Raw genomic sequence first — 260,741 nt, 5'->3', positions numbered from 1 at the left:
GCAATAGCACAGCAGGTAGGGCGTTTGCCCTTCACGCAGCGACCTGAGTTCCATTCCTCCGTCCCTCTCAGAGAGCCCAGCAAGCTACTGAGAATATCCCACTGGCACAGCAGAGCCTGGCAAGCTACCGGTGCTGTATTCGATATGCCAAAAACAATAACAAGTCTCACAATGGAGACTTTACTGGTGCCCACTCGAGCAAATTGATGAACAACGGGAGGACAGTGCTACAGTTCAGTGCTACATATACTTATTTATTTATTCTATATTTTGGTAAGATGATCATTTTGACGATATTGATTCATCCATGAATGAGCATGAAATGTTCTTCCATTTCCTAAGATCTTTCTTCTCTTTTTTTGTTTTTGGAGTTTTGTAGTATAGGTCTTTCACCTCATTATTTAAGTTGATTTCTAGGTAGTTGGTCTTTTCAGACACTATTTTAAATGGGATAGACTCTTGATCTCTTTCTCCTCTTATTTACGTATAGGAATGCAACCAATTTTTATGTATTGGCTTTGTAGCCAGTCACTTTGCTATATTTGTTTAGTTTTTAATTTTTAAAAATGTTTGAAATTTTATTTATTTATTTTTTATTTTGGGGTCACACCGGGTGATGCACAGGGGTTACTCCTGACTCTGTACTCAGGAATTACCCCTGGCAGTGCTCAGGGGACTATATGAGGTGCTGGGAATTGATCCTGGATTGGCCGCATGCAAGGTAAACTCCGTACCCGCTGTGCTATTGCTCCAGCCCCTATTTATTGTTTTTAGAACAATAAATTTTGTGTGAACTCTTTTAGGTCTTTAATATATATCATTATGTATCACAAATATAGGTAATTTGACTTCCTCTTTTCCAATTTTGTCCTTTTGATTTCCTTATACTGCCTGATTGCTGTTGCTAATACTTCTAATACAATGTTGAATAAGAGTGGGGACAGTGAACATCCTTTTCTTGTGCCTGGTCTCAGAAGAAATGCTTTCAGTTACTAACTTGAAGAAGGTTCCTTCACCCCTATTTATTGAGGGTTTTCATCATGAGTGGGTGTGGGATCTTGTCAAAAGCTATCTGTGTCAGTTGGTACGATCATATGATTTTTATCTTTCCTTTTACTGATGTGGTATATTATGTTAATAGATTTGCGTATATTGAACCATCCTTGCATCTCTGTGATGAATCTCACCTACTCGTGGTGTATGATTTTTTTGATGTGCTATTGGATTCAATTTTGATTTCAATTCAATTTGCGAAGATTTTGTTGAGGATTTTTGCATTGATATTCATCAAGGAGATTGGTCTGATATTTTCTCTTTTTGTAATATTTCTGTCGGCTTTGGGTAGCTTCCTAGTAGGTGTTAGGAAGGAAGGATTCCTGTTTCTTAAATATTTTGGAAAACTGAAGGATCAATGGCTGTAAATCTTCTCTACTCACCCTTAAATCCTTCTGGGCCAGGACTTTTAATCTTGGGGAGATTCTTAATTACTGTTTCAATTTCCTTGATTGTTATTGACCTATTCAGGTTTTCTACTTCTTCCTCATTCCGTTTTGGGAGATTACATGTTTCTAGGAATCTGACCATTCTTCCACTTAACAGAATACCGTTGTTCGTAGTAACTCATGATGTCTTGGATTTCTGGGGGTTCTTTTGTAACTTCTCCCCTTTCATCTCTGATCCAATTTATTTAAGCACTTTCCATTGCTTTCCTTATTATTTGTCTATCTTGCCTATTCTTTAAAAAAACAGCTCCTGGTTTCATTGATTCTTTTATCGCTTTCTTAGTTTCTATATTGTTGACTTCTGCTCTGGTTTTTATCATTCCTTTTCTTCTATTAGTCTGTGGGTTCACTTGTTGTTGGTTTTCCAGACATTTATATTGTGCTTTTAGGTTGTTGATTTTATCTTTTTCTTCTCTCCTTTTGTTGCTATATGCTGCTTTTGCTGTGCCCCATAGACTTTGGTAACTTGTTTCTTCATAATCATTAGTCTCAAAGAATCTTATTTCTTCCTTGACTTCCTCTTTGTTCCAGCTGTTATGTAGCAGTATATTGTTCAGTCTCCTGGTGTTACAGTTACTCCCCATCTTTTTATGGTCAATTTCTAAATCTGTGGCATTGTGGTCTGATAGGATGCTTGGTATGAATCTTATGTTTGTGAATTTATGTAAGCTATATTTATGTCCTAAAAGGTGATGTATACTAGAGAATATTTTGTGTGTGCTAGAGAAGAATGTGTATCTGGCTTTTTGGGCATGGAAAACACTGTATAAATCCAGTAGTCCTAACTATTCTAGTTCTGGAGGTGTCTTTTGAACTTGAACTCCTAAAAATGGTACTTGGATCAAAATGTATACATGAAGACCTGGAAATGCCCAAAAGATGGCAGGGCAGCAGGCAGAGCATCTTAGGTTCCGGGAGGTCCCCTAATGGCCAGCACAGCAGACCTGAGCTGGTCTCTGGCAGGCATACACACACATACACACACACACACATACACACACACATACACACACACATACACACACACACATACACACACACACATACACACACAGAGTGAACCTCTCCCTAAACTGCCACTGAGATCTCAATAGTGTCCCACTAGCTGGGAGATGGTGGGATGGGGACACAATGAAGGAAGAGGAAAAGGAAATCTTCAGCAGGAAAAGCTTTCATTTTCCACATTGAGGAGGAAGGGGAGAAAGCAGTGAAGATAAACCCAAAGTCTGTCAGGGGAGGATTACATGGTATTTGCAAAAAGCAAAGTATTCCCTCCCTCAGTTTACTTAATCATTCTGTATTTGCTATGTTCTTGCCCAGAAAACCCAAGGTATTGTCGTGTATCTTTATAAATGAAGTCGTTTTTCATGTACTTTTGTATATTCTCCTATGTTATCTTGTATAAAATTTTAGGGTTCTTTTTATTTTAGGACCACACCTGATAGTGCTCAAGAGCTACTCCCAGTTCAGGGCTTTGGGGTGGGGGGTCCCTCTTGACCGGTCAGGGGACCATGTGGTACTGGGGGTGAAAGCCTGAGCTCCAGCATGTAAAGCATGTGCTTTAGTGCATTGAACTATTTCTCTGGTCTGCTTTTACATTCTTATTCACATTGAAATTTTAAATTCAACTGAAATCAGGTTTCATGTATAGTATGAGTTGAGCAGAGGTTTTGATTGTTATCAAAGGCATAAAAGGGAAATATCTACTGATCTGTCAAGTTCACCCCTAGATACATACCTGACAGCACTCTACTTTATGTGCAGAACAGTGCATATTCCAAAGTGCTTATAGGAGCACTATTTAAAGTAGCCTGAGTATGAAAGTATCCCAAAAGTCTACCAGCAAAACAGGTAAAGAGATCTTGGTATATTCACTCTAAAAAACTGTAGTAGTTCTATGAAGACAAATGAGTTAAACTACACATACTGTTCTGATAAATCTCACAGCCATGTTATTGCGTGAAGGCAACCAAATGTAAAACCAATATAAAGAGTTTTACATTTAGGTTTTACAGGTTTTTTTAGTTTTATGTTTAGGTTTGACATATGATGAATGATACATGAATGATATGTCATTGATATATCAATGAATGATATATCATTCTCTTTAGAAATGGGAAACCTAAGGGCCAGAGAGATAGTAAAAGGTTACACCACTTGCCTTGCACTTGGCCCACTTGGGTTTGATACCCAGAACTACCTATGATTGAACCAGGACTGATCTCCGAACACTTCTGGGTGTGGGCCCCCCATGGGAAAACCAGGCCTCAAGGGTGTGACTCAGTAGTTGAGTGCTGTGCTCACAGCTGCAGGAGTGACCCCCAGTACTGCCCCACATCCCTGAGGCTCTGTTCATGGGAACCCTATCCCACGAGCAACCCCTGCAGTGCACCATAACCAGGTGCGTGTGGCCAGCAGATACGATAACAAGTGCATCTCTTGACCCTGCCAAGATGGCAGCGATGGGAAGGGAAAGAGACAAATCGTCAAAACTAACTTAGGCTGTCAGAGGATTCTCTCTGGGGAGAAGGGCTGAATTATCAGGTGGACATACGTGGAGATTTCCGAGGTATTATTGCTGTTCTGTTTCCTTTTTGGATGGGAGGTGCCTCTGGTGCTCAGGAGACCAACGGGCCCCACTGTCAAGTCTCTGCCTACCAGCCTTGGTGAGTCAGTGCAAGGGCCTGAGGATGGCGCACAGCTGGGTCCTTCGAGGGAGGGGTTACCCAGGCCTCCCAGCAGTTCTTGGGGTCTCCAAGGGTGCACTCGGTGATTCTTGGGAGGCCATGTGGTACTGGGTCTCAAACTTGGCTTGCATGCATGCTAGGCATGTGCCCTGACAACTATATTACCTCCCGGACCCTGCCTCTCCTCAGTCTAAGTGGTGTTCACGTTTTGATCATTAATCTGACTATGCATCTGTACTGTCTGCACTTTGGTTGGCATGCATTGTATGTATCCGACTAAAAGCTAACTTTCTTTTGCTTTGTTTGGGGGTCATACCTGGTGATTTATTCCTGGCTCTGAGTTCAAGGATTCCTCTTGTCAGGGCTTGGTGGACCATATGTGGTCATGTCCCTGCGCTGTTTGCGTGCCTCTCTGTGACCACAATAACCTTTTGTTTCATGAGCAATCTTTCAAGAGACACTTGGAACATCAATTCAACTCATCTGCATTGATACCAGAAGAGGCTCTGGCCAAACTCACACATGTGATGGCAGTGACACAGCTGCTGCCAGGCCAGCAGTGTCTGCACGAGGCTTCTTGATTCAGAGATGCTGAAATGCAAAAAACAGAGCGCATTTCAGAATTGATGAATCAGTGTGCTGAAGGGAAAGGCGAAGTCAGAAAATTACTATTTACAGAGTTAGAGGAAGTCTTACATACTTGCATAATTTGGGCTGAAAATAAGCAGTGATGTATTTCAAGGACCCAGAAGGAAATCAGGGAAGAGGTCAAATTAAAATAACATCATTTGCTTAAAATAAAGATACTACACTTGATCGAGAGGGTATTCATTAACTTGAGGTGCAGAAGCATGGCTGGTCTCCACCCCTTGATTAGACAGAGATGGAATATCTCTAGCATATTCCTATTCTCCAGGAAAAAAAGTGTATTATTTTATATACATCTGTTTAATTTTATAAATTTTGCTGATATAAAGGATGTGGATCACACAGTCTGCAAATAATATTGAACATAAATACTCTATTGCAAATCACTATGTAGACAATTAGTCAAAAATGCATTTGGTTCCCATAGAAACTCATGGTGAGTTTTTTCCTCACTCGATATCCATAGCCAACCTCTGGTTGCATTTGGCAAACGAATACATTTCCGGTGTGAATGCCAGTTGATATTTTTGTTAACCTTAATGAATAAGATCAAAGTGAACCTGCAAGGACATATGTTGGAATGTCACTCATTTGGCAATGGCATGAGTGTGTTCTGTGCTGAATTGGCTAACAGTCTTCTAATACCAACAGAATCTTTCCTCAATGTTTCTATGTAATGAAAATTGTAACAGCTCTAGACATCACACACTTTTAAGTTTAGTCTACATTATCAACATTTTCCCACCACCTTCTCAAGTCAGGATGGCCAACAAAATGATAAATCCAGTCCTGATTTGTCATCTATGCCAATTGCTGCATTGTATATTCTCTGTACACAGCCAATTTCATGCTATCAGTGTGAGCTTATTCAATGTGGGAATCTGAAGAGATGCCAGTAACACATGACATGGTACTTCTGCCCTACACACTCAGGAAATGTGAATAACCTCAAGAACAGACCCTCACAAAAAAGTAGTTAAAATAGGAAATGATGAGTTTCAGTATTATTGCCTCATTTCCAATAATATTTTAATTGGAAGTTTGCATCATTTAATTTTTTTTAATAATGGTTGTGTTTAACCAATAATGCTCACAGAATTCCTGATATTTAAACTATCAGCTCTTACAAAAGCCCCTATGAGTCAGCGCTGCCAGCCCTCTGCTTTGGAGTCAGACAACTTCAGGTTTATATATAACTTTACCAATTCCTTGTTCTCCAGTCACTGACAATATGCTTAGCCTCTTCCAGCCCGGTTGTCTCTACAACAAGGCTAAGAATACCTCCCATGGGAGGGGGAAACAAGATAAAGTGTGTGAAGGGCCAAAATCAACACAAAGTGGGAGCACAGTATGAATTCTTTTCTTTCCCTGATCTTTCTCTTGCTTGGTCCATTCTGAATAAAGTTATTTTCCTGAGGCAGAGAAATATGGCTCTGTCATCCCTCTGACTTCTGCTGTAATGAAGCGTGTATTTGAAAGTGCTCTTGAGGTCCACATCTCACCACTCTGGGTGTTGGCTGGTCTTTGGGAAGTTGTCTGAACCCAGATACAGATCTGCTAACACCCCTCACATAGTCCTTGAATAGCCTCTGTTTCCACCTAGCTCACAGCCTTCCCCCTCGTGGGGTCTCTCTACCATCCATGTCACTTTCTCCTTTCCTGTAGGAGGTTTCCTTTTTTCGCTCCATCTCAAACCATTACCTAACCTCCACTGGGAGATATGCCAGGGGTTGTGCAGAATGTTTTTCTATACATGAGCCCATTTAGTTATTTTAATTTAAGACGAAGAATGTAACGTGGGCCAGAGAAATAGTAAAAAAGTTGTAAAGAATAGTCGACCTCAGTTCCAATTCCCGGCACCCTCGAATATAACCAGGGTCATTCCTGGACATAACCAGAGCCAGAAACATCCCCTGAGCACTCCTGGGTGTGGCCCCAAAACTAAGTATTTTCACTAGAATGTGGTCTCTGACATACCACGTTCCACTTAACTCCCTAAACAGTTATCTTAAAATTGCTTTTGTTTAATGTTGCCACATCATACATAATGTTCTTGGCCCTTTTATTTTTGGCCACACCCAGCTATGCTCAGAGTTTACTCCTGGCTTTGTGCTCAGGCAGTACTCCTCTTGAGACTTGGGGCACCATACAAGATACCAGGAATCGAACCTGGATTGGCTGCATGCAAGGCCCTACCCACTGTACTATCTCCACAGCCACTGTTCTTGGCCTTGTAAGTGTCTAGATTTATATATGCTTGTGAGGACAATGATATTGAGGGCATCACCTAAAGATATTCAAGATATAAACATTTATAAGGTGCCTTTCTATGTATCAGGTGCTAACAAGATATTGGGGAGGTGGGCCATTCAGTTAAAGAAATGATGAACATCCTTGCATAGTATGCAGTTTGTTGTTTTATTGCTTTAATTATTTTGGGGTGCACACCCAGCCGTATTCAGTGCTTACTCCTCTCTGTGTTCAGGGATCACTTCCAGAGGAGGTTGGGTGATCATAAGTGGTGCCTGAAATAGAAGTAAATCCAGTTTCCTGCAAGGAAAGTGCCTTACTTATTGTACCTCTCCAACTCTAAGAGGTGATTATTCACATAGAACACTGGAATATTTCCAAGCTATATTTTTAATATATTGAATAAACACTATATTGAATATATATATATTCAAGATGCAGAGCCCTTTGTATATAACCTATCTTTCGGTATAAAATATGAAGAGGCATTAAGAGTTATTTTGTTTTTATCTTAAAAACAGACTCACGACTCAGTAACATTTCACATAAGAGACAGTAGACTTTCAAATTCTTCCAAGTCTATTTTTTTTTTTTGCTTTTGGTGTCACACCCGGCTATGCACAGGGGCCACTCCTGGCTCATGCACTCAGGAATTACTCCAGGCGGTGCTCGGGGGACCATACAGGATGCTGGGAATCGAACTCGGGTCAGCCACATGCAAAGGAAACGCCCTACCGACTGTGCTATCACTCCAGCCCCCTCAAATTCTCCCAAGTCTTAAACTTGCTTTTCTGTCTTTCTACTTGGAACCTTCATTTAAAAAGCTTTATTTAAAAATCTTTATTATGAAGCTCATAATATTGACAAGAACACATCCCCTGCTTCTCTTTCCTTTTGTGGCTGTGACCTGTGTTCTCATGCTGTGGCCATGGTGCTCGCACACACTTGATCATGGTGCACCAAAGCAGTGTCATCAAGATAGTCCTGCTGGGCTCATATATACACATATATATATATATATACAGTGATACAGTGATATATATATATATATATATATATATAGGTAGGCAATATCTTATAGCCTACTTCTCCCTCTGGGACAACCTGGCAAACTACCGAGAGTTTCCTGCCCACATGGGAGAGCCTGGCAAGGTCCCCATGGTGTATTAATATGCCAAAACCAGTAACAAGCTGGGTCTCACTCCCCTGACCTTCAAAGAGCCTCCAATGCGGCATCGTTAGGAAGGATGAGTAAAGAGAGGATTCTAAAATCTCAGGGCTAGGATGAATGGTTATTGAGACCGCTCGAGAAATTCGACCATCAATGGGATGATGATGATGATGATGATATATATGTATATAAACATATATATACATATATATAAAACTCCGCGCCAGGCTGTCTTTCACTTGGGGTGCCCCAGAGAGGGATGGGTGAGAACTCTTCTCGCCCCAAGGGACACAGCCCCGGCAGCCAACCTCCACTAAATTATAAGACACTTCCTACCCATTTTCCATAATTACCACACCATATTTGATGGAGTTCAGAAGTAGGCAACAAATCATAGAGAGTAATATATACACACATACCTCTCGGAGAGCCTAGCAAGCTACCTAGAGTATCCTGCCCGCACAGGCAGAGCCTGGCAAGATAGCCGTGGTGTATTTGATATGCCAAAAACAGTAATGATAGGTCTCATTCTTCTGACCCTGAAAGAGCCTCCAGTTGTTGGGAAAGACCAGTAAGGAGAGGCTGCTAAAATCTCAGGGCTGGGAGGAATACAGACGTTACTGGTGCCCACTCGAGTAAATCAAAGAACAATGGGATGGCAGTGATACAGTGATATATGTATATATATATACACACACACACACACACACACACACACACACACACACACACATACCTCTAAGTATTGCTAGGTATGGCCCCTAAACCAAAAATAAATAAATAAATAAATAAATAAATAAATAAAGTACATCATCCAGGGGCCTCACAATAACTAATGGTAAGAGAACCTGCCTTGCATTGCTCCAGCTCCTAGATGATGTACTTTAATAATGCTATCACTAATATGTAATGCAACCATGACCTTCAAATATATAGTTTATATATATATGCATACATATATACTGAAAGCTTCAAAAATTCCTGAAAGAATGACTGCCAGTGGGCTGTGACTGCCAGCTGTTCAACGAAGTCTCCCACTTCTCTTCCAGAATGTTCAGTTATCACTGAGGATGGCCTCTAACAAAGGGTTGTTTTCCCCAGCATCCCATGCATGGTGGTCCCTTCTGAGCCTAACGTCGAGAGCCACTTCCAGTGGGATCTGCAGGCTGGCTGTGAACATCCAGGAAGCTCTGCAGAGATGGTGCTGGAGAAATGCACCGCTCTTGTGTTTGGCCGCTGATACAGAGGAGATCTGTACCCGTGGGTTGTGTGCCACACCAGTACAGGATTTTTCTCTCCAAGAATAGCTGAACATTTTAAAGGACTCCTTCTGACTCTTACTAATGGATCTCACCTGATTAGCATATTTTGGGTTTGCTGATTGGGACACGTGTTGAAACCATCTGATTTGTCTTATTTTAACCTGATACCTATGGAAGGATCAGCCACATCACAAAGCTATGCACAGGCGTATGTGACATTTCACTCTTCAAGGAGCCAATGTTTCCATTTTCTTGCCAGAACTATATTTTCTCAGACCGCGAAACTTCTGTCGCTAGCGTGAACAGCTGCCAGTTTTCCTCTTATTTTTCTCCTTTTAAATTTTTCTTTCATTACGGAGTGTATCATACATACCGCAGAGAGCATAAAACAGAGAACACAGTTTGCAAGAACTTGCAGACTTGTGCACCAGCTTCCACATGAAGAAGGAGAACGGGCCAGTCGCTGGGGGGAAAGCCCTCGAGACCACCCAAGGTCAGTCTCTTGACCCTGTGATAACCATGTCCTTGTCTGTCTGCACTGTCTCCCACCCCTGCTGGACCCTGAATTATATCCTTTCCTGGTTTTGAACTTTTTATAAAGGGAGTAATCTCTATGAGCCGCTTCTGAGCCTAACATGCTTGTGAATCAGACTGTCTATTCATTTTCAGTGCTCTAGACTTGTTCTTGGCGCTAGAGATGCAGTACAGCAGGTAAGGCATCTGCCTTGCATGTGGCCAACCCTATTTCCATCTCTGGCATCCCATATGGTCCCCTGAGCACTGCCAGGAATAAGTCTTGAGTGCAGAGCAGGAGAAACCCCTGAACAAGCCAGGTGTGACCCCAAACCCACCCCTCCAAAGGAAAAAGCATAACAAGTTGTCCTTTCACTTATTCTAGGGTGGGAGGATATTTGATTACACTAACGTGCTTGGGGGGTTTGTGTGTTTGCTTGTTTGGCGGGGGCGGGGGTTGGGGGGCGGCGAGCATCTCCCAAGTGGTGCTCAGGAGGCCTGGGGTCCCCTCCTGGCATTTCCCAGGTGGGCCTGAGAACCTGATGCTGCTTTGGCCCTGTGATGTTAGGGATTACCCAGAGCACTCAGGTAGCCTCGGGAGCCTCCAGGACCACCCCCAGTGACATTCTGGAGAGCCATACAGTTCATGTGAACATTCTTCGCCATGTGTCCTGGTGCACATGAGCGGCATCCCGTAAGGCACACGCCTAGCAGTGAGCTGGCAGGAATGTGGAATGCACAGTTGTCCACTTGGCGGGACAGGACTGGATGGAACTCAGGGCCGAGAACAGTCCTCCTGGGTGAGACCCTGGATTTGGTCTCTGTCATGAACCCAAACATCAACCAAAACAAACAGAAACAAAATGCCTTCTCCTTCTGGTTATGATTCTAAGAAGGAATAAACGTAATAATCTGACATTTTATGAAGTAATTGTAGGACTTTGTGTGCCTACTAGTTGGGTATGTGGGAGAAGCTGGCAAGCTCCCCGTGGCATATTTATATGCCAGAGCCAGTAACAATGCTGGGTCTCATTCCCCTGACCTTGAAAGAGCCTCCAATGTAGCACCGTTGGGAAGGACGAGTAGAGAGAGGCTTCTAAAATCTCAGGGCTAGGATGAATGGAGACGTTACTAAGACCACTCAAGAAAATCAACTATCAACAGTTGATGACTAGTTGGGCATAAAGGTTATATTCCTCATCTGTGTCAGCTTTTGGGGTTCCAGCACTTTATGTGGGGAAGGAAGAGGACTGGGCCATGGCAGCAGTGCTCAAGGACTACTCATGGGGTGTCCAGGGATTGAACCAAGGTTCACACTTGCAAGGAAAGTGCCTGAACCCCTATACTATCTCTCTGGCTTTTGTTGTCATACTTTAATTTTCTGTGTCAATCTGGTAGTCAATTAACCGTGCTTTTAATTTGATTTCTTTTTTTTTTTCTTTTTGGGTCACACCTGGCGATGCTCAGGGCTTGCTCCTGGTTCTGCACTCAGGAATCACTCCTAGCAGTGCTCAGGGGACCATATGGGATACTGGGAATCGAACCCGGGTTGGCCGCCTGCAAGGCAAACTCCCTACCCTCTGTGCCATCGCTCCAGCCCCCTGATTTTTATTTTTTTAGGTAAACAGTTTATTTGAAGAACTATGTAGAGAGAGCTAAGTATTTAAGAGATAACATGGGCTTCTGTAGAAGGGAGAATGCCAACAGTACACACCTCAGGTTGATATTAAGATGAATCTCAAAGATAATTTGATTATTAATTTTGATAAAGTTAAATCATTCTTTTTTTTTTTCTTTTTGGGTCACACCCAGCATTGCACAGGGATTACTCCTGGCTCATGCACTCAGGAATTACTCCTGGCAGTGCTTGGGGGACTGTATGGGATGCTGGGAATCGAACCCGGGTCGGCCACGTGCAAGGCAAAGGCCCTACCTGCTGCACTATCGCTCCAGCCCCCCCAAAGTTAAATCATTCTTAATGTGTTTATTGACAAATTAGTTTTTTTCTTTCATTGAAGTACCTAGTTGAAGGCATTCACTCACTTTCTTATTTTTGAGGGGGGTTTCCCAGTGTTCAGAGGCCCCTAAGGTCCCGCTGGGCAATTCTCAGCCAGCCTGTCTGAGAATTTATTACACAGACCCAGGTTGCGATGCTTCTTGGGCCCTACAGTGTCAGGAGCACCTGGATCATCTCAGTAGTGCTGGGGGCCTCCAGAGTTGATGATTACAGGGGACCATATAGTTCCAGGGATTGAACATGGATTGGATGAGCTAAGCATGTGTCCTAACTGCTGTACTGGCTACTACCCTCTTTCCAATGGTAGTTTTATTCTTGATTATGGAGTTCTTGATCCAAGACCCAGGTCAGTTGGAAATAGTTTTTCTACCTGTACCTTGACCTTATGGTTTTGGGGTTTTTGTTTGTTTGTTTGCTTTTGGGGTCACACCCGGCGATGCACAGGGGTTACTCCTGGCTTTGCACTCAGGAATTACTCCTGGCGGTGCTCAGGGGACCATATGGGATGCTGGGATTCGAACCCGGGTTGGCCGTGTGCAAGGCAAACACCCTACCCGCTATGCTATCGCTCCAGCCCCCGACCTTATGGTTTTATATCTTTTTTAAAATGGACAATTTTATCTGGTATGCATTTCTTGTTTTCTTTATGCTTCTAGGCAGTACCTTTAGTGTCCTGTTTAAGAAATCTTTCTTGGGCCAGAGTGATAGTACAGCAGGTAGGGCACTTGCTTTGCACACTAGCTTCTTTCCCCAGCACCACATATGGCACCACGAGCACTGCCAGGAGTGATCCCTGAGCACAGAGCCTGAAATAAATCCTGAGCACCGCTGGGTGTGACCCTAAAACAAAATAACAAAACATCAAATAAATATTTCTATTCCCTGAGATCTTTAAGTTATTTTCCAGGATTATATTCAGAGTTTTCTAGTTCTGGTTTTTACATGTAGATCTTTATTTCACTTGTATGTGGAGATCTAAACAGTGTTTCCCATGTGGCTACCCAGTTAGTCTGGCACCATTGACTGAAAAGTCTATCATTTTCTTTATCAATCTTTAATGCCACCTGTATTCATATACCCATAGTACTAAAGAGCTGGAATGAGGCTCAAGTGGCAGCACACATACTGTGTATGTCTGAGACCCCGAGTTTGAGTCCTTGCATGTCATGACTCCCATCCTCCACCCAGGACCACTAGATGTGGGTCCCTCCATTAAAAATTTATGTACATGGGGATCTATTCTGGGAGATCTGTCCTATTGATCTGTTTGCCTAGTCCTGCATCAACATTACATATTTTCATAAGTACAGACTTCTTTTTGTCATTCACTCAAAACATTGCTTTTGAGTTTATAATAAGACCCTATTTCAGGTAGACAAGGCTGTGAATAAAGCAGACACAATCGCTTGCCTCTCTAGAGTTTATGTTCTAGTGGGAGAATCGAACAGTAAAAAGACACATTTATAAAATGCCCACTACGTTAGATACTGAAACATGCTCTGGAGAAAAATGAAGACTGGAAGCGTAAGTGTTGGGGTTGGGAATGAAAATTTGGGTAGGCCAGCCTTGGACAGGGTCATCATGAACATATTGGAGTTTATATCTAAAGAGAATGAGGGAGGACCATGTGGCTACTGGGACAGAGGTCTCAGGGCAGGACAAGCATTTAAGAAACCCTGTTGGCGTACTTCGGGCATGAGTGGGGTTCGTGAGTCTGCGTGAGGAGAAGGGATGCTGATAGACATGAAGTCAGAGAGTTAGCTGGAGTCCATCACGGGGAATCATACACTTCCTAATGTGAATTGGGCTTGTATGGCTCTTCGATGGGTTTGAGTAGAGTCACTTGATCTAACTTCTACTTAAAAGGAACCTTCTGGACGTTGAGGTGAGAGCAGGCAGGAGAGGGCCCAGGATGGAACTAAAGAGCTTGTGTCAGCTAAGGGGCTGCTGACAAGTCAGGTGAAGGAAATGGTGGGCGGGACCAGCGGTGCCTCTGTGTTGGGAGAGGTTAGGCTCTGGACCTGTAGGTCAGCGGGGAAGAGAAGCCGTCAAGCGTGACTCCAGGGGCATGGGGGGCGTTGGGGTACACTTTCCACAATAAGTGGAAAGTTTGAGATTTTTTCTGGGAATCGCTCTACATAGAAAGACGATAAATGTCTCTGGTGTGGCTGCTGCTCCCGCTGCCATCCTATCTAGACACAAAAGCCACCGCACACTCTGTGGTGGAGGTTCTGATTGCAATTTGTTTTGTTTCATCTCCACTTCCCTTCCCCACTGTTGTGCTGGTGCCCAGGGTTCCCATACATGCTGGGTTGTGCTACTCGTGTGTTTCAGTTGTGGCGTTAGCCAGTTTCCGTGCTCACCAGCAAGTGTAGCCCTTTCGTTGTGATGTTTGTGGACTTGCTCACTGGGGGTCACAGTCTTGAGTTGTGACACTCTACCACTTGCAACATAGACAGAACAGCTTTTTAATGGTGTAGGATAATATTGGTTTGTCTTTTCTCCCCTGATACAAGGAGCTTAGGTTTATCGGGTTACACCTATCACAGTGCTCCCAAGTCATTCCCATTACTTTGCTTATATCTAACCTCTTTGTGCTCTGCTTCCCCAACTGGTCTATCACCTTTCCCCCTAATCAGATTCTGTTAAATTGTAAGGTCAGATCCTTCTAAGGACACTGAACTTGTATTGTAAGTTAAATATTGCCTTTCTCCTCTCCTCATGTCTTTTGCATAGTTTAATGTCCTTTTTGTATAGACACAGGAAGACAGTTAATACTATGCTTTTGTAGCTTGGGAGTTAATTGACTCTGAATAATATTCACTCTGAAGCATCTGTTTCCTCAACTTAAGCCTCAGCTGCCCTTACTTCCTAGCATCCCAAAAGCAGGGTCCTCAGGTTCGATTTCCTACATCCCATATGGTCCCCTGAGCAATATCAGTAGTAAGGAGTAATCCTTGTGCATCGACATGTGTGACCAAACTCCCCCCATAAAAAAAAGAGTGTAGGCAAATTAAAGGTTTATTGTGGGGTGTATGGAACGTTTCAGGATTGCTTTAGTTGGCTAAAAGAAGGGACAGAAAGGAGAACACAAAGTCCTAGATGTTCAGGTGTAGAGCTCTTTATGAATAGATTTTAGAAACATTTTGCACACATCTTTTCAAAAATGCAAAAACACAGACATACAGGAAAAAAATCAAAGAAAGTTTGTGAGGTTATTTAATTATGGAAAAAAAAACAGTGGTATAAAAAAAAAAAGCAGGGTCCTGATGAGGGACTGGATGGACCCAGGGCAAGCTGTGAGCTACCCTGGCTTCAAAATGGGCCACGCCAAAGAGCCACAATACTTAAGTATAAGTTAAGAGCATGGTCATGGACAAATTCTGTCATGATCCAAAAAGTGAATTAGACCCCTGCTAGGGTTAGAAAAGACTAATCTGGCCTGAGCACTGTAGTCATATCTGGACCCAGGAGAGCAATCCTATAAGCTTAATGTATCTCTTACTGTGTCCATACAAAATGACATATTATGAATGGTTATATATTTGTTGGACTAAGGAAAGGAGAAATACACCCATAGATGGAATTTCGTTCTTGGGTGTGTCATCCTGCTGAATCAGAGTTTGTCCTAGAAGAAGCTCCCCCTGAGGGAAGGACTTTACCTCTGTTGATTGTCTGACCACACCTATGTGTAACTATTACCCCAATCCCTCATGATTTGGGATTTAACTAAGACTGTAAGAGGGGCAGGGGGGAAGATCCGAGGAGATCCGGGGAGGAGAATCAGAGGAGAATGGAGATGAGATTGGAATTAACTGCAATTGAGACCAACCTTCCTTTGTCTGCCCATCACCATCGGCCACCCCCGGATGGGGAAAGCGGCGCGAGACCACCAAATGCAGGCGGGGAGAGAGAGAGAGAGAGAGAGTTTTTTTTTTAATTTATTTATTTTTAATTAGAGAATCACCGTGAGGGTACAGTTACAGATTTATACACTTTTGTGCTTATACTTCCCTCATACAAAGTTTGGGAACCCATCCCTTCACCAGTGCCCATTCTCCACCACCCGTAAACCCAGTGTCCCTCCCACCCTCCCCAATCCCATCTCCCCCCCACCCCACCCTGCCACTGTGGCAAGGCATTCCCTTCTGTTTTCTCTCTCTAATTAGCTGTTGTGGTTTGCAATAAAGGTGTTGAGTGGCCGCTGTGCTCAGTCTCTAGCCCTCATTCAGCCCGCAACTCCCTTCCCCCACATGGCCTTCGACTACAATGTAGTTGGTGATCGCTTCTCTGAGTTGACCTTTCCCCGGAACGTGAGGCCAGCCTCGAAGCCATGGAGTCAACCTCCTGGTACTTATTTCTACAGTTCTTGGGTGTTAGTCTCCCACTCTGTTATTCTATATACCATAGATGAGTGCAATCTTTCTATGTCTGTCTCTCTCTTTCTGACTCATTTCACTCAGCATGAAACTTTTCATGCCCATCCACTTAACTGCAAAATTCTTGACCTCCTTTTTTCTAACAGCTGCATAGTATTCCATTGTATAGATGTACCAAAGTTTCCTCAACCAGTCATCCGTTCTGGGGCATTCGGGTTTTTTCCAGATTCTGGCTATTGTAAACAGTGCTGCGATGAACATACATGTGCAGATGTTGTTTCGATTGAACTTTTTTGATTCTCTGGGATATATTCCCAGCAGTGGTATTGCTGGGTCAAATGGGAATTCAATATCTAATTTTTTGAGAGTCGTCCAAATTGTTTTCCAGAAGGGCTGAACCAGTCGGCATTCCCACCAGCAGTGAAGAAGGGTCCCTTTCTCCCCACATCCTCTCCAACAGCGGTTGCTTTTGTTCTTTTGGATGTGTGCTAGTCGAGAGAGAGAGTTTTGAATACACAGGAGTGTGCTCAGTGTAGACAGGGGACCTGAGGCAAGTGCTTAAAACCACCGATCTCTCACCAGGGCAGGGGGTGGAGAGCAAGCTGGGTTTTTTTCTTTGTGTTTGTTTGTTTGTTTGTTTGTTTGGGGGTCACATCCAGTGTTGCTCAGGATTTATTCCTGACTCTTCGCTCAGGGATCACTCCTAGTAGGTCTTGGAGGACCATATGCGATGCTGGGGATCAAACTAGGTCAGCGGCATGCAAGGCAAGTGCCAGTGATGTACACTAGTGCTCCAGTCTCAGTTGTTTATTACTTTTTAATAATGAAACCTTCAAGTCGGGCATTTCAAGCATGGATAAGCGGCTGGAAGGTAAATCAGCATGGGACAGACTTTCTCAGTTTATCATGTCCTTAATGTCGTTGTGTGTTTTTCCCGATGTCTGTAGGCCAAAAACAAATTACTAATCATTCTGAAATTTCTCAGATCTTGGAGTCAGACTGGAAAACACCACTGTGTTTCCCATTTCACATTGATTTTCACATGAAATTTGCTTTTTATTACAACAAAATTCATCTTTGCAGGGAGCTTGCATGAGCTTCTCAAGGAGATAATGAAATGGAAATTGTGCTGTAAGCTATGTCAAGTGAGTGGTTTCTGTGGTATCTGACATATATTGATTGCCACACAGTGAAGATCTCTCCCCAAGCCCCCAAGAGTTTGAGTGCCCTATAGTAACCTATAGTTTGGGAGCTAAAGCATTGGACCTTTGGGCAATTTAAAACCACGTAGGAACTAATAGGAAATACAGTGTTTATGTCGGGGAGAGTGAGAGGAAATGAAGCTATTAGATGGCAAAAAATTAAATGAGGTTTTGTCAGTCTGGCAAGTTTTATGCAGGACAAATTATTCACCAGAAATGCATAATCTTAATCTTTGTGATACTCATAGTACAACTGAAAAAAATAGACTATATCTTTGTCTAATTTGTAATCTATAGTATGTTGTGATTATTACTTTAACACAATTTATATTAAATAATGATGTATTTACTGTGGAAGAGATTAAAAAAATCATACAGGAAAAGACACGTATCCCTAAAGAATAAAGAATAATTTAGTAGGAGAATAAATTTGAGCAATTGCACAAGCAGACAGTAGTACATAGCATATGTATGAACTGCAGAAGACTCTTATGGCTGGGTACCATGGATTAATGTCTAAAAATCAACTATGAATAACTTTGTGAATCACTGTACTTTAATACAATTTTAAAATATTCACACAAACGTGCATACACACATACTCACAGACACACACACACACACACACACCCCACCCCATACACAAAAATAGCAGGAAGATGGAAAGGTTGGTCTGGGGCCAACTGAAGTTTTGAATGCAGGACTGTGGACTTTAGACTTCATCTTACACTATCAAGATTTCATCAAGGACCTTAAGGAAGTGAATGATTGCTTTTATGCTTTGGAAAGACAAATCTGGCAGCACGAAGGTACATTAGAATTGGGAGCAATAGGGGCAGAGAGATGAGCTAGAAAGATGGTATCACTAGTCAGCTAGTGCTGCATTAGTGCTGCAGAGTAAACCACTATGAAAATAAGTGTTCTCACCCATGAACCTGTCAGCTGATGGCCACAGGTTTTATTCCAGGCTCCAGGCTGCAGGGTGGGTCCATTATCCCTGAAGAATAATTGGAAGCATGCCCTTATGGTAAATCTCAATGCAAGAGACAAACCAATTGGTGTACAGACATATTAAGCCTCTGCTAAGATCATGTCTGCTACTGTTCTGTTGAACAAAGCCAATCACAAAATTCCAAAGTCAGAGAAATATGCTCTGACTACTCTAGGGGTTTCAATGTTTCATGTTATGGGAGGGAGGGGAAAAGTAGCTTTTTTATTACTATCACACAAATAGTATTCTTGTCATGATAAGAAACAATTAGGGCAGTGACAGTGGAAAGATGGGAGTAAAGGCGTTAGGGAGCAGGCAGTACCAAGACCCAAGTTCTGCTAGAAGTGGGGTGAGTTTCAGAGAAGTAGGGTGAGTTTCAGAGAAGGTTTCTACTTTGAGCATCTGGGCAACAAATGAATGCTTACAGAGTAAGTATGAGTCGTAATAGTAAGTATACATTCTAAGTAGCTTTATACACTGACTCATGTAAACCTGTCATATCAACTATAGGATAGGAGCTATCATGATCTCCTTCTTTACAAATAAGGAAGCCAAGGCACAGCAGTTACATAATTTGCCCAAGCACGTAAAGTATGGTGATGCTGAGCAATTGGCTCCATGGTTCATATGGCTGACCATTATGAACACTGACTACCAACTATGTCTATCAAATAGTGGATTTATTATATAAGATATACTGCTGGCCATAGATATTGACCCGGAGGCGAGAAATATACTTTTTCACTCCTGGCTGTCCACTCAGGGATTACTCCTGGTGGTGCTCAGGGGAACATGTGGGTTGCCGGAGATCAAACCTGGGTCGGCTGTGTGCAAGGCAAATGTCCTACCCACCGTACTATCACTCCAGTCTTGAGATATTCTCTTATAAAGACAGTTTAACCAAATTCGTCGGTGAATTATTTGCAAAGCTACAATAGTTCAAAAGTAAGATGAGCCAAAGTAAGAAGATCATTCAAAAGTCCTCAGATGAATATATAAGGCATATTGGTGTCAGGAATTTCATAGAGCTGCTGTGAAAAGGAATGAGAGAGAGAGTGAGAGAGTGAGGGAGAGTCTTCTACATCACTGGCATTTCTGCAGAGTCTGCCAATGTGGGAGATTAGAAGGACTCTCAGAGATAAAAATCTTCAGACTGGAAACTACTGGTGTCACCGAAAGGGATTAAACTCTGTACCCACTGATGGGAACAATAAATTTAGAAGCAGCAATAATATCTGGAGTGTGGGATAGAGCTTATATGACTGTGAGGGGTGGGGAAGGTAGAGAGCGACATGAGTGAGAACATTCAAAGTGCTTCTGCTGGCTTTCCATCAGGAAATCCTAGGTGACCTCTAACAGTGGTGGTGGGGATGGAGTAAGAAGCCAGGGGGAGGGGCAGAATCCCACCGTGCACAGATGTTTATCTGTGTGTCCTGGGAATTCTTAATGTGGGGTTTAAGGATGCTTCATAACTGAATGCAGACTGAGGGGGTGGGGGTGAGGTATGTATCTGAAAAATTGGGTAAAGAAAAGATCTAAAGATTCGATTAAATAGCAAGAGGTCCTCACCCCGAAAACTGAACAGCCTATCTTACAGTTTCTCCTGAAATAAAAGCACATTGATCTCGTTTCTCAAGGCGGATCATTTCTGTTGCTCCTCTGAGACATTAGCACATCCTTCCTCTTATAGAGCAGGCGACCAGTTCGGAGTTACTCCCATCCCTGATCTCACTGTGCTCTGGGACAATGTGGGTACATCTAACCCCTCTTTCAGCTTCCTAAATGGAAACTAATTTCTCAGTAAACTTTTTTCCTAAAATAAGTGTAGCTGATGGGGCTGGAGCCATAGTACAGTGGGTAAGGCACTAGTGTTGCAAACAGCAGACCCAGGTTTGCAAACCATGTTTCCCGGAGCCTGCTCGGAGTGATCCCTGAGCGCAGAACCAAGAGTAAGCCCTGAGTATTTCTGGGTGTGGCTCCAAAAAACAAACAAACAAACAAACAAACAAACAAACAAACAAACAAAAAAGAATTTAGCTGCTAAAGGAAATGTTCAGCATTTCTGAGGCCTTCATAGATTCTATGGAGTCAGTAAATATTCTCAGATTTTGGAAGTTTAAGTTTAGTAACCTAAAGCTTAGAGGTCACTGTCACTGTCATTACCATTGTCATCCCCATTGCTCATCGATTTGCTCGAGCGGGCACCAGTAACGTCTCCATTGTGAGACTTGTTTGTTGCTGTTTTTGGCATGTTGAACACGCCACAGGTAGCTTGCCAGGCTCTGCCGTGCGAATGGGATACTCTCGGTAGCTTGCCGGGCTCTCCGAAAGGGGTGGAGGAATCGAACCTGGGTCGGCCATGCAAGGTGAACACCCTACCGCTGTGCTATCAATCCAGCCCTACTATCTGAATCCCTTATGATTCCATGGGCTGAATTTTATGTTCATTAAAATACTCTGTCTGGGGGGTCGGATTGATAGTACAGCAGGGAGGGCATTTGCCTTGCATGTGGCCGACCCAGGTTCGATCCCCAACACCTTGCATGGTCCCCTGAGCAGTGCCAGGAGTAATTCCTGATTGCAGAGCTGGGAATAATCACTATTGCCCAGTGTGACCCAAAAAGCCAAATAAAATAAAATAGAGTAAAAAATGGGTCTGATTTTCAGGAAAATCAATATATATTTTTTCATGCACTCATTTACTTACTTACACATTCCTCCCAAGCAGTGCTCAGGGGATCCTGGGTCATGTCCAGTGATACTGCCTGACTGTGATGGATGCATTGACTCTTCAACACTTGAGCCAGGTAAGGCAGTGTTGCTCAGGCCCTGCAGTGCTAGGGACCACCCAAGTTATATCCAGCAGTGCTGGTAAGGCAAGCGGTACCTGTGATGGAATCTGGGGCCTAGAAGGTGCCTATGTTCCAGCTTTCTGAGCTCTTGTCCTGGTCCCTCTAATAAGGAGTATATGCATCACGATTGCAACAACGACAGCAATTCAGAGAAAAAAAGAGGATAAATAAAAAGAGAAGGAGCAAATGGGGAAAACCTCAGCATGGGTTAGATTTAACCTCCAAAAATCACGGGAGTTGTAAATGGCCTGACAACTTCAAGAGAAAAACAATAGTCAGATTGGGGGAGGGATAAAACAAGAACCAACAATCAACAATACACTGCTTGAAAGAAACCCATTTCCTTCCTTCCTTCCTTCCTTCCTTCCTTCCTTCCTTCCTTCCTTCCTTCCTTCCTTCCTTCCTTCCTTCCTTCCTTCCTTTCTTCTTTTTCCTTCCTTTTCCTTCCTTCCTTCCTTCCTTCCTTCCTTTTCCTTCCTTCCTTCCTTTTCCTTCCTTCCTTCCTTCCTTCCTTCCTTTTCCTTCCTTCCTTCTCCTTCCTTCCTTCCTTCCTTCCTCTTCCTTCCTTCCTTCCTTCCTTCCTTCCTTCCTTCCTTCCTTCCTTCCTTCCTTCCTTCCTTCCTTCCTTCCTTCCTTCCCCTTCCTTCCTTCCTTCCTTCCTTCCTTCCTTCCTTCCTTCCTTCCTTCCTTCCTTCCTTCCTTCCTTCCTTCCTTCTTTCCTTCCTCTCTCTCTCACTCTCTCTCTCCCCCCCTTCCTTTGTTTTTTTTTTTGCTTTTTGGGTCACACCCTGCGATACACAGGGGTTACCCCTGGCTCTGCACTCAGGAATTACCCCCTGGCAGTGCTCAGGGGACGATATGGGATGCTGGGAATTGAACCTGGGTCGGCCACGTGCAAGGCAAACGCCCTACCCGCTGTGCTATTGCTCCAGCCCCTCTCTAGCCTTTCCTCTCTATGGAAGTAAATTGACATATATCATTATCACAGGAACCCACTTTAAATATAAAAACACAAACAAGTTCAAACTTGAAGACTGTAAAAATAAAAATAAATATCATGCTATTACTCTAGTGAACAAAGTAATTTTATTCATTTATTTTGTTTTAGGGCCAGACCACGAATTGCGTCTGGGTGTGCAATTCATGCTGCACATCTGGGTGTGCAATATGGCTAGAAGTGCTCAGGAGTGACCCCTGGTGGTGCTTAGGGGACCATATGTTGTGCCAGGGACTCCAAGAGGGGTGCAGGTGCAAGACAAGCACCCTGTACTACCTCTCCAGCTCCACAAACACAGTACATTTGAGAGGGAAGTATATTAGCAGGAGTAAAGTAGGTCATTTCATAATGATAAAGACATCAATTCATCAAGAGGACTTAATACCCAGAACACTGCCTGGTGGCCCCAGTGCCTTCTTGACCTAACCATTGAATCATCCTGCCGGATTGGCAGAGCACCGCCAACAGACACCCTGGACCTCCTGAGTACAGCTTGGGAGTCCAATTCCCCCCAAAATAAGTAGGACATAAAACCCCCAAATATTAATGTACTTATAAAAGGAAGTTTCACAATATATGAAGCAGGGGCTGGGGGCAGTGCAGGGCAGGAGCACTTTCCCGCAAGTGAGAGGCAATGAGTTTAACCACCAGCTCTATCCCACAAAGCCCAGGGTGACTCCAAACACACTTCTGGTTGATGCCTAGTGCCACAACAACGTGTGTGACCTTCTGTGCACAGAACAAGTGTATGTGTGGAGAACCACCAAGTCACACTTGATCTCCAGAATCTGGCAAGCACCCAACTGTGTCATCAAAAAAAAAAAAAACAATCACTAACAGAAGGGGGGAAATATATGAAGTGAGCACTAATAGAATTACAAGAAGAGATAGAAGACTACTATACCTTTGCAGTCAGAGATTTCAACTTCTCTCTTTCAATGAATACCAGACTATAAGGAAATCAGTAAAAATATTAGACACATGAACATTCTCATCAATTAATTTGATTCATCGACACTTACAGACCATGCCATTCAATAGCAATAGCAAACATGCCTCTCTCAGGTGCTTATTGGGTTTTTTTCCTAGATAGATCACATTTGTAGTTCTAAAACACAAGTCTCAAAATGTTTAGAAGACTCAAGTCATGCAAATCATGTTCTCTGACCACAATGAAATAAAATTAAAAATTGATAACAGAAGGATAACTGGAAAATCTCCAGATATTTGAAAATGAGATAAAATACTTCTAAATAATCTATGAGGCAAAGAAGAAATAGAAAGGAAGATTAGAAAGTTTCTTCAGCTAAATTAAAATAAAAATTTAACATATCAAATTTGGGGAATGCAGGTAAAGCTTTTTAGCAACAAATGCTTGTTTTAGAAAAGAAGTTCTCAAATCAACGACCTAACTTCTGTCTTAAGAAACTGGGGCAGGGGGAGGGGGCCGAGCAATAGTACAGCCAGTAGGGCCTTTGCCTTGCACACAGCGGACCCGGGTTCCATCACAAGCTGATCATCACTGGGTGTGACCCAAAGGTCTGAAAGTACCTGTCCTGCCCCTCCACCCCACCAAAAAAAAAGGAGAAGGAGGAGGAGAAAGAGGAGGAGGAGGAGGAGGAGGAGGAGGAGGAGGAGGAAAGGAAGAAGAAGGAAGAGGAGGAGGAGCAGGAGGAGGAAGAGAATAAGGAGGAAAAGAAGAAGAAGAAGGAGGAGGAAGAGGGGGAAGAAGAGGAGGAGGAAGAAGGAGGAGGAAGAAGAGAAGGAGGAGGAGGAGGAGGAAGAAACAACTGGGGGGGGAATGAGGATTGGAGAGAGAGTACAGGGGTCCAGGGGTTAGGGTGCTTACCTTGCAAGTGGTTGATGTCAGTTCCATCCTGAGCAATGCTAGGAGTAATTTCCGAGCACAGAACCCAGAATAATACCTGAGCACTGATGGTGTGGCTCCAAAACACCTTCTAAATTAAAATAAAAGCGAGAGAGAAAGAAGGAAAGAAAGAAGGAAAGAAAGAAAGAAGGAAAGAAAGAAAGAAAGAAAGAAAGAAAGAAAGAAAGAAAGAAAGAAAGAAAGAAAGAAAGAAAGGAAGGAAGGAAGGAAGGAAGGAAGGAAGGAAGGGATAAACTAGGGGGAAAAAAGCAAATAAAACTCTCAAAGTAAGCAGAATAAAGGAAATAATAAGAACCATGGTAAAAATCAGTGAAATAGAACACAGAAAATCTTTAAAGAAAATTAAATCAAAATGCAATTCTTTGAGAAGACGAAAAAATTTCAGACTAATCAGGAGGACAATAGAGAGAAGTTACAAACGACTCATCACAGGAACGAGAGGGTCAGTGTTATTAAAGCTTGAAGTTAGCAAAATTAAAATGTGGGAATATTGTAACTAATCATATACCCATAAATAACAACTTCGATGATATAAAAATTCCTTCAAAAGTACAACTACCAACTTTACTCAGGAACTTATAGATTTGGATATCCTATATCTACCAAATAAAATAAATTTTGTACTTAAAAGATTTCCCTTAGTAAAAATTCCAGATGACATTGCTGGGAAAATCTACCAAATGTTTAAGAGGGGAAAAACTACAGATATTCTACACAAACTCTTCTGAAAAAAATTAAAAGTTACTTCCTAACTTATTCTATGAGTCCAGCATTAATTTGATATCAGAATTAGACAAGTTGAAAGGTATAGATTAATACCAACAGAAAAATAGATGAAACAATTCTCTTTGTTTGTTTTTGGGCAACGCCCAGCAGTACTCAGGGCTTGTTCCTGACTCAGTTCTCAGCGACCATCCTGGTGAACCATATGGGATGCCAGGGATCGAACCCAGGTTGACTGTGTGAAAGGCAAGCTTGCACCTGCTGTATTATCACTCCAGCCCCAAGATGGAAAAATTCTTTTTCTAAAAAAAATTACTTATTTTTTAATTGAATCACCATGAGGTACAGACACAAAGTTGTTCATGATTGGGTTTCAGTCATACAATGTTCCAACACATGTGCCTTTCACCATTGTACATTTCCCACTACCAATGTTCCCAGTTACCCTTCTGCACCTCCCCCACCCCTGATGAAATAATTATTTTTCTGCTTTTTGGATCACATCCGGCGATGTTCAGGGGTTACTCCTGGCTCTGCACTCAGGAATTACTCCTGGCAATGTTTGGAGGATCATATGGGGTGCTGGTGGTCGAACCTGGGTCGGCCACTTGCAAGACAAAAACACCCTACCCGTTGTACTATCATTCTGGCCCCTGGAATAATTCTTAATGACATGTTTAGTTACTCAAATTCAACAGTTTAAACCATGAATTATACTAATTGATTTTTCAAATATTAAATTCACCTAGGAAAATATATTGATCATGATGTGTTATCCTAAAGAATTAAACAATGTAATGGAAAAGTATGAACAAAATTTAATATTGATTTCTGATAAAACATCTTGGGAATACAGGAATAGAAGAAATATTCCTCAGCATATGAAAAGTATCTAGAAAAAACATACAAATAATACTATATTTGATGGGAAAGACCGACTTCCTTCAAAGATAGGGAACAAAAACAACTGTCTTCTCTTAACTCTTCTGGAGTTCCCAGACAGTGCAGTGAGTCGAGGAAAAGGAATAAAAGGCATCCAGATCAGAAAGGAAGAAATAAACTGTGTTTATTTACAGATGATGTGATTATTTCTGTAGAAAATATTATGGGATCTACAGAACTAGCAGAGCTAATAAAAGAAGTTAGCAAAGATGCTATACATCAGATCAACAAAATTATAAAAATACCATTCAAAAACTAAAAATACCATTCAATAGTAATATGAAGATAAAACACTTGCTAATAAATTCTAAATAATAAGCAAGATCTGTATCCCAAAACTACAAAACGTTGTTGACAGAAAGTAAAGAGAATTGATATACTCAGAGATAAATTGTGGGCAGTTGTTATAATTCCGTTTTTCCCAAAGTTGATTTATAGGTTCAGTGCAATAGTGATAAAAATCCCAGGAAGAAGTTTTATTTTTTACTTTCTGGAGAATTTTACAAACCGGTTCTAAAATTCATGTGCAAATGCAATGGTTCTAGAATAGAAAATTTACTATTTAGGGCAAGAGAGATAGTACAGCAGGTAAGACATTTACCTTGCATGTAGCCACCAACGTTAGATCCCTGGTGCTGCATATGGTCTCCCAAGCATCACCAGAAGTGACCCCTGAGCACAGAGGCAGAGGTACACACTGAGTATAACTGGGTGCGACCCCAAAACAAAATAAAAAACAAGCAACAAAATTCAGGTATTTTTTGTTTATTTGTTTTGGGGATCACACCAGATGAGATGATGCTCAGGGTTTACTCCTGTCTCTGCACTCAGAAATTACTCCTGACAGTGCTTGGGGGATCATATGGGATGCTGGGGATCAATCCCAGGTTAGCCACGTGCAAGGCAAATGTGTCTCCTATTCCAGCTGTGCTGAATCCTTTTCGGAACCTGGCTTGCTCGCATGGTTGTCCTTCGTCTAGTGTTCTGCCTATTCTATTCAGGATGACTCAAGTTAACAAGTCTTTTTTTTTGGGGGGGGTCACAGCTGGCGATGCACAGGGGTTACTCCTGGCTCTGCATTCAGGAATTACTCCTGGCGGTGCTCAGGGGACCATATGGGATGCTGGGGATCGAACCTGGGTCAGCCGCGTGCAAGGCAAATGCCCTACCCACTGTGCTATCGCTCTAGCCCTCAAGTGAACAACTTGTAGACGACGGACAACAGGCAGATTGGGCGATAGTTGCCGATGTCATGGGTGTCTCCCTTCTTGTACAACAGAATGGTCCTGCTGGATTTCCATTGGGACAGGACCTTGCATTCAGACAGGTAGCGCGTGAAGAGCCAAGCCAGTGAATCACCAGCCGAGTACTGGTGGCAGATTCTTCAGGTGTTCAGGTCTGACCTTGTCTGGCCTGGGTGCTGTACGTGTCTTTACCGACGAAATGGCGTGTTGGATTTTGGAAGGGAGGATGTTGGGAACGACATAGCCATCCTTCGGAATTTGGTATGTGGGTAGGTGGACATGGCTGTCGAAGAGATCCGAGCAGAAACTGTGATTAATCCTTTCCATTGTCCTTCTGGAAGATGTGATAGATCCATCAGGACGTCGAAGGGCAATCATCCTGGTCTTGTAGTTGGCAAAGACAGGTGAGCGTTGCAAATACTTTCCTGACTTCTGCTGCATAGGCCAACACTGCTGTTCTTCTCTCTTTGGTCTTCCTTTATCACTTTTCTGCACAGCTTTGCAAGCTCGGACGTTAGCTTGTGATTGCCTGAGGCTCGTGCCAAACCACGATGGCGAATGAGCTCAAGAGTTTCCAAAGACAGGCGTCTGTTTGTGGCTTTCCCACTCTCGGCATTCCTTGCACAGTCATGGAGGTGCTGAACCAGTCGATCGTATTCCTCGTCGATGTTGTCAACGATGGCATCTTCCCATGTTGCCCCAATAGTGCCAAAGGGCCCCCAGTTGGTGGTCATTCTGGGAGTTCTCTTCTTAAACTTCAACTCTGCAGTCCTTTCTTCCCTCTCTGTGAATTAGAATTTTGCATGAAGGAAACGGTGGTCCGATCCCGTTTGGAATTTTGGGACAACAGCAACATCAGTCAGGCAAAACCTTTGATTGAATATGATGCGGTCAATTTCGTTGTGGAACTGTCCACTGGGAGACTCCCATGTCCAACGTTTAGATTCGGCCTTCTGGAACTGTGAGTTACCATGGATGGTCTTGGTCGACATGATGAACTCAGACAGTCCCTCACCCTGTTCATTCCATTCTAGGCCATGGGTCCCGATGTGGAGTTCTTCGGGCGACCTTCTCGGTCCTATCTTGGCATTGACATCACCGACAATGATCTTGTAGAAGGTGTGGTCTTCTTTATAGAATTTCTCTAGCTCCATGTAGAACTTCTCGATTTCTTCTTCATCGTAGTTGGATGTTGGTGTGTAGATGCCGGCAGTGAGAATGCGCATGAAGTGGCACAACCACTGCTGCAGGGCAGTTTGGTCAGTCTTTTTGTTTTGTCTTATTTTTTTGCAGGGTAGGGGGCATAGCTTGAGGCGACCCCGATCAGTGGCTGTTCCTTTCTCTGTTGTCAGGAGTCACAGATGGCTGTACCAAGGTTCAAACCAAGGTCTTCTTCATGCAGGGGAAGTGCCTCAAAACATGGACTGACTCTCTGACCCCAGGTTGGTCCTTTCTTAACATTAAATATACAAATACACAAAACTCTGTCCTTTCGTTCCTGGATACTCTTATCCAAGGTAAATGAAAGTCAACGTTAATAAAAAGATTTGCACAAAAATACAATAACCCTATTTGCAATTAGGAAATAGGTAAAATAGGAAATAACAGGAAATGAACTAAACATAAATAATGGGCGATTGGAGAAATAAAGTGGGGTATATTCCCATAACAAATACTATACAGCAATAAAAAGGAATGAACTATTGATCAATAGTGGAATAATGAGCAACTGAATAATTTCAAAGTAAATATGCTAAGTGGAAGGAACTGTTCCAGAAAAGTACGGGCTGTATGATTTCATTTTTTTTTAATTCTGGAAAATGCAAACTAATGTACATTAATAGAAAGAAGATTAGTAGTTGCCTGGAGAAGGAGTGAATGTGGGAGAGTGATGCATGGATTACAAAAAGACATGAGGACTTTTGGAGGTGATGGGTAGGTACATTTATTTGATATTTTTGTGTATGTATGCAGCTGCTAAAATTACTTCATCTAAATATGTGCAGCTTGTTATATGTCAAATCTCAACAACCTGAACTTTGGGGTCGTGGGGGGCTTTCACGAAGCTCAGGCCTGACTGTTCAGGGTTCGGGTCCAGGAATGCCGGGAGGCGCGCAATGCCAAGATCTGGAGCGCCTGCATACGTGCGCTCCAGCCCTCTGAGCTGTTTCACGGGCCTCCTGGAATAATTAAAGAAAAAAAAAAACTTAGGGGCCACACCCAGCGGTGCTTGCCGACCACACTCTGTGCAGCCTAGACAGTCCAGGGATGGGACCCAGGGGGTGCCAGAGATCAAGTGCTTTGTTGTAACGCGGCAAAGGGTCCCACGCAAGCAGGGCCATCGAACCAGTCCTGGCGTCGCGTAGCAAGACAGGCACTTTGTCACGGAGCCATCCACCTCTGGGCCCCGGGAGAGCAATTAGAAAATGTATGTAGAGCATACTCCACAGTGCGTGAAACGCGCCCTCCTCTTTGATCCTCACAATAAGTCTATCAGGTTGGCACCATGTGGGTTCTCTTCAAGAGTCAAGAACACGGGGGTTCCGAGAGGTTGTGCACCCCCGCCCCCCCGCTGACAGTACTCTGAACTGTAATTCGTGCTGGAAATAATCTGTGGACGGGAGGCACAAGGGGGTACTGAGCCTTGGGTCCTAGGTTCCTGCCGGAGGGCGGGGTGTAAGCGGTCCGAACGCTCGCGCCTACAGTGCAGACGGACAGACCGAGGCTCACAGGTCAGGTGAGTGCTACGTGGCTCTAGTTCTAGGCGCTGCCCGCAAAGCGGGGTCGCCCCTAAAGTCGGTCCCCGGGAAGTCACCACGGGGTGCCACCGCCGCGGTCACCGGCCGTTTCCCACTCCCGGCCGCGCGGTGGGCGAGGAGCACAGCAAGTTCCGGGGTTCCCGGGGTGCCGGACGCTGCAGCCGAGCCCTGCGCGCCCGCGGGGGCGGCGAGTGTCCGGGGCCCCCGAGCGGCGCCCGAGTCCCGGCGCCGGGTCCGCGCGGGTGCGGGAGCGCGACCGGGCCCCTCCCGCGCGGCTCGGCGGGGGCGTCGGGGAGGCGGGCCCGGGGACGCGGGCGCGGCGCGGCGAGCAGCGGCGCCCCCTGCCGGCGCCTGCTGGGCGGCCCGGATCCGTCGGGCGCGGGGACGCGGGCCGGAGAGGCGGCGAGCGGCGGGCGAGCGGCGGGCGGGCCGGCGGCGCGGCGCGCTGGGGCGAGCGGGCGCGCCCTGCAGGGGTAGGTGGGCCGCGGGGCGCGGGCGGGCGGGCGGACGGGCGGCGGCGGCGGCGGCGGCGGCGGGGGGCGCGCGCCGGGGGTCGGCGCGGGGCGGGGGGCCCGCGGCGGGGGCGCGCGCGGCGGCGGCGCGCGGCGGGCGCGAGCCCTCAATTATGCAAGGGCCCGGGCGGCGCGGGGCGCGGGCGCGGGGAGCGCTGCAAGATGGCGCCCACCGCAGTCCCGCCCGCCGCAGCCCCGGCGCCTCTGCAGTCCGGCCGCGCCTCCCGGGCCCCGCGCTAGCGCCGCCGCCGCCGCCCGAGCCGCCGCACCGTAAGTCGCCCCGGGGCCCCCCGCCGCGCCGCGCGGGCCGGCCGGCGCCCCCTGCTCGCCCCGGGACCCCGCGCGGGCTCGCCCCGCTCCGGCCGGGCGCTTTGCCGCAGAGTGCGCGGCGGGGCTCGCGCGACACCGAGCGGGGCTGGCCGGCGCGGCTGTCGCCCGGCGGTGCGAGTCCCGCTTCTTCCCCCCGCGCCGGGGGTCCCCGGGGTCCCCGGAGGAGAACGTGGACCCCGGCCCGCCGCCCCCACGCCGCGTCTCCGGGCTGCACCGGGGAGCACGGGCTTGCCCTCGGCACTTCTCCCCTGGCGCAGTGTCCCCGGCTCCCTCCGGGCAGCGGAGGGGCCTCGTCGGGGGCCCCCCGTCCCGGGTGCGCTCGGAAGGTCAGCGTCGGGGGGATCTGCCCCGGCGTTGCCCCCTCCCCCAGGCCTGCCTGCATCCTCCCCCCTCCGCCTCCGGGTTGTTGCCCACCGCAGAAGCCGGGGAGTCCCCTGCCCTTCACTCGGCTGCGTGCGTCCCCCGCCCGCCCGTGTGCCCCGGGACGGAGTTGGGGGCCCCCGGGACCTTCCCCGGCAGCCAGAATCCTGCATTGGGAGGTCCATCACTTTCCCAGGCTCCCCTCCCCCCGCCCCAGCCCTACGCCACCCGATGCGGAGCCGGCTCCTCGCCCGCCGGCTCCCTGCCCTCCCCCACCCCTTGCCGCCGGCGGCCGCGGCGCCCTTCGCGCGTGGCCTCCGGGACGCCCAGCCCCGCGGCCCGGGCCCCCGCCTCGCCGCCTGGGCGCGCGGCTCTCGGGGCGCCGCAGGAGCCCCTGCCTTCCCCCCAGCGAGCTCCGGCGCCTGCAACCACCGGTGGAGACTTGGCAGTTAACTTTCCCGGGGTTATGCAGGACTTTCCTTCGCTCGCAGGGGCCCGAGCTGCGAGGCGGGGTGCGGTGGGAATCCGTTTTTTTTCAGCCGGGTAAACAGGGTTCTCCGAGCCCTGCCTGCCTTCCAGCCACCCCACCCTGTGCCCTCGTCCTCCTTACACTGCAGTTTTTGAAGCATTGGGGGTGGGGGTGGAGGCACAGCTTTGCACCCGGAGATGCCAGCCTTCGGCGTCCATGTATGTTCATCCCGAAACGGTGGCGTTCCTCGGAAACTTTGCGTTGCATTCGGCTCCATGCGGGGGGGAGGGCGGAATAATGAGCACGGAGCGTCGGCCCCACCAGGAAAGCCGCTTTCCAGGCACGGTGGGCTGCAGAGAGGGGGAGATGGAAGCCGGCAGCGTAGGCGAGGGCTCGGGGGAAGGGAGAAGGTGCTTTCAGTTAACTGTTTCTCAAGTTTGAACTTGGAGAGCCTTTCCGAGGTGGCATGTGTTGGGGCTGGGGGATGCCTAGCTTTCCAGGGGAGAGTCTGGGTGTGGTAGGGTTCAGGGTTTCACATCTCCGTACTTCTATTTTCTCCACGTGCAATAGAAGGTATGGGGAGGGGGGCTGGGTGCAAGGATTCTTTTTTTTTTCTTTCCTTGTGAATTAAAAAAAATTTTTTTTGATGTGTAATGCAAATAAATGGCCAGCTACCACCCGGTACCATCCTGGAAGGCTTCTTCTGGGAGTTAGAATGTCGGAAGCTTTGTAGCACATTGCCTTTAACCTGGTTCTTGAACACTGCAGCATTTTTTTTCCCTCCCCCTTTGGAGCTCATGACCCGTAAGGCCTTAAGTTCTCCCTGAAAGAGAATTTTTGGTTGCTTGGGAGGGGGAGGGGGCGGTGGTGATGGCATTCTCTGTCCTAGAAATTGAGGCTCTCCCTGGCGAGGGCTGCAGGCATGTTCCATGTTCTGCGAACATCTGATTCCGGCTATGTTTAAATGTGCTCCTTAATAGAGCTGGCGGTGGGCATTGCACAGCGATTCTTCAGAGTGCACCAGTTTCTGGTTTCTTAGCTTCAGTTTTATTTCCATCTTTTTTTTTTCGGAATAAACGTTAACCGAAATTGATAATTCCATCAAAGGAAGCATTTTATCAAGGGAGCTTTATAAAGGTTTCTCCGGGTCTGGCGCACGCGCCTGGATTCCGGTTTGTGCTGGCAGCTCTCGTCCTGGTGCTGAAAGGACAGTTCCCCGGCGGCCCCGCAGTGAAGGAAGTGCAGGGACAGAGTGACGGACAGAGTGCCGCTCTCCGCTTTTATTATCATCAGGCGTTCCTCTAGAGAGGGGTTTGTGTGTGTGTGTGTGCGTGTGTGCGCACGCTTAGTTACCATATTTTGCTCAGTTATTCTCACCTTAACCATGAATTAATTCTGCATTTTGGCTGCCCCTTGGCGAGTGTTTTACAGGCTGCAACAGATCTCTGTATGTTAGTTGTACAGTGACATTTTGCTGACTGCATTATTTCCAGCCCATTTCAATAATTTCAGACAGCAAGAAGCTATTAATATTATGGACATTTTGTCTCCATGAGAAGTCAGTGGATGCTAAATTGGGTTGGTTCAGAAGAAGGGCATCTTCTCGGGGTTAATTGGAACAGTGCGTTGGGGAAAGGACCCCGCATGTCAGGCTAGTAAGCGAGCATTGTATTACTGAAGCAGGCCTGTCAAAGGATTGTTTCAAAATCCTGGAATGGGAAATGGGCCAGAACACTCAGCTTGTAGAACCTCCCACCCGGCCCAGGAATCCCCCTGTGGGAGCTCTGTGCTCTCAGGCTTCCATCACTAGGGAACTTCCTGCCACCCAAGTAGCTCTCTGCATTTATGTTTTACCATGACGGAATTGTTTTAATGTCTCTGAAAAGGTCATATGCTTGAGGTTGAGACATATGAATTAGGGCATTATCCGGGGCAGCTGACATTTTTGTGCTTGTCATTAGGCTTGATCGTCAGTTTCTGTCACGATCAGGTAAGAAACCTGGCACCTGCTTGAAAAGAATACAAGGATAGAGAATATCCACATCACAAAAAAATATTTTACAAATGAAAAATAATTATCTTTAGTGTACTGATATTATGTAACAAGTTATTCTGGAATATGTAAGGAATATTTAGTTCCTATAGACTATATGAGAAAGTAAATGAGATCACACTCTAAAAGTCTGTATTTTGTTCTCTACTGTATATTTTCTCTTTTTTTGTCTGTTGTAGAGAGGGCAAGAAGCACATCAAAAGTTATTTAGAATAATTGTATTTCTAAACCAAGAGCTCGTTAAGCTCTTACTATCACAGTTCACTGGTAGACATTTAACAACTTAAACACTAAATTTTTGCATTTCAGTTTGCCTTTCTTTTTCCTAAATCTCTAAGTTTTTTCTTTTTTTAAATTTTCTTTTTTAATTTTTTATTGAATCACTGAGATAGTTGCAAGCTTTCATGTTTGAGTTACAATCACACAATGATCAAATAGCCATCCCTCCACCAGTGCACATTCCCCACCACCAATATCTAAGCTTTTTCTAAAAGATTATCTTTAAAGAATCTATTCGTAGAATTGGACTCCTGTATAATCTCTTCATTTAAATTTGGCAAGTTACCTAGAGGAATATAGAAACCTCAATCATGATTTAATCAGTGAATCAATAAATACTCTGCACCTACTGGATACAAAGTATGTATAGATACTAAAGCACTTTAGTGACAACTGGCTTAGACAGTGATGCTGTGCTCAACAACTATAACTATGAAAGTGTTAAAGAGGAAATTCAGCTCTCACTTTTTTTCCTTTTGCGGCGGGGGGTGGTGAGGGGTTGGCACACCTGGCATTGCTCAGAGGTTATTCCTGGCTCTGTCCTCAGAAATCACTCCTGGTGAGTTCAGGGAACCAAATGAATGCCAGGGATTGAACCTAGGTCAGCCACATACAAGGTGAGTACCTTACTCACCATACTATCTCTCTGCACCCCCCCATCTTTCACCCTTGAGAAATATTTAAATTGCCAAAATATTGCGTGGTGTATAATAATATATATACCAGTCTAGTCCAGTGATTCATCCTAAAAATAATAGTGGAAGAACAGGAAATCAATGTCGGATGTAAATGCTGGAATTTTTTCTTTGTACCTTTGTAAAATTATAGAGTCCAAGTCAGGACCTGCAGTTAAGTTCTGTGTCAGGAATTCAGGTGACACGAAGACCCCATTGGGTTGCCAAAGTTGTATCACCGAGAAGGAAAAAAAACAGAAACAGTATGGGCACCAGCGCCAAGCAGAATCAAGTTAAAACCTTAGTTCTGCCACGGAACAGGCTTGTGACCTTGAGCAGTTTGTTCAGCCTCTTTGAGCTCCAGTGTTCTAAAAAGAAAAATAATATCTTCATTACAGGATGTGCGCGGGGATTAGTGAAAGCTGTTTCCTTAGGATTTCTGATACCTAGAGCTCAGTAATATTAGCCTCTTCCCCTGTAGGCATTTCACAGCCTAGTATTTATCTGTGTGCAGTATAGTATATGTAAGTTAAGTTCCAGAAGTCTGAAAGGCGGCGGTGGCTTGCTTTTCAGTCTGGCAGAGAGGAGAAACTGCAGGTCACTTGGGTGGCCGTTGCTTGTCTACAAGGAGGAAGGTGCTGCCGTATACAGTTGCAGTGCTGATCTCTGCTAGCACAGTGCAAGTATGGTGGCCGAAGTCATTCCTCCTTCACCTTCAGGCTGTTCGAGAATAGGACTGTACTGACAAGAAGCTGGCACACACCAGCGGAGCCATTTTGGGCTCCAGCCTAGAACCTGAAGCTAGAGTGAACCCCAAAGCTGAGGCTCCCCTTTATTCTCCTTGAGCTCAGTGTTTTGATTTCAACAAGCTTGGAGTTGCTTTTTCTCCAAGTATCGTTCTAAGTTCTCCCCTTATTGCGGTCTATGAAGTGCTTTACTTGACACGGTATCAGACAAGGTCATACAACTGCCTGTTAACCTTTGGTGACTATTACTCTGTATTGTCTGGTTACGAAAAAAAAAAAAAAGATTAGGTCCCCCTAGCGAGTTACTGTTCTGCGTTTTAGAATTTTGGAGTTGAGGACACTGAGTCCTGAGTGAGCCACAAAGTAAGCTGTCCAGGGTTCTGGGAGCATTTAGTGGTAGATAGGGATATGAGGTTGGTTGACTCATCTTGAAGGATTTTTCTTTTTCCCATTAAAAAAAAAAAGTGGTTTTATATTCGGGTGTTCATATAACCAAGTAAAGCGAACAATTTTGGCTTTATTTTAAGAGATTATCATCCCAGATAGCTAAACATATCCTAGTGAGTGGGCATAATGAATGATTCTGGGTTAGGCAGAGGGAGGGCAAAGGTACCTTTGAAGGAGGGCATTTTGGAAGCAGGAAGGATGAGGGAAAATGAACAGAAGATTTGTCAATAAATAGAGTTTGGGTGAAAATAGGAAGCATTGAACTGACTTGCTGATTCCCGTAGCTATCCTGCAGCTTTCGAAAAGGTCACTATGTCCTGATTTCTTGTGCATACACCTGGCGACTTATAAATACTCTCGCATCGCCTGTGTAAGTGCCAACCAGAGTCACAGGGAATCATCGCCATTACTTTCTGGACTTGGCTTCTGCAAGGTGGAAACGGGTGTGAGACTCAGAAGAACAGAGGATACTGGGGATTTGTGCAGGGAGTGAGTGGCATGCGAGTTAGAGCCCAAGCCTTTCTGGGAGCTGATGGACTAGAAAGGTAAAGGTGAAAGGGAACATCAGTTCAGGAGTCCTGTAGGTTTATACAGGTGAGGGGTGCAAAACGGAGTCAAGGCTGGAGGCCTCAGAGACTCCTGCAAGGCTGAGAGGGCCTCTTAGTTTGTGACTCGAAACTCTTCATTCTAGAAGGAATTGATTGGGTTAGGGTGGCAGAAAAAGTCAGCAGGAGAGACTTAGATGCACGACCGGTGGTGGGAAGAGGCAGCCTGTGTTCACAGGCCTGCCCCGGGATCTGAAGAGGGCAGCACTCGAACCCCCTCAAGGGACTATTAGCAGGCACCTTTCGCGGTCTGTTGATTGGTGTGGCTTTTACACGGTAGAGTCATTGGAGTTCCTGGGGAGGAAGAATATCAGAGAGATACAGGGAGTGCTTATTTACCCAGGGATGGAGTTTTTGATGCTGGAAATTATACATGTCATTTGTTTTTCTTTTTCACGTCTTGGATTTTTAACTGATTGTTTGCATCCCTACCACCATGGAACTTCGGGAGGAAGAAAAGCCAAAATTAAAATATTACTTCAGAATTTAAGATAATGATCCACAAGGGAAGCAATCAAATTTTATTGAATAATTAATTCATTTTTATCTTATTATCTCCTTATTTTTAATGACATAGACATATGAAGGCTGGGACGGGAAATGCTTAAGTGTTTCCTGGAAATAGCATTTTCCCTTTATTTTTACCAAGCAATAGCTGTGTAAATGAACGGGGCTTGATTTATTACGTGGTAAGTTTCTTATTTCTGGAGGAATTCTCCTTCAATTAAGGGTAATACAACAGGCTTTCGCTTCACATTCACTAGTGTCATTTTATTTTAGTAAGAAGCCACATAAAATGCTTTTAAATGAAAGCAGATTGCTGTCTTATTATTAAATTGCAGAGAAAAAATTGAGCAGGTTGCAAATGAAACTCACGGCGCTTTCTCAGAGGTCAGAATACCTAGAAATCTCATTTTGCTGCAGAATTCTCAATTAGATTTTCTAAGATTTTGGTCAAGATAAAGAGGCGAAATGTTTGATTTCTAGGGGAAAAAAAATGCCTTGAAGAAAATAAGGCATTTTAAAAGGTTGGTTTGTGATGGGGAAGGGAGTGTTGGGGATGAGGGGCGGTATCAGAGCGGGGAGACAGTGAAGAAATGAGGGAACCCAGTGAAGATGGACAAGGAAGTTTGAATGTGAACTTGGGGACTGCTCGTTTTTTAAGGGACAGGATTTCTCTTTCCTTGTCCTCTTCTTTGGATCCATAGTTTGAGCCTGAGAAACCTGGAATATTGGAATAGAACATTTGAGTTGTGGGAAGAATATTGTTTTTTTTGTTTTGTTTTGTTTTTCATTGTTTGACTTCCCCAGCAGTGCTCAGGAGACCCAGGGCCCCTCTAAGCAGGTGGGTCAGTGCAGGGGCTCTCCAGTGCTGGAGGCTATCGGGGCCCCCTTGGCTTTTAGGGTTGTGCCTCCCAAATGCTTAGGATATTTTGTGCTGGGCATTGAACCAGGATCCTTTGCGTCTCTGGTCCCAGGCTTTTAAATTTTTTATTTTATCTCCCGCTCTGCTTGAATTCTGCTACAAATGGCTTTCTTTGTCTAATCTCTGAATTGGAAAAACTGGGGAATAAATTCAATAACATTCTTAAATATTTTAAGACTGCTCTGTTAAAAATCATTGTGAGCCACCCTTTTGTTTTGTTGTCTTTGTTGTTTCGGGGACACACTCAGCAGTGCTTAGAGGTTACTTCTGGCTGTGTCTAGCGGTGTTTAGGGGACCATATGGGATTCTGGAGATTGAACCCCAGTCAGGTGCGTGCAAGGCCAAGTGCCTTGCCAGCTGCACTGTCTCTCCAACCCCAGTCTGAGCCTCTTTTGAGGCACAGGGGACCATGGGGTCGAGGACCTTAAAGACGTTAGGTGTGTGCTGTACTACTGGAATCACAACCTGACCTGTAAATGTTTCTTTTACATAGTCTTTCTTTTAAAAAAGGACTCCTAGTGGCTGGAACAAGTCCAGTGGGTATAGTGCTCACCTTGCATGTGGCCGACCTCGGTTTGATTTCCAGCATCTCACGAGGTCCCGCAAACTCAGCAGTAGTGATCTCTGGTGGGGCTTGGGAGACCTGGCTCACAAAGGAGAGAGCCAGGAATAAGTCCTAAGCACTGCTAGTTGCAAACTAAATGGTATTAAAACCCCAAAAATAAATAAAAAGACTTAGTCATTTCATATGAAAATGTATTCTCGTGAGACTGTTGGGGCTGGAGCAATAGTACAGCCAGTGGGGCACTTGCCTTGCCCAAGGCCCGCTCAGGTTGGATCCCAGCTTCCCCTATGCTCCCCTGAGCACTGCCAGGAGTGATCTCTGAGCACCGCCAGGTGGCCCCAAAACAAACAAGCAAAAAGACTCTGTTGTAGCTATCTTTCATTTCACATCTTGAAATATGGCTTTTACATTATTTGAATTGTTAACAGAGGCACACTGCTAAAAAATATAAGGGTTCAGAATTTATCCTTTTGCTATCTTCCATAGCATCCACTTTATCAGATTATACTTTATAAAAGCAACTAGTATAACTAATTTTTTTTTGTCACTTTACACTTTGACGGGCTGGAGTGATAACACACTTTGACACTTCCCCCTCCTCATCTCTCAATTATTTCCATTGCCTTTTGGGGGGGTGTGTATGTGGGGTGGGGGATCCATGCCAGTTTTGCTCTTGGCTTACTCTGTGCTCAGGGGCCCATATGTTGTGTCAGAGATTGAACTGGGGTCAGCCATATGCAAGGTATATTGTCAGCCACATGCAATGTAACCCTTGTACCGTTTCTCCAGCACCTTTATTATCTTTTGAAGACAATTGTTAAAATAGTTTGGAGATTTGAACTCTCACTAAATCAATCAGTTCCTCCTTTTCCTTTTGATATACATAGCCCCTCCATATTTTATTTTTCTTGGTGACATTTATTCCAGCTTTTTGGTTCATCTGAAGTAAATGATTTGGTGCCAGGGAGCTAGCTCAGCGGGCTCAGTGCCTGGTGCCTGAGCGAGACCCAGGGCAGACCCTGAGCACAGAGCCAGGAGTAGCAGCTCCTGAGCCATACTGGGTATGACTAAGAACAAACACAAAACAGTAAATGTTAGGGGAGGGAGTGATATTACAGTAGGGTGGGCGCTTGCCTGACATCCAGCTGACCTGGGTTCAACCCCCAGCACCCCACGTGGTCCCCTCCAGGGGTGATTTCTGAGTGCAGAGTCAGGAAACCCCCCTGAACTTCATTGGGTATGCCCTAACAACCTAAATAAATAAATAAATATTCGTTTGGGTCAGAGTTGTCCCCTCCCCATCTTTTAAATTTTTTTTTGACTATACCCTACTAGTCCACAAATCTTTAGAATTATTATTGAAGGATGAGCATAATGAAGGTATTGGAATGTAGCATAAAGAAATACTACATCCTTCCTATGTTTTAGGAACTTAATTTATTTGGTTGAAAGTCTTAAATGCAGGATTTTAAATAAAATAAAAAAGGTTTTCAGGAGCCGGAGAAGTGCTGAATGGGCTGGCGTGTGTGCTCTGCATGCAGGGGGCCTGAGCGTGATGCTCCGCACGGCACAGTTCCCCCGGTACCACCGGGAGTGACCCCAAAACAGAAAAAATAAGAAAAGTGGTTTTTTCCCCCCTCTTTTAATGATAATTTATGATGTCCCCTAAAATGGGTCTAATTGCAAACTAAATGGTATAAAAAAATAAATTTTAGGTAAGGGAGTGCTTGGGGCTGCTGTGCTAAAAGACATGTGGGTGCAAGATTAGACTGGGCTTTGCAGAGAGCACGGACGTTTTGGGGGAGCAGTGATCCTGTCAGTCGGGCCGGGGTAGAACCCACCAGTGACAGATAGTCCTGCAGACTTGGAATAATTAGCCAAACATCAAGGAGTTGTTGAAATTGCTTTTATCCTTTGCATAAACTGACGTTGCAGAGGATTTTTGAGGGCCTGCAGCCTGACGGTCAGGAGAGCTCTGGTAGGGAAGATGGTGCCGTAGGGCCCAGCAGGACGGGGTGGACCAAGGAGGCGGCAGGCTGGCTGCTTGGCTTGTCCTGCCTGTCTGTGATGATGAAAGCTCAGGCAAAAGATAGGGAGAAAGGAAAAGTGCGTGTAATTTTGTCTGTATGTGCCACTTGACTGGGTGCGATTAAGTAATACTTCTCTAAGGTAAGAAATAGTTTTCTCGGAAGACTCAATAGGACTTCCTGAACCATTTCACTGAGGGAAAATGGGGGAAATAAAGATGATTTTGCTGTTTGGAGACAGAGAATCTTTTATTTAAAAATCTGTACACGTTTTGTAATACATGTTGGTATTCTGGCCCAAGGTGTCTGGGCGAGCAAGCTCTCTTTATTTTGTATTTTTAATATGTTCCCTGCAGAATGTTAATATTTCCTCAAGGAAAGGCGGTTTTCCGACTTTTTTTATTCTCTGTGTTCTCACTAATAAAGTGGATCTTCAGAACCAGTTCATACAAACAGCAATTTACCTAGAGAAAGACAATTTGACTTAATGTAATAAAAATGTTCATTTAATTTGTTAATATTTTCCTTCTCACCGCTAAAACTCTTGATTTCTGCAAATTCTATTAACATTTGCCCACAGTTTGCACTCAGACAGTTGGCAGAAGTCTCCCTGGTTTGTGTGGAACCAGTAGAGCAGACAGAGTTCATGTACAAGATGCTAGTAAATTTAGCCCTCCCTCTATTTAGGGATGCTAGGGTGCTTACAGTAATCCCACTAGGAGGCTCTCTGTGCACTCACATTGGAAGTTTATATCTGCTTCCTATATAGAATGCTCAAAGTAACAGTGTTTAAGAACAATTAAACACACCCTCTTGGTAAGGCATTCTTAAGGGTGCCTGGATGAGGAAGTACATTAAGATCACTTCTGTCATTTCTACCACTGTCACTGTCATCCCATTGCTCATCAGTTTGCTCAAGCAAGCACCGATAACGTCTCCATTGTGAGACTTGTTGTTACTGTTTTTTGGCATATCAGATATGCCACGGGTAGCTTTCCAGGCTCTGCTGTGCACGCGAGATACTCTTGGTAGCTTGCTGGACTCTTCGAGAGGGATGGAGAAATCGAACCCAGGTCGGCCACATGCTAGGCAAATGCTCTACCTGCTGTGCTATGGCTCCAGCCCTAAGAACACTTAACTAAAAGATACTAATTGGTGTAATAATCCAGATTTTTTTAGAAGCACAAGTAATATTTTAGTGGAATCTTTTATTTCATTTTTTTTTACTTCTATTCCTTCTTGTCCCTAGAAGCAGGGAGATAGGTTGGTGTAAGACCCAGGGCACACATTGAGTGGTAAAGTGTAGTGAGGGAACAATAGAATGATCTTTCCACTTGCCTCACAAGACATTTTTCTGACTCACTTAGGGAACTTCAACCATCAGTGTCAAGGGGTAAGGCTTCTTTTACTTTGACATCTTTAGTGTAGATCCTTGGCATTAGAAATTGTTCAGAAGGTCAATTAGAAATTGTTCAGAAGGTCTGTAGGTCAAAGGAAATAAAACAGTTGGGGGCTAGGGGGTGGTAAGTGGATAGTAAAGACTTTATAATTCCATTCCAGGGTATTCTAATTGTAATTTTAGATTGTGTCCAGTCTCCCCTTTGAGGACCTGTGTGCTTTGTGCTAAGCCCTGTGCTCCCTCCTGGCCGCTGGTTCTTCGTCTTTATCTGAAAGCCGGCCCCTGGTCTTTATCACCCTTCGTAGGTTATAGGAATTGCCTCGGCTGTTACCTTGTGTTCCTCAGCAGGGCGCCTCACCGGTTCTGGTGCTGAGGCTTTCAGCCACCAGGAAGACGCTTCGTGTCGTGCTGGGCTCTGCCTGGAGCCCCCTGCATTTGACCAGGAACATGCTCAGGGAATGGTGTGTGGAAGAGCAGTGCACTTATCCATGCAGTCTGTTGAAAAATCTCAAGAAAGTCATCCCCAGAAAGCACGGTCACATGTCTAGTCCTCATTCCAGAGTCCTAAAGGCACGGCCTTTGCTGATAGATGTCGAATTGTCAAGACCTTTCCAGTTGTGGGGTGATAGCACAGTGGATAGGGCATTTGCCTTGCATCCAGCCAACCTGGGTTCGATCCCCAGCATCCCATATGGTCACTTGAGCACCGCTAGGAGTAATTCCTGAGTGCAGAGCCTGGAGAAGCCCCTGAGCATCGCCGGGTGTGACCCAAAAAGCCAAAAAAAAAAAAAAAAGACTTTTACAGTTGTTTTACTTTCATATGGTTTGCTTACTCTTTTTAAAAAATATTTTGTTTATTTTTATAAAGTTGTTCACAATAGTTCATTGCATTTAATATTCAAACACCAATCCCAGCACTGTGTACCTTCCCAGCACCATAAGAGGAAGTGTGTGATTGTTGTACTTCATCCTGGAGCCTTTGAAGCCTTTGTATAAGATTTCAGGCCTGTTTGTTAAACCCAAGCAAATGTGAGAATGCACTTACTCCTGTGGGAATTCAGTGCTGACCTTTGGGGGTACTACCAAAAGACCCATCATGTAGTATGGATTCGTAGAGTTTAGACCATTGGGTTTTTCTTTTAGTTTAGATAACAAGGTTATAATAATGTTAAAGTTTGTGGTATTGATGTGCAAAGTCACTGCACCCCTATACCACCAAAGTACCTAATACACTCAGCACATTTGATATTTTTATGACAAATATTTAGAGATCAGAAGCCCTACAGTTTAGTTATGGCTTTGAACAAACAATGCTCCTGTGACAGAGATTCTCTTTCCTTTACTCCTATTAGGATACAATAACCAGTTAGGATGATATGATTTAAAAAAAAAATTTTTTTTGTTTGGATTTTGGACCTTATCCCACAGTGCTTAGAGGCTACTCCTAACTCTGCACTCAGGAATCAGTCCTGGCAGGGCTTGGGGGACCATATGGGATGCTGGGGATTGAACCTGGATTGGCCTCGTACAAGGTAAGCACCCCACCAGCAGTACGACCTCTCCAGCTCCAGGATGTTATTCCCTTTAACAAAGTATGTAGCACTCATGTTTGAAAAGCTTCAGAGTTGTAGCACAGGTATGGCAAATACATTTTTTCCTTTTAGATTTTTAACAGCTGCTGGTTATTTTTTAAACTTGTTTAAAAAGATTTATACATAATTCTTGGTATACAGTTTTGTGAATTTTTAAAAAGTAAAATATTTTGCTTTTAAAGTTTTTCGTTTTTATTTTTTTTTCTCAACCATACCAGGTTGTGCTGTGGGTTTACATTCAGGAATGTAAACCCGGCTCAACATTCAGGAATCACTGTGAGGGGGTTGGGGAACCGTGTAGGGTGCCTGGGATTGAATCTAGGTTGGCTGCATGCAAGGCAAGTGTCCTATTCACTATATTAGTTCTCCTCCCATTTTTTTGAACTTTTGTTGTAAGGTTGGGGAGAGGGTTGTTTCATACTAGTTGGGGTGCTTGCCAGGGTACACACACTTTAGTGGTGGTGCTCAAACATACCTGGTTGTGAGTCCACTGAGGATTTCACAGCCGTGCCAGGGAACACATAACAGCTGTGCTTCAGGGATTCGAGGTGGTGCTGGGATTAGAACCCACAGCATTATCCTTGCTAGGTAGGGCCAATGCCACTAAACTACAACCCCAGTTTTGTGAGATCTAAGGCGTGTGGATTCATGCCGCACTCACAGTGAGAGCAGAACAGTTCCGTCACCCAAAAGCCTCCCTTTCTGCTGCCCGCCCCCCACCGGGTTAGAGGCGTCAGGCTCTTTAAATCCGGTCATTTCTCCATTTCTGTTGGTTTGCCTTCCCCAGAATGTCATCGAACTAAATCCTACTGGTTATTGATGATTAGCAACCTTCTGAGACCGCCTTTCACTCACTAGACCTTGCAGATGTTTCCATGTTGTACTTCAGATAATAATTCTTTCTTTAACTAGCTGAGTAACATTCCATTTTAGGTTTATATAATAGTTTGTTTATCCATCTATTCATTGAAAGATATGTCCAGATTTAGGTAACTGAGTGTAAACATTCCATGTAACTTTTTATGTGAGCCTTATTTTCCTTTGTTAAAGACATCTCAAATAATGAGGTAATGTAGTAGTAAATATATGGCTTTTTGTTTGTTTGGGGGCCACACCGGGCAGTGCTCAGGGCTGACTCCTGACTAGATGTAGTATACGTATATATTTACCTTTATAAGAAACCGTCAAACTATTTTTCAGAGGGGTTAAACCATTTTGCATTCTTACTGGTAATGTTTGAGTTCATTTGCTTCATATATATGCTCATTTACTCTTGGTTTTGCCCATTAATTTTTTTTAGTTTGTTGTAAAAATGCTTAACATGAGAGCTACTCTTTTTGCAGAATTTTAAATATACAGTCTTATTGTTGTACAGGTGCACCTTTTTTTTTGGCTTTGGGTCACACCCAGCAATGCTCAGGGGTTACTCCTGGCTCTATACTCAGGAATTACTCCTGGCAGTGCTTGGGGGACCATATGGGATGCTGGGGACTGAACCTGGGTCTCAAATACCCTACCCTCTGTACTATAGCCCTGGCCCTCAGGTGCAGTTATTGACAACAGATGTCTGGAACTTTTTTTATCTTGTTTAGCTGGAATTTTATGCCCGTTATTAGTACTCTCCCATTTCCCCCTCCTGCAGGCCCTGCCAGCTACCATTCCACTAGAGTCTGTGTGTTTGTCTACTTCAGATACTTCACATAGGTGGAATCATCTCGTGTTTCTTTTTCTGTGACGGGCTTAGCACTCTGAGCAGAAGGTCCTCGTGGTTCCTCTCTGCTTTAGTACATACGAGAGTGCCCAGGAAGCCCAAATTTTGGTCTTGAAAACATCAGTTACCCTTTTGCTCTCAATGTATACTAACACTTTTATTTCAACTCTGTCAATACACAGTGTTTTTATAACCCCCAAAGTCAGCATTTATTTCCCATAAATAACTTATTTATCTTACAAGGTTCTGAAATGAAACCATGGAAGGGACAAACAGCTGGAAAAATCTCCATGACTCAGCTTGACATATGAGCACATATGTTGGTATTCCCTTTAAAGGCCAATAGTATTCGTTGGTATATTTATATTATAGTTTTTTTTTTCTTTTTGGCCACACCTAGCAATGTTCAGGTCTTACTCCTGGTTCTGCACTCAGGGATCTTTCCTGGTGGTGCTCAGAGAACCATATGGGAGGTCAGAAATGGAATTTGATTTTTTTTTTATTTTATTTTTGTTCTTTTTGGTGTGGGGAGCACACCCATTGGTGCTCAGGGATTACTCCTAGCTCTGCACCCAGGAATCACTCCTGGTGGGTCTCAGGGAACTGTATGGGATGCTGGAGATTGAACCCAGGTAGGCTGCATGCAAGGCAAATGTCTTGCTAACTTTGCTGTCTCTCCGGCCCAGGGAGGGGGCCGTGGAACTTGAATCAGCTGCATGCAAGGCAAACACCCTGCTTGCTGTACTGCTCTCCAGCCCCAACTGTGGTTTATTCATGTGTCAGTAAACAGTTTGGTTGTTTACACACTGTAGTTACCATGAGTTATCCTGCAGTGAGCAGAGGATGACTATCTCTCTCTTTTTTAAAATTGAATCACCATGTGAAAAGTTACAAAGTTTTCAGGCTTAAGTCTCAGTCATACAATGATCAAACACCCATCCCTTCACCAGTGCAACATGTTCCACCACCAAGAACCCCCGTATACCTCCCAACCCACCCCCTGCACCCACCCCCACCTGTGTGGCTTATGATTTTCACTTTACTTTCTCTTTACTTTGATTACATTTACTATTTCAACAGAAAACTCAACTATTATTATTTGAAATATTCCCCCCAACAATCAGACCTGTCGAAAAGGCATCATTTGATAATTTGTTTTCCATTGCAAGAGCATATGAGGCTGTGCGGCCGCTATTGCGATTTTGGATTTCTGGTATTTTAGTAATTAAGTCCAGAGAAATTTCTGCCAGAAGTCACATCACTGCAAACTCGTACCTCTGTTTAGTGGGCCTTATAAGATGGCGGTTGCCACGCTGCTGGAGAAAGGAAAGGCCGAGAGAGAAAACCCTTAGCGATAACCCTTTCCCCTTCCAGGGTGGCATGGGGCCGTAGCTTAGTTCACAGTCTAGAGGCATTTCTGCAAGAAGCCTCTGGGTGCTGAAAGTAGTGGGCCTCCGGGATCATGGGCGTTTAGGAATGGAGGGGCTGTTCATGCGTGGCCGCCCAGAGTCACCACTGTATCTCTTATATCCTGCTTTCAGTTCCTTTGGATAGATATACCTAGATGTGGGATTGCTGAATCATGTGATGGTTATATTTTAAATATTTACTTTTTGCCTCCTAAGCAGTCCTTAGGCGGCCAGCCGCTACTCCTGGCAGTGCTCGGCCAACCTGGCAGCCGAGTGCCACGCCTGAGGATGTGGTGCTGCTGAGGCCTGCAGTACCACCCAGGGCCCTCCCTGTAGTGTTCAGGGGCCTCCAGGGCCTTGCCCAGCGTGCTTGGGGAGGTCGTGTCGTGGCAGGGTCTAACCGAGTCTGGCACTTGCCTGTCTCCCTGTCAGTTCTGTATTGAAGTCTTCGAGCATCCTCTCTCCGCTTTTCCACGACGGCGTCACCATTCTGTGTTCCCGTCAGCAGCGTTCAAGGGCGCCTGGTCTTCATGTCTGTGGTAGTCTTGGCTGTATTTTAGACAGTAGCCATCTGACAAATGTGAGGTCGCATCTCACTCGAGTTTGACTTTGCATTTCCTTGATGATGAGACATTGAACATAGTTTCTTAAAAAGCTATTTTAATAGTTATATTGTGGTTTTTTTTTATTGTGGTTTTAATTTACATTTCCCCTGTGACTAATGATATTGAGTATCATTCACATGCTTGTTGCCATCCATTTATCTGAGTGTAGCTGTTAAAAATTCATTGACTTGGTTTGGATTTTGGGCCACACCCTGTGGTGCTCGGGGTAATTCCTAGCTCTTTGCCCAGGGGACATTCCTGGATCTGCCCAGGAGACATGCAAGGCAACCTTTAAATCATGTACTGTTTTTCCGGCCTGTCAAATGGATTGGTCTTTTAAAAAATAATATATTTTTCTGTGATATTTGAAAGTGCTTACACACACACATGTGTATAGGGGCTGGAGAAATAGCTTGTAGCCAGCTTGGGTTTGGGTTTCATCTCCAGCCCCCTCTGTGGTCCCCCAAGCCCCAGGAATGACCTGGAGTACAGAGCCAGGACTAATCTCCTAGCACTGCCAGGTGTAGTACTGCCAAATATGTGTGTGATATATCATCCGTTGATCGTTGGATTTCTCGAGCGGTCTCAGTAACGTCTCCATTCGTCCTAGCCCTGAGATTTTAGAAGCCTCTCCTTACTCGTCCTTCCCAGCGGTACCGCATTGGAGGCTCTTTCAGGGTCAGGGGAATGAGACCCAGCATTGTTACTGGTTTTGGCATATGAATACACCATGGGGAGTTTGCCAGGCTCTCCCAAGTGGGCAGGAAACTGTCGGCAGCTTGCCAGGTCCTCTCAGAGGGAGGAGTGGGCTATAAGATGCTTCTGGGAGCTTGGTTTTTAAGTCTCTGGATGTTGGCCGTTGGTGGGATTACACAGCGCTGCCGGGGGCAGTCCCTGGGTGTGACCATCTAGCTACTGGAAAATGGGAAATCTGGGCAGAAGAGGCCCAGTTCGAGCTGGCTTGGAGGTCTCAGCCCCGGGTCCCACACACCTGGGTTCCTCTGCCGGTACCTTCATGCCTGAGGCTCGTCCGAACGTGTGGAGAGGGGCCTTGAGCATGGCTGTGGCTAGGTTCCGGAGGTCTTTGGCCACCGGGAACTTTGCTCGGGGCAGGGAGGGAAGCTGGAGCCCACTTCCTCCAAGGGACCTTGGGAAGACAGCCAGGCGCATGGGCCAAAGACTCTCAGATATATTTTATATATATATATACATATATATATAATATATATATAATATATATATGATATATTTTCTCTTGGTGTGTAGCTAAGGTTTTAAATTTTCATTAAGTCTAATCTGCCAATTTATATCTTTTATGGATCATATCTTGATATTATGTAGAATTCTTTGTCTTACCTAAGACCAGAAAGATGTCCTTTCTCGGGGCCAGAGAGTTAGTACAGCAGGTAGGGCACTTACCTCGCATGCAACCAACTTAGGTTCAATCCCTGACACCCCAGATGGTCTCTCCCAGCACCACCAGGAGTGATCCCTGAATGCAGAGCCTTGAGCGTTGCCAGGTGTGGCCCCAAAAGTTTTTTCCTTCTAAAAGTTGTAGATATTTGCATTTTAGATTAGATCTGTGATCAATTTGACTTATTTTTTATAAGGTATGAAACTTAGATCGATTCCTTCCTTCCTTTTTGCAATTATTCCCAGAACCATTGTTATTGAAAGGACTGTCCTTTCTCCATTGAATTGATTTTTGCCTCTTTCTGATACTGCATTAGCAGTAGTTTTTTTTTTTCTAGACTGTTCTCTTTCGTTGATTTGTACTTATATGCCTTTAAAAATACCACACTGTTTTGATTACTTTAACTTTATAGCAGGAACTAACATTACATAGTGTGAAGCTTTTCTTTCTTATTTCTATTGTGTTTGTTTTATTTGTGGACAGTTATTCCTGGCTCTGCATTCAGGAATTACCCCAGGGAGGGTCAGTCGCCCATGTAGGGTGCCAGGGATTGAACCCAGGTTGATTGCGTGCAAGGCAAATGCCCTGTCTGCTGTACTATCTCTCTGGCCCATGAGTGAAGTTTTTCTTCAATTTTTTTTTCTGTTTAGTTTTTCTGTCTTTTCATACACATTTCAGAATTACTCATCTGTAAAATTTTCATAAACTGCTTGTATTCAAATGGTATGTTTTTGGTGGTTGTTTTTTGTATGAGAAATTTTTTTTTGCTGCAAATTATATAATTTTTTTGCTGAAACTTTTATATACTATATAATTTCTTAATTATATAGTATAACTCAGGTTGTTCTTTTACTTTTTGCCTTTTTGTTTTCTTTCTTCTTTTGGGGGTCATATCCTCTGATGACTCTGTGCTCTGGACTCTCTTCATTTGTTTAGGGTGCCAGGGTTAGAACCCAGGCTGTGTGCAAGGCAAACACCCTACCAGCTGTACTATCGCTCCGGCTCTTTTTTCTGTTTTTGCTCTATGACAGTGATCAAATCCGGGTTCTCAAACATACAAGGCAGACACACTTCCATCGAGCTCCATCCCTGGCCCAGAATATTTTTTATGATGTAAAATTGGTCCTCTTCATCCAAGATGTTCAATTTATGTAGATCTATTTGTTTGTACCTTATTATCATTTTATTTTTTTATTTTTTACTTTTTAAAATTTATTTTTCTTTTATTAGTGAATCACCGTGAGACAAAGTTACAGACTTGCAGGTTTTCATGCTTACGTTTCAGTCATACAATGATCGAGTGCCCTTCCCACCACCTGTGCCCATTTTCTACCACCAATGGTCCCAGCATCCCTCCCACCCACCCCCCTGTCCCCTTTGCCCCACCCCGCCTCTGTGGCAGGGCATTCCCATTTGCTCGCCCTCTCTTTTTGGGTGTTGTGGTTTGCTACAGAGGTATTAAGTAGGCATCTTGTTCGGTCTATAGTCTATTTTTAGCCTGTATCTCCCATCCCTAGTGGGCCCGCCTAGCACCCTTTGCTTGATCCCTTCTCTATCAGAGCTGCTTCTTTACCTAGCATGTGAGGTCAGCTTCCAAGCCTTGGAGTATTCTTCTTGATACTTGTCTCTACTATTCTTGGGTGTTAGTCTCCCATTCTGTTACTTTATATTCCACAAATGACTGCAATCTTTCTATGTCCCTCTCTTTCTGACTCATTTCACTTAACATGATACTTTCCATGTTGATCCACCTAAATGCAAATTTCATGACTTCATCTTTTCTAACAGCTGCATAGTATTCCATGTGTAGATATACCAAAGCTTCTTTCACCCGTCATCTGTTCTTGGGCACTCGGGTTTTTTCTGGATTCTGGCTATTGTGAACTGTGCTGCAATGAACATATAGGTGCAGAATTTATTATCATTTTAAAAATCTCTGGGAGCTGAAAGAACGGCAGGGATGGAGGCACATGCTTTTCATAAGCTGACTCCGGTGTAACCCCTGGATCTTTGCCCCAGGTGTCACGAGTTGCACCCTCAAGGCCCCTGAGACCACTGACCATGGTGGAGCCCCCAGCACTGTGGGGCAGTCTGGTGTGGGGCACTGCTGACGGCTCTTTGACGGAACCACCCGCCAGATAGATGGATGAGAAGGGCTGGGCAGGGCCCTCGGCTCCCGAGCACTGCTTGGTAGGCCCCTCCCCAGAGCAAGTGAAATAAGGCCTGCGGGTCTGTAGTGCTAACCCTCCTTCTGGCATTGATATTTTGTATATTTGTGCCTTTTCCCTTTGTTTGGCTAACTTACCGATTTTTTTTTCCTCCTTCTCCAAAGAACCCAGCTTTTGATTTTATTGATTTTCTAATTTTTCGTTTAATTGGCTTTATCATCTTTGTTTTCTTCTGTTTGAGTTAATTCTTTTCGTTTCTTTTTTTTAAAGATGAAAAGATAAAGCTATTGATTTTCTCATCTAAACCTTTAATATGATGTGTGACGCCTGGCACTGCCCCTCCCACCCCCCATGTCACCCCCCCAAAGAAAAGCCTTTCCGTGCCACCATTCCCTTCGAAACACTGGCATAGTTGCAGCTCACACATTTTGACATGTTGAAACAGTACTTTTGAGGTTGCATTGGTTTATGGGTAGAATGGTTGATATTAATTTTTAGGGGGACGCTGCCAAGCGGTTCTGGGTGTGGGACCCAGGGGCACGTTCTGCCTGACAGTGCCTGGTCTCTGGGGTGCCCAGGGTGCGCTGCTCGTATGCAGTGGTGCTGGCAGGTTGCCGGGCGGCCCTGGGAGAGCATCATCCACATGGGCCTGGGTCCGGGGTCATGTGCGTGCACAGCAGGCACTCTGACCCTTGAGCTATCTCCCGGGCCCTTAGTGCTTTTTCACTTCAGGAGGAGCACTGACCACCCAGCACCCACCACCGTGCCCATAGCCTCCACGCTGCCTGGAGGATCCTTCCACCCGTTTCTCCCGCCCATCCCCCCGCCCTCTCCCGCCATGTCCGTTCTTCCCTGGTCTGAGCACACAGGATTTGCTCTCCTTGGGCATTGTCTATCCCCTGCTTTGTTTCCTTTGGGGGGTGACTCCCACAGAGTGCTCAGGGTTTCTGGAAGCCACTCTTGGCTCCCAGCTTTGTGGGCCCTGATGATTCAGTGCCTGGTCCTGGTGATCCTGGAGTCGGACGGGCATAACGCTGGGGGTCAAACCTCGGGGCTCACACGCTGCACCTTTGGCCCAAGCCCTGACTCCCATGGTGCCCTCTGGATCTCTCCATGTTGTCACAAAATGCCGCATTTCTTCATTTCTTATAACTGAATAGGATTCTACCATTGTTTGAAAAAAGTTTTGAGTGTTGCTGGGCTATCCCAAGAGCTGCTCTGTCCACTCACCTGCTGCTGGTGCTCGGGTTGTTTCAGCTCTTGGCCGTTGTGAGCAGTGCTGAGTGAACACACATGGCTGCACTAGTGTGTTTTTGTTTTTTTTTTTTATATTAAGTCTTTTTGTGTTCTTGGGATAGATACCTCAGACTGGAACTGCTGGATCATATGGAAGTCCCGTTTGTAATGGTTTGGGGTCTTTGTACTGTTTCCCACAGAGGCTGAGCTACTTTGCGTTCCGACCAGCAGCGACGGGCCTCCCCTCCCACACCACCGGCCACAGTTACCCGCCTCATTGAACTAGGCTGTTGTTGCGGGTGTGAGGTGACCTCTCTTAACTGTCCTTTTGGTTTGCGTCTTCCTGAGTCTCAGAGACAAGGATCATTTTTGCAGGTGCCTCTTGGCCTAGCCTATAGTGTTCTTTAGAGAAGAATCCGCTCAGCTCTTTTTTCTTTCTTTTGTGGATAAGGTAGTTTGCTGGCAAGTTTCTGTGAGTGCTTTTTTATTTCCTGGATATTAGCTTTTTGTCAGGTGTGTGTGTGTGTGTGTGTGTGTGTGTGATGCGTGTGTGTTTTTATATATAGATGTATTCATCCTACTCAATAGGATGTGTGCTTCAGTGATAGCGTCTTTCCCATTGAGAAGCTTTTTGGTTTGATGTAGTCTCCTTTGTTGTCTTGGCTTTTGTTTTATTTGCCACTAGAGTTTCAGAGGCATCATTGAAGACGCCTCTGAAGCCAGGATCATGGATTGTTTTGCCTGTGAAAAAATGTTTCTTTCTCCATTTTATGTTCTCAGCTCTTTTGTCTTTAAATTAACTCATAAATAAAACTGACAAATTTTTATATAATATAAATTTATATTTACAAATATACATTTCAGGAGGGACACTGATCACCCAACACCCTCCACTAAAGTGCCCGTAGCCTTCACCACTGCCTTTATATTATATATAAATATATTTATAAATATTTATATCTAAATAAAGCTCTTTATTTCCAAGACTTTCCTCCAGTACATTATTTAGAACAATACTACTTCAAATGTTCGCAGTGGTTGGGAAAAAAAAAATCAGCCTTTATTTGATTTATATCTTACTTAATTTTCATATGTCAGAGGACATTCTTTGCTTTAACTTTTGTACTTTTATTTATTTATTTATTTATTTTTAAAATTTTTATTAAATCACCATGTGGAAAGTTACAAAGTTCTCAGGTTTATATGTCAGTTATACAATATTCAAACACCCATCCCTTCACCAGTGCCCATATTCCATCACCAGAAACCCTAGTATACCCCCCGCCCCCACCCCCTACCCCCTACTGTATAACTAATGAATTTCACTTCATTTTTTCTTTACCTTGATTACATTCCATAGTTCAACACAAAACTCACTATAGTTGACATAACTCTCTCTCTCTCTCTTTTTTTTTCCTTTTTCCTTTTCCCCCTTTTTTTTTTTCTTTTTCCCCCTCATCCCCCTTCCTGCGCCTCATAGTATGGTGTACGCCACGCCGCGTCGGCCAGCGTGGGACTTTTGCTTAGTTCACAGTCCAGAGGTGGTTGCTACATTAAAAACCTTCAATATTTCAACAAAAACTTACTATTATTATTTGGAGTTTCCCCCCAAGTCAGACCTGTTCAAATGGAACCGTTTCACATTGCTGACAGTTATAAATGTTAAGTCGCGCGGACACAGCAGCGTCCGAGCAGTTTTGGATTTCTGTATAAAGTCCAGGGAAAATTCTGCCAGAAATTACATAGCCCAGCTCACAGTCCCAGTACATTGCTGTAAGAAGTCTCTGAATTCAAAGTCTTTAGGCACAGAGGGTCCGATTCGCGCTCAGCGGCTCCGGATTTATCTGGGCCGAGGGCGTGCCGGTTACGCCCCCTTCCCATGAGTTCCTGGGAGCCCCAAAAGTAAAATCCGAATACCTGTGGGTTTGGAGTCACAGAAGATGGCGCCTGCCACATGGGTGCCGCCAGCCCGCCGCTTTCCGTGCAGGAAGACAGGGTGGGGAGGAAAAAAAATCCACCCCCGGCAGCACAGAGTTGTAGCCCAGTTCGATGTCCCAGTGCATTGCTATTGGACGCTGCGCTGGATGCCCGAATGTGTTACATCTTTGGAATCAAAGTCTTTAGGCGCAGAGGGTCCTAACTTTTGTACTTTTAAATGTGTGAAGTTCTTTTTTTCTTGCCAGGGTGGGCCTGGATCTCCTTGGTGTATGTGATGGCTTGTGTGCGTTTGACCAAGTGTGCGTTTAGCCACAGAGCTTTGCTCCAGGACCTTCTCCCTCGCCCGCCTTCCTCTGCTCTCCCTCAACTACCTTCTTCCTTCCTCCTCTTCCTTCCTCCTCCTCCCCGTTCTCTGTCCTCCTTTATCTCCCCCTCTTCTTCCTCCTCCTTATTCCTTTTCCTCCTTACGCCTTCTCCTCCCTCTGCTCTTCCTTCTCCTCCTCCCCTTCTCTTCCTTCTTTCTCCTCCTTTCTCTTCAATGACCTGGTACGTAGTCTATCTTGACAGGTGTCCTTGTGCACTTGAAGAGGATGTGTGATCTCAATGGACTAGTATTCAGCTATTAAAAAAGACAGTCAGGGCTTTGACAACCTGGGGGAAATTTGAGGTGATTAAGCTTTGCAGAGTAAGTCAGGAAATGAATGACAACCAGCGGATCATTTCACTCGTATGTGGAATATCAATAACGAAAGTGAAGGAACTTTCCAAAATAACAACAGAACCCCAAAGACAAGGGTCTCTTTCTGCAAAACACGGTGGTAGTCAGAGGGAAAGGGGGAGGCCGTGGAGGCGTGGGTAGACGGGGCATTTTAGGAGCGTGATGGCACTAGAACTTGTGTGATGCAGTGAGTCTTCCACACATATTGAGGTGCAAAGCTGTATTCCAGAAATTCAGTAGCATTGTGAATCACGGTCCAATCAATAAAATTTGACTCAAAAGAAAAGAGTAAAGCATGTGTTTTCTACAGCTGTTAGGTGGAATATTTTTTAAGTGAGTTACATCAGTTGTTGAGAGTATTGCTGAGTTCCTCTAGATCTTTTGCTTTTTCCCTCCTTTTGAGGGGGACAGGCTGCTGAACAATGCCCAGGGGGCCAGGGAACCACCTCTGAGATGCTCAGCCAATAGTGTGGCCCCATGGCTCACGCTTGGGCCTCGGCTGTGCAGTGCTTCCCAGACCTCGGAGTGCTGGCAGTGCCGCGCTCGGGTTTGAGGCCTTGTGCGTACCCTGCCTTTGCTTCACTTCCCACTCTTTTAGGTATCTCCTTTATTTACTTCTGAAAAAAAATAATTAGTGTATAATTTAGTTGCAACTTTTTAATTTTCAATTTTTTTCCTTAGTTCTATTAATTTTTGCTTTATGTGTTCTGAAAGTCTTTTGTTAAGCACATACATTTAGGGTGATTGTGTGTGTGTGTGTGCGTGCTTGCATACACACGCGTGTACGTGTGAATTGACATTGTTTTCATTATTATTGAATATTTCTTTTTATTCCTGTTAATTTCTTATTTTTATGTCTACTCTGATATTAATATAGCCACTGTAGTTTTCTTTTGATTCTTATTTTCATGCTAGTATATATTTTTCTTTCCTTATGTTTTTTTGTTTTGAAATTGAGTCTCATTCATAAGAGTTGCAAAATAATGCAGTGTTCATATATGCCCTTCACCTTGCTTCCTTTAATGTCACCATCTTATATAACCATAGTACATTGATTAAAACCAAGCAGTTAACATTTGTCCAGTGAACTCAAATAAGCTACAGAATTTTCTTTGGATTTCACCACATTTTCTGCTAATATTCTTTTCTATTCACGATTCAGTCTAAGGTGCCTTATTCCATTTAGCATTCATTATTTTTAACCTATATCTGCTGTTGTTTTCAGTGCGTTCATGGTGTTAAAAGTTTGCCTGCCATTTTATTGTTTTCTTTCATTCCTTCTGTTTTATGTTTCTTTGTTTCCCTTTATTTTCTATGACTATTTGAATTTTTGAAAAAGAAAAATATTTTTTAGGTTTTTTTTTTTTTAAGTTTTACTGTTTGTTTTTGCAGTGTCATGGATTGAACCCAGGGCCTCACACATGCAGGGCAAGTAATTGCTCTACTGCTGAGCGCATCCCAGCCTGTCTGCTGGTTTTCATACATACCCCTAATTTAGTGGAGATTACAATATACATAAGGACTATCTCGCACCGTTATCACTGTCATCCCGTTGCTCATTGATTTGCTAGAGCGGGCACCAGTAACATCTCCATTGTGAGACTTGTTGTTACTATTTTTGGCATATCGAATACACCACAGGTAGCTTGCCAGGGCTCTGCCGTGGGGGCGGGATACTCTCGGTAGCTTGCTGGGCTCTCTGAGAGGGGCGGAGGAAAGGACTATAGCATACATAATTAAATAGTTAGAATTAATATTTATCACTGCCAAGTGGAATGTGAAATTTTGAGTAATAAAAGGTTACTTCCTTTTATGTTTTTTATTATTGTATGGTTAGCATCTAAATATATGAAAAAGCTCATCAGATAATGTTAATAAATTTTGCTTTTAGTCACCATTCATATTTTAAAGAACTCAAGAGGAGCAAAGTAGGGTCTGGAGCGATGTAGAGTGGGTAATGCGCATGCCCAACCCAGGTTCGCTCTCTGGCACGCCGGGTGGTCCCCTGAACCCACCGGGAGTTATTCCTGAGCACAAAGTCGGGTGTCAGTTCTGAGCACCACGAGATGTGTCCCCACCTCCACATGAGGAGCAGAATAGTCTCTGCATTTGCTCAGATACTTATCGTTTCTATTTTTCATTCTGCAATTCTAAGCTTCCCTGAAATGTATTCTTTAGCATTTCTTTTCCCATTCCTGCTAAGATAAGTTATTTTGGCTTTCTTCCTCTGGAAGTTTAGTTCATTGTTATTTTTGAGGATTTTTCACTGGATATAGATTACTGGGTGGGTGTGTTTCCCAGCACTTAAAAATTCTGTTCCGCTGCCCCTTCTCTGGTGGTTTCTGGTGAGGCAGCCATTGGTACTGGATTATTGTTTCTCTATAATTTTTTTCTGACTGCTTTTTTTTTTTTGTCTTCACTGAAAAAGGAGTTAGTTTCCTATTTACTGAATTTCTTGAATCTGTAGTTTGTGTCCTTTACATAATGTGAATACTTTATAGCTATTCAGAATTTTTTCTGTTCCATATTTGTTTTTTCTTTTTGGGTCACACCCGGCGCTGCTCAGGGGTTACTCCTGGCTCTGCACTCAGGAATTACTCCGGGCGGTGCTCAGGGGACCATATGGGATGCTGGGAATCGAACCCGGGTTGGCTGCATGCAAGGCAAACACCCTACCCGCTGTGCTATCGCTCCAGCTCCCAGCCATATTTTTTTCTTAATAGGCCTTGGATGATATAGATATTTGTATATTTTTGATATTGCTCAGTAGGTGCTTCAGCCTTTTTTTTTTTTTTTTTTTTTTTTTTTTGCTTTTTGGGTCACACCCAGCGATACTCAGGGGTTTCTCCTGGCTCTACACTCAGGAATTACTTCTGGCGGTGCTCGGTGGACCATATGGGATGCTGGGAATCAAACCCGGTCGGCCGCATGCAAGGCAAACACCCTACCCACTGTGCTATCGCTCCAGCCCCAGACTTCTTTTTATGTGTAGCCGTTTTCACTTATTTAGCTTGGGTATTTTTTGTGGATAGTTCTTCAGCTTCACTGACTCCATTGACTCTTGCTGTTTTTCAAGCTCTTTTGCTGGTTTTGTTTGTTTTTGTTGGGGGTTTCCCACATGTGGTTCAATGAGGCCTGTTCTTGATCATATTCTTACTCATACAAGCGTGTACAATAAAGCATGCAGGTCTTACTGTCTGCTGTCTTCACAGTGGAACAAAACCCTACAACTTCAGTGATCCTTTCTTTTTTTTTTTTTTTTGCTTTTTGAGTCACACCCAGCAATGCACAGGGGTCACTCCTGGCTCATGCACTCAGGAATCACCCCTGGCGGTGCTCAGGGGACCATATGGGATGCTGGGATTCGAACCTGGGTCGGCCGCGTGCAAGGCAAACGCCCTACCCGCTGTGCTATCACTCCAGCCCCCAGTGATCCTTTCTTATCTTTTTACCGTTCCTAGATCAGCACCCAGGATGTGAACAAGTTGCATGTAAGAAATGTTGTTAGTGATGTCGTCAAAGCTATGGAACTGTCATTTGTGGTTTTTGTGTGTGACTTGAAGCATTTGAAATAAGGCTTTCTTAGAAAATCTGAGATGGATTATCCTAATAATAGTTCTTGACACCTGAAACCAGAATCAGATCTGTGAAACAGCTAAAAAAAATTTTCATATTTTCTTGAATTCGGTTGTACTATTGTTCATTTTTACTAATTACAAATAAAGTTAGCTTTAAAACTATTTTTTTTAAAAAAAGACTTTTAAAGGGAATAATTTGTTTTTTCCAAGCAGGGACTTTACAGTGGTAAGTTTAATAATGTAATAAAGTTAATTACTGATAATAAAACCAATTTGGGTGATCTCAGATAGTCATCCTGTTCATTTTCTTGTGATTTAACCTTTTATTATTTGAAAAATTAGGATGCAGATATATTAGTTTTCAAGAGAAACCCAGTGTTGTAGAAAACACAAAACAAAGAACATTTGTCTTTGAAGGGTCACACCTGGAAGGAGAGAATGACTTAGCCTGGCGTGAGTGACGCAGACTTACGAGGAAACCCAAGAATGCCCTCACGGGGCACCCTGGGTCTCTCTTCCCCTGGGAGAGGAATGCAATAAAAGAAAGATCGTTAGGACACCCTTAATGCTTAAATACTGCATCCTTTTTCTCACCACAGATTTTTGTGATTTCTGTTTAGCACATAAAGCAAGGTAAGCTAAGTGTGACCCTTGCCAGTCACAAACTTAACTTTTTTTGGTGAGTCTAGAAATTCCCTTTTGAGAATATCATTAGCTACTTAGGTGGGGGGTGGGGTGGGAGGGAGGTGTATTGGGGTTCTTGGTGGTGGAACATGTGCACTGGTGAAGGGATGGGGGTTTAATCAGTATATGACTGTGACTTAAACCTGAAAGCTTTGTTATTTTTTTTTCACGGTGATTCAATAAAATATTTTTTATAAAAAAAAAGAAAGAAATTCCCTTTTGAATGCCATTTCCTGAATTTAAAATTAGAGATCCAAGTTTATGTCATCAGTTACATACAGCTAATGCATTTTTAGAATTTTAAATCATTACCATAAAAAAGTGCTGTTTCTAAAATTTAGGCGTACAAAGGGCACTTTATTGGGCCCCTGTTAGATAGTGAACTCTCAAAAAACACATGATCGTCTGGGTAGGTGCCCAGCACGGCTCATGCATTCTCCTGTCCTGTCACACAGAGCAGGTCAGCATTGCTATTCTGCTGTCAGTTCATGTGCACTGAATCTTCCGGAATAATTCAGCCTAGACATAAAAATAGTGGGGGTAATTCAGACTTCTTGAGTCTGATGTCAATGACGATAATAAATAAGAAGGAAGGAGCAGGATCTCAGCCACAGCTCCAAGTCTTTCAGAAGCAAGCCAGAACTCAGAGCAGACACAGGAAGAATCCCAAGAGGCCAGAGCTGTACCCAGCAGGCGTGGGGCCAGGGCAGCCCAGCTCTCTCAGCTGGACACACAGAACAGTCTTCATCAAGAATCAGACGTGCAGGGCCGGAGAGACAGTACAGCAGCTAGGACATTTGCCTTGCATGCAGCGGACCTGGGTTTGGGCTCCACCACCCGCCCTTCATCCACCAAGCACCGCCAGGAGTGATCCCTGAATTCAGGGCCAGGAGTAACTTACCTCTGTCCGCCACTAGGTATGGGCAAAAAGAAAAAGAAAAGGAAACATAAGATTGCTTCTACTGTGTTTTTATTTATTGTGATGAATTTATATCAGTGTGGACTAATGCATATATTTTATATTTCAATTTAAAATGCCAAACCATGCTCTTTATTTTGTTGCTTAAATTGTTCCAGTTCTGGCGACTTTTCCACATTGACTTCTGTGTCCCTTTGAAGTTCTTTCATCCTTTTGCTACTTGAGCACTTCTTACTTTCTAGAACTCGATGATGTGCCGGCTCATCTTGTACTGTCCCTGCCCTAGTTCTAGAATTAGCCGTTTTCCTGAGGAGCCCCGGTTCTTTTCACTGAGGAAACCAAGATGTAGGCATTTGACCCAGCAGGTTAAGAAACCTGTGACTTTAATCCAGTATCAGAACCTGTTCTGGTCTCTCTCCCTGTACAAGTACTTACTTATCTACAATTTCCTTTCTGATAATGAGAAATTACCCTCTCCATCACACTAGGTGGTGGCTTTACCTATTTTTTCAATCCTGTATATGTAGAGCAGGCCCAGGGGGCAGGGATGTACTCAACAGTAGAGCACACATCTTGCATGTATGAGACCCTGTGTTTAGACACACACACACACACACACACACACACACACAAACACATTCATGTGCATGTGTGCACACACACACAGTATCAGAGGTAGAAATATCAAGCTATACTTTTGAGAGCAACACATTCACCAACTCAAGTGTTAATAGATAATGTTTATGTATAATTCCTTGTCATTTAGCTTTCTAGTTTTCAATTGAAGCATTTTCTAAGATTATGTAGGCCCCCTACCCTTTCAGTGAGCTTATGTCACATTCCTAATGATCCTTTTGCCATAATTTGAATTTTATCTTGAGATCCCCTGACATCCTGTTAAAAACTTAAAAAAATTTTTTTTCATACACTGGGCAGGGAGATAGCTCAAAGGGCTGGAGCTCACGCTTGCATGTGCAAAGTCCCTGATCCCCAGCCCACATGCCACAGCTCTCCTGTTCCCCCACCCATCACCACTGGCTCCAGCAGTACCACTTTACAGGACCCTGGCACCAAGCTGCCAGTCCACATAGCCAGCCACAGGTATCTTTGTATCGCTGGGACGGGCCTGCTCCCCATTTTATACATTAAAGTTCACTCTAGCAAGTCTTGGCTTTGAAAAACATGCAGTCACATTTCTACCACCTAGTAATACGTAGGGCAGATCTCTGACCCCCAAATCCCCCTCTGCATCCCCCTGTAAGTCAGCCGCCTTCTACTGCACTGTCTGTTCAGTTTTCTGTACCAGTCGTTTTGTCTTTTCCAGAGCGCTGTGTGAGTGGAATCAAAAGTAGCCTTGCGATTTAAAAAGTGCGTTTAAAATTCAGCTAGATTGGATCCAGAAAGATAGTATAGCCCATGAGGCACTTGCCTTGCTTGGAACCACTGAGCTTGGTCCCCAGCACCTCATATGGTTCCTCGAAACATTGCAAGAGTGATCTTGGGCACCAAACTAGGAGTGAGCCCTGAACACAGTCCAGGGTGATTCCAAATAAAACAAACAAACAAAAAATTCAGTGATGTTACTGTGTATGGATCGGTAGCATGTTCATTCTGTGTATGTGGCACATTTTATCCATTCACTAGTAGAAAGACATGTTATGTGCTTCCAGTTTTGAACCTTCAAAAGTAAAGCTGCTGTAAATACTTGTTTACAAATTTTTTGTGAACTTGGTTTTCGGATCACTTGGGAATGAGCTGAAAAAGCTAGGAATAAATACCTTGGTAATGCCTAGGAGTATGCGTGCTGGGTTTTTATAGTGTCATTTGTATTAACTTTATAGGAAATTGCTGATCTGTGGCGTTGGGTATCATCACCTGATTCTAGATTTTATTTGCATTTTGGGGGGTTGTTTGTTTGTTTGTTTGTTTGGCCCACTCCCAGCGATGCTCAGGTGTTATTCCTGGCTCTGCACTCAGGAATTCTGGCGGTGCTCAAGGGACCATACGGGATGCCGGGGATCAAGCCCAGGTTGACGGCATGCAAGGCAAATGCCCTACCCAGTGTACGATCACTCTGACCCTGTTTTGTTTTGCTTTTTAAGGGCCAGAGGGGGATAATTAACAATTGTATAGATTCCATCAAAATATAAGTCAATAATTATTTTATTGTTGTTGTTTTTGCTCGGGGGTCACTCATAGTGAAGGTTGGGGAATCGCTTGTAGTGTTGGCGGTTGAACCCAGCTCGACTGCCTGCAAGGTAGGTTGCCTTGTCTCCAGTATACTATCTCCAACCCCCACAGTCAACAAGTTATTACTTAACTATGTAAAGTTCAGCTCACCTTTCACAGCTGTGTTTATAGCATTTTTTAAAATTGAATCTCCATGAGATAGAGCATTACAAAATTGCTCATGATTGTGTTTCAGTCATACAATGCTCCAACAACCATCCCTCCACTAATGTGATTTTCCAGCACCAGTGTCCCCAGTTTCCTTCCCACCCCTTCAGACCAGTATGAAAATAATATCCAGGGCCAGGGGAAATGGGCCAGGAGGACTGGTCAGTGGGTGGTCAGTGGTATAGGGAGGGAGGGAACAGAATAGAGGAGGATCCTTTGTGACAATATTAGTTGGGAATGATCTGGACAAGAACTGATTCTAGCGTGAAATTTGACAAGCGGGTAATACAAGAGAAGTGCTCATTTCAGCGTTGGAAGGAGTTCGCCATCAAACGGGCAGGTAAGGCTTTGTAAGCAGTGGGGTAGGCCAGTATTTACGGTTAGACTGGATTTGGTTCCTGGTAAAATGGTAATGGCACTTTGCAACTGGTTAGTGCCAAGCGCCTTGATTTTTAAAAGTGACTCAGTGACAGCATAGGGAATTAGAAAGAAGAATTTTTGTCATTCAAAGAACAATTTTTAATTTCTGTTCCCCAAGAGAAGGGATCATTTCACGCCCCACGGGGCCACAAGGGCGTTAAAAAGAGGAAACCGGGGGAAACCGAGGTTCGGAGTTTCCATTGGGTTTTGTTTAGGAAAGTAAAGGAGAATAAGGGAAATCTGATTTAAGGTTGACTGGTCTGACCAGATCCTGTGGGCTCTCGGCAGAGACAGTTCTTTATTGTCTAGCACTTGACCTTGTATTAATTTCGATCAGGGGAAATACTGGCTTCTTGTGTGATGAGATGAAGGAGACGGTTCTGAGTGTGGGCTCTAGAAGGTTTTGCATGTGGGCTCTAGTAGGTTCTGAGTGTGGGCTCTAGAAGGTTCTGTGTGTTGGCTCTAGAAGGTTCTGCGTGTTGGCTCTAGAAGGTTCTATGTGTTGGCTCTAGAAGGTTCTGCGTGTTGGCTCTAGTAGGTTCTGAGTGTGGGCTCTAGAAGGTTGTGTGTGTTGGCTCTAGAAGGTTCTGCGTGTTGGCTCTAGAAGGTTCTATGTGTTGGCTCTAGAAGGTTCTGCGTGTTGGCTCTAGAAGGTTTTGTGTGTGGGCTCTAGAAGGTTCTGCGTGTGGGCTCTAGAAGGCGGGAGTGGTTCGTCTGGCCTTGTGATTAAAGGCTGTCCAACAGACAAGTGCTGAACCTGAGAAAACACAGAATGCCAACCCTGCCGTCTTCCAGTCGAGCGGTAGCCTTTGCTCGGGATGCATCAGGGTGAGCCTTTCCTCCTCCTGGAGCCTGAAGGTTTCCTCACTTCGAGGGGCCTCTGGAAGGGTGGGTGGCAGTGTGTGACACTCCACACCGTGGGAGGAGTCGGGTATTAGGGCCAGTCGGCCTGTGCTTGTGAGGAAGAGAGGTTGATTCTACCTTAAAGCTAGAGTACCCTGGTCCAGAGAGATAGTACAGCAGGATGGGGGGGGGGGGCACTTGCCTTCGATCCCTGGACCCCATACGGCCCCCTGTGCCCTCGAGGACTGTTCCTTGAGCACAGAGCCAGGGACAGTAAGCCCTGAGTACTACTCTGTGTGGCCCAAATAAATAAATATATAAGGATACCTTTGCTAGTCAGGAGAGAGAGCAAGTTGACAGTCCTTCATCCGCCCAGCAATATATATTTAAGTACTGTTTGAGTATTAAGTACTAATCCGGATGATACTGTTACTGGTGAGGTGGGCAACACAATGTTAGGCTCTCAAGTGCTCTTGAGAATTTCAGTGCAGGATCTGTACATTCGGGCACACATCAAAGCACGTGACTACTTCTGAGTTAAAATCCTGCCGTGCAGAACAGGGAGTTAGATGCTGTTTGCCCTCGAGAAGTGGCAGAAAGGACCACTGGGTGAAAGCGCACAGAGGCCGTTTCTGACTGGACTTGGGGAGATCCTCGCCAGCGCCCGCCTCAGTGCGGTTCTCCATTTACCACAGACGCTGCGTCAAGGTCATTGCCTCTGGGAATGTGGAAAGGAAGTGCAGATGGTAGAAGTGTGGCTGGGCCGAAGGGCCCCACTGCCTGAAAGCGCTCGTTCTTGTGGAAATAAGCCATTTTGTAAGAAGAATTTTGTTGTGTGTGGGGGGAATGTTTTTAGCAGCATCCAAGGCCGCAGCTAGATGCCAGTAGTACATCTCCCCTCCCCCCCCCCCCCGTGGTGACCCTGAAAAATGGCTCCAGGCATTGCCAGATGTTCCCTAGGGCCAAAATTGCCCCAGTATAAAAACTCTAGGCTGTGGGAATTAATAGAACTCTGGGCTTTGAAACTTTTAACATTTCATTTTGCAGGATTGTCCTTCTCCTTCTCCTGCTCCTCCTCCTCTTCCTCCTCCCTCCTCGTCCTCCTCCCTGCTCCTCCCTCCACCTGCCTCCTCTCTCCTCCTGACTCCTGACTCTTCTTTCCTCTCCTCCAGCTTCCTTTTTCCTCCTTCCTTCTTCCTTCTTCTTCCTTCTTCTGTGGTAGTGTTCTGTCACCTTCCAATTCAGGGAGACCTTCGGGATTGGATGGTTTTCAGAATCTCTTGACGATGTTGATGTGCCGAGCACGTATCGGACGTTCCCAGAAGAGGGCACCCGCTTGGCAGAGGGCTAAGAGATGAAGATGAGAAGGTCGCCCAGGGCCGGGGGAGATGCCTGGAGGGAGGAGGAGAGAGGAGTGATGTGCTTCCTGACTTGCAGCTGACCCTGAGGCCAACCCCTTGCACCCCAAAGGGCTCCTCAAGCGCAGGGCCAGGGGTAGCCCCCGAGCATCGCCAGGTGACGGTCCTCACCCATCTCCAAATAAAATTGTGGTGAAATAGACAAAATAAAATTCACTCTTTTTCTATCCTACATTTTGCAGACATCTGTGGCCTTCGGTTCATTCACTGCACTGTTGCGTGATGTAGCCACCATCCGTCTCCACAAACTTTGTCAAACTGAAACCCTGTGGCCTCTCCGCTGTGCTGTGCCCCTCCCCCGGGTTCTTTGTGTGCCTCCCACGGGGGAGGGGTGCTCTTTGCCTCCACGTGAGCTACTCTCCCGGCCCTCTGCACACTCGAAACGGCCACAGACTTCCCATCCTCCGTACTCAGCTGCTGGTACCCACTCTCCTGTGCTCAGCCTGGCTTTACAAGTCTAGGAATCCGTTTTCTAGCTTAGTAAGTGTTGTAGTTTGCTTAATTTCCTTGTTAAGGCTAAAAACCATTCCACCGTCTGTAGATACCACATTTTGCTTTTACGTTTGTTTTGAGGAGGGGGCCTCCCAAGAGTTCAGGGGGCCCTGGGGACTCCTTCTGTGGTGCTCAGCTAACCTGGACAGCAGTTCAGTGCGAGGGCCCTGAGGTGCCAGAAAGCGTGGGCTACCCCAGTGGTGCTGGGGCCACCCCAGCTGCACCCACCGATGCCAGGGGATCTTTTGGTGCCGGGGATGAAATCTGCCTTGGTGGCATGCAAAGCATTTGTCTTAACCCCTCAACTAACTCCCAGCCCCTTGCTTTTCCTGTCCACAAACACTCGGGTTGCTCCTACCATCTGGATAGTGTAAATAATTGTACCACTCCCCCCCCTTTTAAATCTGGCAGAATAGACATGCTCAAGTTCCCGGCTCACACGCACAGCTTGCTCGGGTCCTGTGAAAGGTCCTGGTTTCACACAGATGGGGCGGTCGCAGATTCTGCTTAACTCCAGCTTAACCGTTCTGAGAACTAAAATGAACATGGTGCCAACTCCCCATTCAGTGATCCGCCCGTGGCAAACCCTGGGCACATCAGACTCCACACACTAGCTTCCCGTTTAGACACCATCACTGGCGAGGTCTCGGCAGGGCACTCCAAACTCATGACGTTCCTAAGATGAAACTTCCTCAAGGGATGTAAGAAAAAGAACCCAAACCTGTAGCAGGCAGCTGTTCCGCCATGGAATCCGCCACTCTTCTCTGTCTGACTAGTGTAGTTAATAAACTTTCCTTGTTAACTTTTTTTCACGTGTGTCCCGCTAAAAGGGAAACAGCCCTGACCCACTCGAGCCCTCAGGGTGTGGGCGTGAGGGATCTCCACGCCCCTTCCTATGTAGGTCTCTAAAACAGCTCTGTCTCTCTCTCTCTCTCTCTCTCTCTCTCTCTCTCTGTATCTCGGTCTCTATCTCTGTCTCCCTCTCTTTGTTCTGTCTCTGTTTCTATCACTGTCATATTCATCTATCTCTAAGTATATATCTCTGTTTCTGTCTTTTCACTATCTCTGTTTCTATCCTTATCTCTGTGTCTCTGCCTTAATCTTTGTCTCCAATGCCGTATTTCTGAGAGGCTTTGATAGGGGCATGTGACATATGATAAGGGGTGGTTTATTTCCTCACCCACTTTTTTTTTATTATTATTATTTGTAGTTTAGGTAACAGGGTTCCAGTGGTGTTACTATTTATGGTTTTACGTGAAGTTACTGCTTTTCTCTGCCACAGTGCCCCGAACCCTCCACCACTGCCCACCGCTGGCCTTGTGACACTTAGTCCTCCTTTTCTGCCTTAAAAAAAAAAAAATCCCATTTCTCCACTTTTGCTTCTTTGCCGTCTCTCTTCTGGTACTGGTTGTCAAACCAAAGCCAGGGCTAATAGGTTTGTCCCCTGCCAGTTAAAGTCCTTTCTAGGACTGAAAGTTTGTAGTCAATGTTCTCTAAACTATTTTTTTGTTATTTCAAAACTAGTAACGCTTTGGAAATTGGGTTTGATTCTAAGATTGCCTGAAGATTTTAGGTTCCTTCTAAGGGCTCTCAAGAGCCCTTCACTCCATCTCTTTCGCTCAGTTCCTAAGATAATTTGTTCCCAAACCTTGCTGTTGGCAACTTGTGCCTAGGGTGTCCTGCAGCCCCTTCTTCAAGGGTTTGGATCCATTCGTCATTCCAAAAGACTATTGCTATCCTGAGGGCAACTTTTAGATACACTTGGTGAATTTTATTGCTTTGTTCCTTTGACTCCTGCTTCTAAACGCCCGGGCTCCCTCTCTCTGTGGGAAGGAGTATTTTTGGCTGGCCCTTTTCTGTCTGTGTGCTGCCATCTGTCACAGGGGTCATTGCTCAGAGGCTAGCTTCATCCCTGCTGGGAGCAGGTGGTCAAACCAATGACTATTGGCGGGGTCAGGTTGGGGCAGCCTTCCAATATGCCCCCAAAGCTGTGTGCACCATTGTTACCCGTTAGCGGAATAAGTGACGATGTGACTTTCCTGCACTAAGAGATGTAGGTGCAGAATTATAATGTGAAATTCCTAGTTCCTGTACCCCTGCCATGTATTTTCTCTGCCATATATACTCTCCCCTCTCTCTGCCTCAGCTGGCTCTGGACTACCTGAGTATTGGCTGAAGCAACCCGCAGAGTACAAAGAAAGCAGCATCCATGGACATTATGAGCAGTCTCCATCACACAAGGTGTTCCATGTTGAAACTACTAGTGGCAGGGCCAGAGCGACAACACAGTGGGTAGGGCGTTTGCCTTGAATGCAGCCAACTCGAGTTCAGTCCCCAGCATCCCGTAGGATCCCCCAGGCCCTGCCAGGAGTAATTCCTGAGTACAGAGCTGGACTAACCCCTGAGCGTGCCACGTGTTGTTTAAAAGCAAGGGGGAAAAAAAACCACCCCAAAACCAAGGATACTAGTGGTGACTTCCAGAATCTGTAGGAACAAAACAAACACCCGCTTTCGTGATCTCGGGCAGTGAAGACCGTGGTGTTCATCTGTTTAAAGAGATGGTGCTCCCAGCCACGCCGGAGCGCGGGCCTGACTCACTGAGCGCCGGCCCAGTGCTGAGTCACCGAGCCGCTTCATTCATCGATCATGTGTTTATGCACAGCTCGGCTGCAAGGTGGGAGCGAATTACTATTTTCAAATGTTCCTTCCTGAGGTAGCATGGTCCAGAAGTGAGCCGAGAGACAGGATGCTGGAGTTCTATTCTTGGCCCAGCTATGCACCTTCAGCAAGATCTGTCCCTCCCCTCGTGCCCCGCCGCGCCCTGTCAGTGTGGAAGGCTCGGGGGAATGAGCGGAAGCAACCGTACTGATCAGAACGGAAGAGCTTTTCAAAATAGTCCCCCCCCCACGAGAGATTTTGAGGCAATAGGGCCCCAAACCCTAATCATCAGGTTTGCCATGTTTTTGTTGTGACTGATTGAGGCTCCGCTAGTAAGACCAAGAGGAGTTTCTCCTCCAGAGACAAACTAGGTATTTCTAGTCTTTGTTCTTTCCTTCTTCTGCTTCTTTTTTGTTTGTTTGTTTGTTTGTTTGTTTGTTGACTTCTTTTCCTTGGGTGGGGGGCACGCCCAGCTCTGCTCAGGGCTTCCTCCTGGCTCCGAAGTCACCAGCATCAATCCTGGTGGGCTCAAGGGATCATATGGGGGTTCTAAGGGTTGAATCTGAGTTAGCCACATGCAAGGCAAGAGCCCTCCCCGTGGTACTTCCTCTCTGGACTCCAGGGTCTTTGTTCTTGTTCAGACCTGTGTTGCCTCTTTCCCGTGTACTCATTGCACGGTGCTTAGATCTATTCCGTTATCTCAGAGCAGTTAACTGTGTGTCTTAGTTCTGCGCGTTTGCTCTTAGGAGGCTGGCGTCAGGGGGACCCAGTGATTTCTTTTGGAACCTCCATAATTCCTCTCTAGATGTGAGGTTTGCTTAATTCTCCTTGTCTTCCTGCTTAACCCTGAATCTAGACATTATCATACCTTTCACCTCTAATCTCTGAAGAATTAAATTCTCGCTTAAAACCTAGGTCTCAGGTACCACCCAGACCTTGGCATCCTAAAAAATAATGCCTTTTAACTTTACCCACAGAGTTATTTTATATTTAATAGAAAATAGTTCAAGAATACAGAAAACCATAGAGAATATTTGAACATTCACTTAAAATCTTTTTTTTTTTTAATGTAAGAAATCATTACGGGCTCATTTGAGTCCCAAGGCACCGTGTTGATGCCCGGCCCCGCCCCCAACTCTTTTGAACAAACCCTTTTTGTCCCAGGCACAGTGCAGAGTACTTAGCTTCCCTGTAGGAGGTCTGCCTTCCCTGACCTATATTCATTACACTCTGTTTCCTCAAGTGCTTTCACAATTCTCTCCTGCCCCTCACTGTGACCTTGGGCAAATTGCTTTACCTCTCTGAGTGGTATATTTCTCATCTGTAAAATTAGAATAATAGCGGCACCTGCCTTCTCCAGGTTATTTCAAGATTCAAGTGCGGTTATGTATGTGGAAGTAGTTTGTCAAGTTCCTGTTCTGTGTGGCATCCATTATCTGTGCAGAGAACCCACAGCAGCGCCTGTGAGAGGGTGCATGGGACTTCCCAGGGAAGGGTGGGTCACAGTCCCCGGAGCTTCTTCAGAGGAACTACGTATCTGCCCTACACTTACACGTGTACATATATAGTGTACACACACACACACACACACACACACACACACCAATTAGAAATTGGTTTTAAAGGAAGAAACTGCTAGGATTCTGATCTCTTTGGAGGGCAGTGTGGGCACATCCAGTGGTGCCCAGTAGCTGCTCTCCGTGCCTTGCTGGGGGTTGGCTCGGGGCAGTCTGCACTGTCAGGTTTAGACCAGAAACTCTCACATGCTAAGCATGTCCTCCGGCCCCTTATCCTTTTTTTGTTGCTGTTTCGTTTGGTTTGGGGGCCACACCTGGCAGTGCTTAGGGCTTATTCTTGGTGCCCAGGGATCACTCCAGGCAGGGCTTGGAGACTGTATGTGGTGCCAGAGACTGAACCTGGGCCAGCCATTGGCAAGACTCTTACTGTCTCTCCAAACCCTTGTGTTTCTGTTTTGTCTTGGTTTTGGTTTTTAACGCCCCCCCCCCAAATAGCTTCTCTTTCCCCTTCTCTTCCGTCTGTAATTGTTGTGGACTGGGGGCTGCACACACATTGGCTCTGGGGTCCACATGTCCGGGTGTTCCTGTGCCCTGCCACGCTGCTCACCGGGGGCTGCACACTTTTCCCGTGGCACTCACGTGTGTTCTGGTGGTTGTGATCCCAGGCTGCACTCCTGACTGCGGGATGCACACATTTTAGTTTTGGTGCACACTCCAGCCACAGTGCTCGCCTATTCCTGCCTGGAGGCTGGAGGCTGATGGGGATCCACTCTGTGCTCTGCCACGGTCTTGGCACATATGGGGCAGGGCCAGGGATTGGACTTGCCGCCTAAGCCCTCAGTATGGCACTGCTTTGCCTCTGAGTCATCGCCAGGCTCCTGACTCTGCTACTGTGTATTGTTGTTTGTTTGGGTTTTATTTGGGGGGGGGGCAGGCCTGGTGGTGCACAGGGCTTACTCCTGCCTTTGTGCTCAGGGACCATACAGGGTGCTGGGTCAGCCTCATGCAAGACAAGCACCTTGCCCGCTCTGCTATCGCCCCAGCCCCAGACTGCTAGTGTTTCTGACACCAAAAGATGCTGTTAACACATGCACCCATGTTAAGGCGGAGAATCAGCCACGATTGGCGGCATGGGCAACTGGTTTACTGCTTATTTAGAAAGAGATCCTCCTGAGGCTGGAGACAGGCTGGATCATATCGAGAAGAAATAAACTTAATTTAAAATTTTATTTTTCTTTCCTGTTTGTCTTGTTCCTAGGATTTTACATCTTTCACACGCCCATAAACCATACTTTCGTTCCTCCTCAGCTAAGAAATCCCTTCTGCGGGAACCCCCCTCCTCCTGACCATAATTCCTGGCCGTGAGGAGTCCCAGGACCTCCTACTGCAGATTGCCATGCCCCGCTTGTCACTGGTGATAATCTAGCTCCACAGGGTGGGATAACGGACGTTTTCTCACTCCTGAATCATTTACCCGAATCAAAGGCCCTCAGACCTTCTTTCTGGTTTGGGTCACCTGAGAGCTTGTACAGTCCCCTTGTCTTCCTAATACTTTGGGTCACACGGTTGAGTGTCAGACCCCAGCCAGGACGGTTACATCAGCGCATCTGAGGGCGGGACCCGGGCTCAGGTGGCTTTAAAGTCTTTTCCCTGATTCCAGTGTGCTTACACTTTTGAGAAGCCCTAGACTAGGGTGATGTTTCCCAAAGTGGGCAGTTCCACTTGGGGGACTGTTGGGGGGGGGGCCAGTAATAGTCCTCCCCCACGGCCCTTTCTGTTTGTTCACTTAAAGAAGGTAGATTGGGGTTTGGGGGGAGAGTTGAGTGATTTTCTTTTCTTTTCCTGAAATAAATATGCTAAGTCTGGGAATCCCTGACTTAGATTAATGTCTAATACATAATTCTTCCTTCTCCAACTTCCTCCTTATTCCTTTTAAACTTCTTCCTTATTCCTTTTAAAAAGGTAATTCTTGAATAGGGCTAGAGAGATAGGACAGTAGATAAGGCACTTGCCTTGCACGTGGCCAAACCAGATTAGATCTCCAGCACCCCATATGTCCCCCAACCCCCTCCACCCAGGAGTGATCCTTGAGCTCGGTGCCAGGGCTAAGCCCTGAGCACCACTGGTTGTGACCCCAAAACAAAAAAAATGGAAAATAATAATAACCCTTGGATGAAGAGTGGCTGCAGAGGTCACGACTGAAGGGTATGTTCCGGAGACTGAGCCACTCATGGGAAACTTAAGGTTTTCTTCTCAGAAACCCAAGAGGGACAGTTAGGGGCAGGACAGCGTCTGTGGCTGCCTAGAGGTTCTGCATTGCACACAGCGGCCCAGATTCAGTTTCCACTGCGTGGGCTCTGAGCAACATCAGGAATGACCCATGAACACTGCGATGGGACAGCCCCTGGCATTGCCAAGTGTGAGGCCAGAATCCCTGTGTCTGCCCGCGCCCCCCCCCCCCCACGCCAAAGAGAGGCAATTCTACTGAGTAATAGGAAACCCAAAATTCCCCTTGGAACTTTAAAAGGGAGAGATGAAAAATTGGAGTTTTGTTTCTGTATTTTGGGGCTTAGGCCACGCCAGGGTGTGCTCAGGGCTTACTGCCAGCTTTTGGCGAAAGATTGGCCCCTCATGGTGCTCAGGCGACCATATACGATGCCTCAAATTTGGACCAGGGTTGGTCTGATACAAAGTAAGTGCTTAACCCCTGTACTATCTCACAGGCCCACTGTTGGTAGCACTGTGGCACTGTCGTCCCATTGTTCATGGATTTGCTCGAGCGGGCACCAGTAACGTCTCCATTGTGAGACGCGTTGTTACTGTTTTTGACGTATCAAATATGCCACAGGTAGCTTGCCAGACTCTGCCATGTGGGCTGGATACTCTCGGTAGCTTGCTGGGCTCGGAGAGGGGCGGAGGAATCCAACCCGGTGGGCCACGTGAAAGGCAGATGCCCTACCCGCTGTGCTATCGCTCCAGTCCCACTGTTGGTATTGTTATTAATACAGCTTTCATAGGCTGAGTTACAACCGATCCTACTTATGAGGAAAAGTCAGACTATCTGCCCAAACTGTTGGTATTGTTATCTTCCCACCTAGATGTGGCTGGAGCCCAGGGTCGGAGTTCTTACATCTTCCCTCCTGAGGGCGAGGGTCAGGGTGTGGCAATGTCAGCGCAAGGAGCACACTCCATTCCCTTGACAGTAAACGTCAGTGACCCCGTTACCACTTCATATTTATCACTGAGACCCAAGGGAGGATGGAGAAGTAACGGAAGTTTACTTAAAAAGCCGAATCAAGCCCTGATTCTGTGCATTTGGAAACCTGAAAACTGCAGGTGCATCACTTACGAGGCATCGAAGTCAGCTCCCCGTGTGGCCCCTTTTCTTTCTTACAGTAACAAATGAATGTCATTCACTTGTGCCGCAGCTATCCCATTGCTCAGCGTTCCTCTCTGGGCAAAGCACACGTTAGGAAGGCATCTGGAGGCTGCAATGGTTAATAGGCCAGATATTTCCCTTAAGGTTCTCATAATCAGAAAGGGAAAAGGAGACAGAGAAACCTAACATTATAACTTAAGGTGATATTTTAGCAGTGATATAAAATACTAAGGGAGGGCAGAAATTGCTTTTTTGTTTGTGTAAGTACGATCATTAAGTACATTTGGGAAATAGGGCGAGTTGAGATGCGGGCGACCCCCAGCGTGGGGAACAGCAGGGCGAGAGATGGGCAGGAGTGGGGGGCTGTGGACAGTCACCCCGAGGAAGAGTGGGCCCGGCAGCGGGGGGATGCAGTGGAATGCCCCACCCATGTGGATTCTTCCCAGGCTGGCTGAGCAGTCGGCAGAATGGGAGAAGCTGTAGGAAAGATGCCCTGTGACGCGTGTGCAGGGGGCCATGATGTAGGTGGCAGTTTAGGCCGGCAGAGCGCGGGCAAACCTGCACCTCAGGGTGAGGTGAGGGGAACCAGCTCGTGGAGGGGGGGACCCTTCACGTGAACTGGCGGGGGTGACGTCATCGTGGCTGCTTTGAAAGGGGAAGTCTGCGGAGAGGCGGTGCTTGGGGGATACCCTCGGCCGCGTTCCTTGTGGTGCCCAGAGCGGGGCCGGGCTGAAGCTCACGGCCTCGCCGGCCTCCCGTGTGCTCAGTTCACAGGGATCTGCAGGCCATGCTTGTGGCCTGGAGGGGACGAGTTCTGAGGGCTGTAGCGACCTGCTTGGAGCGCCTCCTGGAGCACTCGCGGCGCCGGCAGCGTGGAGGAATGGAAAAGTACCGTCGGAGCGAGGAAGGGCTTGTGAAGCACCGAGTCAAGCAGAGTCTATTAATAGGCCGGAAGGGGCCCTGCGAGCGCTTTAAGGATGTGAAATTTTAATCCAAGGCACCGGAGAGGGCCAGAGCGAGGACTCAAGTGGTCGGCTGCAGGCTGTAACCTGTGCCGGGTCCCGGGCTAAGGCCTTGGCACTGCATGGCCTCCGGAGCACCGCCGGGTGCAGCCTGGCCTCATCCAGCGCCGCTGCTATACTTGCCCTGTGTCCTCCGATGTGGCACTGGTGTCTCCTGAGCACCTGCAGCCCCGTGTCCCCAGCACACTGGTTGTAGCCCTGGCAGTACCTGCCCTGGATTGCTGAGTCCGCACCATGAGAGCATTTCCAGGAGGGGCTCTGTCGCTCTCCATACACAACACTTTTGGGGTGCCCCCGTAAAGAGCAGTGAAGAGTCTTCAGTTTGGTGTTTTGTTGTTGTTGTTGTTGTTGTTGTTTCAAAATAAGGGCCACTTGTGGTGGTACTTGGGGTCACTAGAGCCATAGCCAGCAATGTTGGAGGGCAGTATATAGTGCCTGGGGTTGAACCCAGACCTCACCTATGCCAGGTGTGTGCCTGCCACTCAAGCCATCTTCCTGGTATGCTTTATTTTTTTTTTAACTTTTGTATTGAATCCCTGTGAGATAGGCCCATACAAAGCTGTCCATGATTGGATTTCAGTTATACAGTGTTCCAACACCCATCCCTCCACCAGTGAACATTTCCCAGCATCCCTGTACAGTTTAGATGGTTTTTGAACAGAGGGAACCCGAGCCCTGGGACCTACATTTTTATACCAGTCACCCCCCCCATCCAGTTCAGAATTACTTCACTGCCCCGAGATTGCGTGGGTTGTGTGCTTTGAGGTTGTATCCAATTCATTTGTCATCAGTGAAGTAGTTGAGAGTATTTAAGGCACTGTAAAACTGTTGAACAGTTTTCTGCTCTGACTTTCCTACAGGGTCTCTTGCTAGTGTAAGATCGAGTAAAACTGTTTCTTCGATATGTTACAACTAAGGTGGGAAATGTCTTCCTCATCCTATTTCCCATTATAACATTGTTTCCCTGAATGAGAAATCACTGTATGGTACAAAAAGCATGCTGGCGTAGAGCACTGAGCTAGTGCTTGCATCCTTGGTGACCCCAGCAAGCCCCCAAGCCTCTGAGCGTGTCAGAGGGTGTTTGCTATCCAGCTGGCAAGGAGTTAGGAACACACCGCGAGCATGTGCAGATGCGTGTTGCTTCTCTCCCCATGGAGGTGTGGCATACAATGCAGGCTTTGCTGGCGGTGTTTAGGCCCTTTCTGAAGGGCCTGTTCTCAGCACGCCTGCAGTGTCTAGAGGCAGCGTGTCACCATAGATGCTGGGGTGAAAGCACAGACCCAGTCCCAGCTTATACCTGCCGCTTGCAGAGATTGATAGATTGGTTTTCAGCTTCCCTGCTTTTGCCTCGTGGTACTATAAAAAGAAAACAGAACAGCCAAAGGAAAATTAAAATTCAATTTGGAAAGACTTAATGAGTGCTATAGGTTTTTATACTGGAGGATTCTTAAAGACATTCAGAAATGTTGTATATTACAGTGCTTGCTTGCTTTCTTCCTTTCTCTCTTTCTTTCTCCCTCCCTCCCTCCCTCCCTCCCTCCCTCCCTTTTTTCCTTCCTTCCTTCCTTTTTTCCTTCTTTCCTTTTTTCCTTCCTTCCTTTTTTCCTTCCTTCCTTCCTTCCTTCCTTCCTTCCTTCCTTCCTTCCTTTTTTCCTTCCTTCCTTCCTTCCTTCCTTCCTTCCTTCCTTCCTTCCTTCCTTCCTTCCTTTTTTCCTTCCTTCCTTCCTTCCTTCCTTCCTTCCTTCCTTCCTTCCTTCCTTCCTTCCTTCCTTCCTTCCTTCCTTTCCTCCCTCCCTCCCTCCTTCCTTCCTTCCTTCCTTCCTTCCTTCCTTCCTTCCTTCCTTCCTTCCTTCCTTCTTTCCTTCCTTCCTTCCTTCTTTCTTCCTGTAGGGAGGTGTTGGGGCCACATCCAGCAGTGTGCAGGGGTCACGCCTGCTGGTGCTCGGGGATCATGCGGTGTGAGGATGAAACAGTTCCGCTGCTGTGAAGCAAGCCCCGTACTCCCTGTCCTGTCTCACTGACTCAGCGCTGGGTTTCTCTAAAAGTAGACTGCAGCCACTCCATTTCTCCGTTTATAGCTGCCCTGTGCCCGCTTCCACCTTCTCCCTTCTTCCTGTCTGAGCACCCAGCCTCATGACAGCTGTCCCATGTACCACACTCTCCAGTTGCACTCGCTTCCTCAGAGTTTTCTTTACTGGCAGTGTATTTTTTTTGTGAACTCATTAATTTTTTATAGTTAAATACACATGGTCATGCACACATGTGTACACATGTATGTATATTGCAGTTTAGGTGACAGTAGTGTTGAGTTTCTGGTATTAATGCACAAGATGCTGCCCACTCCCAACTAAAGTGCTCTTCCCGAGTCCCTCTGTCCAGTCCGGCCCACCGTCCTGCCCTCTCACTCTTCTCTCGTCATTTGTTAATTAACCACCTTTGGCCCCACCATGTGTTCGAACCTTCCACTTCTTTTCCCAGGTTAGTTCCTGGCAGTCTGTTTGTTCCCTGCCCACTCACACGCGAAACCTAGCACAGTCAGAACACAGGTGTGCATTTATATCTCAGATTAATGTTTTTGTGTTTGGGGGTAGGTGTCTGGAGAAGGACAGCAGGGCCAAATGGGAGCTCCATTTCTACCTCAGAAATCTCCATAGTATCCATACTGGCATCTTTATGGTTATATAAAGATTTTTTTATATCATGGTTGCCATTAAGATTTATTATTATCATTGTTTAGTTTGGGGCCATACCCGGCGATGCTCAGGAGTAACTCTTGGTTCCTCAGGAATCACTCCTGGCAATGCTCAGGGGACCATAAGGGATGCCGGGATCAAACTGAGGTTGGCTGCATGTAAGGCAAATGCCTTACCCACTGTACTGTCACTCCAGCCCCCAAATCTTTTATTATTATCATCATTATATAAAGAGTTTCCTCCTTTCTCTTCTTATCCATTATCCAACTGTCCCTAGGATGACAGCTAGTCCTAATAGGAGTTAACTGTTCTCTGATTAGAGAATGGATGGAGGACCATTTAATATTTTGTCCCTGTGTCACTGGCTGTTCGATACAAACAAGTCAGTTAGCTTCTAACTCCACATTCCTTTTTTGTGAAGTTGGATCTAGCAGTATTTGCTCCTCTAACCCCATGAGTGAGGATGAGATGAGGTAAAGGATGAGAAAATGTTCTGTAAATGTTAAAGTACTTGACAAATGTGAGGTAGCATTAATGTGTAGCCTCTGCAACCATTTACAGTTTGTCACTTTGCTAGCTCAATTTCTGAAGATTCCTAACAAGTCTAAAATCTTGTTCAGAAAAGTCCTATCCGTGTTTTTAATTGTGGATCTCCGTGCTAGAGTGTTGGCTCTTATGATTTCCCACCAGTTCAGAGCTAGGCTACTGTTTTACTTTATTTATATTTGCATAACATATATTTGCATAACATATATTTGCATAACACACCTGACAGTGCTTAAGGATCTCTCCTGCTGGGGCTCATGGGACCATATGGGGTACTGGGAATAGAACCCAGGTCAGCTTGTGCCAGGCAAGCGCCTTACCCACTGTATTTTTCCCTTCCCTTCCCATTCTCTTCCCCCTCTGTGCTCAGGGACCATACTGGATGCCAGGGATCAAACCCACGTCAGCCGCATCGCAAGGCAAGTTGCCCTGAGCTGCCGTACCATCTCTGCCCATCCTTGCCCCATACTATTTCTCCAGCCCCAGAATTTTTGAGCACTCTTGACAGATGTTCTCTCATCTGTTCGTGATTTCTCTGAGCAAGATGATGTTACCCCCGCGGTAGGAGCTCCCCCTGAGCCTAGCTGTCATTCTAGCTCCCCTGCTTGTGGTCATTTTGAGTGGCTCAGAAAGTCCCACTGCTTTTCTTGCTTGTAAAATGGAGCTTGCTTATAAAATGCCTCACTCCATGGATTAAAGGTACTGTTTATAACACGTCTGACAGTACTTCATCATCATCATCATAGATACCACAGTATTGCAGACAGGCTCATAACCACTTTCATCTATTTCTGCTTGTCCATCTCACATGAATATTTGGGGTGGGGAGAGCGGGGCTACGGTTTGGGTCACACCCTTCAGTGCTCAGGGCTCACTCCTGGCTCTGCGCTCAGGGCTCAGGGCTTACTTGTGGAAGGCTCAGGGGTCCATATGGGGGCTGGGGACCCAACCCAGACTGGCCACATGCAAGGCCAGCAAGCGCCGTACCTGCCCCGCTATTGCTCCAGCCCTCACATGAGCTTTTTAAGTAAACAGTCCCAGCCTCTTAGTTGTAAATACTGTTCACTGAATTCTGAAGTTGGAAGAGTGTCTTTTGTCACTTTGTATGACAGTTTCAGAGCCATCCTGACACTGCATAGAAATGTCTTCCAGAAAGTGACATGAGAGAATAATAGAATTAGACTAACTAGGGCAGTGAAATGCTTGTATTACATATTGACATTTCACATTTCATTGGGAATGACTTCCACTGATTGAAAATTAAATGCTTAGAAATTGTAATCCAACTTCTAGCATTTGGTACAAGAGTTTTTAACGTAACTGATAGATAAAGATGTAGAAGGATGTATTCTCATATCTGTTTTCTAAATTCTGTACTTTGCAATGCCTGGTATGTAGTATATATTCAATATGCCTTTGTTGAATGAATGTTTACCTTGTCTGGTCTTGACAAAGAGCAACTGAATAGCGCTGGAGGTTTTTTTCAGCCTTTGTGTGTTCATTCTTTTATTTATTATATAACTGACGATAGGTATTAAGTCACACATAATTCTTATTTAAGCATTCTTATGACTTGAATCTTTGGTAATTCTTTCAGAGATGCTAACTTTACTTAGCCTGTCAGAGTCCAGGGCATGTAATAAACATATTTTTTGTGGAATCATAAAGCTGGGAATATCTCAGTAGAAGTACAGAGAAGGGGGAAATGTGCTGATGAGAAATAGAGAAATGGTTAAGAGCGAACTGGAACCAAACAGCTTGGATTTGAAGCCCACTTGTGTGATTTTGGGCAAGTTGTTTAACCTTTTTGTACTTCAGTTTTCTCATCACAGAGTCGTTGGGAGGAACGCATAATTATGTATCAAAGCTCTTTCACCTGTGCTGTACACATTGTAAAAGATTCTGTATGTTAACCATCATTATTGATAATATTTTGATCTTCATTTATTGATACCTACTTCACATTGCCTCACGTTATTTAACTTGCAAATGAGAAAATGGAGGGTCCATGATCATTATGCAGTTTGCTGGTTCTAATTAACTATCTAGTAATTGTAGAGCCAGCTCTATAAATTATTTTACTTAGTCCTCTCCTTTCATAAATAAAACGAAAGGTTGGGTCAGTGAATTGATTTATTAAGCACCACACAATTGGTCAGTGACAATATCTAAACTATAATAATATCAGTTTCTCAATCTTGAGAAGGATTGTTTGGAACTTGGGATGGCAGTGTGCAAGGCAAGTGCCCACTGTACGATTGATCTGTAAATAGTTTTATTGGACTTAAAAAAAAAGGATTCTTTGGGGCTGGAGCGATAGCACAGTGGGTAGGGCATTTGCCTTGCATGCAGCTGACCCGGATTCGATTCCCAGCATCCCATATGGTCCCCTGAGCACCACCAGGAGTAATTCTTGAGTGAAAAGCGCAGAGCAACTCCAGTGCATCGCCAGATATGACCCAAAAAGCAAAAGAAAAAAAGGAAAGAAAGAAAGAAAGAAAGAAAGAAAGAAAGAAAGAAAGAAAGAAAGAAAGAAAGAAAGAAAGAAAGAAAGAAAGAAAGAAAGAAAAGGATTGTTTTTCACTGGGGGTTGTACTGGAGATCTTGATCTGAATTTCAACTTAAAAATTCTATAGCACAGGTAATGTTAACTGTTCAGAATTAATATTTTGATTGGAAATTTGGAACTTCCAGAAGCATACAGCAAGGAGTTTACCTATCTTAGACAACCTCACAAGCCTCATTATAGTCAAGTGCCACGTTTTATGAAGATGGGCAAAGGTGGGAACAGCTGTAAAATTTTCTGTCTTCTAAATTCTCTATGCTATGAAAAATATATAGCTATGTGCAGACCAAAGCAGTATTCTGTCATTCATCAGTGTTATCATAATCATACTTTCCTCAGTTGTGAAAGATGTTATGAATCCAACAACTCTTTTCACTAACTTTCTCCGGTAAGATTGAATTAATATCCAATCGTCAACTGAATTTGGCCAGCATGCCTCTGGCTGGATATATATGTATATATATATATATATATATATTTTTTTGCTTTTTGAGTCACACCCGGTGATGTACAGGGGCTACTCCTGGCTCTGCACTCAGGAATTACCCCTGGCAGTGCTCAGGGGACCCTATGGGATGCTGGGAATCGAACCCGGGTTGGCCACGTGCAAGGCTAACGCCCTACCCCCTGTGCTATTGCTCCAGCCCCTGGATGTATTTTTTAATATAATAGAGAGTACATCTTGTTCACATTTGTCTTTTCTATTCTTGATATATTGGTTTATCTTCGCTATATTCTATATAACATTTGGGTTTGTTTGGTATCAACTGAAGAATGAATTTTTTACAGATATTCTTTAGTATCACTACTGAGTATGTCCAGGCACTATTAAAGTATTTCTAAGCATTTTAAAAGCTACTAAGTATTTTTATAGTTTTTGTTCAACAGGACAAGAAATGATTTTCAGGAATTGTTTTCAGTTTTCATTTGCTTTGTGACCATTGAATGTAATAGAAAAAAATCAAACTGATGATACACTTATCATTAAGAGCTTGTATTCACTGTATACTCCCTGTTAAATGCCACATTACCTTCTGGTGGATAACAAATTCTGTGTTCATTGTCATTTAGGTGAGCCTCATCTCTAATACCATAGAGCTACAGCTTAAAGCCTTTGGGGTTTTGGCCAGTAGCAAAACACAGAATCATGTACTCATTCAGTGGACTTAAGCTGATTAACTAAATCCAGTTGCAAAGGAAACATGAAATATGAGATGTGTGGCTTTTTTCCTCAGTTATACTTAGGATTTTTATAATTTTTAGTGTGAACAATTAACTCCAGCTCTAATTCCTATTTCTTCAAATGTGGGGATTTCCCCCATCCTTGCCCTGCCCTACACATGCTTAAGGACAAACATGGATGGACGTTTCTCGTCCACGCTCTAGGGTGGGGGAGTCCTGTCTTGTGTACTGCTGGTAAAATAGAATCTTAAAAGCTTCATAAACATTGTGGTCCTCCCAGGAGTATGAAATGTATTATTGACATTTCTTCTTTTTTTTTTTCTTTTTGGGTCACACCTGGCGATGCGCAGGGGTTACTCCTGGCTCTGCACTCAGGAATTACTCCTGGCGGTGCTCAGGGGACCCTATGGGATGCTGGGAATCGAACCCGGAGGGCCGCGTGCAAAGCAAACGCCCTACTCACTGTGCTATCGCTCCAGCCCCGACATTTCTTCTTTACACGTTAAGCATATGCCAATAGTTTATTTCTCTGGGAAAGATGGAAACAATTTTATGGAAAATAAGACTGTGTGCGCTCCCCAGCCCAACTTCAGCTTTTTCCACTTGTGATCCCTTTTCATCCAGATATATATCAATAGGTATACAATAGGTATACTTTTAATAAACTTTTCAAAATACATTTTCATAAATTTATTTTAAAGCAAACTTTTTGTGACTCTCACATTCCATTATGCAACCCCATGTGGGGTTGTGACCCACGCACAGTTTGAGAAGCTAAGTTCTAGGGTCTGGAGAGAGAGAGGACAGCAGGTGCTTGCACGTAGCTAGCTCAAGTTCGATCTTCAGCACCATATATGGTCCCTGGAGCCCCCTCAGAAGTGATCTTGAATACATCAAAGTATGTCTCAACCCTCTCCCCCCCAAAAAAAATGATTAAATGAAGTAGATAAAAGACCATTGCATTGAGGTTGGAGGAAGAGACCAAGTGAGTGGAGAGGATAGTCTTGATATTCATTCCTTGATAGGAAATTAAGGGTAGGATTTAATGTGCAAGTTAGGATTGAGGCAAAGAGTAAAGAACCATACCACAAAATAAAACCCTTTAAATTTCAAAGCAGTGGCAAGAAGAACAATTTGGATTGTAACTTGTCAGAAGACAGGTGAAGATAATGATAATAGAGGTAGTTAATAACCAGAGACTACACAGGGTTAATGAGTAGGTAGATTCCACTTTTGGGTCGGTGGGGGGGGGGGAATGTGTGCCATATGTGGTGGTACTCAAGGATTATTCCTGGCTTTGATGCTCGGGGATTGTTTCTGTTGATGCTGAGGGGACGCTCTGCATTGCCCGGGATCCAACTGAGTTCAGCCTCGTTCGAGGCAAATATCTTAACTCCTGTTATCTCTGTAGCCTCTGATGTGTAGTTAGAAAGAGAAGACTCTTCACCTTGTGGAAGAAATGAAAGAAACGTGGAAAACCAGTGAGACTTAAGAACATTGGTGATGGAGAAAGGTGATAAAATAGAGGAAGAATTTGGACCCAATACATAGAAGGTCAGGGCGGTGGAAGTCTAAGAATATCTTGATTGGGCTTCTTGATTGAAAGCAGAGAAGGGAAGCTTGCTAGTTGGGTAGATATATGGACAGGCATTTAAAAGCGTCTTTCCAGGGGTGAGGGATGTGGCTCACTGGTAGGGTGCATGCTTCATATGCACGAGTCTCTGGGTTCCATACCCAGCTCCAGCAAAAAAGGGAAAAAGCATATCCAAACATTCAACTTTGGAAAATAGATATAGTTCACGAGAATCTCCTGATACTTATTACTGTTTACCAGGGGGTTATTTATCATAGTTAATCTTACCTTGCTGCTTAGATTAGGTCTCTTTGCTGTCCAAGGGTTTCTGCAGAAAAACAGGTATAAATCAACCCAGAACGACTCTCTCAAAAGGATCAGGGTGGGGGCTGAGTGATAGCACAGCAGGTAGGGTGTTTGCCTTGCATGCAGCCAAGCCGGGTTCGATTCCCAACATCCCATATGGTCCCCTGAGCACCGCCAGGAGTAATTCCTGAGTGCAGAACCAGGAGTAACCCCTGAGCATCACTGGGTGTGACCCAAAAACCAAAAAAAAAAAAAAAAGATCAGGGAGACATGTTTTATTAAAAGTCAGGCAAATAGCTCTGCTGTGGGAAGTGTTGAAGGGGTCCGAGGCTTAGGAAGAACAGAGCGCAGGAGTGACCTCCCAAGATGGAAACCCAATGGCACCAACCCGGCTCACCTCCATGGAGACCAGGAGGCCTTAAGGTCTTGGGGGTGGGAGAGCCAGAATTTGATGTCATCAAAGAGGCTTCACATTGCATTTCTTTTTGTTTCAAATTAGTAAAATTAAATTTGACCAAATTGTTTTCATTTCAACTTCTGGAACTGTTATTTGATTTTCCAAAATGAAATCTGTAAGTGACAAAGAGGAAAATGGGCAGCCTAGCATCTAGTTGTCACTGGAGGAAGGAGGGGCACAGGGGGTGGGGACAGTGTCAGCTCTATCCATCTGGCCGCTCGTCTCCCTTCTCCTGGGATGAGCTGCTCCTCTGGCGAGTTCCAAATGTGCTGCATACCAGCATGCAAAGAGCGGAGTGACAGCCTTTCCGAATCTGCCGAGTTCTCTCGCTGTCCCTGTTCTTAAGTCTTTCCCTTGAACCTCAGAACCACACATCATGTGTCTAGTATCTCCATTCGGTTGCACCAAAGCGAATCAGACCCAACATCATCTTAACCTCAGAGTTGTTCCTGACCTTACTTCCTGTGCAGTGGATTTTACTGCCTTGCAGCCATTCGCCCGGAAAAGAGGATCTTCTCTGAGCTGGGCTTCCTGGATTTTCCCTCTACAGTGCTCCCCTCTTTCGGTTGGTCAGTCAGACTGCTACACCCTCCCTACTGCTTTGGCCTGGCCATTGTTACCCATCCTTGTCTTGGTATTCCTCATTCTTCCAGATCTTCTTTCTACCCGACCTCATTGCCCCCACTACACAAACACACATTCAATGGAATAATCTTTCTCAAAAGTAACACTGAGAAAGTCACTTCCCATTTTTTCCCCTCAAACTTTACTTAATTAAAGCACCATGAGTTGCAGTTACTCACAGTTGGGTTTTTGACATACAATGTTCCATCACCTATCCTACCACCACTTCCCTCCACCAGTGTTCCCAGGTCCCCTCTCCTACCACCAACGCCCCCTCCCATGCCGCCCACCCCAGCCCTCAGCCCATCTTGCCATCTTGATGGGCATTCTTGTAAGTTTGGCTATTAAAGTTTGAGTCTCGTGATTTCCGTGTTGTTGATTCTTGTTTGGATATCTAGCTCTGTTATTCCTTAATGCCACCCATGAAATCACTTCTCATTTAAAAGTCTTCAGTATCTCCTTGTTTTCAGGATGAAATAAAAATCCCTTACCATGATTACTGGCCTCCGCCTCCCTGCCTGGCCTCTGCCTACCCGCTAATTTGATGACGTCTGCTTACACTGAACTGTTGGGTCCCTGAGTGATTTGGTCTTTTTCCTGGGGTCTCCTGTAGATACAAGCTACTCTTCCTTCAAAGCTCTGCCCTTTTTTTCTGCCGTCTTCCACTCTACCAGCTGTCCTGTTGGCTTCAGCTGTCTGTGTCTCCCAGAACCTTCCGTGATCTCTCCAAACTGGATTAGGTTCCTTATATGTGTAACTGTGAAAGTGTTATACTTTATTAGATTTTTCTTGCTGTAATTCACTTGTTTACTTGTCTACCATCCCCAGAAGACTATAAAGGCCCCTAAAGGGAAGATCTTGATCTGTCTTAGTTAACATTTTTGTTTCAGTAAATGTTTGGGGTTTTTTTTGTTGTTGTTCTTTTTTATGTGTGTGTGGTAGTGGGGGGAGGGCATGCACAGCCAATGATGCCCAGGGGTTACTCTGGCTCTGTGCTCAGGAATTACTCCTGGCAGTGCCCAGAAGGCTATATGGGATGCTAAGGATGGGACCTGGGTCGGCCAAGTGCAAGGCTAATGCACTTTTCCCTCTGTACTATGACTCTGGCCCCAGTTTCAGTAAATGTTTTGTTTACTTTTCTTCCTTTTTAAAAACTGTTCGGTAAAATATGCAAAACATAAAATTTGCTTTTTGGATTTTTTTTAACATACAATTTAGTATTAAGTGCATTCACATTTTCACGCAACCATTACCACGGTTCCTCTCCAGAACCTTTTCAGTGTCCAAACTGAAGATCTGTATGTGTTATACATGCTCCCCTCGCCCTTTGCACCCTTCACCTCTAGTGACCATTTCGCTCCACCCCCACCCCGTTTCTACATTCAGTTCTTTGGATGTATCTATAAAAGTGGAATTGCTGAATTATATGGCAATTTTGTGTTTAATTTTGCAGGGAATCTCCATACATAGCGGCACAAGGGCTCCTACTTCTCATTTTTGCCAACACTCATTTTCTGGTTTTGTTTTATGAAAACTATCCTAATGAGTATAAAGTGTGATAGCATTTAATTTTGATTTATATATCTATAGTGATTAGTGATACCAAGCATCTCTTATGTGATTTTTGGTTATTTGTGTACTTGGAAGAAATGGTTATGCAGATTCTTTCCACAGTTATAAAATCCTTGTTTCTGAGGGACTGGAGTTGATAGCACAGAGGGTAGGGCATTTGTCTTGCACACGGCGGACCCGGGTTCAATTCCTCCATCCCTCTTGGAGAGCCCGGCAAGCTACTGAGAGTATATCCCACCCACACGGCAGAGCCTGGCAAGCTCCCAGTGGCGTACTGGATATGCCAGAAACAGTAACAAGTCTCACAATGGACACGCTACTGGTGCCCACTCGAGCAAATCGATGAACAACTGGACGACAGTGCTACAGTGCTTGTTTTTGAGTTGTAGAAGTATTTTATATATTGAATATATGAGATAAATGATTTAAATATTTTCTTATATTCTGTGAGCTGACTTTTTCTCCTGTTGATACTGCTCTTTGATGCATAGATGTCCCAATTTTGATGAAATTGTATATAACTGTATTTTGTTGCTGTTTTGGTGTCATATGCAGAAAATAGTTGCCAAATTCAATGCCATTAATTTCCTCCTATTTTCTCAAAAGACTTGGTGATTTTAGCTTTTATATTTAGATATTTGATTCATTTTTAATTTATTTTATACCTGCTAAAAAGGAACATTGTCATTTAATAATTTTTGTTTTTTGCATATAGATCCACTTTTCCCAGCTCCAAAGGGTTAACTGCCTTTTTCCCCATTGAATGATACTGCTACTCTTTTTTTTTTTATTGAATCACCGTGAGATGCAGTTACAGACATAAACTTTCGTGACTACGTTTCAGTCCTACAGTGATCGAGCACCCATCTCTCCACCAGTGCCCATTCTCTACCACCAATGTTCCCAGTATCCCTCCTGCCACCCCCTGCCTCTCTGGCAGGCACACTCCCTCTTACTCTCTCTCTCTCCTGTTGGGTTTATGGTTTGCAGTACTAGAGGCCATCATGTTTGGTCCATAGTCTACTTTCAGCACATATCTCATCCCGAGCAATCTCTCCAAGCATCATTTACTTATTTGACCCTTCTCTATCCCAGCTGCCTTTTCTCCCAGCATGTAAGAACAGCTTCCAGATCATTCTATGTCTGTCTCTCTCTTTCTGACTAATTTCACTTAGCATGATACTCTTTATGTCCATCCACTTATATGCAAATTTCATGAATTCATTTTTTTCTAACAGCTACATAGTATTCCATTTTGTAGATCTACCAAAGTTTCTTTTATCAGTCATCTGTTCTTGGGCACTTGGGTTTTTTCCAGATTCTGGCTGTTGCAAACAGTGCTGCAATAAACATACAAGTGCAGATATCATTTCTACTGTATATTTTTTTACATCTCTGGGATGTATTCCCTTAAGTGGTGTTGCTGGGTCATATGAAAGCTCAGTTTATAGTTTTTGGAGGAATGTTCATATTGTTCTCCAAAAAGGCTGGGCCAATCGGCATTACCACCAATGAATGAGAGTCCCTTTATCCCTGCATCCACGCCAGCAGTGGTTGTTCTTGTTCTTTTTGATGTGTGATACTGCTACTTTTAAGGAATCACTGTATCACTGTATCACTGTCATCCCGTTGCTCATCGATTTTGCTCGAGCAGGTACCAGTAACGTGTCCATTGTGAGACTTCTTGTTACTGTTTTTGACATATCGAATACTCCACGGGTAGCTTGCGAGGCTCTTCTGTGCGGGCGAGATGCACTCAGTAGCTTGCCGGGCTCTCCAAGAGGGGTGCAGGAACTGAACCTGGGTCGGCTGCGTGCAAGGCAAACGCCCTACCCGCTGTGCTGTCGGTTCAATGATTCAATGAATCATGTAACCATAATTGTAAGGACTGTTTCTGAATTATCTAATCTATTCATCAGTCTAAATGTCTGTCTTCTACAGTTTCCACACTAGTTTAGTTATTGTATCACAAGAGTTATTGTATCATAAGAGGAGCTCTATATCCCCAGTTTTGTGACTTTTCAGTGGTGGCGTGGTGTCACACCTGATGGTGCTCAGGGCTCTGGCCTTCTCCTGCTTCCGTGCTGTGTTGTCACTGCAGGAGGCGCCTCAGGGGACCATCTGTGTTCCTGGCAATTAAGCTGGAGGCGGCTGCTCTCAAGGCAAGCACCTTACCTTCTATGTTATGTCTCCACCTTAATTTGTTCTTTTTCCTTTTTTCAAAGTCTGAGACAGGTTTCTGCTATTATTTGCTATTTGACCCTCCTCCTAACACCTCGTCTAGGTGTCCTCATCTGTGTGCTTCTGTTAACCTTTCCTCCTAGATGACTTTTCTTCCTTTCATCTCTGTTGAAACCTGAGGCTAATATCAGTTTTTCTTTCCTTCTCCCAACCCCATGTCCCTCAATTTAGAGGCATCTTTCGTTGTTTGTGTCTGGGCCACAGCTAGCGTTTCAAATCAGAGGCCTCCTGTGTGACCAGGAGAAGCAACCCCGATCACCGATTGCCCTTAGTCATCGAGTCCAGTTCAGTCTGTCGGAACTCCCAGGTCCGAAAGTTGCTTTCATCCTCATTTATTTTCAGGGCTTGCTCCCCATTAGAGGGCTGCAGGAAGAGTGGTGGAGGGTTTGTGGTACTGGATGTGAGTAAAGGTGCAGTTTTATGAACATAATAATATATATATCATACATACCTCTTGGAGAGTCCAGCAAGCTACCGAGAGTATCCCGCCCACACGGGCAGAGCCTGGCAAGCTCCCTGTGGTGGATTCGATATGCCCAAAACACTAACAATAGGTCTCATTCCCCTGACCCTGAAAGAGCCTCCACTCGTTGGGAAAGACGAGTAAAGAGAGGCTGCTAAAATCTCAGGGCTGGGAGGAATAGAGACATTACTGGTGCCTGCTTGAGTAAATTGACGAACAATGGGATGATAGTGATATAGTGATATGAACATATGAGCACTATTGTAACCTAAAGTACACAAAATTATTTTTTGTTACCCAAAGTACACAAAATTATTTTTCTAGAACTCTTGGAAGAAAACTTAGAGGTAGTAGTGATATGCTAAGCCAAGTATCTTTCCTAAGACTGTGACGGAGGAAAAAGCATCACATGTTGCAGTGGCAACTTAGGAATGTGGGTCTCTCCTGCCGTCGTGGACAACACCCTCTCTCTTGCCTCACTGACATGTCAGGGGAATGTACAGACTGTGCTGGCTCCATACATGGAATATGGCACAGCAGTAAAAAGAGAATGAACTGCCACACACACGTAAAAGAGATGGATAACCCTGCGATGACGTTGAGTGAAACAGGTTGGACTCTTGTATTCGCATGTAGAAGTTGAAGAACATGGAGAACTAATCTGTGATGAGAGACATCAGAGCCGCCCTCGGTGGAGGTCGGGTGCTCAGGAGAGCCCTCTGGGGTGCTGCAGTTCATCTGTTTTTTGATCTCTGTGGTTGCTACACTGATGTGCACGTATGCATAATAGGAGCATTTCATATGCATAAGATTTTTGCTGTACTGTATTCTGTCTTTGGGCTGGAGCAATAACACAACCAGTAGGGTGTTTGCCTTGCAAGCAGCCAACCTGGGTTGGATTCCTCCACCCCTCTCAGAGAGCCTGGCAAGCTACCGAGAGTATCCCACCCGCACAGCAGAGCCTGGCAAGCTACCTGTGGAGTATTCAATATGCCAAAAACAGCAACAAGTCTCACAATGGAGACATTACTGGTGCCCACTCAAGCAAATCGATGAGCAACGGGATGACAGTGATACAGTGATATTCTGCCTTAAAAAGAAAAAAAAGAAGAAAAAAAAACCTTGGGCTAGACAGTACAGTGGTTAAGGTGCTGATCTCCCCTGAGACGTGCCTAGGTTTACTCCCCAGCAGTGCACAATGTCTCCCAAACACCACCAGGAGTCACCCCTGAGCACAGAGTCAGCCAGGAGTAAGCCCTGAGCACTGCTGGGTCTGGCCCAACCCTGAGCCTTTGGGAGGAAAAAGCCAAACAAAACTAGAATCCCCCAGGCTCGCCCACTCAGGGCCTTGAATCTGTTCCTGAGTACCACATCCAGATGTGTGTGCGTCATCCCTGGTCACTGCAGCAGCGGCAGCAGCGACAACACGACAACCAAAGGAAGAGAAGGGGGGAAACCTAGAAAATCAAAATGAAAAAGTTCAAGTATATGGTTTCACCGGGAAGCGGTAGGAAGGAATGAGAAATGCAGCAGTGCATAGAGGCGCTGGATGTCCATTTCACTAATGCAGAAGTTTGGACTCTGCCCTCTAGCTCTGATAGGTCTGAGGGAGGAAAATGACTTAATCAAAGGAGATTTCTAGGGAAACGCTTTGAGATGTGCCTCATGGACTGAGAATTGGTCCGTGAGTGGGAGGTTGTTGCAGCAGGACTTGAGTTGCATGATGCGGGTTTTCACTCTGAAGGCAGAAGACTCCATAAGGCTAGTGACTGGTTGAACAGGGACAACAAAAGATGATGAGGGGACGATGCCTGAGCTGCCACAGCGGTGGCTGGAAACAAATCGAAACATGGTCCCGACAACAGCTATAAGAAAGTCAGGAAGAGGAATCAATTTTGAAAGGAAAATGATGGATGTTCTTAATGCTTTCACTTTAAAGTGCTGACAGGCACTGGTGGGGCTCCGAAGAGCAGTCGGGGCTGGTGAAATCTGAAAATCACCCACGTACAAATTATTTTGAGTACATGAGATCCTCAAAAAAAATAAATAATAAAGTATGGCAGAGATTGCAGGCCAGTTCTTAGAGAAGGAAAAAGGGGTGGAGGAAGAGGTTACAGATGCGGATGGAACCTTGGACCATTTCACCTGATTCTTGAAGGAGGGCTGAACGTGTGAAGGGGAAGGTACAGAAAGAGGGAAGGAGTGGGGCTGGAGGGATACAGCGGGGAGGGCACTTGCGTTGCACACCACCAAGCCAGGTTTAGTCCTGCACCACAGACGGTTCCCCGATCCCAACCAGGAGTGATGCCTGAGCACAGAGCCAAGAGTAAACCCTGAGCACCACTGGATATGGCCTCCCAAAAGAGCAAACAAAAGAAATAGGGAGGACATGTGTGGACTAAGCAGAAGCAGGGGTAATTGAGGGACATTGTCTTTGAATCATAGTTACAGAGTTCGTGATTGGGTTTCACTCATACAGTATTCCAATACCCAGCCCTTCACCAGCGCACAGTTCCTGCACGATTGTCCCATTTTCCTCTCGAACCCCCTCTCCAAGCCTGCTTCTGTGGCAAACATTTTTTCTCTCTCTCTGTCTCTGTGTCTCTGTCTCTGTCTCCATCTCTGTCTCTGTCTGTTTGTGTCGCTCTCTCTGTCTCTGTCTCTCTCTTTGTCTCTGTCTCTCGCTCTCTCTCATTATCCTTTTAGGCACTGTAGTTTGCAATACTGTTTCTTAAAGGGCATGATGCATATCACTTTACCTCCTTTCAGCACTCAGTTTGTGTCCAGAGTGATCATTTCCAACTATCATTGTCACAGAGGCCCCTTCTCTGTCCTAACTGTACGTCACCTCCCCCTGCGTGGCAAGCTTCCTACCATGGACCAGTCCTTCTGGCCCTTATTACTACTGTCTTTGGGTATTATTCACATGCCATTTTAAAATATGTATCCTGCAAATGAGTGCAACCATTCATTCTGTCTGCCCCCTCCCTCTGACTGCTCTCCATGTTCATCCATGCATAAGCAAAGTTCCTGGCTTCATTTTGCCTAACGGCTGCATAGTGTTCCATTGTGTAGATGTACCATAGTTTCTTTATCCACTCATCTGTTCTTAGGCACTTGTTGTTTCCAGATTCTGACTATTGTGAATAGCCAGTGAACATAGGAGTGCAAATGGCTTTTCTGCATTGTGTGTTTGGGCCACTAGTGTATATTGCCAGGAGTGATATTGCTGGGTTCCATGGAAGTTCAGTTTCTAGTTTTTTTGAGAAAGAACGACATCATTTTGCAGAAGACAAGAGAAGCGGGGGCTGGACTCGGACGGAGTGTCACATATTTAGCCGTGGGTGGCTTTCTCTGCCCAGAGCCACCAGCTCACAAGGACTTGTCAGCATCTTCACTGAACTCCTCTTGTGCGGATCTTTGTCCCCGAGCAGGTATTAAAGGTGACCTGGGGTCGAGAATGAATGTGGCTGTGAGAACCAAGGAGTCCCAGATACTCAAGACTCTCAGTGGCTTCAGTAGTGCTGTACTCAGTGAAAATGATACGAAGCTGAGCACTGGTCAGGCCCTCCCGCACGGCTCAGCTCGGCACTGAGTCCCTTTCCAGACAAGTGGAGCTTGAATGCTTTGATTTATTTTTTAATTTTTAAACTGTTTTATTTTAGGCACCATGATTTCTTTCAGAAATCATTCCAACACCAGAGTATCTGCTTCTCTCCACATTGTCCCACTGTCCCGCCCCCACTAGAGCCCCTACTGAAGACCAGTTCTCCGTTTCTGATGCCTTTGCGCATTTGTTACCACCCGACTATGTTTCTTTACATGAGCATACGAGAGCTCGCCTTTCTGGCCAACTTCACTCGGCATGATTCTCTCCAGGCCCATCCACTTAGCAGAAGAATAGAATGATTTCATCTTTCCATATAGCTAAGTAGTATTCCGGTAGTTTTGGGTTTTTTTTTTCTTTTTGGTCACACCCGGCGATGCACAGGGGTTACTCCTGGCTCATGCACTTAGGGGACCATATGGGATGCTGGGAATTGAACCCGTGTCAGCCGCGTGCAAGGCAAATGCCCTACCTGCCGTACTATCGCTCTAGCCCCAGTATTCTGTTCAATGAATATATTTTTTAAATATTTGAATATAAATATCACTGTATCACTGTCATCCCGTTGTTCCTCGATTTACTCGAATGGGCACCAGTAACATCTCCGTTCATCCCAGCCATGAGATTTTAGCAGCCTCTTCTTACTCGTTTTTCCCAACAATTGGAGGCTCTTTTCAGGGTCAGGGAAATGAGGCCTGTTATTGTTACTGTATTTGGCATATCGAATACACCACAGGGAGCATGCCAGGCTCTTCCGTGCGAATATGAATATATAAAATGAATATATATATGTATGTATAGCTATAGTTTCTCTTTATTCAGAAGTGTAAAAAAGTGTTTTGAATACTGACCATATTATTTTCTAGGTCTGTAACTAGCCACGTCAGTTCTCTGTACCTGTTTTCTCATCTGTTAAATGAAGAAACGAGTTTTCCCACAATGCCCCAGATGTTGCTCTGGGAGTAACTTGAGTTCTGAAATGCAGGAAGTGTGTAAGGCGTTCCCTGAGACCGTGGTAAAGCAGTGATGTTCACAAGGAGGGAAAGGGCAAAGGCCAGGCTTGCTGGACAGGCTCACAGAAGAGCGCAGATTTGCTGGAGACAGTTAGGAGGCAAACGGGAAGGACGACGTGAAGGGAGAGGGTTTCCGGGCGGGGGAAGCCCTGTGAGTGGCCCTCCATCAGAACAGCCATTGACATTTGCCTCTGATTTTCTTCATGAACCAGATCTTCTTTGGGGCTGGAGTGCGAGTTAGGGGCGGATAAAACAATGAGGCCGTTGATAACTCGTTAGGTATGAGCTGGGGAGTCCAGGCTCTTTGCTTGTGATTTTTATTCTGATACCGTGATTTTTGGCAAGTTGCTCAGGCCCCCTATGTGAGACGAAGTAGACTGGATGTATAAATTCCCTCGCAGCTCTGAAGCTTTAGATTTCGTGTATGAAAAGGCTTTGCCCCATTCTTTGTGGAACAGCATCTCTGGCACAGCGTGGAGCCCGAGGCTCAGGGCGGGCACACGGGTGCAGGCCTCTCTGGTCCCCCCACGTAAGAATCAGAGCATCACAAGCCACATACAGACCGTGCAGCTGCAGCCCCTCGCCCTCCCTGGGGAAGCAGGGTCTGGGGGTCTCCGCCGCATGTTTGTGACAGGAGCCCCAGGGATTTCTCTCCCAAATTAGTGTTAACTTTACCGCCGTTCTCTAGAGGAGCTCAGGTTTATGGATACTTGCCTTGAAGTGGACCCTGAGGACTGGCTAAGGAGGGAAGCTCATCTTCAGTCTTACACTCTCAGATTACCTGGGCGGAGCTGGAAACAGGAAGTAGAGCAATGCAGCACAGTGTGGCCAGCTGGCGGCAAAGCCCTGTCATGTCAAGGCACCTGCTGGGGTCCTGACGTGGCAGTGCCCGGACCTGCTGTTTTCTGGGGACGGGGGAGGAAGTGGTTTGGGCCACACCAAGTGATGCTCAGGGCTTACTCCTGGCTCTCCACTCAGGTATCACTCCTGACAGGCTCAGGAGACCTTTGGGGTCCCGGGGATCGGACCCAGGTTGGTGGCGTGCAAGGCACACACCCTACCCGCTTGTACTGACACTCGGGGTGGTGGGGTGCAAGGCACACGCCCTACCCGCTTGTGCTGACACTCGGGGTGGTGGGGTGCAAGGCACACACCCTACCCGCTTGTACTGACACTCGGCCCCGACCGGCTTACCCTTCACGGTAGAGATCCCGCCTTTCCCAGGGGTGTCTGTAAACAACCCAGGGCTGTTGGGGGGGAGGGGGCTTCCCCTGCTTCTGAACACCGGCTCCACTGCGGCATGGCTTTGGTTTTTCCTCTGAGGAGGGACTCTGGCTCGGCAATCTGTGTCCACTGCTTTGTCGGTTCCTGGGCTGAGCCCCTCTCCGGGCAGCCCTCGGGCCTCCCTGCTGCCTCAGAGCAGGCGCCCTCGGACCCCCTTCTGTGTTGCTCTGCCGCTGAGGGGGAGGTGTGTTTGCACAGTCTGCCCTCTGTAGAGAGGAGAGCACTTTGCTGTGACCTGGAAGGAGTTTGGCCGTCAGAGATAACACTTCGGGTCTTTTCTGTCGGAGGGGTTCTTGCAACACGGTGTGACTGGAAATGGGTTTGAAGTGGAAAGCACAGCAGATGGAAGTTGTTTTATGTATGTTTTGTGCCTCCAGAGTTTGGAAGAGTTTTGTCTCTCTAAAATTTAAAGAGTGGCAATTTTCCCTTGTGTTGTCCTTGAAGGAAGACTATTTCTTTGGGGAGGAAGTTTCCAGAAAAGGCAGCTCACTTGAGTTTACTGATTCCAAAGTTAACATAGGGTCCTGGGCAATGTTACATACTTCTCCGCGTAGAGTGAGGTTCTCTGAGGCCATGAGATGTGTGTGTGTGTGTGTGTGTGTGTGTGTGTGTGTGTGTGTGTTCACCAGCAGTGAGCCCAGCCAGGTAAGTAAGTGACAAAGGAGACTGCCACCTCGTGCTCTCCCCGAGGGTCCTTTGGTCAGGAGCATCAGTCACTGAGCCCGTTCTCCTCACAGATCCTCTGACAGGAAAAGGAACCGCACTGTGGGGGAAACTGTGTCATAAAGGATGCGACTGGGTGGAGAGGGAGATGGTCTGGCCCGGCCTCTTTCCGGGCAGTGATTGATTAACACCGTGTTCCTCTTTCCTCCAAAGCTGACCTGTCCTGGCCGCAGCATAACTAACGCAGCTGCTGCAGGATGAGAAGATGGCAGCGCGGCTGCTCGCACCGCCAGGCCCTGACAGTTTCAAGCCCTTCACCCCCGAGTCACTGGCAAACATCGAGAGGCGCATTGCTGAGAGCAAGATCAAGAAGCCCCCGAAGGCCGATGGCAGCCATCGGGAAGACGATGAGGACAGCAAGCCGAAGCCGAACAGTGACTTGGAGGCGGGGAAGAGCTTGCCTTTCATCTACGGGGACATCCCACAAGGCCTGGTCGCGGTGCCCTTGGAGGACTTTGACCCGTACTATTTGACGCAGAAAGTGAGTTGGAGGCGGACGAGGCGGCGTCAGACAGCCCCATTCCCCAGAGCCGTAGAGGAGATGGGGCGAAAGAGCTGTTGTCTCTTTGCCAGAGTTTGGATAAGTAGTTAAAGCTGTTTCGGTTCTGGTTTTTGGGGGATTCCTTTTCTCTTGAATTGCCGTGAAGGGGCCTCGTGGGTCTTGACAGCTTCCCAACTCCATTCATAGGACTTCCGATTTGGCTCTCAGCCCGATCAGAGAGGGACCCTATGGGTGAGATGAAACGGTTAGACGCCAGGAAAGATGGCATTGCAGAAGAGGGTACAGTCCCGTAGACTCTTGCTCTTACAGACACATTCCCTCTCTCACATGCCCTGTCTTTAAAAATAAAAATATGAGGCCAGGGATGTGACTCCAGTGGTAGATCACATATAAATTCAGGCTTCCGTACTGCCAGGAAATCTCCCAAATCCTGCCAAGAGTGCCCCAGCTACCCCACATACCACTGGTGTGACTCCTGTAAAAAAAAAAAAAAAATGAAGGTGACATTATATTAGAAATTCAAGCGAGCCTACTATTAACGTAATTGAGATAACCAATTAATCCTCTGCTCCTGTTCCCCTATAGGGACACAGCTTTTGGGATCAAGGATCTCACAGGGGTTGGAGTAATAGTAAAGAGGGCAGGGCATTTGCCTTGTATGTGACCAGCCCGGATTCAATCTCCAGCACCCCATATATCCCCTGAGCACAGAAGTGATTCCTGAGAGCAGAGCCAGGAGTAAACCTTGAGCACCACCCAGAGTGGCCCAAAAAGGCCAAAAAGGGAAAAAGAAAAGAAAACTTTGGGGCCTGAGTGATAGTACAGCAGGTAGGGCCTTGCACATGGCAGACCCCGGCGCCCTCTGTCCCCCCCACCCCCCACTCCCACCAGGAATGGTTCCTGCTTGGTGTGACCCAGAATCCAAAAAGAATTAGGAAAGACGGGGATTGAAACACTATCAATTCAGCAGTACTAGCTCTTTTGCAGAATGGCTTACCTGTGGGCCAGTGGCCAAAAATTACTCATAAATAACAATATACTGGGAATAAGAAATGTTCACTACCATTTTTTACCACACTTTATCATTTATATTTTTATTGTATAGTCATCTCCCGTAAGCAAGTCATTTTGCCTTTCTGGGTCTATATTTTCTCATCTAAAAATAGAAATCAGGGGACTGGAGCGATAGCACAGCAGGTAGGACGTTTGCCTTGCACACAGACGGCCCAGGTTCGATTCCTCCGCCCCTCTCAGAGAGCCCGGCAAGCTACCGAGAGTATCTCACCCACATGGCAGAGCCTGGCAAGCTACCCATGGCGTATTCGATACACCAAAAACAGTAACAACAAGTCTCACGATGGAGACATTACTGGTGCCTGCTCGAGCAAATCGATGAACAGCGGGACAACAGTGCTATATATACGTATACATGTGTATGTATGTGTATATATATTTTGTTCGAACAGGCATCAGTAACGTCTCTCATTGAGAGACTTATTGTTACTGTTTTTGGCATATCGAATATGCCACGGGTAGCTTGCCAGGGTCTGCCATGCGGGCTCCATACTCTCAGTAGCTTGCCGGGCTCTCCGAGAGGGGCAGAGGAATCGAACACGGGTCGGCCGTGTGAAAGGTGAAAGCCCAACCGCTGTGCTTGCATATATCTATATATATATATATATATATATATATATATATATATATATATATATATATACGCAAACAAACCTGAGAAATTGGGCAGAATTTCTAAGTTTAAATATCAAGTTCTGGGATCAAGTATTTCTCAACAGATTGTTACGGATTTGCCCATTTTCTCTTCCGTCTTCTGAAATCCAGGTTTTTAACCTGAACTTGGCTGGGTGAGGAGGGGTGCGGGTTAGAGAGTGTTTCCTCCCATTATAACCAGGTTCATAGTGGAGGTAAAAAGAAACACAAGTCATGAATTTTAACTTGTGCATATTTAAATAAGGTAGGCTAGTTGATAGAGCTTAACAGAAAATACTTTCTGGTAAGTACATAGTGCATAGGTAAGTAAAGCCCTTTGAAGTGTATTTTAAGTGACTTAGCTGCTTCCTTTCTATTCTTTTTATATTTGTGTGTGTGATCAAAGTATTATATCTATTAGTAAGACTTAGGTTGTTGGTGTTATTGTTTAAAGTATTGGTGCAAAAAATTTCCGCACCCCACCCATTACCAATGTGTCTATGACCGTTCACTAGTGTCCCTATGCCTGTAAACTAATGCCCTCCCACCCCAAATTTAGACTTCGGATCCTCACCCGTGGACCAGCTGTACTCCTACCTTAGTCCTTAGGGTTGCTCCTGGCAGTGGTCAAGGACCATCTGGGGCCAGGAAACAACCAGGTTCTCCTGCATTCTCCTGCATTGGCCTATTGAGCTATCTTGCCTGCCCTAAATTTCCTTTTCTTAGCCCTGACTTAATATGAAAAATAAGTAGATCAATAAAAATGTAAAGCTATTTATTGTCCAAGCCCAATTTTCCTCGCATGCTTTTTCCTTGTTCCATGGTCTTTAGCCACTGGGCCACAGACTAATGCCAGCCCACAGATATGAGGAGGTTGGAAACTTCTGTTTTTCTTTTCTTTCTTATTTCCCTTTTATATGTATATATATATATGTATGTACATGCACATATGTATATGTACGTATATATATTTATATATATATATATATATATGCAAGCAAAGAAACCTGAGAAGTTGGGCAGAATTTCTAAGTTTAAATATCAAATTCTGGGATCAAGTATTTCTCAACAGATTGTTACAGATTTGCCCGTTTTCTCTTCCGTCTTCTGAAATCCAAGTTTTTAACCTGACCTTGGCTGGGTGAGGAGGGGTCTGTGTTGGGTGTGTAACTGCCGGCCTACATGCCCAGCCTGGGGTCAGTTTTCAGGACAGGTGCTCATCGACAGGTAGAAAAGGCTGAGGTAGCCCCATCAGTGTCCTGGCTCGGGAGGGGCCCAAAGGAGTTGTATTTCTGACCCTGATCTTTATTGCTAACGTGAGTGGACTAAATTTTCATGCTCAGGTGATTTTTTTATGATAGAAAGGCTTTTGACCTCACCACAAGGGCAATGGTTTGTGGAAAGACAACTTAAAAGTATGAGCTACAAATGTAGAAAAGCTTGTGAAGGCATAGCTTAGTCATTGAACAAACTTAACATCCACAACATAGATGCATTGCAAAAGTGTTCATTGTAGTTTTAAGTGATTTTCACTTGATTAAAAATAATATGCTTAGAGTTTTCTCTCTCAGACTGGAGTGATGGCACTGCAGGTAGGGCATTTGCCTTGCACGTGGCTGACCCGGGTTCGATTCCTCCGCCCCTCTCAGAGAGCCTGGCAAGCTACCGAGTGTATCCCACCCACATGGCAGAGCCTGGCAAGCTACCTGTGGCGATTCGATATGCCAAAACCAGTAACAAGTCTCACAATGGAGACGTTACTGGTGCCCGCTTGAGCAAATTGATGAACAGCGGGACGACAGTGCTACAGTGCAGTGCTACAGAGTTTTCTTGCAGATTTTCATTGGCATTATTAATAGTTTTAAGTAGGCCTTTCTCGAGACCAAATTAGCAAGGTCTCCCCTACAAGGAAGCACACTGGGATTTAACCTACAAATGAAAAAATCCTGAGAGGAGAAATGACTTGAAGAGGACATTCCCTACTATTTGTTTCTCAAAGACTGCCTTAATGATTTTTCTAAAATAGAACTGGTTCTCTTTGAGAACTGGAGGTTGTTCACTTGGGCTCTTCATATGCTTTTTAGAGGAAGATGATCTCCTGCCCCCCAGCCCACCCCCGTTGTTCTAGCCTACCAGCAGGGTGGGATCATGAAAAATACTCCGGAGAGTTACAAAACCTTCATTTAAATTTTACCTTTGCCCAAATCACTTAACTGTTCTGGAGTTAAATTTCTTTTCTGACAGTTATGTGCAAAATAGTTTTTATGTTTTCATAAGTACATTCATGCTTATGCCTGTCACCTGTTCTAGCTGTGGGAACTGTGTCTATTCCCTGGTACTCGCCTTCTAATCTCGGGCCCCTCCACAGACGGTGTCCTCTGACCTTTAGCCTCGCCCCTGAAGCCGTATCTGCTCCTCAAGTCCGACCCTGAGGCCTGTACTTAAGAGTCTCAACTTGTTTCTCCTACACGGAACTGATTCCTACAGTAGGCCTGAAGCTTAACATAGATTAAGTTATCGACAGGGCAACCTGTGCCCTTTTAATTTTTTTTCCCATTTTGGTGCCACACCTGGAGATGCTCAGGGTTTGCTCCTGGCTCTGCACTCAGGAATCACTCCTGGCGGTGCTCGGGGACTATACGGGGTCTGGGGATGAGTCTGGGCCGGCCCCGTGCCAGGCAAGCACTGTGCTCTCTCTAGCCCTACTCAATTTTTTTACAATTTTCTCCATACCTCACTTAAAATGCTTGCTCAAATGAAGAACTCTAAGAACACACACACACACAAAACTCTCTCTCTCTCTCTCTCTCTCTCTCTCTCTCTCTCTCTCTCTCTCCTCTCTCTCTCTCTCTCTCTCTCTTCTCTCACTGTCAGAAAACTGTTGCTGAATCTGTTTTCACACACTTTCAACAAGTGTGCAGAGTTGAGACAGGCTGTTAAAGGGAAGTTTAGGCTTATTGGGCGTGATTTGAAGTATTGCTAATGAGGTACTGCGTTGCCTGCCTATTACACGTAAGTTCAAGTGCTGTTTTCTGTTCTAAATAAAAGCTACATGTTTGAAAACTTTGTTTTGTTGTTAAAAAAAAAAACACCCCTTCTCAACAACATAAGAAAATAAAGCGATATTTTCATTATTTTATTTTATTTTAAAGTATTTGTTTTTGCTTTGGGGGAGCCACACCTGGAGATGCCTGGGGGTTACTTCTGGCTCTGCACTCCTGGTGGTGCTCAGGGACCACATCAATGCTGGGGTGAGGATCAAACCGGGTTGGCACATGCAAGGCAAGATAGTACCTGCTATGCTATCTTTCTGGCCTCTGTTTCCATTATTTTATTTGCCAAAGCAAATGAAGCATATCCTTGTGAGCCAGTAGGAAGTAGATCATTGTCATGGTGCAGTATTAGTGGTGTTTGGGAGTCCTTTCCACCCTCCACATAGAACCATCTAGAGGGAAGGAGTTTTTTTTTAATTAAATGTTCCCAAGTCATGGTTCCCAATAGACTCTGAGTTGAGAAGTCTTTTTTTTTCCGCTTTTTGGGTCACACCCAGCGATGCTCAGGGGTTACTCCTGGCTCTGCACTCAGGAATTACTCCTGGCAGTGCTCGGGGGACCATATGGGATGCTGGGAATCGAACTTGAGTCGGCTGTGTGCAAGGCAAACGCCCTACCCGCTGTGCTATCGCTCCAGCCTCGAGTTGGGAAGTCTTATCTCTGTTTCTAACCACATTTATTTCTAGCTAATTTGGAGTATGCCATTTAACTATTCAGGTCTCAGTTTCCACATTGTAGAAAATGAAAATCATGCCAATAGTTAGTTTCAACTATTTTACAGGGTTGTTGTCAAGATCCCTTTGACTACCCCAAATAAAACAAAGCAGCCTCTAGCTCCAACCCTGAACATTTTCCGCTATAGAATGTAGTAAAACCTGGAATATAGTACATTTGTTATTTTTTTCTCATATTTCCTGGAAACTGCCTGCCCCATATGTAGGAAGTGCTCAATTAATATTTGTTGGATTATCTGATGATAAAAGGTTTTTTAAAAAAACAAAAACCTTTTGGTTTGAATAGGAAAGATGACATTATAGGTTTTCCCCCAATGAAAAAAAATCATCCAGAATGAATTGAACTCTATAGAGGGAAAGAGACTGTTTATTAATATGTGGCTTTTGTTTTCCCAAGAATTAGTTTACTTTAGAGACTAAGGAAATGAATCAAGAAATAAGCTTACTGATATTTTACATACATATTTTTGCAGCATATAGGATAACTGTTATTGTCACCGGTGGGCTTTTTTTTTTTTTTTGCTTTTTGGGTCACACCTGGCGATGCACAGGGGTTCCTCCTGGCTCTGAACTCAGGAATCACTTCTGGTGGTGCTCAGGGGACCATATGGGATGCTGGGAATCGAACCTGGGCCAGCTGCGTGCAAGGCAAACGCCCTACCCGCTGTGCTATCACTCCAGCCGTATCACCAGTGTTTTTTCTTTTTCTTTTTTTTTTAGTTTATTTTATTGAATCACCATGTGGAAAGTTACAAAGTTCTCAGGCTTATGTCTCAGTTATACAATGCTCAAACACCCGTCCTTTCACCAGTGCCCATATTCCACCACCAAGAAAAAAATCCCCAGTATACCTCCAACCCCCCTACCCCCACCTGCATAACTGATCAATTTAACTTCTTCTTCTCTTTACCTTGATTACATTCCATATTTCAACACAGAACTCACTATTCTTATTGGAGTTTATCCCCCCAAAATACGGCCCTATTGACAAGGAAACATTTGATAATTAGTTTTCCACTGATGAGAATGAAGAGATATAAAGTTTAGGATTTCTATATTTTAGTAATTTAACATCCAGGGAGATTTAAGTTGGAAATTGCATCATTTCCCTTCCTGGGGCAGCATGGAGCAAAAGCTTAGTTCACAGTCTGGAGACATGGCTGCAAGCACTCGCTGGGACCAGAAGTAATGTAGCTGGCTCTGGATCTTGGTCGTTCAGCAGCAAAGAGGCCGTGCAAAAGCATGGCCACCCGGGTCGAATCTCGGCGGAGCGCGAGCTGGTATTGGCCCCGGCCCCTCACCAGTTTTTTGAGGGAATTGGTCAACTTGGGGCCACACCTGGCATGCTCACGGGCTACTCCTGGCTCTGTGCTCAGGAGTCACTCCTGGCAGTGCTCAGACCATAAGTGGTGCCAGGCTCAAACCTGTATCAGCTGCATCAAGGCAAGCACTTTAACCCCTGTTTTATCTCTCCAGCCCCTGTTGTCACCAATCTTATAACTCCTTGTATAAACTTAGCTTAGTAAGGGATTTTAGAAAAACATGCAACCTCTGCCTCATGGTAGAATCTCTTTTTATTTACTGGGATAGTGTCTAGAGGGTGTTTAAGCATCTTGTTGCTCTCTTGACTGTGAGCTGTGTTATGCTCTTTGTATTAACCAGCTGCAAAGCAAATGGGAAGCAGGCATAGAATGTGTGCCAGTTTGGGTAGCTTCATATAAAATTTGACCCATTTATTCAAAAAATGCTCTTATTGTTTAATTTGTGTGGTACTGGGATTAAGTCCTGGACCTCACACATGCAAGGCAAGTGCTCTACCACTGAGCTTCACAGTTGCCCCTTCCCTCTTTTCGCCAGTTTTGGGGAGGGTGAGGTCAGCTCTACCTAGTATCCAGTGATTACTCCTAGCTCCGTGCTCAGGAGTGACCCCTGACACCTGGGACTCTTGAGGGGGACTAGATATGACACCAAGGATCAGACTGTGCAAGGCGGAACACCTGACTCCCTGTACCACCTCTCCAATCTTTTTTTTTTTTTTTTTGCTTTTTGGGTCACACCTGGCTCTGCACAGGGGTTACTTCTGGCTCTGCACTCAGGAATTACTCCTGACGGTGCTCAGGGGACCATATGGGATGCTGGGGATCGAACCTGGGTCGGCCGCGTGCAAGGCAAACGCCCTACTCGCTGTGCTATCGCTCCAGCCCCTCCAATCTATCTTTTTAAGGAATTCTTTTTAAAGAAAGAACATTGCATACAAGATTCTATGTTTCAGGAGTACAGTTTTTCACTTCTCTAAAATGTTTCTGCCCCCACTGTCAGAATACCAGTATCCCTCCACCCTCTTACATTGGCCCTCCTCCTTTTTTTAATCCCCCTGCCCTCTCTCTGGTAACCTCAGTTCTGCAGAATTGCAGGGTTTGTTTTTATTTATTTATGTACTGTAAGTGTATGCGGTCACCCTGTGTTTGTCTGTCTCCACTGACTTACTTCACTTAGCCTGACCCCCTCTCTGGTTCCATCCTTGTTACAAAGGGCAAGTTTCAGCTTTTCTTAACAGCTCACTGGTGTTCTGCTATGTCTATAAACCACGTCTTCACTTATTTGCCTTTGCACCCGTGGGCGTTTTTATATCTTGCCTATTGTGACTAGTGCTGGGATGAGCACTGGGAGCTGTGCATGTATCTTTCTGAGTTCATGTTTCTGTGTTCTTTGGAGAGATGCCTAGGAGTACAATTACTGGATTATACGGTAGATTTGTTTTTGTTGTTTGCTGGGGGTGGGGACACAGTGAGCTCTGCCAGGTAGGGAGACAGACCCTTACTCAGTAACACTGGGGATCTCGAAGTACCAGGAGTTGAACGCAGGACTTCACAGTTGCTCTACCATTGAGCCACATCCCTGACATCTTTCTGTTGCAGGCCGTTCCCACTGAGGGGGATTTGCATCTCATTTTGACTTGCATTTCCTTATCATAAATAATACTGAGTTGTTTTTGTTGGTTTTTTTCCCCATAAACTTGGTGGCTATCTTTGTGTCTTCTTTGATGATGTGTCTGTTCAGCTCTCCTTTGTGTGTTTTGATGTGTTGTTGTTGTTGTTGTTGTTGAGTTCTATAAGTTCCTTATATGTCCTGGATATTAGATACCCAGGATATTAGATACACACACTTAGCAAATGATGTACATGAATATTTTCTCAGCTCTGTAAGATGTCTTTTCACTGTTATCCTCATATGTTTCACTGTGTAGAAGCTGTTAAATTTGGTACTTTCATTTGTTTATGTTTGCGTTTGTTGCACTTACTGTCATCAGGTCAAATCCCCGAAGATATCTCTAAAACTAGGGTTGTGATGTTGTACCTGTGTTTCTTCAACGTATTTTTTTTGTTTCGAATCTAACATTCAAGTCTTTAATTCATTTTCATTTAACTTTTGTATGTGGTAGGACATAGTGATCCAGTTTCATTCTCTTGTACATGCTATCTAGTTTGCTCAGCACCATTTAACCAATCACTGTCACTGTCATCCCGTTGCTCATCGATTTGTTCGAGCAGGCACCAGTAACATCTTTCATTGAGAGACTTATTGTTACTGTTTTTGGCATATCCAATACACATGGGTAGCTTGCCAGGCTCTGCCATGCGGGCAAGATACTCTGGGTAGCTTGCCGGGCTCTCCGAGAGGGGCAGAGGAATCGAACTCGGTTCGGCCGCGTGAAAGGCGAACGCCCAACCGCTGTACTATCTATCACTCCAGCCCATTTAACCAATACTTTTAAAAAATTTATTTATTTTTAAGGGTTTATTTATTTATTTTTGCTTTTTGCTTTTTGGGTCACATCCGGCGATGCACAGGGGTTACTCCTGGCTCTGTGCTCAGGAATTACTCCTGGTGATGCTCAGGGGACCACACGGGATGCTGGGAATCGAACCCTGGTTGGCCGCGTGCAAGACAAACACTCTACCCGCTGTGCTATTGCTGCAGCCCCAAGGGTTGTTTTTTTTTTAATACTTCCTATTTGTGAATCACTATTCTCTTAGGGGAAACAAAGATCGAAAAGTTTATTCTCTACCCTTAAGTAGCTTTAATTTGGGAATTTGCTGTGGTGGTATTATTTTTTATGGGGACAGGGCCAAGGGAGAAAGGATTTTTACTTCATAGGAAGAATAATCTTTGGATTATGCCTTGGGAATTCTTTTTGAGGGAAGTTGGATTTGGGGGCCATATCTGGTGATGCTCAGCGCTTCTCCTGACACTGTGCTCAGGGAATCACTCCCAGCAGTGCTCGGGGGACCATGTGTGGTGTCAAGGATCCAGACAGTCCACTATGTGCTCTGTCTTTTTGAGCTAAATCCTCAGCCCATCTTAAGGGTCTAGATTTCTCTTAGTTTGTTCTTTCCCTCTGCTATTGTGGCCTTTACTAGAGGTTCCACACACTTGGTTGTGCAGGGTCAGACACGGGGTTGAGATGCTCTCACAGTTTGTCGTGGCACAGAGACTCCGCAGAGCAGAGGGCCCTTGACTAGCTCTGGGGCTTGAGCTCAGGGATCCACTTTGTGCCGAGGAGCCCGTCTTGGCTCCAGGCCTTGGGTGTTAGGAAAGAGGGATGGGTGGAAACACTCTAGAACGAACAGTGTGTACGAAGCCCCAGAGACAAGGGCATAGGGCAGTGTAAGAAAGAAAAAGCTGAGGATCAAGTGACGGAAATGTGAGGAAATGACGGTGGAGCACTGTAGGCTGAGCCCAGGACATGAGAATTGGAGCCAAATCATGGAGGACTTACAGTGTTAGTCTCAGAGACGGGGTGTTACTTGGTAAATGGTAGAGAACTGCTGGGGATTCGGGGGTGGTGGCACGGTAGGCAGTCACAGCTAAGCTTCAGAAAGGCGACGTTTTCTGTGGATGGGTGTCAGGAAAAGGACTAGGACTAGAATTCACTTGCAACTATAAACTGCTCAGCCGTCCGTGCACACTTTACATGATGAGGCTGTGAGTCTGTGGCATGAAAAGATTGTGTATTGAATTCTCTGTGTCAAGCTAAAAGAAGCCTTTTCGACTGGACAGAAGGCACTGCATTTGTGCATGAGTATCGCCAGGAGTGATCCCTATAGACAGAGCCAGGAGTTAAGCACTGGACACTGCTGGGTATGGCCCCTCCCCACCTCCAAAAGATAACTTTCTGTGAAGGCCTTCTATTAGTTATTCAGGTCTTAACTCTTTACTTGCATCTTAAAGATGGTACTTTCCAGAAGTTGAAGTTACTTGAAAAAAAATAGTAATTTGAAAAAATACAATGATAATGATGAATTTTTAATGATGAAATCATACATGCTTCAGCATCGTAGAAATTGTTATGCTTGCATTTGGAGAATCTAGATCCAAAGACTATTTACTCAAATATTTGTATCTTAAAAACACTTTTAGCAAGTATTCATTTGTTATCTCTAAAAAGACCAATAATATAGATACACTGTGTTGTTTAAAAATAATTTTGTTCGGGCTGGAGAGATAGTACAGTGGGTAGGGTGTTTGCCTTGCATGCGGCTGACCCGGGTTCAATTCCCAGCATCCCATATGGTCCCATGAGCACCGCTAGGAGTAGTTCCTGAGTGCAGAGCCAGGAGGAACCCCTGTGCAACGCCAGGTGTGACCCAAAAAGCAAAAAAAAACAAACAAAAATAATAATAATCATAATTTTGTCATTCTGTTGAGAAAGTTGCTAATTTTGGTTTTATTGTTTGTTTTTGCTTTTGGATCACACTGGGTGCCCAAGGTTTACTTCTGGCACTGTGTTTAGGGGATCACTCCTGATAGGGCTCAGGAGACCATATGTGGTGCTGAGGATTTGAACCTGGACTGGCCATGTGCAGTGCAAGTACCTTGACCCCTGTACTATCTTTCTGGCCTCCCAGTTTTGGGTTTTTGTACAGGCAAGAGTTGGATATATTTAGCATCAGTATGAGCTGCAGTGGCACCTATGGATAAACCCAGGATTTTGTCTAGAAAAGAGCCTTAGGGCTTCTTAAAAACAAATTTGGGATTCCAAAGTTCAGAGTCATACAAATGATAAATTTTTACCTGAAATTTAGAATATATGTTATTCACTAATTGTCTGAGCCATAAAAGCATGCTTGTTGGTAATTCTAGGAAATCGAATGGTTTCACCAGGGTGTGGTTTATGAAATTTTATTCTAATGAAAGTTGATGTATGGAATGGATTTAATAATGGCCCTTTAAATGTTGAAGGATGTCTCAGGATTGCAATGTACATAGGTTGTCTCTTGGTAATAATGAACTATTTTTAGTTCTTTCTTAGTTGAGGAGAGAAAGACATCATTATGCAGAGGTTCCCAAAACTTCATCTACTGCCCCCTTTGCAGAAAAAAAACCCTCAATGTCTCCTTGGAAATAGATATCTTTTTTTAGCAAGCAAACTGGAAACACCCCCCAGTTGCACCTGAAGCTACTGCCACATACACCCACCCGCAATTTTCCCAATGCACACACACACACATACACAGACACACAGACATACACACCATGGAGATGGTATTGCCCACTCTCGAGAAACACTCATGTAAATGAATACTTTTCTTATTAATTGTTCCCAAACTCATGTTATAAATTCATCACCCATTGTTCTTTATAGATAACCCTGTTTGACACGGTTCAAGATTGGGATTTGCTGCCATTATGTGATAGATTTTACCAACTGAGTGTAGCAGTAGCATTTTTGCTGCAGGCCCTGAAAAGGTGCTCCTGTTTCAGAGTTGAGGCAACATAGTTCGTACTGATCAAGTCTGAATGAGAGATCCCTCCAATTCCCGGGGATGAAGTCTCCCTCCCCGCAACTGTAACTAGGTCTTGTTGCTGTCTCTGGAACTTCACTTGGTCATTTCCCTTTCTGGGCATTTACTCTTTCCCTCTCGTGTTGGCTCCTTCCCCTCTGCCTACAGATTTACTCAGAGCCTCTCCCATCCTAATGAAATCACCTCATCACCCCAACTAGTGTCCTCTTTCTTCACATGCCATTTTAACTTTTTTTTTCCTCCCTTAACCGTATCCATGGGCTAGAGCAATAGCAGAGCAGGTAGGGCATTTGCCTTGCACGCGGCTGACCCAGGTTCGATTTCTTCGTCCCTCTCGGAGAGCCTGGCAAGCTACAGAGAGTATCCCGCCCGCACAGCAGAGCCTGGCAAGCTCCCCGTGGCGTACGTATTCGATATGCCAAAAACAGTAACAAGTCTCACAATGGAGACGTTACTGGTGCCCGCTCGAGCAAATTGATGAGCCACAGGACAACAGTGACAGTGAACTGTATCCGTTGAGGTATCATAATTTATACTACTCTTAATGATTCTTTCATGCATGCATTGGCCCAGTACCACATCCACTACCACATTGTCTGGATTTTAACTTTTAAGAATAGTCTTTACTCACCATTCCCTCCTCCCCACATCTTACCTGCTTTGCCAGCCTTGCATCCTGCCTCTGCATCCTCAGCTCTCTCCGAGCTTCTCAGGACAGGATCCCCCAGGGGCTCATTTCACCAAATTGAATGGACGTGGTTTTCTGTGCTATTTATCCTCATGACTTCCTGTTCTATATTTTGATGATTCCTTTTTCTTTTCCTTCCTCTTTCCCTTACGTGGTGAGACTCCCTGGGTTCATGGTAATTCTCCGTGTTTCTCTCACTTGGCCTCCTCTCCCTGAGTGATCTCACGCACTCTCATGGTATTCTAGAATCTCTTTTTCCAGCCTAGAACCTTCCTTAAATAGTCAACACCTTAACAAGCATCTCTGTCTGGATTTCCTACAGGTGACTCTGTTCCAAATTAAATACATTTTTTTCTTTCAAACCTACCTCTTTCATCTGCTATTCTAGTTGATGACACCACCCACATTCTAGGTACCATTATTTTTTCCCCAATTTTCTGCAGTTCTTGAGATTTAGCAGTATTAGGGAGCTCTGAATATGATGTCATACATGTTTACAAGTAATAAAAATATGTGGCTCAGGACTGTTCATGTACTTACTCAGACTCCCTCCGTGTATAGCACACTAAGCTGGATGAATGCTAAATTGAACATTTGGATTTTGCATTCCTGGTCTTTCTACCCGCACGGAGAGCCTCGAAAACTCCCCATGGTGTATTCATATGCCAGAACCAGTAACAATGCTGGGTCTCATTCCCCTGGCCCCGAAAGAGCCTCCCGTGCAGCATCATTGGGAAGGACGAGTAGAGAGAGGCCTCTAAAATCTCAGGGCTTGGACGAATGGAGATGTTACTGAGACGGCTCAAGAAATTCGACAATCAACGGGATGATGATGATGATGATGATGATGATGATGATGATGATGATGATGATGATGATGATGATGATGATGATGATGATGATGATGGTCTTTCTACCATACCATGCTATTTCCTTGGAGAATGTTTTTTTGTTCTTATTTTCTACTACAGTATGGAGCGATAGCAAAGCAGGTAGGGCGTTTGCCTTGCACACGGCCGACCTGGGTTTGATTCCTCTGCCCCTCTCAGAGAGCCCGGCAAGTTACCGAGAGTATCTCACCTGCACAGCAGAGCCTGGAATGCTACCCATAGTGTATTCAACATGCCAAAGACAGTAACAAACACGTCTCACAATGGAGGCGTTACTGGTGCCCCCTCGAGCAAATCTATGAGCAATGGGATGACAGTGACAGTGATTTTCTGCTATCATTCTGATAATATTCTGTTATTTTCACCACCTTGATATGAGTTTGCTACTTTTTTTTAGTCGTAAGCTATAGTATGGAGCATAAGGAACAAGAAAGATGAAGACATTTTATTTAATTTTTTTTTTTTTTTGGTTTTTGGGTCACACCCGGCGATGCACAAGGGTTACTCCTGGCTCATGCACTCAGGAATTACCCCTGGCGGTGCTCAGGGGACCATATGGGATGCTGGGATTTGAACCCAGGTCAGCCACATGCAAGGCAAACACCCTACCCGCTGTGCTATTGCTCCAGCCCAAATTTAATGAATTTTTATGTGTGGGAAAGAGTAGAAAATATAGTAATGTATTTTAGTTAGGCGCCTAGCACAAAGTGAGATTCAGGCTTTCCGTATGAATTGTCAGGTGAGCTTCTATTTTGGTTTTGAGGCCACACCCAGTGGTGCTCAGGCTTACTGCTGGCTCTGTGCTCAGGACTCACTCCTGGAGGGGCCGGGGGGGCCATATGGGAGACCAGGAATCTAACTAGAGTTGGCTACGTGTACGGCAAGTGCTTTAACTTTGTCTCCAGTTCCAGTTGGGTGTTGTGTTTTGCAATAAGCCTGTTAAACTGAGGAAGTTGTAGTGCTTGAAAACATACGCTCCTACATTTAAGGGCCTCAAGGTCCAGGGGAAAAGACTGATATTAAAAAAAAAGGACAAGGGCTATATTCCCTGCTCGGTGAAGTAAGTACAAAGGGATGTTATGACCCTGCGTAGTCCCACAGTGGGTCCTTGGATTTTGTCTGTGTAATGAGCGTGCCAGACTCGGGTGTTTATGGAGTTACAGTTATTTGCCACATTTGGATCCCCTGGCGTCTTGTGTGCAGGTCTCATGCTGGTTCCTCGCTGGTTTCTGTGTATGTTGCCCTTGATCCCTGCAGTTACCTCGCTGGTTCTGTCCCTTGATGTCCGCCACTGTCCTCCTGGGTGTCTCTGATGCTTTGGTGCCTCTCCTTGCCGGTACTTGTTTACTGTCCCTTTAGCTTTCTGTGATCCTCCAGCCAGTGCTGCTTCTCCTGCCATCTGTTCAGGTATGAGTGAAGGGTCGAAGAGATGCTGCTGCTTGGGTTGAAGAGGAATCTCTCCCCCCTTTTCAGTATCGGTGTTCCCACCCCTTGCCCACTTCCATTTCTGACTGGCTCTCCCTCATGTTGGAAAGTTTCAAAATGACCCATTAAATTGACTAGATGACCTGGTACCCCCCACTCTCCCCACACACACACTGTTTCAATGTAAGGACAACATTAAAGGAAGGATGATTGTGTTCGAGAGTTAAAACACAGAAAAACTGATACTTGAGCTACTTAATGTTTCCCATGGAGAACATCAGAAGCCTGTCCTGGAGAGTCGAGCGGCGGGAAAGAGCCTGAGCTGTTGACAGTGGTGTGGTTAGATGTGACTGGAGCAGGGGCTCGGGTTTGGTAAGACAAGAACGAAAGCTGCAGAGGCAGGTGGGATCCCGGTTCTTTGCACCCAGAGCAGTTTTATTGTTCTCCTGCTTCTGGATTTCTCAGGCCTGAAGTAGCTTCCTTGGCCTGTTGCGAGCCCCAGCAATCGTATAGGTGACTTGTAGGGATGCTGGACTCTTAGTTAGGCTTCTGCACAAGTGTGCTACTGGTTCCGTCAAGTGTTTGACTATTAACTAAGATGACTGTTAGCCCTTCGAGTCTCCGAGACCCCCTTATGTTTGAACCCCTAGAGCAGGAGGAATGGCAGCTGTCCGTCTGTGTGACATTTACTGAGTGCATGTCCTGTGCCAGGCACTGTATCAGGAGTTTTCATTTAGTCCTCATAAACGCCTGATAAAGCAGGCACAACGCGTCATTATTTCTGTTTCGTCAATAAGAACATTGAGCAGTAGCCACCGGAGTGAGTTGCCAAAGATGATGATCCAATAAGGAAGGGAACTTGATCTCGAATCCAGGCCTTTGCGGTCTTGGAGCATTTAGCCCCTGCTTTTCTGCTTCTTTCCAAGAGAGAGGAAAGTGAAACTAGAGTTTGGGATACGAATACAGTGACGACAGGAGCTGGAATGCTTGATAGGGTAAATCTGCGTGTTGCTGCAGCAGCTGCAGTCTGTGGTCTGCAAGAGTAAGGGCAGGAGACCAGAGATAAATGCGTGGTGAAGGACAGAGGGCAGGAGCGGGCACGTGGGTCAGAGCTGCCCTGCCTTCAGAGCGGCGCCCTGCTGGCACACAGCCGAAGCCGGTGGGCATGAGGAGTGTCGGGTCCTCCCAGGGTGGGTTGGAGGCCGTGGGACTGCAGGGTCAAGCCAAATGGGAACACTGTGCAGATGCACATGAAGCCACGGCCAGAGGTTGGTGCCAGCGTGTCTTCATCACGCCGAACTTGGGGGAACAGCCACTCTTGGTTGCTCTGGTGACTGAGATGCGTGCAGGGTCTTTACTCTTTGCCAGAGATAAAGAACATTCAGTCCAGAACCCCCCGCCCTGATATAAGGTTTGGCCCAGGTGAGAGGCGTGGGGGAGAGCTCCATGCCACATCCTGCCAGCATACACTCGCCCCCTGGCCTTTGCTTGGCAAGGAAGCTCCTATTTGCTTTCTTGTCTTTAAAATGAGAATTTAGAATTAATAAATGGTTTTGGTGCTTGTTTTTTTGAATTGTGTCAGAGTATGCAAGAATAGCTGGAGCGATAGCACAGCGGGTAGGGCGTTTGCCTTGCATGCAGCTGACCCAGGTTCGATTCTTCGTCCCACTCGGAGAGCCCGGCAAGCTACCGAGAGTATCTCGCCCGCACAGCAGAGCCTGACAGGCTACCCGTGGTGTATTCAATATGCCAAAAACAGTAACAACAAGTTTCACAATGGAGATGTTACTGGTGCCCGCTCAAGCAAATCGATGAGCAACAGGATGACAGTGACAATGACAGTCAATTTTTACTCATTTTTTTTCCCCTCTCAAGCAGTACTCAAGGGCCTCCCAGTGATTCTCAACCTATTGGGCAGCAGTTCAGTGCTTATGGGTCTGAGGAGGTGGTGCCACGAGGGCCTTCGGTGCCAGGAATCAGCCCCACCATACCCTGTGTTGGGGTTGCCGGAGAGGATGGGGCCTTGTGGTTCTGGGGTTGAATCTGGGTCCACTGCCGTCTAAGGTTAAGACCTTAACCCCTCTACTCAATCCTTGGCCCCTAATTTTCACCTCTTAAAAAAGCTTTGTGGTCTTGGGCAAATTTTTTCACCTTTGCCTTCATTCCATCACCTGTGAAATAATATAGCCTCGTGGGATTGGTTAGTGAGAATCACTGTACAAAATACCTCGGGGCACCTCTCTGCTGAGTCCGTGCTTAGTACTCGCTGCATGTTATTTTGTCTTCAAATACACTATGGTTCTCACTGACTAAAAAGAAACTTAAAAATAAACATAGGATTTATTTATTTATTTATTTATTTATAATTATTCTATTTTATTTATTTATTTTTAAATTTATTATTTTTTTGTATTAGTGAATCACCGTGAGGGTACAGTTACAGATTTACATATTTCCGTGCTTGTGTTTCAGTCACACAATGCTCGAGTGCCCATCCCTCCACCAGTGCGCATTCTCCTCCACTGATGATCCCAGTATCCCAGCACCCCCCACCCCATCACCCCCGCCCCACCCTGCCTCTGTGGCAGGGCATTCCCTTTTGTTCTCTCTCTCTCTCTCTCTCTCTCTCTCTCTCTCTCTCTCTCTCTCTCCTTTTGGGTGTTGTGAATAAACACAGGATTTAGAGGTCTCCTTTGCTCAGTCTTCAGTATAGTGGAATTGAGGTGAGGAAGATAAAGCTGATTAGTCTCTGGTTCAAATAAAAGGCCAAACCCAAATGAAAAAATTTCACTGCTTGTGTCCTTGGGTTCCACTCCTGTTCGGTTTTTCTAAAGGCAGCTGGACACGGTGCTCTGAAATCCAGGCGGGCTGCGCCATTGCTGGAGCCCTTCCAGGGGTGTCCTGGGATCCAAGTCTGTGGTTTTACTGGAGGAGCCACTGAGCAGACCCTCCCAAGGAGGGCTTCAGGACTGGTTAGCACAGTGAAATTGTTCTGACAGGGCATCATTTAATCCCGAACAACGTCCATGTCTGGAGTAGAACATGTGTAGGTTAAGTATCACATTTTCCTTTATTAGGGGCCGGAGTCATTTTATAGTGGGTCGGGCACTCGCCTTGAGCATGGCCAACCCAGGCTCAACCCCCAGCTTCCTTATATGGTCCCCCAAGCCCGCCAGGAGTAATTGCTGAGTGCAGAGCCAGGAGGAACCCCTGAATACCACTGGGTATGGTCCAGCAACAACAAAAACAAAACGAAACATTTTCCTTTATTAAAGCAGAAAAAATTGGAAAGGACATTACTTCTGTGTTACTAGCTATTTAGCTACTTCCAAACAAATGCTAAATTGTTGATCAAAGGACAACGGCCTACTGCTGTCTTTATTGCTGTAACTGTTCCTTGGATCAGGTACATGTAGATATCATAAATATGTAGACATCTAGAGTTATGTAATTATGTTATTAGACTATATTTCCTTTTTTGGCTGCAGTACTGGGGATCAAACCCAGAGACTCACATATCATACATTTTTTTTTAATCTAAAAGATTGCTTCTCTGTGTATGCCTACTCTGAAACCATGAGGATTTTCCCTTATAGAAGGTACCAGAATTTAAAAAATTATAGTTAAATTGGGAAAGTGCTACCAACTAATACAAATCTAACTGGCAGATTGCCTGAAGTAGAAACAGTACATATTTCTGGGTAAATAAGGTGTGTCTGTGTATATATCATATAGGTTTAGTTTTTTTGGCAGATTGAATTTAAGGTAAGGTTTCTGTCTGTCTGTCATCCCGTTGCTCATCAATTCGAGCAGGCACCATAGCACAGCGGTAGGGCGTTCGCCTTTCACACGGCCAACCCGTGTTCTATTCCTCCACCCCTCTTGGAGAGCCCGGCAAGCTACTGAGAGTATTGCGCCCACACGGCAGAGCCTGGCAAGCTACCTGTGGCGTATTCAATATGCCAAAAAACAGTAACAATAAGTCTCACAATGGAGACGTTACTGGTGCCCACTCAAATCAATGAGTGACAGTGACGGTGACAGTGAATTTAAGGCCAAAGATGTCAGCTGAAACAAGGGGACCAGGCAGTTCTGTGAGTCAAGCAGTAAACATCTAAAGTCCAAATTCCAGGAGACTATTATGAATCAGTATTACAGTTAAAACCAGAAAGATTCAAAGGCTTAGTTCCCAGCTACCATCTTACAGATTCGCTCAGTCTTTGAACCCCGAGGTGTCCATTGTAGCCGGACGGTCGTCAGATGGCAGGGGGTGCCATTGCACTAATTGAGGTGCTGACCTCTCGTGAGAGAGAACTCAGCTGCCTCGAGACCTCTCTTGTTGCCCATGGGGTCCACAGCAGATCAGGGGCTGGTCTAAATCCTTCTCTAAGTCGCCTTCTGTTCTGTCGTATCATTCACCCTGCATCAGGGACTCTTTTGCAACACCCTTCCATTTTTATATACCTTTCATTGTTACATGCTACTTATTTGGTTAAAAGGGTAATCTAATCTGAGGGCTGAGAACATGCCTTGCTTGCAGAAACCCAGGGTTCCATCCCTGGCACTGCAGTGATCCCCCCAAGCATGGCCAGCCGGAGCCCCCGAGCTCCGGGGGTCTGGTCTGACCCAAAAACAAAAGAAAATTAACGCAGTCTCAATTTGAAGTGAGAACGGGAAAATGCGAGTAAATGGACTGCGCGGAAGTACTGCTCTTGCTGTGGGTCATTGTGTGCATTTGCGGTACACTGCAAGGTGTGTGGTGTGTATGTGCTCACACCTGGCCTTGATCAGTGCTCTTCTTTTCGCTGCATATCACCCCTCGCCCCAAGAAATTCTCCTTCCCCAGAGCCAGCAGAGTCTATGATTCTCCACCGTGTGCCCCAGGCTCCACATTGCTAATGAGAAATGAAAAGGTGGTGCTTTTCAGAAGAGTCGCTTTATGCCGGTGTGACACAGGCATCAGGACTCCGCGGCATAATTCACCGAGAGCCGTTCCACGGCGCTTAATGTGCACTGTGCTGCCGCACGGCCCGTGGCTGTTGTTACACGCTGATGTTTCCCCTGAGCCGCAAACCACAATCCCGTTTCAATTTCCCTTTTAATTCATTTGCTTCACGAACTTCTAATTTAAGGCAGATTAGGAAAAACATTATTGGACCACACGGGTGCCTCGTGAGCGTTGTTTAAGGAGCATTCCTGAGAATCCAGAGTGTCTCGCTAGCCCTGGCCTTTGAGTGATCCGGTGTCGGAACGTAGTGTAGAACACGGAGTAAACCTCCGTTTCTGGATTTTTCTCCAACAGCTGGCGAACATGACTAAGACTTCTTAAGCCATGTGTATGTCTTTTAAATGCTTATACATGTGTATATATAGGTTTGAAAGTCAGCCCATCACCATTCATCCCTGTTTATTCTTTCTCTCATATTCACTTTTTTTTGAGGGAGTGGGGGGTTAGTTGTTTTGGGGGCCACACCTGACAATGCTCAGGGCCAACTCCTGGCTCTGTGCTCAGAGATCACTCCTGGTAGTGCTCGGGGGACCATGTGGGGTACCGGGGATTGAACTCAGGTCGGCTGTGTGTAAGGCAAACGTCCTACCCGCTGTACTCTCGCGCCAGCCCCTCATGCTCACTCTTAAAAGCAGCATGAAAGAGCACAAACACCAGAAGCCCAAGCAGGGCAAAACAGCCGGGGTTGCGGTTATGCCTCGGGACGCACTGTGCCGCCACCTAGGACTGTCTCACCAGGACACAGTCACTCCCCGAGACTTCTACAAGCTATAATACGAGAGGATACATAATCATAGGCTTTCTCTGCGAAAGTATGGCTTGTTGCTTTGCAGCGCTTAATCTTGGGTGCCGCTGTATCTTTTCTAAATTGTGAAATCGTAGATGTCAGAGCAGGGAAGGCCCGGACACACCCAGTGGGCAGCCTTCTCTTTCTCACAGATGAGGACAGTGAGATCCAGAGCCATGCAGTGGCTCGCCCGGCTGTACACCCAGTTAGAGGCTGGGGAGGGAAAATTCAAGTGTTTTCGGTTTTTATGGGGGGGCCACACCCAGCAGGGCTAGGGGGCCACTCCCAGCGAGGTGCTAGGGGCACCAAGAGTTCCAGGAGTTTGGTGCACTGGAATGTGAACATTTGAGTGAAAAAAAAATAATCATTTCTGCTTGATAAAACATGCGATTGATTATTTTATAAAGAAGTCATATGAAATGTTTTTAATTTTTGTGCAGTGTCCAGTACCCAAATTAGTTATGAAAATTCCACATCACCCATAAAAGGTTCATTCTTGGTGGGGACTTGGAAACAGTGCTCAGGGAATCTTGGTGCCATTCCCTACAATATGCGGCCAGCTGGGTCGGAGGGTTCAGTTCTGGGGCCCAGCGATGCAGTTTCTTCAGGCTCAGTGGCTGGCCCCGGTGCTGTTCAGGAGATCATGTGACACTGGAAATCTAACTCAGGGCCCAGCCCTTTGAGCTGTAACCCTGCCATCAAAGTGTTCTTAATAAAAGCTTTTATACTAAGGACATCAGGACGGGTTGGGTTGGGTTGAGGCCACGCCCTACAGTGCTGAGGGCTTACCCCAGTGATCACTGGAGATCGTATGCAGGAGATCATGTGCAGTGCTGAGGCTCTAAGCTGGCTCTGCCACATGTGGGACAAGCACCTTGCCATTATCTCTCCAGCCTAAATCCACAGGTTTCAGTTCCGTAAAGATGCCTCGTTTTCCTCAGTCTCATCCTGTCCTAGTTCCAGAATCCTTGCTACCTTGTCATTTTGCTCCAGTGAAGGCCTGAGAGTTTTGATTTCTTAATTTCTTCCTCTTCACTTTCCATATCTTTTCCCCAGCTCAGACATGCAAGGATTAGTGTTTGTTCACCAATCCGCAGCCATTGATGGGACGCCTACAGTGTTCCAACACTGTGTGGACATGACCATCTGGGAAACACCCTCTGTGGCAGTTCCCAAAGCGGGCCACACGGCTCAGGTGCAGTCGGAGGACACTTTCTGTTTGGTCATTAGAGAAGCTCCGTTTCTCAGGGGAGCGCCGGTGGGCTTTGTTCTGGAAAGGGAGTGATAGGCTCAGCGAGTTAGGGCATCTTTGCTCTAGGCCCGTCTTTCCACCGTGGCTCAATTAAAAGGCAAGAAAAATAGCGCAGAGTTTGTTACTTTGAGAAATCCTCTCTCTGCCTGTCATCTCCTAAAGTAGGTAGGTGATTTTTTGACTCAGAAGATTTTAGATTCTAGGACAGGGGCCAGTGCTTCTCTTGCTGTTGCTTGGACTCTTTTTGTTGCTACCCGAGGGGCTCAAATTTCTCATTCACCAGAAGACCCTTCCCCATACCAGTTTTATTCTCTGCCATGCTGCCTCTGACTTACTTCTGTCATGCCTAGTGGAAGCTCTAAAGAGGGGCTGTGCTTGGAGTGACACTCTGCTTTGGGCTGCAGGACCTTCGATCCGTGATGTCCCTCCCACCCCAGAGCTTTTGTAAGTGTGTAAAGGATAATAACCCCTCTTTACCATATTTAACGGGAATAACCATTCTTTACCTTACTTCACGAAGCTGAGTGAGGTCATTTAAAAGGTTTAAATGACGCTATTAAGAAGGCGCTTTAAGAGAAGGATTTGCTGTTCAGGCTTCAAGTCCTTGGGAGTGGGGCTGTCAGGGAGGCCCGGACTGTTGTTTGGGAAGCCAAAATATGGAAAAGCAGAGAAACGTGGAAGGTCATGACTCAGGCCTTGACCTGAACTGCCTCCTCTTGAGTGCAGGATTAGCCTTTCCCTACCAGAACAACATGCACCATACTTAGCGCAGTATCATGAATTTTGGGGACATTTCCGATGTATGTGGCTTAATCCCCACATAGCTTTTTGTTGGCTGGTTTTCTTTGGGGGTCACGCCCAGCTTTGCTCAGGCCTTACTCCTGGCCCTGTGCTCAGGGATCATTCCTGAGGGGCTCAGGGACCACCTGGGGTGCTGGTGCTCAGACCCGGACTGGCTGTGTGCAAGGCAAGCACCCCACCAGCTATACTCTCTTTCTTTGGGGAGACTGTGGCACATTATGAAATGAGAGGAGAGTGTGAGAAGGAAGAAATTTAAAAAAAAAAATTTTTTTTTAAATTCTCATCCCATGTGGTCCCCCGAGCACCACCAGGAGTGATTCCTGAGTGCAGAGCCAGGAGGAGCCCCTGAGCATCGGCCAGTGTGACCCAAAAAAGAAAAATAAATTTTTTTAAATTATTTTTTATTAGTGAATCACTGTGAGGTACAGTTATAGACTTACAAACTTTTATGTTTGCAAATTCATGTTTGTAAATTCATGAAATTCATGTTTGCATTTCAGTTATACAGTGGTCAAGTGCCCATCCCTCCACCAGTGCCCATTTTCCACCACAGCGTGGAGGCCGGCCTTGCATTTTGGGGGAAAAGGCCGCTCAGATAGATAAGGGACCACCAAGTAAAGGGCGCTAGGAGGACCCGTTCCGAATGGGAGTTGCGGGCTGAAAGTAGACTATAGACCGAACATGAGGGCCACTTAATACCTCTACTGCAAACCACAACACCCAAAAGGAGAGAGAGAGAGAAAAAAAATTTTTTTTAACCAGTATAAAGACTACCACTGTTGGGGCTGGAGTGATAGTACAGCAGGCAGGGCATTTGCTTTGCACACGGCCGACCTAGGTTTGAGCCCAGCATCCCATATATCCCCCTCCCCGAGTACCGCCAGGAGTAATTCCTGAGTGCAGAGCCAGGAAGAACCCCAGAGCATCATCGAGTGTGACCCAAAAACCAAAAAAATAATAAAATTGGTTTTTATTTAAAAAAATAAAATAAGACTACCACTATCAGCCGAGGCTGTGCTGGCACCTGAGCTCTGCTAGCCGTTGCCCTCACAGTAGAGAGCAGCGAAAACACGAGCTTCAGGCAGGCACAACAAGGAGTTCAGAGATACACCATGATGCAAAAGGAAACCAGGGCCAGAAAGACAGCACGGGGTATAGGCACTTGCCTTGCATGCAGCAGCTCTGGTTTGATCCTTAGCACACGCGAGGTCTCTTGAGCACTGCAGGAGTGATCCGTAAGTACGGGCCCAGGATTAAGTCCTGAGCACCGCTGGGTGTGGCCCAGCTCACCTCTACCACCCCAGCACCCCCGGGTACCCAAATAGGAGGTAAACCTGCTGAGATTGTGACTCAGTGGTAAAATACCTGCCTCGCCTTACATGTGCAATACCTGGATTTGATCTCAGCACCTCCAAAACTAAATGCACAGAAAGTATGACAGTACAGCCTTGCATGTGGCTGAGCCAAGTTCAAACCCCAGCACCCTGTACGCTCCTCCAGCACCACTGGGAGTGTTTACTGAGCACACTGCCAGGAGTAACCCACCAGAGCACTGTCAAAGTTTGTAAGTCTGTAACTGTATCCCACGGTGATTCATTTTTAAAAAAAGCAAAAAAAGAGCCCAAAAATGGAAGGAAGGAAGGGAGGGAGGAGGGAGGGAGGGAGGGAGGGAGGGAAGGACTGGATTATAAAATTCAAAATAAAACTCCCCTCTCTGGAAAGGAAGAAATGTGTTTGGAGAAGGGTACGGAGCAGGTGTTGGCAAGGTGTCCGTGACTGCTTTGGCTGGGTAGACACATAGATGTTTGTGAGATCAGTTCTCCCTCTTTGTAAGTCAGATTCTTCCACGATGAGATGAAATTAGGAATGTTCAGAGTGATATGATCATAGTCACAGTTCTTTTTCTTTTAGTTTTTGTTACATTGAGATACATTTTATTTACTAGAAACTCACCGTTTAGACTTGCACTGTTCATATAAATGGGAACTCATTTGATTCCAGTATGTGGAATTTCTGTTAAGGGTGATATGAGCAGTGGATTTTCACATAACACTTTTTTTAGGTTAAGAAAGTTTCCTTCTGGGGGCTGGAGCAATAGCACAGCAGGTAGGGCATTTGCCTTGCACGCGGCCGACCCAGGTTCGATTCCCAGCATCCCATATGGTCTCCCGAGCACCGCCAGGGGTAATTCCTGAGTGCAGAGCCAGGAGTGATCCCTGTGCATTGCCAGGTATGACCCAAAAAGAAAAAAAAAAGTTTCCTTCTTCAGAGAGCTCGTGCAGGAGTTGATGCTTTCCATGCACGCAGCAGATACAAGTTTCATCTCTGGGACCATAGATGGTCCCCCAAGCAACCCCAGGAGTGGTCCCTGGGCACAGAACCAGGAATAAGCCCTGAGCACCACTGGGTATGGGGAATAAAAAGATTTCCTGTTTCCTATTTATTAGATATTTTTATTGTGAAAGAATGTTGAGTTTTTTCCAAATGCTTTTTCTGCATCTATTGAGATTATTGGGTTTTGTCCTTTATTTTAATTTTACTGTTGTTACATTGATTAATTTTTATATTAAACCACCTTTGGATTTCTGGGGTAATTCTGACTTGGTGATGATATATAATCTTTAGTAAAAGCACCAGATATTCTGTTGAGGCTTTTCATATCTATGTTCTTAAGGAATACCAATCTAAAATTTTCTGGTTTTGTGACAAAGTAAACTGACCTTACAGAAAGAATTGGAAGGTTTGCTCTTAGGCTTTGTTTTGGGGAAGAGTTTGTGAAGAACTGATGTTAATTTTTCTTTAAATACTTGGTAAGATTCATCAGTAAAACCATCAGGTCCTGGACTTTTCTTTATGGAGATTCATATTTTTCTTTTTTTTTCTTTTTTTTTTTTTTTGCTTTTTGGCTCACACCCAGTGATGCACAGGGGTGTTATTCCTGGCTCTGCACTCATGAATTACTCCTGCTGGTGCTCGGGGACCATATGGGATGCTGGGAATCAAACCCGGGTCAGCCACATGCAAGGCAAATGCCCTACCCGCTGTGCTATCACTCCAGCCCCCATATTTTTCTTTTTCAATTTACATTACAGAAGTATTTATAATACAACCCCATTTGATAGCTTTTAAAAAACTCTATGTGCTTATATTTTCACAGAAAAGCTCTAAAATATCTAAGTAACAAAGAATGTCTTTGGATAATGAGATGGAACTTCTAGGTTATTTGGGTTTTGGGGTTTTTTTTTTGGTTTTTTGGTTTTTTGCAATATTATGGTTGGGGTCAGGAAGGTGATTCAGGGAGGTGGTGCCAGCCTCACTTTCCTGAGTTCCTGGGTTCAGTCCCAAACATGAGGAACAAAATTATGAGCATGTGTCACTTAATTTATGAAACGAACACGCACCTACCCCTAAAATGGCCACCATTTGACCCTTTGACTTCTTGGGAACTCTTTAGCCCCTACATCTCTCTCGGATCAAGGTATGCAGCTTCTTATCAGGTATAAAATTCTCATCAACACTGAGTTGCTTACCAGTTTTCTGAAACTGTTCCAGTTACCTGTTACTGTGAGTTGTACAGAGAATTTCTTTATCTGCCTAGTAAATGTCTCCTAACTTAACTTACCCCTGTCACTGTCATTATGACTGTCATCCCGGCACCAGTAACGTCTCCATTGTGAGACTTGTTATTACTGTTTTTGGCATATCAAATACACCACAGGTAGCTTGCCAGGCTCTGCCATGCGGGCAAGATACTCTTGGTAGCTTGTGGGGCTCTCCAAGAGGGGCGGAAGAATCAAGCCCGGGTTGGCCGCATGCAAGGCAAACGCCCTACCCACTGCGCTATCGCTCCAGCCCTAACTTATCCCATTAACTATTAATTACTTTCCTTTGTGACCACCCCATGCTCACTTGTCTCTTTTTTACTCCCCACTGGAAGGCAAAATTACCTCTCCCTCCTGCTGCCTTTACTATATCACACTTGTTTTTTGTTATGGGATTCATTATTTCTCTGCATCTTCAATTGCTAGCTTGTGGGTAAAGTGCTCGTGTTGGTGGCTGAGAACCACCTCCCAGGCCTCCCCAGTAGAGGAACAAGGAGACCGGGGACTCACAGATTCATGGTCAGCGTGGCCCGCTTATTTCAGAGTTGTTAACATACGTATAGAACATCTGAGGTGGGTCTAGGTATGGAACTGCACTTAGGTGGGTCTAGGTATGGAACTGCACTTAGGTGTGATTGATCGTTTCCAGAAGGAAAGCATTTCAACAGAGGCAGTTCTTTTGGGGGATTGACTGGCGGAAAGTTCTGTCTGAGACTATTCTGAGAAATTTGGTCAGGGGTGACAGGGATCCATATTGCTTTTCTCTTTCTCTTGCTGCTAGTACATAGTAAACAATTAAGTTTACTTCTTAATTACTTTTGCAGTTATTTGGGTAAACACGAAAAGAGGTATAGATTCCAAAACTTACCTCTCTGAGCTCCAAGTGCAAGCATGTTTTAAAAACCAGCTAGGCTTTTACCGTAAACCCCAGACTAGGACCTTAGAACGGTTCAGCTTCTCCTACCCCATAGGGTCCTGTCTCCCAGCTCATTGTGGCTCGTATCAGGACCATGCTTTATGCTCTCCAGACTGTCCCATCAGTGTCAGAGTAGCTGTGCTGCTTGCCCCGGGTCCATCCAGAGTTCCTTCATCTGCTCAGGGCATAGGACTGACTGTGCTCAAGTGTCATTTCAAGTGTCATGGTACACAGAGGACCGTTTTCGGTACCGTGAGTCAAACTGGGGTTGGCCACATGCAGGGCAAGAGGCTTCACCTCTATTCTATCTTGTATTCAGCTCTACATTCCGGGAGGTTGGCACAATGCTCACACAAAGTGAATGCTCAAAAGTACTCTAACTGAATTCAGCTCATGAGATGAGAAAAAGTACTCTTGGTAGGAGTTAGATGAGTGGAAGCAGAGGCCGAGGCTATGAATTATTATAATAATAAGAAGCTATTTTGCCAAAACAGGAAGATTCGTGCTGGGAAGAATGGCTGCATGATTTGGGCAAGACTGATAATAGAGACCCGTAAGACCCTTCCTTCGACTTGGTTGGTAAACAGGGAAGAAATGGAGAACTTCTCACTCCTTCACTAAATTCTCAGTCGACCGCCCTGATCAGCTACTCTCCCCGCCCCTCCGACTGCGGTACTTCCTCATCTCCCTTTCCCTGACCTTCCTCTTTTTTTCACAGAATTGAATACATTCTATGTAATTTACTAATTCGCTCTTTCTTACGTATTGCCTGTCTTCCCCTTCAAATATAGACTTCCCAGACCAGGGTAGCATTGTGCACTGATTTTTTTCTAAGTACTTAGAATACTACCTACCCCATGGTAGGCACTCAGCAAACATTTACTGACTAAGTGAATCCTAAATGACACCCCAGGCACCTCAGGGTACAACCCCAGAGGCCCCCTGAACATGACTCAGTTTGACCCTGGAGGCCCCCAAACGCTACTTAGATGACCCCTGGGGCCCATGGAGCACCGCATCTTCAGGCTCTTGCATTGAACCGCAGGTCTGGTTAGCTGGGAATTGCTTCAAGGTGCCCCTGGGCCTTCTGAACATCACTTGGAAGAAAAGAACCCTAAATTAGTAACTTCACTGTTTGGTTCGGATCTTGGCATAGATAATGTAGGCAAAGTTCTGATGGCTTGTTTTTAAAAGAAATATTTGTTCTTTAACACTGGTGAGTATTGCCAGCTATTTGTAATGCTATCCAGGGCAGGGTAAGGAAAAGTAAGAGAGAAGAGAGATTGGGAGGAGGGAAGGAGGGAGGGAGGGAGGGGGAGAGAGAGAGAGAGAGAGAGGGAGGGAGGGAGGGAGGGAGGGAGGGAGGGGAGAGGAGAGGAGAGGGAGGGAGGGAGAAGGACGACAGAGAAAGAGAGCTATTGCTGTAAGGTTCCTTACATTGAAACCTAATTAGGAAATACAAATTATAAGTACATTTGGGTTTGTTTATTCCCTAGAAAAATGTTGCTTCATGTGATGTTAATTATCAAGCTTTGATAATTTCTCTTTTTTTTTTCCACAGACCTTTGTAGTATTAAACAGAGGGAAAACACTCTTCAGATTTAGTGCCACGCCTGCCTTGTACATTTTAAGTCCTTTTAACCTGATAAGAAGAATAGCTATTAAAATTTTGATACATTCATATCCTTTCCTGCCAGTGTGGAATGCCTTGCCATTGAATGGCCACTGGAATGTGAGTCTGACTTTTGACAACTGATTTTTCTTTGCACTTAGGACAATTGAATTTTTATTAAGGGTTTTACCAGCTATGTTGTTGACTGTCCTACCAGTAAGAAGTTCGAGTGAACTTTTGCCAAATTCTGAGTAAACTCCAGCAAATACTTTTTAACATGAGGCCATCAGAGTGGGGAATTATGCCGGTGATGTTGAGAGGGACAAATTAAGGTGGTAACTGTTAACTGAAATTTTATTTTTTAAAGCGCTCAGACCTTAGTAATTTTATCCTGAGAAAGATTATTAAGTCTAATACTCGAGTATTTTGAAAGCTACTTTCTTTAGTTTAAATTGTAGAGTGAATGAGTTAACAGTTAGTTTGAGATCTTAGTCCTCTACTAAGTTCCGCACACGGGGCATTCCTTTTCCTTTCTCTTTAGCTTTTCAATTAACTTTTCTATTTTCTTGAAAAAAATGCCTTCAATATTTTTTTCCTTCAACTTAGAAAGTATCTGAGATTGTTTTTCAAATTTCATGGCCTCCTTGTGTGTTGACCTGAATCTTTTGGTACTTGGACTCCCCCTAGTCAAAATGAACTTATTCATAGACCTGGATTTTTGCAGTTTATTCATATAGGATATAATATGACAGATTATAAAAACCTATGTGATGGATTTAATAACTTCTCATTATGACTGAACTTTCTTATTTTAATATTTAGTATTTAATAATTTGGTTTGACAGTATTTAGTCTGTGGTATTGTATTCTGTAAGTTGGGTGGGGAAACTGGACATTGTTAACTTAGTAAATAAGTTTGCTAAGTTGTGCTAAGATTCTGAAATCAGTCATTCACAGGAAACTTAGTTCTGAAATATGTGAGGGTTTATAAGGAAGTAGTCAGGAGATGAAGTGTTTTTTTCTCTTCTGACCAGGCATGTTATTATTCCTTAAGGAAAAACTTAGTTACCATGAAGGAAAATTAAACTATAAGTTTCTTTTTTTCTACTTAAAACTCCCCATGGTTAGAAGCTGGTGATGAATGCCACTAGCACGGACGATTGAGTTAGCAGTAAAATGATATATGGCCTCCACACTTGCTAAAACGAGAGCCTGAAATTGAATAAACCACCTTGACCTAAAGCAGTTTAATTTTTCTCAGTAGCAAAAAGATAAAGGACTAAGAAGGGCCCAGAATGGAACTGAAATGGCAACATGAAGGTGTGTTACCCATGAACTTTCAGGGGCAACAAGGGAAAACGACTGTTTCCGACTTCTTACAGGAGTAGCTGGTTCAGAGGTCCTTGAAATCCTCTACCAGCGTGCAGACAAATGCACCACACACTCGCCACTGTTTTTGCCCCTGCCAAGGGCAGTTCAGCCCTCTGGAGAACTAACAGGGAAAGTGCACCACTAATTATCTGTAGATTTTAAGTAACCTACTATGCAGTGTAATTAAGCATGATGAGTCCTGGAGTCGCAAGCAGTAGTGCAGTGGGTGAGCCTGGCACAAAGCCAACTCAGGTTCGGTCCCTGTCACCGCAGACGAATCCCCTGAACCTGCCAGGAGTGATCCCAGAGCACCACAGCTGCGTGGGGCCCAGAAACAAAAGTTAAAATTTGAAAGAATAGATAAGATTTCTTTTCTCACGTTATGGCGTCAGAAAATGTGTTTAGGGGACTGTTCCATAATGAGAGTGGTGCCAGTGGTAAGAGGGTCAGTGTTCTGTCCAGAGAAATGGAGCCATAATGGCCCTCTGGACACAGACTAACTGCCCTGCTCTGCGCATGCCTAGTGTCCCTCCCACGGGGGATGGGGGGGGGCTACCCACGGGGGCCTGTGTGGGTGGCCGTGGACAGCCTTCTTGGTCTACTCACCTTTCCTTCCCCGCTTGGGCTCCCTTTAGTTCAGGCTTAGATCCCAGGGTGCCCCATGTGAAATGTGAAATGGGGTGGGGGGCGGGGGGGCAGGAGGGACACTGGCCAGATTTTGTCTATTTTTCCCTTGACTCTTCTCCACAGTATTTAGCATGATCATTATGTGCACTATTTTGACCAACTGTGTATTCATGACTTTTAGTAACCCTCCCGAATGGTCGAAGAATGTGGAGTAAGTAGCTTGTTTATTTCTTCCTTTCTTGTCCCCTTTTGTTTGAAAGCTTCCCCGTTGCTGAATTTTGCTTTGCCACAGTTTTTAAGTGTTATTGCCCGTTCTTTATTTCACAGAGAAGGCCAGGGGCTGTGTGGAATTTAGAAGTCCACTCTAGATTCTCTGAAAATCACTGCCCTCTCCTTTCCTGTTCGGGCTATAACCTTTGACCTCTGACCCCAGTTGTACATCTGTGCCCTGAGGATGCTGCCTTCTCCAGCTCCCCACCCCGCCCCAACCTGCACTTTCCCTTTTTGTGTGTGATAGAAGTTAAAAATAGCCCTGCGCCCTCCTCCTGTGGCCCAGAATGTCTAGCAGATACTGGTTGTGGCCTGCAAGACCCAATCCATATTCCAGAGTTCTTGGTTTGCTCATTTCAGTGAGTTTCGTATAAAGCGCCCCGTTGTCCCTGTCACATCCTTTCTGCCGTGCTGCCGCCCTCTCTGTTTTGTCTGTTCCTTGAAGCCAGACTTCAGGCCAGTGCTAGCTCAAAAGATTTGTTTCAATTTCCTCTGTTCAAAACTCGCTCCAAGTTTTCCCTCTCGTTGCCAGGTACACATTCACAGGGATTTATACATTTGAATCACTAGTGAAAATCATTGCAAGAGGCTTCTGCATAGATGGCTTCACCTTCTTACGGGATCCATGGAACTGGCTAGATTTCAGTGTCATCATGATGGCGTAAGTTCTCTGGTTTATTTGATTGGTGTTGTGTGTGTGGTTGTGTGTGTGTGTGTGTGTGCTTAGATTCCTGGGTGGGTTTTTACAACAGCATTTAGTAAGAGTTTGGGGTACAATGGTAGGAGGAATTAGTGGGTAACAGTGTGAGGCCAGATGGACTTATGTCCTTGAGGATCCCGTGAGGGCCTCTCTGGCTCGGACAGTGATGGCATATGAAGAGAAGGGTGGAAGCTTACAGCTGGGAGAGCAAACTACTAGGAAGTAGTTTCCCATCAACATCTCATCATTTGCCCTGCTTGTCGCACCGACAGAGGTTTGCACACTTAGCATTACGGGGCATCGCTGAAGACAAACCTTTACAGGTGTAAATCTTTGATGAGTCTTTCCAAGTATCACAGACTTTAGAACACATTTTAGAACAAAGATATCCAAACTATACTCTGAGAAATTATGGATCTGTTTTCAGAGACCAGTGAAACTCCACATATGTTAGCTACTGTTGGTTTCAATGGTGTATCTCTCTGGGAAACTTAACTGATAGTATAAAAATCAGAACTTTGTTATTTCTATTTCTGATTGTATGAGACCAGTCTGGGTTTGGTGGGACTAGGGTGTTGCAGGTTTGTATGTGTGTGTATGCTCATATTGTGATGCATAAAAGATGTCATGCATACTTAAAAGTTCAGGTCTAAATATCAGAAAGATATGTTTCAGCTGTAAAATGTAAATGAATAGTACGCATTGAACATGAAACTGAAACTTTGGTGCTTATTATGTTAAGACAGTTTTTAAAATTTCCAGCCTCTTGAGTGCACATTGGTGTTCATTTAAAAGTTAAGTTCCTACACTAGGCACAGTACTAATGATGAAATGGGCACATAGCACAGTATTTTTTAATCCTATAATCTGGATTTTCCTCAGCCCTTCTTTTGTATGGCACTAGCTAAAACGTCATCTCGAGGCATGACTGCAGAGATATACATACAACTCCTGGATGAGCAATATGTACAGACATTAAATAATTTTTTTTCCATTGTAAGTGAGGAAGTAACTTTATTGAAGATTTGCTCTTATGGAATTCCTGCTTCAGAAATTTGTCTCCTTTCCTAATAAATTATTTGCAGGCAAGGAATTGTCAGTCTTTGATACTTCATGACTTTCCTTCTCATTTTACAAAGTAAATGAACAGAGTTTTCCTTTGGGTTAGGGATCAGCAGCATATGACCAGCGGAATAAGAGTTATTTCCAGGACCACCTGGGTCTTTCAAATATTTCTTTAATTCTCCTTGAGCAGTTGGGGGGAAAATGTGTTTCTTAAAGATTATTAATTTTAAACCTTTTTCCAAGGATGACAGTAAATCGTAGTTTGTATATAAGACCCTTTCTTTCCCCCCGTTCTCAACCCCTCACCCGGTGGTACCATTACAAGTTAACTTTGGTTTGATTCTGCAGGTATATAACAGAGTTTGTAAACCTAGGCAATGTTTCAGCTCTACGCACTTTCAGGGTACTGAGGGCTTTGAAAACTATTTCGGTAATCCCAGGTAAGATGGCCCGGGGTTGGTGTCAGGTGTTGGGTCAGGGCCCTGAGGTGACGTATTGTACTTTTTATTTTGTTGTGGGTTTTTTGTGTGTGGTTTTGTTTTTTGTTCTTTTTTTTTTTTTTGGTTCTTTTTATTTTTATTTTTTTGGTGTTCGTGTTTGTGTTTGTGTTTGTCATTTGTGTCTGTGTGTGACCTCCCTTACTACAGATATGTGACAGAGTTTGTGGACCTGGGGAATGTCTCAGCGCTGAGAACATTCAGGGTTCTCCGAGCTTTGAAAACTATCTCTGTAATTCCAGGTGAGAAAATTTAAGCATAAGACCGACTTTTTCATCTCCATAACATTCCGCCCCCCACATTCTAACCCCCAGTCAGCACAGCTGATACCGCCTTGCAGTTGCATGTGCTCTCCCGCGAGATGTTCTCTGGCCTGGTTCCTTCATGCTTGGGCACTTTGTCTGACAGTGTGTGCCAGGCATGCAGCTCCATTCCACCCATGCTTTTGAAAAGGCACGTGCTTAAGAGTCACTTGGATCTAATAATATCTGGAAAAAATTGTCACCGAGTTCTCTCCTTTTGTCTAAATCATTCGCTTCCTGCCTCATGGAATTACAGTAACTGTTAACATTCACTATCATCCCATGGTTTGTGATTTCCAGGTTTTCTATTGCATGATCTGCTGATGGGATAATATTCTATTGTACTTTTACTCTTGCTGTGTTCATGAAATTATTTAATCACAGAACAGACCCGTCCACTTAACTAGTTGAGCATTATAGATGATTTAAGCATTGGAGTTAGACACCTGAATTTTAATAATCACAGTCTGTCGCATTCTTTTGCTGTCTCTCTCACTGGAGTAAAAGCCAGTAGACATCTTCTGTAGATATGTTCAGAAACCATTCTCAAACATAAAGCAATGAAAGTGTTTCAGGTGCTGTTAAGAAAGAAAAATCAAAGGTAAGATAAGATAAAATACATCTAAAAGTGTGGGTAAAACCAGGCTAGAGTACAGCAGGTAGGGCATTTGTGTTGCACGCAGCTTAACCCAGTTTGATGCCTGACGCCCCATAGGGTCCCCCAGCCCTCTGGGAGTGATTCCTGAGCACTGGGCCCAGACTAAGTCCGGAGCACCACCAAGTGTGGGTCCAAAACAAAAACAAACCTATATATACATATATATATACATATATACATATATATATACATATATATATATATATGAGCAAAAAAAAGGACAGGAACTTGAGAAGGAAAAATATGGCAGGGTGAGTGGATGGTTTGAGAAGTAGTTGGTTGACAGTCTCTATAAATTTTTGCCCTTTTCTTTTTATTCTGGGTTGAGCTAGCATAGTGGTCCTTAATCTCCTGAAGATAGTATATCCTTGTGAAAATCAAATGAAAGTTTATATATCCCCCTAACATCTTAATCCTAAATTAAGGTTCCTTGATTTATTTAAAATGTTTGCAACTAGGTGATAATCTTTCTAAAGCCTAGTCTTGAAACCTTAGTCTTGTGGCAGATAGGATTTACTAACTATGGTGTGGGAGAAGTCAGCTCTCCATTGTTGATGAACTTGGTTTTCAGGGGTTTTCAGGGAAGACTCCCACAAAGACCAGACTTTGCAGAAGACACTGAGGTGTAAAGAACAGAGGACCCTGTACCTGGCAACACCTGGATGATTCAGAAATAGTCCTTCCCCCCTTTCAGCATTATCTAAATATCAGATTTAGAGAGAAAGAATCACAAAGGTAGAATCCTGGAGAGGGCCGACCGAGAACATGGCTTACTTGTGGCCCAAAGAGCATACACCCCAGTTTTATGCTATGAGGTGGCCTATAAATTAGGTCCCCAGTCAAAATAAATGTTTGTATTTTTAGCAATGATAGCCTATTCCTAATTAAACAGTAACTGGGTGCCAATTGGAGTTTATTCTTCTTGACAAAAAATACAACCCTTTGTTGGAGAGTTTTATAGGGTTAAAAGGTCTTACATTCTGCCAACCCTGGTTCAAATCTCCAGCACTACGTATTATCATGATAGCAAGCACTGCCAGGGATCATTCCTGAACACAGAACCAGGAATAGCCCTTGAGAACCACTAGGTGTGGTCCAGAGTTTTTTTTCTATCCCTTATGGTCCCTCCCCGGCCAAATAACATGGCCCTGACTTCTCAAGGTGCAGTTGCCAGCCGTTGAACAGAAAGCCCGTCTCACCCCCCCCCCACCCTTCCAGCTCCTTAGAGGTGTCCTGATCGTTCGGCAGACTTTGTCTTACTTCTTACCATTTCTGAAGCATCAGATTTTTCCTTTCATTTTTTTCCTTTGGTCTCTTTTCTCCTCTGGCCTCTTTTAAATCTGATCCCATGTTTTCTGTTCACTTCCCGCAGTGTATTCCGCAAGGCATCTGCCTCTTTATGTTCTTGTGATCTCCAAACTTCTCTTCCAGAATAAAATTGCAAAGCTGCATTCTGTTCACTAACTAGGGCAGCAGATGCTCTCCCTGGTCGAGCTCTCGGAGTCTGTCTGTGCTCTGTGGGTAACTTCTGACCGCAGTGGTCCTGCAAGATCATCCTTGATTCTGACACCACGTTATTTCTCCTTAGGACTTCAGCACTCTATATTATTTTTATGTACAAACGCGCACACACACACACACAGAGTACCTTTCACATAGTAGTGCTTCATAAATGGTTGTATTTGGAACATTTATTTAAAAGAAGAAAACTAAATCCCCCACCCCACCCCTCCAGAAAAGGATTTTTTTAAATGTTAATGTAGGAGTACTGCTATTTAGTCAGCCATTGATTAAGCTGGTTGAATTGGACATAAACTCCACTAAACACGGATTTTGTACCAATAATTAGACATCAAGCCTCGCTTATTTTTAAGGCACTGATTTACAAGCTTTTAGTAACAGTTTTGGGGATTCAGTATTCCCACTCCAAACCCCCCAGTCTGGTTGCTCCACCAGTGACCCAAGGTTTTTTCCTTCTCCCCTCTGCCTCTTTGGAAAACTTTTGTTGTTGTTGTTTTTGGGGTTTTTTTTTTTTTTTTTTTTTTACTTATTTAAGTCCGGGTCACATATCAAGCTTCATATTTTGAAGTAGACGTCTGAATTTCTATTTCCAGTGCATCCCCAGTGGACCTGGCTTTGGGAGGTTAACTGGGGACAATAGAACCAAAAATACGTGAGTGGTATAAATTGATACTTGTATTAATTCAAGTGTGGCTTTTAATCCCAAATCCTTTTTTTCGTTCCCTATTCTGCTAACAGAGAGCTCTAGCCCGGCCCCTGCCTCCCCGATAACCAGGTCTCCATCCGGGGCCAGAGCGTCAGGGTGAGGGTTCCTGGGCCTGAGAGCGTCTCTTGCTTAGAAATCTTTGTCATTTGGACCCCAACACTGTGGGGCTGGTCCACCGTCCTCTCTCAGCAAAAAATGTTTTCATAGATCATTTGAAATTGTGGAATTGCTCTCTTGGCCATCTCGAATTCCATTTGATTATAGCTTTGTTTGCTGAAGCTGCCCGGAAGAGTACTGAGCCCAGCACGGAGCTGACACAGAACCAGCGAGATGGTCTGTGGTCTGCTTCAGCCCCTGTCCTCTCCTCTTCCTGGCGTCTTCGAGGAAGAGATTCTGAATATGTCCTGGCTGCCAGGAATTTCAAGAAGATGTGGCTTAGGGGGAAACAGAATCCACATTCTGACCCTTTTTTTTTTTGGCTAACTCAATACTGAATATGTATTATTCATTGTTTTCCTTTTGCTTCAGAGGTGTCAACCTGAAGAACAATACACGCAGACTTGCTGGAAAGGCCAGCTGTAGAAGACTACATTTTCTTTAGAATTCTCAGTTTTTCATATAGAAATTCGTACGTCTTATGACTTTGCTTTCACTTTTATGTTACATGTCCAGTACAAAAATGAACGTTTTAGTAACTTTTTCCGAAGTTTCCTCTCTCGCTTGGACCATGTGTTCAAAGATAGAACAGAAATCTCAAAGCAGGTGTCTCGGGTTTTTCTTAGAGTAGCATCTACTGGTATAAAAAGTGATGCCAGGGGCTGGAGCAATAGCACAGCGGGTAGGGCGTTTGCCTTGCACGCGGCCGACCCGGGTTCAATTCCCAGCATCCCATATGGTCCCCTGAGCGCCGACAGGGGTTAATTCCTGAGTGCAGAGCCAGGAGTAACCCCTGTCCATCACCGGGTGTGACCCAAAAAGAAAAAAAAAAAAAGTGAAGCCAGTCAGGAGGGCCTGGTTTACCAGTTTTTTATCATGTAAATGACTCTTCCCCGGAGCACTCCTCATCAGCATTTATTTAATTATTTAATTGCTCTCTTGATATCAGTGGCAATCTCTGGTATTAAGGGAAAAAGGAAGTTTTCCCCTTCCTTTTGTATTTCTCCTCTCCCCACCCCCCAACTTGGTTTTTGGGCCACACCCAGCTGTTCCCAAGACTTTCTCCTGAATTACTCAGGAATTACTCCAAGTAGGCTCAGGGGTGCCAGGGATCAAACCCTGGTTGGCTCCATGCAAGGCAAGCAGCCTACCTACTGTGCGATCCTCTCCTGCCTTGTTCGTTGTACTTAGCAGCCACCACAGTCGCACACACCGGGTTGTGGTGCTTTTATGTATATTTAAGTCCATCTTGCTCACAGGGGAATCCCACACTTGGTTGAAATCTTGAGTTCTTTCATTTCTCTGGATTTGTTCCTGTTGCTTTTTCTCTTCACCTACAAGTTAGAGAAGAAGCATCACCAGGGCATAGATTTTGATCCCATTGTGCATGGCTGATTTCTCTAGCCTCCTCCTTCCTGCCCCAGTATTCACAGTATTTTCTTTAAATATATTTTCTTTAAATATATATGATATGAATATGGCCGTTTCTGCTGTGTAGTGAGAGAAGACAAGTGTCTAAAACTCCTTTTCAGAGAATGTTTCTTTTTTGACGTGCTAATTCCTAATCCAGTGGTTTTTATATTTCTTCTCCTTTCCATCTTAGATAAGACTAGTTAACGTGGTGTCCCGAACTTGGGAAGCCCTGGAGGGAGACTCAGGATTCCACTGGCCCTGTGGAAACAGAGCCACTCTGATTCTGTTTAGACCTTGAGACATAAATCTGGTTTTGAGCATCTAAATCTGAGGCTCAGAGCCTTCCTGAAATTGCTCTGGGCCTGAAGGTCTGTCAGAGCCGCTGTTGTGAGGAGTGAATCTGCCGCAGGAAGCTTGACCTGATCTGACTTTCCCCCCAGGGACGGGTCTGGGCGCACGCCAGACTTCGGGAATCGGGGGACTGTTCTTTCCCGCGGGTGAGAACTGCCTGTTACAGCTCCGGAGGCCTAGTCCAGTGTTAATTCTGGAGGAGAATTAGCTGACATTTCGAACCAGAGAGAGTTTTCAACCTGAGTGAGTCACAGACTTGGAAATACAAATTTACTCTATAAACTGACCGTCACCAGGGCAGAGATTTTGATCCCAGTGTGCATGGCTGATTTCTCTAGCCTTAACACATTAAAAGGCTTTGTTCGTTTGTGCAAGGGATTGCTGGCTGGCATGAAAGGTGTTAGGAGGCTCAGAGGTGCCTTTGGACAGTGAGGAGTAGAATTCTGGGGCAACAGCGTCATGTGCTGCAGACAGGAGCTAGACAATCAAATTCCTTAATTGTCTGGCTCCCGTCTGGTAACTGACCTTTCTGTACGTTGGGTCCAGTTGTCTTTTCTAGCTTTGTGGTGAGTGTATTAGCGGCTTCTACTCAGATACATCCCAAAGCTTGCTCATGTTAGCCTTTTCCAAGAGTTCTTGCTGCCTGATTTGCCCCCACGTGGCTTCTGTTGCACACTCTGTTGTGTAGGAGTCGTTGAAGGAGCATTCTGCTCTGTTTGGGATAACGGGTTTTCAGTCAGTGTCTTCCTTGTTCTGGTGGTGTTGAGTCAATAGGAGAAACAGGACTGTGTTTCTTCACTACCTTCGTATTCATTCTTGCACGCATCAGGCCAGGAATTCCGCCAGCACCTTCCCTCTGTTTCTTTCTTTATATTATTTATTTCGTTGTGCAGGAATTTAGTCACTGGGGATTGAACCCAGGGCCTCTTATGAACAGGCAGACACTTTACCTCTGAGCTATATCCCCGGCCTTCTTGCCTTCATGGATCCATGTCTCTGGTAACAAGGAACACTTTTGCTTGGTTACATGTGACAGTCACTGTTGGCAAGACCAAGACTTCAGAGTTTGAGCTTACACAGTACGCTGGTGGTTGGCAGAGGCAAGGCATGTGTCTTGTGAGAACCTGGATTTGGTCCCCACACCACAATTCCCCTTTGCACTGCTGGGTCTTACCCCTGTCTCTGCCACTGCAGATAGGGCCCCATAAACACCAGCCATGGTAACAGCAGCAAAAAAGAAAGAAATACATTGATGGTGGATGTCATCGCCATAAACTGGCATTGATGTCTAAAAATATGATTATTCACAGAGAAGAAAGAAATCTTGGTTATGGCCAGTGTATAATACAACTTAGATTTAACATTGCTGTGTGGTTTTGTTCCTGTCTTTACCTACATATATTAGCCATCTCCCCATTCTCCTAATGTTCTGCGTAGCAACCAGATGAAAATCTCACAGAGTACACTTTTTTAGAGGGCCGTAGTTGGTTATTTAATGACTGTTCTTGCTTAATTATGATTTGGTTTTCTGAGTTTCTTGAAGTACGAGCAAATAAATACAATTTCTAACTTTGAATTTCTCAAAAGCTAGAACTCTTTCCAAGAATTTTATTGAAGTATCAAACTTCCAATCAAAATAATTGAAGAAAAACATTTTAGGTTTCTGGATTCATATTTGCCAGAATTATTTAGCCAGAAATCCCTACTTACCAAGAAGTACTTTGTCTTCATCTCTCTTCTTTAATATGTTTATTTTTCTTCTTTTATCCCTAGCATGCTACCTTTATTCTTTGATGTCTTCTAATATAAAGACAAAATATAGCTATCACTTAGCTTCCAACTTTCCCATTCATGTGAAAACATAACCTTTAAAAGGTTAATTTGCTGAAGTACTGTGAATTACAAGGTTATGCATGATTGAATTTCAGGGTCCAGTGTTTCAGCACTAATCCCTCCGCGGGTGTCCACCTCCCTCCACCATTGTCCCATCTGCCAGCCTACTTCTCGGGCAGGCACTTTTTTCTTTTTCTTTTTTCCTTTCAGACACTGTAGTTTGCAGTACTGTTGTTGAAAGGGTAGCATGCCTATCACTTTCACTCCTTTCAGCACCCAGTCCTCTCCAGAGTGACCACTGCCCTCTCTCAGTGTCATAGCTGTCCCTTCACTGTCCTAACCCCGACCCCCTCCTACTCCTGTTGTGGCAAGCTTCCTACTAAGAACTTATTCTCCTACCCTGCTTCTGTTATCTTTGGCCATTAGTTATTTACCTACTGTGTTTCTTTATATCCCACAAATGAGTGGTTTCATTCTGTATCTGACCCTCTCACTCTGATTCATTTCACTCAGCATGATACTCTCCAGATCCATCCATCTATCAGCAGATTGCATTATTGCATCTTTTCCTATGACTGAATAGTATTCCATTGTGTATATGCACAGTTGCTTTTTTATCCAGTCATCTGTTCTTGGGCACTTGGTTGTTTCCATATTTTGACTATTGTGGATAGTGCTGCGATGAACCTAGGAGTGCAGATGCCTTTTCTGGATTGTGTTTTGGGGCCCTTATTCCCAGGAATGGGATAGCTGAGTTGTAAGGAAGCTCAACTCACAGAGTTTTTTTTTTTTTAAGGAATTTCCATATTGTCTTCCAGGAAGGCTGGACCAGTTGACATTCCCACTAGCGGTGAATGAGGGTCTCTTTATCCCCCAGTTCCTGCATCCATGCCAACACTGGTTGTTATTTTGTCTGATAAGTGCTATTTTCTTTGGTGTGAGGTGATTTCTTATTATTGTTTTAATTTGCATTTCCCTGATAATTAGTGTTAGAGTTATTTCACGTGGCCTGGTCATTTAATTTGTATTTGTTCTTTGAGGAAGTTTCTGTTCTCCTCTCCCCACTTGTAAAGTTCTACCAGTGCTTTATATATCTTGCATATTAACTCTTTATCAAATGAGTTGTGGGTGCACAATTTCTCCCAGTCTGTGGGCTGTCTTTGTATTCTTTCTGGTCTTCACTTCCTTTGAGGTGAAAAAACTACTTAACTTAATGTAGTCCCATTTGTTTATCTTTGCCTACTCTTGCTTGGTTAATAGTATTTCATCCATAAAGATGCCTCCAGATTCAATGCCATGGATATTCTACACACATTTTCCTCTGTGTACATTATAGATACAGGTTTGATATTGAGATTTTTAATCCATTTTTATTTAACTGTTATGCATGGCATTAGAAAAGGTCTGAGTTCTTTTTTTTTTTTCATGAAGCTGACTGGTTTTCCCAAAACCACTTGTAGAAGAGACTTTACTTGCTCCACTTCTTATTTTTTGCTCCTTTGTTGAGGATTAATTGACCATATACCTGATAATCTGTCTCTGTATTTTCAATTTTATTCTATTGATCTGAAGGTCTGTTTTTATTCTAGTACTATGCTGTGTAATAAAAAATAAATACGAAGTGCGCGGTGGCTCTCTTACTGCCTGCATTCGGTGGTCTCGAACAGCTTCCCTGACCCTGGGGTGGCCGATGTCAGTGGCCGGTGGCAGACAAAGGAGGAAACGAGGGCCAGGCTGGTGGGTCTCAGTTGCAGCTTATTCCAGTCTCATCTCCATTCTCCTCTGATTCTCCTCCAGATCTTTCCCTTCCCCGACCCCCTCATCCTCCTCTCGGATCCTACTCCTTCATACTTCTCCTTTTGCTTCTGCCTGCCCCAGCCCCCTCTTTCAGCCTTAGTTAAATCCCAAAGCATGAGGTTTGGAGTAACAATTGCACATAGTAGGTGTCGTCATACAATCAACGGATGTAAGGTCCTTCCCTCAGGAGAAGCGTCTTCTAGGACAGATTCTCATCCAGCAAGACGACTAGCCTAAGGGCAAAATATGGGTGTGTTTCTCCTCTCCTTAGTCCAACAAACATATGAACTTTCATAATATTAGTCATTTTGTATGGACACAGTAAGAGATACATTAAGCTTATGGGATTGTTTTCCTTGGACCATCTCACTATAGATCTCAGACTACAGTGCTCAGGCCACATTAGTCTTTCCTAACCTTAGCAGGGTCCTAATTCAGTTGTTACTCTTTGGAAATCATGACAGAATTTGTCCATGACTATGCTCTTAACTTATAGTTAAGTATTATGGTGCTTTGACCTGGCCCATTTTGATGCCAGGGTAGCTCATAGCTTGCCCTGGGTCCATCCAGTTTCTTGTCGGGACCCTGCTTTTGGGGTGCTAGGAACTAAGGGCAACTGAGGTTTAAGTCAACAAATCAGGTGTCCAGAGTGAGGAGTATTCGGAGTCAATTAACTCCCAAGTTATAAAAGCATAATATTAACTGTCTTCCTGTGTCTATACAAAAAAGACATTGCTTCAAAGTAAACTATGCAAAAGGACATAAGAGAAGGGCAAAAGCAACATTTCATTCACAAATATAAAAATCACAGATTTCTGAGGATTCTGACCTTACAAGTTAACCATCTGATTAGGGGGCAAAGGTGATAGATTAGGGAAAAAAGGTTGGGGAAGAGAGCACAGAGAAGCGTTTACAGATAAACACAGAGGAATGGAAGTGCCTCAGGAGCACTGTGATGAACCTAAGCTCCCTGTGGCACGGGAAACAGGACATGCCAGTGTTATCCTAAAATGCTTAGAGCTGCATTCCAGTAAACTCAGAGGAGTGGAGGTGCTTCAGGAGCACTGTGATGGGTATTACTCAGTTTCCCTGAACTCCCCGTGGCAGAGCAGAAAGCACAAACCAGTGTTATCCTACACTATGCTGTTTTATTTACTACCATTTTGTAGTGCAGTTTGAAGTTGGTGAAAGTGATGCCTCCTATCTTCTTTTTCCCTAGAATTTCTTTGGGTGTTTGGGGAAGTTTATTGTTCCATATGAATTTCATAAGTGTCTGATCTCTTTCTTTGAAAAATGTTATGATTATCCTTGTAGAGACTGCATTGAATCTGTATAATACTTTGGGGAGTATTGACATTTTGATTCTGTTAATCCTTCTTGTTCATGAGCAGGGGATATATTTCCATTTCCTCCTGTCCTCTTTTATTTCTTTAATATTTCTTTAATATTTCAAAGTTTTCTTTGTTTAGGTCTTTCACCTCTTTAGTTAAGCTGATTTCTAGATACTTGATGTTCTGAGGCACAATTGTGAATGGAATTGCATTTTTAATATAGCTCTCTTTAATTATTTGCATATAGGAAAGTCATGGACTTTCATGTGTTAATTTTGTAGCCTGCTACTCGACTATACAAATCTATTGTTTCTAGGAGCTTTATTGTTGTGTCTTTAGTGTTTTCTAAATATAGTGTCAAGTCATCCACAAATAGATCTTAACTTCTTCTTTTCCTATCTCGATGCCCTTAATATCTTTTTCTTGCTTAATTACTATGGCAAGTACTTCCATACTCTATTGCAACCTTGTCTTAGTCCTGAATTTAGAGGGGAGACTTTTAGTGTTTCCCCATTGAATATAAGGTTTGCTGTTGGCTTTTAGTAAATGGCTTTGACTATGTTGAGGAAAGTTCCTTGAGTTCTCATTTTGTTGAGAGAATTTATCATGAATGGGTGCTGGTCACTTGTAGACCTGTTCTTTTTCTTATTCACTCTTACTTAGAAAACAAGAGAATTGTGTATGTTCAGAAGCTTAGAATTACATTATTGACCCAATAAAGACCTGCCCTAAGCCAGCCAAATGTAGTGAAGGACCCTGTTCCTCAGCAATTTACAAAAATAAATTCCATAACACTGAAACAATACATTGCATAATACTAATACAGTGAGTTGTGTAACACTGAAACATAATGCTGAAACTTCTTTATGGCCACTTCTCTTTTTCATTACCAGTACCTTCCCACCTAACTGTGTGATTATGATATGATTTCCCAGAGCCTTAAGAATAGAAGATTGATTGGTCTGAACCTGAGCAGGGTTAGGTGGTGCCTTGTGTAAGGCCAACCGGATTCCATTCGCAGCACTCTATATGTCCCTCATGCCTCTCCTGGAGTGATCCCTAAGCACAGATAAGCCCTGAGCACTGCCAGGTGGGGCCCAAAAGCTAAATTAAAATAAAAGATTGAGATGTCAGTCACTTAATCTCAAATATCTCTACCCTAGTTTTGAAAGATTTCTAGATGAACTTTCTGCCTTTCCACCACTGCCCTGTATACTCCTGTGTTTATTCATATTCTGTAGATGAGAAAATGAAACCGAGAGCTGCCCTTAAATTCACCCCAAAACCCAGTAGTTCATTTGTCATGGCAAAGCCAAGACCAGAATTTCTGCTTTCTGATTTTCTGGTGTTATTTTCTCTGCAGACTAGTGAGGAGAAAAGGAATCAGGTTAGAAATGGTTAGATTTCTTTCCGGTCCCTTTCAAGATATATAGATGGGGGGGAGGGGAAGATTTCATTAATTTACTATTTTATTAAAAACATAGGAAGCACCTCTTTTCTGCCAGGTCCTGTGCTAGGCACATCATCCATTTCTGCTAGAAAATTCTATTGAGCTCACCTTTGAATATCCAAGATAAAAGAAGATTCTTGTTTGTAGCACCATCCTTGAGTTGAATCGTGCAGTGTCATTATCCTCATCATCTCTCTTTGAGGAGGGCCACCTGTGTCTAACAGGAATAGCAACAAGTGTTTAGTGACAGCCACTGTACTCAGTATTCAGCATTCATTATCAGTGAGATTGCTCTTATGGATACTGAACCCTTGCACCAGGCTGACCCCGTGCCCCAGGTGGTCTCAGACCTCCTCAAGGAGTGAGTCCTGAGCCCAGAGCCAGGAGTAAGCTTTGAGCACTGCTCGGTACCATCTCTTTTTAATATCTCTTTTTATATCTTTTTATAGATGAATCAAAGTGGAAAACAAAAACAAAACATTTCAATGCAGAACCTGATACCCAAATAGTTGAACATTTAAGTAACTTATTACAGACCGGAGGAGCTGTGATGAGTACTTTATGTAAACTTTGCTTTAAAACCAACCAGCCAACCCTGAGATTCCAAGAGGTTAGATGTATAGTTTAGTCACACAAATAAATGAGTGGCCTGCGGGGGTTAAAATGAGATTATCTACCCAGTCCCATGCTCCAGGGTTGGGACCGCCTTTGAGTTCCAGCTTGGAGTTTGTGTTTGCAAAGTGGACCAGAGATGAGGCCTCCCGGGCCTGCTCTTCCTGGTGCACTGGCACCCCACTGTGCTTGAGCTTTGGGGGGCAGAGGGACATGCCCTACGGAAGCGTGCCAGGACATGTTATATGTTAAATAAGCTATGAAACAATATCGTGAACCCATAATCATGTTTTTCTGTCATTTATCAGCCACTATAATCACCCCATGCAATTAAAAAATCTACCTGCAGGTTTAAATTTGAACCCTTGACTTGCATTGCACTTAATGGGTCAGACTTTTTTTTTTTTAAGCTAGGACTAGGGAGAAAGATCACTTATAGAGAGCAAGACAGTATATATATGTATATGTGTATGTGTATATACATATGTGCATATGTATGTATATACATATATATACACATATATATGCTTTTAATTTTGACTTTTAAACTTCTCAGTTATCTTTCCAACTGGATAAGCTCCTAAATCCCGGATTTTATTGTTTCCTTATTCAAGTATTTACTGCCTGTGGCAAGCTAGGCAGTGTAGATACAGTTGTGAACAACAGATTTTATACATAATTCATTGTAACTATGATAAATCCTAAAAAACAGGGCTTCTCAAACTTATTCCACTCACAATTCCTTTTCACCCAAGAAATTTGTGTACATTATCTGCTATGTGAATAAAACATGATAATAAATCATAAGAAATATTTTAAGCGATCTGATATGGGGGTCATGATCTCAGACTAGAGAGGCAAGCATATGATACTATTGAAATATTAACAATAAAAGGGGGAGAAGAGTGTGATGTCAGGTCAGGCTTTCTGGAGGGACTGATATTTGAGCCTGGAAGGATGAATAAGAGTTAAGCAGGTAGAACCAAGAACTAGACCGTTCCAGGCAGAGGAGCCAGCCTGTCTGAAGGCCTTGAGGCTAGCTAGAGTGGGTCTCACCTGGGGAACAGAGAAGGGGAAGCATCTCCAGGAAGAAAGGGGTCGAGAAAAGGAAACTTGCTAGCAGTGGGTTAGTCCTGGGGAAAACTGGTCCTCCGAATGCCTTGTTAACCTAGAAGTGCAACTCCTCAAGGGCCGTTTTCGAGGGTGGTACCTGTGGGGAGCAGCGTAGAGTCCAGTTGCTGAGAGGGAGGCTGGGGGCGGTGGGGGGAGGGCTGTAGAGTGACTCTGATTCCGGGGGTTTTATCTCCTCAGGCCTGAAGACCATTGTGGGCGCCCTGATCCAGTCCGTGAAGAAGCTGTCGGACGTGATGATCCTGACCGTGTTCTGCCTGAGTGTCTTCGCCCTGATCGGGCTGCAGCTCTTCATGGGCAACCTGCGGAACAAGTGCGTGGTGTGGCCCATAAACTTCAACGAGAGCTATCTGGAGAACGGCACCAGAGGCTTTGACTGGGACGAGTATATCAACAATAAAAGTAGGTGGCCCCTTTTCTGCAAGAGGGAAGTCAAGTCTGTCTGTAGTGTGCAGTCAGAAGTCACCTCTGGGCTATAAAAAGTAGTTAAAGGGGCCAGAGAGATCGTCCGGCAGGTAAGGCTTTTGCCTTGCACTCGGCCAATCGACCCAGGTTTGATCCCTGGTATCCCATAAAAAATAGTTTGGGCCAGAAAGGAAAGAAAGTGATCCTGCAAGTAAGCTTGTGAGGTTGGTCCCTCCCTTCCAGGTAGAATGGTGTACACGAGCTCTCAAACCCCGGCAGTCTCTCCCATCTCTAATTTCTCTCCCTTTGTATTTTAAAATGTTATTTATTTTGGATTTGGGGACCACACCTGGCTCTAGTTAGGACTGACTCCAGGCTCTGTGCTCAGGGATCACTCCTGCCAGTGATCAGGGGACCACATGGGGTGCCAGAGACCAAACCAGGCCCATTGCATGCAGAGCAGCCCCCAAACCATCGTGTACTATCGTTCTGGCCTCTTCTCTTTCTTTAAACCCCAAACTTTATGGTTTTCTTATATCTACCCCTAAACTTTTTTTGGAAAATCAGGCTCAGAAACTTGATGAAAATCCTTTGTCCAGAATACACTTGTTCAGTTCTCGTAATGCTGCAAAGACTTTAGTATCAGGTATAGAGAGGCAGACCATCTCTAAGGCATCATTTAATCCGTATGTGTTCTTAATAGCTTCACATTTTCAATTGAGTCTTGATTAAGCAATGTTTAGTATCATAGAACTTGTATAAAATAATTGGAGTAAGTTAGCAATATTACCAAGAGTCACTCTTAAGGAAAATAAGGCAGTTAAACCAAATAATAAAACATTGCGAAGATAATTTCAAGGACACACATAGGAAGTATGCCTCCTAAGTTAAAGTAGGACATGGTTAAGTAGCTATCAGTGAGGGTTTCTCATTTATTTTCAGAGAAATTATGTGGGTACAAGAATGGAGTTTAAAGGGGTAAAGAAATTAGAAAACTCATTTGAACATCTTTGATGCAATCATCAGAACTTGGCATATAGAGTTGAAGTATAAGCAAAATCGGGTACCCACAAAAAAGGTTGCATTAAAGGGCTTTATCAGAGTATTTTTAATTTTTAAATACATATGTATCAAAATAATTGAAAAGAACTCCTATCAGATGTCACTGCCTCAGAAAAGACACAAGCTGAAATCAGTAACTTGCTGCTGGGAATACAACCTTATTCTCATTCATTTAAATCTGCCCTTCTTTACTTCTGCTTCTTCTAACTTCTAGCAAATTTTTACACGGTTCCTGGCATGCTGGAACCTTTGCTTTGTGGGAACAGCTCTGATGCTGGGTAAGTAGTTTACCTAATTTTATTTCCTTCGGTGATACTTTATTTCATTCTCATGTTACAGATACTAATTGAGTCTGACTTGCTGGTGAACTTAGATTTTTTTTTTCTGTTTAATATTTGATGAGTCAAAGTTGAAATTGCCCTAGTCGGTGAGTGGTCTAGAGTCCCCAGCCAAAACCCTTGATAGAAAAGGCAAGGAATAGAACCCGTACCATAAGGTATCTTTCTTGTCTCTTTTGTAGACGTCTCTGGTTCTACTTTAATAAACACATGGACACTAGCATGTATCACAGTGGCTCACTCTTAAATGTGGTTTAATTAACATGGATTGTAGCATAATTCATAAAATACAGAGAGTAAGACACTCACTGTTTCGGGAAAGGTCAGCAGCCGAGGATGACCCAAATACCCCATGCCTGACAGCACTGGGGGCCAACATATTTTTCCCATTTTGTTTTTTATTGGGGTAAAAATATATATATGTAACAGAAAATTTGCTCTATTTAAGAACCCAGTTCAGTAGTATTAAACACACTCACCTTATGGTACAACATTCACTATTTTCTGTCTCCAGAATTCATCTTCCCAATATTCCCCACCCTGCCCAATACCGCCATCAATCCCCATTCTACTTCCTGCCTTACAATTTTAACTGCTCAGGGTGCTTATTCAAGGAGACTCATTTGGTAGTTGTCTTTATGTAACTGGCTTATTTCATTTGAGTTAATGTCCTCAAGGTTTTGCTGATTTTACCATATGTCATAACTTTGTTGACTTTTCAGGTCAGGATAATATTCCATTGTATGTACATACCACGTATTATGTATACATTGTCTTCCAAGGACATATAACTATTTGGGGGCATTATTAGCTGTTGTGAAAATGTCACTTTGAGTAAAGGGATAAGAAGAGAGAGAGAAAGAGAGAAGAGAGGGCGAGAGAGTATATAAGACTGGAAGTCATTGTGGTGGGAAATGTATATTGGTGAAGGGATGGGTGACAGAACATTGTATGACTAAAACCCAGTCATGAGAAACTTTGTAACTATATTATCTCATGGTGATTTAAGAAAAGAAAGGGGTACTTTACGCTTCATTTGAGCCTTTATTTTGCAATTCTAAGACTTTGGGCAACTCATTCAATATATCTAAGGTATAATCTAGAAAATGAATTTAATAAGTTGTGTTCTGTCTCAAAGAATTCATGTATAGATATAATTAGGTAGCATACATGAAAGTACTTTGCAATAGAAAGCTATAAAAACATAGAGTTTACTATATTCTCAAAATTAGTATTTTAAAATGACCAATATAAGTAGAAGTCAGTTTAACTTTTTTATTGAAGTCAATATCACAATCACCTTGATATAATTATCAGGTGAATCACTTAAAAGTAGAACTGTTTTAATCATGGTTACTGAAATGCACAGTTGTTTATTTTATTGTTAGAGAGTTAAGAGAACAGAAATGAATAAGAGGAACTTCTAGCCTGTTCTCACCAGGAATAATTGTTTATATTGCACATTATTATGAATCTAGGACAGTGATTCTCAAATTCGTCTTTCTTAAAAGTCACTTGGCAAACTTACTCAAAATGTGGGTTCAAGGATCCCATTTATAAAACTTTCATCCATAGATCATAGGTAGGGCCTAGGAATCATCATTTTCATAAGAGCAACACCCAGCAGTGCTCAGAGTGCTTGGGGCCACCAGAGTTACATCTGACAGTACTGGGGTGGGGACATACCCTGGAGGGCACACATGGCCTTGTCCATGCTTGGCCCTGAGTTCTCTCCCTGACCCAGGAAGTAGCACTTTAAGAAGTATGCCTGTTATTCCGAGCCTGGACCACCCCAACAGAGCGGGTTTCTTTTAAACATTGGTCTTGTGATTTGTATGTATTTCTTTTTTTCCTTCATTTTTTTAAACATTTCATTTTGTTAGACTGACTCTGGATAGTTGTTTGTTTTTTTTTTTTTAATTTCCAAGATCAAGGAGGTGACTCACCACTGATGATTGGGTGGAATTCATTAAAAATTCCTTTTTTCTTTTCAGGCAATGCCCAGAGGGGTACCAGTGTATGAAAGCGGGGAGGAACCCCAACTACGGGTACACGAGCTTCGACACTTTCAGCTGGGCTTTCCTGGCATTGTTCCGCCTTATGACCCAGGATTATTGGGAGAACTTGTATCAGTTGGTAAGTAATAACTTCAGTTTGGCTGCTTCCTCCTCTTTGGTGAAAGAATTTACAAGGGATTATCTAAGATCAGGGAGATTGTGTGAAAGTCCTCTTGTCCTTTAGTGAAGACATTTTGCAGGATCTGAGATGGCCGCTCTAAGAGTGAGCTAGTTTGCACGTTTATGTGAATTCGTTCAAGTTTTGTCTCTGGCACAATTTGGGGGGCGGGGAGGGGCAAGTACCCAGGGGTTCACTCATGTGAAGCGTATGCTCTGTGCACCGTTTGTTGAAGAGGCTTTCCTTGCTCCACTTCGTGCGCCTAACTACTTTGTCATAAACTAATTGGACATATATTTGAATCTCTGGGCTCTCGGTCTGAAAGTCTGTCTGCCTTTATTCCAGTACCATACATTTTATTATATATGGTTTTATATGATTTTTTTATAAAACATTTTAAAAGCATATAGTTTTTTATATAAAAAACTATGATTATTAAAGTTTTATAGGAAAATTTGAAGACAGGAAAAATAATACCTCTGAGCTTTTTTCTCATGATTTCTTTGGCTATTAGTGGAGTTTTAGTACTCCACTATAAATTTTAACAGTGTTTTGGTATTCTTCCTATCTATGAACATAGACTGTGTTTCCACTTCCTTGTATCTTATTTCTTTTAATGATGATGTATTTATATTTTTCAGTAAATAGGTCAGCTCTTCTTTGTGATTCCTACATGCTTAATTTTGGGACACAATTTTTTTGTGTGTGTAAATTTTTTTTTAGTTCTTTTTTTAAAAACAGCATGTAAAAATGCAACCAACTTTTATAAATTGATTCTTTTAGCCTGCCACATTTTAGTATAATTTATCTGTAGAAGTTTTTTTTTTTTGCAGTGTCTAGGGTTTTCTACACACACTATGTCAAATGCAGACAGAGATAGTTTGACTTCTTTTCAAAATACAATCCCCTTAATTTCTTTTTCTTGCCTAATTGCTGTGGTTAGAACTTATAAGCTATGTTAAATAATCATCATCATCATCATCATCATCCCGTTGATCGTCAGTTTCCTGGAGCGGTCACAGTAACGTCTCCTTTTGTCCTAACCCTGAGATTTTAGAAAACTCTCTTTACTCATCCTTCCCAACGGTGCCGCATTGGAGACTCTTGTTCAGTTTCAGGGAAATGAGACCCATCGTTGTTACTGGATTTGGCATATGAATATGCCACGGGGAGTTTTCCAGGCTCTTCCATATAGGCAGGAAACTCTCGGCAGCTTGCCGGGTTCTCAGAGGGAGAACTAGGCTATAAGATGTTGCACATCCACTTCCGGGACCTTGGTTTTATAATCTCTGGATGTTGGCCGTTGATGGGATTACACGGCACTGGGGGCAGTTTCTGGGTGTGACCGCCTAGCTTCTGGAAAATGGGGGATCTGGGCAGAAGAGGCCCAGTCCTGATCTGAGCAGGCTTGGAGATCTCAGCCCTGGGTCCCACACACCTGGGTTCCTCTGCCGGTTTTTTCATGTGTGAGACTTGTCCAAAAGTGTGGAGAGGGGCCTTGAGCATGGCTGTGGCTGGGTTAAATAATAATACAGTGAACATTTCTTGTCATGTGCTTAATTTAGAAAGCTTTCAGATTTTTCTTATTGTGGGTTTGTTATATATGGCCTTTGTTATATTGAGATAAATTATATCCCCACTTAGAATTTTTATTGAGACATAATATTGAATCTTGCCAGGCTTTCTCTGTATCTGTCGGTATGATTTTTGTTCTGTTTGGGGTTACACCCAGCTGTCCTCAGGATTTACTCCTTACTTTGTACTCAGGGATCACTCCTGGTGGGCTCTGGGACCCATATGGGGTGCTGGGGGTTGAACTCAGTCAGCCATGTACAGGGCAAACTGTTCTATCACTCTGGCCCCTGTGGATATAGCTTTTATTTTCCTTTTATTGATGTAGTATATCTCTTTAATTGATTTGTGTCTGTTGAACCATCCATGCATCCCTAAAATAATTCCCACTTGATTATGCTGTATGGCCTTTTTAATTTATTATTTAGTATTCTTTAGTACAGTTCTTTAATTTTTTGTTGAGTATCTTTGAATCTGGGCTGGAGCGATAGCACAGTGGATAGGGCGTTTGCCTTGCATGCAGCCGACCTGGGTTGGTTTCCTCCACCCCTCTTAGAGAGCGCAGCAAGCTATCGAGAGTATCCCACCCGTATGACAGAGCCTGGCAAGCTACCCGTGGTGTATTCTATATGCCAAAAACAGTTACAGCCAGTCTCACAATGGAAACGTTACTGGTGTCCGCTCGAGCAAATCGATGAGCAGCGGGATGACAGTGACAGTGATCTTTGAATCTATGTTCATCAGGGATATTGGTCATTGGTAATTTTCCTATTTAGTAATGTCTCTGCCTGCCTTTGTACTAGATAATGGTACAAAATGGCCTTACAGAAACTAGAAGAATTCCTGCTGCTTTGACTTTCTGGAAGAGCTGCAGAAAGATAGGGAGTAGGTTCTCGTGGAAGGTTTGAACTCTCTGAAGTTGCCTGGGCCTGTTCGCTTGATTGCTGTTGAGACCCAGCTGTCTTAGTAGTAGTCTGTTCAAGTTTTCTACTTCCCCCTGGTTCTTTAGTATTGTAAGGTTGTAAAATTTCTGTTGCTGTTGAGCACAGCACTGCCAGCAGTACTGAGTTTGCTCCTGGCTCTGCACTTGAGCATCACTCCTGATGCTCCTCAGGGTTGAGCGGCCATACTGGGTGCTGGGGGTGAACCCAGGCCGGCTGCATGCAAGGCAAACACCTTGTTCTCCTCCTAGCGCCCCTTTGGCGTGATGTTACTCCATTTGATGCTGGCCCATAGATCTCTTATTTCCTTTGTCTTAATGCTTTTCCTTTCTTTTTTAATGATTTCATTTCTTTGTTTTTAAGCACACTGAATCTGTTCTTCAGCTTTTGTTACTCTATTGCTGAATTCTGTTGTTTTTGCCCCATTAGCTTGTTGTCTTTTGCATTTGGCCACACCAAGTGGTGCTTGAGGTCTACTCCAGGGGTGCTTGGGCATCCAGAAGGTGCCAGAAATCAAACCAGTGTCTCCCACATGCAAAGCCTGCACACCTGCCCTCTGAGTTCCCTCTCCAAACCCCTTATTTCTGTTGCATTTCTTGGATCATCTACTTTATCCTTCATTTCAGTGACTTCTGGTTGAAGTTTCTCGATTCTGTATTTTGCCTTGTTAAAGCTGTTCTCTATTGATTTCCTCAACTCAGTGACCATCCTTATCACTGTCACTTTGAAGACTGCAGCAGGGAGTTCAGCGAACTCTTGTGTAAATCTCATGTGTATGTGGGGTCCTTTTGTTCTCTTTCTCTTTCTCTCTCTCTCTTTCCCTCTCATTGAATCACTGTTACAAACTTCTCATGGTTGTCTCAGTCATACAGTGCTCCAGCACCCATCCCTTCATCAGTGCGCATTTCCTACTACTAGTGTCCCCAGTTTCCCTCCCACCTCACCCCTGCGACTTGCTTCTGTCTTTGTCCTCTGCTTCTTCACTGTTTCTTGTGCAGGGTGAAGCCTTTGGGTGAGGGCCTGGTTTTGTGCTTGCCTGGGTGCGTGTCTCAGGTTCCCAGTCACTAATGCCAGCTGGAGACCGTGGGTCTATTTGTGTAGCTCTGGACCATTGGTAGATTTTTGTGGGTAAAAAGGAAGGAGGGGGAAAGAGGGAGATATAGAGAGGGAGAAAGGGGGAGAGAGAGAGAGAGGGAGAGAGAGAGAGAGAGAGAGAGAGAGAGAGAGAGAGAGAGAGAGAGAGAGAGAAAGCGCCTGCCATGGAGGCAGGTGGGGAATTGGGGATGATGGGAGGGAAGCTGGGGACACGGGTGCTGGGAAATGTACACTGTGAAGGGGTGGGTGTTGGAACACTGTATCATTAAAATCAAATCATGCACAGCTTTGTAAGGGTCTATTTCACATGATTAATTTTTTTTTAATTTTTAAAAGAATTTTGCGGTTATAAAGTTCCTGCCTCAGCTGTATCCTTGAGGGCAAGCTGACCAATACTCGATCTCAGAGTGTCTAGTTGCTAGTGCCTGCTAGTGGTGTGGTGTTGGTCCCACAAGGGTGAGCTGCAAATGGCATCTTGTCATGAACACCCGGGAGTAGCACCTGTAAGTCCCAGTGATCTACTAGGATATTTGCGTTTGCCAGCACCTGACCAGGCTCAAATAGACATGAAAGTACCAATGGCTCCAACCCTGAGGTTGGCCAGGCCTGGGCTCCAACTGGTTATTCCATGAAGGGCTGAGATGGGCAGGGCAGGCGGCGGGGCTGTTGGCTTTAGACGCTGGAAGCCCTTTCTGACTCTCTGCATCCGTGCCTTCATTCCTGGGCCTCGACCAGCTGTGGAGTGAGCGGAAGCTGGTTTTGTTTCTTCTGAAACAAGCCGGTGTCACTGCTCCTTCCTCAGCCTGGAGTGGCCGGAATTTGCTCTTGGGCTACCTTCCTTTCAAAACGGATTCAGAACGCTGTGTCCTGACTGATGTTTAGGACCTGCGCCTGCCGTCGGGCGAGCCCCGAATCATGCCATGCCGGCCCTGAGTACGTTGCCTGCTTCTGTCCTTGCCTCCAGGTCAGGTTTTGTAAGAGAGGTTTTAGGGTCAAGGGTTTGGTTCATCCCTCCTTAATGCAGGGCAAAGTTCTGAGTCTTAGCAGTTTCTACTCTGCCACATCCCCGTGTGTGTGTGTGTGTGTGTGTGTGTGTGTGTGTGTGTGTGTGTTGGGTGGGGAGCAGGGAGGAGACTCCTTAGTTTTCAAGTGAACCTCTGCTCCTCTCCTTCTTGTTCCACGATGGATAATCTCTCAGGTGTGTGGCTGGGTTCTCAGCCAGGCCTCCATACGGGATTCTGTGTTTAATTCTTTTTTTTTTCTTTTTGGCTCACACCCATCAATGCACAGGGATTACTCCTGGCTCATGTACTCAGAAATGGCACCTGGTGGTGCTGGGGGAACCATATGGGGTGCTGGGAATTGAACCCTGGTCGGCCGCGTGCAAGGCAAACGCCCTACCCGCTGTGCTTTCACTCCAGCCCCTCTGTGTTTAATTCTAGCCTGTACTCACACCAGGCTCCCTCTTCCTCCAAATTGCTCCGTCTCCCCGCTCCGTTACTTTAGCACTCATTCATATATAACTGCAGAGACTCACAGCCTTGACGGTGTGCCTGGACTGAGAATCTGCTCCCTGTGTCTGCTACCTATTATTTCATTTCCTAGTGTTGCTGAGCTGAGGACTTTTTTTTTTTTTTTTTTTTTTTTTTTTTTTTTTTTTAAGAAAGAGGGCTGGAGCAATAGTACAGCAGGTAGGGCGTTTGCCTTGCATGTGGCCGACCCAGGTTCGATTCCCAGCGTCCCATATGGTCCCCTGAGCACCACCAGGAGTGATTCCTGAGTGCAGAGCCAGGAGTGACCCCTGAACATCGATGGGTGTGACCCAAAAAAGCAAAAAAAAGAAAAGAAAAAAAGATATAAGAAAGAGGATAAACACACTGTTTATATGTTTATACTATACATTTTAAAGACTTTTTTTGGTTTTTGGTTTTTGGGCCACACCCAACTGTGCTCTGAACCTTCCTGGCTCTGTGCTCAGGGATCCATCCTGGAGGGGACCTTATGGGATGCCAGTGATCAAACCCGGGTCAGCCTTGTGCAAGGCAAGCACCCTACCCACTCAACTATCTCTCTGGCCCCATAAAGATAAAGATATCTGTCCCGGGTGAGCTTGGACTCTAAATTACCAGCATTTTTCAGATTTGAAACTCATGTGGACTTCTAACAGGTTGTGGCTGATAGAATAACAAGGTTAGTACCATTCCCTTGGGCCATGTCGGTGACCCTGAGCAAGTCATTTAGCTTTGCTGGTGGTGATGGAGAAGTTCGGGTTGGTGGTTTTCAACCATTGGCTGGCCCACCAGACACTGCTCCTAGCTATAAAAAGGCTGAAAAAACTGGTTTAAGTGATAAGCCTTCCCACTTATAAATTCTATGATAATATTTTGTTTTCTCTTAGCCTCGGCATTTGATGATGTCCTTTTGTTTAGGAAGGAAAAACATGTCCCACTCAAGTCTGAAAAATCCTCTTTAAGGCAAACATCTAACTCAAATCCCCAACATTTCTCTTGGGCCCTAGAGTTGCCAGTTTGAATATTTCTCATGAAATATTTCTCACTAAGTAGTGTTATAAAATGTAGTTGTCACTGTCATCCCGTTGCTCATCGATTTGTTCGAGCAGGCACCAGTAACGTTTCTCATTGTGAGACTTATTGTTACTGTTTTTGGCATATCCAATACACTTGCCAGGCTCTGCCATGCGGGCACAATACTCTTGGTAACTTGCTGGGCTCTCCGAGAGGGGCGGAGAAATCGAACACGGGTCAGCCTCATGAAAGGCAAACACCCTACTGCTGTGCTATCGCTCCAGCCCCAAAATGTGGTTGAAAAGAATAAAAATGAAAATTAAGTAATAGTAGGTCACATATATATGGCCTAAACCCAGACACCCAATGATATTTGTCTGCACATTGTTAATAAGTAACCTTAGGATCTTTCTTATGCTTTTCTCCCCAATATCCTCTTTTATCCCTCTTGTCAAACATCCTATCGCAGAAGGATGAGGAAAGGAGTTATCACTCAGGATGGCAACTTCCTGTGCCTTGGACCTGATCCAAAGGTCGAATTTTTCTGTTTATGCTCTTTGAGAACCAAAATGAACATAAGCTGAAGGCTTTTATTCTTGTTTTTGAATGAACTGACATCCCAGTACTACCAGGTGTGATCCACCTCCAAAAAATAGAATGAAGAAAGTCAAGTAGAATTCTTAGCCCCAACATTTCTTCTTCTTTTTTTTTTTAAGAAAGGCATTTTGCTATGCAAAGAATATCTGGAAATATGTGTACCTGGAAGGGGACATTTTTGTTCAAATGAATAGGCAGTACAACTGCCATTTTCTCTTGAGTTGAGGTTGGAAAGGCCTTTCAGCCATGGGGAAATGGCTCTGAGGTGGGGGGCAGCACATCAGATGGCCTGTCGTGGCCCAAGGACAGCCAGGCCTCCTAGAGGAAAATTGGCCACCACTTGGTTTCATTTGATGCTGATGACTCCGATTTTTTTTTTGTCTTTACAGACTTTGCGGGCAGCTGGGAAAACATACATGATCTTCTTTGTCTTGGTCATCTTCGTGGGCTCTTTCTATCTGGTGAACTTGATCTTGGCTGTGGTGGCCATGGCCTACGAAGAGCAGAATCAGGCAACCCTGGAGGAGGCGGAGCAAAAGGAAGCTGAGTTCAAAGCCATGTTGGAGCAACTGAAGAAGCAGCAAGAAGAGGCACAGGTTGGTGATGAGTTCTTTGCAGCGAGCCTTCCTGCCAGACTGCCGTGACTCAGACCCCATCTGACTACCATTCCATTTGATCTTTTCTGGACACACTGTGAAATCGGAGCCATTAGTCTGATTAAAATAATCCAAATAACAACTGCAGATGGTCCAATTATTGCATTCGTCTTACTGGCTGAAATTTTTGTCTATATAATGTTTGGTGGAATTTCTCACCTGTTAAGTGTGCAATTGCTGTGATGTAAAACAAAAGTGGCCAAAGCAATTTATATAGCCTAGCTTTTTGGTTTGAGAAGAAAGCCTTGGATATTCTTTGTAATCACACAAAGCAATGATAGTAATTGGAAAAAAGAAAAACATAAATTACTAAAGTAAAATTTGAAGACCAAAACTTGTGATTGCACCATACTTTTTACTTACCCAAAACTTGATTTCCCTATGAAACATACATGTAGTTTTTGTGGTTGAGACCATAGTGGTTGAGACCATATTATATTGTTTCCTAGCATTCACTTTCAGTTTCCCTCAGCAAAATTCTTGTCTGAGATGCTCAAGAGAATAAATCCCAAAGTCCTCACCACTGGGTTCTGTGCCGCTGTCTTAGGGCTGAGCCTGTCCAGGCCATGGACATCATCTCTCTTGGCAATTCAGTTTTTCTTCCTTCTCTTCTCCCTGCTTTTCTGATCTAAAAGAAAGAAAAGAATCTGCACTCGCTGCTTGGCTTTGGGTGGCTCCAGCTAATTGCTTCTGCTCTGTGACCTTCCCTAGGCGGCCGCAATGGCCACCTCTGCGGGAACCGTCTCCGAAGATGCCATCGAGGAAGAAGGTGAAGATGGGGTCGGCTCTCCTCGGAGCTCATCTGAACTTTCAAAACTCAGCTCCAAGAGTGCCAAGGAAAGACGAAACAGGAGGAAAAAGAAGAAGCAAAAGGAACTCTCTGAAGGAGAGGAGAAGGGAGACCCCGAGAAGGTGTTTAAGTCCGAGTCGGAGGACGGCATGAGGAGGAAAGGCTTTCGCCTCCCGGACAACAGAATAGGAAGGAAATTTTCCATCATGAACCAGGTAAACTTCTTTGCACTGCATCAAATAAGCCTAAGCCGAATAGTTTCCTGATCTCTCCAGTGCTCACGTTCCCCCTTGGCGTTATACTCTCTTCCGTGCTGTGCCCCATTCAGAGAAAGCTTCATCAGACTCCTAGGAGCGTCCTCTGCTCTCAGGCCACCCTGGCTTCTGCGTCCTGCAGCCGTGCGGGGGCTGTGATACTGCCCTTGCATGCTGGCTTCAGCAGTAAAGTCTGTGAAACAGCTGAGGGAAGTTTTCTCCTCTTAGTCTCTGGACACCAGAATTTAGATACAGCACCTCTGTTTGAGAATTGTGTTTAATTACAGATTTTTTTTAATTTCTGGAGTTCCTTAGGACTCCTTTTTTGAGTATAGCAAGTCTTGGCTACTGACTACTTTAAATATAAGACATTATGCTGATATCTAGCCTATGGCAGATTAATTTTACCCAACTTTGCTTCGAATTTTACCCAGTTTTGGGGGGTGGGGGTGTGTTCTGTTTTTTGTTTGTTTGTTTGTTTGGGGGCCACATCCAGCAGTACTCAGGGTTGACTCATGGGTCTGTGCTCAGGGATCACTCCTGGCAGGGTTCCAGGGACCATACGAGGTGCCAGGATCAAACCTATATAGGCCGTGTGCAAAGCAAGTGACCTTAATGCTGTACTATTGCTCTGGCCCCTAATTTTACCCAACTTTGATAAAGAGGGAAATTAAGAAAGCAGGGACAATGACTTATGAATAACTACAGAGCATTCTGTTACTCAAAATATCACATAATTGATTTTTTGGATTTAAAAGAAAATACCACCAAATTCCAATTCTTATGCCATTTAATTTCCTCTTTTTGAAAAATACCAGAAGGTTTTCAGAGTTAGAACAGATTCATTACTGGCTATTGTAGTCCATCTAGTATCTTCTCTTACCCTTCAGAGATGATTCATTGTCCTCTTCCATGCATCACTCACCTCCCAATTTGTTCTTCTGCCAGTCCTTCACATTTTATCACAGCAAAATCACTCATTTTTGGAACTGGAATGATAACACAGCAGTAGGGCGTTTGCCTTGCATGTGGCCGACCCGGGTTCAATTCCTGGCATTTCATATGGTCCCCTGAGCACCACCAGGAGTAATTCCTGAGTGTAGAGCCAGGAGTATCCCCTGTGCATCACCGGGTGTGACCCATAAAAAGCAATAATAATAATAAATAATCACTATTTTCATCTCCATTTTTCTATTTTTGTTAATCCTTAGATCTGACTTATCTGTTATTTTGTTTTAAGAATGATCTCTAAATCACTACAGTCTCATTTCCTCTGGTTTTTTGCCAGATCTCTGATTTTCTGTGATCTGGCAACAGATTACTGTGGAATATACTTCCAGTAGTTGTAGGGTTGTAGGGTGCCACTCTGCCTCAGGGTGCATGATGCTCAGTCCTGAAAGATAACCAAGAATCCAGGGTGCTTACAATATTGTGGAGCAGGCAGATACATTTTTAAATTATTTGTATTTATATAATAACATCGATCACATTGTTTCACAAATTGAGATATTCTGGAGCTTAGGAGAATAAGATCTTTCCCAGCCTGGAGTCACTGAACAGAGATTTTTCTGGATAAAATTAATTTATGAGCTGAGGCAATTAGCAGGAAGTAGGGAATGGCTCCTAACATAGGGTACATAAGAAAAGTTGCAGTGAGTCAGAAGAAAGGGTATTCCAGGTTTGGAAGAAAAATATATTCCAATTCGAATGATTCGGTGACTAACCAGTCTTTTAGTCTTTTGATTGGACAGGGAAGAGATCATGAGTGGGGAGGGTGGCTGAACCCATGAGTCCTGAGATGTCAGGCGAAAGAACAGTGGGTGAAAGATATGGCCATTGGGATGCGTGGACATCAATAGAAGGAAGGGAAAAGAATGGCCATGGGGGGTGGTTGGAGAACGGAGAGTTTAATATGCCAGAGGAGCAAGAAGGTTAGAAAGGTCAGGGCAGTAATCAGTGATTACTTAAATTTAACAGAATGCTTCGGAATTTTAACAGAAATGCTTCAGAATTTAAGTGCTCATTATAGTTGGCACTATTAAGTCACTGAGAACTTTAAAGACCCCTTTCAGTACAGAGTATATTGAGTGGGGGGAAAGAAAGAGAAAGAGGTGAGTGTGGACTTCTTGTTCAAGTGCATATAGACTGTGGGTAAGAATCAGCACTGTTGTGACTGGAGAAGACAGTACAAAAGTCAAGGGCTTTGCTTTGCATGCGGCTGTCCCCAGTTTGATTCCCTGGCACTGCCAGGAGTGACCTCTGAGCACAGAGCCAGGAGTCCGCCCTGAGCACACCCAAGTGTGGACCAAAACCCTGCTCCCTCCGAAATCAGCACTGTTACAATACAGGGTAGAGTGGAAGTGGGAAGGGGAAAAAGGAGTAAAACAGAATGTAATCTTGTAGACTTGGAAGTTGTGAAATTAGAGATGGTCTCTACCAGAGATGTGACACCGTGTCCCTTGTCCTATGCCAAGAAATGCCAGGAAAGTTGGGGGACAGGGGAATGTTGGATGTTTATAGATCTAAGGGTAGGAAGTTGAAGAAGTGACATCGCACAGTCACCAGTTTTCAGTAATGTCGGAAATAAATATTACTGAAGGGGAATAGCGAGTTCAAGAAAATGGTTAAGCAGACTGGGACAGAGAATTCTCCTCTGCAAGAGTGGGTCACCACGCCCCTACCCCCTTTCTGTCCCTGGTCACTGTGCCCCATCAAAGTACCCTGTGCTTTACCGATGGTGAACTATTGGATATTTCTCTCTCTTTGTTGTTTTTATTGATATTATTGCTTGTAGCCACACCTGGCAGTGCTCAGGGTTTGCTCCTGGCTCTGTGTCCAGGAATCACTCCTGGCAGTGCTCGGGGACCATATGTAGTGCTGGTGAATCAAGCCTGGGTTGGCCACAGGCAAAGCAAGTACCTTAACCCATGTACTATCTCTCTGGCCCCAGATGCTTCTCATACGTGGTGTTTTCTCCTTTCTGGTTTGCTCTGAAAGTCCCTCTCCAAGGTGACCTATTTTCCCAGCTCTGAATATATATATATATCATATTTATTCTTCACATCCTTCTCTCAAAAGATCTTCCTGGGCCCACGCATTCCATACCCAATTAGAAATTATCTCCTCTTTCCAGTATGTTTTTATGTACCTCTTGGTATGATGTAAATTACTTATGTTCTTATCTTGTCCTCTCACAGATAAAAATCCAAGAATCAGGGCCTCCTTTGCACAGGGTTAAATATTCAGATGTTTATTGGACAAATAAATAGATTTCTCTAACTCTGATTTAACCCTTTCTGGAACTTCTTTATAGCCTGAACCATCTCTCACCTTCCCTTCACCTTTCTCCTACTCAGTCTCTCGTGTGGAAAAAATGTGATGGTAGCCTTATTATAAGCTGGCCTGTGTCTTGAGCTGTAACTGATCTCTTTAATGAATACCTCGGCACTGTTGTCACTGTTCTCCTGAATGGCCTCTGATTAATCTGTAGGCTTTAGTACTGAGGTTCACTGATTGCTCCCCAGCTCAGAAAATAAAACTAGGCTTATGAAATGCCCCGATTTACATGAAAATGTTCCCTTTCTCTAATTTCCCCATTTGAAAAAGAAGTGTGGATTCCTAGAGGTCGTGACATGTTCGGAAGCCCCACACGGTAGTCATACGCTTTGTCCCAAGGCTTTACTGCACTTTTCTCTGATTTGACTAAGGAAACTGAAGTCCAGAGCAGTTAACTCACTAATCAAGGTGACATAACTAGTAGATATTACAGTCAAAATTTGAACCTTGTAACTGAAGAGCTTGTGTTCCCAAACACTGTAGTGTATATCTTCTTTCCCCACGCCACCTGCACACCACGGTAATCCCTGCCATGAGCTTTCAGATGAATGATCTTTAGTTTTCTCACAGCGGAGTCAGGTATAATCAGTTGCTGCCTGCCAGCCTTCTGGGATCATCATCAGATACCTCCTGCTCAATCCTTTCTACGCATGATTCTCAAATTACTGCTGTGTTTTTAGGGATTTGGGTATTTTAAATATTGGATAAAGTTTGTTTTATAAAGTATTTCATTCTTTTTTACATTTTTTTCTTCAATTCCACCACCATTGTACCATCCCAACCCTTAGGCATACACTAGTTTATTGAGCTTGTATAGCTGAGCCGGAGGTGGTTTGTGGGTGTGACTCCCACATGCCTAACTTTTTGCCATTTAATTTCTCGGGAAACTAGGTCCCAAGTTGTTGGGGTCTGGCCACAGGCACAGCGGCAGTTTTGGGGTATAGGAAGCCTGAAGGCACCTTCGGGCTGCTGATGCACTCGCCCCGCAGGTGCAGGTTGACCTGCTGGGAGCACTGTACCCCTGTTTTTAAAAATTGGGGGGTTTGGGGCCACACCCGATAGTGCTCAGGGCTTACTCTGTCTCTGTGCTCAGGGATCAAACCTGGGTAGACCAGGGGCTGGAGTGACAGTATAGTGGGTGGGATACTTGCCTTGCAGAGGCCCAATCCAGGTTCAGTGCCTGGCATCCCGTAGGGTCCCCTGATTCCCACCAGTGATCTTTGAGCACAGCCACGTATGGCCCCAAAATTAATTATTATTTTTTTAATAACACCTGGGTAGGCCACATGAGGCAGTGGCCTACCAGTGGGACTATCTCTCCAGTGTATCTAATTTTTCTGTGATAGTAATTCTCAAAGTTTTGGGTCATAGGATGCCTTCATATCCTTAAAAGTTATTAAGGACATTTTAAAATGCTTATAATAGGACTGTAGCACTGTCTTCCCGTTTATTAATTTGCTCGAGCAGGCACTGGTAATGTCTCCATTGTGAGACTTGCTGTTACTGTTTTTGGCATATTGAATACACCACAGGTAGCTTGCCTGGCTCTGCCGTGCGGGCGGGGTACTCGGTAGCTTGCTGAGCTCTCCGAGAGGGACAGAGGTATTGAACCCGGGTCGGCCGCATGCGAAGCCCTACCTGCTGTGCTGTCGCTCCAGTCAGAAATTATAATTAAAATATTTAAAATGTATTTACTTATTTATCTTTAAGTAATAGTGATACAGATGTTTAAGCTTCTGCATAAACGAAATAGTAAAGTGGTGCCAAAAAATTATGTAAATAATAGTGATAAACCCCTTATATGATTAACAGATTAGATAGATAGATACATAGCTACATAGATAGATAGATAGATAGATAGATAGATAGATAGATAGATAGATAGATAAAGTATTTTCCAAACCAAAAAGTGCACATATAAGTAGGGAAAGTGGCATTCTTCACATTTCTCAAATCTCTTTAATTTGATTAGCATACTTGCTCTTGCATTCCATTTGTTGCAGTTTGTTTTTTGGTTGAAATATTTGAAGAAAATCTAGTTTAATATAGGAGTTGGAAAACGTATTTCATATTATTGTGAATATTCTTTGATGCTACCCTAAAACTCAACAGTAATAGTTTTTTAATGATTACGTGCAATAAATCTGAAACTAAAAAAACATTCAGAAATGAGACTGAGGCCAGCAAGAGAGTACAGTAGGTAAAGCCCTTGCTTTGCGTGCGGCCAGCCTGGACTCAGCCCCCTGCACACTGGGTGGTGCCCTGAGCTCCCCAGGCCTGATCCCTGAGCACAGGCCCGAGAGTGAGCTCCGAGCACTGGAGAATGTAGCACACCTCCCCACGCCCTACAAAAAAGACCCCTACTTGACTGAAAACAGACACAGAGGCGAAAGCGGGATCACTCAAGACTTAGAAAACTTTGTAGTAAGAACCCTGAAACTACAGCAGTGTTCATAAAATCACTGACCTTCAGTCCCTACCAGCGGTTGAACCACACACCTTCGTCAGCACTGTGCTGTGTGCGGGCAACCAACTTCCTTTTAGACATCTCTTGGGTGGCCTTCCTTTCCAGGTGGAGACCCTCCTCGTCGAAAATAAACTCACACCAAGCTAATGATTTCCCTGCCGTAAGTCACTCTAGGTCTAGGTACTAAATAACTAGGGATCACCCCTTTATCCAAGAAGCTGCCCTACATTATCCAAATTGTCTGATTCTAGACTTGTCCAGATGTGTCTTCTTACACTAATACACTTTCTTGCAAAAATATCAAAATAATGGCCTCAGACCATATTTTTTCACCTCTGCCACTTCACCAATTCCTTTCTATGAGGCCCACCTAGAGGATGTGCTCTTTGCCCCCCCCACCACACCCCCACTTCATCGGGGTAACAGTAAAAAACTTCTTTCCAAGATAGTCATTTCTGCGTGCCACCTGATCCTACCTGACCGAAGCAAATCCATCGGTTCACTTCAAAACTCTGAACTGCCTTTGCCAGCTGCATTAGTTCGAGTACTTCTCAAATATCTGTAGCAAAAGTAGAGACCAGAGTTAGTACAGCCAGTAACTGCAGCCAGCCTGGGTTCGATCCCCACCCGGAGTGACCCTGGAGTGCAGAGCCAGGGGCATCACTGAGGCAGAAACAAAACAAAAACATCTGTGGCAAAAGGATAGTTTATGTTTTTCCCAACTGATCATTACCTGGTGATGATGATAATAATATAAAGTAGCACTGTCATCCTGTTGTTCATCGATTTGCTCGAGCGGGCACCAGTAATGTCTCTATTGTGAGGCTTGCTGTTACTGTTTTTTGCATATCAGATACGCCACGGGGAGCTTGCCAGTCTCTGCTGCGAGGATGGGATACTGTCAGTACTGCTGGGCTCTCCAACAGGGACAGAGGAATTGAACCCGGGTCGGCCGCGTGCAAGGCAAATGCCCTACCACTGTGCTATCCCTCCAGTCCAGCTGGATCACCCCATTAACAAATTCTGGGTTTCCTGGAGCACATAGCCACATTCACAACATCTCAAAGTCTACAACACTAGTAAACCAGTAGTAGCACACCAAATTAGTTGAGATATAACATAGAAGACAACCAGTCTTGATTAACCAAATCAAATATAGAAGGCTTAACCTAGCACAACATCTTAGTAATCTCATACAAGTACTTAATGACTGGGAATTGAACCCGGGTCAGCCGCGTGTAAGGCAAACGCCGTACCCACTGTACTACCACTCCAGCCTGTTTTCTCCTTTTTCATCCTGACTGACTTCACTCAGCATCTTTCCCTCTGACTCCCTCTATGTTGAGACATGATTTGGTCTTTCTTTTTTTTAATTAATTTGATTTTTAATTTCCCCCTTACACTTTATAGAAACATTGTGGTTTGCAAAGTTGTTTAGGATGATTTGTTACAGGCATTCCACATTCCAACATCAGACCCACCATGATTATACCTTGCCTCCACCATTATCTTCAATTTTGCCAACCACCCTCAATATAATATAATATAATATAATGGATCATCATAAATTTCTATAAAAACCATTGCATTCTTAGGTGCTATAGTAAGGTATAATTGCATGAACATGTCAGCACCCCACTTGGGGGTGCCCCGAGATCCCCACACTAGATGTGCAGCTCTTCCCTTACCTTATGAGACACTGCGTTCCAGTGTTATCTGCACACCCCAGCTCTGGACACATCATTCCTTTACTTTATGGGGTTCACATCTCACTCATATTTCCTAAATAAAACTCTTGACCTCCATTAGAAAAATTGGAGGGCTCAGTGTCCAGGGCAAACGTTGGACAGTCAACTCAACGCCTGGTACCACCACCTACTAACCCAAATATTGGGACTTTGCATATTATAGGAGGAAACCAGAACTAGAAGTATTGTGGGTCTAGAACAGAACTGGAGTTCCGGGCAAGAAAAATACATAAATCAATAAGAAGGGCCAGAGAAGTAGCACGTGGGTCCCTGGCATCCCATATGGTCCCAGCACTGCCACGAGGGATCCCTGAGTGCAGACTCAGGAGTAAGCCCTAAGCACTGCCAGATGTGACCCCCAAAACTTTTTTTTAAGAAAAAAGGCCCTGCTCTTACTAATTTATTTGATCAAACATACTATTTTTAAAATTTTATTTATCAACTATCCAAAGGCAAAAAAGAGGAGAGAATGAACAGCTATGGATGAGTGATCTGTGGGTGGCTCTCTGGGTTTTTTTCTTTCTTTTACTTTTTTTTCTGTCTTTTTTAGGCCACTCCTGGCTTTGCTCAAGGCTTACTCCTGACTCTGTTCTCAGGGATCACTCCTGGTGGGGTGCTGGGGACTCTATGGGGTGCTAGACTAGCGCCCTACCTGCTGTATGATCTGTCAGCCCCCATGGCTCTCTCTTAAGTCACCTAAGTGAGCATCTAGATCTTTTACGTTCACTCTCTTAATGCTCACGAACAACTTCCCTGCCCAACGACAAAATTTTCTCCCTTTTCTGTGATCGTGTATGGGAACAACATCCGTATCAGTGTTTGATTTTTCTACATTGCCTGGGATTTCTCTTTGGGAGAAATAGGACTACAGTTCTCTTTTCAGTGCAAGGAATCAAACTCAGGGCCTTCCACAGAATCATTCCTAGCCTCTCCCTTATTTTTAGTTATTTATTTCGGGGCTACACTGCCTGTGCTTAGGGTTTATACCTGGCCATGTATATGGGTGCCATGTGTGGTGCCAGGGATCAAACTAGGGTCAGCTACATATAAGACAAGTTCTGCAGTCCATGTATTATGTCTCTGGCCCGCCCTCATTTATTCTTTCTTTGTTTTGTTTTGGGGTCATACCCAGCAGTGCTCAGGGGTTACTCCAGGCTCTGCACTCAGGAGTCACTCCTGGCAGTGCTTGGGGGACCCTTAGGAGTGCCAGGGATCAAACCTCATTGGGTGTGTGCAAGGCAAGTGCCTTAGTTGCTGTATGATCTCTCCAGCCCAGTCCTCAATTATTTTTTATACTTATTGTATACCAAGCAAGTATGTTAAAACCAAACACATGTGTGCTGCTTTAGGCACATCAGTGGGCTAGACTATAACATACTTGCTTGTGTTCTCTGATATACATTCTTCATCCCTCTCGGAGAGCCCAGCAAGCTACCGAGAGTATCCCACCCGCATGGAAGAACCTGGCAAGCTCCCTGTGGCATATTCGATATGCCAAATACAGTAACAATAACAGGTCTCATTCCCCTGACCCTGAAAGAGCCTCCAGTCATTGGGAAAGACGAGTAAGAAGAGGCTGCTAAAATCTCAGGGCTGGGATAAATGGAGACCTTACTGGTGCCCGCTCAAGCAAATTGATGAACAGTGATACAGTGATACAGTGATATTTAGCATTTATAATATGTGTGCTGTATTGGCCAAGTTCAAGCCCACAAATGTCTTTCACAGTGAAATCATTTTACAAGTAGTTTAAAGCTTAAATTTTAAGGCAAAAAAATAAAAATCATTTGAACTTAAAATAATTTTGAATTATTAGAATAATTATTAAATTATTGTTAATTAAAATCATTTTTAGGGGCCAGAGAGATAATACAAGGGGCTACAGTTCTATATGGCTGACCTAGATTTGGTGTCCAGTGGTCCATATAGTTCCTTGAGTACCACCAAGAGAGGTTTCAAAACCCAAAAAAAAACTTTCTGTGAATGTTTTGTTTTGTTGCTGTACCAAGGATCGAACCCAGACCTGGTATTACAAGACATACTCTTTACAACTAATTCACATCCCTGAAATTTTGTATAAGGTTGCAAAATAAATATTGGACAAAATAAATATTTCAGGGTAGCAGGGGGGATTGACTGAGGTCACAGTTTTACCTCAAAGAGCAGTTACCCTTAAACCAGGGCACTCAGAGATGTTTATGGCCAAACTCCCAGTTTACAGAAGGAATTTTTGGGGTGCCAAAGGACAGAACAAATGAAAATATTAGTATATTCAAGGTTTTTTAATGAGACTTAGATGCAGCATAAAACTTTTTGATTTAATGAACTAACTTTGTGGTTTTAAGGTTTTTACAAAGATATATTTAAGGCATGTGATAAATTTAAATCATTTTAGTTAAATTAATGTTGGCAGTGATGTTTAGAAATTAATGGTATTTTTATTATTTCAACCATTTCTACTGGGTTAAATAATATTGCTTTAAATAATCTAGTGGAGGGGGGCTGAAGTACAGCGGGGAGGGCGTTTGCCTTGCACTCGGTCGACCCCAGGTTCAATTCCCAGCTTCCCATATGGTCCCCTGAGCACCACCAGGGGTAATTCCTGAGTGCAGAGCCAAGAGAAACCCCTGAGCATCGCCGGACATGACCCAAAAAGCAAAAAATAAATGAATGAATAAATAAATAAATAAAATAGTGGGTCGGGCTTGCTTTGCATGTGATGGATCCTGGTTCTATACCCAGCATCCTATGTGGTCCCTCAAGCCCTAGGAGTGAGCCCTGAGCACAAAACCAGGGGTAATCCCTGAGTACTGCCAGGTATGGCCCCAAAACAAAAATAAATAAATAAGTAAATCATAAGTAAAAGTAATTTCTGGGACTGGAGAGAGAGTTCAGTAGGTCTGTGCTTGCCTTGCACATTGCCAACCGGAGTTCAATCCTGGGCACTCCTTATGGTCCCTTATGACCGAAATGAGTGATCCCTGAGCTCAGAGCCAGGAGTAAGCCCTGAACACAGCTCAGTGTGGCCTCAAATTCCCCCTAAAATTCATTCTTATTAGAAAAACCCACATAATTATTAGTAAATTATGTGGAAATTTTTAAAAGTGGAATGCTTAGAACAGCTATAACAAATACGTTGACAAGTTTCATGACTTAAGTTCCAAACTTTCAACATATGTAAAAGAGGAGCTAATTTGTCAGCTGATAGATCATCAAAATAAATTTTGCTGATAGCTTACTATATGATTTTGGCATATAATTTGTAAGGAATTCAAAGATTTCAGTGACTTTGTTAAATAATTCTCCAATCCAAGATGCTATATTTGTAAGATTCTCAGCACTTAAGATCTAATCTTAGAAAAGCGGAGATGGATAGTTGATGTTGAACCATGTCTTATTCTAATAATAATAAATACTGCCCATAAATACCCATTTATGGGGGAGGGGTGGAGAAATGGTACAGAGATACATGCTTACTTTACATGCAGCTGACCCCAGTTGATCCCCAGCACCACATTTGGTGAAAATTGCCAGGAGTGATCCCCAAGCACAGAGCCAAGAGAAAAATCCATAGGTGTGGCCTAAAAATCGAAAAATTTAAAATATATTTAAAGGGGCTGGAGCGATAGCATAGCGGGTAGGGCGTTTGCCTTGCACTCGGCCAACCCGGATTCGATTCTCACCATCCCATATGGTCCCCTGAGCACCGCCAGGAGTAATTCCTGAGTGCAAAGCCAGGAGTAACCCCTGTGCATCGCCGGGTGTGACCCAAAAAGAAAAAAAAATTAAAATGTATTTAAAATATTTATCTTTTTAGGTTTTGTAATTACTCACAAAAATATACATTTGTAATACAACAATCAGTGCTTAAAAAGAATTATAGTAAAAATTCAGTAGAATTTTTTAATTTTCTTAGCAATCTTGGGGCTAAAGATAGTATCAAAGGTAGGGTGCTGGCCTTGCATGCAGCTAACCCCAGTTTTATCCCTGGCATCCCATATTTTGTTCCCTGAGCCCTGCCAAGAGTGATCCCTGAGCACAGCCAGGTGCAGCCCCAAATCAAAAATAAATAAAATTTAAAATAAATTTTTCAGTGCTCTGTAGTCACAAAAAAATAAGATTTTTTTTTTTTTTTTTTTTTTTTTTTTTTTTTTGCTTTTTGGGTCACACCTGGCGATGCACAGGGGTTACTCCTGGATTTGCACTCAGGAATTACCCCTGGCCGTGCTCAGGGGACCATATGGGATGCTGGGATTTGAACCCGGGTCGGCCGCGTGCAAGGCAAATGCCCTACCCACTGTGCTATCTCTCCAGCCCCAAAAAAATAAGATTTTTAAGTATAGCTTATTTATGATTTGTTGTACAAAAGTATTCCAAGTATTTAAGGTATACATTAAAATATACGTGTCATATACATATCATATGTATGTGCATCATACATATATCATACATATATCATTGTGAGTCTGTCATCTCATTGCTCATCAATTTGTTCGAGCGAGCACAATAACATCTCTCATTGTGAGACTTACTTGGTTTTTGGTTTGTTTGCTTGGCTGGGTTTTTTTGTTTTTTGGGTCACACCCGGCAACTCACAGGGGTTACTCCTGGCTCTGCACTCAGGAATTACCCCTGGCAGTGCCCAGGGGACCATATGGGATGCTGAGAATCGAACCCAGGTCAGCCGAGTGCAAGGCAAATGCCCTACCCGCTGTACTATTGCTCCAGCCCCAGTGAGACTTATTTGTTACTGTTTTTGGCATATCCAGTACGCCACGGGTAGCTTGCCAGGCTCTGCCATGCGGGCGCAATATTCTCGGTAGCTTGCCAGGCTCTCCGAGAGGAGAAGAGGAATCGAAAACGGGTCAGCCACGTGAAAGGTGAATGCCCTACCTCTGTGCTATTGCTCCAGCCCAGACATATATCACATCATACATATATCATACGTATATCATATGTATATCATACATATGAATACATAAGATATACATATTAATATACATTATCAATGAAATATACATTAGCATAAAATATCCAGTATTAAAAAGTGAAAAAAGTTCATTTTAAACTTTTAATGTCAATTTGAGAATGACATAATTTACAAATACTTAAATCTTCATTAAAAAATACATTGGCCTTTTAGATTGAGTAGGTAGGAAGGGCAATGTATAACTTTCAAAACACTTTCGAAGACTCCTGTTGGCATGCTTCACCTGTAGGGCCACTGGGAGGTGGCAAATGATGCTGCACTTTTGTATTCTCTCCTTCATGCCTTGTGGGTTAACTGGGGGAAATTCAGGACACGCCCCACGGGAGCCCATGCTAATGTACTTCAGGGGACTCAAAACAGCGATTGTGACATGAAAGCATGTTTCAGTACCAGGGCAATGCTACAGCTAGTAGGGCAGTTGCCTAGCACACAGCCAACCCTAGTTTATCCCCAGCCTCCCATATGGCCCCCAGAGCACAGAATCAGGAGCCAGCCCTGAGCTCTTCCAGGGGTGATCCCCCAAAATCCCAAGTAAGGGATAGAGGGAGGGAGGGAGGGAGGCGGGGAGGAGAAAGGAAAGAAGAAAGGAAGGGAGGAGGGGGGAAAGGGAGGGAGGGTCGTTTCAGAGACCCTAACTTGAGTAACCGAACTTAGAAGGTGCCTGCCTAGGTGGCGGGCTGGGGCAGGGCTGGATGGAGGCGGGTGGCTAGGGCAGGGAACCTGGGAACGCTGGTGCGCGATGCGCGATGGAACAGGGCGTGCCAGACGCCCCACTATGCGTTGGCTTGTGGCCCTGGTTGGAGGAGCAGGTCGTCGCGGGTATTGGCCGGTCGGGTGTGCAGTGCCTCCTGGGAGCACTGAGTCCGGCCCCAGGGACGGGCGGTGGGCCGGGCTGGGGAGGCCACAGGGGTGGACGGTGGGGCCGCGCTGGGCGCCTGTCTCACGCCCTCCTCTCTCTCTCTCTCTCCCCTCCAGTCTCTGCTCAGCATCCCGGGCTCCCCGTTCCTCTCCCGCCACAACAGCAAGAGCAGCATCTTCAGCTTCCGCGGGCCGGGCCGGTTCCGGGACCCGGGCTCGGAGAACGAGTTCGCGGACGACGAGCACAGCACGGTGGAGGAGAGCGAGGGCCGCCGCGACTCCCTCTTCATCCCCATCCGCGCGCGCGAGCGCCGCAGCAGCTACAGCGGCTACAGCGGCTACAGCCAGGGCAGCCGCTCCTCGCGCATCTTCCCCAGCCTGCGGCGCAGCATCAAGCGCAACAGCACGGTGGACTGCAACGGCGTGGTGTCGCTCATCGGAGGCCCCGGCTCGCACATCGGCGGGCGGCTCCTGCCAGAGGTGAAAATAGATAAGGCAGCTGAGCACAGTGTAAGGAAGAAAACCAATAGACCTAGGCTAGGCATGGCAGTCTCGCCCGCCCCCTCCCGCCGCCTGCGCAGCCCCGGCTCTTTTTCGGACCCTTCTCTCTCCACCCGCACTCATTTCTGCTTTCTTCCTGCCTTGTTTCTCTCTCAGTCCTCTTTTACTTCCTCTGTCCCTCCCCCTTTGTTTTTTTTACTTCTTCCTTCATTTCTCCCATCTTCTTTAGTTCTCATAATTCCCCTTTTCTCATCAGTTTTTTCCTTTTTAAAAAAATATATTTCTCTTTCCTTCTGTCTCTGCAACTCTCTGCCTGTCTCTTTCCCTGTCTCCCCACCCGCTTGGACCGAATGCCTCTGGCCAGCGGATCCTGCCCGAATAGAATGAGAATGGAACCGTGCCACCAGCAGCGAGAGCCTGAGCGGGTTTGAAACGACCATTGCTTCTCCTTCCCTCCCCCGGGTCTCTCTCCTACTCGCAAAACAGCTTGGAATTTAAACACTTTTCTATTAACTAAAAGGAATCTGCTTTGGGATAATTTTTGTAAGTCTCCTCTTCAGAGAATGAGATGGGAGTTTTCCAAAGAGGCCGGCCGGTGCATTCATGATGTTGAGGGAGAGACACTCCGAGGAGAGCCGGGCTAAAGGAACCAGTACAAAACGGGAACTAGACTCCAGCCAGGCTGGGAATGGAAAGAAGGGAAAGGAGGGGAAAGTAGGAGGTTGGGGCAAGAACACATGGTATCTGGGGGAGGCAGGAGAGGGGATGCAAAAGATGAATTTTAAATGTAATCAAATGTCAGGTTCTGGAGGAGTTGCATATAATAGCTTCAGAAAATCACTTGAGTAGGGGTTTGGATAATGGTTCCCCTCTTTGTGAAAAAAACCATCTCTGAACATTTCTTTAAATTCTAAGCTGTTTATGCCCTTTTTCCTTAGTCTCAAGTTCTAAAGCCTCCGTGATCCTTACTGTCTTACAGTAAGTAAAGCCTTACTGTCTCCGATTCCTTCACTTTCCCCAGTCCCTTCTTAGCTGATACAAGCTCCGTGAGATAGCATGTCTGTCCGTTTCACTCTAACACTTCGGTTCCTTCTAACACAGCACAAAGAAAGCCAACCCTTTAATTAGCATGATGCATGTGTGGAGAAAAACTGGAAAACCAAGGATAAATTATTCAGAATGATCTGTTTCTGACGTTGCAGGATAGATGTGAACTATGTGGGTAAATTTTCAGAAGGCAGTTAGGGTGTGTTTGAGATCATTTGTTTTCCCCTGCCATCTTATTTAAAAGAGTACTTTCCACCAATATGTTCGTATAACTCTTTGCAAGTTCCAAATTACTTTTACATGCATTGTTTATATTCTGAATAAAAATTCCCTAGAGTAGACAAAATAGAGATTATTACTTCTGTTTTTGAGATGGGGGCGTGGTCTCAGTTGGAGCTGCTTGAGGTCCCAGCTTATCAGTGATAGATACAAAGTTCTAGATTTTCCAGAAATGTCAATCTTCTGGGGTTTTTTCTTTTTTTTTTTCTTTTTGGGTCACACCCACCAATGCTCAGGGGTTACTCCTGGCTCTGCACTCAGAAACTACTCCTGGCGGTGCTCAGGGGACCATATGGGATGCTGGGAATCGAACCCAGGTCGGCCGCGTGCAAGGCAAACGCCCTACCCGCTGTGCTATCGCTCCAGCTCCCAATCTTCTGGTTTTTGGCCAATTTTAATATCTTCTCTACATAGTCACCTGTTAATTGCTCTTCTAGAGAACCTTTTACTAATTTTTTGTTGTTGTTATCTGGTGCCAGGGATCAAAACCAGGGCTTCATGCATCTGAAGCATATATTCTACCACTCAGCTATATCCTGAGTTCAGTGAATTGTTTAAGATCAACAACAATAGGAACCACAGTAATAATAAGCTGTTTCTCTAGTTACCTAAAAACATGATAGTTGGTCAGAATAAGTGTTACACTCTTTCATATTTTCATTTAATTTTTATTTGATTTTCTTAAATCAATTCTGTGTCTAGAGATAAATTTCAGGCTCTACAATAATTATTTGATATAAAAAATGTTGAAAACCTAATTAAATTTTGGTATCTTAACAGTTTAAAAAAAACTTAAGCCAAAAAAATACTTTGTTCTTTTTTTTTTCTTCCTTTTTTATTTTTTTTGAAGAGAGGATATTAGAAAAGATGCCCAGGAAGAAGCAGCTTGAACTTCAGCATAAGGGCGATGAGCAGGTTCAAGATTTTGTTTTTGTTTTTAAGCAGCTTCAGTTGTACTGAGTGGGAGAGAGATTTGTGAGGCAGTTGAGCAGATGGCAATGGAATGGGAGGCCTGGCACCCCCCTCTCCTGGCCTGTAGAGTACTGGGTGTGTGTGCACCCACTAGCCTGTGGGCACTTTGAAGTGCTTCTCAGTGATCCCAGTCTGATGTCTATGACTGATGAGGAGTCCCCAGAGCAGGTAACCAGATTCCAAAGTGACAAGTCATCTGAAGTCGGCAGAAATCTGTCATGCCCAGGGGCTCCATAACTGGCAAAAACTATTTTGTTTGAAATTATGAAGAGTGCTTTCTTATTCATCACTGCGTGAAACATCTGGGTTACGTGAATAGGCCAAAAGACACAACAAAACCAAACTGAATGTCCACGGTCTGTGTGGTGTAATATCATATCTATATACAGTCTACATATGGAGGGGGGAAGAAAGATCTGGCTAAAAGACAGATAACTCTAGGAAAGGAAATTGTTGGTGACATTCTTTTCATCCTATTCTTATCAGATTAGACTCAGGGAGAAGTTCCGGAACTTGTGAGATGGAACTTGCACCCAGGTCTCCCCGATGTCAAGGAGATGTCTTAATATTGGCTACTTAAGTGGGAACAAGTTATTTATCTTCACAGGATACACACATTCATAATGATATGTGCAGCTCAGGCCAGATGAGTGATTCCTCCAGGGGATAGTTGTTGTTGTTAGAACACTTTGGACATGTCTGCAGCAATTTTTCTTCCCCTGAACGAGTACTTCCAACTATCTCTGTGTGGGAACTCCTGCTGATCCACACGCTGATGGTACATAATATTAATGCTTAGACTATACCACAACTGTTTTTCCTTTAGGCTTGAATATAAAATCATAATATGCCCTAAGATAGAAAACATTTGGACATTCCTTCATTAGAATATTTTTAATTTGGGCGGGGCACACATCCAGTGATGCTCAGGAATTACTCCTGATGGTATTTGGGGGACCATGTGGGATGCCTAAGATCAAACCTAGGTCGGCCGCGTCCAAGGCAAACGCTTCACTTGCTGCACCATCTCTCCAACCCCCCTCATTGTAATCTTATCAAAAGATATTTCACTTCTCTATGAATTACTCAGTTCTGACTTGAGTGGTGATTACTTGGATAGTTTGGAAATTTTCATCTTTACTTTTTTTTTAAGCAGAGATTAAAGGGACTTTTTCATCTTTGAACCAGAAAAGTGAGAAACATTGTCTTCACACATAAAGAAAGCAGGTGCTACTGACAACACAAAATTCACAGATAATTTAGAAATTGTGTTCACAAATGTAGAAGTATTATCTCATTTTGGTTTTTCTTTTTAAGCATGATGTCATTTAATGCTCATAAGCCCCTATTGGACTGGTTCCACTGAGGGAAAAAGCTAGTGTTAGAGAAATAAAGCAACTTCTCTAAAACAATACAGTGCGTATGAGAATCATGGTTTGAATTCAGGCTCTCTGACTCCAAGAGCATTAGCCAGATGCTGTTTTAACTAACGCCCAGATCATTATTCACACGTGTGATCCTGGGAGATTGATTCAATTCCTTTCACCCTGTTTCCTTATATAAAGTTTGTTTTTTGAAGTCCTTTGCAATCAGGATGTTGTGAACTTTAATATAATAACATATAAAATGTGAAGCATATTACTTCACTCTTTCCTGCCACTAGAAAGCCAGTTTGAGGGCCAGTGATAGTACAACAGGTAGGGCATCTGCCTTGCACGCAACCAACCCAGGTTTGGTTCCCAGCATCCCATATGGTCCTCTGAGTATCACCGGGTGTGGCCAACCCTCTTCCCCCCAAAAAAAGAAAATTTCAGTGTCTATTTCTTACCCTATACATGTCCTTTTTGCTTGTTTGAAGGGCACACCTCACAGTGCTCAAAGCTATTCCTGGTTCTGCACTCAGAGATCACTCCTGGCAGTGCTCAAGTTCATATAGGTGTGGAAGGGTGCGGGGGATGGGAGGGTGGGCGTGCATAGCACCCACTTAACAGCATGCAGGATAAGCACTTACCCATTGTACTGTGTTCATGCCCTGCTCCCTTTACACTTTTGAACCCTAAGAAAAGACCATGGGATTGCTATTGAGTTGCTTTGCTTACAAAATTTTAAAAATCCTTTGAGGAGAAATTATTGTATAGTTATTGGAGCACTACAAAAATTTTCAAAGGCTTGACCAGGACATAAACAGGGAGGTTCTAGATCATTTCTAAATTGCTCTAAATCTTAGAAAGCAGATAAATTCCCACTTATGCATCTCCATGTGAAAGCAATTTAGAATCAATCACACAAGTTCAGCTTCTTTTAGAGATTTATAGAAATATGGATAGAATATGCCATTTGCAAGTGTTGTAGGATATTGCTTTAAACACAGCTACAATTTAGGAAATTGAAAATGCTCTAATAAATTGTACATTTGAGTTATGAAAACTGTAAAAATTTTATTGGGTTTAAATTTTTTTGGTCACTTTTGTTTGTTTTGTTTTTAAATCCGCACGTAGTGATACCAAGGGCTACTCCTAGTTCAGTGCTCAGGGGACATTCCTCATGGTGCTAGGATGAAAGCTAGGCCTCCTGCATGCAAAACATGTGCTCCAATCCACTGAGCCATGTCTCACCATGGTTTAACTTCTGGTTTGGTTTGGTTTGCTTTTGGGGGCCAAACCTGGCAGTGTTCAGAAGTTCTTCCTGGCTCTGCATTCAGGAAGCAGGGTCGAGAGCTCTAAAATGAAATAACCATTTGTGGTGCCAGGGATCAAACCCAGGTCGACCTGATGCAAGGCAAGTGCCCCTACCTGCTGTACTGTAGTGTGAGTTTCAAAGAAGTACGTGGGCACGTGGGACTTGAGTGTTTGGTGGCAGAGAACCGTTCCCCTGGCCAGCCCACAGTGACGGATGGACGAAGGACCAGGGGAACAGAGAAATAGGGCCGTAGGCTGGTTGGCAGTCAGTTCATTTCTCTCTCTTCCCCGGCGTAGTCCGATCTCTCCCCTTACAGCACAATCGTAGTCGTAGTTTCGGTCGTAGTCCCAGTCATCACAGTTCCATCATCCTAGTCTCCATCGTCCTCTTTCTCTTACCCCTTACAGCATAGTCATATAGAAACCATGAAGGGTGGGGATACACATAGTGGGGTTGAAGACTGTCAAAACAACAAACAGGTAAAACCCCTCCTTCAGGGGAAGTTCTAGGAGATTAGCTCTAGGACAAAAATCTCATCTGAGGGTTCAGCACTTCAGATTACTAGGAGATTTGCTCAAAGGTCGGATTCCATCCAGGGTGTATTGCTTTCTCCTTTCCTCGGCTAGTAATCCATTTAAACAATCATAGTAAATTTACTTCTTATCATATTTCTACTCATTTTGTATGAACACAGTAAGATATATTAAGTTTAAAGATTGGCTCTTCCTGGGGACATCTCGCTATATATCCCAGACTAAAGTGCTCATGCCAGGTTAGTCTCTCCTAACCCCATCAGGGTCCTTATTTAGTTACTTCTTTTTGGGTGATAACAGAGTTTGTTCCATGACCATGGTCTTATTATACTTAGCTTGTCCCCTTTAGATACCAGGGTCACTTACAGCTTGCCCTGGGTCCATCTGGTCCCTTCATCGGGACCCTCCTTTTGAGGATGTTTAGGAAGTAAAGACAACTGAGGCTTAAGTCAAGTAAATGTGATGGATGCCCAGGAGTAAATATTATTTGGAGTCAATTAACTCCCATGTTACAAAAGCATAGCATCAACTGTCTTCCTGTGTCCATACCAAAAGGGCATTGCTAAACCATGCAAATGACATAAAGGAAAAAGAAGATTAATATAGGATTATTAGTGCTTGGTGGAATTGGGTGTGTCTCGGGAGCACTGTTGTGGGAGTAACTCAGTAAACCTAAGCTCCCTGTGGGAGGAGCAAGGACAGCCCAATGCTATTCAACACTAGCTCTGGCCCCTAAATCTCTTCTTGAACAAACAGAAAGCACCCTTCAGTTGCACCTAGTGTGCCCAGGTGACCGTATGCGATGCTGGGGATCAAACCCAGGTGGGCCATGTGCAAAGCAAGCAAGCATCCTGCCCACTGTACTGTTGTTCCAGCACGTTTTAATTTTTAAATAAAGAATATAGTTAAGAAAACTAGTGCCCACTACCAGAAGTTCCCAAGCTTATTTGGCCTGCCGCCCACTTTGGCGGGGGGCCATCGGGGGGAGGATCACTCATTACCTTGGAAGTCCACCCTCTTTGATGTTTGATTTTTGTGCCACACCCAGCGATGCCTTACCCCTGGCTTTGCACTCAGGGATCATTCCTGGCAGGGCTCAGGACTATTTGTGGTGCCAGGGATCAAACCCAGGTCGACCCGGATATAAAGCAAGTGCCCCTACCCGCTGTCTTGTCGCTCTGGTCCTTATATTTCTTCTTGAACAAAGTCACCTTCAGTTGCACCTGAGACGACTGCTGTCCCTGCGGGTTACTCCAGCACCCCTTAGGAAGCAGTTCACCCATTTCAGGTAACAGTGGGCTAAGGAAAATTTGGTACATCACCACAGTGGGGTAATTATTTGACCATAAATAGAAATTGACATATGTTACAACATGAATGAAACTTAAAGACATACCGAGTAAAAGAAACCAGGCATTAAATATTATACGATTCCATTTATACAGATTGTTGATGAAACAAATCCACAAAGATAAAGCAGATTATTGATTGCAAGGAGCCAGGTAGAGATCATAAATAGTCATGGCATATAATAGATGCTATGTTTTTTTTTCTTAGGTTTGGTGAAAACATTCTGGAATTGGATGGTAGTGATGGTGCAGCATTGTGAATATATTGAAGCCACTTTATCTTACATTTATAAGTGGCTTAAGGGGTGAATTTTGTGTTACATTCATTTTAACCTCAAAAAATTTCAGTGGAAAATTAAAAAATGATATCCAAGAATCTACTTTCAGTCCCAGCTTTCAAAACCTCATTTAGAGAGGGGCTCACCTCTCTCAACATTCTGTTTACCCCAGGTTTAGCAGATTAGATTTTCTTCCCAGCACAGATTTATTTTTCTCTAGATACTGTCATAGCTCCCAGGTAATTTTAGCACTTTTAAATAATACTCTTAACATATGCAATTTTAGTTTGTCGTTGTAGACACTTAACAGTAATCAATATATATATTTAGTCTTTCTCCCTTAACCCGTGTGATCTAATGAGTACCGAGAGATAGCCTTTGACTACAGCAACCAGACCACATATGAAAACAGAAATTCACTCACAATTTTCCCAGGAAACTAACCCTGTTATCAATAGTAAATAACAGGGAAATACACTGTCACTGTCATCCCGTTGCTCATCGATTTGTTCGAGCAGGCACCAGTAACGTCTCTCATTGAGAGACTTATTGTTACTGTTTTTGGCATATCCAGTACGCATGGATAGCTTGCCAAGCTCTGCAGCACGGGCACGATAATCTCGGTAGCTTGCCGGGCTCTCCAAGAGGAGCGGAGGAATCAAACTCGGGTCGGCCTCGTGAAAGGTGAACGCCCAACGGCTGTGCTGTCGCTCCAGCCCAAGGGAAATACAATGTGCTGTAAATCAAACTTGCAAGAAGCCAAATAGCTTTCTCTAGGAACAATCTAGGAAACTAACAGTAACTTCTGTAACAGGGGCCGGAGCAGTTGGTACAGTGGGTAGGGTGTTTGCCTCATACACGGCCGACACCAGTTCAATACCCAGCATCCCATAGGGCCCCCCGAGCTCATCAGAAGTGATTCCTGAGGGCAGAGCCAGGAGTAACCCCTGAGCACCGCTGGGTGTAGACCGCCCACCCAATAAAAAAAAACCTTAAAACTTCTGTAACAATTGCTGTTGCCTCCAACTGGCCAAAACTTGATGGAAACAGTTCCCCAATTGTTCTTTGCTCCCACCCTAGCACCAAGCAGGTACAGACAAATATATAACAGCAGGTATTAATTATCCCCGAGGTTTGACTGTTTAATGCCAGTGTCTGGCTCCCCCACTGCCTTTGCTTTTCTCATTTTGTTGATCTTTATGTCCCCAATACAGATAACATTTTTACATATTTACACATTCGGCATTGCGTATTTAGCATTGCATATTCGGCTGGAGCGTAGCACAGCAGGCAGGGCATTTGCCTTTCACGTGGCCGACCTGGGTTCGATTCCTCCATCCCTCTCGGAGAACCCAGCGAGCTACTGAGTATCCCGCCCTCACGGTAGAGCCTGGCAAGCTACCGGTGGCGTATTCAATATGCCAAAAACAGAAACAGTAACAAGTCTCACAATGGAGACGTTACTGGTGCCCGCTCGAGCAAATCGATGAACAGAACTACAGTGCTGCAGTGCTACACATTCGGCATTACATAATTATCATAGGAAACCCATGGCAGAATCAGTCTTGCAGTAGCTTTATTCCTAGTAGTTTAAAAGGGGTGAATTTTGGGTTCCATAATTCACGTACCCCTCATCTAAGAGTTACCAAATTGGAGCTGGAGCAATAGCATAGCGGGTAGGGCGTTTGCCCTGCACGCGGCCGACCCGGGTTCGATTCCCAGCATCCCATACGGTCCCCTGAGCACCGCCAGGAGTAATTCCTGAGTGCAGAGCCAGGAGTAACCCCTGTGCATCGCCAGGTGTGACCCAAAACGCAAAAAAAAAAGTTCCAAATTGTCCACGCAAAGGAGATGGGGGTGAGTCTGGGGAGTGGCGCGTAGGGCTGGAGCACGCTCTGCTCTTCACTTGGAGCCTGGCTCTTGTTTCCCCGGCACCTCCGCGTCCCCGGCACCTCTTGGAGTGCTAGCGCCCCCGTGAAAGAGGATTGGCTCCGCGCCCCTCTCTGCCCTGGGCTCCCCTCGAAAGTACCTCTGTACCTTTTCTAGTCAACCCGAATCTTCCTCCAGCAGGCAGTCTACTCGAATCACCACAGGTCACATTCTCCCATTATTGTGAATGCATACAATACGTAGTTTTTATTTGTTTTTTTCAGCAAGATGCCTTAGGCACGCCTGTGTTTTGCATGTCAGTGGCTCATCCCGTATTATTGATGAGCGGTGTTTCATTATAGAAATACACCTCCATTTGCTTATCCATATTTCTCTTGATGGACAGTTAAGATTTTTTTTTCCAGTTTGCAACTTACTAGGAATAAACTTGCTGACAGCATTCTTGTACAACTTTATAGTGGAATATTTTATTTTATATTAGATTAAAACCTCAGTGAAATTCCTGGGCCTTATGGCAAGTAGACTTTTAAATTTTTAAGAAACTGCCAAGTGGTTCTCCAAAATAGTCTCACCATTTTTTTGAACTCCTACGAATAGTGCTACATAGTTCATTGCTTCACATCCTAGCCAGCATTTGCTGTTGTTACTCTTGATTTTAGCATTTTAGTAGGTATAAAATGTTATGTTTTTAATTTGCATCTCATTATTTAATGATGATGAGCTTCTTAAATATCTTTTCATGTGCTTCTTAAATGTCTTCTGAAAATTAATTCAAATTTACCCGTTTTTAACAGAGCTGTTAATCTTTGAATATTAATTTTTATTATGAACACAAACCCATTATCAGATATAGAATATTTTATTTCTGTGAAGTCCAATATACTTAATTTTTTTACAATGAGTTTTATTTTCTGTTTAAGGAATTTTTGCTGATTCCCAATATTGTGAAGATATTCACCTATAAGATTGATAGTTTGGCAGCTTTAGGATAGTACAGTGGGTAGGGTACTGCCTTGCACACAATCGGCCTGAGTTCAATCGCCAGCACCCCATAGGGTCCCCCCAATCCCACCAGGAGTAATCCCTGAGCACAAAGTCAGAAGTAAATCCAAAGCACTGATGGATGTCCCCTCACCCAAAAGAAAAAATTTATAGTTCTGAGTTTTACAATGAAGTCTCTTATTCCACTCAAATTAACTTTTGTGTATTTAGTCATCAGCCTAGATGGCTATCAAGTTTTTCAATCCTAGTAAGAGACTTTCATTTCTTTTTTAATTGACTTGATGTGTTGGTCAAAAATCAGTTGATATGAACTTGTGAATTTATTTCTAGATTGTCTTAGCATAGAAACTATTCTTGACTTTAACTGTTGCTTTGATCTATTTGCTTATGTCAATACTACATTAAAATTTTTATAAATCATGAAATGAGATCATTTGAATTCTAAAAATATTATTTTTTAAATATTCAATAATTTTTCATAGATTGTTTCATAATTATAGGTCTGTTAAATATTGTTTACCAAATCTGGCTCCTCTCAATATATTTTAGAATAATCTTGCCATTTAAATTCTTCAAAAAAACTAGAATAGGGGCTAAAATAATAGTGCAGTGGGTGGGTCCTTATCTTGGACTCAGATTCTATCCCAGCACTCCATATTGCCTGCCAGGATAGATCCCAAAGTGCAGAGCTAGGAGTAAGCCCTGAGCACGACCAGGTGTGGCCCGAAAAACAAACAAACAAAAAAAAAAAAACAGAAAAAAATCACCAAAAAAGCCTAGAATTATGATAATGTTTGATTCTGTCCGTCAATTGAGGGAAATGGACAGCTTAATTAAATTACACTGAATCTTCCATACGGTGAACTGATTTAGTTCTTTTCTTTGTGAGGGGGCTGGTTTCAGAGCCATACCTGGTAGTGCTCAGGGATTCCTCCTGGCTCTGCACTCAGGAGTTACTTGTGGCAGTGCTCAGGGGATCACACAGGATGTCTGGATCGAACCCAGGTCGGCTGTGTGCAAGACAAATGCCCTACCCTCTGTACTATTTCTCCAGCTCCTGATGTGGTATATTACTTCATTTAATTTGTCTTCTCAATCTCTTCTCAGCAATATTGTATAGTGTGTACTGCACATAGTTTACACGTCTTTAAATTTTTTTGATACCGTTATGAAAGATGTGCTTTCCAAGTTTTTATTTTCAATTGTTTATGCTTACAGAAATAACTTCTTGATATTTTCTGTTGATCTCATATCTTGATTTTTACTTGTTGGTTTTGGTTTTTTTTTCTTTTTTTTTCTTTTTGGGTCACCCCCAACGTTGCACAGGGGTTATTCCTGGCTCTGCACTCAGGAATTACTCCTGGTGGTGCTCCGAGGACCCTATGGGATGCTGGGAATCAAACCCGGGTCGGCCGCATACAAGGCAAACGCCCTCCCTGCTGTGCTATCACTCCAGCCCCTGGTTTTGTTTTTTTCTTTTTGGGTCACACCTGACAGTGCTCAGGGCTTACTCCTGACTCTGCACTTAAGGATCACTCCTGGCATGGCCCAGGGGAACATATGGGTGCTGGGAATCAAACCCAGGTCTGCCACATGCAAGGCAAGCACCCTTCCCACTGAACTCCCGCTCCAACCCTCTCTTGACAAAATAATATTTTGGTTTGATTAGGTATATTTAGAGCTTGGCAGGAGGTTTCTTGCCTTTATTTTTGGTTTTGTATATTTTGGGCTTGAGGGAGGGTACAAAGGGCTATTTCCAGTTGAGTCACTTGGGATCCCTCTAAGGGTGCTCAAAGAATTGTAGGGTGCTGGGATAAGACCCAGGTCTCTTGTATATTAGGCATATTCACAATGTCTATGGGACATTTCCCTGGTCCTGTCATAAATTTGACATGCAAAATTATATTCTTGTGAATAATACTGTAGTCTTTGTACCTTTTATTTATTTTTATTGTTTTATTGTACTCTCTAGGATACAAAATTGAATAGAAGTGATGAAAGCAAGCATTCTTCTTTGTTTCTAGTATTAGAGGAAACAATTTTATATTTTACCCAGAAATATGATGCTGCTGTAGGTTGTCAGAGATGTTCTTTATCAGATTGAAACTGCTACAGTCTATTCCTGGCCTGCTGAGAAATTTTATTATGCAGAGATGTTGAATTCTGTTAAATGTTCTTTTTCTGCATCTGTGCAGTGATCATATGGTTTGTCTTCTTTATTTTGCTAATGTGATGAATGACACTTTATTCCTAATTTAAAGTAATCTTGCTTTCCTGGGATGAACCATATTGGTCACGATATATTAGCCTTTATTTTTTTTTTTCTGAATTCTCTTGGGTCAGATTTTGTTAAAAATTTTGTATTTTTGTACTATCTGCTGATAGTACAAAGATATCATTTGCACACAGCACACTTGCACATTGCCGGGTTCTATCCCCAGCACCCCATTTGGTGCCTGAGCACAGCTGGGTGTGGCACAAAAAAACAAAATAAATAAATCAAAATAAAATTTTTTAAAATATTTTGCATCTTTTAATGAGAAATACTTGCCTTTTTTTGTTTTTTATAATGTTTCATCATATAGAGTATCAGAATTATATTAGTTTTATAAGACAAGTAGAATTCTTGTAAGATTGGTATTACTGTTTTTGTAAATATTTGACAGAAATTGCATGTGAAACCATCTGGGCCAAGAGCTGTCTTGGAAGTAAAGTATTTTTTATTCTAATTTTCTTTATTTGGGCTATTTAGATTTTTTTTATTTCTTCCTTTTTCTCCTTTTTGGCATTTGGGCCACACTTAGTGCTGCTTGGGAACTGCAGCTTGGTGTTTGGGAGTCTGAGTACGTGGTTGGAGGGACCAGAACCTGGCCTGCCCCATGCCAAGGATGTTTTCCGGCCCTTTGAGCTCTCTCCTGGCTTTTTCTGTTTCTTCTTTTATTAGTTATGCTTTGATAAGTTTATCCATTGCTTTCCAAATAAAGTGATAAAAAATTATTAACTCTATGTTCTTATTGTGCAAATAATGTCTATAAGATTTATAATGATGCCATTCCCCCCCAAGGGCAATATTAGAAAAGAGATTATAAGAAATGAATGGCAGATTTCTAAGCTTTCGATGGGTCTTTCTATGAGTTGTTATAGGAAAAGAACCTTTTATCTTTTTTAATAAACACCCTACTTACTTGCTGAAATTGAAAAAAAAATTTATAACGATGGTCCCTTGTGTTTTCTCTTTTTTTTCTTGATCACACTTGCCAGGGCAATTATCAGTTTTGTCAGTCTCTTTAAAGAACAAACATTTTTTATTATTTATTATTGGTTCACTTATTGATTTATTGATCTCTACTTATTATTATTTCCTTGCATCTGTTTTACCTAGAGTTTAATTTGACCTTTTTCTAGTTTCTGTAAATGGAAGAATACGCTTTGATTTCATATGTTTTCATTTATAAAATGTAAGTCTTTTAAAGCTTATAATTTTATCCAATCATTTATCTACATCCCCCAAATCTTAATGTATTGTTTTTTATTATTATGAAAGTATTTTCTATTTTCCCTTATGATATTTTAATCAGTAGAATTTTAGAAATCTCATTTGATTTTCAAATATATGAGGGCTTTTCTGGATATCTTATTATTACTAATAGGCTTTTTGATAGGACAAGTTATTTTGATCTGTTCTAAATATTTTTTACCTGTGTAAAAAGATAGCATGTCCCTAGGGGCCTGAGCGATAGTACACTTGGGTAGGGAAGTTACCTTACATGTAGTTGACCTGGGTTTGATGCCCAGCACCCTACATGGTCCCCCAAGCCTTGCCAGGAATGGCTCATGAGTGAAAAGCCACGAAGCCCTGAGCACCACCAAGTATAGCCCAAAGATCAAAAAACGGGGGGAAATATAAGTTAATCATAATCCCAGCTATAACGTACTTTCGTCTTAGTTGGAAAGATAGAAGTAATAATTGTTTATGGAGGAATTTATCTATTTTCTAGAAATATTAGAAATTATAAACATTTATGGACTGTTACATCTCAGATCATTAGAGAGACTATCAGACATGTTCAAACACTTCTAAAATTATGTTTACAATATTTTATTCCAGATAGAAGTTATCTCGGGCAGAGAGATAGCGCAGAGGGTTGGCGTGCGTGCTCCGCATGTGGAAGCCCTGCGTTCAGTCCTCGGCAGAGCACAGTCCACCTCAGCACTGCTGCAGCCATCCTCAGCACCATACTGAAAAAGGGACCACCATCATAGTGGATGTTGCCCAGAAACAAACAAAAAAATGTATTTTAGCATTAGAATATGTACCACTAAATGATAATCACATGGTTTCATTAGGTATTTTAGACCATGTTTTCATTCATTTTTTTTAAGGTGCTATAAAAGCTTAAAAAAAATATATCTGATACATCCAGCATGTCAGAAAACAAGATACTCTAGTTTCAAACCCTATTAAATGTATCTTCATCCGGGGCCTGGAACAATAGCACAGTGGGCAGGGCATTTGCCTTGCATGAGGCCAACCCAGGTTCAATTCCCAGCATCCCTTATGGTCCCTTGAGAACTGCCAGGAGTAATTCCTGAGTGCATGAGCCAGGAGTAACCCCTGTACAACGCCAAAAAGGAAAAGAAAAAGTATCTTCATCCATTTTTTAATAAATCATTTAATTTGCTCTTCATAAACCCTGTTAGACAGTATGAAAACTATCTACCAGGTATAGTAATAGACTTGCAGAACAGCAACTCAGAAAAATTGTAAGATCACCAAGTGACCAGAAATAAGACTTCATTGCGAGTCCTTTCTGTATTTTTTTCCCAGTTGATTTCCATTTATTAAAATGTGGTCATTTAACCTGATTCATAACTATCAACGAGAAAATAGCCTGATTCATGACCATCAAGTAGCAATTAGTAATGAAAAGTGCTTCTCAAAGAAATATATCTTCTGGGCTGGAGTGATAGCACAGCGGGTAGGGCATTTGTTTGCCTTACACACGGCCGACCCAGGTTCGAATCCCAGCATCCCATATGGTCCCCTGAGCACCGTCAGGGGTGATTCCTGAGTGCATGAGCCAGGATCGACCCCTGTGCATCGCCGGGTGTGACCCAAAAAGCAAAAAAAAAAAAAAAGAAGAAGAAGAAGTATATCTTCTGCTGACCCAAGGCAATGGTTTTAATTCATTCTTAGCTATGCAGATGCTTATATAGTAATTCAGCCAAGAAATCAGCAGTCCTTTTTCTTTTCCTTTTCTTCTATAGCTTTACCAAAGAAACAAAATTTTAAAAAGGTATGCCAGATATCTGAATCAGTGAAACAGTTTGATGACAACACTGATCAGATAAATACAGCATTCTCTTCTGCATTAATTTATTGATCTAAACATGGTTAGGGTCTGAAAGACTTTCTCATACATCACTCCAGAGATAAGTACTTTCTTGTCAGACTAGCTGGGATCATTCTTGAGCTGGTCAAATTGGTGACCGCCAGGTCTCTTCTCTGAACACTAAGGGCTGGTGACTGTGACCTCTCACCTTTACGGTGGAAGCAGCAGCGGGATTACATGGATGGCGTCTTACCTGCGGTGGCATGCTTTCCTAGGATTCTAGATTTGACGCCACTCCATCACACCTGAGCTGACACAGATACTTAGGCTGTTACAGAGAAGACAGACAAGGGACATTAAAAACCCTGTTGTAGTTTGTCAGGCCAGTAGTGTGCATGGTGAGGCACGTCAGAAATATTTTGTATAATAACCTGATGACATTTGGTTAGGAATTTGAAAATTGCCAGTTAACTCAAAACAGTAAAAATTGTAAAGGATGAGCTAGACATATACTGTATATGTTTAATTAGGTAACAGAATCACACCATACTACTAACTTATGATGGTTTGGAAGAGACTAACTCAGTTTGCTTTTTTTTTTTTCCTTCAGACGACCACTGAAGTGGAAATTAAGAAGAAAGGCCCTGGCTCTCTCCTGGTATCCATGGATCAGCTGGCCTCCTACGGGCGAAAGGACAGGATCAACAGTATATTAAGTGTCGTTACAAATACTCTAGTAGAAGGTATGTGCCAGTGATGTTGGCCCAAACTGCTGAGATACAAATATATATTATGCATAGAAGTATATTCCTCAGACTTGTCTCTGAGCTATAGAAGTAGTTGTTTACCAGTTATCAAAACCAGTATTCCACATTCCTTTCCTAAACTAGAATACTGAGGTTTTCAGTACCGCTCCCAGACTTGTACGTAATAGGTAGGTAAGAAACATGAATGGAACAAGTTTGAAGTGTGAGCTGGAATAGCATTTCTCACCCGGACTCCATCTGACCCTCTGGGTGCCCTCAGGATATTCCAAGGGGGCCCCCCGCCACGAGACTAGGGGCTAACCATAGGACAGGGCCCTGCAGGAAGGGAGTAAGGTCAGCAGGGAGCCGCAGTGGAAAATACGATTGAGAAACACTGAGCTCGAGAGTCTCATGGATTCTCTAGAATCCTCGTCACAGGGAGCCAGTGGGGTCACTGTGAAGCATGGAGAAATGTGAACTGGGGGGCCGGAGAGATAGTACAGCGAATAGGGCGTTTGCCTTGCACACGGCCAACCCGGGTTCGATCCCCAGCATCCCCTAAGCACTGCCAGGAGTAATTCCTGAGTGCAGATCCAGAAGTAACCCCTGTGCATCACTGGATTTGGCCCAAAAAACAAAAAAATAAAAATAAAAAAAGAATGTGAACTAGGGCCGGGGATGTACTTTTCCTGAGTGGAGCACTTGCCTGGCACCACAAAGAAAAAGGAAAACCAAAAGGGCAAAAAGAAGAATGTACACTGAAGAACTGTGATGCTAGAAAGGCATGCCTGCTGGCGGGGACATACCTTCCCCTCCTTTGGAGCTTATCATTCCGCCTTTGGTTCTCCCTGACAGGCAGGTGTGTGGTGCCTCCCTTCAGACACCCCACAGAGCCATAAATGCATTTGATATGCGGAAGGTAAGCCGCAACCTCTCTTCCTTGGGTGCTCTGTGCCGCAGGGAAAGTCCTGGCGTGTCTGAAGCAGCGTCGCCGCCGTCCCCACTTACCCTCCATCTCGAGGGCCCCTCCAGGCCATAGCCTCGCCAGCAGAGGGTACCCGGGGCTGCCCGCCACGCAGCGATTCCTCGAGCAGTTTCTGCATTCTGCCCAGTGAAGTTTGTACTGCACACTCTTGGACCTCATGCTGGAGAAACATTCAGTGAAGAGTTTGTTATTTCTCTCCTGAGATTCTGTGTGCACAAGTCTTCCTCGGACCCGTGTCCGTGTCGCCGAGTTGTCTCATTATAGACCCAGCTCAGGTTGCTCTCAAGCTGAGAAAATCAAGTCCCTGAGATAGACCAGGAGACTCAGAAGGATGCTAGTGTGCTGGGGGCCGATACTTCTATGGATCATTTAAGTTCATTACCACTCGTGCTGGGTGTGCTTGACTGGGTTTGGGGCAAGGGGATCAGTGGTGAAGGAAGAGTCCCTAGAAAGAAGCTTTTTTACAGTATTTACATTCCTATCTTACTGTAACATTCTTATATTACAGTATTTCTCCCTTTGGGAAAACCTGGCAAACTACCGGGAGTTTCCTGCCCAAATGGGAGAGCCTGGCAAACTCTCCGTGGTGTATTATATGCCAAAACCAGTAACAAGCTGGGTCTCATTCCCCTGACCCTGAAAGAGCCTCCAATAAGGCATCATTGGGAAGGACGAGTAGAGAGAGGCTCCTAAAATCTCAGGGCTAGGATGAATGGAGACGTTACTGAGACTACTCGAGAAATTCGATGATCAACAGGATGATGATGACATTCCTATCTGCAAGCAAAAAGTTAGACCATGCCTGCACTTAGCGTGAGAATGACAAGTGTGCAAGAATATTGGACAAACTGCTTTCAGCGTCCTGAACAGTTTCAGCCATTGTCTTCCTTGTCTTCCCTGGCTGATCTGGCCCACCACCCTCTTTTTAGAAAAGAAAATGAAAGATTGAGCACCTTCCTGGAAATCCACCTTTAAACAAACTAACAGAAAGTGACCCCCTTCCCCTGTGGCACCATAAGCTAGTGACGCCCCCTGAAGTTCAGGTCCAGCACCCCTTGGAGGGTACCGTGTTGCCCCCTTTTGGAAATGGTAGTCCGATAGAATCTCTCTCAACTTGGTGACTTACGTTTTGAGATTCCAGCGACGTAACAGCCAGCAAAAGAATTTCAGGCCAGGAATACCAGTGTCAGAAATGTGATTAAGGGGCCAGGAGCCTTGAGGAGGTCCAGGTCCCCTCCCTGCCCGACACGGTTCCGTGAGCTACCCCCAAGCGCTGAACTCTGGAACCCTGCTGGGTGCGGGCCAGAAAGAAAAGGAGAGTGAGACTTGGCTGATTTTCTTTTGCACTGGCAGACCGAGACAGAATTTCTCTGTGCAGCAGTTGAGAAAAACATGCTCCAGCAGGCGTATTTTACCACTGGCAAAGGCTTCAGAACCCAAGCTGTCGGTGCAGTACGGCACCGAGCACTAAGGCTACAGTGCCCAGCAGGGTCGAGGTGGTGGGGCTGCGCTTCACCGGGCCCGAGGCGGGGGCCTGTGGAAGCATCATTCCAGCCCCGGCTGAGCTACCTGCGAACCACGGGATGCCAGTTTTGCTTTTTTTGGTTCCCTTTCTTTCCTCTTGTTTTCCTGTCCTCTTCTTTCGCTTTCTGCCCAGCTCTACCCATTCTCCATCCTCTACCTACCGGCACGAAGATTCATGAATAAATGAACACAAGGGTAGTTTAGGAGAGAAATGCAGTCAGGTGCAGTAGTGCTCCTGAGAACAGAGCCATTCCAGGTTTTTGCCCCTCTGTATCTAAGTCCCAGGGGCTGGAGCGATAGCACAGCGGGTAGGCATTTGCCTTCCACGCAGCTGACCTGGGTTCGATTCCTCTGTCCCTCTCGGAGAGCCCAGCAAGCTACCGAGAGTATCCCACCTGCATGGCAGAGCACGGCAAGCTCCCCATGGCATATTCGATTTGCCAAAAACAGTCACAACAAGTCTCACAGTGGAGACGTTACTGGTGCCCACTGAAGCAAATGGATGAGCAATGGGATGACAGTGGTATGACAGTGCTATCTAAGTCCCAGGGTTTGTAAAGTCAGTACAGTTAACTGCTTTTTCCTGCTCAGACATTTCTTTTATCCCTGAACTAGTGTTTGACTCTTTTTGTTATAAAGTTGATGAGAAACAACTCCTACAAGCAAAGCGCTGAATGGCTAAAACTGAAGAGCATTAAAGGACATTAAGAAAGATTCATTCTTGGGGCCAAAGTGATAGTACAAGTGCAAGAGTGGGCCAACCCAGGTTTGATACCCGGCATGCCAGGAATGATTCCTGAGTGCAAGGCCAAGAGTAACCCCTGAGCATTGCTGGGTGTGACACAAAAAGCAAAAAAAAAAAAAAAAAAGATTTGTTCTTATTTAATTGTTGGTTTTCATAGTTCTGAAAGCTAGCATTGAATAAATAATTAGTCCTGCTTCCCAGGAAATTGACATTATTTTAATTATTTATACCAGCGAAGTAGGCTCTTATCTACCTAATGGCTTAGAAACCACAGTGGGGGATTCCTAATTCTACAAAGAAAAATCCTGTCTCTGCCTCATCCTATCCTTTGCAAACAGGCTCCCTAGGATCCAATAAGTGCAGTCGAATTCATAGTAGTCATAAGCTTTGAGGCTGTTTCAGAGGATTTGGGTGGGATGTCAGTAGAGAGTCACTATAAGCCTTTTCCTCAAAGCTGGTAAAGCTGTAAGACAAAAGAAGAAAGTTGGCGGAGCAAGAATGAGGAAGAAGGGGCCAGAGAGATAGTACAGCAGGTAGGGTGTATCCCATATGGACCCCGGAATCCCGTATGGTACCCTGAGCACTGCCAGAGTGGTTCCTGATTGCAAAGCCAGGAGTAACCCCTGAGCATCACCAGGTGTGCCCCCCCCCCCAAAAAAAAAAAATAAGAGAAAGAGGCTGAAGAGAGCTCAGGATGCTAGAGCACATACGTGCCAGAGCCCCAGGTTTGACCCCTGGCATGACATGCTTCCCTGAACAGCAAGAATAGCCCCAGAAGTACCACCGCTTATGCCCTCCCTGGCCCACACACACGTCCGTGGGAAGTATTAGCGCTATTTTGCATTACTGCTTCTCAGGTAAGACAGTGTCGAAACTGACCTCTAGATGAACTAGCTGGAGCCGTTTTTGCCAAGAGATCAAACCCAAGACTGTATGAGGTGAGCTCCCTGCCTCATACATTCTGTTATTCAGCTCACAAGCATCACGCAACCGTGTGGTTATTTTTTGTGGCGTCTGCCATTTCTGTGCGACTGAAAGCCTTGTGCGTAAGCACCCTTATTCATCAACATTTTCCAGACTAGTCTATGGTAGATGCTTAGAGTTTTCAAATTGGAAAGGGCCCCTGTCTTCAGAACCTCATCGCCTCCTCGTGCCACCATGGTGGTGAACTTCGCAGGCCTTCTCTGACATTCCCCAGCCCTCTGATTACTGAGACCTACAGCATCGCCTCAAGAAATGACCAGAAACAGAAACCTCGAAACCCTTTGGACAGTTCACCCCCGTTTGTTAAACTGTTCCCGAGATTAAATACTTAGGGTTCCCGGAATGTGGGGTCCGCAACAGTGTTCCTAGTTAATAAGTTGCTTTATAATTCATCTTATGTACTTGATTGAGCTGTTCTAGATCCTGAGGCTCTGCACGGACTTCTTTTTTATGGAACCCAGAAAAACAGGTGAGCGAGATCTAGTGTCCCTTTAGAATCTCCCAGTGACCCGTGGGGTAGGAAAACCCCCTTTCCATGTCTGGGGAAGACTTGGAGCCTCGTCCTTTGTGCATCATTACAATCGTGTCAGCTGTCAGAAATGTGAACAGTTGTCTCTTCAACCTCCATGCGCCCGGTGAGCCGCAGACATTTGGAGAAGGGAGGAGATAAAAAAGGAACAGAACCAAATTTCCAAATATGTGCTATCAGAATTTATGGAAATAAGAGAACCTTTTCGTTTTCTTTTTTGGGGTGGAAAACTAAATTTACCTTGAGAAGGGAGGGAGTTCTCTGTGGAAGAAGCCAAAGCAAATTTTCTTCACAGACTTCCTTTCCCACGCAGACTCCCACGTGGCGCTTACTGTGGCCCTTAAATTTGAAAAACCAAGGCAACCATTTTCTTAGCAACCAGGGAGCCAATCAGAAGCCCAGACGCAGCAGCACCCCCTCTAAAATAAAGCCATCACCATGGCCACCATCCAGCCGGTTGGAAAGAAAGGAAAAGAGATTCATGTGAGGCAGCCATCTTGTTCTTGGTTGGAAGTTTTGGGGTTCCCCCCTCTGGTCGATTTGATTTGTCGGCTGCGAGTAGGGGTGGTGTGGGGAATGTGGTTCTGTTCAGCCCCGTGGAATCAGTACCTGCTTCTAAGGATTATCATGCTGGCGAGTCTCCAAAGTTATCCTTCGTGACAGCATCCTCCTAGAAGGGGTCCCTATATTTGTCATTCTAGTTTAAATATTCGATACTTGGTTTGAGGAGAGTTTTGCTACCCAGGGCCTCATGCCTAGGCTGTTGACTCCCAGCTGAACAACACTTGGCTCTCAGTTCCCTTACACATCCTTTGTAACTTTGTTTTTTGTAAGCACTCTTAGAGATAGTCTATAGCGATTCCCCTCTATGTCTGGGGAGATATCTCAGGGAAGAGTTGATTGGATATGCTCCTAACATCCCTGCTTTGAACAGAGCAATTTCTGGCTTACTGTTTCACATATTGAGGATCACATCTTTTTTTTTCTTTTTGGGTCACACCCGGCGATGCACAGGGGTCACTCTTGGCTCTGCACTCAGGAATCACCCCTGGCAGTGCTCAGGGGACCATATGGGATGCTGGGAATCAAACCCAGTCGGCCGCATGCAAGGCAAACACCCTACCTGCGTGTGCTATCACTCCAGCCCCAGATCACATAACATCTTGTTGGGGGGAAAAAAAAAAAGATTCTCTTTAGAAGGTTCCACTTCTTAAAGAGAGTGACAAGGGCCAGAGATGTTAGATCATTGGCAAAACACATAACCTCACAGGTGTAAAGTCCTGGATTTGATCTCTAGCCACAATAAGTAAATTAAAAGAGAATGACAGACAGACTTAAGAGACAGAGGACAAGACAAAGAGACAGAGAGAAAGTGAAAGAAAGAGATAAGAGACTGGGGCTATGGTTCAGCAGGCTGGACCATATGTTTTTGCATGCAGGAGGCCTAGGTTTGGTCCCTGGCGTCTCATAGTCTCTGACTGCCATGAGTGAGCCCCAAGCTCGAGCTAGGGGGAGCTTCTGCACTCTGGCTATGGCATGGAGAGGAGGAGATAGAAAAAAGAGAGGAAGAAGACAGGAATGGATGAACGAGAGAGGGAAAGGGTGAAATAGGGAGAGGAGAGAGGAAGGAAGGAAAGGAAAGGAATGAATGGGGAAGGAAATAACTTGTGTTCCTATCAGCTGTTTCTGGGCTGGAGAGATAGCACAGCGGGTAGGGCGTTTGCCTTGCACGCGGCCGACCCGGGTTCAAATCCCAGCATCCCATATGGTCCCCTGAGCACGGCCAGGGGTAATTCCTGAGTGCAGAGCCAGGAGTAACCCCTGTGCATCGCCAGGTGTGACCCAAAAAGCAAAAAAAAAAAAAAAATCTATCAGCTGTTTCTGTTCTTTGACTCGCACTTCTTTGGGATCATGAGATATGTCCCACGTGATGGTTTGGTTGAAGATGTATATTCTTCTGGTAAAGATTACGATACAACTTATATCACTGTATATGTTTAATATATAACATCTATTAAAAAGTTACCTATGTGGGGGCAATAGTATGGTGAGTAGGGTGCTTGCATTGCCTGCACCAACCTGGGTTTGATCCCCAAAACCGCCTGTAGTCCCCCACGACTGCTAGGAGTAGCCTCTGAGTGCAGAGCCAGGAGTAAGCCCTGAGCACCACCAGATATGGCCCCAAAACAACGACAACAAAAAGAATTTTTATGACAGGCACTGTGCTGTCTACATGAATCAGTTTATTTCATCTGTAACCAGTGGATGAGGATTAAGAATTCCACAGATCCTCAGCTTAGAAGCCGCCTCGCATGCTGGGGGGTAAGGCAGCTCAGATAGAGAAGGGACCACCAACTAAAGGGTGCTAGGAGGGCCTGCTCGGGATGGAAGATGCGGGCTGAAAGTAGACAACAGACTGAACATGATGGCCGCATAATACCTCTATTGCAAACCACAACACCCAAAAGGAGAGAGAGAACAAAAGAAAATGCCCTGCCACAGAGGCAGGGTGGGGTGGAGGGGACAGGGTGGGGGTGGTGGGAGGGATGCTGGGGCCATGGGTGGTGGAAAATGGGCCCTGGTGGAGGGATGGGTACTTGATCATTGTATGACTGAAATGCAAGCACGAAAGTTTCTAAGTCCGTAACTACCTCACAGAGACTCAATAGTAAAAAATTTTTTAAAAAAGAACTCCACAGGTTATTTAATCGGTAAGATAAAATCCAGTTGAAAGATAAATTATAGGAACTACAGAGATAGTATAGTGGGTAGGGCTCTTGCCTTGCATGTGGCTGACCTGCGTCCAGTCCCCAGCATCCCATATGGTCCCCTGAGCCCTCCAGGAAGTAATTTCTGAGCACCATCAGGTATGGCCCAGCAAACAAAATAAATGACAGCTAAGGCATAGAGGAGTCAAACTTCTCCTGAGATCACCTTGGGAGAGTTGAAGCCAGTTGAAGCCATACTCAGATCCCAAAGGCCAAGCTCCTAACCATCATGTTCATATTCCCTAGGTGACTGGATTGAGTTTTGTTCATAACTACTGCATTATTAACAGGAAAGTGACCTGGTGATGCTGATCCAACCTCCTCTCCCCCTTCATGATATCGGGAAATGGAGAGAAACACTCAAGAAGCATAGACCTCTTGCAGCCTTTACACTCACATACTAGAGTGAGGTGACAGTGAGCCAGGCAGGGTTAGCGGCTCTCCCTTTGCTTTCTGACCGTCACTGAGAGGTCATCTTTGTTGTCTACCCACTGCAGAGCTGGAAGAGTCACAGAGAAAGTGTCCGCCGTGCTGGTATAAATTTGCCAACACTTTCCTCATCTGGGAGTGTCACCCCTACTGGATCAAGCTGAAGGAGATCGTGAACTTGATTGTCATGGACCCTTTCGTGGACTTGGCCATCACCATCTGCATTGTCCTCAACACGCTGTTCATGGCAATGGAGCACCATCCTATGACGCCACAATTTGAACACGTCTTGGCTGTGGGAAATCTGGTAAGATGGGGCCCTCACTCCTGATTTTATGATGTGAACATGTTTGGCCTGTGGGGCGTCTTTTTTTCTGATGCCGAAAGCTGGAGTTTCGTTGAAAAGAAAGTGTAGTTAATTGGAAGAAAAATGTTTCCGCATATGCCGCGGCAAACAGCCGCTTCTGCTCATTATTGTGATCCCCTGGCTGGTTCCTCTTTCTGCAGAGTTTTGAAGACGTCATTTAGGAGCTCTTGGCAGAAAATCAGCCCTGGTGACAGAATGGGAGGCATGGCACAGTGGGTTGGTTTCAGCAGCCTGAGCCAAGGACTTCTGGAATTTTTTCTCATTCTGTGTCTCACATTGATTTCTGCATTGCTCCAGCAAACCACTTCCCCTTTCGTCTTCAGTTAATGGCCACAGCAAACTCGGGGTGCCCTGTAGGGCCTTAAGTGTCACAGTAAATCTCCCTTCACTGTCATATTTATTATCATCTGAGAACTCTCTGTGGGAAGTTTTTTATTCTAGACTTGACTCTCTCAGTCCCACTTCTGGGCTATTATCCAGTTTCTGCCGTTAGTTGATCTGTGCCAAATTCATTGTCATGTTAGCTTAAGTCATATGTTTAGTTGGTTATATGACTTAGAAGATGAATATACAGTTTTCATAATAAGTCATACAGTATGTTCTGAAGTCAAGTTGTTGTGGATGCAGAGATTATTTTTACTTCAGTCCGAAAATCAGGAATTGAATACATACTGGTAGTAAAGGATTCTTTGGAAAGAATCTTCTAGGCCATTTGGGCCTCCTTATTCCGTTGGAGCTTCACTGGGAGCTGGAGGTTCCCCTTTAAAGTGAACACCGTCGCTGCTCACTGGTTTTTCCCCACTCCCACACCTTCCCCACTTTTCCTGTAGCACACACATGCAGGCGTACGCAAAGTTTCTACCTAATACACTATTTAAGTGTTACAATATCTTGAGTTCTGATTCCAAAAATACTTGGCAAAAGAGATCCTTATAGATTCCTTATAGTCTCGTGTAGAAAATTCAAGATATTTTATAGTTCCTCCGGACTCCCAGCTGCAGTGTAAGTCCTCATACGTAGGGTTAAGTACATGTAAGAGGAGGCTCCGAGGGCTGGGCCACCTGCTTTGCAGGCTGGAGCCCAAAACTTGGTCCCTGGCACTGCATTGTCCCCTGTGTACCAAGCTGGGGCTTAGCGTGGACCACCACTGCTATGGCAAAAAAAAAAAAAATTCCTCATGTGTATCCAGACGAACATATCCATGGTTTTGAAGTTAGTTATCCCCACAAGTTTTCCAGCAAATCTCCCGACAGGCTTGAGATGTGCCGGAGGGCAGGTTTTCTACGTGAATGACTGGTCCTGAGGCTTAGCCAGCAAGCATTATTTTGATATAAATATATATCATACATCAGAGATTCCATAGTAACACTATTTTATGATCCACAGATTAAATAATGAGAAATAATGGATTTTATATTTCTTAAGACTTTACTTTTGTTTTTTGTAGGATGAGTTCTTGAATTCCAAGAGATTTTGAGAGACCATTTGACCTATTACCAGCATAAATGTCCTCAGACCAAGACAGAAAATGATGTCATTTTTCTCTCTTTCTTTGAAATCTGCAAGCCTGGGGTGCAGATCAGCAGTAGATCATTTACCTTGCATGTGTGAGGCCCTAGGTTCAGTAACTACCACTGCAACACACACACACACACACACACACACACACACACACACACACACACACACACACACTTAAAAGCATAGTGATCTGCAGAGATTTCATTATCTAAATTATCTTTGTGAGCAGTTTGGAAATTGCTCGGAACCATCCACCGGAAGTTAGAGGAAAGAGAAGCAGGTTAGCAAGACCCTATGAGAAAAGCCAACCAGAGCCACATTCTAAAATAAGAAGCATTCTGGGGGCAAGAGTTTTCAAGACGGAGTAAATGAACAGAGAGTGAGTGAGGTGGAGAGCTGTGAGTAGGCCAGTGGATTGGATGTGGAAGTGAAAAGAAAGAAGTCAGATCGGTGAGGCTGGAGCAGTAGCACAGCGGGTAGGGTGTTTGCCTTGCACACGGTCCACCCGGGTTCGATTCCCAGCATCCCATATGGTCCCCTGAGCACCGCCAGGGGTGATTCCTGAGTGCAGAACCAGGAGTAACCCCTGTGCATCGCCAGGTGTGACCCAAAAAGAAAAAAAAAAAGAAATCAGATTGGTGCCTAGGGCCAGGGAGGCAGCTCAAAGGCTGGAACTATGTTTTGTTGAATAGAAGAGACCTAGGTTCTGTCTCTAGTATCACATTGTCTCCAGGCGCCACAAAGGGTCCAGAGTAGCCAAAAACAGAGGAGCGGTACCCCAGAGTGTGAGTTTAGTAACTAAGGTAGGAATGATTGAAGAAGGAATTGGTTTGGACTTCAAAATAAAGAGTTTCATTTTGAACAGCATGTCAGACATCACTGGTGGAAGATGCCAAATAAGAGGCTGCATATGTGCTAGGAAACTCACATCACAAGTGCCTTCAGGATACCAGATTGCCCAGAGCTCAAAGATGCATTTTGTTGCCAGTCAGCGCAAGGCCGAGTTTGGCCAAGAGAGCGCCGAACTAGACCGAGTCAGGAACTGTGGCTCTTGGTTCCTGTTTGATACAGCTTAACTGTGCTAAGCCATCAGATGCCCAGAAATACTCTGTATCTGTAAAATGAGGATAATAGCATATCACCAGGGAGGAGAAATCGAAAACCTGTTTGGAATAGTCAAAGTACAAATACAAGTTCTTTGAATAATAAAAAGTACTTCACCAGAGCAGTGCCAATGTAATTCAGGATTTTCGAAAGGCTTGAGGTTTGGATAGTGCCTTTGAGTGAACCTTGGAGTGGAAAGAGAATGGGGGGGGGGGCTGGAGGGGGGGCTGACTGGTGTGTAGGCGTGACCTTGGTTTGAAAGCCGGGCTTTCCCACAGCCGCCAGCCGCAGCGCAGGGTGTTTATCCACATAGAGGCAGAGAGATTTATTTGGGAGTAGATGAGAAGTGCTCCATAAATTTAAGACGCTTTGTCTTTCTCTTCTCCCTATAAGGGAGAAAAATATTAACAATGTAAAAAATGTTAAAGAGGGGCTGGGGAAATAATACAGTGGGTCAGGCATGTACCTTGCAGCTGGTCTGGGTTCAGTTTCCTGCACTCCTTAGTGCTCCCTGAGCACTGCCAGGTGTGGCCCGAAAGCCAAAACAGAAAAAAAGAAACCTTTTTTAAATTAGGTAATGAAAAATGATCTAATTAAGTTTTCCCACCTCAATTAAGGGGTAGTCCAATTAATCCACCTACCCGTGCCCTTGTTCATAGGGAAGCACAGGTAGAGCACCTGATTTACACAACTTTCTGTTTTGTTTTGTGGGGAGGCCACACAGCTGTGCTCAGGGATCACTCCTGGCAGATTCAGGGGAGCTGATGGACTAGGCACGTACGAGGCAAACCCCTTACCCACTGTACTATTTCTCCGACCCCTTGTGCAACTTTTATCCTATCACTGCATAGATCAGTCTACTCATTCTTTTCTTTTTTTTTCTTTTTTGCAGCAAGTTGAACCAATAATGGATTTATAAGATGTTTTTTAAAAACAATTGCAGTCATACAGAAAAGTTTTGACTACAATTTTTTTTATAATTTTGGTTTTTAAGCAACTCCTGGGGGAGTTCAGGGAACAATATTGGGTGCTAGGGATGGAGCCCAGGTCAGCCGTGTGCAGATCAGGCACCCGACCCACTGTACTGTCACGAGACCTTCATGTACAATATTTTTTAAACTTCTGTTCTAAGAGTAAGTTGCTGATGCAGCCTGTCCCCCGTATACATTAGTGTATTTTTTATGGACAAACCCATTTTCTGTCAGAAAAGCAGCAAATTTTCATGGTTACATTACAGAAATCTAGTTCTCACACCCATTCAGGTTTCACTAGCAGTCCCAATAATGTCCTTTCTAACAAAAGGGAAATAATTCTTGCTTTGCTGTTGCATACTGTTATCTCTCTTTAATTTTTTTGGCCTGGAAGATCCCGTTCCTTGGTCTTTTTTTTTTCTCCTTAGTGAACATACCACTTTTGCAGACTAGTATTGTCAATTCTCTTACAAAACACAGTTCAGGAGGTATCTGTCAGATTATCCCCCAGTGAAATTACTTTTTCATTTATATGGGGAAAATTCCCATTCTCTTATAGCAAATGATATTGAGAAGTTAATAATAATAGATGATTGTTTTTAAGAAGTTGAAATACCCAACTTTCTGATTTTTCATTTAGCTTTTTATTTATTCCCTTACTTATGGCTTTTAGTTTGTTCCAGTAGGTTATACTCTAGTAACTGCCATTTTTAATTCAGCCAATAGGTATCTCTTCAAACTGGCTTCTCTGTCTTTTTGACATATTGATATTACTTGTTGCCTGTTATAACAGAATAATAGAGCAATTTTTATGCTTTTACTTTGAGGCCTGAAATCATTCATTTCTCAAGGGAACCTGGTTGTTGTAGGAGAAAATGATGTTTAGAAGTAAAGATCCACTTGGAATGCATGTCGAAGTGTACTCAGCCCTGGTCTAGCTCTCTGCATTAGCTCACTGAAGAGTCTGATTTATACGGGCTTTTTTTTCTTTTCTTTTTTTCTTTTTTTGGGTCACACCCAGCGATGCATAGGGGTTACTCCTGGCTCTGCATTCAGGAATTACTCCTGGCTGTACTCGGGGGACTACATGGGATGCTGGGAATCGAACCCAGGTCAGCCGTATGCAAAGCAAATGCTCTACCCGCTGTGCTCTAGCTTCAGCCCCAGACTTTCTTTATTTTTCCCTTACTGAGTCTATCTTATCTAAGGGTCTATATTATTTATTCTTTTAAAAAACTAGCTCCATGGGTTGCAGTGAGAGTATAGCGGGAAAGATGCTTGCCAACCCAGGTTCGATCCTCGGCATCCCATATGGTCCCCCTAAGCACCGCCAGGAGTAATTCCTGAGTGAAGAACCAGGAGTAACGCCTAAGCATCTCCGGGTATGACCCAAAACAAAAACAAATTAGCTCCTGCGCTGGAGCGATAGTACAGCAGGTAAGCTCTTGCCTGGTGGCCAACCTGGGTTCAATCCCGGAACCCACGTGATGGTCCCCCGAGCCCCGCCAGGAGTGAGCCCTGAGCAACTGCCAGATGTAGCTCCCAAAATTTCTTTATTTTTTAATATGTTAAAAAAAAAAAAACTAGGGGCCGGAGCGATAGCACAGCGGGTAGGGTGTTCGCCTTGCACGCGGCTGACCCGGGTTCGATCCCCGGCATCCCATATGGTCCCCCAAGCACCGCCAGGAGTGATTCCTGAGTGCAAAGCCAGGAGTAACCACTGAGAATTGCTGGGTGTGACCCAAAAAAAAAAAAAAAACTAGCTCCTGGGATGGAGCAGTAGGGCACTTGCCTTGCACACAGCCAGCCCATGTTCAATCCCCAGCACCCCATATGGTCCCGTGAGCCTGCCTGGAATGATCCCTGAGTACAGGGCCAGGAGTAACCCCTGAACACCATCAAATGTGACCTCAAGACCAAGAAGAAGAAAAAAACTAGCAGAAACTGTGCTAGTTTCTGCTTTGGAGTTTGTTGTTTGTTTGTTTGTTGTTTTTTTTAATTTCTCAAACTGTGAGATTAGGATATTTGAGCTCTTTTGTGTCTTCCTGGCATAAACCTGGCTGCTATGAAATTTCCCCTTAATGCTATTTCTGCTGTATTCTATAGGTTCTGACAGTTTGTGTCTTCAACTGACTGGTACTAATTTGCCCAAACTGCCCAAATTGGAAATTGAAGTCACATAAGCACAGATAGATGGTACCTCCTGGTGGCTTGCTTTTCTAAGAAACTTACATTTCATTATCACATGTTTTTTTTTTCTTCATGTCTCCACTGGGGAAAATATCACAAGATCTGATGCTTCTTTTTCCTCTCTCCTCAAGAAGCATATCACAGTACAAACTAAAATGGTAGTATAGGGAGAACCTTAAATTTTCTCTTTTCCAATTTTGAAAAAGAATGTCTTGACACAATCAATAGTGAAAAATTTATTTTTACCCACATGTCAAATGATGGCAGCAACATTCTTTTGTTTTCTCGGGGGTTCTTTTGCTCGGCTTTGGGGGCATACCCGGCAATGCTAAGGGCTTATTCCCAGTTTTGCACTCAGGAATCACCCCTGGTGGTACTTGGGCGACCACATGGGGTTCCAGGAATCAAACCCACATCGCCACATGCAAGGCAAGCACCTTACCCGCTATGCTATCTCTCTTGCCCCAGCAACGTTCCTTTGAAACAGCTTGGTTGCTGACCTCTACCACAGGCATTCAGACTGTGCATCAGGAGACCGTCCATTCCATTATTGAAAGGCAACACCACAGAACTGTGTCATTGTTGATTTTCTCTTAGTAACCAGAGTTCCTATAGTATAAGTATTCCCTGGTCTGTAAATCGGTGCTTATTATTGAACACTTCCTGAGCACCCACTAAAAATCAATGAGATAGCGGATTCAGTCTCTACTTAGCATTAAGCAATCATTTCTTGTAAATACCTTTGATGAGCTTATACAAGGGTGAAATGTGTGTTAGGAACCAATTACTTTCCCTGTTTCCCTGACCTTACTGAGGCTCCTTACTTTGTAATGTTAGATTTTGCTTCCCTAGACCTCACCAGGGAGTATTTTCTTTCAACTGTAGACATTGTTAGGAAGCAAAGATTACTCTGTCAAACAGAAAAGTGAGAAACAGGTAACATGAAAAAATGTTATTAAGCTCCAAATCTAAAGCAATTATTATATCAGTGATCATATTGAGGGGGGAAAATCAGAAGGAAGCTTCTAACAGAAAGAAAATTGTTTGAGTATATATGTACCAAATAGAATTTTACATGAGCAATAAATGAAAATAGAAATTAGGAAGACTGTGTAGACCTAAACAGAATTGAAATAAATGAAAAAAGAAGATACTATATGTGTTCCTTGATTTTATGAATCTATTCCGTATAAACATTTGAAAAATCTCAGAAATGTAGTGTATAAATGTGACAGTTGTATGTAAGGTATGATTATGGTTGTCTTTTCCTTTATATTACATATTTTTAACAAAATTCTCTGATTTTTATGACTTAAATTAGAAGTCAGCTGTATGTGTTGTGTCTAACTTTAATACATACATAATATCCAATCTGGAATACATTTTTGTTGTATAATTATAACACAGTGAGTGGTTTTTTTTATTTTAGACAAACATTCAAATGATTTCTGATCCTTTATAAATCACTTGCATGGTATTCGTTATTCTTTTTTTTTTTTTTTCAAATGAGCTGGTTTAATTTCAGATGGTACAGAATAAGGGATGGACCAAACACTTGAGGAAAGTACACTTTGGCAGGGTCTGGGCTAGGTTTACTGACTTCACTGCTACAGTAAAAACAGCTGAGAAACAGAGAATGAGAAACCTTATGAATTCTTTCTCTTCTTCTTTTTTTAAACTTTTTTACAGAAGTTTATTCTTAAGTGTACAACAGGTTCCAAAACACTTCATTCTAGGTACTGCTGGCAACCGAGGTTACACAGGGAATCCAGATGTTTAACCAGTAATAGAATTAAAGATCACCATTATCTCCAGCACAAGAAACAGCTTACTTTTTGCCAGACTTCTTAATTCCACCAGTGGCCAGGGGGCCCTTCCCCGCGGCCTTGGCTTTTAGTTCCTCGAGTTTCTTCTGCTCCTCCTTCTGTTTCTGCTTGAATGCCTTATCTTCCTCGTCCATTTCCTTGGCCTGTTTCTTGGGCTGCTTCAGGGGCTTCTTCTTGCCACCTTCGCGGCCGGACATGGCGCCTGCCGTCCCTCGCCCGGGCTCTGCCACAGGAAGCGGAGAGCGGCAGCTCCTCTTTTTTTTTTTTATTTAAGTTGTTGGGCCACACCTGGTGATGCTCACAGGTTACTCCTAGCTCTGAGCTAAGGAATCACTCCTGGTTGGTGCTCAGAGGACCATATGGAATATAGGGGTCAAAGCTAAGTCAGCTGTGTGCAAAGTAAATGCCGTACCCTCTATACTGTCACTCTAACACCTCATATTCTTAGACACTTTTTAATTGCCCTTTGGCCCAATGTGAACTCTGGTTCAGGAAACTAAAATGGGAGTATCAGTACATCATACAGGAAGAAAATAAAATTTTTCTGCATTGTATGAAGTGGTTATGAGACATTTATGTAGTGATGTCCTCAAATGAGATCTTTTAAGCTAATTAGGCTAAGACTGGTTCTTGGATTTGTTATATTTAATGATAATGAAAAAGGCATTCTCTATTATTTCTTTTCTCTTACCCCCTTCCCCTCTAGGTTTTCACTGGAATTTTCACAGCAGAAATGTTTTTGAAGCTCATAGCCATGGATCCCTACTATTATTTCCAGGAAGGTTGGAACATTTTTGATGGATTTATTGTCTCCCTCAGTTTAATGGAACTGGGCCTCGCGGACGTGGAGGGACTTTCGGTGCTGCGGTCTTTCCGATTGGTATTCCATATTTCTCCAGTTTCTTTTTTTACGTTTTCTAACTTGAAGGAGTTTCAGATAAGTTAGTCTGATGGTTTTTCTAAATCCTTAGCTATCTACCACCAATTCCAGTTGGCTGTTTATCGACTTTGTTGCTAAAATCTGAAAACTTTCTTTGCATATTAAATACCTAATACAGAAGTTAGTTTCAAAAATGAATCAGCAAATCAATTTTAGAACGTTCTGTAAATAAGTCATGGTTAACCAATGAGGAACTCCCACGAGTCATTCTGAGCTCGAACACAGATTTGGTTGTCCACCTGTTTCCTTAACGGCAAGGACTTCTCCAGGGACAAGGATGGCTTTCTTCATTTCTTCTGTTTTAATGACACCCCCTTCCAGAAAAATGGAATCAAATAATGTTTTTATAAATTATACTGAAGTTAGTTGTTTAATACTGGCCTTTATCTTCCATATTATAAACGAGGAAGGTTTATTTTAATTAATGAGTTTGAAGATACTAATCTTTAACATTGCTAAAATGACTCTGAAAGAATACCTAATGAGGAGGCTGGAGCAATAGCACAGTGGGTAGGGCGTTTGCCTTGCACACAGCCAACCCGGGTTTGATTCCCAGCATCCCATGTGATCCCCCAGCACCACCAGGGGTAATTCCTGAGTGCAGAGCCAGGAGGAACCCCTGAGCATTGCTAGGTGTGATCCAAAAAAAAAAAAAAAAGAATACCTAATGATAACTTTCCATACGCATAGGCACAAATGAGATCCTAATTAAGTCCCTAGAGAAATTGTTTCCTTTTAGTATCGTTTTTGTCTGTTTCTAGGTCACACACAGAGATGCTCAGGGGTTACTCTTTTCTCTGCACTCAGGAATTACTCCTGGCGGTGCTCGGGGGACCATATGGGACTTGGGGAATCAAACCCAGGTCAGCCGCATGCAAGGCAAACACCCTACTCACTGTGCTGTCGCTCCAGACCCCCTTTTAGTATCCTTAAATGAAGCATTCAACTGACTTAGCTGTCTCTTCTCTTGGGAAGAACCTAAGCCCTTATAACTAAAAGAAGATTTTTAAGATTTTTTTCAACAGGATACGCAGCATATCCAAGAAAGGAAACCAGAATAGGGCATAACTATTTGTAAAATAGAAATCTCACTCAATTCAAGTTACTTTCATTAGGATCCAGCCTGCAATAGTCCTTAGGAAAATTACTATCTGGAAGAGGAGAGGAGCTATTAGGAGATAGAAGCCTTAGAATACGAAATTTCTAAATAATAGAAAAGCATTTTGTCATAATTTAAGGGCTGTTAAACTCTCATTTGTGTAGTGATAGGTAATATATGTACCATTATTCTTTGGAGGAAATAAAAGATGACGGCTTAGCATTAAAATTATGTTTGTGTTTTCCTTTTTTGTGTTTGGACCATACCCAGCCAAGTGCTCAGGGCTTACTCCTGGCTCTGTGCTCAGGAATCACTCCCATCAGAATTGTATCTGGTGCCAGGGATTGAATCCAGGCTGGGCCTCTCATGCACGGCAAGCGTTTTATCCACTGTACTGCCTCATCAGCCTGAGTTTTAGGAGTTTGAGTTTTAATTTTGGGAGTTCGGAGCCATACCTGGTGGTGCTCAGGAGTCGCTCCCAGCAGTGCTTGGAGAACCACATAATGGTGCTGGGGACTGAACCTGCCTCCTGTGTGCAAACCGTGCACTCCAGCCCACTGAGCTAGTTCTCCAGTCTTGCAAGTTTTTTGAGGTGAACTCATATATTTTTAAAGAACTGAAGCAATAGCACAGCGGGTAGGGCCTTTGCCTGAGCCAAGTTCGATTCCTTCATCCCTCTCGGAGAGCCTGGCAAGCTACCGAGAGTATTGCGCCCACACGGCAGAGCCTGGCAAGCTCCCCGTGGCGTATTCGATATGCCAAAAACAACAAGTCTCACAATGGAGACGTTTCTGGTGCCCACTCGAGCAAATCAATGAACAACGGGACCACATTGCTACAATGCAGTAGTTTTAAAAACATTTTGTGTCGCACCCGGCTTGCTTAGGCCTACTCCTAGCTCAGTGCTCAGGGATCACTCCTGGCAGGACTTGGGGGACCAGAGTGCAGTGCCAGAGATAAAAATCTCTCCTTCCCTAAAATTCTTAATAAATTAAAAGTCAGAAACAGGAAAAAAACCACAAGTAACTGAGATATTGTGAACAACAATACATAGCAAATCTTGAATGTTCAGATAAAACTTATGTTTTAGAGAGGAAAAATGTTCAAATTTAGTGCTATTTTTTTAATTTTGTATTGAGTCACTGTGAATTGCAAAATTATTCGTGATTGAGTTTTTGTGATCAGTTATTCATTATTTCAGTTGTTCATGATCTGTACAAAATAGAGAAATGTTGATAGTACTTCTTTGTGGGAGGAGGAATACGGTGGGGCGGGGGTGGCATTGGGCTACACCCAGCAGGGCTCAGGCCTTACTCCTGCCTCTGCACTCAGGGATCACTTCTGACGGGCTCCAGGTCACCACATGCAAGGCAGGTACCCAGCCCGCTACAATATTTCTCCAGCCCATAGTATCAGTATAGTCACTTAAGAAGCCTGGGGGTGGGGCTGGAGAGATAGCACAGCGGGTAGGGCATTTGCCTTACATGCGGCCGGCCCAGATTCAATTCCCAGATTCCCATATGGTCCCCTGAGCACTGCCAGAAGTAATTCCTGAGTGCAGAGCCAGGAGTAACCCCTGTGCATCACCAGGTGTGACCCAAAAAGGAAAAAAAAGAAAAAGAGAGAGTAGCACAGTGGGTAGGCCTCTTGCCTTACACATGTTAGGCTTTAGTTCAATCCCCAACACCCGCAAGGCCCCCTGAGCCTGCCGGGAATGACCCCTGAGTGCAGAGCCAGGAGTAATCCCTGAGCACTGCTGGGGGTGGCCCCAAAACAAAAACATAGAAGGCAAGGGAGCATGCCATAGATAGTACAGTGGGCAGGGTGGGTTAGGGTTTGATCCTGGAATCCCATAACAGTACCCATAACAGTACCCTGAGCCCTTCTAGGAGTGATCCCTGAATCACAAGCCAGGAGTAAGCCCTGAACACCAGCAGGTAGAATCCCCCAAAAAAATTTTTTTCAAGTTAATGACCCAGGTTCAGTTCCCAGCACCCTGTAGGATCTCCTGAACCTGTCAAGAGTGATCCCTGAGCACAGAGCCAGGAGTAAGGCCTGAGCACTGCTGGGTGAGGCCCTCCCCTCTCCCTTCCCCCCCAAAAAAACGCTAAGGGTGGGCTCAGAGACACAGTACAGGAAATTAAGGCACTAGTGACAGCTGTGACCCTGATGCAATGCCTGGCATCACCTGGGGTCCTCCTGAGCATAGCCAGGGATCAGTCCTGAGCGCAGAGCCAGGAATAGCTCTATAGCTCTGAACACTGCAGGGTGTGACTCAGAAACTGAAAATAAATAAATAATTCAGGGAGGGCGGGAGTGATAACTCAGTTGGCTGAACGCCTGCTTTGCATGTGGCGGCTCTAGGTTTGATCACTGAGTCAGCACCACATGGTCCCCTGAGTATCCCCAGGAGCAAAGCAGAAAGCCAGGAGTAGCCCCTGAGGATAACTAGGTGTCTCCCCTCCTAGACCACTCCCCCACACACACACAAAAAAAAAAGAGAAAAGAGAAAGAAAACCTCAAGGGAAAATGGGTAAGAAAGGCCATGTTTATAAGTGACTCTTTTTTTTTTCTTTTTGGGTCACACCCGGCGATGCACAGGGGTTACTCCTGGCTCTGCACTCAGGAATTACTCCTGGTGGTGCTCAGGGGACCATACGGGATTCTGGGAATCAAACCCGGGTTGGCCGAGTGCAAGGCAAATGCCCTACCTGCTATGCTATCGCTCCAGCCCCATATACATGACTTTTTAAAAAGTAGATTGATTCAGAGACAAATATTGAGGAGTAAAGTCAGTATTCTTCGATCCCAGTTCCAAATGTTTTGCTTGCTTGGAAAGCAATCTCCTTTTTCCTTAGTAACGCCTCCATTACTAGAAAGTCCTGAGAATTTCCCAGTGGTAACCAATAATAAATTGATTTTAGTCATGTAGTGAAAAATGGATGGTGTATGATTTGGATTTTGCTTAGATTTTTTTTTCCCACCCCCCTAGCTCCGAGTCTTCAAACTGGCAAAATCCTGGCCTACCCTGAACATGCTGATCAAGATTATTGGGAATTCGGTGGGTGCCCTGGGCAACCTCACCCTGGTGCTGGCCATCATCGTCTTCATCTTTGCCGTGGTGGGGATGCAGCTCTTTGGCAAGAGCTACAAGGAGTGTGTCTGCAAGATCAACCAGGACTGCGTACTCCCTCGCTGGCACATGAATGACTTCTTCCATTCCTTCCTCATTGTCTTCCGCGTGTTGTGCGGGGAGTGGATCGAGACCATGTGGGACTGCATGGAGGTGGCCGGCCAGGCCATGTGTCTCATCGTCTTCATGATGGTCATGGTCATTGGCAACCTGGTGGTTAGTACTCACTTACTGATCTCTTTGTGCTCTGCCCTGAACATCTCAGCCTTGGCCCAGATCCTTGCCTGCGTTGGAGTCTAGTCTTTCTTGGTCTAAGAATTTTAAGTTGTAAATTAAGAAGAGACTATTTACAGAGACCTCCTGATCTGTAAGCCCCACAGCCCGCCAGTCCTTTTGTCATAGTTAAGGACATCAGATCCTGAAAAGTGAATGACTTATACCAAAGTGACACAGCTGGTAATGCCAGGGCTCTTACTAGACTTGAAGTCTGTGCTCTTAGTTTTGCTTTTATTTTCTTTCCTGTTTTAGAGATATAGAAATTTTCATTAGTAGCATGAGTAATTCTAATACATATAAATTTTTACATGAAATAGATCAATTCTACACACATGTGATTGAGCTAGAGTGAGGAGAGGAGAATTTTAAAAGTTTAAGGGAAAATATGAATAAACCTATAAAGGTACAATAGTGTGTTTTATTTTCAAAAGGTAATGTTGGTTTTGTGTTAGAAAATATCACTGGTATTAAGATAAGGCCATCCATTTTACCGTTTTTCTTTGAATTTTCAGGGTTGCTTTGGCAGAACAAGAATTCTGGCATTAACAAATTGAATAAAAATTAAATACATGGAAAACTATATAATAGATAATGCTTAAGTATCTGCAGATACTTAAGATTTAAGTATCAGATACAGAGATTTAAAGAAAAATCTCTGTTGATGTAAAAAAAAATCACTTTTCAGGGCTGGAGTGATAGCACAGCGGGTAGGGTGTTTGCCTTGCACTCGGCCGACCCGGGTTCGATTCCCAGCATCCCATATGGTCCCCTGAGCACCGCCAGGGGTGATTCCTGAGTGCAGAACCAGGAGTGACCCCTGTGCATCTCCGGGTGTGACCCAAAAAGCAAAAAAAAAAATCACTTTTTTATACATAGAGCATTCAAAATAAATAAGACATTAATTCATTATTTACAGAGTATAAAACCCTTAGCAAGCTAGGCAAACGAACCTTTCTTAATCTAGTAGAGGACAGCCCGAGGCACCATGCGCAAATGCCATGCCTAGAAGTATTGAGAAGTTTGTCTTGTCTTCCAAAGAAGCCCCTGTAATGTTTCTTGTAAAACTACCTCAGCTGTTGCTTGTCCAGGAAACTGCTTCATTTCTACAAATCTGAATAATATCTAGCTGGATAGAGTATTCTTGGTGAAGGGTTCATTTTATTGAGGTTTTTCTTACTCTGTCCCTTCATTCTCTTCTGACCTGTAGAGACTCACTTGATAGGACTGCCGAAATTCTTATGTGAGTTCAGTGGTCTGTAAGTTCCTTCTTTGGTCTTGTGCTTTCAGTATTCACTCTCTGTCTTTGACTTTTGTGATTCTGATTACATTGTGTCTTGGAGTTTCTCATCTGGTTCTGTTTTGACTGACCTCTTGGATCTGGCTCTGGGTGCAAGCATTCCTTAACTCTGAGAAATATCTGTGATTTCTCTGATTGGCGGTTTTGTTTTGTTTTGGTTTGGTTTTTTGCTTTTTTTGGTGTCACACCCGGCAATGCTCAGGGGTTCCTCCTGGCTCTGCACTCAGGAATTACTCCTGGCAGTGCTTGGGGGACCATATGGGATGCCAGGGATCAAACCCAAGCCAGCCACTTGCAAGGCAAGTGCCCTACCCACTGTGCTATCTCTCCGGCCCCTGATTAGTGGTTTATTATTGAATTTGCCTTCCTTTCCCACAGGGACTCCGATGATTCTTATATTGTTCCTCTTGATCACACTCCGTAGCTCTCTAGCAGGCTGTTCAATTCTTTCCAGACTTTTCCCACCCCCCTTTTTCTGTTGTTGTCTAGAGGATTTCCTGCTTCTCTTCTTGGAGCTCACTGCACCTTCCCTCAGCTGCTGCTATCTGTAGCCTTCTATTGAGTTTTTTGTTGAGTCTTTTTTTTTAATTTCACCTACCATACTCCTCAGTTCTGTCACTCTAGCTGTAATTTTCTCATTTCTACTCTTACACTTCCACGTGCTTCATTACTTGTACCATCATTTCTCTGAGCATTGAACATCCTCCTCCTGGCGTCTTTATAGCCATTACCTGAGAGGTTAGAGTTGCTTGGTCTTGGTAAGAGCCTCCATGCTGTGGTCCTCACTCACTAAGCATGGTGGGCCTCTGGTGACTCCCCCCACTGTTTCTGCTGTGCCCCAAGGAAGAATCTTTCTAGTTCCACCTCAGGGAAGCTCTCTGAAGGATTCGTCTGGGGGTTGCCTTTTGCAAACCCACTGATTCTCATCCAGCTATAGGAGTTAGAGTGTGATGAGTTGAACTGTCACACGGCCACATCATCCAGGGTTCAAGCAGCAGCAAGTGGAGTTGGGAGCAGGGGGTTGAACGTGGGTCGAGAAAGTTGAATGACATTTGTGGAATGTAAAGTGACAGAATGGGAGACTAACACCCAAGAACAGTAGAGATGTGTACCAGGAGGATTACTCCACAGCTTAGAAGCCGCCTCGCATGCTGGGGGAAAAGGCAGCTCAGATAGAGAAGGGACCACCAAGTAAAGGGTGCTTGGAGGGCCCGCTCAGAATGGGAGATGCGGGCTGAAAGTAGACTATAGACCGAACATGATGGACACTCAATACCTCTACTGCAAACCACAACACCCAAAAGGAGAGAGAGCAAAAGGGAATGCCCTGTCACAGAGGCGGGATGGGGTGGGGGGAGGGATGCTGGGACCATTGGTGGTAGAAAATGGGCACTGGTGGAGGGATGGGTACTCAACCATTGTATGACTGAAATGCAAGCACGAAAGTTTGTAAGTCTGTAACTATACCTCACGGTGATTCACTGATGAAAATTTAAAAGAAAAAAAAGTTGAATGAACAAGCAGAGGGTCTAAGATGGAGATGTAGGCCTGCAGAGATGGCAGAGGTTGGGTGTGGAGGACCCAGATGAAAGGAATGGCCATCCGCATCCTGTTCCAAAGTGGCCCCAGACACAACAGTCAAGAGGTTAACCTCACCGCAGAGGTCGAATGAGCAGGCAGAGGGTTTGTGCTGTGACTGTGGGCCTATAGAGGTGGCAGAGATCCGACCACATTTTATTTCTTCATCCATTGATGAATGCTTAGGTTGTTTCTGTGGCCCGGTTATTAGAAATAATTCTACAATGAAGAGGGGTGTATATATACTTTGGGATTATTCTTTTGTTTTCTGTTTTGTTTGTTTGTTTGTTTGTTTTAGGACCACACCCAGCAGTACTCAGGGGTTGTTCTTGGCACCATATGTGTCTGGGGGCGGTGGTAGGAACTGCAGTGCCAGGATCAAGCCCAGGCCTCTGTCTGTAGAGCACAGGTTCAGCCCCCCCAAGCCCTCTGTCTGACTCGTGTCTTTGTCTTCTATAGAGAAATACCCAGAGTGGGATTGTTGGGTCACATGTTTCTTGCCTTTTTAAAGTTTTAGGAGCCTTCATACTATTTCTGTAGTGCCTGTGTCAATTCACATCCCCACCTATAGTATCTGAGGGTTCTCTTTTCCCTGACCCTGGCCGCCAGCTATTATTTCTGGTCTTTTTTTATTTTATTTTTTGTTAGAGAATCACTGTGATGTACAGTTACAAATTTATGAACTTTTGTTTTTGCATTTCACTCATACAGTGATTGTTTACCCATCCCTCCACCAGTGCCCATTCTCCTCCACCAATGATCCCAGGATCCCTCTCACCGCCACCACCCCGTCCCCCACCACCCCACCCTGCCTCTGCGCAGGGCATTCCCTTTCATTCTCTCTCCTTTTGGGTGTTGTAGTTTGCAATAAAGGTATTGAGTGGCCTTCAGTAGTCTATAGTCTACTTTCAGTTCGCATCTTCCAACCCGAATGGGTCCTCCCAACATCCTCTACTTGGTGTTTTCTTCTCTATCTGAGAAGGGCTTTTCTCCCAGCATGTAAGGCCAGTTTCCAAGCCATGGGGCAGACCTCGTGGTCCTTATCTCTACTACTCTTGGGTGTTAGTCTCCCATTCTGTTATTTTATATTCCACAGATGAGAGCAATCTTTCTATATCTGTCTCTCTTCCTGACTCATTTCACTTAACATGACACTTTCCATGTTGATCCACTTATATGCAAATTTCATGACTTCATCTTTTCTGACAGCTGCATAGTATTCCATTGTATAGATGTACCAAAGTTTCTTTAACCAGTCATCTGTTTTTGGGCACTCCAATTTTTTCCAGATTTTGGCTATTGTAAACAGTGCTGCAATGAACATACAAATGCAGATGTCATTTCTACTGTACCTTTTTGCCTCTCCGGGATATATTTCCAGGAGTGGTATTGCTCGGTCAAATGGGAGCTCAATTTCTAATTTTTTGAGAATCGTCCATATTGTTTTCCAAAAGGGCTGAACTCCCACTGCAGTGAAGGATAGTCCCTTTCTCCCCACATCCGCGCCAATACCAGTTGTTTTTGTTCTTTTGGATGTGGGTTTTCTGGTCTTTTTGGTAGTAGTTATTCTGACAGGTTTGAGATGATCTCTCATTGTGATTTTTGTTTGCATTTCCTTGATGACTGGTAATAGTGGGTATCTTTTCATTTATCTATATGTCTAGGAGAAATTTTTCATTCATATTATGTTCTCTATCTCTTCCTCTCTCTCCACTCTCTCTCTCTATATATTTTTTTCCTCTCTTCCCCCCAGTACTATATTGAATTATATTGAATAGGAGAGGCGAGAGCAGGTGGGCAACCTTGTCTTCTGCCTGATCTTAGAGAAAAGGCTTTTAGTTTCTCCTTATTGAGAATAATGCTTGCTGTGGGCTTGTAGTAGGTTGTTTTGACAATATTGAGGAAAGTTCCTTCAACTCCCATTTTGTTGAGAGTTTTTATTAAGAATACATGCTAGATCTTATCAAAGGTTTTCTCTGCAATATTGATATGATTATATGGTTTCTACCTTTTCTTTTATTGAGGCAGTGTATTATGTTGATTGACTTGTGAGTGTCAAACCATCCTTGCATGTCCGGAGTGAATCCTACTCGGTTGTGGTGTATGATCTTTTTGATGAGTTGTTGGATTCCATTGTCTAGTATTTTGTTGAACATCTTTGCATCTATGTTCATCAGGGATATCGACGTGTAGTTTTCTTTTTTGTGGTGTCTCTCTGATTTTGGTATCAGGATGATGTTCGCCTTATCAAAACTTACAGTGTTTCTGTTTCTTCATTTCCCTGGAAAAGCTTGAAGAGGATTTGCAGTAGATCCTCTTTAAGGATTTGGAAGAATTCTCTGGTGAATTCATCTGGGGCAGGGCTCTTGTTTTGGGGAAGATTTTTTATTACTGTTCCAATTTCCTCAATAGATTCTATCCCCGGCATCCCATACAGTCCTCTGAGCATTGCCAGGAGTAATTCCTGTGTGCAGAGCCACGAGTAACCCCTGAGCATTGCTGGGTGTAACCTCACAGAGCCCCCCAGAAAAAAAAGAACTCAAGAGTATATTAGAGGGGTGGTTCTAGTATACAGCAAAGTTTAATACCCAGTTTTCAGCTGAGACCAAATTCCACTTAGAGTTGTAGAGCAAGTTGCAGGCAAACTCTGGTTTTCCCTGCCAAGCTCACAGATATTCGCTACCTTCCGTCTTCTACCAGACAGAGCCATGCCAACAGAGGTTCCTACTCTCCAGCCTCAGAACCACCAAGACCAAACTATTTCCTGTGATTATGAAAATAGATACTGAATTGTTCCTTGAGTGCATTCTACTCCATCCTAAACCCTCTAGTCTTCTCAGTCCTGCAGTGAAGACAACTGCTTATGGTGTGTGGTGTGACCAGCATTTTTCAGCCCTGACCTTGCTGCCACTTCAGCCTCTTATTCTCAGATACCTGTAACCTAATGCTGCCTCTTACACAACTAATACAAATAATAACCTCCTAACTCCCCGTCTGCCTTTCACATGTAAACCAGTAGGAGTGACTTTCTCAAAACACAGCATCTGTGGCCCAATCAACAGTGCATCCAAGTGAGTAGAATTCAACTCACTTCCCCTGGCTTGCTCAGCTGTAGTATTCTCCTTCATCCCCTCTAATGATGGTAGTCTTTTTCATGATAAAATGATCCAGATAGTCTAAATGCATCTGATTCATTTATTATTCCCATTTCTCCCACTCTGTCCATACCATATCTCCACCTAAAATGTGTGCCCATACCAGTATAGCCACCTGAAACGTATGCCGTGCTCTTTTTCAGAAGTATAACAAAGTAAGGGCCAAGTGTAAATCGAGAAATGAACACCTCTCCCACTTTTCAGAAGTTTTAATAAAATATAACTTATTCCTAATGCTTGGTGTGGTAAAATAGGAAATTTAAAGAGGAAGTAATTCTGGCAGACTTTTGATATCCAAGTGTTCAAAATGGCTTAACACATGGCTCCATGTGACAGAACACAAAAATCCCTATCACTGTCTCGGTAAGGTATTTTGATAAAATGTTAGAGAAACTCATTCTTAAAAGAAGATGCCTTGGAGTTATTTCAGTTGTGCCTTCATGATTTGTTGTTTGCAAGTCTGGCTCTCTGGCCTCATTCTTTCCAGCAGAGTTTCTCCCAGATACGTGCTCGTGAGCAGCTAGCATCTCTGCGCTCTTCGACCCTCCCAGTGCAGCTTTGCCGTTTTCTGATTCCGAACGGTGTGTTTGGGGTTACACGTAGATGAGTATGTAAATCTATGAAAGACCTCAAAAAAGGTCCTAACTCTCCATCCTACGACCCAAACTAAACCAAACAGAGTATCCACTTGGTGACACAGGCACATGAAACACTATGTGGGCCTCACAACACACAGAAGAAATTCCCCAAGCCGCCATTTAAGCCTGTGGGCTTCTAGCTCAGAACCCCGACTTGCGGATAATTTGACCTAATACCATCTTGCATTCACTCTCCTTTCTCTGAACACTGCTAATCCAGGTCCTGAACCTATTTCTGGCCTTGCTCCTGAGCTCCTTCAGTGCGGACAACCTGGCAGCCACAGATGATGATGGGGAGATGAACAACCTGCAGATCTCGGTGATTCGCATCAAGAAGGGTGTCGCGTGGATCAAGCTGAAAGTGCGTGCCTTCATGCAGGCCCACTTCAAGCAGCGCGAGGCAGACGAAGTGAAGCCGTTGGACGAACTGTATGAAAAGAAAGCCAACTGCATTGCCAACCACACAGGCGCAGACATCCACCGAAACGGGGATTTCCAGAAAAATGGCAACGGCACCACCAGTGGCATTGGCAGCAGCGTGGAGAAGTACATCATTGACGAGGACCACATGTCCTTCATCAATAACCCCAACCTGACCGTGCGGGTGCCCATTGCCGTGGGCGAGTCTGACTTTGAGAATGTCAACACAGAGGAGGTCACCAGCGAATCGGATCCCGACGGCAGCAAAGATGTAAGGTTCCCACCGAGATACCAGCCTTGAGGCAGTGTGAGGGCAAGCAGGGCGTGGTCACTGGGGGAGCTTCTTGGTCTGTGGGCAAGGCGCACAGATTCTGGAAGGTCCAGGCCACATTGAGAATCAACTGTGTCCCATCCTCCTTCATTCTGAGCCCTCCCTGGATGATCTAGAGTCGAGGGATATCCTGGGATGGAGCGCTGTTGTTTCCGGATCAGCTAGGTCAGAGGCTAGGATAAACTCTAAGTACCATGCCTGCCATTAACCTGTCTGGCCTGTACCCTGTAACCAACCTAGAGCCCCATCTTATTTAGGGTGACTGTCGTCTGTGAGTGAGTTGTTTCCTTGGGGGAGGGGACTTCTAATGGTTCACTCAGAAGCTAGTGAAAGCTCTTCCCAGCTCAGCACTTGGGGATACTTCCAGGGGTGCTCAAGTCAACAAACAGTCACTGGCGCTGAACCTGGTGCTCCCGTACAGAGGCACGTGCTCCAACTCACCGGTCCATCTCCCGGGGCATATGAGTGAGTTTTTAATATTGTTCCCCGCTCTGACACAACCTCTGAGGGCCCGGTGATAATTGCTTGCTCATTATGAATTGCTTAGGAGTTGGGTTATGAGTTGGATAGTAGAATTTTGGTATAAGAATTGTAAGGAAGAGGAGCTGGAGCGATAGCACAGCAGGTAGGGCATTTGCCTTGCACACGGCTGACCCAGGTTCGATTCCCAGCATCTCATACGGTCCCCTGAGCGCCGCCAGGAGTGATTCCTGAGTGCACTGAGCCAGGAGTAACCCCTGTGCATTGCCGGGTGTGACCCAAAAAGCAAAAAAAAAATTTTTTTAAAGAATTGTAAGGAAGAATAGCAGTTCCTAGGTCTTCCATATCAAAAGTGGGGGGGGGGTTGATGCAGAATGGCTATGTTGCTTCAGAGTTGCTTAGTCTTTCTTTTCCTTCTCTTTCTAGAAACTAGATGATACCAGCTCCTCCGAAGGGAGCACCATTGACATAAAGCCAGAAGTGGAGGAAGTGCCTGTGGAGCAGCCCGAGGAGTACTTGGATCCAGATGCCTGCTTCACCGAAGGTGAAAAGGGGCAGGCTAGGGGCTGGGCCTGCTCACTGGCAGTGCTCACAGACAGATTTCTGCCAGGTTTGGCAGACGGGAGAGAGGGTATTGCTCAGCAGCCAGCTCCAAGGACTAGTTTTTGAGGTGCCAAAGAGATCATTGCACGGCACTTGCGTTGCATGTGGCCAACCCAGATTCAATCCCCGGCACTCCAGATGGTCTCCTGTGCCCGGCCAGGAGTGAGCTCTGAGCACAGAGCCAGGACTAAGCCCTGAGCACTGCTGTTCATGGCAAAAAAAAAAAAAAATCAGTTTTGTTCTCAAATTTGTGTTTGCTGTCTCTTGGCGTCAGTCTAGAAGCTTCCCTTAGAAAGGCCTGTCCTCTCCTAACCGCCCACCTCCTGACTGCCCTTCTCTCCTCCCCCAGGCTTCCTTGTAGGACTCCAGAGGGCCTGGCTGGCAGCATAGCATCTGCCCTGCCACCCTCTCCTTCCAGCCTGTGGGGGGGCAGCAGCTGGTGGGGCCTGGGGGAAGGAGGCAGCTCTGGGGTGGGGGCCGCGCCCACAGTCTGACCTATCTCTCCCGCCGTGCCAGGCTGTGTCCAGCGATTCAAGTGCTGCCAGGTCAACATTGAAGAAGGTCTGGGCAAGTCCTGGTGGATCCTGCGGAAAACCTGCTTCCTCATCGTAGAACACAATTGGTTTGAGACCTTCATCATCTTCATGATTCTCCTCAGCAGTGGTGCCCTGGTGAGGTCCAGAGGAAAGTGTGACGGGGAGTTGAGTGGACTGGATGGGGCATAAGCCCAGCAGATTCTTGAGTGACACAGATGAGCTGTGGATCCAGAGGAAAGGGCCTACGGAAGTGCTTTGGGAAGGTGTTTTGAGCCTTTAGGATTAAAGGTCACACTGGTCCACAGTGTTGGCATCATCCTGACAAACGTAGGACCCCTTTTTATTAGCATGAGAAAACACATCACCAACGGCTCCATTACATGGCCTGGCCCTTTCTAGGCCCCTTCCTAAAATGAGCTTCCCTTTCTCGCCCAAAGTCCCAAGTCTCTTATTTACTTTCCATTTGCCCAAGTTAGAAGGAAGGTGGTAATTTCTCCACCCACTCTCCCCTCACATCCTGCCTGAGCACAGTTAGAAAATTAGATCTTTGACACAAAGGTTACTCATGGTCACATGATAATACATACATATCACTGGTCAGTGAGGCATCAGATGGCTTTGACTTTCCTTCTGCAGCTCTTCAGAACTTAGTCCTTTCAATACATGACAAGTGAGTTTTCTCCCATTTCTAGCCTTCTTCATGCTTGAGGAATTCTCTCTTCTTAGCACTTGAATGTCCTATTTTGCACACGTGAATGTTCCCGGCCCATAACTAAGAGACGTTCTTCTCCATCAAGAGAGCAGGGCCAAGAGTTTCTTCACAGGACAGGGAGATAGTATAGCAGATAGGGCACTTGCCTGCCACGCTGCCAGCCCAGGCTCAATCCCCATCACCCCATATGTTCCCCTGAGCATCCTCAGGAGTGACCCCTCAGTGCAGAGCCAGGAGTAGCCCCTGAGCATCTTCAGGTATGGCCCCAAAACAAACAACCAAAAAGGATTTTCTTCACCTAATTCTCTTCCATCCTTCTGTCCCTTTCTGCCTCAGGGACTTGAAAGGAACAAGGATTTTGTCATATAAATATATATATATGTGTATATATATATACACACACACACATATATATATATATATATATATATATATAGCTTTGGCAAGGATGTGAAAAAATGGGAATCCTCATCTACTGCTGATGGGGAGGTAAAATGGAACAGCCACTTTGGAAAAGAGTTTGGCAGTTCCTAAAAAGAGTTAAGTACAGAATTACCATATGATCCCGGGTGTGTACCTTAGTTATACACAAGTGTTTGTGGAAGCTTTGTTCATGGCAACCAAAAAAGTAGAAACAACATAAATGCACATCACCTGGTAACTTGTAAACAAGATTTAGCATAGACACATGAAAAAACATATATGCATATCTGCGTATCCATATATATAAAGTATTGATATGTGAGTACTAGTGTGAAGAAATGAAGTACTAACGTACATTTTGATGTGGGTGAACCTTGAAACTATTACGTTAAGTTAAGCCAGTCACAAAGGGCACATATAATATGAAATTTCTAGAACAGTCAACTCTTTAGAGATAGAAAGCAGGTCAGTGGTTGCATGGCACAAGGGGAAGGCTAGAGGTTGATCGTGAGGGTGCGGGTTTATCTGAGGGAATGGAAGTCCTTCTAAAACTGATGACCACGGGGAATGCGCTATTCTAAATATGCTAAAATCTATTGTTTAAGTGGGCACGTTGTGTGGTGTATGGTCGGCAGCTCAGGAAAATAGTTTTAAAAGGCCCGTGTGTAACGGGCCTAGAATGCCAGACGGGACGCCGGGTGTCACCAGCCTCGGCGTGCCTGCCACAGTCACCACATGCCTGCGCGGCCTCTCTTTCAGGCCTTCGAGGACATCTACATTGAGCAGAGGAAGACCATCCGGACCATCCTGGAGTACGCCGACAAGGTCTTCACCTACATCTTCATCCTGGAGATGCTGCTCAAGTGGACGGCCTATGGCTTCGTCAAGTTCTTCACCAATGCCTGGTGCTGGCTGGACTTCCTCATTGTCGCTGTACGTTTCCTGCTTCCTTCTTCCCCCTGCCTAGCAGGAAAGCCGGCACAGGGCCTCTCCTTCCCCTCACAGCCGGAGTTCCCCGGGGCCAGCAGGCGGGAGGTGTAAGGTGTAGATGTGGGTATGGGTAAAGCGCCCAGACCCTGACTTCGGGGAGGGGGCACCCAAATCCCCACCTGTGCTCTAACCAGTCAGCGCTTGCTCTCTGCATCAGACGTGGGAGATCCCGGGATTGGGGCTGGGAAAAGGACTCGTTGGTGCCAGCGCCCCTCTATTAGCCCAGAGGCAGGCAGGCTCGGACCCCAGCCCAGCAGGCCGGCCCCCGTTCTGCCAGGAGAAGGGTGAGGGAAAGAGGTGACACCGGCAGTCAGTGCTTCACGTCTTCCAGCGGACTCACCTGGACAGATGGACAGAGAGGCGGCTCACACCAAGATAAAGCCCCGCCCCCCGCACATTGCCATTCTGCCCGTCGTGATCATACAGACCAAAATCTTTCTCTCTTCAGGTTCCGAGAGCGTGTCGCAGGCTTGACGGCCATTCCTCCCTCGCCCTGCTCTCTTCAGGCCGGATGCTCCGCCTTCCTCCTCTCCCTGTTTCGTCCCCGGCCCCCTCCCCAAGCACTTGGTCTTGTTTGGCTTTTCTAACCCTGTTAATTGTTTCCTCTGCGGTGGAATGCCTAAAGCTTTCTTTTCTTCCAGGAAAATCAGCAGTGAAAGGACGGGGTGTGCAGGGACATGCAGGACCAGGACTCCTGGAGAACTTGCTTCCTGCTGAGGGTTGGTTGAGAGGCGTCGAGGAAGTAGTTGTCTGAGGCTGGGTTGGTACATTGAGAATTATAGGTCTCTTTGGCGGCAGGACACGTGACCTCTGCCCTTGACAGCAGCCTGGAAATCTCTCTCCGCTCACAGGACCCCTGCACCGACCAGCAGTGACACTGTCCTCAACCTCCATAATTCACGATTCTTCCTAGAATTCCCCCTAGGCTCCTCACTCCATTGTGAAAAGCCAGCGCTGGGGACAAGACCCGGAGGAGAAGAGGGTCGCCCACGGCCCCAAGGCAGGGACACACCAGCCTGCAGAGCCTCCAGGTCACATGGCACAGCATGATGGCTGCACCTGCCAGGCACAGCTGGGGAACTCAAACACCACGAGTTCAAGAACGCAGGTGGGGTGAGGCCTGAGGACTCCGGCCTCTCTGCTGAAGCCAGGACCCCGAGAGCCGGGTGGGACGCCTTCAGGGGTCCCCGAGGCTGGTCCTCATCTGCTCCTCCCAAGAACTCAGAGACATGCACTCAGCTCCCCAGGAGGCTGTGCTTTGGGACTCGCCCCACCAGGACGTTGCCTTCCACTGTCCACTGTGACCTGGGCCACTCCTTTTTTCTCTGGAGTGAGCAACCACCTGATTCGAGGCTGTTGATTACATAAGCCACATTTTCCCAGACCCCAGATAAGCTACAAGAGGCTTTAATAATCCTACACATTGACTTAGCAAGCATTTGTCACTTTTTCGACTAGGTGGCAGGAAAATAAAAAGCGCAAGGCAAGCAATAACTCACAAATTCCTCTAGCTTCGGGGAGTTGCTTTATTCTTTCATTGCTGTGGCTCCTAAGCGCACCTTCGTGCCAGTTCGTTAGTAAATAAATAACCGCACAGTACCATTCTCTGTGTCGAATTGATGCAGAAGCGCCAGAGGAAGCCGCGAAGGTCAGGCGGGCCTGGGCCAGCCTGGGTGGAGCTCACGCCAGCCGGCAGCCTTCCAGGCTTGTGACTAGGACAGCGTCTGGGAACAGACTCGCCCAGGAGCTGCCCTTCTGTTGCCTTTTTCTTGGACAGATGGTCCATTTCTCTTCACACATCGAGTGTTTAGTGAGCACCCAGAACTTGCAGCGCCTCCTGCCAGGTGCTCTGGGGTCCGGGGTGGAGAGGGCATGGACGCTTGTCTGGAAGCCTCTGAAGAGAGGAGCTGTCGGCACAGTCCCCTCGGTGTGACGCAGTGTGCCACGGGGAGGCAGCCCCCATCTGTGCCCTGGCAGAACTTCGATGCCACTTTTGAGTTGTGGATGGTGAATAAAGCGTAGGCCAACACCTGGACAGCCGGGACTACCTGCTTTCAGTGTCTGTTTGGTGCCTTGACCGTTGTAGACGGCACGGAGGCCAGAAATTCAGGCCCTTATTCAGCGTTATCACCACACTCTTCCCATTCTACCCCCTGGCAACATCATGTCTGATCTGTCAATCACCATCATGTTTGTTTCCCTGGTAACAGTGGCTGTTCACTTGTGGCCTCCTCCCCACCCCAAGCTGCTAGGGGTATTTTTAGAATCCTGAGGGTTAATCCAGACTGACTCCCACACTCAACACTCTGTTTGTAAGCCATCTAAGTTCATCAGTAGTGACGACTGTTGTTCTGCACACGTCCTCAGCTTGGCCTGTAAGTGAATTTCATCCTCTTTTCTCCAAGGAGAAATGCGCGTCATGGTCAGCTTTTCAGTTCCAGGGATGGAAACTTTCAGAGACCCTCACCTCACCATCTGTTTCAAAATGTTCATAGCGGTTTTCAAAAGTCACCCAGTACCTCTCCCTGTATTCCTAAGCCTACAGCCATGGATGGACACTTGGATTTTGACTTCTCAGCTCCTTTTCCTTTTCAGGTTTGGTTCTTTCCGTGGTATATACTTTAAGCCTTGTTCTGATTATGTCCAGGGAGAGTTTAACATGGGGTCTCAGAGGCTGATGAGCGTCCTCATTCATTCCTGACTTAGACAGACAGAGTCCTGTCCCGACACCTTGGCCAGATCCAGCCCCGAGCAGCACCTTTTCTCAGCAGCATCTAGAGCCGACCTCCGCCCTTCTCCCTACTTTGAGGTGTCTTTGTTAACTGATAAGTTACAGTCTGAAAAACTGCGATTGTCTTGGCTTAGGCTGATACCACTGCATTACCCCGCAGAGTTTCAGAAGCTGAAGCTGACTCAGGAGGATGTTTGAACTCAGCTTGGCATGGGATAGCTTATGTTGAGGTATAGGTCTCACAAAGAATTTGGCAATGTTTGCATCTTTGGGGTTAAGAGATGGCCGCATTTGGTAATAACTGCAGGCAAAAGATACCTCCTTATTTTTGGTTTTGTTGTTGGGCCATGCTCAGGGGGTGCTCCTGGCTTTGCACTCAGAAATCACTCTTGGCAGTGCACAGGGGACTATATGGAATGCGAGGAATCCAATCCAAGTCAGCTGCGTGCAGGTCAGACACCCTCCCCGCTGTACTGCCTCTCCAGCCCCAAAGACACCTCCATATAGATTCTTATTGATAATGACGAATGGGGGGAATGATTTTTTAAAAAAAAACAGCCCTGCAATAAGTGTACATTTATTTTCTTTTTAAAAAAATTTTTTTTATTGAATCATTGTGAGATAGTTACAAGCTTTCATGTTTGGGTTACAGTCTCACAATGGTCAAGCACCCATCCCTCCACCAGTGCACATTCCCCACCACCAATATCCCGGGTATACCCCCCCTTCCCCACCCTCCCCCTGCCTCCATGGCAGACAATATTCGAAATGGAGGGAATGATTAATTGGTGCAACTCTATTCTAAATAAGGTATATGAGGCTCTTGTTTTAAACAGGAATTCCAGTATGAGCATCTTACCCTTTATCGAACATGAGAAACCTAATAGGGCAGCGTTTAGTGCCAAATTTGCTTTTGGACACAGGGAAGATACCCATGCTGATGGGTTTTGAGTATGTGCATCAATAAAGGTTCCCACCTCCATTCAGAATGAAAACATTAGGCCTGCTCTAGGTCGTCCTGTTCCTCCCCCTCCCAGTCCTACTATTTAATTATAAATGTCTTCATTTTTAAAAAGTTCTCTGCCACTTAGAAATTCTGAATCAAATAACAAGAGTTAAGAAATAGAGCTCAGGACACCAGATGCAGGCTGGAGAGAAGCCAAGAGCAAGCGGGCCCGGCCTTATCTCAGCACTCATGGTGCCCTGGGTACCCCCTGGAGAGACTGCTGAGCACAGAGTGGGGAGTAGCCCCCTCCCACCAGTACTGCCCGCTCCTGAAAAACTAACAAGAGTAAAAAGCTGTTTTCCCCCTTAAACATGCTTTAATATATTATCAATCCTGGGGGGCAAGGATGGAACTCACTTAGTAGGCACACACCTTATATGTCTGAAACTTTGGATTTTTATCCCTAGCACAATTGCCTCCCAACCACTGGTATGGCCATAGTGGGCCTAGAGAACCACCAGGTGGGGCTGGAGCGATAGCACAGCAGGGAGGGCGTTTGCCTTGCACACCACCCACCCAGGTTCAATTCCCAGCATCCCATATGGTCCCCTGAGCACCACCAGGGGTAATTCCTGAGTGCAGAGCCAAGAGTAACCCCTGTGTATCGCCGGGTATAGCCCAAAAAAGAAAAAAAAATGAAGTTAGTAATAGATAACCACCAGGTTTGACTCCCCTACAGCTATATATACGTATCTGTAACTTTCCAGTAAAGGAAAATCTAAGAATTCCTGATGGGAACAGCTTAACCTAGCCCAGACTCTATGAGGCAATATAAGAGAAAGACTTCTCCAAGAAACTCAGAACCCAAATATTTGAGGATTTCATCAACTAAGAGTCTTTTTGGGTTCAGTGTTCATTTCTTCTCTTAGGCAGGCGCAGACAGTCCCAGGTGCAGTTGGGACCGGCATTAAGGGCTCATTCTGGACAGTTTGCCCCTGGGGGAGCAGGAAAGCACTTAACCACGACTGACCCCACAGACCTGCAGGCTAGCCTGGCAGTATCTGCTCCTCAGATCGTTGGGCGCAGTCCTCTTTAAGGCTCTTGTTATCTAAGCTGCAGTGGAGGTGCTGAGCATTCTGCTCTGACCAGAAGTACAGGCCTTTCATCATAAACCAGTGTTATGACACCGGCAAATTCTTGTGTCTAGGGGCTGGAGCAATAGCACAGCGGGTAGGGCATTTGCCTTGCACGCGGCCGACCTGAGTTCGATTCCCAGCATCTCATATGGTCCCCCGAGCACCGCCAGGAGTAATTCCTGAGTGCAGAGCCAGGAGTAACCCCTGTGCATCACTGGGTATGACCCCAAAACAAAAACAAACAAACAAAATCTTGTGTCTAGGTCTGTGTTCTCTACTTCGAAATCAAAATATTCTTCCAGAAATCCTTCCAGCTCTTATCCTAATGATGAAAGTACTAGAAGACTATCCTGGAAATGACAGGCTGAGGCCAACTCACTTTTTAAATGTTCTGGAGAAGAGCGGAGCTTCTAAGGAAGATGATTTATTCAGTAGTCCAGACCCAGCCAAGTTCTCAGACCCATGAAGAAGTCATCGTTCTAGTCGGCAGTAAAAGGAGAATTGCTCCAGTGAGTTCTCCTGGGACCAGAATTCTGTCCAGAAGTTTTCTCTTTGCTTCTTGGAAACTTGCAGTCAGCTGCGGCACTTACTAAACATGTTTCCTTTGCTACTGTAGTAACTCATCGAATTCTCAAGCAAATGGTTTCTTGTCGACCAGGAGTAAGAGAGCTTGTCCCTGTTGGAAATCCGTGGTGAATGGAGGAGGGGCGCGGGTCTGGAGTGTGTGTATTTATCTGTATTCCTTTTCCATAGGTACCATTAAATTTGTCTGGCTTAATTTAATGGCAACTTCTGGGACCTGCAGAGACTGTAAAGGGCCAGGGTAAGGTTTTTGTCATCTGTCCAGGCACCTTCCAAAGGAGCTTCCTCATTCTCTCCCTCTCCCGTCAGCCTCTTCCCTTTTCCAGTCGTGTGTGTGTGCCACCGCCTTCCTCCCTTTGCGTTTTATTCTTTCTGCCTCTCTCAACCGCCTTTCCTTCCAGGTCGTTTGAGTCCAGGTTGAAGTAGGCAGCTGGTGTTACCCACTTCCTCTACCCGGGTTGGCGGGGGGGTCCCCAGTCTGTATGCTCAGTGCTAGGGGCTTTATTCTAACACTCTGGAACCTCTGTTTCTTTTCTTTTCTTTTCTTTTTTCTTTTTTGTTTTAATTTTTCTTTTTTGTTTTGTTTTGTTTCTCTTCTGTTTCTGTGTAGGTCTCTTTAGTCAGCCTTATAGCTAATGCCCTGGGCTACTCGGAACTAGGTGCCATAAAGTCCCTTAGGACCCTAAGAGCTTTGAGACCCTTAAGAGCCTTATCACGATTTGAAGGGATGAGGGTAAGCTACTAAGAGCAGCTGATCCTTCTGCATGCCAGTGGAAACTGTCGAAGCATGCTAGAACTGATCACCTGGTGGGAAGATCATTCGGACACGAACTCTGTGATGCAGCCGCTGACTTGATCCTCCACTGTCCCCCCGCACCCGCTCCGTGCAGCGGGGAGTTGCATTAAGCTGCCTCCTCACATTGATACCGGCCCCACGCCCACCAGTGTGCCGTCGCGGGACATGTGGACATTAGTGCTCCTCATTTGGCCTGGCTTACCTGTAGCACTGGGGGCAGCTTTCTGGGCTGTTGACTTACTAGGGAGAATCACCAGGTGCAAAGAAGGGGAATTGCCACCCACGGACCCCCTGAAATGTCTAGGCGGCCGGAGGGAGAGTGCCGTGCGCAGGCATCGGCCTGGCCGGGGCCGTGGCCTTGGAGTCCCCGAGAAGGGGCTTGGAGACCAGGCAGGCCCGGGAAGGGGGAAAGGAGCAGAATTCGGCATCACCCCGGGAGAAGAGATGCTTTTTTCGTCCTTGCAGATTCCTCTTTTTCGCACCTTGTTGTTCTCGGTCCAGTCCCGTAAGGACTGGCAGCCTCTGTCTGATAGCAAAGCTTTCCTCCTCACCCCGTCCCTCTGCCCGTGCTCCATGGCCCTGTAGCCTCACACTGTCCAAACAACAGCCCGCCTCAATACTCAACGGCTATCAATCAGTTCGGAAATTTCGAGACACCTGCCATTCCTGCTCTGGTGATATTCCACCCAGATCCAAACCGTGCACGGTCTTGCACCCTGCCACCGTAGAAATAAGGCTCCCTCTTCGGGCGCCTTGTTTGCCACCTCTCTCGGTTGCAGTCATGGTGGGTGTGCGTGGGCACGTGTGTGTACACGCACACACGCTGGAAAGTCAACTCCCTAAGTCTGTGGACAACAGGCTTTGGTCATTGTGGCCGTCCTATGGTGATCAGAGAGCTCTGTTATACTGAACCAGACCAGAACGACTCCTTTCTATTCAGATGTTGAGTACATGCAGGAGAGCAAACCAGAGGATACGGTTTTAAATGTGCTGCACAATATCAGAATTTAGGGGTGGAAATTAACCCATCACAGTCCACGCGAAGCAGAGTCTGACTGGAGGAGCCAGGTTCCTGGGCAGTGCTGCCTCCCTAGTCCTTCCTCCGCAAGCCCTGGGCCCGGGTCTGGAAGGCTCCCCTGGTTAGACAGGAAGACAGAAATCTCACTGGGGCCGCGGGGATTTAATCAGAGTTTATCCAGGCAAATCCTTTTCACACCCATTTGTGTCTCTTCTGTAGCACAGTCACAGTTTGGTTTGCTAAAGGCAGCTTTTTGCAGCCCACCTGTCACCATCTGGAAAGCCAGCACCCCAGCAACATACATTTATTTTCATTTTTTTCAAAAAAAAAAATAGCTAGAATTTTTTCCACAGATAGAGAGACTTCAGAATGTGTGTGGTAAAGGCCCTGCCAGGCTGGGGCTGAGTTTGCAGAGAGGAGAGAGGACCGAGGAGCGCTCAGGGCTGTAGGTGGCGTGGGGTTGTTGCAAACTCAGATTGAATATTCTCAAGCGGGAGAGGCAGTAGAGCAGGTCCGGCTCTTGCCTTGCAAGTGGCTGGCCCAGGTTTCTCCCCAGCACCCGCCAGAGGTGATCCCGACTCCAAAGCCAGGAGTAAGCAAGCCGTGAGTCCCGCCCGGCACGGCCAAACACAAGGGGGGGGGGAAAAATCAGGACATGAAACCTCTACATCAGGATTTTGTAAATGAAAAACTTGCACGTGTGGAAGCAAAGCCAGAAATTGTAACAGTCGCCTTTCTAGAAAGGAAGAGTTGGTAGAGGGCTGTTTGGCATCAGAGTGTCACCCCATTTAGTTGACTCCAGTCAACCAATGCTGTTGACCATGACGGGTTGCAGGGACCCCTCAGCTCGGGCCCCGTCCCCGCCCTGCTGTTTCCTCGCGTTTCTGTGTCAGCCCAGCAGCGAGAACGGACTGAGTTTGCCTAAACTCAGAGTAAGCAGGCCTAGGCACATCTATTTGATCGTTATTTTTCTACGCAGGCATCCGTTTTTCACTCCTTGGTTTTGATTCTTCTGTGTGCCAACAATTCAGAGATATTGCCCTTAGAAGATTTTCCATCAAAAATTGTCAAAAGCTGAATGCCATCACTGCAGATGGGCTCAACTGTCACTGTGCTGCTCCAGTCAGAGGCGGAGACCTTGTCTTGAGAGAGAGGAAGGGGACACCAGACCCTAGCCTGTCCTGGGACCCTGACTTCAGCCTCTTTCTCTCTCCTTCCTCAAACCAAAGACCAGAAAATTGAAACACTCATGCTATTGGCAAAGGAATATTTTTAATGTAGTTCTTTGCTTTTCTCTCCTCCATAGTAATCTTCATTTCCTATTTTGCTGTGCTATTCAGTTCCCGAGGGTATATATAGTAATGCTATGAAACGTGCATGCATTTTTGTTGGTTGTCAGTCACAGTTGTCCATTAAAGCCATGTTCCCTCTGCCAGATATTAAAAGCTATTCGACAGATTTCATAGTATTTGATGAGCAACAAATATGTTCTAGGTATTACAGAATAAGGGCTGAAAGAATTAGCATCCTTTGGAATCAGTATAAAACTTCTATTGGGAAAAAAAAGTAACTTTTGGCATATTACTGGATTCTAGCTTTGAGTATTCTTAGACATCGTTTCAGCAACAAAAATTCATTTCATCATAATAAATGGCAATGGAGAATAACTTGAGAATTATTCAGGAACATAAAAATCCAATTTACTAAAGGCTAGCCGTGGAAACTTGAGTTATCATTTATATGTAGCATGAGAGTTCAGAAATAGCATTATTTCTTGCTCTTTGGTTGCTGAGAATATCATCCCAGTGACAGTTTATAGAGTGTTCAGTTAAATAATTCTGCTTAGTACAGTTTATCAACTAATGTTTACAGTGAGGAAGAATTATTAGTAAGTTTATTTAACTCGTTTACAGTTTTAGTCATAAAATTAAGGTAAGAAGTTTTGGGAGTTGATGATTAATAACTAAAAGTACATTTATATCTCAATCAAGAGATAGTACAGTGGGTAGAACATTTGCCATGTACACGACGGACTCGGGTTCAATCCCCGGCAGTCCATATGGTTGCCTGAGCACTGCCAGAAATGATATCTGAGCACAGAATCAGAAGTAAGCCCTGAGCACTAAAATGTGGCCCAGAAACCAGTATATTTATATTTTAAAGGTACATTGATTTTATTAGTTTTTTTTAATTATATACCAGAGAACAAGGCCCGGTAAATAATTTTGTATATTTCTTCCTGCTAGCAAAATCTACACATAAAAGTGTGAAGGAATCACTTCATTGATTCTTCCCTGCTATAAATGTCAGACTGTGGCTCAGAGAATCTGCAGGACAGGTTAGACTATATAAAAAGGAGTTCTGAGGATGTAGATGCTGAATTGATATAAAAAGCAACATTTCTAAGTGTCAAGAGTTGGGGGACCTACTTCCGTCTTGCACGTATGTGCTAGCCTGGTGGAAGGTCCTAATCTCATCGAAACTCTGCAAAGTACTGTTACCTGGTCTTGGGCTCATGAGTCTTCCCATACTCGACCTCTTACCGTCTAGGAAATGATTACTCCATTTGTGGATCATCTTCCCTCTGCCTGTTTCGCACATCCCATTGCTTTCTGATGCTCCCACCCGAGGGCAGGCAGCTCTCAGAAAAAGAGATTCAATGCAAATCTCATCACCTGGTCAGCTTGATAGCTCTATGAAATAAAAGATCATGCTCCCAAAGATCCCTGGAGATTTTTCCCAATTCCAGATGTTGTGGCTTTCCTTCCTCAAAGTAAGGAAAACTTTAGTTCTTTTGTACTAAAGGGCAGGGCGGTTAGATCTTGGTCTAAGAATTAAGAAATAACTGCCTCTCGGTCTCCAGGCTGTCATATGTGAAGCGGAGGGACAGGAAACTCAGTTTCTAACCTGAGGAAGAGGGACTCCTGAGCAGAGTAGCATCGCTGTCTAGCCAGCACAGAGGAAGGAAACGGGGCTTCTGTTCCAGTGCTCCAGTGAGTGAGACTGCAGTCGAAGGCTGACACGGAAGATAAAGAAAACCTGAACCCACGTGGGGTCAGGGTAGAGTCCAGCGCTGTCCCCTGCTGTCCTGCAGCAGTAACCGTGTCCACCCCTCCTGAGCTGTGCTAGGTGGCAGCCAGCCAGCCCAGTGCACAGTGACAGTTGTCACCTCCTAGCACAGCCCTTGGAAGCGCTGTATATCCTTTGTCTTTTATTTCATGAATCCTCTTGGGCTACTAGAAAAAGGGAAAAACGTGCGTCCTGTCCCGTGGCTGCCTGTCCTGGGCCTCAGCAGCCCTCGGTCCCATCTCTGAAACTGCTGTGGCCGTGGTTGTCGACTCTCACTATCAGGGTGAGCGGAATCCAAAGTTGAGAGCAGGCCAGGAGCAAAGTGGGGGTTCTCAACTGCTGAGCTTGCCATAGTGAATGATTTTATAACAAATACGTTATTCGGGGGTTTCAGCAGCAGTGATCTGACCCAGAGCTCTCCCCAGACAGAAGCTGTTCCTATTGCACGTGTGCGTGAAGAATAGGGCCAGGCCCCAGTTGTAAGCCTGAGCCAGGCAGGGGACACCCACTCTTACTGTCACAGTCCGCCAGAGTCAGAGCGAAGGGCTGAAGACTGATGATAGAAACACACATCTGTCCAGATTTGGTTGTATACAGTTTGGTAGAGGGAATATAGCTTTTTTTTTTCCTTGAGCCTGCAAAGTATGCATGCTCAGCTATTGCCTGAAATAAGATAACCGGCCTTGCATAGTCATGAAAAAGACCTATGTACCATTAACCAATCTACTGCTAACCCCAAAGAGTAGCTCTTGGTGACTTTGAATGATCATATCTTGTTTTGCAGAGGGGGAATGTATGTTGAAAGGCAAATAGTGAGCTTGAAATCTTTAGATTTTTCCTATGGGGGGCTGTTTTACGAATTGGCAAAGGAAGGAGATTGGACTAAGAAAAAAAAATTGATCCAGATTAGTGCCTAAGAGAATTAAGTCAACTGAATTGGGCAGGGGAATTGGTCTTCTATGAAATAAAAACATTAGTATTCATCAAAATATATTTCACAGATGTAGAAAATGTTGGTCCTCCTTGTGGATCTGCCCGTTTACTCTGATCCCAGGGAACTTAATGTTTCCAGGGTCAGAACAAGCCACGTATGCCATTCCCCTCCTGGAAATCAAAAGCAGTGTGCTTGCCCTTCCTTTCTCCCGACACTCAGCGACCTCCCCTTCCAATGCAGGTGGTGGTGAATGCCTTGGTGGGCGCTATCCCCTCCATCATGAATGTGCTGCTGGTGTGTCTCATCTTCTGGCTGATTTTCAGCATCATGGGAGTTAACCTGTTCGCGGGAAAGTACCACTACTGCTTCAATGAGACCTCTGAAATCCGGTTTGAGATCGAAGATGTCAACAATAAAACTGACTGTGAGAAGCTTATGGAAGAGAACAGTACAGAAATCAGGTGGAAGAATGTGAAGATCAACTTCGACAACGTTGGGGCAGGATACCTGGCACTGCTTCAAGTGGCAAGTATTGTCCTGTTTCCAGTCCTGTGAAATGCAGAAACTTCATGGGATTCCTTCTCATGATGCTTCCAGAATCACTATTGATCTGTTGTTGTTGTTGTTGTTGTTTGGGGGGGGCACAGGGGGCTGGGCTTTGTTTTGGGGCCATCCCGGTGCTGCTCAGGTCTTATTCCATACTTTGTGCCAAGGTGGGCTTGGGGAACTATGTGGGATACCGGGGATTGAACCCAAGTCAGCCATGTGCAAGGCAAGCATCCTGCCCATTATACTATCGCTCCAGCCCCACTATTGCTCTTTAAGTGCCAGAGAGGACAGTACATTGCCCTAAACAGTTGCAGGGCAACACCACACCCAATTTTTCAGTCTCTGATTTCTCCAAGACATTGCTCGAATGACACATGTCTCTCTGCTCAGAAGCAGATGCAGCCTAGCAGGAGAGCCCTGAGCATAATCAGGTGGCGGGTATCATGTCTTTTTCCCAAATATTTCATTCTACTAAGGAGAAAGGGAAAAGGTGTCGGTTTCCCCCTTTCTCCCCAGAATAGCAGCTGTGTGGCTGAGAATAGTCGTGCATCACAGGGGTTAACTGCAGGGACAAGGCAGTGCCGTAGTGCTGCCTCTCGCCTCATCCCAAGCCCAGAGAAGGAATTGAATCAGTGTATCACCATTTAAAAAAAAAAAAAAAGAACTTTGGTTCTACAGTCTTCAAAAATGTCTTGTTTTCCTCTTACCAAGTTTTTGTAATGACCAGACAATAGAAAGCTATGAAAAAGGGAGCTGCAGCAATAGCACAGCAGGTTGGGCATTTGCCTTGCACGTGGCCGACCCGAGTTCGATTCCCAGCATCCCATATGGTCCCCTGAGCACAAACAGGGGTAATTCCTGAGTGCAGAGCCAGGAGTAGCCCCTGTGCATCAATGGGTGTGACCCAAAAAGAAAAAAAAAAGCTATGAAAAATCCTAGGATTTAGAATCTGGATTTAGATCTAAATTTGAGCCATACTAATAATTTATTGCATAAGTAACTTTGGACCCAAGGGCTCAACCTCTCTGAATATCATTCATTATCTGATAAATCCAGATGATACCTGGCGCAGTTGTTAGGAGCAGCCTTCTTCGGCCTTCTTACATCTGTATACGAGCACCAGCCCATGGCCTGGTAGTTGAAGACTCTGTATCCACTCCGGGATACGGAGCGACTCCCCCAAGTCCCTGCTGCTCAGCGTTACCACCCCCGTCCCGCTCCCACCACCATCCGTCCTGCCTCTTAACTAAAAAAGGAGCAAGAGAGAAAAAAAACTCGTGATAACATTTAAATATCTTACATAGTGTGTAGCACTGGTTGTGCTTAATGCTTTTCCCTGTGCTTGCGTTGTTATTACAACTGTGTCTACATCGTATGGTTGCTGGGGATGTTAAATAAGATGAGCTGTGCAGGTGTTTCTGTCAATCACAACTACATCGGGACCAGCAAGAGAGCACAGCAGATAAGGTGCTGACCGTGCACATGGCCAGCCTGGGTTTGATCCCCCAGCACCATATGTGGTCCCCAAGCACCACCAGGAATGATCTCTGAGCACAGTCGAGTGTAATTGAATTTTTTTTTAATCCTGAATTTAAAAAAAAAAAAAATAGCACAACAGGTAGGGTATTTGCCTTGCACTCCACCGACCCAGGTTCAATTTCTCTGCCCCTTTCGGAGAACCCGGCAAGCTACCAAGAGTATCTTGCCACACGGCAGAGCCTGGCAAGATACTCTTGGTACCATGGTGTATTCAGTATGCCAAAAACAACAAGTCTCACAATGGAGATGTTACTGGTGCCCACTCGAGAAATGATGAGCAATGGGATGACAGTGATACAGTGATAAATTTATATGTATATACATATATATATGCAAAGTAATTACTATTTGTTGGTAGAAGGAAGCAAAGAGTTGGTGGTTTATCCCACTCCAAAGTTCCTTTTTTGTTTTGTTTTGTCCTAGTTCAGTGAGATACATAAATCTGACTTGGGATAACTAAAATTAAATTTTTAAAAGCTAGTCAGACACCATCTCTTCAGAGTTCCTGCACCGCTGGGCACCGCTGGGTCAGAACTGCCTGTGGCCGGATGCTAAGCGTGTGTATTAATCGGAGGAAACATGTAGCTTTTTTTTTTTTAATTTTCGATAGAATTGCCTGTTTAACACCTTCCCTTCCCTTGATCTCTCCTCCATAATGTCTTTTCCAAAACTTTCTCCTTGAAAGCAGACACTGGTGCATGGTGCCGTGTTGGGAAGTTGTATGCGTGAAACCCAGTCATCAGCAATAGTGTACATCACAGTGCTTCAGTTAAAGTTAAAATGTAAAATAAATATAAAGTTGTTGTTGTTTTTGCGTCACACCCGGCGATGCACAGGGGTCACTCCTGGCTCTGCACTAAGGAATTACCCCTGGCGGTGCTCAGGGGACCATATGAGATGCTGGGAATCGAACCCGGGTGGGCCTCGTGCAAGGCAAACGCCCTACCCGCTGTGCTGTCGCTCCAGCCCTAAATAAATATAAACTTTAACAGATTCTTCATTTCCCTGCTAAGACCAAGGTGTTTTTTTTTTTAAGTCCCCAGAATTAAAGGGATGAAAGGTTTGATAACAATAGATTGGTGCTTGCCACTTAATAAATTTGATTTGTTAATCAAATTTTGATTAAATGGGGCTGGGGGAAAATTACCCCTTGATAGAGAATGCACTTCCACGGACCCCCTTAAGTCTCTGCCACTCGTTCGTGCATACAGGTTTGCCCTGGCATCAGGTAGCCTTCTCAGGCCGCTTTTAAGACCCTGTAGAAAAGTACTGATCCAGTCAACCTTTCTTGGCATGACTCTCCCACACTCAGGTATTATTTTCAGGAACTTAAAAAAAGCTGCTTTGGAACTTATATTGACCAGTAAAAGTATCTGTGACCCCCGCTAAGCCTGAGCCCCAGTCCCAGCCCCCCGGTAGGCACAGCCCAATGACCGACTCTGTTTGCAGGCGACCTTCAAAGGCTGGATGGACATCATGTATGCAGCAGTCGACTCCCGCAAGGTAAGGCTGTGCCTGTGAACCCACAGCCTTCTTAGGTGGCTGGAAAGCTAGCAGTTGGAGGGTGAGGGGGGCAGGGAAGCCTGAATGGGGGGGTTCTCGTTCCTGTGCAGAACAGTTGCTGCTCGTTTCATTATGAATCACTTGGCACCTCTTGGTAAGGCATCACTCTTCTAACACCGTCTCTAGATGATTTAAAATAAGTATGGGGGCCGGAGCAATAGCACAGCGGGGAGGGTGTTTGCCTTGCACGCGGCCAACCCGGGTTCAATCCCTGGCATCCCATATGGTCTTCCAAGCACCGCCAGGAGTAATTCCTGAGTGCAGAGCCAGGAGTAACCCCCGAGCATTGTTGGGTGTGACCCAAAAAGCAAAACAAAAATTTTTAATAAAATAAGTATGGGTTGGGCCCAGAGGGAAGCACAGGGGCTTAGGGCCGCCGGCCTCGCCAGCATAGGTTACCCGTTCAAATCCCCAGTTCCCCCAGATGCACGAGTGTGATCCCCGGCAACACATAGAGCTTCTGGCTGCACCCTGGTGAGGTGTGTGTAAGCGCCACAAGAAAGTGGGGGGAGGGTCCAGCTATGATTGCACAAGCACTCGTGAGCGCCGAGGCTGACTGCATGAGCACTGCAGCAGGATGGCCCCAGAGAACACCACAGCCAGCTGTGTGTGTGGCCCCCGTGAAAGGAAGGGACATAAAAAAAATTAAAATTAGTTGGGCCCAGAGAAATAGTCCAGGGGGTAAGACGCTTGCCTTGCATGCAGCTGACCAGGTTTGGCCCCCAGCACCCCAAATGGTTCTCCAAACCCTCCAGAAATGATCTCTGTACAGGGCCCTAAGCATACCAGGTGCGCCTCTGCCCCCCCAAAAAACAATTTAAGCGTGGCTCCGTCCCTCTTGTCCCGTGGTTTGCATTTTTTCCACCGAGGTCATGGCAGGAAAGAACCTTTCTATAGCAGGACCTGCCAGTGTGGCGGGGACAGACCTGGGGAACCGAGTTCCCCTCCCATCATTGCACAGCTCAGCTGTCACTCCGGGCTGACGCCTGGGCAGGTCAGAATCACCCCCTACTCCCAGGGTCGGAGCTGACTCTTGTCCTCTTCCCTCCCTTTGACAGCCTGACGAGCAGCCCAAGTATGAGGACAACATCTACATGTACATCTACTTTGTCATCTTCATCATCTTCGGCTCCTTCTTCACCCTGAACTTGTTCATCGGTGTCATCATTGATAACTTCAATCAACAAAAGAAAAAGATAGGTCTCCCTCCCTCGTTGCCCGGGGCCAGAGGTCACCCCAGACGTGGACAGACTCCCTGTCTCTCGGAGAAAACACCCCACTCTCTCCAGCCTGCACGTTGGCCCTGCCAGCTCTCCCATGGGGGCTGGATTTCAGCGTGTGGCATACCACATTCACCGTCAGCCTAGTGTTGGCCTTCCTGGGGGCTGGGGGCAGGGGGGTAGAGGTGGGGAGGGAGAGTGCCAGAGAGCTGCCTCGGGTGACGGAAGAAAAGAGAGAAGCCGGTGAATAGCTGTAGTAAGGAGCAGAAATAATCTAGGTCTGTCATGATCCGTGTTAATCGCTGGGCACCACCAGTAAATTTGAATTTGTGATGACACCCTTGGAAATGGAGAGTTTGCTTTCTTGATTACCCCAGATGGCCAACAATTTTTCTTAATAAATATTACGGGGCCAGAGAGATAGTGCAGCAAGTCAGACACTGGTCGTGCACCCAGCCAACCCAGAGTACAACCCCTGGCACTGCCTGTGGTTCCCTGAGCACCACCAGAAATAATCCCTGAGAGCAGAACCAGGAAATTTTGCAAATCAAGCTCTATCCTTGCAGAAGGGTTTCTGAACTTCCTTTTTTGTGTGTTTGTTGATATATTTTCGCAGAGATCAAACCCAGGTTTCTCACACTCAGGGCAAGTGCGCTCCGGCCAAGCCACTGTCCCAGCCCTACAAATTTCTAAAAGTTGCTTCTGTCTTTTTTTTAGCCCAAGAACCTTCCTTGGGCTGCAAGCGAAAAGGAAATCCTTTTCTCACGAAATTGTTCCTTTCTTAAAAATTCCTGAGGAAAGCGGGTGAAAACAAATGTCTGAGCTAATGAGCCGTGCGTGTCTTCAGAATCCTCTCAGGGTTCTTCCTCCCCTGCGGGTCTGTGAGCATTTCCTCTGCCTGACAAGAGCAGATCTCAGAATTCCCAGCTGGAAATAGAGCCAGGTATCTCTCTGGAGTTGAGTAAGAGCCCTGGGCTTGCCTCTGTTTGTCTCTTAGCTAAGCTGACCTCTGGCAAGAAAGGGGAATGACTTTGCCCCAGTTCTCAGGGCTGAAACGTAGGTCCCAGGTCGTTGGTGCATGAGAGCTGGTTTTAACAGCTGTTCTCTTTGTTCCCTCCTTTACTTTGGAGGTCAAGACATCTTCATGACTGAAGAACAGAAGAAGTACTACAATGCCATGAAAAAGCTGGGCTCCAAGAAACCACAGAAACCCATCCCCCGCCCTTTGGTGAGTTCATGGTGAGGGCCAAAGGCAGGGTGAGACCCCACATGGTAGATGCCACGATGGGGTCACAGCTAAGGCAGGAGGGTAAGGCAGGGCTGCCTGCTCACCGGACCTCCAGTCCACCCCCCTAAAGATGTGAGGGAAGCAGAGAATCCGGGCTTGTATGACTTCCTTCCACTTGTATGTGACTATTTGAACCTTCCTTGGGCTGCAAGCGGAGCCTAACGCTCCTTCAGAGCTGTTTTGAGAGGATCACTGTATCACTGTATCACTGTCATCGAGTTGCTCAAGCAAGCGCCAGTAACATCTTCATTTGTCCCTGTCACATGCTAGTGTAGCCCAATGGCGTCTGCTCACTCCAGGAACACAAAGGGCACGTTGTTGTTACTGTTTTTGGCATATCAAGTACATCACGGGTGGGCTGGAGCGATAGCACAGCAGGGTGGGACATTTGCCTTGCATGCGGCTGACCCAAGTTCAATTCCCAGAATCCCCTATGGTCCCCCGAGCACCGCCAGGAGTAATTCCTGAGTGCATGAGTCAGGAGTAACCCCTGTGCATCACCAGGTGTGACCCAAAGAGGAAAAAAAAAGTCACGGGTAACTTGCCAGGCACTGCCGTGAGGGAAAAATAATAATAATAATAAATTTTAAAATAATAAAAATAAAGAGGTTGTGTGGCTGCATGCTCCAGGAAAAATTGTGTTGCTCTCTTTTGAGAGCTTTGTTTTATAGTCTCTGGATCTTGGCCATTGATGAGATTACATGGTGCCAGGTATAAGTTTGTGGGTGTGGCTGCCAAACTACTGGAAAACTAGGGATCTTCAGGGAGGAGGCCCAGTCCCGATCTGAGCAGGCTTGGAGATCTCAGCCCCGGGTCCCGAATACCTGGGTTCCTCTGCCAGTTCCTTCATGGGTGAGGCTCGTCCAAGCGTGTGGAGAGTGGCCTTGAGCATGGCTGTGGCTGGGATGTGGAGGTTTTCAGCTGCCGGAGCTCTGCTTGGGGCGGGGAGGGGAACCCAACCCACCTCCCTCCGAGGGAGCCCTGGTGAAGACAGCCTGGCTCGGGGGCAGGAGATTCTGCATTGTTTTGAGAGGATACAGAAAATCAACTAGTTCTGAGTTTCTCTCCCCAGTATGTAAGTCTTTGCAACCAAGTGTCTGGAAGCTCAAGTAATGTTTCTGAGTTGTTTGTGGAGCAGCATAATTCAGTAAGGGACCAGTCTTCCGTGAAGCCAACCTGGGTTCGATCCCTGGCATCCCATATGTTCCCCTGAATACCACCAGCAGTGATCTCCGAGAGCAGAGCAAGGAGTAACCTGTGAGCATCGTCAAGTATGGCCCAAACACACACACGTGCGCGCGCGCGCACACACACACACACACACACACATATACACACACACACAAAAGAATTGAGGCAAAACCAGAATAGACCTAGAGGAGTGAAGAGTCAACCCTGTGGAACTGAGCCCTTGGTAAAACAGATTTGGGGGTGAGGTTTGTGCCTTGGTTTTGTCTTTTGGCTTCAGAGAAAGTGCTCTGGTCCGAAAGCCCAGCCATATACCTTTAAGACCCGAAAGCAACCTCTATTTGGATTTTATATCTTTTATTTAAAGTAACCTGTTATTTGAAAGCTGCTAAAAGCTTTAAAAAAAAGAAAGGCTTACCCAGAAATCTAATTTGTAAAAATAAAAATAAGAGGGGCTAGAGCAATAGCACAGGGGGTAGGGCGTTTGCCTTGCACGCAGCCGACTTGGGTTTGATTCCCAGCATCCCATGTGGTCCCCTGAGCACTGCCAGAAGTGATTCCTGAGTGTAGAGCCAGGAGTTACCCCTGTACATCACTGGGTGTGACCCAAAAAGCAAAATAATAAAAATAAAAATAGAGGGTCAGAGGGGCTGGAGTGATAGCACAGCGGGGAGGGTATTTGCCTTGCACGTGGTCGACCCGGGTTCGATTCCCAGCATCCCATATGGTTCGTTGAGCACCGCCAGGGGTTAATTCCTGAGTGCAGAGCCAGGAGTAACCACTGTGCATCACCGGATGTGACCCAAAAAAAAAAAATAGAGGGTAGAGAGGGTATAAAGCAATTATCTGTTTTAATCTTGCATGTGGCTAGTCCCTGGTCCCAATTGACACCATTGGAGGTGACTAGACCTCACTCCCACATCCCAGAACAGAATAGAACTGCTCTGTTCCCGGCATAACAACCTCTTGAACTTCAAAGGGGAAGAAAACCCCAGGACTTTCACAAAGAGTTTTAGGACTTGGGAATAAACATTACGTGACAGATATACATAGTGGAGTGCCCTTGAGCTAATAAAAGGTGAAATTCTCCAGTTCCTTGCATCATGCTGAGCAAAGTGAAGCCAAAGGAGAAGCACAGAGACGAAACTATCTCACGCATGTGGGGAGTCAGGGAATAAAAGATAGACAGTAGTTGCTCCTGGGAATCCCCTGTCGAAGTGAGTGTTGGGATGGGGATGATCGGCGGAGAACAGGAGTCAGTGGCGGAGGGTGTGGTGCAGGGACACCACGTTCCTCATGTAAGTCACGGTGCCTAAATTTAACGAGAAATTGGTTGCTGGAGAATAAGATTGAGCAAAAGGTCTTCTGCTGGGGGTCGGAGTTGACCGTACAGTGGGGCGGGCCCTTGGCTTACACCCAGTCTCCGGCATCCCGTATGGTTCCCGGAGCATCACCAGGCATGGCCCAAAAGAGGCCTTAAGATGGCATGATAAATAGATGCGTGCTTTTCCTTTTTCTTTCTCTTTGATGCACCATAATTTATAATACTGTTCATGGTAGGACCTCATGCAACACCCTAACCCCACACCTTCTACCAAAGCGTCCACCTCCCTCCACCATTGTCTTGGCGTCTCTCCCCTCACCCCACCTCACCATGGTAAGCTCAGTTCTATAGATCTCTTAGTATATGCTTTTATCTGTTTATTTATTTATGTATTGGTGTAGGGGTAGCACCCAGCAGTGCTCAGGACTCCGGAATCATGCCTAGCAGGCTGGGGGACTATATGACACGGTGAGGCTCTAACCCAGATTGGCTGCATGCAAGGCATACATCCTTCCCTGGCCCCAGATAGGGGCTTTTTAATAAATGTGTGAGTATATTTTTAAAAAGCAATAAGATCATTTAAAACCCTGAGTAAAAGTAATACTGTAGGGGCTGGAGCAATAGTAGGTTGCAGGTAGGGCACTTGCCTTGCACATGGCCAGCCAGGGTTTGATCCCCGGCATCCTCCGTGGTCCCCCAAGCACTGCCAGGAGTGATCCTGAGTGCAGAGCCAGGAGTCACCCCTGAGCATCACTGGTGTAATCAGAAAACCCAGGGGGGAAAAAATCCTGTAAATAAGCAACAGTCCAGGTGTTCTAGGCACCTTTCTTGTTTGTTTTGTTTTCGGGGGAGACTCTTCCAAGCAGTCTTCCAAGATCTTCCCAGCATTGCTCAGCCAACAGGGTCAAGGACCAGTTGCTGCTGGGACCCTGCAATGGTGCTCCAGGGGCCATATCTGGCACTGCCGGGGGCCACACGCAACAAGTTGGGAAGACCATCTGGTGCCAGGTATCAATCCAGGATTGGCCCCATACGAGGCATGAGCCTTTCTTAAGCCCTATACCATCTTTTAGGCACCCTAAGAATTTTTTTCTTTTGGGGTCACACCCGGTGATGCACAGGGGTTACTCCTGGCTCATGCACTCAGGAATTAGTCCTGGCGGTGCTGTGGGGACCATATGGGATGCTGGGATTCGAACCCGGGTCAGCCTCGTGCAAGGCAAATGCCCTACCCGCTGTGCTATCACTCCAGCCCCAGGCACCCTAAAAATTTTTTAAACAAAAATCAGGGCAATCTTAAGCAAGTGGTGTTAGAATGTCCATTTTGATAGAAATGGGACTAAAAGAATTGAGAGGTTTACATAAATTCTGTTCAGTACAGTAACAAGTCACAATGGAGACGTTACTGGTGCCCACTCGAGCAAATTGATGAGCAACAAAATGACAGTGACAGTGACTTTGCAAGTGGAACTCCAAGTATTGTTTCCTTCCACATGAAAATGTACCACTGTCAGGAGCATTGATAAAGAGAAACTAGAGGCTGGAAAGAAAGTACAGTAGATAGAGCGCCTGCCTTGCACGCAGCCAACCAGGGTCAATCCCTAGCATCTCATATGGCCCCAAGCACCACCGGAAATGATCCCTGAGTGCAGAGCCAGGAAAAACCCCTGAGCAGTGCCGGGTGTGGTTCGAAAGCAAAAGAGGAAATTAGCAGTCATGGGCAGGTAGGAAGAGGCAGCTGCATTTAGACTTGAGTGACTGCATCGCATCACACTGATGGAGCTTAAGCGGCCTGGGGGCAGGTCAGCACTGAGTCAGCAAGCCGGGAAGGGCGCTGTGCGGGTGCTAATGGGAGGAGACTGAGTGAGGAGCAGGCTCAGATATCAGAGGCTTTTTAAAAAGTAGGGTCACCCCAGTGCCGAGGGGTACACCAGGAGCACCCCTAGCACTCCTCAGCCCAGCAGAGCCGTCCAGTGTTCCAAGCTCAAGCGCAGCGACATCTGCTGCTGAGGCGGTGGCAGTGCAGTGCCAGGGCGCCATGTGATGCCAGGGTTCTTGGGACCGAACTCGGGGACTCATGCAGACGGGCATGTACTTCAGTCCTCGGAGCTGCCACCTGCCCTAGGAAAGACTTGGTGTTTGTTTGGTTTTGACTTGAAGCCTCACTCAGCAGTGCTCAGAGGATATGCCCAGCTCAGTGCTCAGAGAACCATATGCAGTGCCAGGAAGTGAACCAAGGGTGCCTGGCAAGGGACCTCGATCTCTGCACTGTGTCTTCCCTCTGATAGGCGTTTTTTTTTGTTTTTTTGGGTTTTTTTTTTTATTTTATTAAATCACCGTGTGGAAGATTACAATGCTTTCGGGCTTAGGTCTCAGTTATACAATGCTGAAACAACCATCCCTTCACCAGTGCCCATATACCACCACAAAAAAAAAACACCCACACAGTACACCTCCCATCCCGCCCCCCCACCCCCTACCTTGTAACTGATAAGTTTCATTTTACATTCTGTTTACTTTGGTTACATTCAGTATTTCAACACAAACCTCACTATTGTTGTTAGGAGTACCCCACTAGAGTCAGACCTACTGTGAAGACAAATAAGGTCCCGTGGCAGTAGTAGCGGCCGCGCGGTTTTGAATTTCTGTACTTTAACAAGAAGTCCAGGGAGATTTCTTCCAGATATTAGATAATTGCAGGCTTGAAAACCCAATCTGTGGTCGTCTTAATATGGCGGTCACCGCGCCCTTCATCCCCGGAGAGAAAGAGGCGAGAGAGAGAGAAATACCTTTCCCCTCCTGGGCGGACACGGGGCCGAGGCTTAGTTCTCAGGCTGGAGACATTCTGCGAGGAGTTGCCCACACCGAAAGAGGTTTTGCTGGGTCTGGATTCACGCTTGTGCAGCTGCGGAGAGGCCGCACATGCGTGCGGCCCCCGGGATCACATCTCGGCGGTTGATAGGCGTTTTTAAGCCAGATTAATAGGGATTTTGTTGCAAGCCCAAGAAGAAATGATTGAAAGGTAATTTGATGGGGTTGGGTTTGGGTTTTAGAGGGCCACACCCAACAGTGCTCAAGGTTTGCTTTTGGCTCTGTGCTCAGGGATCGCTCCTGGCAGTGCTCAGGAATCGAACCTGGGCCAGTTGTGTGCAAGGCAAGCACCTTACCCACTGTATTGTGTCTCCAACTTCTGAAAGGTTTTAAGTAGAATGTGACCCACTTACGTTTCTGTTTGTAAATAATCACCATTGCTACTCTATGGAGACTGCCTTGAATAAAGAAGGGAGACAAGTTAGACATATACAACTTCAGTTTGGGTTTTTTCTAAGTGGACAGGGGCTGGGGATTTGGCCTTAATAGTAGAGCACATGGGGCTGGAGTGATAGCACAGCAGGTAGGGTGTTTGCCTTGCATGCGGCCGACCCGGGTTCGATTCCCAGCATCCCATATGGTCCCCCGAGCAGCTCCAGGAGTGATTCCTGAGTGCATAGCCAAGAGTCAGCCCTGAGCATCACCGGGTGTGACCCAAAAAGCAAAAAAAAAAAAAAAATAGTAGAGCACAGGCTATGGCACACGTAAGGCTCTGGGCTAATCTCTGGCATTGCATGCACCCCAATACTTCTTGGTCCCAAGCAATACCGGGTCTAAGACCCACCAGGCATGGCCCACACAATAAAATGGGGCATGGAGGGAGGTGCTGGGATAGTTACACACTCCTGGCAGTGCTCAGGAGACCATGTGATACCAGACATCAGCCACAGGTTGGCCCTTCCTACTGTATTACCTCTCTGCCCCCCCACAACAGTTTTTAAAAGAATTATGGTAGCTGTAAATGAGAATGTGGAAACAATAAATGTCCAAGAAGAAGAAAAAGCTCAGGGGGCAGAGAGTGAATACAGATGGCGAGGCAGTTGTTTTGCATGCAGCTGACCCCGGTTCAACCCCTTCTCACCACCCAAGAACCTAAAAACAAAACAAAATCAAGAAATCCAAATAAAAGATAATATGGGTTAGGTTAGAATCCTAACAGAAATGGAGTAAAATGGATAAATCCAACCTGTATTTGGAGGTAAGAATCAACAGGACCTCGGGTGCGTTTCACAGGGGAAGAGGAAATGAGCTCAGATGACCCTGAGAGACTGGATGCATAACGGAGAGGAGAGAGGGGCAGTTTGCTGGTAGGGGCCAGGGCCGACTTCTGCTTTTGAGCTTTGTGTGTCATCAAGTAGAGATGTCAGGTAAGCAACACAGGGATGGGGCCAGAGGATAGAAACTGGAGGAGAAAAAAACATGGGAAATTTCAGCACCAGAGAGACAGCACAGCGTATAAGGCACTTGCCTTGCGTGCAGCCCGCTCAGGGTCAATCCCCAGCATCCCACCTGGTCAGGAGTCATCCCTGAGCATTGGCAGGTGCCCCCACCCGAAAGAAAGAAAGAAAGAAAGAAAGAAAGAAAGAAAGAAAGAAAGAAAGAAAGAAAGAAAGAGAGAGAGAGAGAGAGAGAGAGGGAGGGAGGGAGGGAGGGAGGGAGGGAGGGAGGGAGGGAGGGAGGGAGGGAGGAAGGAAGGAGAGAAAGAGAAAGAAAAGAACATGAGAGATTTAAGAACTTAGACATTATATAAGCTATGAAATAGGTAACTCTTCTAGGGAGAAAAGAGATGGAAAGAAGAGATGAAGAAATTACAGATAAAAAAAATCTAAAGGGGCTGGAGCGATAGCACAGCGGGTAGGGCGTTTGCCTTGCATGCAGCCGACCCGGGTTCTAATCCCAGCATCCCATATGGTCCCCTGAGCACTGCCAGGGGTAATTCCTGAGTGAAGAGCCAGGAGTGACCCCTGTGCATCTCCGGGTGTGACCCAAAAACAAAAAAAATCTAAAAAGAAGAGCTAGAGTGAGAATTTGGTGCTAGGTAGGGCATATGACAACCGTATGACTAATCCTGTTCAATCTCCAGGACCTCATATGGTCCCCAAGCACCACCAGCGGTGATCTCTGAGCACAGAACCAGGAGGTAGCCCTGAGTACAAACCTTTCCCCCAGAATAAAGGAAGGGAACATGAGGTAGGAAGACATCAAAAGGGCTGGAGCGATAGCACAGCGGGTAGGGTGTTTGCTTTGCACGTGGCTGAACCAGGTTCAATCCCCGGCATCCCATATGGTCCCCTGAGCATCGCCAGGAGTTAATTCCTGAGTGCAGAGCCAGGAGCAACCCTTCAGCATCACTGGGTGTGACCAAAAAGAGAAAAAGAAAATCATAAGAGTGTGTGATGGATGTCATAAATATGAAGGAGGAAGGGACGCTGGGAGGTGGCATGGCTCTGGTCTCCGCCAAGCTGCTGCGGCCCTGATAGCGCGGCCATTGGCGCAGTCCAGTGGTACGGGGACAAAAGCGCCAAACACCAGGGCAGCTTCCAGCGGACCTGCCAAGACTCACAAGGCCTATTGTGTGTTTCCTGCCCCCAGAACAAAATCCAAGGCATCGTCTTTGATTTTGTCACGCAACAAGCCTTTGACATTGTTATCATGATGCTCATCTGCCTTAACATGGTGACAATGATGGTGGAGACAGATACCCAGAGCAAGCAGATGGAGAACATTCTCTACTGGATCAACTTTGTCTTCGTCATCTTCTTCACCTGTGAGTGTGTGCTCAAAATGTTCGCCTTGAGGCACTACTACTTCACCATTGGCTGGAACATCTTCGACTTCGTGGTCGTCATCCTCTCCATTGTGGGTGAGTGTGGCACGAGGGGGCAGGGGGGCGGGGGCAACAGGGGGACCCTCCCTTGCCCCGGAAGGGCAACACCTCACCCAAGCAGGTGGTCCGGTCATCTGGACCTGCCCGAAACATCAGGTGGTCAGTGAAGTGTCCAGACAATATTCATGGTCGTCTTGGGTTATAAATGTTGTGTTTGTGAGGTGTGTGTTGAGGGGGCGGGGAGTAGAGGTAAAATTTGGTTCTTGCTTTCCTGGAACTTCAAAGGGTAATAAGTGAGAAGTATGGCTATACTCACAGCACAAAATGGAACTGAGAGTGACGGGAAGAGACTATTGCACTGGATATTAGTGAAATAGTATAAAAAGTCCAGCTGCCACTGCCGGCAGTCCCCATTAACAGAGTCTCCCACATGCCACATACAGTTAGAGAATTTCTTCATCTTTTGATTCTTTTGGATGAAGGCTGGGAGTTGGGGCCACACCCGGGGACACTCAGGGCTGACTCCCAGCTCTGCACAGGGATCACTCCTGGCAGGGCTCAGGGGGCCAAACGGGGATCGGGGATCAAACTCAGGTCATCCATGTACAAGGCCCGCGCCCTCCCCACTGTCTGTCTCTCTGGCTGTCATGCTCCGGTTCTTCTGACAGCCCCGAAAGCCGCTATTTCACTGCCTTCCCTGGGTAACTCCCTCCGCTCAACCAAGCGGTGGCTGAGGCAGAATTCCAGTTATTTATTTGCTTATTCTCTCAGTTTTGGGGTCACGCATGGCTGTACTCAGGGTTCATTCCTGACTTTGTGCTCAGGGATCACTCCTGGTGAGGCTCAGTGGCGCCATATGTGGTGCCGGGGATTGAACCTGAGTCAGCCATGTGCAAGGCAAGTGTCTGACCTGCTGCACTCTCGCTCCGTCCCACAGGTCTGTTTTCAGTAAAGACTAGGTGTTAATTTTGCTTCACCCTGCACTCATGGAAGGGGCGATGTCCTGGCAGGCAGAGGAAGTGCTGGCCTCCCCGTCCCCTCCCACAATTTCCCCGTGACTTTCTAAAAGATAGCGTCTTAAATGATGGGACACTGCCTTGATCCCAGGTTGGATCAAGGATTAGACAGTCAAGTAACTTATACCTAGAGGGGGAAAGTGTCTGAGTCCTACAGATCCAGCCCCAGAAATTGACCAGTTGTAGTAACCCAGGTGATGGCTGTGGGCACCAGAGGGCATGACCGAAAGTATAAAAAGTATATGGATACACAGCTGGTAGGGCGTTTGCCTTGCACGCGGCCAACCCGGGTTCGAATCCCAGCATCCCATATGGTCCCCTAGCACCGCCAGGGGTAATTCCTGAGTGCAAAGCCAGGAGTAACCCCTGTGCATCGCCAGGCGTGACCCAAAAAGCAAAAAAAAAAAAGTATATGGATACGAGGAACACGAACCCCTGTTCTCGCCCCAAGAATGGAATGTTGGTGTACAGCATCTCACAAACTCAGGCCTAGCTAGGCTTGGATGTAAAAATTGTTTCTCTGTTACTGTTACTTTAACCAAATATGCTTCTGGCTATGTAACTGACTTTGATACTGTTTCTGTTGACTAAGTTAATTTGCATATTCTGCCTGTGTGGCTGAATATCATTGGTTAGAACATTAAGCTAGTTAATAAAAGGGGCTGAACAAGCTGCTCTGGGTCACAACACCACCAGAGATAGTTTTGTGATCCTCCGTAAATTATTTTTTTCGCGTGAATCTCTCAGTGCCTCAGACCGCCTAACCAAACCTTACTGCAACGATGGAGTCCCAGGATGAAATGACTGAACAGTGTCATCTGATTCCTGTCCAGGGCCCCAGTGCTTGTGAGCCTCGAGCAGTCTCTCGGTAGTCCTGGAGGAACGAGTTATGCCTCACCTCCATGCACCATCGGACCTTTATTGGGCCACAACATCATTTTCCAAGTAACACTAATGATGTCTCAAATTTCCTGAAACAGATTATATGTCATCGCTGTTCTAAGCACTTTACCTGCCTTTATGTGATCCTGAAATCCTCACAACCACCTTCTAAGTACCTTGGGCATGAGACACAGAGAGGTAACTGAGTCATGAGCTGGGAAGTGAGCAGTCAGGGCTTCAAGCCCAGCGCAGGGCCGCAAGGCCTGGTCCCTAAACTCCCACAGAATACACCTACAGGGCTAGAGAGAGAGTTCAGTAGGCCGGGTGCTTACCTTGCAGGCAGCCACGCCAGGTCTATCCCTTGCACCTCCTACGGTCCCCTGAGCCCCACCAGGAGTGATCCCTGGGTGCAGAGCCAGGCGTAAGTCCTGAGTACTGCTGACTGTAAACCAAGATACAAAAAAAGAAAAATACACCTCAAACATTTCTCGCATTATCCACTGATCTGGAATTTTTTCTGCTATTCATCCGTCATTGAGTGGGATGGAAAATCCAAAAGACTAAACCATTCTCTCTATTCTTAGAGGATACTCAAAAACTAAACAGGACAAATTGGGTTATTATTGGTAATTGAATCTTTCGTAAATTTCATTCTTTGTTCATAAGTATGTAGGGAGAAAAACTTTTTTGTTTGATTTTGGCCACAACACAGAGTACTACCCACTATATAACTAGAGCGATAGCACAGCGGGTAGGGCATTTGCCTTGAATGCAGCCAACCCAGGTTCGATTCCTCTGTCCCTCTCGGAGAGCCCGGCAAACTACCAAGAGTATCCCACCCGCACAGCAGAGGCTGGCAAGCTCCCCATGGCGTATTCAATATGCCAAAAAGAGTAACAACAAGTCTTACAATGGAGATGTTACTTGTGCCCGCTCGAGCAAATCGATGAACAACAGGATGACAGTACTACAGTGCTTGTTTTTGGCAATGCTCACCCAAGTGTTCAGGGTTTATTACTGGCTCAGCACTCAGGATTCACTTCGAACTGGGCTCATGGGGACTATATGGGGTGCTGGGGATTGAACCCAGGTCATCCACGTGTGAGGCAAGCAAGCACCTTACCCACTTCAGCCTTGAAAATAAACATTTTTAATTAAGAGGGTTTGTGGTAAAAAACAAACCCTAGAACCTCGGAGAGCACCCCTTACATGGCATTCCTACAGCCTGAATGTGTCTGTTCTGTCTCTCTCCCCATCTTCCTGTGGGAACAGCAGAGAGGGTGTTTGCCTTGCACACAAGACAACCTGGTGGATTCAACTCCAGCACCTCTTATGGTCCCCTGGGCCCCACCAGAAATGATCCCTAAGTTCAGAGCCAAGAGTCAACCCCTGAGTACCTCAGGGTATGGCCCAAAACAACAACAAAAGAAATCATCCAGGGCTTGGAGAGATAGTCGTCGTCGTCATCATCATCATCATCATTATCATCATCATCATCATCATCATCCCGTTGATCATAAAATTTCTCAAGCGGTCTCAATAACGTCTCCATTCGTCCTAGCCCTGAGATTTTACAAGCCTCTCTTTACTCATCCTTTCCAATGGTGCCGCATTGGAGGCTCTTTCAGGGTCAGGGGAATGAGACCCATCATTGTTATCGGTTTTGGCATATGAATACATCAAGGGGAGTTTTCAAGGCTCTCCCATGTGGGCAGAAAACTCTCGGTAGCCGGCCAGGTTCTCCCAGAGGGAGAACTAGGCTATAAGATGTCACTTCTGGGAGCTTGGTTTTATAGTCTCTGGATGTTGGCCGTTGGTGGAATTACACGGTGCCAGGGGCAGTCCTGGGTGTGACTGCCAAGCTACTGGAAAATGGGGACTCTGAGCAGAAGAGGCCCAGTCCCGATCCAAGCAGATTTGGAGATCTCAGCCCTGGGTCCCACACACCTGGGTTCCTCTGCTGGTTCCTTCATGCGTGAGGCTCGTCCAAACATGTGGAGAGAGGCCTTGAGCATGGCTATGGCTAGGCTCCGGAGGTCTTCGGCCGTGGGAGCTCTGCTCGGGGCAGGGAGGGAAACTGAAGCCCACCCCCTCCAAGGGGCCCCAGGGAAGACAGCCAGGCAATGGGGCAAGAAATAGTACCAGGGGTTAAGGTGTTTGACTTGCGTGCAGTCTGTCCCAGTTCGATTTCCATCACTACATATGATCTCTCAAACAAACGAAGAGGTAAGCTGGCCTATTTCTGATCTTTCTGCATCTTTCCCCATCCTGGAAGTTAAGGTTCTTCGGATAAGGGTAGCTTTCAAGCAAGAAACCAGGGATAACTCTTCAAAGCTAGGAAGAAGGTACTATGAAAATTAGAAACATTGTGGAATAATTAAGACATCATACCAAAGGATGAGATCTTCAGTGAGTCAGAGGGTGGCTATGAAATTTTATAGCATTTTGGAAGGAATTGATACACCTTAGAAAAGGCATATATGCACAAATCATTTTTTCAGGTTTCCCTTGATTGAGAAAATATCAGATGAAAATGTGTTCTTAAAATGGATTCATGGGGGCTGGAGCCATAGCACAACGGGTAGGGTGTTTGCCTTGCACACGGCCAACCCAGGTTCGATTCCCAGCATCCCACATGGTCCCCCGAGCACCGCCAGGAGTGATTCCTGAGTGCAAAGCCAGGAGTAATCCCTGAGCGTCGCTGGGTGTGACCCAAAAAAAATGAATTCTTACCATCCAACTGTTTTTTTGTGTTTGGCGGTGGCGGGGGGCTCCCAAGCAGAACTCCAGGGGGCTGTGTGTGCCTGGGGTCATACAGGCTTGGATGCATGCAAGGTACGTTCCCTAATCCCTGTACTTTCTCTCTGACCCCCATCCAACTGGAAAAACAAATAATCCAAAGTGGATTTCTGCATAGCAAAGTTATGAAGACTCCCTAATGTTTGTATCATCTCAGGATTATGGTTGCTTCTGGGGATAAACAGAAGAAGTAAATTTAGTAAGATGCTAAAGCATCTTTAAGTGTTTAAGTGTTTAAGTGTTCGTTAAATTTGGGTGTTTGGTACATGGGTATCTTACTGTTTTCTCTGCTTTTTTACATGCTGGAAACATGGAGGTTTTTTTTGTTTGTTTTTATTTGGGGGGGTTGGGTTTTTCTGGTGGGGATTGGGGGGTGCTGTTGTTTGTTTCTTAGGATTTTTTTTTCCATTATGAGAGCTTATTTGGGATAGTAAATCCATTGAGCATAAGAGTTCCTTGGTGGGGCTGGAGCGATAGCACAGCAGGTAAAGCGTTTGCCTTGCATGTGGCCGACCCGGGTTCGATTCCCAGCATCCCATATGGTCCCCTAAGCACTGCCAGGGGTTAATTCCTCTGTGCATGAGCCAGGAGTAACCCCTGTGCATCGCAGGGTGTGACCCAAAAAGCCAAAAAAAAAAAGAGAGTTCCTTAGTACTGGGTGCCAGAAGTAAAGAGTAAAGAGAAAGGGCCTCTTCAATCCTGTGACATCATCTTCTCCTCTTCTCTCTAGGAATGTTCCTGGCTGATCTGATTGAGAAATACTTTGTGTCCCCCACCCTCTTCCGAGTCATCCGATTGGCCCGAATCGGGCGCATCTTGCGTCTGATCAAAGGTGCCAAAGGGATTCGTACCCTGCTCTTTGCCTTAATGATGTCCTTGCCTGCTCTTTTCAACATCGGCCTTCTGCTCTTCCTGGTCATGTTCATCTTCTCCATCTTTGGGATGTCCAACTTTGCATACGTGAAGCACGAGGCCGGCATCGATGACATGTTCAACTTCGAGACGTTCGGCAACAGCATGATCTGCCTCTTCCAGATCACGACTTCGGCCGGCTGGGACGGGCTGCTGCTGCCCATCCTCAACCGGCCCCCCGACTGCAGTCTGGACAAGGAGCACCCCGGGAGTGGCTTTAAGGGGGACTGCGGGAACCCCTCGGTGGGCATCTTCTTCTTTGTAAGCTACATCATCATCTCCTTCCTGATCGTGGTGAACATGTACATCGCCATCATCTTGGAGAACTTCAGCGTGGCCACGGAGGAGAGCGCAGATCCTCTGAGCGAGGACGACTTCGAGACCTTCTACGAGATCTGGGAGAAGTTCGACCCCGATGCCACCCAGTTCATCGAGTATTGTAAGCTGGCAGACTTTGCTGATGCCTTGGAACATCCTCTCCGAGTGCCCAAACCCAACACCATTGAGCTCATTGCCATGGATCTACCAATGGTCAGCGGCGACCGCATCCACTGCTTGGACATTCTTTTTGCCTTCACCAAGCGGGTCCTGGGAGACAGTGGGGAGTTGGACATCCTTCGGCAACAGATGGAGGAGCGGTTCGTGGCATCCAATCCTTCCAAAGTGTCTTACGAGCCAATCACGACCACGTTGCGGCGCAAGCAGGAAGAAGTTTCCGCCGTGGTCCTCCAGCGCGCCTACAGGGGACACTTGGCACGGCGGGGCTTCATCTGCAAAAAGCTCACTTCCAAGAAGCTCGAGAATGGAGGCACACACCGAGAGAAGAAAGAGAGCACCCCGTCCACAGCCTCCCTGCCCTCCTATGACAGCGTGACGAAGCCCGAGAAGGAGAAGCAGCAGCGGGCAGAGGAAGGGAAAAGGGAAAGAGCCAAGCGACAAAAAGAGGTGAGAGAGTCCAAGTGTTAGAGGACAGCAGAAGGGGAATATTGCGTAGAGGTAAGACCTGGAAGTGAAAGATTGTTTACAAACCTCCTGAATATTCTCAATGCAGAAGAGCTGCGGACACTGTCACCTGAAGACCTAATACCACACGTAGGCCGCTTCCCGTGTAACACGGCTGCATCTCGGGCAGTGACCCGCCCAGGGCAGAGGACCCCGCTCCCTGGACACACAGGTTTCCTAATGCTTGGGCAGGTGGTAACTGCATGTTCCACATCAGTCAATGCAAACTTAGGACAAAACCAAACAGGATACAAACACAGTGGAGAGGCTGCTGGGACCAGCATATTTCCGTTGCAGCCAAATGGATTTTTATTTATTTATTTATTTATTTATTTATTTATTTATTTATTTTGGTTTCGTTGATTCTCAGACGCAGAAAGCATCACTTTAAAAAGAAAAAGAAAAAAAAACGTTTGTTTGTTCATGCAAACTATATTTGCATTCTTACATTAGTTAAGCTAAGCAGCAAAAAGAACACACACACACACACACACACACACACACACACACACACATTTAGCCCATGTCATTCAATTGTCAGTTTCTTTGACATAAGCCGCATCTTCTCCACATGGGCTTCACGTGGTTTGGAGATGGGTGGGGGAAGACAATCAGGTTTCTTCAGGCTGCGGAGGACTTGCTCAGGCCGATTCCAAACATTGTGCTCGTTCAATGCGTAGAAATGATTTGCATGATGGCATGCTGTGATCAGAAGACATGCATGAGATCCATACACCACAGGACACTAATCCTGTCCCCCGCGCTGGCCAGCCTCTCGACAGGACCCAGCCCTGCACCGTTCACTGTATTTGGAGAAAAAAAAAATGGTAAGAGTTCCATATCTGCTGCGATTCTTTCTGAATTCTTAGAAGTCTTTCATACACCTTCTGGGGAGGGAAACACAACCAACCAATTGACCGCCACCAACAGCAACAAAACAAACCCAATCCGACAAGCAGCTGGATCCGTTGTGTGTCTATGTTTGACAGACATCTCTGACATACCGTCATTATTGCACATTTTGAAAGATGAAACTCTTTAATGCTGCTCCGTGTCCCACACACGGGGAAGCTTCGATTTCGAATGGCTTGTATTAATAATGTCACTGTAAAACCAAATCCTAGGGCTAAAAGCAAAAAACAAAAACAAAAAAAAATGTTCATTTGTATCTTGCAATATTTATGATGATTGTTTAGCCTTCATACTAACACTTATTTGGAGTAGAGACAAAAGTGCTATTCCAAGTAGCATGTTATCTCCTGGGGGAACTTGGGGAACTTAAACCTTTCGTTGGGGTTCCAGGGGTGCTGACTTTATTTCGTGTCACATCCTTCTGCGTCATGGCTTTCTCCAGGTGTGGGTCTCTGTGGAGAGGGGTTCAGCTGTCTGGAACTGCCCCCTCTCTTCCCCAGCGAGGCTGTCTGAGTTCACACGCTCCGTCGTTCCCCCTGCCTCCATCACATTTCTCCACGCAGCAGGCTTCCCCTGCCCCCAAGGTGGGTGAGGCCAGCAGCACCGAGGCTGGGGCTGTGATTTCCTCCATTTATTATTAGGATCGTCACTGCGGGGGTGCGGGGAACCTGCCATAGAACCAGGCTCGCCTCTGAGCCAGGCCCGCCTGGTTCCCCTGAGAAAGCAGGCGGCTCCGTGATGCTCCAGCTCCCCCCGCCCCCGCCCCCGCGCCCTCCCTCTCACCGGTTTTGCTGTCTGCTTAGCGATGCCCATTGTCATTAGAGGGTGGCTCCAGGGGCAGTGTCACATCCTTCCATTCCTTCTGCCGTAGGGAAGGGTCTAGAGCCCCGGGTTTTCTCACCTGCTGGCTCAATTTCAAAGCCAAGACGCTGCAGCTGAAGTCTGTGCAGAGAACAAGGAGGGACTCGACTTGAGCGTATGAACCAAATCAAAGGAAATTCTCCCTAAATCATACCGTAGAGGGGAAAGAAAATCCCCGCCGTCCCCCACCCCCCGATAATCCAACACACCAATCTGCCTTGTAGTAGAAGCACTTTGGATGTCCTTTCACAGTCCTCCTGACTAGTTTTGCGTAGAACAAACCGCGGCAAGCCAGTGAGCCAAGGTTCCTGTCTTGGTGGACCCTGAGAAACCGTCCAGCTCTCAATAGCCTGCTTGTGCGGAGCCACCGTAGAACTCGCGCACGATAGCCAGTGCCAGGTCGGGGAGGCGTTTCTTTTGGTGACCCTGCTAACTGCTAGGATGAATGTATAGTAACGTGTACAGGCTACATCGTAAACAGCACAACACATGATGTGTGTGGTTAGTCTTTTTAAGAGAATTATAAATACTGTAAGATATCATTTTATTTTATCGGCATGCCTTTTGTAAATACAAATTATTGACTTATTAAATAGGAAATGGCTTCTGGCTTATGCCATTGTCATGTTTATTTTTATTTTTTATACTTTCCTTTCTTCTTAGAACTTAGATGCTGTCAGCCAATGTATATCCCCAAACCAGACAGACAGACAAAAAATTTTTTATTGCTAATGGTCTTTTCCAAATCAACAAAAAAAAAATAATATATTTTTGTTCCAATGTGCAATAAATTCTAACCACTTCTATGCAAGATTTGGCTAAACTTCATAATTGTTCCTAGGCCTTTTGGATGGGCCACAGAGCTCGCTGTAAGACACCGCTCCGTACCCCCACGTGCTCGTACTAGTGACGTCATCACGCTACTAAAGCAGAGTAATCCGAGACCTTTTTCCTCCCCCAGCCCCAGCCCAGCAGGCCTCTCCTCAGTCCCACACATGCACGAACACACACACGCACACACACATGCACACGCACCTTGGAATCTGACGCCTCCGCCTGTGTTGTAGAGAAGCCCCCCACATACACACTGTCTGCAGTTCTGCGCTATTCTTTTCACTCTTTCCCACCTCCTCCTCCCTCGCCCACTGTTCTCCCACCCACTCACCCACCCACCCTGCTCCACACGTCTTTGGTAGTTCCTGACACCATCACCAGCAGTTTACACCCGCGGTTAACAGGCATTGAACTGAAAACCCAGTGAGGACACTTCCGGACCTCTTCACTGAGTGGGTAAGTGGCAACGCTTTGCCAAATATTAACGAAGCCAATCAAAAAGCAGCAGCAGCCACAGTATCACTGCACATATATATATAGATATATAAATATAATATAAATATTTATTTTTTTGTAGCCAGGTCCTCGGTGCAGTATTTATACTCCACAATCCACCTTTAAAAAAAAAAAATACAAACAGAAAAAAAAAAACACAAAGGACAAAGCAAAAAGGTGTGCAATGCTGTTTATTTCCAATGCAGAGCCAAAGCCGCTGAGCAGTAGCTGACTCGGTCGTTGGTTTGTGTGGAAACACACCCCCTCTTCTTTCCCAAGCCTCCTTGTGGCTAGGATGCTGAGACTCCGTTAGCAAAAGCAGAGGGTGAGAGCAAGGGAAGCGCACCCCGGCCACCTGGACTGCCCCGGGGGCAGGAGCCCCGGGGGCGGCGGGGTGGCGGGGTGGGAGAGAAGCAAAACTCCCAGCTAGAGCCCCTGCGAGACAGTGCCCAGAGTTCTTTTCTGTTTTCGCCACAACCAGTGTGAGCCTGTACCGACCCGTCGTGAAGGTCAGTGTCGTAGCAAAGGCCCGGAGGCCCGGCTCTCCGCCGACAGGAAACAATAAAAAGCACCCTCTCCGCCCTGCAAGGGGAGCCCGTCTTGGCGTGTGTTTGTCGCTTGATGGTCCCAATTCTGGAGTCCTGGGAAGGGGCTGGGAATTGGGGCCTTCAGCACCCTGGGGGACAGGAAGGGGCTGGAGGGAGAGAAGTCGGAGGGTCTCTTGGCAAGTTCTGGCTGTGAAGTAGAGAGCGGAAGGGAAAGTAGGTCCTGCCCCCATCCCCACTCACCCCTGCATGTGGCATCTCTCCCCTACAGGCCAGAGCTTCCAAGCCAAATTTTTTCCTCCACAGCCTCCTGGCAGAGCCCTTGGGGATGATGTCAGCCAGCCCTGCCAGTGTGTTACGAAAATAAACAACCCCAGCGCCCCAAAGCTTGGGCAAGCACAATGCCCCGCCAGCCGCCGCCCTGCTAGCCCAGGCTGGAGCCTGGCAGCATCACCCTGCCCGCTCAGGCTGGCTTCATCTACATTCATGCTGGGGAGAGCGGCACCCTGCCTTTCCCTCGCCCTCCTACTTTGGGGACCCCCCGCCCCGCCCCAGGCCCTGTCTCCCAGTCCAGGAAAACTCTCAGGAGGATTTTGAAGTGCCCGCTCTAGTCACTCCAGGAGCCCCACTCCGGAGAAAGAAGGCTGGTAGGTCAGTGCTCTCCTCCCCGGCCCAGCCTCCAGGCCCGCTGTGGAGGCAGATCGCCATGGTTACGACTTTGAGACTTGAGTCCTGGGCATCTTCTGTAACGATGCCTCTTTCTTTTCTCAGATGTTGCCCAAAGTTTTGCAAAAAGCTTCGTTCATTTTCAGGTACCCCCCACCCCCTAAAGAATCGGCTGCGACTAGCCAGCCAGGGGGCACATCAGGAGAGAAGAGGAAGTCGGGATGGGGACGGGCCCAGGGTTTGCACGGGGCCGAGCTCGGTGCCTCCCGGGGTCTCCTCCTCGAGACTTCCTCCCTTTAAGTGCTCCTGAAGCACCGCCTGCCCCTGCCCCCCACTGCTGTTTGCTGTACATAGAGGCTAAGTGGGGTGGGGTGGGCGGGTGTGCATGTGTGGTGTGTGTGTGTGTGTGTGTGAAGAATGTATATAGGTAAAGGGGAGCGTGGCCCAGTGGTTCCAGAAAAGGGACAGAACTCCTGCGTTCCATCCCCAGCTCAACCGCTGGCTCGCTATGTGGCCTTGGGCAAGTCACTTAACCTCTCTGTGCCTCAGTTTCCCCGTCTGTAAAATGGGGATAATAATACTGACCTACCTCACAGGGGTGTTGTGAGGCTTTAACTAAATGTTTTGTAAAATGTTTTGAGATACAGAGGCAAAGGCACTAGGGAAGGGCAAAGTATCATTTGGACTTAAGGAAGATGAAATGGTACCATAAATGCTGCTATTCTGAGAGCCATTTTAATCTGCACTGCTCCACCCACCCCCGCTTCTCATCACCAGGACAGCAGGTCGAGAAAATGTCTTTCCTTTCACTTGCTTCTGGGGTTTGTGATTATTCTAGACACTTAATTTCCTTCCCTTGCTGTCGTATCTCCTTCCCTCGCCCCCTCGACTTGTTCCCTGTTCCGTTTATGCGGAAATGGCAGAAATGCTTGAGAACTGAGAATGTATAAGTGGATTGGAAGTTTATAGTCTGAAGTTTCAATTTTACTTTGTACTGTACATCTTTTTACTTTAGAATTTGCAATAAAGGGTTACGTCAATCTTGTTTTCAATCTCCTCTTGGACTGGCCTGTCATTCTTCATTGCTCACGCCCAATGGGTAGGGTTGGGGGATGTGGGGGAAGGGGGGGTCAAGAATCACATGCTCCTGGTGCTGGAGCAATAGATAGCGCAGCGGGTAGGGCGTTTCCCTTGCACGCCGACCCGAGTTCGATCTCCGGCATCCCATTGGGACCCGTGAGCACTACCAGGAGTAATTCCTGAGTGCAGAGCCAGAACTAACCCCTGTGCATCGCCAGGTGTGACCCAAAAAGCAAAAAAAAAAAGAAAGAAAGAAAGAAAAAGAATCACGTGCTCCTACCCAAGTTTGTCCTCGCTGTCCCCGGAAGCAAAGGGGGTGTGAGATCTCCCAGAGAGGCCTCCTAGGTGGAGGGGAATATTAGGGCTCCAGCAGGACCCTGCGGAGGCCTGGCCTGAGTGGGGAGGGCGGCTTGCAAGCACAGTGCCGGAGAGGGGGGCACTCCTATAATGCTGCTTCCCACCCTCCCCACCCCACCCCCAGTCCAACAGCACCTCGGCCTAGAAAACTTCCGGTCCCCGTCATGTTTCTCAGATCATTCCCTCTGGACTTGGGCCCCCTCTGGCCCTTGCAGCTTCATGTGTAAGGAGAGAAACCTTCCAGCTGGGTTTCGAAGATAACAGCTGTAGTTGCTTAGCTCAGAGCAGAAACTCGGGGCGCTGTTAGTGAAAGAATGACGAGCTCAGGAATTGCAGTTGACAAGGGGAGGAGGGGGCGCCCCCCAGGAGCCTGGGAGGGTGATGCGGGGGGCGATGCTACGCCTGTCTCCTGTTAGTTTTATTTCCCAAAAATGCGGGATTTTTTTTAACCCCCTAAGAGTCCCAGAGAATGGGGAACTGTTGCTGCAAATACATATTTATTTCTTTAAAGAGAGGCAGGCGGCCGCGTCGGTTAGGCGGTGCAGTGCCAGCGCGCGGGCCGCGGGGCGTCTCCTCCCGAGCCCCGCTGACTCGCGGAACTGCGCTCCCGGGAGGGGCGCGGGGCGGCGCGCGGCCCCCGAGCCCCGGGCAGGGCGGCGGCGTCCAGGCCGGGGCCGCGGGTCGCCCAGAGCGCGAGCAGGAGGAGCAGCGCCCCGGAGCCCAGCGCGCCCGCGAAGCCGGCCAGGAGCCCGAGCGCCAGCGGCCGGAGCCAGCCCGCGGGGCTGCGCGCGTAGGGCGCCTGCGGCCGCCGCTCCACGATCAGCTCCAGCGCGTCCCAGCGCGGCTCCGGGGCGCGGGCGCGGCGGGCCCGGGGGGCCGGGGGCGCGGCGCGGGCGGCGGGGCCGGGCAGGAAGTGCCGCCCGTCCAGGCGCAGCTGCAGCGTCGCCTGCTGGTGGAGGCTCTTGCCCAGCTCTCGGGCCACGTCGGGGCGGCCGCTGCGCCGCAGGGCGCGGGCCACGCGGTCCCACGGCAGCGACGGGGCGGCGGCCGCCAGCCAGACGGCCAGCGCCTCCCGGCACCCGCCCGCCGCCTCGGTGGCCGCCGCCCGCCGCCCCCGCCGCCCGGGCCGCGCGGACACGCGTCCCCGCGAGCGCGACCCGGGCTCCGGCGTCGGGGCGCGGGCCAGGCGGTCCTCGGAAAGCCGGGCCAGCTCGGCCTCCACGTCCGGGTCCGGCGAGTTCAGCAGCGACTGGAAATGGCCACACTCCTCCGGGGTCAGCAGCTCGGCCAGGCGGACGGCCTGGTGCGGGCCCAGGGCGTCCACGGCCCCTGCGGGCGCCAGCGTCCAGCCCCACAGCCCCAGCGCCAGGGCCCCGGCCAGCGCCCGCGCCATCTCCGCGGCGACGCCCCCAGCCGGGACTGTGGGGGGAGGGGCTCCGAACGCTCTCAGGTGGGGGAGGGGAGGGCACCCCTCCACTGGTGGCACAGCCCAGGGGCCCTGGAAGGGGAGAAGGATCGCCCAAGACCCATAAAGGTGGAGGGGCGAGTGGGGTGGAGGGGTCCCCGTACCAGCCAGGAACCGCAGCGGGAGAGCTCCCTAGTGGCCCAGATTGGTGGGATTTAGTCCCCAAAAAAGGAAGACCCTAGACCCTCATTCTGAAAGTCCCAGGTCTCCTGGCCAGCTCACTATAGCGCCAAGCTTCTGGCACCCACTTGTAATCCAGTTAACCCCCTATCAGGCGCCCCGGAACACCTGTCCGTCATCATCGTAGCCCTTGGCCAACTCCTAAATTCTCTCACTTACTAAACCCCAGATGGATGCTCTTGTGCCTCTGAGCAATAGGGACAGGATTTAGTCCCCAAACCAAAAAATGTATGGAATTGATACTGCTTTGGGTTTGGAGACCATACCCTCAGGGCTCCCCACGCAAATTCAGGGTTTCTCGAGCAGAAGCACATGCTCAGCCCCTTAAGTTCTCTCCAAACCGAGGTGGGATTTTTTGCTGGTTTCTGTCCACAAGCCTCCTTCCACCACCCGCCCCTCCCCACCGCCCCCATCCAACCCCCCCCCCACACACACACACATCAGAAACACAGACCTCAAACTGCAGCTTCTGCTCCTGCAGGATGTTTTGGGTTGGTTTGTTCAAGTTTTTTGTCTGTTTGAGGGGCCACAGCCAGCCGTACTCAGGGCTTACTCCTGCCCCCTGCTCACGGATCACTCCTGGCGGGCTCCGAGGACCAGGTCAGGTGCCGGGGATCGAATCTAGATCAGCTGTGTGCAAGGTAGGCACCTTACCCTCTGTGTTACCAATTCTGCCCCAAAAGCTTGTTGTCTGTTTTTTAAATATTTTGGTTTGGGGCGATACCCAGCAGTGCTTGGGCTCTGTTCTAGGGGAGTCACTTCCAAAGACGCTCGGGGAACCCAGTGGCACCAGGACCGAGCACGGACCAAAGAGAGCATGCGCAGCAGGTATGTTCTCCCGCCCCCTGGACCATCTCCCTGGCCCAGAGTTTTGTGACTGTTCTTGCATCCTCCATCAGCGTGTTTATCTAGAAAGGAATGAGTTAGAATATTTAACGCTGAGTGTCGTCAATATACCAAGTATTATTCTAGGTGTGACGACATAGAACGTTAAGATACGCTCATCTGCAAGTAGCTTTTATCCGGCGCTGTTTCCGAGCTTTCCCTTCCGCCTACCGTGGGCTCGGCCTTGCCGTCTCTGCGCTGCCACCTCCACACCGGGTGTGAGGTGCCATCTGGCCGTCCCCGTGAGAGCTGGGGTCACTGAACCACAGGTAATGCTCTGAAGTCCACACCCGCAGAGGGGAACCTAGGGGGTTCTCACTTCACTTGCTCTGCCCCACCCCCAGGAGCCTACCCGGTGAAGCCTAGATACAGTGCTCACCCTGGATCCCTGGGGCACAGGAACGAGAGTCCTAACCCCACCTAAAGCCACGGTTCTGAAGCCCTCGCTAGTATCTGCTCAGTTTTTCCAACCAGATATTTCTTCTGAGTTTCTGATGCGCGGTCAGAGCGAGCCCGGGACTGACAGATGGGGAGCAGGGGGGAACCCCAAGTTAGCATTATAAGCCTGGAATTTGGGGCTGAGGACGAGGAGAGGGGTATAAGGCACTTGTCCAGTAGACAGCAGCCCCCCTGGTTCAATCTCAGCACTGGTCCTCTGAGCACCAGGGCTCATTCCTGAGCACAGGAATATGTAGCTTCCTGAGCACCGCCAGGTGTGGACCGCAAAAGCCGAGGGAGAAATGGACCGAGATGGAGCTCACCATCTGCGCCCCAGAATGGAATACAAGTGCCAGCCTAGCGCCAGGCTGCTGTCAGACTCGGGGCGAAGCTGCCCTGGCCAGCTCCCCGTCTCCATTCACTCCTTTCATCTGGTCACTCTTCTCTCCTGTCCGACTTCCAGGCCGTGGAGATAAATAATGAAGTTAAGGAATGAGTCAGCTCCATTCTGCGAGCCCAAGAGTGCAGGGGACTTCCCTGCCCAGGGCGGTCCCACAGAGGCCCCTCACCCTGCTCCCTCCACGGCAAGCCCAGTGGCACTGGCTGTGTGGGGTGACTCAAGTCCCACACTCATTTTTTTTTGGCTAAAGTAATAGAGATCCTTCCCGATCCACACCCAGACCCCAGGAGACACCCCACCTCCTGTTACCCCCAAGAAATCCTCCGGAAAGCACACGTCATTGCTTTAATACTGTGTAATACTTTTTCTTAAAATACAGTCTCTTCTGAGGTAGACAGACCACACGGCAGAGCATCAAACAGGAGATAAATACGTCCATGTACAACACACAGCAAAATGAGGTAGAAATGGTTACAGCTGGAGGAGAGGACCCCAACCCCAACCTGGGTAGAGGAAGGAGGGGGCCAGCTTATTGAGTCTACCCTCCCCCAATCCCTGCCCCTGGATTCTTTGGTATGCCCCCCCCCCATTGCCAGAGCTGGACCTGCCCTTCCCCTCCCACCCCAGTGCCCATGAGGTAGGTGCTAATGGACTGGGGCAGTCTTCTTGTGCAAGTGCCCCAAGGCCAGTAGAGAAGGTGGCGGAGGGCCCTAGGTCTCCATCAGTAAGCGCCCCCCCATCCCCCAGGGCTGCCTACCTCATGAAGGGAAGACTGGAATCCCAACCCCATTCCACCCCCCCAAAAAAAAAAAAAAACTTTTCACACCTGAGAGAACCTCCTGGCCCAGGGCCTTTCGCCTGCTAAAGCCCTGCCCTGAGCCAGCTCCGTGGGGAGGAGACGCCACAGAGACAGACGGGGAGGACAGCAGCTTCCGGTGAGGCCCCCGCACCTTGGCACTGAAATGTTCCCAGAGACTCCCTTGCAGCGGGCAGGCGAGGTGGCAGAGGGCAGGAGCTCCCTGAGGGGACAGGAGGGATGGGCAAGAGGCTGGGAGAGACGAGAGGGAGGGCGGAGGGCGGCCCCAACCTGCACCCTGACAGGCCTGAGGAGAAAACTTCTGAGGAGGAAGGAGCTGCAGGCGGGTTTCACGGAACAACCGCCCTGATGTCAGGGGGCCCCGCCCGCCCTCTGCGGACCAAGGGCCTGGGAAGCAGGAGGCAGCGCCCCACACAAGCCGCCCGGGGCCCAGGCCCCTCCCAGACAGCGAGAGGCTAAGGTCTCGGTCCGTGTGTGCGCCAGGGCCCCCTGGTTAGACTGTCTCCCCTCCCCGGGGACCTCCTGGGACGACCCCTTATCTGTGGAACCTTGTCCCCAGGCCCCTCGGCCTACATCCTGGTCCCGGGCCAGGAAGGGGTGAGAGTGCTTCACCTCATAAGCAGGGGTGGAGGCCAGTGGGGAGCGGAGGGACCAAGCCCAGCCCCCCGCCCCCAGCCCTGTCCTGGGAGCTGCAAGGAAGAGGGTTACATTCTGCCTCTCCCCCAGGAAGGGCAAGGGGCCTCCCTCTCCTCTTCACGACCAGCTCCCCTGGGTTCGGGGTCTGGGGACAGAAGTGCCGGGAAGGGGGGTGGGGGGTGGGGGGAGGGCACAGGAGAGCAGCCGAAGTCTAACATTCTTTCTGAGGTCAGTTTCTTCCTGAGTTGTCAAAAGAAAAAGGACAATGGCAAATTCTACACATCTTACAAAAATAAGAGGCCTAACATATTAAACAAGCTCTATTTCTGGGATTTTCCCTAAAAAAAGAACACAAACAATAAACTTTCTTTGGGCGTTGGTTTTTTTTGTTCTTGTTTTTTTTTCTTGGTCCCCTCCTTGCTCCAGACCCAATGTTTCAGTTGGGCGAGAGGGGGGACCCCCTATCCCGGTCCCTGAACCCCCAGCTCACCTGCAAAGGGGTTCGACAGTCGTGGAAGGGGAGGGGTGGAAGGCAGAGAGGTGGT

At 45.5% G+C, this 260,741-nt stretch overlaps 3 protein-coding genes across 7 annotated transcripts; 1 reads left to right on the top strand and 2 right to left on the bottom strand.

Moving 5' to 3' along the window:
- The first annotated feature begins 30,372 nt into the window (after positions 1 to 30,372).
- Positions 30,373 to 254,995, top strand: SCN8A (sodium voltage-gated channel alpha subunit 8). Of its 5 annotated transcripts, none has more exons than XM_055125619.1 (27): positions 30,373 to 30,500; positions 95,041 to 95,368; positions 124,620 to 124,739; positions 126,791 to 126,879; positions 127,471 to 127,599; positions 129,351 to 129,442; positions 142,642 to 142,863; positions 144,143 to 144,206; positions 146,261 to 146,402; positions 153,561 to 153,767; positions 154,539 to 154,832; positions 168,388 to 168,780; positions 184,744 to 184,876; positions 192,912 to 193,150; positions 201,529 to 201,702; positions 205,854 to 206,210; positions 213,159 to 213,629; positions 214,596 to 214,713; positions 215,289 to 215,443; positions 217,203 to 217,376; positions 223,439 to 223,561; positions 228,886 to 229,170; positions 232,183 to 232,236; positions 233,355 to 233,492; positions 234,640 to 234,744; positions 242,780 to 243,050; positions 248,442 to 254,995. In XM_055125619.1, the coding sequence occupies exons 2-27, from the start codon at positions 95,093 to 95,095 to the stop codon at positions 249,587 to 249,589; spliced, it is 5,973 nt and encodes a 1,990-aa protein (XP_054981594.1). In that variant the 5' UTR covers positions 30,373 to 30,500; positions 95,041 to 95,092; the 3' UTR covers positions 249,590 to 254,995. The 5 variants fall into 5 exon arrangements, with proteins under 5 accessions (XP_054981594.1, XP_054981595.1, XP_054981592.1 ...); XM_055125620.1 differs by lacking the exon at positions 30,373 to 30,500 and adding an exon at positions 30,674 to 30,809 and having other exon boundaries at positions 168,388 to 168,750; XM_055125617.1 differs by lacking the exon at positions 30,373 to 30,500 and adding an exon at positions 30,674 to 30,809.
- LOC129401976 (translation machinery-associated protein 7) lies at positions 200,478 to 201,068 on the bottom strand. The gene has a single exon (XM_055125623.1). It carries the CDS (start codon positions 201,017 to 201,019, stop codon positions 200,825 to 200,827), a length of 195 nt encoding a protein of 64 aa, XP_054981598.1. The 5' UTR covers positions 201,020 to 201,068; the 3' UTR covers positions 200,478 to 200,824.
- Positions 254,996 to 255,907: 912 nt separating the features above from the next.
- On the bottom strand, positions 255,908 to 256,768 carry TMDD1 (transmembrane and death domain 1). Its single transcript, XM_055124585.1, has one exon. The coding sequence runs from the start codon at positions 256,766 to 256,768 to the stop codon at positions 255,908 to 255,910; it is 861 nt and encodes a 286-aa protein (XP_054980560.1).
- Positions 256,769 to 260,741: the final 3,973 nt, after the last annotated feature.

The sequence above is a fragment of the Sorex araneus genome, chromosome 2 (genome assembly GCF_027595985.1).
Source record: "Sorex araneus isolate mSorAra2 chromosome 2, mSorAra2.pri, whole genome shotgun sequence".
NCBI lineage: Eukaryota > Metazoa > Chordata > Mammalia > Eulipotyphla > Soricidae > Sorex > Sorex araneus.
This window is presented reverse-complemented; position numbering and strand designations above follow the sequence as displayed.

Bases quoted from the DNA above. Each gene is read 5' to 3' on its own strand.
- TMDD1 (XM_055124585.1), bottom strand. From the start codon at position 256,768: ATGGCGCGGGCGCTGGCCGGGGCCCTGGCGCTGGGGCTGTGGGGCTGG.
- LOC129401976 (XM_055125623.1), bottom strand. From the start codon at position 201,019: ATGTCCGGCCGCGAAGGTGGCAAGAAGAAGCCCCTGAAGCAGCCCAAG.
- SCN8A (XM_055125619.1), top strand. From the start codon at position 95,093: ATGGCAGCGCGGCTGCTCGCACCGCCAGGCCCTGACAGTTTCAAGCCC. The intron at 215,444-217,202 runs GTGAGGTCCAGA...CCTCTCTTTCAG, and splicing joins TCCTCAGCAGTGGTGCCCTG to GCCTTCGAGGACATCTACAT. The intron at 233,493-234,639 runs ATAGGTCTCCCT...TCCCTCCTTTAC, and splicing joins TCAATCAACAAAAGAAAAAG to TTTGGAGGTCAAGACATCTT.